Source organism: Tympanuchus pallidicinctus, unplaced genomic scaffold (genome assembly GCF_026119805.1).
Source record: "Tympanuchus pallidicinctus isolate F22 unplaced genomic scaffold, pur_lepc_1.0 scaffold8, whole genome shotgun sequence".
Taxonomy (NCBI): Eukaryota; Metazoa; Chordata; class Aves; order Galliformes; family Phasianidae; genus Tympanuchus; species Tympanuchus pallidicinctus.
The window spans coordinates 50940495-51184988 of record NW_026294802.1 but is presented as its reverse complement, the minus strand read 5'-3'; the positions used below and the strand labels follow the sequence as shown (position 1 = coordinate 51184988).

At 46.1% G+C, this 244494-nt stretch overlaps 15 protein-coding genes and 1 long non-coding RNA gene across 37 annotated transcripts; 7 read left to right on the top strand and 9 right to left on the bottom strand.

The window, feature by feature from the left end:
- The first annotated feature begins 1529 nt into the window (after positions 1-1529).
- SH3GLB2 (SH3 domain containing GRB2 like, endophilin B2) lies at positions 1530-26874 on the top strand. Of its 5 annotated transcripts, XM_052668892.1 has the most exons (12): positions 1531-1850; positions 10179-10320; positions 10669-10797; positions 11962-12095; positions 12576-12668; positions 16328-16390; positions 20666-20689; positions 22934-23023; positions 23500-23600; positions 24054-24068; positions 24534-24798; positions 25438-26874. In XM_052668892.1, exons 1-12 carry the CDS (start codon positions 1788-1790, stop codon positions 25543-25545), a joined length of 1227 nt encoding a protein of 408 aa, XP_052524852.1. In that variant the 5' UTR covers positions 1531-1787; the 3' UTR covers positions 25546-26874. The 5 variants fall into 5 exon arrangements, with proteins under 5 accessions (XP_052524854.1, XP_052524852.1, XP_052524855.1 ...); XM_052668894.1 differs by lacking the exon at positions 16328-16390 and having other exon boundaries at positions 1530-1850; XM_052668893.1 differs by lacking the exon at positions 24054-24068 and having other exon boundaries at positions 1533-1850.
- Positions 26875-28630: 1756 nt separating this feature from the next.
- On the bottom strand, positions 28631-54900 carry NUP188 (nucleoporin 188). 4 transcript variants are annotated; one of them, XM_052668880.1, is made up of 45 exons: positions 54820-54900; positions 53168-53222; positions 52517-52590; positions 51845-51929; positions 51155-51235; positions 50649-50693; positions 50060-50152; positions 49800-49919; positions 49175-49386; positions 48306-48420; positions 47603-47803; positions 46784-46873; positions 46182-46247; positions 45532-45651; positions 45257-45383; positions 44990-45145; positions 44570-44696; positions 44010-44097; positions 43846-43922; positions 43570-43684; positions 43130-43250; positions 42837-42903; positions 42275-42403; positions 41220-41353; positions 40789-40895; positions 40375-40581; positions 39585-39754; positions 39171-39240; positions 38475-38542; positions 37651-37846; positions 37089-37166; positions 36662-36747; positions 36100-36245; positions 35268-35354; positions 34802-34983; positions 34262-34462; positions 33496-33588; positions 33136-33294; positions 32232-32369; positions 31970-32044; positions 31101-31310; positions 30301-30432; positions 30113-30183; positions 29670-29799; positions 28631-29481 (listed from the first exon to the last, which is right to left on the bottom strand). In XM_052668880.1, exons 1-45 carry the CDS (start codon positions 54843-54845, stop codon positions 29311-29313), a joined length of 5301 nt encoding a protein of 1766 aa, XP_052524840.1. In that variant the 5' UTR covers positions 54846-54900; the 3' UTR covers positions 28631-29310. The 4 variants fall into 4 exon arrangements, with proteins under 4 accessions (XP_052524840.1, XP_052524841.1, XP_052524842.1 ...); XM_052668881.1 differs by lacking the exon at positions 54820-54900 and adding an exon at positions 54527-54600; XM_052668882.1 differs by lacking the exon at positions 54820-54900 and adding an exon at positions 53850-54423.
- Positions 54901-54906: 6 nt separating this feature from the next.
- On the top strand, positions 54907-57634 carry DOLK (dolichol kinase). The gene is made up of 2 exons (XM_052668887.1): positions 54907-54995; positions 55801-57634. The coding sequence occupies exon 2, from the start codon at positions 55906-55908 to the stop codon at positions 57475-57477; it is 1572 nt and encodes a 523-aa protein (XP_052524847.1). The 5' UTR covers positions 54907-54995; positions 55801-55905; the 3' UTR covers positions 57478-57634.
- A 1691-nt stretch (positions 57635-59325) lies between these two features.
- PHYHD1 (phytanoyl-CoA dioxygenase domain containing 1) lies at positions 59326-65587 on the bottom strand. Its single transcript, XM_052668900.1, has 11 exons — positions 65474-65587; positions 64564-64722; positions 64185-64260; positions 64030-64077; positions 62655-62710; positions 62414-62476; positions 62313-62334; positions 61857-61985; positions 60666-60782; positions 60422-60548; positions 59326-59999 (listed from the first exon to the last, which is right to left on the bottom strand). Exons 1-11 carry the CDS (start codon positions 65504-65506, stop codon positions 59954-59956), a joined length of 876 nt encoding a protein of 291 aa, XP_052524860.1. The 5' UTR covers positions 65507-65587; the 3' UTR covers positions 59326-59953.
- Positions 65588-68742: 3155 nt separating this feature from the next.
- Positions 68743-89754, bottom strand: LRRC8A (leucine rich repeat containing 8 VRAC subunit A). Of its 3 annotated transcripts, XM_052668424.1 has the most exons (5): positions 89636-89754; positions 88112-88237; positions 80011-80153; positions 77639-79805; positions 68743-74815 (listed from the first exon to the last, which is right to left on the bottom strand). In XM_052668424.1, the coding sequence occupies exons 4-5, from the start codon at positions 79793-79795 to the stop codon at positions 74540-74542; spliced, it is 2433 nt and encodes an 810-aa protein (XP_052524384.1). In that variant the 5' UTR covers positions 79796-79805; positions 80011-80153; positions 88112-88237; positions 89636-89754; the 3' UTR covers positions 68743-74539. The 3 variants fall into 3 exon arrangements, with proteins under 3 accessions (XP_052524384.1, XP_052524382.1, XP_052524383.1); XM_052668422.1 differs by lacking the exon at positions 80011-80153 and having other exon boundaries at positions 89636-89753; XM_052668423.1 differs by lacking the exons at positions 80011-80153; positions 89636-89754 and adding an exon at positions 89543-89621.
- Positions 89755-91507: 1753 nt separating this feature from the next.
- KYAT1 (kynurenine aminotransferase 1) lies at positions 91508-100761 on the top strand. Of its 3 annotated transcripts, XM_052669588.1 has the most exons (14): positions 91508-91638; positions 93187-93301; positions 95201-95259; positions 95756-95906; positions 96528-96677; positions 97005-97091; positions 97206-97334; positions 97518-97638; positions 98302-98378; positions 98592-98681; positions 98763-98949; positions 99134-99210; positions 99557-99643; positions 99827-100761. In XM_052669588.1, exons 2-14 carry the CDS (start codon positions 93218-93220, stop codon positions 99893-99895), a joined length of 1368 nt encoding a protein of 455 aa, XP_052525548.1. In that variant the 5' UTR covers positions 91508-91638; positions 93187-93217; the 3' UTR covers positions 99896-100761. The 3 variants fall into 3 exon arrangements, with proteins under 3 accessions (XP_052525548.1, XP_052525550.1, XP_052525549.1); XM_052669590.1 differs by lacking the exon at positions 93187-93301 and having other exon boundaries at positions 91514-91638; XM_052669589.1 differs by lacking the exons at positions 91508-91638; positions 93187-93301 and adding an exon at positions 93957-94433.
- Positions 99743-102887, bottom strand: LOC128074077 (uncharacterized). The gene is made up of 3 exons (XR_008202976.1): positions 102782-102887; positions 101646-102017; positions 99743-100660 (listed from the first exon to the last, which is right to left on the bottom strand). It is a non-coding gene; the product is annotated as an uncharacterized LOC128074077 (long non-coding RNA).
- On the top strand, positions 101013-105491 carry SPOUT1 (SPOUT domain containing methyltransferase 1). Its single transcript, XM_052669593.1, has 12 exons — positions 101013-101105; positions 101181-101223; positions 101354-101479; positions 101569-101728; positions 102299-102388; positions 102558-102607; positions 102843-102973; positions 103392-103464; positions 103820-103918; positions 104540-104642; positions 104809-104956; positions 105131-105491. The coding sequence occupies exons 1-12, from the start codon at positions 101064-101066 to the stop codon at positions 105221-105223; spliced, it is 1158 nt and encodes a 385-aa protein (XP_052525553.1). The 5' UTR covers positions 101013-101063; the 3' UTR covers positions 105224-105491.
- Positions 105492-105773: 282 nt separating this feature from the next.
- ENDOG (endonuclease G) lies at positions 105774-108093 on the bottom strand. Its single transcript, XM_052669594.1, has 3 exons — positions 107476-108093; positions 107170-107279; positions 105774-106466 (listed from the first exon to the last, which is right to left on the bottom strand). The coding sequence occupies exons 1-3, from the start codon at positions 108076-108078 to the stop codon at positions 106181-106183; spliced, it is 999 nt and encodes a 332-aa protein (XP_052525554.1). The 5' UTR covers positions 108079-108093; the 3' UTR covers positions 105774-106180.
- Positions 108094-108136: 43 nt separating this feature from the next.
- Positions 108137-119036, bottom strand: TBC1D13 (TBC1 domain family member 13). 2 transcript variants are annotated; one of them, XR_008202975.1, is made up of 13 exons: positions 118931-119036; positions 118758-118831; positions 118569-118609; positions 118172-118233; positions 117827-117926; positions 116483-116565; positions 116169-116328; positions 115367-115574; positions 114480-114643; positions 112990-113150; positions 112702-112759; positions 111580-111700; positions 108137-111472 (listed from the first exon to the last, which is right to left on the bottom strand). XR_008202975.1 is itself a non-coding variant. In XM_052669591.1 (12 exons), the coding sequence occupies exons 1-12, from the start codon at positions 118951-118953 to the stop codon at positions 111635-111637; spliced, it is 1200 nt and encodes a 399-aa protein (XP_052525551.1). In that variant the 5' UTR covers positions 118954-119036; the 3' UTR covers positions 108137-111634. The 2 variants fall into 2 exon arrangements, 1 of the variants encoding a protein (XP_052525551.1); XM_052669591.1 differs by having other exon boundaries at positions 108137-111700.
- A 100-nt stretch (positions 119037-119136) lies between these two features.
- On the top strand, positions 119137-139483 carry ZER1 (zyg-11 related cell cycle regulator). Its single transcript, XM_052669585.1, has 16 exons — positions 119137-119436; positions 123484-123746; positions 124585-124735; positions 125027-125463; positions 127055-127231; positions 128352-128466; positions 128920-129066; positions 129335-129508; positions 130177-130392; positions 131053-131094; positions 131428-131547; positions 131964-132079; positions 132436-132624; positions 133605-133702; positions 134070-134172; positions 135200-139483. The coding sequence occupies exons 2-16, from the start codon at positions 123589-123591 to the stop codon at positions 135255-135257; spliced, it is 2301 nt and encodes a 766-aa protein (XP_052525545.1). The 5' UTR covers positions 119137-119436; positions 123484-123588; the 3' UTR covers positions 135258-139483.
- Positions 139484-141891: 2408 nt separating this feature from the next.
- ZDHHC12 (zinc finger DHHC-type palmitoyltransferase 12) lies at positions 141892-147131 on the top strand. 2 transcript variants are annotated; one of them, XM_052669586.1, is made up of 5 exons: positions 141892-142034; positions 142274-142410; positions 143240-143326; positions 144533-144699; positions 145306-147131. In XM_052669586.1, exons 1-5 carry the CDS (start codon positions 141950-141952, stop codon positions 145613-145615), a joined length of 786 nt encoding a protein of 261 aa, XP_052525546.1. In that variant the 5' UTR covers positions 141892-141949; the 3' UTR covers positions 145616-147131. The 2 variants fall into 2 exon arrangements, with proteins under 2 accessions (XP_052525546.1, XP_052525547.1); XM_052669587.1 differs by lacking the exon at positions 143240-143326.
- Positions 147132-148038: 907 nt separating this feature from the next.
- PKN3 (protein kinase N3) lies at positions 148039-165241 on the bottom strand. Of its 4 annotated transcripts, none has more exons than XM_052669580.1 (22): positions 164971-165241; positions 161439-161721; positions 160778-160941; positions 160009-160138; positions 159764-159915; positions 159198-159393; positions 158598-158789; positions 158262-158371; positions 157645-157788; positions 156626-156701; positions 155479-155665; positions 154759-154870; positions 153925-154001; positions 152890-152956; positions 152225-152316; positions 151691-151867; positions 151539-151601; positions 151147-151223; positions 150473-150615; positions 150114-150221; positions 149525-149605; positions 148039-148928 (listed from the first exon to the last, which is right to left on the bottom strand). In XM_052669580.1, exons 1-22 carry the CDS (start codon positions 164989-164991, stop codon positions 148716-148718), a joined length of 2865 nt encoding a protein of 954 aa, XP_052525540.1. In that variant the 5' UTR covers positions 164992-165241; the 3' UTR covers positions 148039-148715. The 4 variants fall into 4 exon arrangements, with proteins under 4 accessions (XP_052525540.1, XP_052525541.1, XP_052525544.1 ...); XM_052669581.1 differs by having other exon boundaries at positions 161439-161703; XM_052669584.1 differs by having other exon boundaries at positions 161439-161716; positions 164971-165026.
- Positions 165242-167117: 1876 nt separating this feature from the next.
- SET (SET nuclear proto-oncogene) lies at positions 167118-176566 on the bottom strand. The gene is made up of 8 exons (XM_052668673.1): positions 176239-176566; positions 174902-174959; positions 173804-173946; positions 173232-173335; positions 172946-173059; positions 171740-171910; positions 171500-171646; positions 167118-170563 (listed from the first exon to the last, which is right to left on the bottom strand). The coding sequence occupies exons 1-8, from the start codon at positions 176309-176311 to the stop codon at positions 170540-170542; spliced, it is 834 nt and encodes a 277-aa protein (XP_052524633.1). The 5' UTR covers positions 176312-176566; the 3' UTR covers positions 167118-170539.
- A 14147-nt stretch (positions 176567-190713) lies between these two features.
- Positions 190714-198059, top strand: DYNC2I2 (dynein 2 intermediate chain 2). Its single transcript, XM_052667444.1, is given in 11 exon segments — positions 190714-190739; positions 190741-190817; positions 190820-190920; positions 191401-191649; positions 192417-192526; positions 194194-194351; positions 194597-194706; positions 195416-195583; positions 195986-196218; positions 196976-197133; positions 197666-198059. Coding segments are annotated over 11 exon segments (1629 nt in total). The 3' UTR covers positions 197905-198059.
- Positions 198043-244256, bottom strand: SPTAN1 (spectrin alpha, non-erythrocytic 1). Of its 6 annotated transcripts, XM_052667438.1 has the most exons (58): positions 242631-242728; positions 241559-241609; positions 236180-236419; positions 235495-235620; positions 233836-233976; positions 232595-232741; positions 232042-232175; positions 231193-231337; positions 230940-231094; positions 229557-229692; positions 228936-229037; positions 228573-228710; positions 228015-228125; positions 227530-227607; positions 227210-227365; positions 226673-226877; positions 226370-226551; positions 225688-225931; positions 225249-225371; positions 224565-224782; positions 223768-223860; positions 223235-223369; positions 222632-222780; positions 221305-221364; positions 219595-219793; positions 218578-218682; positions 218024-218047; positions 217655-217690; positions 216581-216628; positions 215875-215966; positions 215362-215506; positions 215062-215243; positions 214788-214887; positions 214456-214653; positions 214191-214337; positions 213600-213703; positions 213302-213464; positions 210978-211109; positions 210486-210623; positions 210149-210253; positions 209373-209581; positions 208478-208598; positions 208200-208321; positions 207579-207711; positions 207353-207451; positions 206900-207059; positions 206590-206666; positions 206218-206427; positions 205663-205959; positions 205087-205199; positions 204272-204289; positions 202330-202392; positions 201124-201178; positions 200640-200836; positions 200229-200282; positions 199605-199751; positions 199138-199285; positions 198043-198363 (listed from the first exon to the last, which is right to left on the bottom strand). In XM_052667438.1, exons 2-58 carry the CDS (start codon positions 241589-241591, stop codon positions 198238-198240), a joined length of 7518 nt encoding a protein of 2505 aa, XP_052523398.1. In that variant the 5' UTR covers positions 241592-241609; positions 242631-242728; the 3' UTR covers positions 198043-198237. The 6 variants fall into 6 exon arrangements, with proteins under 6 accessions (XP_052523398.1, XP_052523399.1, XP_052523401.1 ...); XM_052667439.1 differs by lacking the exons at positions 241559-241609; positions 242631-242728 and adding an exon at positions 244130-244256; XM_052667441.1 differs by lacking the exon at positions 202330-202392 and having other exon boundaries at positions 242631-242727.
- Positions 244257-244494: the final 238 nt, after the last annotated feature.

The following is a 244494-nucleotide window of genomic DNA, read 5'->3' as shown; positions in this document are numbered from 1 at the left end:
CATGATTATTCCAAATAACCACATATGCACCTTAATCAGCAAAACTCTGCTAGCCCTTGATTCTGTCACTGTAAAGAGCTACTTAGCAAAGGCTTATTTCACAATTGGCAATTTCTCCCAGGAGGTTTCAAAGCAACCTGAGTTTAGTAGAGCTTTCCTGGCTGTGCTGGAAGCCAGGAAGCAGGGCTCTGCTTCACGTCAAGGACAGAGGTACAAAAAAAAAAAAAAGATGCACTGAAACCAGAGAAGTATCTTTTAACCACCACAAAGTTATAAACGCTTTAGTCCTGCTCTCCCAGCCAGGCCAGCCTTCACAGCACTGCACTTGGAAACACTGCCCTTACCCGTGTGCAGCCACGCTCCTGCCACGCGGCACTCTGGTGCCTTTTCAGGTGCCTTCCCACACCGACAAGTGAAACCCATCCCATGTTTTAAAGCCACGTGATAACCCTGCATCTACCTGACCACATCGCACTGCAACCTTGCACCTCGCAGCCTCCAGGGCTGGCACAGCCCCTAAAGGAGTCACATTTGGCAACAGTCTCAAGGGACCAGAGTACCAGGAGCTTGCAGAACAAGGTTAAATGTAACATTTTGGCTAGAGCAGAACAAAGACGAGCAAAGTGCAAAGAATCCGGGGGACACTGTTCAGCCTGCAGGTTACTACACCTGACTGGCAGTGGGGACACAGCACAAAGCCAAGGAAAACCTTGCCTGTCCTTGTCCTTCAAGGCAAAGCAATGCTGGCCCTACCAGAACACATTTACACCTCGAGCACTGCCCTGCTCCCCTGGGCATCTCAGGATGCTCCCTACGGGATGCCCCACTGCAGTAAACTGGAGCCCCGCAAACAGAGCTCCCTGGGCTGTTTGCATCCTTCGACCAATCTCCATAACCCCGCACAAACGTACCCCCGAGCACCCCTGTGCCCCTTGCACCCCTCTGGGCGCTCAGGGACCTGGCATCCCTGGGGCACCACTCGGGCCCACTGCCCCCATGGGCCCTCCTGCAGCTCAGGGACCCCTGAGCCGCCCGCACCCCGGGCATCCCTACGTTCCCTGCACCCAGCGCATCCCCCCCACCTCTAGGACCGCTTCTACTCGGTGAGGTTCCCGTCTCCGACCCCCACGACGCAGCGGTGCGGCCCACCCAGCTGCCGCAGATGTGCACTGCCGACACCACTCACCGCGACCCGCGGGCGCCCGTCCCCGCTCGCCGCCTTGTTCCCCCCGCCGCGCGCCATGGCCGCGGAAGGGCAGCGTCTCCTTCCCCCGCGCCGCAGCCTACCCTGAACGAGGCTTGAAGCCCCGCCCCTCCGCACTCCTACCCAATCAAAGTGGCGATCGTCCCTGCGGCGAACCAATCGGGGCGCTCCCCGCAGGCCCGGCTGCAGGATGCGGCGCCGAGTGCGGTTGAGCGGTGAGAGAAGAGGGCGGCGGGCGGTGCCAGCACCCATTGGGCGCCGGCTGACAGCTCCCACCGCGGCCACCGCCCCTCTTAAAGGGGCCGCGCCTCCCCGAGACACTCCCGCCTCTCGAGCCGCAGCCCGTTTCCCCTGGCCCGGCTGAGAGCCCGCGGTGTAACGCTACTCTCCGGCGCTGCCCGCTGGATACCACGCTGCCCGCATGGCTGTTTCTGAGCCGCGGGGCCCCACCTGGGAGACAAAGCCCTTTTAAGAGGCCGCGGCGCCGCTCGGGGAAAGCATCGATCGGTGCTATAAAGGTCCGAGCGGCGGGTGCGGTGACAGCGGGGGCGCGGCGGAGGTGGCTGCGGCAGCGCTGATCGCCATGGATTTCAACGTGAAGAAGCTGGCGTCGGATGCGGGCGTCTTCTTCTCCCGCGCCATGCAGGTTGGGGGGGGGTAGGGCTGGAGAGTCGCCACGGCAACGGGGCACACTGGGGGGAGTGGGGAGCCCTGGGGGTGGGGGAGTCCTCGGGCCCGGAGGGGAAGCACCGCAGGGTGCCCCAGCCCTGGGCTGCTCCCCCCGCTGGCCTGCAGCCGTCTTCCCCGTTCCTCCGTTCCGCCTCAGGGCACGGAGCATCCCGCACTGTACAGCCCAGGATCTGCACAGGGAGCCTTTCTAAAACACAAGTTACAGGCTTAGGGCAGTTTTGTTGCTCTGTTTTAGTTTTTTTCCAGCTTTTTTGAAGGTAGAAAAGGGATTTGGGGCTGGTATTGAGTCTTGCATAGCTATATCTGCAGTGAGCAGTGCTGGGTGACGTGCAGCAGGAGCAGAGCTGAACCCTGCTGCTGCTGTGTTCCTGGGCTGGGTGGGGAGGCCAGGCAGTGCTCCATAAAGGGGCAATAGCAGCAGGGATGCTTCTGGCTGCTGCAGGGTCTGAGGCAGGGAAAAGGGGTGAATGCTGGTTGCACTGTGGTTGCTATCCTTAAGCTATTTTTACATCTTGTAGATAGCTGTTAACTGCACCTAGGCAGGTGAGCTGGCCTGCTGGGGGTCTGTGCCTTTCTGTCAGGCAGGTGGGTGGAAGTGGCATTTTATGGTTGGCAATTCAGTCATCCAGGAGGTCAGGTTGCAGAAGCTGCCAGGACCCGACAAAACACAGAGCTGTCAGAGATGGGAAGGGGCTGCTGAGACCGAGCAGGCAATGTCTCTCTGGTCTAAAGTGGCATCAAACCATTGGTATCAGGAGCCTGCCCGGGAGGCAGTGATGTCCCAAAACCACAGACTGAAGAAACTTGGCTACCTGTGAGGAATAAAGTGTGCAGCAGGTGCTGAGAGGTGGCTGCTGAGCCTTCCTGCTCCTCAGGTGTAACTGGGAAACTGTCCCTGGGCAGGCAAGAGAGGAGAGGGGCAAATCAGAGCTGGTTGGCATCCTGCCTGAGAGCTGAACTCCTGCTGGTGATTTTGGGACTGGGCTTCTTGTTCTACCCATGCTGTGGGGGTTGACAAACAAACAGAGCAGCGCTGTCTCGTTCCAAATGGCCTGTGCAGTGGAATAATCCTGGCTCTTTTAGAAACTGGTCTCCTGTAAACAGATACCATCTCCTGTAATCTTGCCAATGAGTCATATGTTATGAAGAAATAAATATTAACTACAGGTGCAAAATAAGGAGCAGATGGAAGGTTTAAAGATGCTGTTCTCATGCAAATGGCCTTGGTAGCAGAAGAAAGGAAGAAATACTGTAAAGAAATCGCATGTTTGGAAGATGTATTCTAAGTCTCTGATAAGTGGTTTTTCAGCTTCAAGGCGTAGGAAGGAGACAGGCACAGGAGCAGTGTCTGCACACCATTCTAGAGCAAGGAGGCGTTTATAAGTAGTGGCTTCTGCTTGCTACACCTACTCCGCATCATCTTGCATATGAATATTAATGTGAGTAGTTACAGTAGTAATTACTTGAAACAAAATGGTCACTGTTACTTGTAGGCAGGATGCATGTGTTTGTGCAAGACAAGGAGGCTGGAAGGAATGGCCTCACTGAGATGGAGAACCACTTTCTGAAAAGTGATCGCTGGGGTAAGCAGGCCCATCTGGGCTGTCCCCAAAGAGTCCTCATCCAGCATGGGTGAGCACTGCTCTGCCACTACCAAGAGCCAGAAATAGCAGGTACGGTCTGCAGTTGGCGGTGAAGATTGGGTTTGTAGCAGCCACTTCAGCACAGAAGATCTTTCCCCATGAATAAGACCTGGCTGAATAAGCTCAGTTTTCTCTAGCTCTGGGGATGCTTTCTTCAGCTCCAGGCGTTTAACAAAATGCTGCTTTACTGGAACTGCAGCAACTGGGAGATAAATGGACTGGCCATTATGTGCTGTGCCACTCAGACAGCATTAGCAATTGCTGTCTGGCTGAGGTGTCTGGCCAGTGCATGACAGTTTACCTTGTATGGAAAAAAAGGGCTGTAGCACTGCTGGGCCTTCTGAAGTGAGGGGGGAAAAGGAGCCAGAAGGTGGCCAGGAAACCAGCTCTGGAGTGATTTCCAGAGGCTTAGTCCAGCTACAGTCCCAGTTTTGAAACCTGCCAGATAAAACCTGAGGTAGGTGCTGGCTAAAGGGCAGGAGGGATTTTTGGCCTAGGCTTAACCTGGGTCGTGACAAAAGACCTCAGCAAACCACTGCCACCATTACATGGCTTTTCTTACCTCAGGCACCACGTGGCCAGTCTCCAACCTGAGGAGAATCAGGGCACCTTGCTGGACTGCCCTCCCCTGGAGCAGGGGACACAACAGGGGATCCAACAGGAGCAGGGCAGACACAGCTGTGGGGAAGGAGCTGTGCAGGGTTTCTCCATAGCTGTGTATGCAGTAACTATCTTAACAGGCTGTGTAATCCCCCACAAGGCAGTGTCCTGCAGGCTTTATGGCATCTCTTATGCTCTCAGAAAATGCATCACAAAAGCAGAGCAGTTACAAGCTAAACTCTAGGAAAAGGGTAGTTGTAAGCTCTGATGCCATGAGAGTGGGAAATAAACTCGTAGGCTTGTACAACTGCGTGGATTAAAGCTTTTCTAGGATTCAGAATCCCAGATGAGGATTTGCTATACTGACACTTGTTTCACCAGCTGCCGCTATCTAGTTAGCATCCTCCAAGGGATGCAGTTACATCCCTAACAGCTCTGGCACCTGCACACAGGCTTCACACATTCTTACCTTCACTGAAGAAGAATAAAACTTTTTTTTTTTGTCACCTGCATCTTCCAGTTATCAGTAAATGGGCTTGATCCCAAACCTCCTCAGAGAACGTTATGGTGGCAGTTCTGGCCTCCCTGTAGGAGTTAGCATCAATTCTTCTGAAGGTGACACATTGGATGTCTCTGCTCTAGACAGGCTGCAAGCCAGATTTTCTGAGGGATGTCTGGAAATAATTGTAGGTGTCTGTCTTCTATCAGTTCTGATGGAAAGTCAGTGGGTGCTGACTGAAGTTACCACTAGCAGCTATATCTTGACTTGCTCCATCTTAAGGCTCCTGGAGAAAGATGGACTCTTCCACCTCCCTGAACTCTGGTGATAAAGTAGACTTTTCCCCTCTGCTTTCTGACCTTAATGGCGATAACACCTTGGCTACTGGACACCTTAAAAATCAAGAGTACAGAAGGTGACTTCAGGAGAGGATTGTGAAGGCAAGAGGCACAAGACAGCATGTTTCCATTAGAAACATGTCCATTAATACTCAAGGGAAGGATTGCATCCTTTCCTCACTGTTTTGCTCCTAAGTTAACAAAGCTGTCCTGTTAATGGCTTCCTTCTGTCCTCTAGCACAATTTTACTTGGCCCATAGCCTAGCTTTTCTGACTCCCAGTGACCAAACACTCCCAAGCAACTGAGATCCAGATAACTTTTAGGTGCTGATTAAGTGGCAAAAGTTTCTTTCCTAATGCAGCCCTATGGGAGGTCTTCTTGTGGCAGAATCAGTTCAGCTATCTCTGATCACCAGAAGTGCAAATATTAATATACCCTGGGCATGAAAAAACATGTTAAGATGCTTCAGAAAATCCAATGGCCCAAATGCACTGGCAGGTGCAGCAGACAGTTCCTGATTTCAGACTCCTGGCTCTGGTTCGATCCTTATGACCTAAGGTGGAATACAATCACCCTATAATGATGCCTCATAAATAATGTTCAGCTGAAAAAGCTGTGACCCTGCAAGTGGGATAATGGCCTGAATTCTGCCACCAGCTGCCCTGCAAGGGGGCTGCAGCCACCCTGACAGCTGCCAGCATACCAGCCTGGGCCTGCTGAAGGAGAAATTGCACAAGCCTGGAAGACAGCAGTCAGTCAGGCTGCACTGTGTAGAACAGATGTGGCAGCAGTGGGGTTTATTCCCTTTGCCTTTAAGGAGAGAAAGGTGCTAATGCTTTCAGCAAAGAAAACAATGTATGTGCTATTTTAAAGCCTAACCTTGGTGGCCATAAGTAGGTAGGCTGCAGGCACAGCTGTAGTGCAGAGGGACACATCCAGCTCAGCTCTGCTTGCTCACTCTCCTGAATTCCCAGCAGTGTCTTTAACTGCTCTCACAGGGAAAGAGCAGTTTTCCCCAAGCTGTGAATGTAGCTGCCTTAACTGTAGTCCAGCTCAGCTATGCTGTCTGTGATCTTTGCCTGTTGCCCAAGTTGCTCTCCTGATCTGCCAGCTTGTGTGTCCACCTGGTCTCGAATAATGCAGCTAGCATTCCTGCTGGCCAGCCATGCCTCCCAGAGGAAACCCAACCTTTGGCTGAATTATTGATGCCCTGGAATGCAGCATGACTCTCTTCTTCCTGGAGAGTGAGAATGGCACTCAGCAAAAGGCTGCCCTGCATTATTAATCACTTCATCAGCTTCCCTGCACAAAAACAGAACTGGTGCTCAACTGGGTCAGCTGCAGGACTGTTTCTTTTACAGCAAAACCAGGAAGTCTCACAGCACCATTACCTGATCCCAGGACGAGGATCCTGGAGCTGGTTCAGGGCAGGGCTGTTTCTCCAGCCACCAGGTTCTAGAAAACAAGTGGGAATAGTTCTCTTTCAGCAGGACTGAGGAGTTTATGGTTCTTTGCAGGCACTGCAATTGCACAGGCTTTGCACCAAGCCTTAGGGCAACTTTAGTACGTCCAAATAAGGTTCCCATTTGTACCAGTCTGATGTATTTGGAGCTGGAAAAAAAACAACTGTGCTTCTGGTACAGGAGCAGAAAGATCCGAAATATTTTCAGTCTGCCTTTTCACAGTTAAGGGTTGTGACTGTATGGTGAGCCTGTCTGTTCCCCTGCATCTCAAAGCCTCACAGTGGAGTCTTATATCTGTCCAGTGGGAAGGAAAAACACAATCAAATTTTTGTAAGTGTTATAGAAACAAATTCCTAGCAACAAAAATCCTTTGTGTGGAGGAGTTTTGCTTGGATCACTTGAGCAACCAGATTTCACAAACTGCTGTTTTTCTACCCTGCTTTTCCCTGGCAACACTGACTTAGGCAGCCAGGTAAGGGCATCAGCAGCTGAGACCTGTTGCCACCTGAAAGCTTAGATCTCCACTTGCACCAGACATGAGAGAACCAGCTCATAGGATAAGGCAGTGTAATTTACCTCTAATCTCCTTTGCTGGCTGTTGCTTTCATGTGATCTTGCTGCAAGCTGCTGCTGAAAGAGGTGGTCCTGCTCTCCCCTTCACCCAGTAATGCTGTGAGTTCTCAGCTCCACCTGAAAAGTCCTATTAGAGAAGAAGTGAGCTGAATCAACAACTTTCTACGCAGTTCCAGGGTGGTCAGACTGTGCAGGTGAAGAGACAGAAGTGTGCTGTGGGGGAGGAAAGAGGCACCTGCAGCAATCCACAGCAAGGTGGGCCCAATGCCCTGAGGCTCTGCCCAAGTTTGAACCTTGCAGCATGGCCAACTTGGAGGTAGGGCTGAGGGAGGCACTAAGGGAATTAGGTTGGAAGTGGAGTAACAGCCTCACTGTGTGTGAGCTGCAGCATCCCGTGCTCTTGCACCCACTTCATAACATTCATGCCCTGTTTTTCGAGCCTGAAACAAAGCCTGAATAAGAAATTTTCTGGCCTGACCCTTTGGAGCTGCAGGGTGTGACTCAGATTCCTGCCCATCCTCCCCTTCTGGCATGGCCTAGGCTTGCAGTGACCGTGATGTGTCCTCAACCCTTGTGCAAGACAAAGAGCTATAGTGTTTAATGTGAGATAAGAACAGAATGACTATGAATCCTGGCTGCTCTCTGACCAAATGCTCCATAGTGATCCATACTTCCAGAGCACAAGGAGAAAGGGTAGGCTGCAGAAAACAGTGAAGTACAGTGATGCTTGGAGCTGCTGCTTGTGACTATAGCAAAGCTCTCCAGGGCTGAACTGATTCAAGGTCCTGGCTATAGCACCGTGGAGGGCTTCACAGAATCACAGAATTGTAGGGGTTGGAAGGGACCTCCAGAGATCATCGAGTCCAACCCCCCTGCCAAAGCAGGTTCCCTACACCAGGTCGCACAGGTAGGCATCCATCACAGCTTCACAGTGATCTGACTCTGCAGCAGTGCTGTAAGAAGCAGGCTGAAATCAGCTGATGAGGAATCAGGGCTGGGCTGACAGCTCCAGGGCAGATGCTGGTGCAGGATGTGTTTGAACTGCAGGAAGAAGAAGAGCTGGGCTTGAAAGAGATGAGTTCTCAAAAAGCTGTCTGGGAAAGGGGGGCAAGGGAGACTGTTATGCTTGCATCAGAGAGACTTGGCTTGTTTAAGAAAGCTCTTAAACAGATGACTCCAGTATTGGTGCCAAATACCTGGGTAGTCCCAGTTTGCTGCATGGCAGTGACTCAGCCCTGCCTGGCAGAGTCTGAAAACAGCCCTGAGCTTCCAACAGTGACAGAGGAAAAGCTTCAGCTGCTCACACACGTCTGATAGCCTTGTGTGTCCCCCAGAGACAATCATAGAAATTGAACACAAAGCAATACAAACACCCTCTCACCTTGGATCAGCTTTTAGCCATGTCCAGCAGCAGCCACAGGGCTGTGGCAAGAATGAGCTGAAAATAAACACTGATAACCAGAGGCTGCTGGTGCTGAGAAGGAGACCAATGAAGCAATGCCTGGTCATGCCTGGGTGAGACTCCTCTATCCTCACCAGGCTGCAGGAGGGAATGGAGCCATCCTTGCAGTTCAGCATCCTTCACCACAGACATGTGACAAAAGTTTCCTGGCTCTAGCTTGAATCTTACCCAAACAGGTCACTGTGCAAACATGCCTGCAGGACTTGCCTATCTTGGACATCTAGCAATATTTGCACATGGCTGCTTTCAGGGCTCCTAAGTGCTTGTTTGCTTGCCTCACAAGCTGGCCCTTGGCTTGCTCTTTCTGACCTTGTTCCCAACATTGTCCTGGATATGCATGCATGGAGCTGTTGGGCAGCTCCAATGCTGTGGGAGCAGAGCTTGCCACAAAGTCTTTCAGAAGACCAAAACCCCATGAAGTGAGCTTGTTAGCCATCTAGAACTGAGCTGTGAGGTGTGGAAAGAAAGTGCAAGTGGCAATTAGACAGGACTTGTGTTTCACCTGAGAGTTTTGGCCAGGCTTTAATCCCTCGGCACCTGACTGTGCCAGCTGTTGTGCAGTACGACATCCTGATAACTGAGCAGTGGCACCAGGAGCCAACAACAAGGGCTAAAAGGACGAGTGCAGCCTCAACAGGGTCCCAAGTAGCACGAGAGTCTGTTAGTGTGATCTAGCAAGATGCTGGTTCCATCAAGAGCAGGAAATTATGCTTTAAAATGAGAAACTGGACAGCTTCACTGGGACAAATGAAGTATGGGATTGGGAAGAGAGGGAATAGGCTCTTCTCTCAGAAGTCTCCCAAGGAAGCAACAGGGGGTGCCCAGGCCATCTGACACTGCACTTCCAGAGTGACAAATCTTCTGTCAGGTGCCACTGCCCACTATGAAAACACAGAGCACTGCACAGCCTGCTTTTCCCTGCTGCTAGTTTTATACCTACGGGAACGGGGAAGGGAGTGACAGTCTCTTGCCAGTAGGAATCTGAGTGCTGAGAGAAGTTGGACGCCATTATTTTTCTTAATGCCCTGCGTCAGAACCCACCCAGCCACCACATATCCTAGAGGAAGCATCAAACTATCACTTGCTGGAAGCATTTCTATCTAAATCCTGAGTTTAAGGCTCCCTAAGCTCCACAGGGTCAGTCAACAGCTCACGCCAGCAAGGCAGGAGGCGAGCTGGGAGGTGAACTCAGTCTGATGGCTGAGTGGGCAGGCACGAGCCCTGCAGTGAAGCAGGCATGGTGCATGTGCTTGTCCAACAAGACAGGAATAGAGCCTGGCTTGTGAGATGGTAGCAGCATTTCTGATCCCATCGGGTCTGCAGAACTTAGGACTGCTTAGGAGGAGGTAAAGGGAAACAACACTTGGCCTCATCTGGGGGCTGTATGTTGCTCTCCAGCACGAAGTACTGCAAGCCATGTGCCTGTTTAAATAGATTTCTCACAAGTAGAATATTATGTACCAGACTATTTTCCTCTATAAAAGTTACTTATTCTTACACTGCTCAAACACGGGCTCTATTTTTAACTCAATGTTTGTTCTACTCTTGGGTAAAAAAAATTGCTCTCTTCCCCTGAAAGATGCCTGATAACAAAGAATGGTGCTTTGAAGGCTTTGCAGCCCTTGGTGGCTCTTAACAGCTCTGTAGCATATCATAATTTTGCTTTAGTAAAAGTGACCTTCTAATGACTACCTCTTTCCTGCAGTTTACAGAGGAAAAGTTGGGCCAGGCTGAGAAGACTGAATTAGATGCCCACTTTGAAAACCTCCTGGCCAGGGCAGACTCAACTAAGAACTGGACAGAGAAGATCTTACGCCAGACTGAAGTTCTGCTGCAGCCAAACCCTAGTAAGTCCAACTTTTAATCCTTGAAGGACAGCCATCACTTACACCTCAATATTAGGACATGCCCTCTGGCAGAAAGCCCTGTTCCAATGGGTTGTTGGAGCTACAAGTGTGTCTTTGTGGAACCTGTCCTTCATTCTCTGTGTAATAGAAGGTGGCTGGCTGCTGCCCTGCTCAGTCTGGCAGTGCTCCTGAGGACTGGGAGGTGGCTGGAAGGGTGGGAACACTTCTCCCAGAGCTGGTGTTTGCTGTTCAGTGCACGATTGAGGACTGTGGGGGTTGGCCACCATGAATGATGGTTCCAGGGGTCTCTCCATCTTCCATCCTGTAACCACTGGTGACTCATTTCAGGTGCCAGAGTAGAAGAATTCCTCTATGAGAAACTTGACCGGAAGGTTCCTTCCCGGGTCACCAATGGGGAGCTGCTGGCACAGTACATGACAGAGGCAGCTAATGACTTTGGGCCAGGGACACCTTATGGTAAGTCAGCCTGCCTAAGCCCTGTAAATCCATCACTTCCTTAAAGGTGGTCTTAACCAGAACTGCTGTTCTGGTTAAGACTTCCACAGCATGCCTCTTGAAGCAGGGTGGCCTGCTCCACCCGTGGCATCCTGCCTATTGATTTATCAGTACTACTGCAAGAGGAGAGTCTGCTCTACTGTGGCAGCAAACAGCCCACCAGGAAGAGAAAAGCAATCCTACTCTGCAGCAAAACATCCTCTGTTGATGGGTAAAGAGGACGGGGTTCTCCCTATCTCTTCTACAGTCCTCAAGCCTGACAGAGCTAGAAAGGAAACAAAGACATACTGATCCATGGTAGCCAGTGGAACTAGTTGCAGGAGACAGAAGCTGTTTGATGCTGTTTCCATGACTTTCTAAATTAACCTGAGCAAGGAGTTGCACTGAAATGGCCTTAGCTTTCTCTATTTTTCCTTTGAGTGTGTCCCATGAGGGAGGGTGTGAATAAAATCTTTCTCCAGCAAGAGAACTGGACAACATATTTGGGAAGGTCAGTGTTTGGCTACAAGCCTTAACAAGCCCCTTACTGATCATACAGCTTATCTTTCTGTTCCTAAATCACAACGGTTCCCCCCCTCTAGGGCTTCTTCAAGCAGCAGACCTGCACAGAAGCACAGCCTTAACTTCCAGCTGTCCTTGCTTTCTGCTATGAGCTTTGTTATGGCTCTCCAAATCAATAATTATTCAATAGCAAACCCTATTACAGGCAGAACAGCTGTAACTGCATCTATAGCCAGCACTGCCTCAACTGGATCCTAATCAACTCATTTTTTCTGCTCTGGTGCTTTTAGTTTGCTGCTCTGTTCCTGTGCTTCTGTTTATAAGGCAAAGATTATACTGTCCAATCAGGTGTAGCAGAAAAAGAACATGAAGGGAATAAGTGCCTCAGCAGATAGATGAGATCAAAGCTGCATTTGGGAGTGGCTGAGGGGGGGGTCAGAAGTTAAAGGCAGACTGAAGTTAAGACTAAAGCTGGTGTGGTATGGGCATGGTCACCTTATCCAGGCACGGTACACTGACCCTTGTGTTCCCCAGCACTGGAGCCTGGTCACAGTGGGTGAGCTGGCTCAGGCCAATGCACTGTTAATTGGTTTCTCCTGGAATTGAAGGCTCCCATTGTTGCAGGGAAGACCTTGATAAAAGTTGGAGAGACTCAAAGGCGCTTAGGTGCAGCAGAACGGGACTTCATCCACTCCGCCTCCATCAACTTCCTGACACCACTGCGCAACTTCCTGGAAGGGGACTGGCGAACCATATCTGTAAGTGTGGGAGCAGGGAAGGGGGAGCTCATCACCTTACCAGAGACAAGGAGGGCAGGGGAAGGGGGATGTAGTGCTGGAAAAATGCATTCTCCTTCCCTATGAGAAAGGAAGACCTCACATCTCTCTCCTTGGAGAACACAAGGAAGGAGGAATGCCCATCCTGGTTCTCTTTAGGGCTCCCATTGCCACAAGGAAGGATTGCTATTTGATCTGCATGAGGGAGGTGAGTCCTTTCTTGACCCCTGCAGCTTAGTGGGTACCACAAGCCCACAGGCTCCCCTCTCTCCAGAAAGTTAGCCTAACAGTATCCCTAACAGCAGGCACAAAACTCTTGCTATTAAGAGCATAGCAACTGCTTGTTTCTCAGAGGCACTTTCTGCTAAGAAAATAGGCTTGATTACCAAATGATACATTGGTCCTTTCCCTTCCCAGCAACTCCTAATCACCCTCTCTTATCCCCTTTTCTGTCTCTTCCAGAAAGAGCGAAGGATCCTGCAGAACCGCCGCCTGGATCTGGATGCCTGCAAAGCAAGGTTGAAGAAAGCCAAAGCCGCAGAAGCAAAAGCAGCGGTAACTTTTTTCCCTCATTCCCCCTGTCCTTCTGGTCACAAGGTTTGACCCACATGAGCAGTTTTTTGGACAGAAGTCAGGCCGCCCTACTATGCCCTGGCTCTGGCAGGCATAGGTGGGAGCATTTCTCATCTGGCATGGAAGGGAACTGTGAGCAGGCACAACGCGTCTGTTCCTCAGATACCCTTCCATGGGAAAGGTATTGGAAGAAATAGTTCTGAGCTGCCAGAGGTTGGAAACTCACACTTAAGCCATGTTGCTGTCTTCTGACTGACAATGGTTCCTGGCAGTTTGGGTTTTAGCTGGGTGATTTGTGTTAGTAACTAAAAGGCCATATCTTCTGAGGACTTGCTAAATCTCCCTGGGGACCTGAAAGCAAGCAAAGAGAGAGCTGAGCTGGAAGGTGTACAAGAGGAAAGCTTGCTGGGGCTCTGCAGGAATACCAGGATTTCAGACTAGTTATGATTTGGCCAATTTGCTCTTTCCCAGGCAGAAGTGTTGAGGCAGCCTGTAAGGGGCAGCCAGGGTCAGACTGGCTAACAAGAAGCCCTTACTTCAGCCTCTCTATTCTCATTGTTCATGGTGCTGTCTGGTTACAGGCTGGTATTCCCCTCTGGCTTTGGAGAATTCATGGCTGGTAAACATGAAGCTCCCAGGACAGTGCAGAAGGGAACTGCTAAGCCAGTGTTCCACAGACCTGAAAAATGAAGATGTGGAATAAGGACTGCAAAGGTCTCTGAGGCTGAGACCTGTCAGCTCAGGGCTGTTCTCTGGGCAGAGACCAGGTAGCAGGAGGCAGAGAGAATGCAGCTGGACATAGATGAGTTCCCTGAAGGACCCTGTTGAGGCAAATTGCCATCTTGTACTGCTCTGACTGTTGATGTGAGGACTTGCAAGTGGGAGCAGTGACTGCTGCATTATCTTGGGCTTAAGTCAGAACAGGAATTTAGAGAGCTCGTATGCTTCCTCCCTTTCTACTCTCTTCCTCTTTACCTTGCTTCCAACATGAAGTGATCCCAAGGCCTCTCAGCTGTAGAAGGACCCTTGGGTGGAGATTTCCTGTAGCTAGAGAAGAGAAACCTGGTCTCCCCCTGGAACTGCAGTGCTGATGCTCTCCAGAGAGGATGCAGAGCTACTCTAAGGCTCTCCAAGCTGTGCTTGAATAGCTCTGCTTCTTTGAAACAGATCGCAGAAGAGCACAACAGAAGAGAGACCTCAGCTGCTGTTGTGGGCACCCAGCTCTGACCCAGCTTAGCTTGAGGGGGAAGTCCCTGGCCTCAGTCCTCAAGGCCCCTTACTGCCTACCAGGGGACAAGGCACAAGTGAAGGCAAGGAAGGGTGAACTGCTGCCTCAGCATCAGGCAGGTTAACTCATGATTAGAGCAGTGCTCCCTGGAATCCTGTGCCATACCTCTCCATCCAAGCTGGCCTTAAGCACCACACCTTCCCCAGCTCACCTCTCTCTTGCTGCTGTTCTCCTTTGTAGTGCAAAACTTGTGTTCCCACAGCTTCTGTCTTGTGACTGACCTCCAAGTATGCTGCTGCCCAGACCCTTAAGCTGCTGTATGGGTGTCTGGGCTTGTGCATTTCCCTCAGACTTTGTGCCTTGTCCTTCCTGTTGATGCTGTTTTGTTTACTAACCTTTTTGTTTTGTTTCTTTGTAATTTGCTCAGTGTGAGGGAGATGTGAGTATTGACTGTGCTAACAGTGCTGTGATTTTTCTTTAATACCTCTCATTGTCTCTTTCCCATTTTCAATGAAAATTCATAACTCCTTTGTCCCATCACTAGTGGCCCTGGAGCATGTACTGGTCAGGGCTGCGGCTGCCAGGGAGAGCTGCCCAAAAAGATGGGAGCATTTGTCAGCTGCCTGTAGCTCCTTTAGAGCAGGCATTCAGAACACTGCTTGCAAGCAGTGCATGAAGGAGGCAGGGTCTCACCAGGATGCACTCAGGCTCCTCTGGCTCCAGGCAGGAGGAGGTCATCTGGGTGGTGAGTCCCTCTCCTGGAAGGGAGGCAGTCCAGAGACAATGACAGGCAAGTTGATCTGGTTGTGGTGCTGGCCTTCAGGCTCCAGGGCTCTGCCCATTTTCTCTACTGTAAGAGGGGAGAGGGGAGGGAGGTGTTTCTTTTCACCACTGCTTGCAAATACAACTTGCCCATGCACAGGAGTGCAAGAGGAGCTTGCCTCCTTCATCCCATGTGCTGTGACTAGTTTTGGGATTCAGTGGAGAAACAGGAAAAGGGAGGAGAGATTTCTCAACTTGCTTTTGATTTTAAGACAAAAACAAAACAAACAAACAAAAAGTTGTTCCTGGAGAACGTCTCCTCTCACCACAGAGAGGAGTCAGGTTTAGTTACAATGCTAGCCTCAGATTTCACTGGTGCATTTTTCCTCCTTATCCTTAAAATAGGAATCACTCCTCCTGATTGCTTCCTCCTGCCATCCCCAAAACTCCTTGATGGTTGAAAAATCTCTTCTTGCTGGGACTGCCTGAATGCTCTTCCATACACCAGTCACTCATCCCAGCTGCTCTGGGCTGCTGCAGCTCCCAGCTAATCGGGTCAGTCGGTATAAGTAGATCTGGGTGAGCCGCAAAGAGATTAACCTGGGAGAGGAAATGTGGGGCCTGAGAGGCTTAGAAGCAGGGTTACAGCTGACATGTGTGCCCACCTTGCTCTCCAACCCATGACACAGGAAGAGCTGACAGGGCTGGGCTTTATCCATCGCTGTGATGGCCCCAAGGTAGGCTAGCAGGTTGGCTCACCTCTGGGTGACATTACAGCCACAGGCCATTCTAGGAAGAGGCCTAATCTTTTCTTAACTGAAAAGATGGTTGCGCCATGATGGCTAATGAGCCCTCACTATGCGTGAAGATGGACTGGATCCCCTGCATTCCCATCAAGGAAAGCCTCTGAAGTGCTAAGTCTTCGTGTGCCAGGGTAGGGGCTTGGCTGTTGAAAAGGTGACCTGGAGAATTTCTGACTTCTAGGCTGAAGACTTACATGCTGCCTTTGGTGGTAGCAAAACCATCTTGTTTGGTCATGCCATGCACCTCATAGAAAATAGACCTGAGCCTGTTAGGTGGAAACATGCTGAGAGGCTTGGTGAAAGTAAGAACAAGTAGATGTCTCTCCTTAAAAGGCACTATGGAAAGTATGCTGTGATGTTAGTAATCGTGTCCTCTCCAAGGACAAGGCCCTCATATTTCTAGGACTATAGATGGGAAGCAAGGGAAAAGAAGGTTGTGTCAACCGGACTGAGCCAACATAAGATGAGCAACGTCATGCCTGTAAGGCAGTGGGAATCACATTCAGGATTGTGCTGTCTCATCTGCACTCCAACTGGCTGCTATATGAGCTAACAGCCCTAAGTCCAGCGAGTTTATAAGAGCAGAAATAACTGCTGTTCAGGTACCAGATGTGACTGCATGAGCCTGCCCTCTTCCTCTTGCACAAACCCAACTTCCTCCTGGGGACAATTTCCAAGCATCACAGCCCATACTGTGGGGAGAATTCCCTCCTGCAATCCTGGGAATTTGAACTAAGCTCCCAGCACAGAGGGGAAACAACAGCAGCCCCTTATTCTAACTGCTGCCCAGCTGACTCCTGTCAACTCTTCTACATGACTTGTACATGAAACTCTATTCCCCCTATTAGGCTGTGCCTGACTTTCAGGAGACTAGACCTCGTAATTACGTTCTCTCCGCCAGCGCATCAGCGGTAAGATTGCTTCCTCATAGATGTTGCCCCCCCAACCTCTTCCTGCCCCTCTCTCCACCTGACTAAATCTCAGACCTGGTGCTCTGCTGTTTTCAACATTTTAATGTGACATGGGATGCCTGGAGTTCCTCTGACTCAATTGTAAGGATGCAGATCACCCTTCTGGGAACGCGTTATCACAATCTGACACTTTTGCTGCTTGGTTTGCTTTCTGGTTTCTCTCCCTGTTTCCACATTTGCAATGGGAATCTTCTGACAGTGTTTTTATTGTTAGTAGAGCAACTGAAAGGAAAAAATCCCTCAAACGTTAGCCTTTCTGGATGGTCCCAACCTTATAAAGACAACATTGCATGATTGATAGCTGACCAGTCATTTTAGTGCTTGGAGGCTTTCTGGCCAGTCAAGAAAAGCAAAGGTGAAAGAGTCTGCCACCCATGGTGCCAGTAACCTAGAAGGCTGACAGTACAGGCTTGTCTATTCTGCAAATACAGGTCAATTCTTTTTACCTTCAACTTATTACCTACCCTACTGGTATCTGCTGTTGGTGGCTATTAAGCAGGCACATGCCGGGTGGATTTATAGCCTGTTGCATCTCCACTGTACTGCACTGAGTGGTCGTGGTCAAGCAATTGACTTTCTGTGCTGTGTTTATGGCTCCCCATTGCACAATGTTATGTTTCTCGTTAAAATGTTGAAAACTGATCATCTTGCTTCCTAAGTAGCATTCAGAACAACACTGATGCCTGTTAATAGAATAACCTGGGACCGAAAGGGCCGGGGAGGATGATCTACAAAAATGCAGTAGGCCCAGCCTACTTGCAAACCAAAGCCCTCATGGTAGCAAGCCTGATTTGGTTAATGGGGAACCCATCCCATTTGGAGAAACAGGTATGTCTGGACTGATAGCATCAGTGTTAGTTCCTAGGGGGATGTCCTGACCTTCTTGGAGAGTGATGCTGGGATCAGAAATAGCTTTGCACAAAACTGGAACATTATTTCAGCAGGCTGGGTGATGAGACTTCCTGGGAAGAAGCTGATACTGGTGATGTTGCAGCAATTATTCAGTTTCCATCTCTCCTACCATGCAGCTAGCATCAGCCTGTGGCTTCTCTGCTGGAAAGGTCTGTTTGAGGACAGTGCAGATACTGCAGTAATGGACTAAAACTGAACTCTAGGAGAATCAGAAGAGAAACTGGGCTTTCCTTGCCTCTGAATAGCTCTGACTAGATCAGCATATCCTGACCATCCCTTGAAGCTTTCTAAAGCAGACCTGAAGAAAAGCATTTGCAAAACATGCATTAGCATCTTGCAGAGTGCCCAGATGTCCAGTCAGATGTGTCTAGTCATCACCTAACTGCAAGCTGATCTGCTTGCTATACTGCAAAGCTGCTACAGGTTAAGATGCCAAGTAAGGTAACAACAGGGGAAATGAATTTGGGTTTTTGCTAACCTGTGGGCGTCCACCCTGTCACATCTCTGCCCAGGTCAATGATCCCTGTTCAGAGCTCTGCTAAGGAAGCTCTGACAGCAGAAATAGCAAGGGGCAGTTAGCTCAGAGCAGGGCTCTAGCTCACACTTGCTGTAGATAAGCAGTTGGCACTGACTTTGATCATGTTTGATGGTTGCACAAGTGGAAAATACCCCAGCCTAGCCAACAGTGGTCCTTGTGGCTTCCAAAATACCTCTTTCAGAGTTTGCAACTGGTGGCTGAGTGCCATCTTGCATCCAGCCTGCACAAGCAGGGTGACTTTAAACAGCAGTTGGAATCCCTAACCAGTAAAACACAGACTAAGCCTCGACTGCTCCCCAGCTCAGCGCAGGCAGGACTGCTCTGCAGCACACACTCTAATCCCAGCATTCATTCCAAGGAGTCAGACATTGCAGTGGTGTAGGAGCATTTCATACTGTTGCTTGCTTTTTCCCAGGCCAAAGTCCTTTGTACCACCTCTCTGTCAGTACACACATGTTGTAGAGCAGTCGTTGCTGTTAACCTTACTTTTAACCTGTTGTCTTCTGGAGGGAGGGATTGCTTATGCCCAGGTAACAATTTCAGTTTCCAGGTGAGTAAACAGGTCAGCTCTTCCCAGGTCCAGATGACCTCAGCAGGGGCAGCTGAACTCTAATTTGGATTCTGAACTCACATTGTTGCTGGGGAGAGGTTGATAACCTGGTGCTTGTATTTTTCCCTTCTACAACAGGAGGGCTTAGCTGGAAATATATACAGCTGGATACAAGTCCCTTATCTCAGCCCAGTTTTATTTAAGTTGGAAGCCGAGGAGCAATTTCTCCTCTCTCCCACACTGACCTTTTGTTTGTGTTTAAGAAGGAATCTCCCTTTCCCTCAGACCCTGCCACTTGCCATGCTGTGTATTCCTAGGAACGATTCCAAGAAAAACATATTGAGTACCCTAAGAGGGTTCCTCTGGCTTGAGCTGGGGTGGGGAAAGACAGGCACAGATCGTGGCCATCTCTTCTACCCTCTGAGCAGTCTGAAATGCATGATGTATGGTAGATCTGGGCAGAGCCAGGCTGCCCCAAAGCACCTTCAGAGCTGGAGAGCGTGCCAGCAAGCCTGACAAAAAAGAAGTGAAACTGGCTGAAAGTTCAGTGAGTATTACAAGGATCAACTAGGCCTGAAATGTTTTTAGCACTGCCCATGCTACCTAAATTGAAAGACCTGTGACCAAAAGCTTCCCCTGCAGCCCTCCAGTAAGTCTTGTTCTGGAGGCCTCATGCCAGAGCAGCACTTCAGGCCAGAACCTGCTTTTCAGCTGCCTGCAAAGACATTCCCTCCATCACTCTTCCAGAGCAGGAGCTCTTAGACCAAGGAAGGGCAGAGGCTCATGTCCCTGTGCCTGGCTGGAACAACCCAGGGCCTCATCTGAGTCAGAGTGTGACTCAGAGTAACAAAACATGCATCTGAAGGACAGAGAAAGCACCTGGCCCCACTGCACTGAGTGCTGCACCACGGACAGCCTGCAGTCAGAGGACTGGCCATGATAACTGCCCAAACAAAGAAGAGATGCCAACCAGGCTACTCACCACAAAACAGAAGCAGAACCACAGATCAGCCAGCAGAAACCAAAACAGGATCAACAGCTTCCTACTCCAGCCATCCCCCCACAGTGGCAGCACTGGTGTTCCTCACTTTGCTGGTGGTGTTGTTTGTGCACCTGGGCTGCTACAGCCCACCTGGGGGCAGTTCTTGGTAAACAAACTGCAACAAAGCTCAGCTGGGAGATCCTGGACCTAAACAGAGGGGGTTCTCCTCACACCCCAGCATCCCACCTGTGCTCAAGCAGTGCTGTGCTGAACTTACCTGGTCTGCAAAGGCAGCAGGTGAGGACATCTCCCTCCGCCCATGGATGGGGATGTTGTTGGTAGGCTGGCGTGCTTCCAGGGAGCCTTAATGGCATCCCTTCATGTTGCCAGAGCTCAGGAGCAGTTGTCTGCTGAGGAAAGGCCAGGCCAAGGACTCCTGGGAAAGATCAATGTGTTTTTCTACCTCATTTCTCCCTTGCCCATCGCTATGCATGACTTTTGTCAATTGTTTCTTGTCCCGGAGCCAGATCCCAGCAAGCAGCTGTCAGTGTTGTGCTGCCCCAAATGTGCCTTTGTGGGAGACACTGAAAGGAGATGGGAGACTTCTGAGGGAGTCTGTCTGAGGAGATGCCTGCTCTCACTTACAGGGCTGGAGGGAAACACCCAAGCAGGAGAGTGAGAAAGAATAGCTTGATGTTTTGCCTGGCTTGAAGGCAGCATCCAGCCGTTGCTCCCGTCTTCCTGTAGCTGAACATGACCCCTGGTAGCTGCAGGCTGCCTGTTCTGAACCCGTTAAGCTGAGCTCTCTAGACCGGTGGTTGAGGATTGCTGGCCTCTGGCTTGAGCTCAAAGAATCCCCAGGCCCTATTTGTGGGCTCAAGCAGCTCACCAGCCTTACAGCACTCCTAAAAGAAGGGCTGTCCTTCAACACCGTGTTCTGGTTCTCCCGGAGCTCGTTAAATGCAGTTATCTCAAAAACGCTGGCAGGGAACAAAGCTGGAGTGCTGGCTGTGGTGGCACAGACTTGCTCTCCCATTGTGAAACCGAGCTCAGGAACGCAGGAGTGAGGGGAAGGGGCACGAGCCTGGCAGCTGCTGCTGGGTGAAGGGCTGGCTTGTCCCTGGAGCTGGCCTGCTGCGTCCACGGAGCGTCCCTCCCGTTGGTGTTAATGCTGAGTGCCTCTCGACGTCTCCAACACTGATCTCCTTTCCTGTTGCTCTGTGGTCCCCACAGCTTTGGAGCGACGAGGTGGAAAAAGTAAGTACCCAGCTGAAATGGTGCTCAAACCTTTTCGGGCGCGCTGGCGGCGTTCAGTGCGGGTGCTGCAGGTTTCTCCCCACTCGTGTGCATACGGGAAAATCAGCGCCAGAGCTGCCAGCCCCGATGCTGCGCTGCTCAGTGCAGTTCTGACAGCAGCTTACGAGGAAGCTGCCCCCGAGCCAGCTGGCTGTGCTTAATGTGAAGGACTTCCCAGGCAAACCTGGTCTGCTTGTGATTACGAGCAGCTGGGAGAGCCCTGCACGGGTGTCACAGGAGCGGAGCTGATGTGCTGTGATGGTTCAGCTCTGCTCCTGTGGGAAGGGCCCTGCCTGCCCCCATTCTGCACGTGCCTTTTGTGGGGCAGCCAGTAGTCCTTTGCCTGCTTGTTCTGGGGAGCGAGCAGGAGCTCTGAGCAGAGCTCAGGAGGACAGAAGGGTTTCCTTGTGAGCAACCCCTGCTGATGGAAGGAGCGGCTCTGTGAGGAGGGCAGGGTGGGAGGATTGGAGCCTGTCATGGAGTTCAGTCTGGTGAGCTGCACTTCCCCTGCTGAGGGGATCCGTGGGGCCAAGTCCCAGATCTTGTTTATGTTTTTGGGTTTGTAACTCATCTATGAAGATGGATGGGCTGCTGGTGGACTGAAGACCTGGGTGAACTGTGGGTGGAGCTCCAGCATGGCATGGGGCTTCGGAGGCACCTTCCCATTGCCTTTCACGTGTCAGATACCCCCAGTCAGAAGGTAGCCCGAACTGCAAGGGGAGTAGAATGGCACATTCCTGCATGCTGTGCATGATAGCATCCCATTGCTGCCTTACTTTAAATGCACTATGAGAGCAGACCAGCTGTTTTTACTTTAAATTCTTCTTCCGTCCCTCAAACAAATGAGCTGACTGCATTTGGTTGCAGGCATGCAGGGCTCTGGTCCTGTAGTCCTGGTTGGATGGACTGAAGTGTTGCTGTTGTTGGTCACAGGTTTCAGATAGCTCTACCACTACTGAAGTCTCTGCTCAGCAAACTGAAGCAAAAATCTTGGTGCTTAATAAGGCTTTGTACTGAGATTTTCCTAGTACAGCCTCCTCTTCTCCTTTAAATAATCCCTTTTATACAGAGGATGCAAGAAAATAGATCATTTGTAGCTTAAAATAGGCAAATCTGATTAAAAGACAGTCAAAGCATTTATTCCTTCCAGCCTATTCATACAGCAGTACAACCAGCACATCCTCTTGGTGCTAAGGAACGACGGGTGGAGGACAAATGAGCCTGACTGTCATCCCGTGACCTGTGGTGCTGGGGGGGAAGAGCAGGCAGCAGAGCCTCAGACAGCTCTGCCACTTCTGGAGCTCTTCTCATGCAAGAAATCATCTGGGTGTTCTGGTAGCACAGAGTTACCATAATAGAAATAAACTGTTTGCTGCTGGGGGAAGAGAGACTCTTTATTAAGCAGTGAGTCTCAGGTGTCAGTTTGTCTTTGAATTCCCAATTTCTACTGCATAGCTGCCTTCTGATAACCGTGATTGAATTCCTCCTGCTCAAAATAAGTAACCAGCCTTAAAGGAGAGCCTGTGGTAGCAGCTGGATTGTCATCTCAGTTGCAGTTATTAATAATAATTAATATAAATGCTTCTTGGCCTCAGCCTTTGTTCTATGGTGATAAAAAGTACACTGGCAAAAGCGGCACTGCTGGAGAGACTTGAGGCATAGGAGAGGGTGTCAGCAGAGCTCCACAACTGCACTTTGGAGCAGACTTAAGGCATGCTGACACCAGGAACTGTCCTGTTTCCAGTGACACTTTGCTCGAGGCAGATGCTGATGTGCAATGCTGGCTGTGTGGTTCTTGGAGCACTACAACAGGCAGTAGAAGGATGGGTGTAGCACAGGATTGGCTTTCCATCTATCTCAGGATTAACAAAACCTCTCCAACCTCGTGTTCTAATTTAGGAGCATCCTGGCTTGATGTATCAGTTTTGAGCTGTCATGCCCTGAGCTGCAGTGATTCAGTGTATGACTGAGCAGGAATCAAGTTGAAATACAGCCAGAGACCGCTGGGATTCCAACCCAGGGTGTCCTGTGCCTGCCATTCAGTGTCACAGGTGCACATGGATCCTACCGAGCCATCACTGCACTCATCTCAGTGCCAAAAGGGGAGGAGGGGTTTGAGGAGGAGGTGGGTATTGGCTTCCCCTGGAAAAAGCAGAACAGGGGCCCTTGCCTTTGCTGTGTTGAACACCCCATCCTGTTTTGCAGGCAGAGCACGAGCTGCGGCTCACGCAGACCGAATTTGATCGACAGGCAGAGGTGACACGTCTGCTGCTGGAGGGGATCAGCAGCACACATGTGAGTCTTCCTAGGAAGCTGGGGTGGGATCTGAGAGGCTCTTGGCTCCTTCTTAGAAAGCTGCTAAGGGGACCATGAGCCCTTCATCAGGAGCAGACATAGAAGAGCTCATAGATGTAGATGCTACAGCAACCTCCTCCAAAGGCTTGGAGTGCTCACACTAAAATCATAATGAAGCACGCACAGGCAGTGCCACGGGGATACCCAGCCCTCAGGGTGCTTCTGAGGCACAAATGCCTTGTTCTTCTCTTGTGCACTACCCACGTGCACACTGCTGGAGTGCCAGGAACAGCCTCCTCTCTCCTATCACCATTGGCCTCCTGCAGCTTTCCCAACTTGACAGTAAAAATATTCAAGTCAACCATGTAACTCCTGTAACTGCTGCCCTACACACATCTGCTGCCCTTAGGGTTAGCTGGTAGCTGCAGGAAGTGTCCTGGCACCAAACTGAGCCTGGCTTCTGGTCCTCCATACAGGTGAATCATCTTCGCTGTCTCCATGAGTTTGTGGAGTCTCAGACCAACTACTATGCTCAGTGTTATCAGTACATGCTGGACCTGCAGAAGCAGCTGGGCAGGTGAGACAAGAAACGACTTTTGCTTCCCTAAGGGTTACTCCCTCATCTGGTCGTCTCCAGCTCAGGCCTCCCTCTTTGACAGAAGCTTACAAACCCCCTCCAAGCTCTGACAGAGCTTCTGAGCTTACAGAGTGGTGATGAATGCTAACGCACCCGGAGCAGGCTTTACCATTAGATTCATCTGAGATTTATACATTCATCTCAAACCACGATGGCCAAGAGTCTGAATGTTCTTCTAAACTAGTTAAAAGACACAGGAGACAAATTCCCGTTGCCACGCAACAAGCCTGAGCGTGCTCAGCTGCAGCAGGAACCATTTCCACGCTGCTGTCAGCACGTCCCCATGCTGCTGGCAGGGCTCTTCTGTCTGTTACCGTTACGCTGGCGGTCTGACCCAGGAGGGACCTGTCTGATCACTCACTATTCCTGTTTCATTCTTTTCCATGCTTGCAGCTCCAAAGGAGAAATGTAAGTAAAATGTTACACAGGACCGGTTCTAAGAGCTCTGCTCTGCACCTCAGCCAAACCATGGAGTCTTTGCAGGCTCACTGCCAAGGCCAGCAAGGGCCAGATCTGCACTCCCTCAGTGCAGAAGGGGAAAATCTACAGATAAACAAGACCTGGGTTCATTGCCATCTGTGTAAAGAGCCCCCAAAGCCTCCAGTTGCAATATCTCTAGTGCTACACTCATACTCAGCAAGTTTGCTGACAGTCCTTTAGCAGGGCACTGGAAGTAAGCGGACTTTTCCTTGTTACATAGCCTCAGCATCTGAACAGAGTGCCCTTCCCTACTTTAAGGGCACCATAGGTACGTTCCAGCTGTTGTGGAACTGTGCAGCATCACCTCTGCACTGAGGCTACTGAAGGGAAGGCCTGTTTCTTGGTTCCTCCCACTAGAGCCTCACCCAGCTCTGCTCTTCTCTCCTGTGTAAGATTTTCAGGCACGTTTGTAGGGAATGCAGAATCCACATCTCCACCCCCAGCTGCTGCCTCTCCTCCAGCTGTCGCTGCCGCCACTCTCCCCGCTGTGCCTACTATTCCAGTGGTCCCCACGATTGTTGGGGTGCCCAATACTGTGGCAGAGAGTGTCCTGAACCCAAATGAAGTCAAGCCTCCTGCCAGCGGGACGCGGAAGGCCAGGGTCCTGTATGACTACGAAGCAGCTGACAGCACCGAGCTGGCACTTCTTGCAGATGAGGTGAGGACCTTCCCTTCGCACTGAACGTTCTCATTGCCTACCGTTCTGTTACATGCTCTGCAAGGTCTTGGTTTTTCCTGCCCCTAAACCCTCTCTGTATGGAAGTACTAATAGAATCTTTTCCTTGACATCCACTGAATTGCAGTGAGTTTGCACTCATGGCCATGCTTGCACCAGATAGGCCTTTTTCTTCCTACTGGAATATCCTGTTGTACCCAGCTAACAAAACACCCTTTACAGTGTTCACTCAAATTCTCAAACCCAGCTAGCTTTTGAGAGCAGTGGGACAAGCTGCTGGCTGGAGGCCTGGTCTAATCAAGCTGAGAACAAAGGAAATTCAGCAAGCTGCAAACTGTTTTGGTGACTTTTGTCTTCGGAAAGGATGACATGGCACTATCAAGACATCCAGGAGGCAAAAATGCCTTTTCATTCTCCAAATTGACTTAATGTAGCAGGGATTTCAGGGGGCAGTACATCTTCTGTTAAAGCTGCCAATAGTTCCAGGAAGCCTCCAGGGGAAAAAAGCGCAGATGCCTACTGAGTGAACTTCAGGAATTAACTTGCTGTTCTTGAAGTACACATCTGACTGAACTTTTGGCTCTGCAGCAGGTCCTGTCTAATGCTGTCTTCTCTCCACAGATGATCACTGTGTACAGCCTGCCAGGCATGGATCCAGACTGGCTCATAGGGGAAAGAGGGAACCAGAAAGGGAAAGTTCCTGTCACTTACTTGGAACTGTTAAGTTAAACGTCCCTCAGGAAGAAGAATGTACAAACAGAATGCACCCCTCATCTCCTGGCACTTCTAACATGGATTTCTTCATCAGAGATCATTGCTCTCTTCAGGGCTGGCACTCCATTGCTAATATGGGAATTGTGGGGAAGAAGTGGTAAAACTGTTACAGAAGGGTTGTGGGAAAGGGCCAGTGGCACCTGAGAATTCATAAATACCAGTGCAGCCTGCTTTGAGGTTAGTCTTGATGGTGCAAGATTCCCTGATTACTTTTTCTACTCTGCCCCAGTCCTGTTTATCACCGTGGCTTCCCCAGGGCCAGCACTCTGTGTCCCTCAGCTGCTGCTCACGGAGTTTAAGTTACGCTTCCCTTGTGTTTGGTGTCAGCTAGCGCCTGTCTGCCCCTCCTCTCCTCTGTTCTTCAGCAGTAGAAAAGCCTGAGTCAAATCACTGAGCATTCCAGTGGGAAAATGTCCCACACAAACCCCCTCATATAAGCTAGCTCTCAAGGAAGCTACATTTAAGAATTAAGAGCCAGTTAAACCCAACAGGGAGAGCAGTAACACAAGGCTTTCTAAGAGCTGTGCTTACTCCATTGGTGCCTGATGGCTTCCATTTGTACTGTCTTCTGAAGCTGGAATGAAATGTCTTCGAAGACCAACCTAGTGACATAGGGCCTGTATGGCAGAAATCAAACCTCAGTGCAAGGGACCACGCATCTTGCTTGCATTTCCTCTGAAAAACTACTTGGACTGCAAAGAGTTTACAAGCCTTCTTACAAGCTTTGCTCCCTGTGTTAGTTGTCCTGGCTTTTCTTTCAGCGTCTGTTCCAGGCATGTTTGAGCCTGACTTTACTTTCACCCTTGACGGTGATGGTAACCAACACCTTCCCTCCCATCTGAGCAGTGAGCAGACTTGGTGCATCTCAGCACAGTAAGCAGCAGTCCCACTCGCTGTTACCTCCAAAGAGCCATTCCTGGCTGCACGCACATCCAGCAGCTCAGGCTGCCCTGGTGCATGTGCTGGGTTAGCTCAAAGGGAGTGCTAAGGTGTGTATGCATTTTAATCCTATAATGCTCTTTTTAGCTAGAGCTCAACTGAAGGACTGCTGTTGCTGTGTAACTAGTTTTCCACTTAAGCTGGATTGAAGAGCAGTTCACCTGCACCAGGCTTTCTGTTCACTGCCTTCCCCCCGGTATGTCAGAACTAACTTTGCTTGTTTATTATCTTTTGCACTTTCCCCGATGGCATTGTGACCACTCTAATGTAACAGGGCACTGAGCACCTGTGTATGTAGGGCTCATGGTTTTCAGCACTTATTTGCCAATAAATGAACTGCCTGACCTCCTGCCTCAGTGTTGCTGTGTGCTCAGGGCTGCTCAGTGTAACTGCAGCTTGTAGAGAGGGATGCAGGTCAGGCAGGAGCTGTGCCACCCTGGTCTTGGAAGCTGAGGGTGAGAGCAAAACAAAGCTCCAAATCCTCACCGAAACTCTCAGTGTCCTTAAGGTTGTGAATGTCTTTCAGTTCCTTTCCAGATGTCTCCTTGGGCTACAGATTCATGAATTCTGAGAAACAGCTCCTCCTTCACCTACAGCAAAACTAGGGCAGCAGAATGACTTTAGCTGCTGAGAAACTGGGAATGTTATTCAACATCTAACAACCCTTTCTGTTGTTATGGAAACTACCTCTGCTGCTAATCTAAAACCTTAAAGCCTCATCCCTAGCCCCCAGCTTGGAAAGGAGGGATAGAAGGAACTCCTGGGAGAAGCCGTTACAATGCTCTGTAATGTAGCAGTAACTCTGTTTTTCTACAGTAACCAACACACTGTTTTAGTTTTACAATTGCAGTGATACAGCTGCACTGTAGATACCTATTCCCAAGTTACAACCCTGTTATTCCTCCCTGTGGTGTATTACAGAAAGAACAGCAGCAACACCTAACGATGCAGAAAACACACCTCAGAACAGGCAGAAGGAAGCCTACCTAGCACCAGCACTCCTTTCCTTTGTCATTAGGAAAGGCACAGGGAAAGTCTGGTGCTGTTTTGGGTTTGGAACTAACAGGCTGTCTGCACAATGACTGCACTCCTGTCTGCTTATTTGCAAATGTTATGGCGAACCACCCATAACTCCTACAGGAGATTGCTGCCCCCTGACCCACAGGGCTCCTCTCCAGCTTAATAGAGCTCCAAGCCTCTCCCTGTGGCTGAGAGGCAGGTAAAGGCCAATTCAGAGATGCAGTGCTTCTGTCTAAAGGAACAAAATAAAATACAACCAATTGCACCTGCCACTGTTTGCAGCGTGGCACCAGGGACTTCTGCCTGGCTCCCTCAGTTCTCACTCCAGTGAGTGTCAGGAAGCGCCTCTCCTTCCACGTGGAGACCTGACTCCAGCCAGCTCCAAGCAAAACTACAGCAAACGTGTGCTAGAATATCACCACCCCTCCAGTTTACCAGGAAGATAACCCTTAAAGCAACACCATCCAATACCATCACTGGTCTCTCTTAAAAACATAAAAATTAAAAAGGTTCTGACTGGTAAAGCAAGCAAGGATTTCTTTAGGACAGAGCCTTAGGTGGGTGGTTCACAACTACATTTCCATTTGATTTCCTGCCCTTAAGGAAGTCTGAATTTCAGGGATTATTTTATGAAATAAGCACTCACCTTCTCTTCCTGTCTCTGTCACACGTTGAACCTCGGAACCTGAAAGAGTTTGTTGATCAGCTTGAGAGAGACAACAGTGTGACAGAACGACACTGCAACCAACTCCAAGTCCCAGCTGGAACTCCTGCTCCAGCAGCAGTGTGGATCTGTGCACAGAGCAACCTGGCAGAAGAATCATTCTTAAAGAGTTTGGCGTAGCAATGCTTGTTTAAAACCAAGAAGCTCCCCAGTGTGCCAGTAAGAGAAACAGGAGGTGTGGGGAAGCCAAAGGAATCAACCTTTGATGTAATCCCTTCCAATGGTACCTGCACTGTCACTCGCAAGCCACAACTCACCTTGCTGTTAGAATTACAGAAGCAAAGTACTTCAACTGACACAGAACTACACAGAAGATGCGGAGCCTGGTGCTGCAGGATACAAAACCACAAACCCAGCTGCTGTCTATAAAGGTTTTAATATCAGTATAAATAGGCCACAGTTACAAAAAAATTGCAAGACTAGAGCAATGGAATTTTGACTTAAAAACCTTGAGTGAGGCCTTGCTCTTCAGAAACACGCAGCACACAGACTGGAGGGTGGAGGGGAGGCGTGAGCACACATACACCATCTTGCCTTGAACCACTCAGTACAAAAATAGTAGAAAGATGGTCTCTGAATTGCTGGCTGATCCCTAGGTTGTGCCTTAACTGGACTCTGACTGGGAGGGAGGGGCAGACCGCACCTTGTGTCAATAGCAGAGTTAATGCCCAGGGGAGAGCCTGTCCTCTCACTCCATCAGCCAGAGCTTCCCCAGCTGAGGTACAAGCTATAAAAATAAAGGTTTTGACTGTTCAGCACTTTGTACCTGGCCAGGATGCTCTAGCAGATGGAGCAGGCAGGCTGTGCACTGGTCAATCTGAGGAGCCCCTCGCAGCTCTCCTTACATTCACTGCTCTGCAGGAGTTCAACAGGATCGTGTTGCTGATGTTACAGCTTGGTATCCAACGCTGCCCAGACCAGGCCTCCCTCCCTGCCCCAGTCCTTGTTACAAACTCTGCCAAGGGTGATGCTTTCTGTGGTGGATATGAATCGTTCTGGTGCAAGTCCTGGAAAGGGAGGCTGTGGCAGAACAGCATCTATCTCTGCACATGCCGGACGAAGGCCTGCACGAGCTGAAACAAAGGCTCCTGGCCCTCAGGCCCCAGCTTGGAGGCAGACTTTCCCTGGGGAGAGGGAAGAACCCCACTGGCAGGTGAGGAGGGAGCACCACGGCGGAAATAACGAGACAAGCTGGAAAGCAGTGTACTCTGAAATCAGAAGATGTCATGTGTTAGTTTCTTCCACGCACATATCCCTCTCCCTCCCAAAATGAGGTACAGATACCCAGGGCCCCCTAATGCAGGGGAATGAATGGGCTGTACCAGGCAGACGTAGGACCTTTTCCCATAAAACACACTTCAGTGAACAGTGAGAAAGAATGGTACAAGCTGCTTACCAGCTCAGAGCTCAGCTCCTGTTTCATCCGCTGCTTATCGCGGGGATGCACAGCTGGGTCTCTCAAGTACCGAACAGCCTGGGAGATGAGCAGGTAGAAACAGTTTTCCATTGTAAACATGAGCAGAGACCTGTGCAAAGAAAGGAGACAAATACCCCAGGTTTCAGATCACAAAGCCTGGGAAAAACTTCACCTAGAGTACATAGGAGGGACAACTGCTGCTGCTCAGACTGGGCTCAGGCAGTGACAACAAAAGCGAAGGTCTACAGAGCAGAAATCCCCACTTGCCCTGCAGTGGGGAGCTTCTAACAGGCAGCTGAACTCCTATCACTCAGAATGAGAAGTTCTGAAGCTACCCTAATGCTTACAAATCCCAGTTATGACCTGAGGAGCACTGGGTTCTGCCCCTTGTCCACAACTAAATAAAAAACCTAGAAACTTACTTAAGGGTTTTGGTTCCCTCCTGCATATTCAGCCCTGCAGGCTGAGGAAAAGGTTCCTTCTTCTTATCCAACTGAAAAAAAGACAGCTATTAGACACAGCACATACAGAAGCTACTTCTCAAAATATTAATTAAGTTCTCTGAGATGACTGCAAGAGCTGTGCTTTCCCAAACACAGACGGCTCGTACCTCTCCTAGCATGTTGAGGGCCACATTGACTGTGGCAAGGAGGGTCCCAAAGGAAGGGGCGACATCCGAATCAAAGGCTGGTGTGGTGAAACTCAAGACAAAGAGCACGTTGTACTCAGCAAGGTCCAGTGACTGTGGAGAAAAGGAAGGAGGACTGTGTGACCCCTGAGGACATGAGTATGCTGCTGTCACAGTAGCAGGAATATCGAGTCCCTGTAGCATGCTTTTTGTATGGAGAACCCAAAGCCCTGAGGTCACTTCCTCAATCTGTTACACAGCTGGAACAGCAAAGAGCACCGCACAGCTCTGCACACAGAGGCTGCACTCTGTTCACAGGAGGGAGCAGAGCCTTACAACTCTCAGGCTGTGAAGCTGAGCAGCAAGCTCAAACAATGACTGCTTCCAGACCATTTAACTGCGGGCAGCTACAGGAAGTAACTATCCAAAAGAAAGCAGCAGGACATTGCCAGAGTCAAGGATTAAACCCTACTTGGCTTAACTTGGAGACCAGGCTACCAGGTCACAGCTATGGGAGAACAAGAGTATCTCTTCTGAGGACACAAACCTAGCTGGCTCTGCTGCATGTACAGCGCTGTGCAATCAACCACAGCTCAGCCAAGCCTTCTTCTCAGATCAGTGCCTGAGAACTGAAGGGAATTCCTGCTCTGTGCAGCAGAACAGCAGACAGATGTACAGCAGGGTCACTGTCACAAGCAGGATGGGCTGTGCTTCTCTTCACAAACCCAGAATGTCACTTGAGATGATGGAAACCTCCCTGTTCAGGGAGAAACATCTCTTACCTGATCGAGGAGTATCTGGCAGACATCGGGGGTGAAGTGGCGCAGAGCAGCAAGAGATTTGCTGAGGATTTTCAAGAGGCTGTACTGCACCATTAGCAGTGCCTTCTGCTCTGCTGCCTCTGACTCAGGGCTGGGGTGTTTGGAAGAGGTTTGGGGATTACGCTGCACTCGTGGAGTCACACTTGATGGAAGGGAGTCACCATTTTTCGTCTGCAGAGAAAAGTGTCTTAGATACATTCATGACAGTTTTGCATTAAGGATGATGCTTTCAAGGAAAACTGCTACAAGCAAAAAGGAGGAAAATAAGGCACACAAACTCTGTCACCTACTAGAAGCGTGAGAACTCACACAGTGCACAGCAGAAGAGGCTCTGCATTCTAGGAAAGCAGCTGCAAAGGCTACTTGGATTTCACATTCCAGAAAATCAACACAGCAAGCCTCAGCCATGCTGAAACAGCACATCAGTAGCAATGCATTATCTCTACCTCATGTTCAACAAAGGATTCTCCAAGAACAAGAGCTGTATCTCTTAAACAAATTAAACCAGATTAAGGACATCAGGTCAGTAGTGTCTTAATGGCCCTAGAGAGCACTACAGCAACGTAGCTTCCTTGCTGCTCTGTAGGCAGCTCTAGAATGATAATGGCACCACTGAGCACAGGCTGCTGTTTCTCAAAGCCTGACCTTCCACAGTCTCGACATCTATCTGAAGACATTTTTGGTGTGGAAAGGTGCAAATCCTAGCTATTGATGATTGCTGGTAATCACCACTGGGAACAGAGCCTGGATACTGAATAACATTTGCCTTTCAGCATGAAGCATGAGCACACAAAGCTCCCCACCTTCCGCCTTTGGGTCCCCATCCTCACCTGCAGGTAGTGCTGGAGCATTTTGCGGCTGTGCAGCAGGGAGGTGCAGGCCTGACACAGGTAACACAGATTCACCTGAAATAAAGAAGGTGAGGGAGAAATCTCTTCAAAGATTAAAGCCCATCCAGGCAGAAAGCGTGACGTAAAGGAAAGAGCATAAAGAGCAGTAATAAAAATAAATGTACTGCCACTTTCTCTTACCACATCCAATTTCTTGCATTCCAACACAAGGTGTTATCTACAGCAGTATCCCAACTCCTACCTGCATGTCCCTCATAAGCTGTGGCAGGTGGAAATGCCATTCCTTTGTGAAATTTGACAGCTGGAGAATGAAGCCAACAGTGTGATCAGCCTCCTCCAGACAAGCCAAGCTCTGTACTGTCCGTACTGCATTCAGGCACTGGAAAGCAGAGAGAAGTAAATCAGGACATCAAGAGCTACAGCACAAAGTCCGCTCTTCCCTAGAAGAAAAAAAGCAGAGATCTGCCCTTATGGGCAAACAAGGCATTCATTGGAAGCAGTTGCACAGCACACAGGGCAGAGACTCAGAGCACTTCATATTCTTAGAGGTGAATGCATTTCATAAGCTGTGCTGCTGTATGAGGAGGCAGCTACTTGTCTAAGGAGCTTCTGAACAGCACCCATGTACAAACTGTGTACAAACAGAACTCTTCAGCATTGACATAAACTGCCCAACGAAGCTATTTCAGTATTGTAGGACCTGAAAGCTTGCCAGCCTGAAATGTGACCCCGGCCACAGCATTTTCATTGCTAGAGCAAGGCAGAGCTGAAGTCATCTCTAAGAACAGCTCTTAGGCTCTTCTTTTCAAAGCAGATAATCACCAAGAAAGATCCCACCAAACCCTTGATTCTGCTCCTGTGCTGAATAAGTGCATTACACACCTGCAGCAATGCTACAACCTCAAGGGTGAACGGGACAAAAGATGGTGACTGCCCAGCTCCAACAACCATCCTAACAACCACCCCTGCCTGACTTCATGGCTCGCAGGCATTCTGCCCTCCCCCGCTTTTGAACTGTTTCTACTTTAGACCTTTCTGGGACAGCAGCTGTGTCTTTTCAATACTTCTACAATTAGCGACGCATTTCCACTGCTGCTGCAACACAGAAGCCAAGTAAACCATCGCAGAGGAGCTGTGTGACACACCTGAAGAATCCTCTCTTGATGGACACCAACAAAGTCCAGTGCTTCTGTCAGAAAGTTGTATCGCAGTGTCTTGAGGAGACGCTCCATCAGCGACATGGAGAGGCGATAGACGCCAGGCCAGGAGGGAGCATCCTGAGACTTCCGAGACGAAGCCGAGGTCTGCAGATACAAAAACGACTTCTTCACACCACTGCCCAGCACGCCACACACCACAAACCCTTCACATCGTTTTCAAACCTCTAGGTCCTACAGGAGATTGCTGCCCCCCGACCCAAAGGGCTCCTGTCCAGCCACAGCCCGCAAGGCAGGGCACAGCAAGCTCTCCTGGCACACAGCCACCCAAAAGGAAGCAGCACCCACCTGAATGGCTCCATTAGTGCTGAGCTGGTACACGCTCAGGAGGGGCAGGCAGACACTCTGTGTGACACCAGCCCCAGCCACTGCTGCTGCTCCCTGCAAGGCACAGAATAAACTACCATTAAAATCTGCACGGTTCTCCCCGGTCTAAGACTGAAGAGGCTCCTTCTGCATTACCTATTTCTGTCCCTTGCATTGCCACAACCCTTTTAGAGAACCTTTGTCACACATTCTTCTGTACTGCTAAAAAATTAGCAACAAGAAAAGCAACACCGTTCTTGCAATAAAATCCAGCCTGCACAGCTGTACTGTGAATTCCATTTCCATGTCACCTGGTTTGGTAAATACCTAACCTTTGAGAAGAGCTGGCTTTGGAATGGCCTTCATTGCACTTAAAGCCCTACACTAAGCTGAATTTGTAACAGATAAGCAACGCTTTACTACAAGTAATGGGAAACCAGTTCCAACACTTAATGCTGTTTTAAATAGGCTGGATAATCTGCATTGTAGATGAATACATTCAGTGAAAGTGCCTGTTCTAAATTACAGGCCTGCTCTGGCTGCCTCAGATCCTCCATCTGAGACATCCCATTAAAAAGAAGCAGCAGGCAAAACAGGGAGGCGTAAAGGCAGGCCCTACTGCTTGCCAGCTTCTAACAACCCATTCATCTACAGATCACTGTGCACTGCATCACAGACACAGCAATGAGATACACAGAGCCTGTTAAACATGTATGCTTATATGCTTTCTTTTCTCTGCATCTCTCACCTGTTGTGTCCTTGCTAAGGTCAGCAGCAGATGTAATGAGGCCTCTGTGAAGTGAAGGTTTTGTTTAACTCTCAGGCTGATCTCCAAAGCAGTAAAGATGGTAGGAAGCACAGGGACTTTCCTAGTGATCTGCAGCCAGTAGTCTCCATCATCATCAACTTCACAGAGCTCTTTTGCGAGATGCAGACCCAAAACACAAACCTGGAAGGGAGAACAGGGTAAACACCTGACATGTACACCAAGAAAGAAGTCTTGAGAGCACTTTATGAGATGGTATGATGCTCAGCCATTCTCAGAATCATATATTAAGGTGGCTGCTGTCCCTTACATCACATTCTATGCACTTCCTGGCTCTCACATAAATTGTGACAAGGTTTCTTAGGACAGATCTGAAAGAGAGGCACAACAGCCAACTTCCCAGGCTGACATACACCAAAATACCATGGAACAAGTCCCATGTGAGAACTGCCAAAGCTTCCTTTGGAGGCAGCAGGCAGCAAAGGGGGTCCCCAACATACACTGATCTTTTTGGCCCTTTACCCCATCTCGCTGGTCCTTGTGTTTAACTCGGGAGGCATCATCTGTTTCCATGCTGTCCTTGTCATCTGTGGCATCCCCCAAGGTCAGGCTGTGTCGAGTCTGATCAAAGAGTGCAATGACCTCATCCTGGAGTGTTTCACACACACTCAGCACCAGCTGGGAGTACTGAGGGATCTCATTCACTGCAACACACATGGAACAGATAACAGTTAGCACACCAACCCTGTACTCAGGTCTAACTGGTAATATCACTCAGATACATCCCTTGGAGTTAATGTTACTGTTTTTATTGCAGAACCCAAAAGATAGAATGTGAGGAATTGCAACAAAGTTAGATGAATAAGGCTAGAAGGATGTAATAAGTTGTAAGATCATCATCTGAATCACACTAAACATAATTTTCCCAAGAAGTCATTATCAGCTGATTACATTCCAAAGCAGAAAGCAAGCACTGCTAAGGACTGACCATTCTGTAGCTGCTCCCAACAGCACTGCCCACCCATTTCTCCAGATTGCTGGCACCAGTCCATGGATGCAGTCTGCTGTCCATGAGCTGCATAAACACCACACTCTCATGAAAACCATCACAACAATTTGCACCACCTTTTACTGCCACGACTGCAAATTCAACTTCATCACCAAATGCAAATAGTAAAAAATAGCAACAACTCTCCACTTGCTTTATTTCCTGAATGACACAGGCCTGCAGGGCCAGACAGTGGAACAGGGACTGCACTCGGATCAGGTAAACTGAGACACTCCTCAACTCCACAGTGCTTTATATCTCAGTTGCACAGCACAGAGAAATACTGCCCAGATTCCATTGTATGCAGTGCTACTACAGTGTAAGCAGTCCTGCAAAGGACTGAAGTAACAAAGTAAGTGCTGGGTTTTTTGTCTTGTTTAACAAAACACACCATCCGTGGTTTCTGTCACTTGTTATGTCACAACTTAAGGTATCTTGGTGACACAGTACTGGGGTCCCTCCCACAACCACTGAGCTGTCTTCAAAAACACTCAAACTCTACTTCCATTTCCATCAAACTGATCAAACACAGGGGTTCTTGCTGAGAAAAGACAAGGCAGGGAAGACATGCACACTGTGAATGATATGCCTGAGATGAACAATACACCTCAGCTCTCCTAAAGCTAGTAAAAACAAGTTTAAAAACTGGAGATGTCCCAGAAGCTAGCAATTATATTCTACATCTTGCACTACAGCTAACATCACAAGCATTTTTATGGTAGCTTTAATGGTGCATTCACTGCTCTTGATGTCTGTACATACAGAACCTCACCTTTCATCTCTTTCATCTGCAGCACAGCGATAAGAGCTGAGAACACTTTGGCTTTGGTTTTCTCCATCATCTGCTGGTCAGCCTGTAGAACTCCCTCCAGAATCTGCGTCAAGGAGTTTATGATTTTATCCACAGAACCCAACTCGCTGACAACAAAAAGGAAGAGCTCTTCAGATTAGACAAGATCCCTCAGTAATATACTGGCTCGACTGAGCTGTGTGCATCATTGCTTTAGGTTCTTCCAAAGAAATTTGGACAAGTCACTACCTCAGCCTCTCTAAAGACACACACAGCACAGCACAAATGCACAGCTTGCTATCACAAAAGCTTTTTTTTCCATACACTTTTCAGCAGAAAGCAGGAAGTCAAACCATGTACTGCTATAAGATCTTCCAGCAACAAACTGCAGATATTTGCCATCTCAAAAGAAAATTTCATGATAAGGCATCAGATTCCTCCCCAAATCATTAAGGGAAAATCACCAGAGCAAAACACTCAAACATACTCTCTTAAGTCCTTATATTTAACAGCGATCAGTAAATATCCATTGCACAATACCTACCTCTTCCACTTCTTCAGCAGGATGAGAAGCAGAGTACACAGCATAGAGCCCAGCTGCAGGCAAGATACCGACGTGGGAACTAGAAGCTGAGAAGAAACAGCACAAGAGTTACAGGTGTAACAGTCAGTGCACTGGTGCAATGCAAGAAATGCTCAGCCCAAGCACCAACACCAAATGGTTCTGCAGCAGCTGGCAGCAATAGGGGAACCAGAGCCCTCTGCAGGCTCACCCAGTTATATCAAGAATGACACACATTACACACAGATGTGTAAGAAGCTCAAGAGAAGGACTTTGATTCAGAACAATTTCATGGGATCTAAAAGAAAAAAGAAAACCTACGATGGCAAGCAGCTGCAGAAATGGAGCTCCTTACAGCACACGAGATGAGCCACTGGAAATTCAAGAACTCAGAGGAACTTGCACTTACCAGAGCCTTGGTCCCATTTAGAACATCCAGAAACAATTGCTGATGAACTGCAGGATCAGTGAGATGCATTATATCAGCCTAAGAGCCACAGAAGCAAAGCTCAATCAAACACAACTAAATATACACTGTTTTTCCACTTTAACATGGCCCTGCTGTTCTGTTACTTGAAGAATTCACCCAATTTTGTATCTGCTAAATAATGCAATTCTGCAGATAAGCATAAGAGCAGCTAAAGAAGTTGGCAATGGCTGATTTCCCTGCAGGGCCATTCACTTCACTAAGCAAAATCTCTTCAGGACTACAGAATTACTTTGAATTGCTATAAAAACTGTATTCCACCCCCCCACGCTCGGACAGACAAAGCATTAACTACCCTAAGCCTACACCACGCTTGTGCCAACCTGTGTTCTGACTGCATATATATAGTAACTGGAAGGAAATAAACAAGGGATTCTCACTGTGATGAAGCTAATCCCTGAGAAGTTGGCACTGCGTGATTCCAAGTGTTAACATCAGATTATCACGAGAGATAAGAGAAAAAACCCACCAGGGTGGCTCTTACATGGCTAGTGGATATAATCAGCAGCATCCTCCAGGCCGAGATGAGCATCTGATATTCTGTCATGGAGGCACAGCTACTGCCCTCTGTCTCTGCCACATAACAGGCCAATGATTTCACATATTCTGACCAATAAGCAAAGCGCTTTTTGGTGGAGAAATTCTTCAGCGTGTCTTTCAGGGACTGATCCAGGGAGCCCCTGACCAAATAAGGAGGAGAAGATATCTTCATTTATGCTTTGGTCAGAGAATACACTCCTTCTGAGACTCAGGTAGGAAAGCCAAGGGCACGGCTTGCAAAGTGAAGGGTATTCCACAGATTAGACCTGTGCAGGGAATCCCACTTTTTGCATCACATTTTAAGAGAAAAGATGATCCCTGAAGAAAATCTACAACTTGTTTTGCTCTTTTTGATGGAGATTTCAGTTATTCCTTACTATCCATTGTATTAAAGGGCAGTTATGCTCAAAAACTCAAGTGTGAGGAAATGATTAAAATGTTATTCAGCAATCATTATGCACTTTGCTTATTTCACAATTAAATGAAATTAAACATGGAATATTCTGATTGCAGGATACAAGGAAATACCAGCATTCCCACCTACAGAATCAGATCACAAGCACACAATTGAATTTCCTGCAGTAAGATCACAATCTACGTCAATCAATTGCATAAAGTGAGCTTGCAAAGACTGCATGTCTCTGCTCCCAACATGTTTTCACAGGATTACATGTATTTATTTCCTGAAAGCCTGTGTGGTCTATTAGAACTAACACACAAAGTTCAGACTTCAGTAGAGGGATGAAGGAGAGACTGCCAAACACTCACTTGACAACATAGTAGATCTCCAAGCAGATGATTTTCATGATTAAGGCACAGGTATCCAAGACACTGAGCTACAAAGACAAGATGAAAACAAAATCTGAGCACCTTGCTTTGCAGAGCGAGTGGAACTCTAATTTAACCTCACCCACCCGCTCACAGTGACTGATAACCTGGTTTGGCAGACTTGTTTCTCCCATGATAGCATAGTTATGTCATTTGACAAAGGACTGGTGGTGACACAGAAGGAATACTGGATTCGAAGTGGCAGACAAACAGAGAGGGCACAGGACTTTCATAACAAAGGGCAAAACACCCACAGAAAGGAAGAAAGCAAAAAACCTCACTGGTTCCTCCAAACTAGGCAGCCCAAGCTGTGCCTAAAAATGAGGAGTCAGACAGCATACACAGGACAGGTGCACCACATACAGCACATCTTCCAGAGAATGGAAGCACAGATGTCAGATAACATCTATTTTGATTTCACATGTGAAAAAGAGCAGAGAATTTCTGAAGGCAGTCCACTGCTGTATAGCCACTCTCTGCAAAGAGCACAAGTAGGTGCCTCAGCTCCTGCCTCTGTTGAAACCAGTCAGTCATACTGCTTTTTAGAAAGCCAAAAGCACAAACAGCAGCCACACACACTTACAAACATATCTGACAAGTACAAAGCTGCCTCCGTCCTGCCTTGATGTAACTCACCTCTGATGTCTCTGAAGGTGGAGGAAGAGTCCCAAACAGTGGATTAGTCAAGTTTTCCCAAAACTTTGGCCTAGAAGATGGATACAGAAGTAGTATCAGTTACCTCCCTCATGCCTGGCAGCATTTTGTCCATTCCAAATTCCACAGAAAGTATTCTTTGGCAAATACATGATTATACAGCCTTGCACAAAAGAAAGTAAACAGCATATATTTGCTTCTGAACATGCACACATTGGCTTTTCAAACTCTTTCCCAAGAGACAGTACAGATCAAGTTCAAAACATGCACACTACACAGCCCTTACTACGATGCACAAAATCTAGGATAAAATTGTCCCTCAACACTCCAATGAACCAAAGAAAAGGCATTATGGGATACAGAGAGCAGAACAGACCGCAGGAGAACAACACTCACTTTGTCCTCAGAACCAGCATGGCGCTGTCTCGGCGGTCCTGCCACAAGGCGTGCAGGAAGGCGATGGCAGCACGGTGCAGGAGGGGAGGACACCAGTACCTCTCCTGCTGTTTGGAGTCTATCAGCTCTAACACCACTTGGAGGCAACTCCACTCCCCCAGACTGAACTCCTAAACCAAAAGGAAATGAGAGGTTATGCCCCCACCATCCCACTACAGACGTGTATTGCAGCAGAACGCCTTCAATGCCTCTCGAACAGAGCAGTAAATCTTGAGAACCTGATGCAGATACGTGCTGTGTAAGTAACTATAAGGAATGTGTAACACAAGAGGGGAAAAGAGTTTTAGAGGTATAATAAAAAGTGAGCTAAGCTAAGACTTCGTAAGACCAAACGCCTTCAAAAAGGTCCAACTCATGAAGACCTCCAACTGCAAAGCAGCAGTGAGCAGGTGTTGAGAAGAACTGATATTAACTGTTATGCAGTGCATTCCCACTGAACGGCCACTGTTTGAGTCAGGAGAGTAAGGTCACAAGGATCTTTGCTTTCATTGCTCTGACTCAGTAAAGACGTCCTTATGAAAACTGAGGACAGCTGTAAGAAAAACAAAAAGCTGAGAGCACAGCACAAGCATTCACTGCATTCAATGCAAACGTGTTCTGCATTCACCTTTCCATCAGGCACCCAGAGTTGCACATAAAACCTAACAGACTCTAGAGATGTGTGCCATAAGACAGAGGGATGTTATGATAAACCAGTGGTGAATCGCCAGGCAAATGTCAGCCATCCTACCTTTGAGCCATCACTGCCATCCTTCACTTCCAAGTTGAGGAAGAGCTCGATGAGCCCAGGCTGCGTCTCCACTGCCACTGTGAGGAATTCCAGTATCATGACCTTGATCCGCATGTCCTCAATCCTGCTCTGCAGGCGGGTGAGGAAGGCGTCACGGATGGCAGCAGCATCACTACCAAGGCAGGCATAAACAGACATGGGAGCAACCTGCAAAAGGAAGGAAACATCAGAAGCCACGACAGCCAAATTCTACAGAACATTTCTTCTCCCAGCTTTCAGTCCACACTGCCTTTGGCCGACTTGCATTAATCTCCCTGATACAAACAAGTCTGAAGAAACCATTTTGAAAGAATTTCAGCTGTGGAATCAGGCACAAAAGGAAGAAGCAAAGCTCTTGTGTGAGCCTCCTCCTACCGTAGCCAGTCGCTTGAGCAGCTGGATGGCCAGGCGTGGCAGTGCAGGGTCGTGCTTGTGGTAGATGTATTTGGCCAAGACAGCAATAAGATTGTTTCCATGAGCACCTGAAGGGAACACAATCAAAATCAAAGACAATAGCAGCTATTTCACAAATAATGCCTTCCAGAGCAGAAGGTGAGAATCAGGTAAGTCTTCCAAAAAAAATGAAGCATGAGGGGATCTTGAATATCACCTAGTTCCAACCCCTCTGCCACAAACAGGGTTACCACCTGCTAGAGTGCCTTACAGGAGGGAGAATGAGCTTTCTCCTATCACTGCAAAGCACATTTTGGACATTTCAATAATTGACATACTGTCTGTAACAAGACACACACTAAGTAATAAAAGAACCACAGCTTCCCAGGCTGTCCCTGTGGAGGAATACATACCATGCTGAGTAAGTGCCTGTTCCAGTGGAGATACCACACTAGAGGGGGGTTTCAATCGTATGACATTATTGGTGACTGAGAATGCCAGCTTCACAGTTTGTATCAGCAGCTGGCCTTGGCTTTGTGATTCATCACTGTATTTCAAAAAAGAAAGCAAAGTAAGTAACTGTGTTGACAACTGACATTCAGTATCTGCACGACATTCAAAGATGAAATTCTGCACTCCGGCACTCAGAGGTTATAACACATTTTCCCTCTGACTGTCACATCACCACCCAGCAGCTGCTGAAACACAAACCCCCACACAGCCACAAAATATATTGTCTACTCAGCCCTGAATTCTCAGCATCAAACAAGAAAGGAAAACAGTTTGACAGCCTATTGTCACTTATCTCCCCCTCTTTAGGAGAAAGATGTTAAATGCATTAAGACTGAGGGAGAAACATTTGCAAGAGGCAATCTTAAAGAAATTATAAAGGCACCCATGATAGGTGACAAGACTCTAAATCCAGTACTTTCCCAAGGCTTTCCTTATGAGATAAACAGTATGGAGAGACATGAAAGTCAAAAAGGATTTTCACATAGGTATTGCTTTCTCCACAACAAGCCTGGATTCCCTTCCAGATGTTCTCAAAGAAAGGAATGGCAGACCTTCTCAAAAACAACCTCCTGACAAGTTTGGCTGGCTATGTGTCAAGGAAGATTCTAACTTTGGCTTATAATCCACTTGCTTCTAGTTCACTCTATTCAGTCTTAGAAATTAAATTCAAGTGAATACATTATTTTAAAAAAGTAACTGCTAACAAACTTAAAGTAATGGAGCAGCCACCAAGACATCACACGTCATTAACACTAAGCAAAGTAGAAAACTAAAGAATAGCATGGAGAGTGTACAGCAAAAATTACATATGGATCTGTAACAAAGAAGGCTTGTTCCTCTAGAATTTACAAGGCAGGCTGCCACAGATCCCCAAATAAGTGCAATTATGTCAAAGCTACATTTCAAGTATTACCACTGTTTTTCTCCTCACGCCACTGAGATGAAGCAGACTCACCTACTAGACTGGGAGGCCATGACCATGTCAATAGTGTCCACACCAATCCCCATGATGTTAATGACAGCTTGCCCTGCTTCAGTGTTGGCCAGACTGAAGATGCACAAGGACTGAAGGCTGGGGACATTGCTGTGGGACAGAAACACCACATTCAGAACACCACCATTAAGATCTCTCCCAGTACTTCCCCCCACCACTTACTAAACAACCACAATAACATTTGCATTTCTATATGTCCAGTAGCCCCCACTTCACTCTATCTTCTACTTCCTTCAGAGTGGATATATCAAACAGGAAAGCAGGTGGCAGTCTGCCCCATGGAACACATACACTGTTTTCCCCTTCTTCAGATGTTCTAAAAACCAACATGCTTTGCTTTGTCTCTAATCTTTCTCTACCCTTCCTATTCACTGTAATGCAGAAAAGCACTGAAACCAGCACTATGTAAGCAAGCCAGTAAAATCCAGGTAACTTTCATTCAAAAACTGAAACAAAAAGACAGCAACAGAGTCCTGCTACACTGTCAACCAGCCTATCCCAGACCCGACATCACCCATCTCACCTGCTGCGAGGATCCATTTCAGGGCATAAATTCAGTATTGCATGAATCAATTGTAGGATGAGGCATCCTGAAACACAGACAAAATGGACTGCTCAGTTTTCAGGAAGATGTGTTACCTAGTCCCTAATATTTTCAACCAAATCTCAGCATCTAGCAATTTTAGTGGATGCACAAAGCAAATCCTAAATGTCTGCCAGAAAAGATCTGATTAAAAAAATGGGGAAAATGTATGCATCCCCCCAAGACAGGTGATCCTTTTCAGTCTCACCTGTCTACCCTCTTGATGTCCTTACCAATTTTCTCTCTCACTCCATGAGAGTTGTAACGCCATTTGTGGTAATTTGGTAACATCTCCTTCAGGACAAACACAATGCAGGGCACAAGCCCTTGGCTCTGGGTGCTACCAAGCTGTCCCTAGAAGAAACAGAAATGTTATTTTTCCCCTTCTGGTTTAAAGGGGATTCATTCTTTCATAGGAAGATCAGCCACGTGTCTTTAAACGTGAGAAAACCACTGGCACAGATTTACAAACAATTTCTCTTGTAGCTCAGATCAGAGCAGTCTTTTTGAAAGAACCAGAGAAAGCACAAAACAGCAGCACATAAGGAGTGCCAACCAATGACTGATTACCCAGACACACTGCACAGAGGATGTCAGGCACTGCTGTATTTCACTTTCTCACTGTATCACTCTACAGCCAACTTCACATAATGGCCACTCCAGAAGCACTCACCCGGACCAGAGTTGTGATGAGGTTCAGGAAGGAGATGGTAACGCTGTACTCGCCTTGAGGCTGCTCTATGCTCATCAGCAGGTTTCCATAGCCCCCAGCATTCATTCCGTCTGCACTGTGAAACAAACAAGGGGATTCACTGCACAAATAGCACAACTTCGACATGAGTGAGAAATGCCAGATGCACAGATTGCATAAAGCTTAGATTTCAAACAGGCAGAAACATCTTATGACAAATTGTGAACAATTCAGGCAGGAAATAAAAACAACCAATACCTAATCATGCGATTCATACTGGACACTGGATTGGCAACGAATGGTAAGAAGCCTGTATGGTGAAGGTCAGTCCAAACCTGCACGAGAACAAGCAGAGGTATTATCTCCCACTCACATATGTGTATTACTAGTTCTCAAACTTAGAAAACCAAGAAGGTCCTCACCTTGGCTGGCATCCGTGCAGCCAGTACTGTCAAACAATTGACACAAGAAGCAATAACATCCATAGGGGGAGAGATTACAGTTGTCAGCCTGGGAAAGAAAAATACACATAGAATGCACTGCCATCTGTGATCTGGTCTATATGCTGTTGTTTTGATCCAAAGCATCAAACCCACGCTCCAGCACAGACACCAGAGTCTGCACTGTCAGTCTAGCTTTGCCAACTCTTCCTCTCCCTTGAATCAGATCAATTTACTGCACGAGGCAAGGCTCATCAGACAACAGGCTGTCACAGTGAACAGTGATTATCCATCAGATGACTGGAGGGAGAGTTAATATGTGCAACAACATCCAAGAGAGAAGTGAAGGAGTCATGGTTCTGCTGCATCAAAGCATTCTGTAGCCAGAACAGTCCTTACTGAACGTCAGCCTTGGGGAGTTCAACCACTGAGATGCACTTCTTTCAAATCTTTTGGTAAATGGGTAAGCGACCCTCTTTGAGCTCATTACATCTTGTCAGGTATCCCTGCTGTTAGTGACTCCATGCAGGTCAACGACTCACCTCTGCAGCAGCATGTAGATTCGTGACGTGATTGGCAGAAGGCAATCTGCTATGGATACATCAGTGCTGATGACTTTGTGAACCAGATCAATGATTGGCTTGACCCTCTGGCAATGCTGAATCACATCTAGGTAGAGAAAACTAACATTAGAATGCAAAAATCACACATCAGCAGCTTAAAACAATGCACGTTCATCTTCCAGAATATCCCAAGGCTCATTTCATTGTATGCTCCCAACCTATTGCAGTGAATTACCATAACTGACAAAACCAACAACAATAACAAAAACAAATGGGTTTTTGGGTAAGAATTCCAAGCTCTTTCAGAAGTACTGAGAGCTGCTCAATCCTACCATTAACTTAAAGTTGATAACAACAATCAATTACTTTATTCTGTCTTATACTCCCTGCCTCTCTCACCTGCTGTGGATACAACATGGAGCAGCATTTCAATCTCACAGGTAAACAGTGTCCAGCTGCTGTAGGAATACTCCCATCGTACTAAATAAGCTCGATCATCCAGCATCACTTGGCCCACCGTTCCCTGAGGTATCCGCAAATTTGTCTGACCTAGTCCTAAAGAGTGAAGAAGTAAATCCATCAATCTCCCCACAGGTTAGAAGCCAGGTGAAGAATTAAATTCCACAAAGCACTTGAATAAGAAAAGATGAAATGCAGTTTCCTTACCCAGAGGATAGAGGAGCTTTGGAGCCTGCCTTCGCCACAAGGTGCCATCTTCATGAGAGATCACATCAGGAGGTTTATGCTTGTAGAGTTCTATGTAGAAAGACATTTTATCCAGGAAACTGTACACCTGCAAGAAAGAGAGCTTAATAAACACAGCCAAAGTGACAGATCCTCTTAAAAATTAATCAACCATGTCATTACCGTGCATTACCACAGAGCATGCCACCCCTATCTTGAAATAAACAATCTCCCAAACACCAAGAGAGATCTTGTACCTTTTTTGCAGTAGATTTCTCTGACACAAGAGCCTGGAGCAGCTGAAGGAGAGGAGTAAGAAGGTGGGGGAACATCCCACATACACTGTCCAGGATAATACCCAGACCTGCAGTTGGTTCCTGGTGATGGAAACAGAACAAATGCCTTACTGCTAAAAAGAAATGCTAAAATAGCCTCAGTACAGCAAAGGATGTAGCTCCTTTTCAAGTCATACATTGGAGACATTAATCATGCACAGAAGTATCACTCCAGTCCTTGCACAGACTAAAGCATGAGGCAGTGTGCAAGTATAAGGCAGGAAGTAAGACTGCTGCATTACACATCATTCTAATTCTGTAACAACAAAAAAATAAGCATGATGCCTTTATGAGCAGTTAGTTCAGTCCTTGCAATCCCAGCCCTGTTTGAAACTATCACCTATATTAAAACTTGTTCCAGTATCCTTCAAGAGTAAAGCCAAGGATGGACCTAAAAGGCAGGAAAGGGCAAACATAAATATAAGGTAGATAGAAATGAACACTGGCTCCTCAGGGCCTCCTAGCAACTAGCTAACTAAACATGATCAGCCTGTTCCTTTCCTAAAAGGGAATCCTTGTATCAGGTTTTGGTTATAGCCAAGGTAGGTCAAAGAAATTGCCAGCACACTCACTGTCTTCCAGAAGAGCTGAGGAATGCTGGAAGCTGACAGAACTTCACATGCTGTATCTATTATATCCTTCAGAGGACATGAGGAAAAACAAAATAAAACGTTACTTTACTCAGAGAGTTCTCACCAGAACCAAATTTTGGCACGTTCCTAAAATTTAAGTTTCCATGCTTACCAGTTAAGATGGAACTACTCTTTCTAGACAAAAGAGAAGGAAACACCCCCCCCAAAGCCAATCTAAGGCCATGCTTCTTATCAAGGAATGGCCTGGCCAGGACAAACACATCCAGTACATTTACAAAGGACTGTATGATATCCCATCAAACTTAAAAACTGAAAATGTACTACTTCCATTGCTTTGGAAATAAACATTGACAAATAGTTTCAAATCCATAGGACTTCAAGTTCAAGACACTCTGCATTGCACTGTTATTCAGCCAGTCTGCAGAGGTGCTTACTAAATGTGCATAGTGTAAACCACACTTTTAAATCTATCTAAAACACAGATTTTGCTGTTTCAAATGCAAGATCACAACTTAACAGAAGTAATTAGTATCAGTTATGACAGGTTATTTCAAATTAGCTAACAGATGGTGGATGCTTACTTGCTGATTGCCCAATGTGTGCAATTCCAGCGATGTCAGGACAAAGGAAAGAAGCTCATAAATGCACATACAAGCTGTGCTGAATGTACACTGCAAAAAAAGAATACATAAGGGCATTACAAGAGAGATTATGAGCTATAGAACATAGTGCAACAGCACACAGTCTCCTTTACAAACTGCACACCTCTGAGTACTGCCTCTGCCACATATCCTTGCTACAGTACAACATGCAGTTGTCAGTTAAAGCACACACAACATGAAAGGTTCCACTGAAGTGAGAAACCACTCACTACTACTACTACTATCATGAGAAATGCCTTCAAAACATCAAAAAAGAACCATTCAGTGTTCAGAGAAATCAGATTCCTCATCAGTTTCTGCCCAGCAATGTGATTGCTCTCACACACTGCACTGCTTAACGAAACCTTATCTGGAGAACAGTGCAGAATTAACTCAGCTAGCAGTCAGATCTACAACAGCAAGTATACCCATGGAGGCAAATCAACAAATGTGATTAGATGCAATCTGTTCTGATCAAATGAGGTACAACACTCCTACTCACAGAAGGTTTTTTGTTTGTTTTTGTTCAGTTATGGTTTTTTTCATTCTTTAGGCATAAAAATCTGTTTAGCACCAGTTTGATTTCTGCTTCTCACTGAAAGAATGTGAGATGATAAAACATGCTTTATTACATGCTATGGTTCAAATCAGCCTTAGCTTGCAATCACTTTGATTCAAAGTCATCCACTTCCCACACATCTTTACACCATCAGTAGTTAAAAGCCTTCAAGAGCTTACATATGATACTAAGAAACTCACATTCTTGCCTCCACTGCTAAGTGATTTCAGAAGCTTTGTCAGGTACTGGAACACGTTGAGCTGGATAGCAGTGCTGCCCATTCTCCTGATAACACTGGCTGACTCCTCAGGGTTGATGGTGTGACGGAGCAGAGCCCAAGCCAAAAGCACCGGAGCGTGATGTGGGACATCCCCTAAGTGCAGCAGCTGATTGTCCATCTCCTGCACAGAGACAAGAGCAACACAACTGAGATCCCACAGAAGCAGAGAATACTCAGTAAGCATACTGCTGATGGCACCTTTCTGCTAGCACTCATTGTTCTACTGCAGTTACTTCAAACATCCAATGGATCAAACCGTGCATTTGCAGTCCTGCTCTGGTTCTGTGCATCTTTTACTGACTTTGTGTTCTTCTAACCTCAGAAGATCTCTGTCCTAAAAGCCCTGACACTGAATGAAATGGAACATTTTTAAAGCTCACACTGCCTCTTTGCACACACCTTTCTTTAAAGAAAAGCCCAAGATAATCCAGCAAATAAGTGAGTGAAGAATTAATTTCCTTCTTATCTGTCCCATCACGTACCGTGGATGCTAGCTCTTATATTTCATTAGCAAACACAAGTCAGAACCTTTTATACATAATCTTTTAGCAGCACTGCTTGGACAATCAGAGGAAGTTTTACACTGTCAGGCTGAATGTGGGGTTACCCTGCCTGCACTTTACCTGGTGGATATGTGCATTATTGGCTAACTTGTGCTCCTCTGTCCTACCATCCAAAGCTCGTTCATGGAGGGTGTCGATTTCCATGCCTTCCACCACAATAAGAGCACTAAGGTAGCTGCAAGCAGGAAAGAGGAAAAACAAAATCAAGTAGGTGAGACACTTTATTTCAGAATTCAGTTGGTTTCTAATTTAAAAAGAATGATAAACAAAGAGAACAAGATTCGGTTTGCATTGGTTCAGCTGCTCTTTGAAGAAATACAAAATCATGTAAATCAGCAGCAGGCAATCCAAATTTTGTCTTGAAATGCTAAGCACAGAATGGATTAAAATCTTCAAAACTATCACTGAACAAACAAACAAAAGTCACTGAAATCTGAAGATAGCTTTTCTACCTTTTTAACTCTATGCCACCCACCAAGACTCTCAGTCCTTCAGGATGCTAAGCTATGTCCCACACAGCAAAACAAAGACATTGTGGCCACTTGTGTAAGCAGACCCACAGCCTGTACTGAGGCCATTCAGTTCACAGCACAGAGCTGTGAAGATGCAGTTTCACTTTACAACTAGACCATCTAAGAATAAATGGCACTGTGTCTTCATTGCTATTCTTCCTACAGAGTTAAAGCTGGCATCTGGATGCCCCACTGCTTGGCAATCACATCTTCATTTTGCCACAAATGTCCAGAGCAATCAGAGAAGACTTTCTGCCTTCATCACAATTAGTTCAGCTTGATTTTCAGAGAGGTGATTTTAAAGTGGTGATTTTAGGAGAGAAAAGAAAGAAAAATAAGCACTTTTTTTCTTTTTTTTTTAACTGAGAAAAACAACTGCGCTGTTCTGTACTCACTTGACAAATACACGTTACTTACCCAATATGATCCACCAGGTGATCCATGCTCTCGTCTATCAAATGCCTGTTGGTTTGTCTAGTGCCAAATCCCTGCTCCTTGAACAACTTTGCAAATACCAGAAGGTCATCAGGTACCATTTCAAAGTAGGCATGGTAGAGGAAGATGACTTCCAGGAGCATGGACTGCTCACGGAGGCATTGCACAAACCAACGGGAAACCTGACGTTCTGTCTGCACAAGGAGAAGACCCACCATCATGCATCAGAGCTCAGAGATCAGACAAAGCAATCAGAAACCAAGAGGGGGCTGAGCTATTTCAAAGTCTGCATGAATAACATGAAAAGCCACTCAAGTACAGTACTGACACAGAGAGACTATGAAGAGCCACACGAATTGACCTGTTGGCTGAGTGTTATCAACAGACTCCTTACAAGGAAGAATGTGTTTCAAACAGCTTGCTTTGGTTCTGAGCAAAAGCGGGCTCTACTGAAAACAATGGTTAGGTTTCTTGGACTAAGAGAGCCATCATTTTAGGCTACATGTCTGCATACAGACATTTCAACACACTGTTCGTAAAGAAAGACTTTCTAAGTTAGATGGATACACTTGGTAAGTTTTATAGAAGAGCACAGACAAAAAAATACCATGAGATTTCCATGTGTTTCCCAGGTGGGAGCTTCTGCTTTGTACAGTTCTTCAAACTGCTTACGGTAATTAGGAACAAGCTCCTTTTCCAACTTCTCAACACACTGGAAGTACTGCGCCTTCAACAAGCAAAGAAATACATAAATGAACTCCCACATGCATTCTTGTGAGGTTTTTGCAACCACAAGTGGACAATTCATACACAACTTACATATTTAGCTTATTTCAATGATATCCAGGAAAAGGTTCCTGTACTCACTGCATAAGGGTGTCTCTCATCCTGAAAATAAGTGAGCAGATGGAGGACACAGCGCAGAATGCAGATCCTCTCTTCGTAGTAATAGTCAGCAAGCTGTGAACACATAACATTACCAGCATCACTTGGGTGCTGTGTTCAAGTCCCATTCACTTTCCTCTTCCAATGCCTACAGCACCAGAATATACAGTGCTCAAACACTACTATGGATGGAATTTCAGCTTAGCAGTTTTAAGTTATCTAAAAAATTATTTAAAAAACCACTAAAATTTAATTAATCTAACAGAATTCAGTAAAACGTGTTGCTGGGACATGTTTATAATTATGCTATTCAATAAAACTTGGAAAAGAAAGGCAAAAATGAGATGCAGTCTTCCATTCTTAATCTTTAGCAATCTCTGCCAGGCGTGATGATCAACGTCCGTTTCACAGCTGTCCCTTCAGACAGAAACATAAACACACAGGCTTCAGAAAATGTGGAAGCTGAACTCCCTGACATTAATCCTAGAATCTCCACCATCCAAGGCTTTGTGAATACAAAATGTTAGTTCCCAGATCTTTTCACTAGAAAATATAAATGGAAATGACTAACCTTCAACATCAGAGCCTGACTCTGCCTTTCATCCTGAAGAACTGCCTGTAAGCAAAACATAACACAATAAATACCTACTGCAGAATCACCTACCCACAAATATCATCAAAAACAAACAACCCACAACTGAAAGAAATGAGAAATTTTTTCTTTCCATTTCTTTTGAAAAGACAGTTTCCAAAACTACAAAACACTTATTTGTAAATGTTTGCTCTTCATCTCCACCCACTCTCATTCACACATCTGTAGGTTTCCTGTATGCCTGAGACACAGATGAGCCAAATCCTTTCAGACAGATTCAAGCAGGAAGAGGACCAGAAAGTTAGACCTGAATTTCTGCTGTCACGTTTTTATACAGTGGTACTTGGCCACTGCAGGTTTAGTGAATGCAAACTACAGTCTTTTCCAATTCAGAATGTGGGGTTGCATATGATCATGTTCATCAACAGATTACTGGTATTGTGGACAGATGTACAGTAAGCAGGAAATAAATGGGAGCTAAGGACCTTCAGGGAGTCCCTTGTTCCTCTGTAATCCTCCTGAAGATAACACTGCAACAACTGCACGCTCTGCTCTTCATCCAGACCCTGAAGAAACAAAGAGAGATGCTCTGAAACAAACAAAAGTGAACTGAATTCATTGAAGATAAATATTCTCTCCAAATATTTCAGGTAGATTTTCTTTTCAGAATAAACAATAATAGAAAATTCTTGCTTTTCAGGATGATGCTTGTTTCAGTCAGCACTTCCATTGAAAGCAAAATACACAAGCTTTGGTGTAACTCAGGTGCAGGCAGTTAAAACCTCAGCAAAGGAGCAGCACAGTCACTTAAAGGTACTGCCACAGGTCACCTAACTCTCACTCCCACAAGGGAATCACAAGGAACATAACCTTGCAGGTAAACAGCATTTGGGGCAGATACTTTAAGGGTCATTAGTTTTTAGCTGAGCAGTTTCAGAAGTCTTGATAGAGCCCCAAATTGAGGATTGCTTCCAAAAAAATGGAGGGGATGAAAACCAGGAAAAACAAACCACCTCATGCAGTCACTAATAACTGCAGGGAATTCTGATGTAGGGCCTCTATGGGTGTTTGTAACCTCCTTTAGATTACTTTGAACTGAAAGAAACTTAACTTTGCCTCTCCTCAACACCAAGAAAAAGGATAAAAAAAATAATCAGAAAAGCACCTTCACTCACCAAAAACTTGCTGACCCTCAGACCCAACTCTTTTAGTAGAGCAGCTACATCTTTGTCAGCTTTTACCTTCTCTGCTGAAGTTGTACTAAAGAAAAAAAAACAGTCATTAAAAATGCAGCAACTCCAAGGAATGAACTCAAGAGGCTTAATTTCCAAGTTCTCAATTTTATCAGTTCAAGCTCAACGCTTGTTTGCTCTCAGTGGCCTTTCAATATGTCACACAGCAACAACCAGCAGTTTTGTTACCAGATAATACTCAATGTTGTTCACTACTTTATTAGCATAATAAATACAAGCTACATTCATTCCATCCTTTCCAGTGAAGGAATCCAGTTATCTCTGACATGACCAAGTGCCAAGAGGAGCCACTTCATTGCAGAGTGCAAACCTGCATTTGGGCACCACAGCAGAGCAGAGGTAAAGAAGGGTTAAGAGCTTTCAATGCTGGTAATGACAGCAGAAGCTACTGTTCTTTCTTTCTGGCTTGTATTTTATGCCCTAGAAAGCAGTCTGGATTAAGCACCGCCCATTGGTGCTCCTTTCCAAAAATCTCAAGTCATGCAAGAGAATAAAGATCTATTTTTAGCAAATCAGAAATATTCAACATGCTCCTCTACTTACTGCTAGATTCCATTGCAGAGGTTAATTTCTATTATCAGACAATTACTGTACCTTGGAGGTTTGTAGTACGAAAGCCCTTCTAACAATCTCTGCCAGTGCTTGTTCAGTTCTGATGCAATCTGTGCCTAAAAAGCGAACCAAGTATTACTGAACAAATTCCTCAACATCTCCAGTCCAGTAGCAGATTTGTTTAAGTGAAGCAAAGAAATTCCACCATCACAGAGATTGGAACAACGAGGCAAACAACAGCATTACGATTCAGACTGATCCAAGGTGAGTATTGTATGAGAAAGCCTGCTGCCTTGCCTAGTATTAGGAAAGGAGAGGAATGAGTGCTGGTCTGGGTTCTGATACGTTTGCATTTCCATCCTCTGGGCACACTCCTGGATGCAGGGGCTCCATCCCAGAAAATCCCAGAAGCAGGCTGCACCACTCACATACACCCTGTATCAGTCAGTCTAGCAAGCAGCACTCCTGACAGGAGCTACCTTTTCATATACTCTCTTCCAGGCAGAAGCTTATGAAGCAACTATAAGCAAAGAATGGAAGAACAAACAAGTAGTGGAGAAAGAGCAACAAAAATCACACCAGGGAAAAGGAAAATGCAACAAAACTAGTATTCAAACAGATGTACAAAGGATGTATTTGGCCACGGAGTCCATTAAGTGAGAGGGAAATGGGCTCATCAAGATATAGACTTACTGGTTCTCTTAATGCTGATCTGCCCAGGAGAATTGTCCACAATTCTCTGCTGCTCCTGTAAACAAAGAGAAAATGTGGAGACTGTTTAAATAACAAACACCATTTCAGGCTTCTATTTAGTGCGCACCATTTCAAACTTGCAATTATTATTTTAGAGCAGATCATATTGCAACATAAAGAAAAATAATTTAAAGGAGCAGAGGGGTATTTTATTGGGTTTCACATGATGCTGCCCTCCAAACAAATTCCTTTTTAACAGTTTCTACCTTCACTGAAAGAGGAATACAAAACCATGTGAAGAGAAGAACAACTTTCTTCAACAAAGGGGAAATTCCACTAGCATCAGCTATTCAGAACATGCACCTGAGCTGCTTGTTTCCTCCTGCTTCCTGGGAAGCTTGTAGGAAAGCCAACCTGTGCTGGAAAGTGTTACAGACCAACACTTCACCCTGGCAAACGCACTTACAAAGATGAGCCTCCCTACAACAGCTCTGCAGAAGCACATGTGCCAAAAACAGCAAAGCTCAGCAAACTTTAAAACCAATGATTTGTCAGCAACATAACACAGATCAGGAGTGAAAATGTCACAACTCCTCATGCAAAGTTTAAAAAATAACAACCCATAACGCAATAACTTTAGACTGGCATCATCAAAATAAGCCACTAAAGAAGCAGGAGTCACCTGTAACACCCGACACGTGGTGCCATCCAAGTGGCTTATGGAAGCTGCTATTTCCAATACATCTATCAACCAGTTTCTACCTTCAAACTCCTCAGCAGGAGCAGCTCGCTGCGTGGGAGCCGCACAGCCCTGCTGACTGTGCAGGTGGAGCCTCTGCAGCCCAACGGGTGCTGAAACGACACCGAATTTTACCAGGAAAAGAACGGCTTTGCAGTGCAAGAGCCAACCTCGCACTTCGTTCCACCCTAACCTCTTTAATTAGACTGCGGGAGAGCAATGGAAGGCAAGCTCCCTCGGCCCGGCCGTAGGGCACAGAGCTGCTCTCGGCCCCGCTGGAGTTGTGAGCTTTGCTTTAATACAATTTAGACACCCAGGGCCAAACGGAATCTGAAAGCGACAGAATAAACGACCAAAAGGGAACGAAAACAGCGATCTGAAGGAGCTCGTCCCAAGAAAGGGCTTCCTTCCTGCAGCTCTCACGCGGCTGCCGGTTCCCTTCGGTCTGCGAAGGGCTCTCCGAGGAACGAGGCCGAGACGCCGCACTTCCACAGGGATCGCCGCCGCCCTGCGGGCACGGAAAGCCCGGGGCGCGGCTGGAGCCCGCCGAGCGCAGCTCCGCCCGCCGAGGCGGCCGACAAGGGGATTTCCTCGGCAAACCGCGCGTTCTCCCTACGAACCGAGGCGCCCGGCAGACCGGCGGCATCCCGCAGGAGTCGCACGGAGCGCCTCAAGGCCCCGCAGCCGAAGGACGGGGCGGGGCGGGGCCGGGCCGAGGGGCGGGGTCAGAGCGGCGCGGGCCCCGCGGCCGTTAACTCTCCCCTGTCCGCCCCCCCCTCCTCCCCAGCTCCTCCTCTCCGCCGCTCTCCTTCTCTCCCTCCCCCCGCGGCGGGACTGCGCGCACAACGAGGGATGGCGCCCCCCGCTCCCACTCTCCGTTCCCGCCGCAGCAACCGCCGCCGCGTCCCCGCACCTCGCGCACAGCCCGCCCGCCGCCATCTTCGCTGCCCCTCTCACGTGACCCGCGAAGCCGAGCGCGGCGCCCCGCCGGCGTCACGTGGTGCGGCCGCTCCGCCTCCGCTCCCTCCCCTCCCCGTTTCGCTGGGTCATGTGACGGGCGGCAGCGCCAAGATGGCGGCGTCCTGCCAGGTAGGTGAGCGCCGCGGGGAGCGGGCGGCAACGGGAAGGCCGCGGCCCGTTGGAGAGCCTTGGGCAGCGCCTCCTGTCACGGCTTAGCGGGGCCTGGGGGACTGCGGAGGGCGACGAGGAAGGTTCCCAGCCCAGAGCAGCCGGGCCCTTGCCGCCCTGTCCAAAGCCCCATCCAGCCCGGCTCTGAACGCTGCCAGGTTGGGGCATCCACAGCTCCCAGGGCCTCGCCGCCCTCATTATTAACGGTTTCTTCGAAATCTGCCGTGCTTTAGTTTAAAGCCATTAGCCGATTGCCCAGCAGCACACTGCGCTGAGGAGCCTTTCCCCTCTGTCCTGCCCCTTTGGCACCAGCAGGGTTATCTGGCAGGGACCAGAAAGTAATGCAGAAGTGAAATACCTTGTGTTGCAAATCTGAACGTCAGCAGATTTTGAAAGCTGGAACAGAAGATCTGCATCACAGGTGGTGAAATTGCTCCATGTCCTGTAGCCCAGCTGGCAGCTTGCTGCAGTGAAGCCATCTGGGAATAGTTGTGGCTTGTTTGCTTCATATTTCAAGTTGAAGATGAAATTTAAAGTATTTCTGTTGCAATATCTGAATACCCACATACTGAGCAGTTGGCTTCTGCCAGCTCAGCTTGGATTCTCAAGTGAGGATAACGGTTTTGGCTGATCCCTTCTTATCTCTGATTAATAGCTGGCATATAACATCAGTCTAATTTGAGCTTACAAACAAAACAGCTGCAAGCAAGCTTCAGTTTTTCTGGTTTTCCAATAGTTGCTTTCATCGTTTGTTTGTTTTCAATAGGAATCACAGTAGTGTGAAAGAGAATTCCTTCTAGTGGACAACTACTGAGAAGATCAGGACCCATAACAAAGATCTTGAAAGCCAAAGCCGCGTTGGACCGGAACCATGTTAAACAAACCAGTGCTGGTGGAATCCCTGATCGTCTTCAGCATCGTTCTGTGCGTGCATGCAGTGGTGTGGGACCGCTACTCCTGGTGTGCTGTAGCTCTTGCCATCCAGGCTTTCTATGTCCAGTTCAAATGGGACCGCCTGCTGCAGCAGGGGGGGGCTGTGTTCCAGTTCCGCAGCACAGCAAACAGTGGGCTCCTGCCTGCCAGCATGGTCATCCCCTTGCTGGGAATAGCAATGAAGGAGAGGTGCAAGGCTGCTGGTATCGTGTACTTTGAACGCTTTGGCATAGTTGTAGCTTCCACTGGCATGTTGGTTGCTCTGTTTTTGTCTGTGATTGCCGTTGGCATCACAAAACCTGTGCCCACCAACACTTGCATACTCACTGGTGTTGCTGGCAGTATAATTATCTATACCATGAAGCACTCTTTGACTGTTTCAGAAGTGATAGAGGTCCTAGAAGTGCTGCTAATTTTTGTCTACCTCAGTATGATCTTGCTCTACCTGCTGCCTCGATGTTTTACTCCTGGAGAAGCATTGCTAGTTCTCGGAGGTATAAGTTTTGTTCTCAATCAGCTCATTAAACGCTCACTGAATGTAATCGAGGGCAGAGGTGAACCCATAGACTTCTTCCTTCTGGTGGCAGTTATTGGAGTTATTATTCTTGGGCTTTTTTTCACTGTTCTCTTCATTTTCATGGATTCGGGTACGTGGATCTCCTCCATGTTTTTCCACATGATGACAGCAGTGCTAGGCTTAGGGGTCATCATGCCTTGGCTTTATCGACTGATCCGGAGGAACCCTTTGTTTTGGCTGCTCCAGTTTTTGTTTCAGACACAGACGAGGGTTTACCTGCTCATATATTGGACTTTTTTGGCTGCTTCAGCGTGTGGCATAGTTTTCTACCAGAATGCCAAGAGATCGTCTGAATCTAAAAAACACCAGGCCTCAACCATAACCAGGAAGTATTTCCATTTCATTGTTGTAGCAACTTACGTTCCTGGACTAATTTATGACCGCCAGCTTCTCTATGTTGCTGCAGTCCTGTGTCTGGCAGTGTTCATATTCTTAGAGTACATTCGGTACTTCAGGATCAAACCGCTTGGTCAGACTCTTCGCTATTTGCTGTCTCTCTTCTTGGATGAAAGAGACAGTGGGCCTCTAATCTTGACTCACATTTACCTTCTTCTTGGCATGTCCCTCCCAGTGTGGTTGTTCCCCAGATCTTGTGCCCCTAAAGGTGCCTTGTCTGGGGCAGGAGCACTGGTGCCCTATGCTGGGGTGCTTGCGGTAGGGGTAGGAGACACCATGGCTTCTGTTTTTGGCAGTACCATGGGGGAAATCAAATGGCCGGGCACAAAGAAGACCTTTGAAGGGACAATGACAGCAGTTTTCGCTCAGATCATTGCTGTGGCTCTTATTCTGATCTTTGACAGCAGCGTGAACCTGAACTCCAGCTATGCCTGGATTCTGGTGTCTGTGAGCTTAGTTTCTCTTTTGGAAGCTTACACGACCCAAATTGATAATTTGTTGTTACCTCTCTACCTCCAGATCATGTTTATGGTTTAAAAGCACTTCCAAGAACAGAGGTTTCTCCACTTCTAGAGAAAAGCAGCAACTGAATATATGCACATCAATCACAGATGAAAGATGATCCAAACAGTGTTTTTCTTTTGTTAAAAACAAAGGAAAAAAAATTATTTAAAATAAAAGTTTTGTTTCTGTCTTTTTTTCCTGTAGTTTTTAAAACAGCACAAGTTGATTTTTGTCATATAAAAAAAAAAAAAAAAAAAAATCACAGGGGAGAATCTATTAAGGCCTTCTGCATTGATAGTTCCTTATTGCCAAGTGCTGTGCTTTCTCTGCCTCTTCCATTTCCCCAAGAACTGCCTGAGCTGAAGCTTTGCTTTCCAGGATCCTGGTTTGAAGGATGCAGTTACGTTCTGACAATATGTTCCCCACAAAAAGGCACCACAGTACACTTTGGGAATGGTGTAGTGCTGCCCCAGACACCTTACACAATTCTCCCCTACGGTCCTGACTGCTTATTAGGAGCACAGGTGGAGCAGAAGTGATGCTGTGTGCCAACAGATCAGCCCCAGGAACGAGTCAGGACCCGCAGGGAGGTGGCATTGCCCAACATCCCCCACCTGGGCCCAGCTCCACACCTGAGCCTGCCTTTCCCAACGTGCCAAAGTTGTTCAGGGTTTGTTTTGGTTAATAATGCAATAAGGGACAGATGCCGTTTGCAAAAAAACAATTCAGACTAGGCTGCATTTCCTTCACACTGAACTGAAAAACCTGCAAATTCAGTCCAGCTTCTTGCTTCTGTTCATCCACATGAATTAGATATTTTGCAAGTTGCAGATAATGGTGCATATAAGCAGAGGTCAGACAATCATTGCTCGGCAGCAGGCACTGTTCTAAGAGATTAATAATGGAAAGATACAGAAGAAGTTCCACTATGACCCACAGCCTTCACCTCCAAAGCTGCAAAACAGCACAAAACTACAAGAAGTCACTTCCCCTTCCATCCCCAGTTGCAACTGTGAAACAAACCATAGGAAAAGCACAGGGAGAGATCCCAGGAACACCACAGCAGGAACTGAACTCCAGGCTGCTGCTATTGCCGTTCGCCAGCCTCATTCCCACTGTGGCGGCCTGAGCTCTGCGCCGTATTGAACATATTCTGCATTGCTAGGCAATGCCCAAAGGGATAAAAATTCTTCTTACCATTAATTTAATTCTACTATTTCACAAATCAGATGATCAAACCAACACTAGAGATGGGTAATATATTTCTGAGAGGGATGAATCACTAAGAATTGGAGCCTTGTTTCCCTAACTTATTGTTAAGTTCATTCTGGTTTTGTCTCATTTTAACTAGATAAAACTTAGTGCCCATTTAATCAAGAATTCAAAAAGTAAATTTAAGTAAGTGTGGAATATTACATAGGAGCTGGAGTGCCTCACTCCATCCTGACTTATGCTCCCAAATTGGCTGGATTGAGCTGGGTATGTTACTCAGCCACAGCTCTGCTACAAACACAACTCCATGACTGCTTGAAAGTGATTACATCACACCCACGACAGCATTTCATTCCTACAGTCTCTCCCACTTCTTTGTCCCCATCTATGACCTTCTGAGTACATTGGGAGAGATACCATCTATTGCAACTCCTTCAGAAATGCTACCTGCGTCCTGTTCAGCTTAGCACCCAGGCATGAGCTTGCCCCTGAGGCAACTGAAGTTACTTAATGTTCCTAAGGTTTCGCTGTGGTTTGGTTTTGTTGGGGTTTGGGCAGTCATGGTGGTGCACGCACCTCAATCAGATCATCACAGAGCTGAGCTGCAGCCCCACGTTTTGGGAGGAGATCACACTGTGACACCCTCAAAAAAAAGGGGTGAGATTAAAATGAAGATTCATGATTTTTTATTGATGCATCACGAGGGGTTTTGTTGTTGTTTTCATGTTTTCAACATCTTTAAGAACGTCGATATTTTTAATCAAGCCTAGAGATTCAAACATTCAGCTGCAATTTGCAAGAAAAACCCAGAAGAGCAATTAATTAAAGAAGTAGACTCCCTGATTCATTTTGCCCACAGTAGCATTGTCTTTATTACTATTCAAAGAATAGGACAGAGACCCAAGGCTGCCGCCGTCACACAACACATTCACCTGCACTGCCAATGAACAGAGCCAAGCACTAAATGAGCTCTCGACTTAAAATACTACAGCTCTACAACAAGAAACACTTCTCAACCATTGCCATGGGCAAGGTGGAACACTCCTTAATGGCCTGTTCTGGAGACAGAAGAGATTTCCTCACCAAAAGGACTGGGCTACTATCCTCAGAGCAGGGCTCATCCTGCAGCAGATGCTTCTACTGAAGGCAGGCAGATTCAGCTGCATGAAGGGAGCTTGCTCACAGTGGATAATTATATCTTGAGCATTGATCTAGTGAACTGCACTTAAAGAGAACACAGACAAGCAATCATGGGAACATCAACCAGCCAGTTGACTCCAGAAGCCAATTGTGAATGTCAAGTGTAGAGCGGTGGAAAAGGCAGTTCAGGAGTTGGCTGGAGCCTAGGTGGTAAGGAAGAGCAAAAAACAAAACTGCAGTGACTACTCCACTTCTGGCCATTAAATCAGCAATCAATACTGCTGCACCCAAAGGGAGTTTCAAACAACAGCAAGATCTGATACAGTGAGAAGTCAGCATTTTAGAACCCCTCAGTCTGAACACCAGTTACACCTGTAGTCATCAGTTCTGTCTTTCAGGCACTTCGCTGTTTTATTTTAAATTTAGTAGAAATCCTGAAAGAAATCCCTAAGGCACGTGGTTGCATATTTTGGAAAGTAGAAGCACAGCAAAGATTGCCAAGCATAGAATTTTTCCCTTCCTCCAATATGCTTATTGAACATGACTGTAAGAAGTCTGCAAATACACCAGGGTACAACTTAAAAGCTTTCATGAAACATTTGTCTAAGAATCACAGCAACCCTACCAGTTCTCCTTGCTCCAGTTGGTGCCTTTGGCCTCCATCACATGGAAGGTGTACACGTGGCGAGAGAACCCCGAGCTGTTCATTTCACTCTTATGGACGACTTCTCCATGGATGACTATGAGCCCACCTGTTTGGAAGAAACACCCAGACTGCTTTTTTTCCCAGTCGTGAGTGCTAAATTTGACATAAGGAAAGTACAGCTGTTGAAATGCAATTGTGTTTCCCTTCTCTGAGGTGCTTCTACCTTTGCTTATGGGCACAGGTACGAACTTGCTGTCATCGTAGGCCGGCTCTGACCCTACAAATTCCACACACGTCGAGGCACCTTGGGCTGCACGCACCATCCTGCGGGTGATCCCACCTGCACGTCCACAGATAAGCAAACATCCATACAAATGAAAATGCCAGCTCTGTTTTGGGCAAGCCCAGAAACACTCTGTGGCTCCTTTTGGCACTTAAAGGAACAACGCTGTAATGTATTTGATTCTTTCCTTGGTGATTCAGGGATCTTTCAGCATGCAAAGATTTGGGATTTTCCAGCTGTAGCAGAAAGTGAGAACCAGCTGTGTTCTGCTTCCCCTCCTGGCTCTGTGCATCTCAACGCAGCCTGGTAGGAACACGATGCTCAAACACTTATGCAAAACCCAAAACCAAACTGTCATCCATGTCTTCTTCCTGACAGCATAATCTGCTGTCAGAGCACAACCTACTCCAAAGTGTATGAGGGCTGAGTGATTTAAAACATCAAGAGAGCTGTAATTACCGAGTAAATGCTTAGGTGAGCAGCATTGGAAGTCAAATAGTATGTCCTAGAGGAAGAGAAAGGCAGGAGACTGCAGAAATGATGCTGTGGTGGTTGGGGTGAAAGAGGAAGTTAGAATATTGTCAAGAGTTAAGAGGTCATGGGCATAGGGGGAAAAGAGCATCCTTGTGAATGGGATGCAGCTTGGAAAAGAAGCAGTTTTGCAAGCAGGCAAAAAAAAAGAGCAATGGTTTGTTAGTGCATTCTCACTCCAGAGGGCAGAAGGAGAATTACAGTTTGCAGGCCAGGTGATGATGAACCTTTTCAAAGCTGCAGTCAGAAGTACAGAAGGAACACCGACAGGTGGCAATGACACGTATCACCACAAGAAGAAAGAAGTCAGTAGTTCCAGACCTTCATTGCATTAAGAACCTGAATCTCAGAGCCTGGCAAAGAAGAGCCTGTGTTGCAGGGTGATGTTCTGAAATAGCACAAAAGACGCAGGGTGACTGCAATGGGCCTCACCCTCACAGGTTCTGGAGTAAATACAGCACCAGGAGGGCTGCCTCTTCACCCTATAACCCTGGTTTCAATTTAAAACTAAGCACTGTCAGCCACGTACAGTAAAAAAAAAAGAAAAGAAAAGAAAATATTGCTATATTAAGCTCTGCTGGAGGACTGGGCACAACTTACTGGTGTGGGAGCCAGGAATGAACCACAAGCAGCCATTCTCCTGGGTGGCATCCTCCAGTGCAATCCAGAAGCCCAGGACCTTTCCCAGGGGCTCCGTGTGCAGGAACGTGGCATCCTGGTGTGGTGTCACTGTGATGAAAAGCAGCAGGGTCAGAATCTCAGTGTGCCTGGGGCCAGCACTGTGTGGTGGGGGCATACATGGTGCTCCTCAGCCTGCCCTGACCACCCATCGTGCCATGGAATCGCTTGAGGTAGCAGGGACAACTAAAGGCCATCTCCCTGCAGCCCACAGGGACGCACACAGCAACATCAGCACTCACAGCCCCATCCAGCTGTGATCTCAGGCATCTGCAGGGATGGGGCACCACCACCTCTCTGGGCAGCCTGTGCCAGCTTTACCTGCTCACAATCCTGAAGGACTACCTGTGCTGTAATACAGAGACACACGAAGCTCACCTTCCCCACCGATGCCAGGTTGCTGCAAGGAGAAGGGAGACACGTGAGGAGGAGTCACACTGGCTTCACTGCTGCCATGGCAGGGAGGCCCGCAGCCATACCTTGAAGATGTACATGCTCTGCACAACCACTGGTCTCTCAAGGCCTAGTTTTCTCCCCAGTTCCTGGAAAGAAACTTCCCAAAATTTACATTTGCTGCTTCCTGCACACAACAAAGCACTATTTTCTATTGGTATTCTGACCTTTTACGTTCAAAAACTTTGTACTTAGGAGTCCAGAATACTCAAGTTGACCATCCCATCATTTGGTTTTCTGTCAGACAGCTCTATCAGCTCAGCTTACCTGCACCTTAGAGGAGTGAGTGATCTGCTTGAAGACAGGATCATGAGCGTGCAAGGCTAAGGGGAAAGACAAGGCTCAGGGTGAAGGTTTCAGTAACAGAAGGGAGCCCAGAGGCTGGCAGCAATGAGGTGCAAAGAGCACAGCCAAGCAGCCACGAACTTCCACAGCCCACCCCCAGGAGCAGATCATCAGCATCACTCCATTCCTGGAGGTGTTCCAGAACCGTGGAGATGTGGCACTACAAGACGTGGCCAGTGGGGATGGTGGGTGGATTGGGCTTGGGAATCTGAGTGGGCTTTTCCAACCTTAATGTCTGCCCGAGGTGACACAGCCCTTCTGAGTTAATACAGTCCTCTTTAGAAGACTAAAGAGTGAAAAAAGTGAGTGTTGTGATGAAGGATATTACACAGAATACACGGAAATGCAAAGCAAAAAGAGATGCAGCTCCCCCTCTTGCTGATCAGGCCCAGCAAGGGCTGCCACTGAACAAGGGATGAGGAGAGACCCCATTAAAAAGACTCATTATGGAGAATCAATCAGAGGGAAGGTGCTGAGGCAGCAGGGGACAGAATTGTTTTCACTTCCCAGAGGAAAAGTCAATGTAACAGAGCCCAGCAGAGGCTGCTCTGCACAGGGGTGCTGAGAGAGCTCCGTACTGCATTTCCAAGCTCAGTGACGTTCAATCTGAACAAAGTTCAGGGGAATGAGCTGAATCCTGCTCTCATTTTCCACGTATTGTTTGAAGACAAAAGAGATTCAAACCCAAGTGGGGGGCTGGGAGAGAGGTAATAGGGCACAAACTGAAAGCAGAAGGAGATAAGAAAAGATGCTGCAGTGAGAAAGGAAGAAAACAGCTTAACTGTGCAGAGAGCAGGAGACAGTCTGAGCCATGTGCAGTGGGAGCAGTTCAGTGGGAGGTTGCTCAAGCAATCTCTGACCCCAAGAGGTCTGAGGGCTGAAGTCCAAACCTTTGCACACCAGTAACTCAGTGCTAGGTGCAACCAAAGAGCCTCCTGGAAGCGTTCTTTGGGTTTTGTTTTGAAAGGTTTATAGCTGAGAACTTTGGCAGCAGAGAGTGAGGAGCTGCACAGAGACATCTGCAGAGGCAGTGATGGAACGACGAGGAAAAAAGTGAACTGATGAGCTGAAATTGAGATTAATTTAATACGGGAGAGGTTGCAAAGGAAGGAGTTGCATGAGGTTTGCAGTGTTTGGGGCACAGTGAGAAACAGAACAGGGACAAAGCCACTTCTGCTCTCAGAAAGGTTTAGATTTAGGAGACTAAAGAGGGTGGGTCTGAAAAAATCCCAGTGCCTAAGAACTGCCTCCCTTTTGCCCATCCTTCTCAAAAAACAAAAAGATCAATTGAACGTACCATGGCCAATCTTACTGACAGATTTCTCCTTTGCAATTAGGAAGTTGCCTACAAGACAAAATCAGATTTTAACATGTTTAGCAAAGCAGGGATGGTTGCAGAGCTGGAACCTGGCCCTGCCTCCTCACGTTCCCTTGACTGGGTTTGGGGCTCACCTCTCTCATCCAGAACACCTTTCTCAAAGAAGAACCTGACCTTGTCTCCACTGGTGAGGAAATAATCCGAGCTGCCCTGTCAGAGAGAAGAGCCCAGTAAAGACAGCATCATCATGAACACACAGCCAAACCTTCAATCACAGATAACACTCACCTGCATCTTTTTCCCACCAAGCAGCAGCAGAAACAAAGTACAGTTAACAGAAATCATTCCTACAAATACTGAATGCATTCTTTCAACATTAAACCTCTTGGCACTCCCTAGGACTCCAGCCTGGCACACACGGACTACCAACAAACACCAGCAGAAAGCTGGGAAGCCAATGCCTTCCCCCTTCTGTCCCAGGGCAGCATGGGACCAGCCCTGCCCTGCAGGTACCTGTGCCTGGAGCTGCTCCTCTTCCTTGGTGGAGAACTCAGTCCGGCAGTGTGGTGGCACCTCCATCCCATCTAGGATCCTCTGGATGCTGCTCCTCATGCTGTCACACTCCTCCAGGCTGAAGAAGTGCTCCAGGACGAGGAATCCATCCTCATGGAACTGAAAGGGGGACACAGGGTGGCTGCCCTCCTCCTGGGCTATTTCTGATATGTTTCTCTTTCGTCCACAAATGACAAAACTGAAGTGTTGTTCTTTTATTTTTAAAGTTCAAGAGGGGCATTACCAAGAAAGATCAGTCCTTAAACAGGCTCAGATCCCATAGAATTAAGGGGAATACATTTCACCTCCCCACCCAGAAACCAGAGTAGATAGTATTGCTGAGTCTTCATGGTTTAAGGATATCTTAGCTACATGAGCAACAACACCTAAATTACATATACTGCTAAAGCAAACAGAGCACTCATTTCCAGATTCCAAATAAGGAGGAGATGCCTTTACAAGCTAGAAGGAGAAAAAGTGATTTTCTCTAAGGGAAAAATCCCTGGGTGGCTCTCACGGTTGACTACACAATCCTCTATGAAATGAGGCGAACTCTGCTGGCACTGCTTCCCTATATAGAACACCACGGGGATTATCCTCAGGGACAGATCTCAGCCTCGCAGTGACAGCTGAGCAGGAATCAGAAGGACACCGAAGAATTCTCAGAGGAGCTCTGCAGGGCATACGGCCCTCCGCAAGTTTGCACCCACAGCGGGTTTCCAAGGCTCAGAACGAACAGCAATGCACGGAGCTGAGCAGAATACAAAGTGTGTGCAAAGCAGATCTCTGCCAGACCTGAGCACTGGTTCAGCACGGAGCGCCCGTGCCTTGCAAATGGTGCAGGTATGTTCCCTGCCTGCTGCTCCCTTACCTTCTGCATCTGCTGTTGGGTGACAGACGCCATCGCAGTCCCACCAGCCTGGCTGTGCACTGCTGTGCCACCTCGGCCCGTGACCCTTGGGCAGCATGTGACAAATGCAAGCACAGAGCCAGCACAGCCACCTCCTGCTCTGACCTCTCCGTGGCTGCTGGCTCCCAGTGCTCAGTGATGGAGCTCTGCTCCAGCTCTCGGTGCTGCTGTACAGAAGCGTTTGTTCTTTGTGATCACAATTTGCTGCTTAGCCCCAGGGAGAAATGGCTAGTTTAATAACCCAGATCAAAAACTGGTAAACGCGGTTGTAAATTAAAGAAGTAGAATAAGATTCAGGTAGGATGAAAAGATCAAGGGCCACCGAACAGAGAAACAAATGCAGAAGCAGTCAACTCAAACTCCTGCAGAGTTCCCTTTGCTCAGCCAGCAGACCCTGCCCTGCCAGCAAGGAGCCCAACCACCAGGAGGTGACAAACATGAGATCAAGGGGTGCTAAAGCTGAAGGGCTTCCACCAGCAATTCAGCCATATTCAGAGTCACAGGCTGGTCTCATTCACAGCTGCTGCTGGGAAGGAGGTTGTTTCCAAACACACTTGGCTAGCAACTGAAAATCCATCTGAAGCAGGTGGTGTTCAGGAAAAAGATACCTTATTCTGTAAGGGAAACCCATTCAAATCAACCCCCCACCCCCCTTCTTTGTGTTTTATTTTTAATGAAAAGAGAATTCAGGATTTTCACTAGAGAGCATCTCATTTTGAGCACAGAATCATAGAATCTCCCAGGTAGAAAAGACCTCTCAAATCCCCAACCCCAACCCACCCCCTCCCCCATGCCCACTGACATCCCTCAGTGCCACATCTCCAAAGCTCTGGAGCACCCCCAGGGATGGTGACCCCACCATTCCCCAGGCAGTTGTGCCAGTGCAGCACAACTCCTTCCAAGAAGGAATGTTCTAACACCCACCTTGAACCTCCTCGGCACAACATGAGGCCATCACCTCTCGTCCTGTCGCTGCTACATGGGAGCAGGTATCTATCCATCTATATCACTAAAAAGAAAACCATCAGATAGTTCTTCCCTCTTGTTTAAGGAGCTTCTCCAGATGACGAAGCTGAGCTGTTCTGAAGAATGCTGTGTAATCAGTAGGAAAATGAAACAAAGACAAGGTAACACAGCCAGCCTACTGCAGCTGCTGTCTGTAAGGCCATGTCCCTTACTCAGGGGGAGCCCTGCTTGGGTAGCAGCAATCCAGACAAACACTGTTTGCACGCATTCCCATACCCTTCCCCTGTGTTACTGAGGTCATTCATACCATCACTTCTCATTTCCAGTAATCTTCTTCCAAGCAATTTAGCATGCCATCTTCTCCACTCCCCATCTTACACACATGTGCTGACTCCAGAAGCCACTTGAGTTCACACGCACGACAGCAAACCACAGCTTCCCTGTTTATGGATTGCATTGTAAAAAAGCACTCCCAACAGCAAAGCAGGGCATGGGGAGTGCCAGCAGGCAGTCACACAAACAAGGGCACAACCACAGTGGCTACAGGAGCAGTTTGGCCTCAGGAGCCCCCCAGCCCTTCCCCCTTCCAGACACACTCCTATTTTGAGGCTTAGAGAGACATTTCCAGAAAGAGGAAAACCAAACCACCACCCCCACATAACGCCCCCAAAGAAGCGAACAAAGGACATAAATATCTTCTCTTCCCATAAGTTTAAACAAGGAAGTAGTGAGGGCTCAGACAAAACTGGGAAATTAGCCCTTTTCCCTTCTTCTTTCCCCCCCCCCCCCCCTCCTTTCCAAGAGCTCTTGTGCAGACTGTTCACACTTTCTCCTGCTCTGGAGGAAAACTGTGCTTGCGGCCAACCCCAGCACCATGGTACAGACTCACGGTACAGCACTGGAACACCGTGAGCCCTGCAGCAGACAAAGCCCCAGTGTTCCAACTGCCTTGCTGAGCAGCAGACCTACCCACGCTTCCTCTGCAGTGAGGCTCCCATTGATGCTGATCAGAGCTCCTGATTCCCCATAGCCAGCTCCAGCATCTCAGCATGCTCACCAGGAACAAGGAGCGCATGTTTAAACTGTGTTAAACTGTCCATTAGTATCTACTTAAAAAAGCACCAATACTCAAATATTTTTCCTATGTTGACAGTCCTTCTGAAGTTACCAAAAGCCTCAGAAACAGAAGAGTTCCCTACTGAGAGCACTCTCACTGTTATCCACAGTCTGACACAACAGTTACTTTCTCTGTGAGTTTTCTACCTACTGGTTTTTGGTGTGGTCAGGCTAGAGAACTGTATGCAACAAATCTAAATCATAGCTCCAGTAACACTGGGTCTTCACTCTATGCCTTAGTGAGCTACACAGAAAAATTAGAATTATCTGGATTGTGTTTTTCCCAGCAAAAACATCAGTTCTTCACCCCAAGCTCCTTTCCATCCCCATACTCCCGTTCCCTAGGAATTCAACAAGCACCACCAGTTCTCTGATGGCTCCTTTCATTCTTCCCTTTTGCTCAGTGACTTGGGGTGCTGGTGACCCCTTGCCAGAAGGAAGCCCCAGTCCAAGAGAGCCTTAGATGACAGGAAGCGTTTTGTCCTCTCCTTTCTTAGCTCAGCCCTTCCAAGCATTCCATTAAAAACTCAATGCCAATAAACTGTGGCACAGAGCAGCGCCTTCCACCACCCCGGCTCTGTGTCACTGAAGTAGGTATAACGTCACTGTGGTCAAACAGCCTCAGAGGAAGCAAGGGAAGGCAGGACACAAGGGAAATACCTTTCTCTATAACAAATGAGTTGCACAGAAACTCAAACCATCTTTGAAAGTTACAGGCTGCTACCAGCAGCTGGCTGAAGGCACCATTCCTATGGCAACAGGCAGCGTTCTCCACTGCCTTCAGTTCCCATCCTTCTCCTAGGGAAAGAGAGAGCAAGATGCACGCTGAAAAGCCAGCGGAGTTTCTACAAGCAGACAATCAATGCTCCAACAGCCTGTATTGGCAGTGTAAATTGTTTCAACCATTTGTTAAAGCAATAGTAAAGTGTAAGGCAGTCCAGGCCTCAGCAGAATCTCTGTACATCTACTTTGTTTTATTCATAAAGAAATGCCATAACCCACACGGGCTGAAGCGATGAGTAAAGCAGCAATCCCACACAACAGCAGCAATCATTAACATCTGTCTTCCGAGAAGTGAGGCGGCCAGGGGCGAAGCGCCTTCACACACAGCCAAATTAAAGAAAGCAGACATAAAAGGAAAACGCAAATTAAAAAGTTAAACTTTTATTCTGTTAAAGTGTCCAGTCTTACACATCTCTCAAGAGCAAACAATAGCAGCCTTCGGTGCTTACGGCGGAGGTGCTGCTGATCAGCTGCCCGAGCAACCCTGCATACAGAGCGAATGTCAGCAATGTTACACCAAGCACAGGTCCTGCATGCCAAACCACAACCCTGCGAGCGCATCTACAGAGCGGCAGGGAGCCACGTCCAAGCTGTGAGTAGTGCCTTACTTAAATGGATGCATCTGGCAGCTGTAGATGACTCAGACCCATTAGCCCCCTTCTCATTAAGTTCAGCCTGGAAAAATTCTCCCTATTGTCCAATGAACTTCCTTTAAAGGAGAGATAGGAAAGAATGGAAGGGTATTTCCAGACATTCCAAATTAAGCCTTTGTGTGAATGCACGCAGAGTTCACCTTAGTTTTTGGGGTCCAACAGTTCAAGCGCAGTTACTTTTGAAAAGGGATTTCAGATGAGATTTCTGGAGGATTTCACACTATCACCACCATTTTAACATTCATCCAACACTGCAGCTGGAGGGATGGAAAGGATTCAAATCTAACAGTACTCTTGTCCAGCTCTGCTTCGAGCACTGTTACAATGCAGATAGGACAGGAAAACATTTTGGCACATTTTTATTAAGACTACAGAATCCACTGTGTGGCCAAACAGCAGTAAAAAAATAAACCATTTTTAAAATGCATTAAAAGGAAACAAATCCAAACAAAATCTAAATGATAGTTTTCCCATTTAGCATTCACACAGCCTTATTGAGGGCAGCATTTCAGAGCAGATGATGCTACCACTTATGATACAACCTTGGTCTTGAGTGAGAAAAGTCACATCAACATCTAAGAAATCTCTCCGTGCTCTCCACAAACAAAAAGAGAAGAACCAGAGGGAACAGCTGGCTTCAGGCAAAGATAACACTGCACGTGCACTAAAAGGAACGATGCCTCAGTGGAGAGTTCACCTTAATGTGCCTCTAGAGAAGGCACAGCTATCAAGGAAGAAACAATTCCTCCCCTGAAGGACTGAAAATAAATCAAGAAATCAAATCATGAAAGTCCCTTTCTAAAATGGAAAAAGGTAAGGAAGGGAAATGATGTCACAACTGTTAAATGGCATCCTGGGGTGCGTTAAAAAGAGCATGGCCAGCGGGGCAAGGAAGGTGATCCTCCCCCTCTGCTCTGCCCTAGTGAGGCCTCACCTGGAGCACTGGATCCAGTTCTGGCCTCCCTGGTACAAAAAAGACAGGGATCTCCTGGAAAGACTCCAGCAGAGGCCACAAAGATGATAGAGAGCCTGGAGCACCTCTCAAGTGAAAGGCTGAGTGAGCTGGGCCTGTTCAGCCTTGAGAAAAGACAACTCAGAGGGGATCTGATCAACATCTACATCTATCCAAGGTGTGGGGGCAAAGGGACAAGGACAGACCCTTCCCAGCTGTGTGTGGTGACAGGACAAGGGGAAACAGCCACAAACTGAAGCATGGGAAGTTCCACACAAACATGTGCAAGAACTCCTTCACAGTGAGGGTAACAGAGCACTGGACAGGCTGCCCAGGGAGACTGTGGAGTCTCCTTCGCTGGGGACATTCAAGCAAAGGCACCTGAATGCCTGCCTGTGCAACCTGGTCCTGGGAGCCTGCTCTGCAAGGGGGTGGATTGGTTGACCTCTAGAGGTCCCTTCCAGCCCCTACAGTTCCATGATTCTGTGAAATCAATAACAGGTTTTACGTATCATCTCCTGCAAAGGATGTGTCATTGTTCTGAAATTCCTAGAATCGCGTTGGAAAAAGAAGAGGGCTTCGGTGTGGTTCAGCAACAGAAAGCCACTTCATGCTATTTGTGGTAACGACACCAAGCATCTGCTTTAATTAAAGTGAAATTAGCAAAGTGGAGTGTAGAAATGGTAATAAGAGAAATAAAAAATGAGGTAGGACATTCAAGAAGTGACAATTAATACCGAAGAACAGCACATCACGACAGATACCTGTAACAGCTTGCATTGGGCTTACGTTTCACCATTCAGACTGATGGAGTGACTTAATTCCCACTGCTGAGTTAACTAGGGACCAAAACAAGGTCAGAAAACAACTCCAAAGAACAACTTCATCTAACATTCCAGTGCATAGTTTCAGAGATACAGCAAATTTTAACACATTTAATAGGTTTGGTACCACCCACCTTACAGGTGGTTCAAATAATCCATTGTAACTTACTACTTTTTGGGGCAGTTGGGAGTGAAAGGTAGAATTCTGTTTACTAACCTCCAGTCCTAGCATGGGGTGAGCATGCTCAAGATCAACAGGGGGTCCAAGAACTCATTCAGCTCAGCAGTGCTATTAAGAAAACTGTTTTAATTCAAGTTGTTTTGTGATTTAGCAGCTAATAAATCTGTTTTGCTACCAACTAGAGTGCTTTGAAAAGACAGGTCAGGACAAGAAGACACTGACCTGTTGATTGTCTGCATAAGGTGAGCTTTTCTTCCTGAACGTGCAGATTTATGTCAGAAAAAGCAAAGCTTCAGTTTGACAGAGATTGAAAAAAAAAATTATGATATACACTGACTGAACACTTGCAAATGAGGAAGGATTGTTGATGTACCCATCCCTCAGACTGAGCAATCCAGGCAGGTATGGGAAGTTGAGTGAATCACCCTGCTGTGGGGTGAGCTTTACAGGAAGTCCGAGCTGTAAATGTGTTCAGGACCTCACGTTTTAGACCCTATCATTTAAGTTTTAAAGCTTCCTCCATTTCATCACATGAAACTGATACTATGAAATCACTATCTCTTCCATGGAAGACCAAGAAGTACATGTCAGCAGCAGGTAAATATTGCTGTCTTCCAGAATGGCAATATATTTTTGTGCCACCTGCGTTTCTGGTACAAGAAGCTATCAAACTACTTAGCTTTCTGAGTGACAGCTTTGAGATACCTCAAGCTCTAACAGTCAAGACTGAAAAACTGAGCTTTGAATATTGAAAAAGGAGCAAAAAAGCTAGTGTTTCCATGCATGATCAATACTGGCCTGTCTTAAAATTGCTTTGTAGACCTCAGGCATAGGGCAGTTTCTACTCAGCAAGCAGCAGAAGTATAGCTGTCATTTGATAAGAAGTTAGAGGCTCACTTCTAGCACAATAGCCTATTGTCCACTTCTCCTATGGATTCGGCACTGAGATACATAGCAGAGCTCAGGAGATGTGCAAGCTTCTAGAAGCACTGCAGCATAAAAGCAGGAGCTGCTTATAGAAACTTTTGGCCTAGCTGCACAAAGCTTAGTTGTATAAGTGACATCATACCTCGAATCAAGAGTTAAAGCATTCATCTGCAGTGACCTAGACACACAGGAGAAAACTGTTCCTGTAAGCTAGGTTAAAATCCTACGAGGTACATTGCCCTTCAGCCCTGTCTAACCTAAAACACATTGTAAACAGATTACCCAGTGGCCTTGAATACAACACAGACTTCAAGTCTCTCAATTCAATTGCCATTACTCTCCAGCAATCTTTTGGCACAGAGTAAGGAAGAAAACGAGGCTTCCTTTGCCATCCAAACAGCCCCTACAGCCACCATGAGAAAGTGCCTGGAAAACAGTACTGCTGTAGCTGAGCCTAAAGCCATTCCTGTCTTACTCAAGCAGCAGTAAGTCTACCTTACAATTCCTGTCCCACCAATTCAAAATGCTTGTGTGCATGAATCCAATCCAAAATGCATCAGCACCAACACTCCTGAGCACTAGTGCTTGCTCTGATGCAGTGCATTTTGGATTAATGTTTCCCATCAATTTGGCAGTGGCTCCAACTCTAACATAATTTGAACACTAACTCTGTTAGAAACAGTGCCTTGCCTTCCAGATAAAGAAAATTATATTATTCCTCTGGACTGTTTAAAGCTTAACAGTGAACTAAGGGAGGCAGAATTTACATCTTCCTTAAAAGCAGTTTTATAAACAGATTTCCTAGATTTTAATACAGCTTTATTTAAGCATCTGAACATCAACAAATCCAGAGCCCAGGTAACATTGTTCATGGTTTCAGCATGTTTAGTGTGTATATTTCATATCTTACATCTCATGAGAAAAGCCATAGCGCCCTATTGCACCAACATCCAAGGGATCATCAGGGTTTGCTAAGCCAGCACTCTCACTGGCAGTTTGTCAGGAACTGCTTCAGAGATGGCTGCAGCTTCCTCCCTTTGTGCACACAGGAAGCCTCCAAACATTTCATGCCTGTTTGCAGCACTCCACCTTGGAGACAAACCTGTTGGCTCGATGCGGAGCATTACAGGACCTGCAGCCTGTGAGCCTCCTGTTCCTTCTGATGGAAAATGGCAGATTTTGGGTGTATTGGAGACACACCTTCACCACTCCACCTCGAGACATGAGTAGCAGCAGCTATCACAGGTTATCTACCCCGTGCAGGGTTTTGTCAAGCAATACCAAACAGGTCAGACTTGTTTCAATAAAGATTGCTCTGTTCAAGGGATCAGTCCTCAGAGGATTCTCATACTGCTCCTTAACAACAGGGGAATGAAACAGGGAAGAATAGGACAGGTTACTTTTCCAGCACCAAGTTCAATCAGCGTCAGCCTCTTAAGAGGTTAACAGGAACTGACAGCTGCTGAAGGGTGAAAGATAACAAGAAAACAATTAAGCTGGTCTATAGATTTTGTTCCTAAAAAAAATTGGCAACAAATCTAACAGCTTTATGGGCAGGGGCAGAGGAAAACTGAGTTATTCCTCTTCACTATAAACACTGCCAACCCCAGGGGACACCTTGACACACTGGTTTTACATCTGCATTTGTTACGTGACAGAGCATCGGGAACTTAAAAGCAGCTTGAAAACTTTAAAAGCCAAGATCATGAAGCAACTCAGTGCTTCTGGGAGAACAGATGAGGCAGACCAACTGCTTTTAATCCAGATCTTTTGTATTATCCAGATCATTTGTATTCTAGCCATTTCAGAACAGGCTAAAGGCCTGGAATTATTTTGGTTAGAGCCTCCAATGCATCAGTTGGAGAAGAGGATGCTATGTGATTAACTCATTAGCACAAGTGACTTGAAACTGCTAAAAAGTGCAATCTCTAATGCACAGATGGAGTTCTGGAGGGAGAACTCCTTCCCCAGGGTAAGAAGACAGGGTGTTAAACACAAGGGAAAGAAGACAATTTGTAACAAAAAGCACATTCCTGCATCCAAATTGATGTCTGAGATAAATTTACCCCCCAAAATCCCAATGCCAGCATCTAGGTAGAATAATCAACTCTCTCCCATCCCTAGCACTCTGTGGGGCCTCACTTACTGAATTGCTGATTTGGAGGGGAATAGTACCAGGTGTCACAGACAAGGAGGTACAGGAAGTTTCCTAGACTCTTGATCATTGCTTGCAGGACACTCATTCCCTGACACTAGAATCCCCATTTGAAGCGAGGCAGCAATCCCCACGTTTCCTTTTCTCCTCCATCCAAAGGAGGTCATCTCTTTTCCAGCACCACCCACTTCACTCCACTTCCTGTCCAAAACAGCAGCAACATCTCTTACTCCCACTGGCCCTTGCTCAGGAGCCATCTAACCTGTCTTGATCCTCATCCTGATCCCAAGCTTTCCACAATCCTGCACCCGAGGCAAGAAGTAGCCTCAGAGTCGTCACTGTTCAGGGACTCCTTGGCTAGTTCGATAGTGATTGGAGAAGAGGAAGGGGAGGACCTGGGAGAAAGGGGACTGGAATGGCCTTGTGTTTCCTTCTTGTTGGTCAGTGGTTCCTCCCCGCCTTTCGGGGGCTCAGGCTTGCTCTTTGTCTGCCCTCCACAGCCGCTCTTTGACTTCCAAGGGCAGCGTGTTGAACAAGTCCTCCTCCACCACAAGCCCGCTGCGTTTCAGCAGAGGACACTCTCCCAGCTCCACTGGCAGGCACTCCAAGCGGTTCCCTCGCAGCTCTATCTGCGACAGGTTTGTCAGCTCTCCAACACGGGATGGGAGTGACTGCAGCACATTGTTTCCCAGGTTCAAGGTTCTCAGCTTCCTGCACTGGAACAGCTCTGGCGGGAGAGTCTCAATCTGAAGAAAAAAAAAATCAATTACAGATGAAGTCACCTCATAGCACACCCACTCATAAGACAATAACAAGGTCACACATCTCACTGTCCTTCCTTAAGTGAGCTCCTGCTCCTGCAGTAAGGACTCGCATAGCATGAAGCCTCCCAGACAGATCTGCCATTGGCCATTCTTCCCCAGCTCCTCTCAGAGCACCACCGTGCCAGCAGATGTCAACTACTTGGCGCCTCTCAGCTTTGAGAACTTACTGTATCAACCTTTTTAAATCTTGTTCTTCACATCTCACAGGAAAGCTAAAAGCCTTCTTGTATACTTTCATTATGTACAAGATATGGTAGATTTCTATGTATTCTATTACCTGGAGCAGACACTACATGAGTACAACTGTCAGGCACTGAGAATTGAGAGCACTCCATCATTTCTGTCGGGTTTGGTATTGTTGCAGGGACTTTGATAGGCTTCAAATTACAAAGTTGGTTTGAGGTTTTTTTGGACAGTACAACAAAAAATGAAGTCACCACCTGTTAGCTTTCCCACCACTGCCTACAAGTCACTAATTTAACAAGTCTAATTGCTATTACTCCAGTACTCCTTCCAGTGAATTTCTAAGAAAACAATACAGGTAAGGTTTAATGAGCACTAGGCCGGGAATTAAGTGCAGCAATTCAATATTCTCCACTAAATTCAAAGCCTCATCACAAAGATTACTGTATGTTGCCTTTATACACAATCATGTCTCTTTTTTAACCTTGAATTATGCATGACACTGCTAAATTGAACAGTAATCAATTCTGAATGAAGTCAAGTCCAACCAAAAGCAGGGACAAGACCAATTAAAAACAGCCAAATTCAGCCACTGCTGTTGGTGCTGTCAAGCGTTACGCGAACAGCAACATGCAGTCGAATGATCACAGAAAGGGTGAGGCTGGAAGGGACCACTTGGGATCATACAGACCAAACACCCTGCTCACAGACTTCTGAAAATAAAACTTATTTAAGGGACAAGTATTGGTTTAGGAAGGAAGCAATGTGCTACACGCTATGGCCTGCTTCCCAAAACGGTACACTGGTACCAGCCAACTCCAGCAGCTCCTATTTGCTAAGACTGCTGAGCTAAGAGAGGACATTTGAGGTAACTCCTGGCCTTGGGAAATGCCTGCCTACCAGCCCTTGTGTTCCTTGCTGCCACTGTTTCCTGCATAACCAGGCTCAGAGCCCCAGGGTGACAGTGCTTTGCCCAGGCACCTGCAGGGGAATAAGCAGCTTTGCTGTTTCACTGGGTTCACATCACTTTCTGCTTCCAAACCCAGTGGAACAGAGGATGCTCCACAGCTTTCCTGTTGCATCAGTACTTTCACACAGTACAACAGGTTGTGTCACACAGTGCTGCAGAGAACAGAGCTGTCTCTAACTCCTCTTCCTCCAAGACAGGCTCCATCCCAGGACTACAGAGGATACACCACAGATCAACTCTCAGGAAGTTGTAGCAGCAAGGTTCCCTGAAGACAAATGGCACAGAATTACCTGGACACAAGCAGTTAAAACTTTCTTCATTCTGCTTGAACACCAACCTCAGAAAACAGCCCTCTCAGTCACATTCATCCTGAGAAAATATTCTGGCTTTCAATCTGGTATGAAATGTGTGCATACCATGAAGTTCTAAGCTTAAGCCACCCATACAGAAGGATGCACACACCCAGAAGCCACCGATCAGATCTGTCTGTGCTTCACAGATTCTGGTAGAGCCTTCTGCAACTTCAGCAAAGAGAGCGAATGAAAGCCTCAGCAAGTCCTTCAGCTCAGCACAGCCTGTGTGATCACAGGTTGATCTTTGACACCTGGTAAATGAGGCTTCCTTCCTATGCATTTGTAATCCCAAGAAGAGTAACAAACACATAGGAAAACCCATGGGACAGTTTGTTTCAAGCAATTAAGCCACTTCTGACCCAAGGGTAACCAGGTAACAAAGCAGCATAGCACACTTGGTCATCTTCCTTGTGACCTGCCTTGCACTTAAGCCAAGTCTAAGTCTTAACTGTCCAAGTCCACCTGGGATTGTACAAGAAAACCCACAGCCATTGCACTGAGGCATAGAAAGGTGCCACACTTCCTTCCCTCTAAGTCAAGTCTGATGGCCAATTGACAAACCTGGTTTAACCCGTTCTTTCCAGAGAAAGCACACTATAGAAGACAGTTTTACTTCCTCTAACATAACCTTTGTGGAGCAAGACAATACATTTTAAATGTGACAGATTAAGAATCATGTTTCTTAAGTCTGTAACATAGAGCTTCTCACACAAAATGTATGTTACAAGACCGAACCACAGAGCATTCCCCAGAAATAAATAGTACTGCATGAAAACTGTGAGCTGCACACATGCACATGCTAGATGGCTGCTGTCACTGTGTATGTACTCAGCTGAAGTACAATGAATAGTACTACATTAAGAGTACTTTCTTAGGTCTCCATTTTAAGACCAAAGCTGGTGTCAATCTAAGCAAAACAAGCTGCCAGCTGCAGAGAAACAAGCGTCAGGCAGGCTTTAGGAAACAGTCTGTAACTGCTACTTAAAAGCAATTTCCCTGAAAGAAAAGGGATGCTACAAAACAAAACAGTTCTTTCCTTCAAGAGAAGGAAAGAACTTCCTCTGGAGTTATCTGCCTTAGATAAAGCCCTCAGAAAAAAACTAAAGCTTCAGAATTTAAATAGAACAGCAGTGCCAGGAATATTTCACACACCACTGTAACACATTTAATCCCACAGATAACAGACGCACCAGAATTACCTGTGCTCACAGAGGAACACTCCGGCTCCTGCTCACTTACCCTGTTGGCTGTCACAGCTAGGTTCTGCAGGTTTTGAAGAAGTCCTACGTCTGGTGGTATGGAAGTCAAGTTGTTGTGGCTGAGATCCAAATACCGAAGTTTTCTGCAATAGAAGAGCTGGGTAGGAATCTTTTCTATCTTGTTACGATTCAGGTAAAGGCGCTCTAAATTGGTGAGGTTGCCTATTTGCATGGGGATGTAGGCAATGTGGTTGTACCACAATTTAAGGCAAGTGAGACGATGTAAGTGCTGGAAGCTGATGATTTCCTCAATGGTCTTGAGGTTATTGTCCTTCAGGTCTATCTCTTGCAGATTGTGGAGGCTAAAGATGGAGTGAGGAATGCGCTCCAAGTCGCAACGGATCAGCTCCAGCTCTGTCAGGTTGACCATTTTCTTAAGGCTGTTGAGAACAATGAGCTTGGTGCCCTCGTTGTTAATGGAAAGCTTCTGAAGATGCACACCAACATCTGTCACCACCTGCGGCAGCTTGGTGAGGTTACTCTTCAACCTCAACACCTTTAGCCTCTTCAGCTCCCTCAATCCATCTATTACAATGTACCGGTTGTTTTCAGCACTCAGATTCCCTGTCAGATGAAGCTCTTCTAGTGTCTTCAGGCTATAAATCCAAAGAGGGATCTCCTTGATGTCTGTGAACTTGATGTGGAGAGATTTCAAATTCTCCCTCAAGAAGGCCAGGGCTGGAGCCTCAATTTTGGCAGCGGTGTGGTAAAGCCATAGTTCCTTAAGGCTGGTGAGCTGAGCAATGCTTGGGGGAATGGTGACATCAGGGATAAGCTCCAGCTTCAAGACCTCCAGCTCTATGAGGTCAAAGACCGTGTCAGGAATGCCACTCAACATGAACAGATGCAGTTCCAACTTATCCTGAGAGTTCTTTGTGATCCTCTGCCGCAGCTTCTCCAAAGTCCACTCATTGTTGAGGTTCAGCTGCCGCAGCTTGTTCTCACTCACCTCCGACAGAAAGACAGCAAAGCGCTTGGAATACAGGGGGTCATACTGATCAATCAAATGGAGCATAAAAGCAAAGTCATTTTTCACATCAGGAATGTCACTGTAACTGCTTTCCTCACGGATAGACTCAAAGGAGTACTTCTTGAGCGATCGCCTCAGCATCCACCAGAGCGTGTACATGCAGATCAAGCCATAGACTACCACCAAGCTGATGTAGAAAGATGCCAAGATTTTGAAGAGAGTGGCCAAAGGATGAGCACAGCGATACATCCTGTAGCCAGTCAAGCTCTCAATGTCCACCTTACAGTCAACATCAAATGTTATGTTGTTGACATAATAAACAGTATAGCAGATGATAAGAATGAACTTGATTACTTTGATGATGGTCTGCCTCATGTAGAGGCGATACACTATATCTCCCTCTTCCACATGCGTACGGAACTTCTTCACTTTTTCAAAGAGTGCTTTGGCCTGTTCACCTTCCTTCTTGTCCAAGACACCTGTCTCAGATCGGTCCACGATTCCTTGTTCAATTCGAGACTTTGTTCTCTGCAGCATGGGAACAGTGGCTTCCACATCCTCACTGACCGTGGAGGATTTCTTGTCCATGGAGCCATTCATTTTCCCAAATGCTGGCTTGGTATCGCTCTCTTCCACCACTGTCTCAGATAATGCCCTTGTTGTCCATGGAGAGTCAAAACACTTAAGCAAAATAGACACAAAATGCTCCAGCTTGGAGCTGGTCCTTGGAAATTTGAACCAGAAGTTGCTACAAGCCAGGAAGATAAGAGTATGTAGCAGCACCAGATAAGGAAAATACTTGGCAAACCAGTGAAGGCGGTTCTCATAACACACCGCATCCACATAGTTATACTGGTGCCGGTCCAAATCATATTGGATCCCTGTGGGCCCTGTATCAGCAGAGGGAACAAGACTAGAGTTATAGTAAATACGCTCTGGGGTTACAGCTGTCCAACCTCTGACAGTGTCATTGCAAGAGTCTTTGGTAATCCATTTACAGGGCAAACAAATCATTTTGTCCTGGGTGACCTGAAGAGTCCCTCCAAACACTGCAATCATCAGCATCACTATGGAAATGTAGTCCGTGAATACGTCCCACCATGGCTTCAGGATGCGGTATGCTGGCTGAGTGTCAGCAAAGTATCGCAATTCAGTGACTGGAATCATGATTCACCACCTGAAAGGAAAACAGAAGCAAGCATTACTAAAACTCTTTTGTTCTGCTCTTCTAGAGGGTATCGGGAAACTCACATTTTAAGTGCTGGCAAAACAAGACTGAATTAAGCCCTAGTTTCAAGTTACTTGGATACAAACAAGTGAGACTACCTGAGCGAGGCACCTGGTTACAGCTGAGGCTGTAAAGCTATTGTGGTGGTGCTCACCCTCACAGGCGAGTCGCTGGAAGGCATCAGAACTGGTGCTTGTCATTAGCAGTCTGCAGGTGAAAAATTCACACTGAAAGAAGGCTTCCAGGACCAACTTTAACTCCTATGACAGATGAGTAATGGGAAGCTTTCAGCTTTACCTGGGGATATCATTTCAGGGACAAAGGAATTTGACAGCATTATTAGAGAAAATCCACACACAGTTATCATGTGTTTGTTACTCTGAGCTAAGAAATAACTCTACATCTCTGTGTCTCTCCAACTGCAGAGGCAAGGAAGAGGATTTAAGAGCATTAGTTATATTTCTTAGAACCACTACATTGACGCAACCCATATCTGATTAAGAAAACTGGAAAAGAACAAAAAGTTGTTTGATATCATCCCTTTTCCTTCCACAGGAAGAAGTTCTGGCTCTCCACCTCAGCATCAACTTCCCAAAGAAACAGTACTTGCCAACAGTGCTGTACAACAGCTCCCTTCTGAAATCCTGTAACAGCTGCTCTTTGTTTTCTTCACTTCAGAAGTATAGGAAAGGGGAAGCATACTTAATATAAAAATTCACTTCCCTGACCAGCCACTCCCACTTAGAGTTCATCTCAGCTGGGATTTAAGAGTCACAAAGGAAATGAAAAGGTTCTGGGAAGGGAGACCTCATGGCAGAACTTGTTCTGTCCTTCAGAGTTCCAGAAGGAAAAAGCCATAGAAAACCCATAAGCCTGACAGATCCATACAAACTCACAAAGCATTCCCTGTATCCGACAGGTGACACAAGTGAAGTGCATGAAGTCATTATAACTTGTTCTAATGACACTGAAAAAGCAGTAATATCACACCATACTTGCTAGCAGTGTTCAGGCACCAGACAAGCACAAGTCTTTGTCGTTTTGAGACTCTCATCAACTCAACTGTAACAGAAGAAGAACAAAAGCTCAATCCTGTCTCCACAGCCCATAAGGCAGCATCCATACAGGCAGTCCTGACAAGCCCCGGGGGCTGCAGGCTTGATAGCAGCTTTTTATACACCACTGGCTGAAGCCAAGCAGAGTGACCACACCATCTGCTTTTGTAGAATATGAGTTTGTATTTAAAATTAACTTCCAGCCCAGAACTGCAAAGGAAGCCCCTCCTAACATGAACTCAAGAAGCACCACATTCCCTAGAGACTCTAAATTGAGAACACTATTCCCTGGTTTGTCGCTTACAACAATAAATGGTAAAATGCCAGCTTTGACTTACAGCTATTTGGGAAGGCTGCTAGAGGTAGGCTGAAAGATGACAGCTATTCCTAAAGTAGCATTTGCCTTCTGCCCAACCAAGTTCAGTTACTGAAGAGTGTGAGAGCCAGGGCAGGATAGCTGACATGCCATAGCAGGAGGAAAAACAAAGACACGCACCCTCCCCAGCACGCTCTGCATCCCTTCCACTGTAATCAGAGGGAAGTCCTGCACTTCTCCAGTCCAAGCAAGAGAAAGCCCACAAAGCTTTGTAAAAGGAGAACACCAAGAGTTACTGCAGCCATCTGCTGGAACAGTTAACTATGTCATGGCTCAGCTTCTCAAATTCATCGATGCTTACAGGAAAGCACAGCTTCTGCTCTACCAGACTAACAGCTCAGGACCCCTCTGAGAGCAGCACACCACCCTAAGGGTCCACAGAGGTCCAGTGGCAGCCTCCCAACCCATGCACACTCTCCTAAAACTCCTGCCAAGTGTGATGTACAGCTTCTGTTGTTACTCCTTCCAAACTACATCTAAGAGGCAACAAGCACTACTGTACCCCTCACTGCTCTCCTATAGTGCTATGTAGGATCCTGATTCCTCTTTTCCTTCAGGAGCATGCAGTGAGAACTCCGGTGCTGTTCATCAAGGAACTGCTCCCTACTTAAATGCTTTCCTACCCCTCTCATCTTACGCTGAGGGAAACAGACACTCATCTCCTTTCTTTCTCTTGTCTAGATACCACTTGTCCCCAGAGATCCTTTCTTCTTCCCTCCAGTGCTTCTTCACTCCAGGCAGGGAAGCTTTTGCAGGAATTGGGTCCTTCATAGCTGCCCACAGAAAGGTTATGAAATAGACATGAACTTCTCAGGAAGCAGAGTCTCGTGGTTAAGGCATTTTCCAGACTTGAGCCGAGTCTAAGAAATACCTCATTGCTTTTTTGCAACAAACGAACCCTGTGTTTACTTTGATTTGTATCTCAAGATAGCTAGGAAGGAAAGCAAAAAAAATTAGGGCAACAGGCTCCCTAATTCTATTTACGGGCCACATGGGATAGGAAATCTGCCTTTACATTGTGCAGTTACAAGACAGCTAACAAATGATCTGTTTGAACGTCCCACGATAGCCTATTACAGCTCCGTACCAGCATTTAAACCCTGGCATGGTGGAGCAGGAAATCCCCTGCCCTCCAGTAACAATGATAGGGTCACTGCGTGAAGAAAAGGACATTCTCACAAGTTCCCACTCCTCCTGGCAGCTGTGGAAGCCCTGTTCAAGTCCCAGATGAGAAGCAGTAAAACAAGGGGTCATTTTACAGAAGCTGTAGCCCCCCAGGTCTTATCTAATCTTATTTGCAGCATCTGTGGTAAAAAAGGAAAACTGACCACCAAAAAACTTGGGAAACCAAGGGGAAAAGCTACCACTCTCCTCAACCAGATTTCCCATGTGTGCAATCCATTCCAGTTCCTGAAAGACTCAATGACTGTTCTGCAGCAAAACAAGCGTCATTATTTTATAGACCCCATTTCATAATCATTTGAAAACGCCATTCCGGTTGCAACACTCCCTTCTGGATTCAGGCAGGCAGTTTTGCTGCTGGGGTTGATGACAGCAGACGAACCTCAAGAAGTCAGGTTCTCAGGGCTTATCTCTGCTACCGATGCTGCCCCGCACGATAGGATTCTTCCTGTAGGAACCAGGGGTCCGACCACTGTACAGAAACCAAGTGGGCACCTGGAAGCCACACTCTCCCCCCAAGTACAAAGGCAGCAGAACAGAGATATTTAGGAGGAAGACATTGTTCTGGCACTGCAGTAGAGCAGGTTTGGGGAAGAAAAGTCTCAGCTCCTTCAGATACACGTCAAGTTGCACATCTTTCCAGGTGGGGCTCAGAAACTGGCAATTTCCTCACAGTTAACTCCACCAAATGGGAGACACTGATACTGAGATTTTGAAAGAGTGCTTCATTCAAGTTTAAAGGTTGAATTAAATCTGTATGAGCCAACAGGTGGGAATATCATAGTTCAAGCCCCATCCACTTATCAGAAGCATAAGGAAGTTTTCCAAAGGTATAATTAATTAGGCAAGCTCTGGGAATTGCACACAAAAGAAATCTTACAAGTGTGTATCTGCCTCAAAGGTGTTTCAGCTTTCACATCCCATGCCAATTTACCATGTAACTGATCAGTCTCCTACTTCTTACTTTAACAGTGCCATTACATTTGAGGGTTTCAGTTGCACCGAAGCAGCACTGTGCTGCAATTCACATCCAGTGTAGAACAAGCAGAGTAGTTGGAGCCTGTACAGGTAAAGACCCATGTGATGAAGTCTCACTGCCATACAGCAAGACCATAATATATCTATCAATTCAGCCCACAAATACAATCCTAAAATCTCTGCAATATCCACATTTAGGTACTGCACATCCCTTCAGTGCCTGCAGATTTACCCAGACCCATGCTGGCATGCAACTACAGACTCTGCTAATCAGGCAACCTCAGGAAGGAAGGCAGAGCCCAATTAGTACAAACAAGTCAGGCCATGGTGGCCATCCTGCATCACCTGCCGAGCACCTTCCTACCATGTGCAGTATGAATATTAAGTTTTATTAGGCACACCTGGAAGAAAAAATAACTTAGAAAAACAGGGACACCCTGAGCACAACACATCTAAATAATAAAATCATTCAGAAACAAGAATAAACTTATCCAGCTAACAAAAACCTTGTACTGTAGCATGTACCATAACCAATAAAGACCAGAGTCGAGAGCATGAATCCTTTTCGCAAGACGTAAGACTCCTGTGGTATTTAAGATCAAGGAATGAATAGAGCAACTGCAAGAACACAGACATCCTCTGATTTGAAGAATTTCCCTATTAAAACCAACAATAATCTAAACATGCAAAGACAGAATTATTGCTGACAGATGCTTGGCTGAGCTGTGCTTGAAATTCCTGCCTGTACCTGCTGACCAGCATACCCAGCTAGAGACAAAGTGAACAGAAACATCATTGTTTAGTTTCACTGGCTGGTATGTCATCAGCTTGACTCATCCATCTGCTGAATACTTTATCCATCCTACTCTTCCCTTTCTTCCTTCTGTTGACCATTCTGTTGCAAACAGAGCTACTGGCAGAACAGGACTACATGCAAGATCTCATGACATGTCCAAGAATTTCCTCAGTTTCTATCACTTCCAGGACCTCTTCTTGAAAGCAGAGAAATCCTCACCTTTAGTGGGATGCAGCACCTAAGGGAGGCAATCACATAATACAAATTTAAATAGCTAGACAAGGATTTATTGTATGTTGGACACTTGCAAACCTCTAGTTTGTGTCACACATTCTTAAATCTCAGTGGCTTTTAAGATTGTAGATTGCAAAGCAGCAGTCAAGCACTGTTGAGAGTTTCTTACCTCTCAGAAACCCAGAGAACAAGGGAGGTGTCTGTGTGCTGACAACATCAGAGGTAGACAAGGGAAAAGAAAAACGACTCAGTGCTCTTAAGACTACAGCCCTGATTTTGACGAGCTGCAACATGTTACCATAAGCTTTCAAAACAGCAGTGCCTCTCTCCCCAGCATGCTGCCACCTGAAACACTAGAGAGGGGCAGAACACAGAGCTCTTTGTTCAAACACCAGGAAATGTAAAGAGCTTTGCAAGTCACAAGTGGGAATGTAATTTGTGTTCCCTCCCCCTTGTTTATTAGGCTCAGAATTGAAAGCAAAAGGAGGAGGTTAAAACAGAGCTGCTTTCAGTCACTCCTCGGAAAACCTTCCAAGCAGGGACAGCCACATGATCAACTGGAAAAGCCCAAGATGTCAGACAGAATAAGACTCAGTGATTTTGTTCCTCGCTGTTTGTAGAAGTAAACAGCAAGGAAACCAGGTGCCAGAGTCCCAAACAACAACCAGTCATCTTTACATCTGGGTCTGTCTGCAAGACGCTTTCTGAGACAGAGAAGCAAACACAAAGTTTAAAGGACTGCACGTTACTCAGACTGGCAGATGGAAGAGTGCAACAGTGGCAGCCAGCACTTACACTCTTCACCTGTCCCACAGCCAACAAACCAAACACAGAGTAAATTACCTTGGTTTTCATATAACCACCAGCTGTGTGCAACATTCAGCCCCACCCAAGCCACAAGATACAGGAGGATGAAGCAAATTAACTGTACTGAAGCTCATGAAAAAACTCACCTACACTGCAGACAGAACTTTTACCATCTTTACTGCTACCTTTTAATTGACTCTTCCAATCAAATGCAAGACTGACATTCTTAGCAAAGTGCAAAGCTCCTGTTTACTATCACACCAGCAAGCCTGTCCTAACAAGCACAGGGCAGAACATCTGCACAATCAGAGCAATCTACACTGGAGTCCTGGTTGGCCTGCCCATTTTCTGCAGGGTTTTACCCCAGCTGCACAGAAGTTATCAGCATCAGTGATGCTTGGATCAGGGAGCAGGTCAGTGAGAGATTGCTACGGAAACTCAAATGCTATCAGGTGACTTGCCACAGTGATGCAAACCAGAGAAAAAGTCTGTGTCAGCTTATAAATTATGAATGTGTGTGGTCACAGGTTTGCTATCCAAAATTAATTTCCTTTGCCATAGAAAAGATGCTTCAAGGACAAGGCATTGGAGCTTGTCTTTGAAAAGTATGATGGCTTTATTCCAATGGGACACTACAAAACACTTGCAAGTGGTTGAGTCGTTATTAACTACTTAAGATTAAGACAGACAACAAGAGTGTTAACTTGGAACAAGCAGAACAGCTTCAAGCACTCCCTCAGCTGCAGAAGTCTATTCAGCATTTAATTCCAGCATTGGAAAGTGATACAAAAAGGGGTAAACAATTGTCTTCAATTAAGACTGAAATGGTGGGCAGAGCAGAGCTTTGACATTTCTAACAAGAGATTGAGAAATCACAACACTAAACTCAAAGCCAAGACTTTTAAGCAAGGATCATCACAATTTATTGTTAACAAACTGACAACATCTACAAATTTATTAGCTTGAAAACAGCTGTGGCAACACCCAGAGAGATGAACCAAAGATGAAAGAGGATTTCAACAAGAGCAGAGTAAGACTTCAGCCATCAGCACAATAATATTTTGCCTCAGTCTGACAAAAGAGAAACAAGCATATATCCACCTGCTTATTCCTGACCCTGCAACCTTGTCTTCTGCACCATGAGCTTCAAAACAGTGACTGTGACTTTCATCTCAGGACATTTTCTGATTGTATTCACTGATTGATAAGAGAGAGGCAATAAAGCCACAGCTCTAAAGGCGAATCTGTTAACTAGTCCAGTGCACAAACTTGGCACAGAGGAGCTTTATACTGCCTGGTAATTTTACAGCAAACATTAACAAAACCTGGTATAGGAGGTAAAAGCACTATTATTCCAGCAGGGTGCTTCTGACTGAACAGCTTTTAGAGTCAAATGCAGTTCAACAGCAGCAGGAAGGCCATATATAATCCAGATATATATATATCAACTGTGTGCCATTTGCAGTAAAAAATGCATGCAAAACAACTTAGAGAAAAAGCTGCCTGGAAGCATTCAAGATATTCTCCTCAAACAAGAGACTGTTAAATGCCAGTTCAGCAATAGCACACATCCTAAACCGAGGCTATTTTTGAAAACACTTACTTGGAAAAACATGCAGGAAGGAGGCTTGCTACACTGCAACAAAGTAAGTTTGTATTTAATCTTTACCAAAACAGTGGCAAGACATCCCAGCATGAAGAAGCCCCACATAAAGCATGTAGAAACCCTCCCCTTCTGCACTCCCCCACCACTCACACAACTTCACTGTGCTTTCCTAGACACCAGCAAGGCTCAATTTAACTTCAGTGACTTTCACTTCCCTTTTAAATACTCAACTGAACAAAATCCTCCTTCAGAACATGGAAGAATTCACGAAGGCCTGTAGTTAGGATTGTATACAGCAACACAATAACTTACATTTGAATTCCATGACTTTTTAAAATGAAGTCAGATCACCCTAAGCCAGGAACTGCCTTTCTGAACATCTGCAGCATTTATGAGAATGCAGTAACTCAAAGCATTTGGGAAGTCATCACTGAAAGGCTTCAGGCACTCCACATTTTAAACATGGAAGCATTAGATTTTAACACATGGCTTCTGGAGTTATCTTAAGGAGTTATTTATGCACATCCCCTTTGACCTACATAAATAAAGTTACGGTTTCCAAGTACCGTGCACAATCAGCACAACAAAGCAAATCCTTGAACTGTCAGAACACAAACCTGCACTTCCCCACTGCTCACAATTTGACCCATCTGGGCTGCATCTCATCCTGCAGATAAGCAGGGCACTCTGCACTTCCTTTCATCACTATTCTAGCAGAGACCCAAAGAGACAAAGTTTCCAACTGCCAATCCTCACTGTTGCCTAAGTGCCACCCACAAGGGCAGCAAGTCAGTGCTCTCCTTAGTTAACCACAGAAAAAAAAATGTTCATGAGATGTTTACATAGCAATACAAACATCACCCTGCTGGAAACTGAAGAATATTGACCAAAATAAACAAAGAGCATACAGCCTTAAAGTACTTTTTTAATGAAAGTAGTCAGGGTCTATATGGCCAGGAGTTAGATGCAGGGGTAAACGCAACAGTTCAGTTTTACATCAGACGACAAATTGTTACTTCACTCTTTTTTCCCTCCACCTTAAAGCTTAGGGCTCACAGCTGTAAATAAGCACATCACCACTCTCCCTGATCCACCACCTTTCCTCCTTGCTCTTTCACCAAACATCACTGCCTCGCATTTTGCAACTATTTTTAAGCAGTGTTCTTGTGATTTCATTTGTGTCTTTAGCACACCACTCCCACCCTGGCCTGCAGCCCTTACCCTGCAGTTGGGTTCTGCTATCTGCACTTCAGTTCTCTGTGCTGGAAGTGGATGATGTTCCTGCGTGCTGGATCCTGAGCAGGTGCTGAAGCGTTGCATTCCCCACACGCCATGGGAACAGCTTCCCTGAAATCAAGCAGAGATTATCAGCAGAGAGAACGAAGATCACAGAGGAACCACGTTATGTAAAAGTTTGGGAAAGGATGTCGGAGATTTCTAAGGAACAAACTAGATGGTCATTGGGAACTAAGAAGAGACGCTGATAGCCAGAAAGATGTTAGAAGCTCTAAGTAAATTTTCAAAGAAGAAGCAAATCTCCAACATTTGTTCCAGAAGCTATCACAAAGCAGGTGTTGCAAACCCATTTAAAGGAGACTCTGAGTTTCTCTATTGCAACCAAACTAATAAAGACAGATTAACCTCCTGGTGGAAAGATCTAAAATGCATCAGGACTCTGAAAACACACATCCCTCATCATTTTACACTCAAGCAAATATCCCCACTCTTCACAACACATCTACCAACATGAATCTTTCTAAAGCAGTGGCAATTTAGCACCATCAACAAGCACTACAACAGCCTTTTATCCTTGCTTCCTGCACATCAGCACAGGGAAGCAGACAAGGGAGCAAGCCCTGGCTCTGAGGGATCCCTCAAGCCTCAAAGTCAGGGGGGACTGCAGAACTTCAGAAAGCATTTTGTCAACAAGAAGCACGGGGAAAAAAGCACTGGAAAAGGAAGAGACATCACTAGAACAAAACGTATTGGTTAAGATGTTCAACCCAAGAGCACGTTGGGATCAGCCAACGCCAGCATCAGGGTTGGCAGACTCAGAAGCAACCTGCTCACAACCAAAGCCTTTCCACTCGAGCCGTGCCAAACTGCTGCAAAAGAACAAGCTAAAGTAGAGGACTCGCTGACCTTCTCCCCCACCCTGCCCTTCTCTCGGGGCTCAGCACCGCCCCAAACCACGGCACGACACACCCGCACACTGACTGCGCATCGCCCCTATCTGCCCACCACCAACCTGCCGCACCCCAAGCTTTGGGGAAAAAACAGACATCGAGACAGAACGAGACGGAAAGAAAGTTAATTCAGGAAACCTGCCGGCTTTAAGCTGCCCTCAGGAACAAGCACAGATCGCACCTCCTCGCCAAGGGGCTGCCGGCAGCGCAGGGGCGGCCCGGCCGCGCCCCACACAGCCAGGGCCGCCTCCCTCGGCAGCGCAGTGACGGCGGGCACACGAAGGAAACGAATTACTGCTCGGTCAGTCAGCGAGTCCTCCCCGCCCGCCCGTCAGGGCTGCAGCCCCTCAGAACCCCTTCCCGCCCGCTGCCCTCTCACAGGGGCGGCCCCACCCGGGAGTCCTCCGCTCTGAGAGCAGCGCGGCGGGAGGCAGACAGGCCGCAGCCCATCCCCGCCCGCACCCACCTGTCCGCACCGACCCTCTTCAGCCCCCACCCTCCCTCGCGCCGGCTCGGGCTCCTTTTGTCCGCACCGAGGCGGCCCCACCCCGGAACTGACCTCACCCGCCCGGCATAGGCGGCCACCAGGGGAGCGCCCGCCGCCGCCTCTAGCGAGGAGCGAAAAAGGGCGCCGCCATCTTGGAGGCGGGCACAAGGGGGAAGGGCGTGCCGCCATCTTTACGTAGGGCGAGGCCGCGCAGAGTGGGGCAGAATTTATGTGTCCGGATATACCGACGAGAGAGAGGGGGAGGGAGGGAAAGTGAAGGTGCGGACGCCATCTTGGTGTAGGGCAGAGCGCAAAATGGTGAAGTCTTAAAGGGGCAGCCACCCAGAGCTGAGAGGCTGGGCTGGGGGGAGTAGGAGGACAGTGCCCTCGCCTGCTGTGGCAGTACGATGGGTTCCAGAATTCCTTTTTTTCCCTAAATAAAGAGATTTACCTTTTCATTAAGGTGTTGTTGTTTTTTATTTTGTTTGTTTTTTGTGGATATGAGTGGTATCAGTATCAAAGCTATTTAGCAGTAAGAGAACAAATACAATTTAAATACCATAATTTACCACTTTTCCTTTTAGAACCAACTTATGCAAAGTAAAATGTGCTGAAAACCCAATTCTTGATCTCTAACTACTGTCCACCAAATGAAGACCACTAAAAACTTGGCATTTCTTTCCTCACCGCAGGAAGAGTGACACAGTGAGGATTTATCCAGGAGCAGTTCTGTGGGACCTGAGAAAAACAGGGCAATCCTCCTGTGGTTATTTTCATTCAGCTGACTCATTTGTCCAGCACTGTTCTTTTAAAAATTCATAAAGGATGCTTCAAAGGCATTCATTATAATGTCATTAGTGCACAAGAAGCAGCACGGGGCACTTAAGTGCAGCCAATTTGGACTGGTGGAAACCAGTGGCTGCTGCTACGGTAAAATAAGCACAACTGTGGCTTTCTAGGAACGTGATGGGTCTCAGCCCCACAGCAGTGGGATTTCTCCTGCCAGTGTTGGAGATGCTCACAAGCTCAGGGCAACAGTGGGGTTTTGGCAAACATGACATTAAGTGGGTGCATTAAGTGCACTTAAATTAACACTTGCTTTCTGTGGTGCTTTAACCAGACATTAAAGTGGAGTTACACATTACTGTTGAGCCAACATAAAGGCTAAATCCTGTCAGAGAAGGTGGAAGCTCACACTCCCTCCTGTGGCCCTGGTGCTATCCCAGGGCCCAGCCAGCCCACCAATCTGACAGAGATGAGCCTGCTTTCTGTCAGCAGGGCTTTCTGCTGGTATGGCCCTTCTCCAGGGTCTATCCTGGGGTCCAACAAGTACAGACGATCTCAGCAGGAGGGATGGAGCCCCCAACTGCCTCAGGATGTGCTGTGTAAATCCTTGTGGCAGCAAATACAAGCTGACCTGCCACTTGTTTGTTTCAGTGTTTGGAAGTTTAGCAAACAGAGTTTGTATCTGCCTGCACAGAAATTCCCACCCTCTTAGTCACAGTGGGCCCAGCAGCAGAGTGTCGGGTCAGGAACCAGGACCTCTGCACAGCAAACGTCAGTGCTTCCTTCCCCATGCCTCACTTTTTCCTACTGTGAGAGGGAGACAGTAATCACTTGGAAGAGTGACACGACCTGACTCATCAGTGCACGCAAAGCTCGGTCGCAAAAGGGAAAGGGAAGCCGAGAGAGGATGATTTGCTCCTTACACCTCACTTGAGCAATGGCCACCTCTCACAGAATTGATAGAGAATGGAGCTCTTGTATCCCTGCTGACGCCTCATCCGAGGCTGGGGTCTGTCTCAGAGACCACACACAGCCACACACAGCTGCAGGGCCTAGCTTTAGCCTGGGTGATAATCCTTTGATGAACCCCAGACCTCCTTTACCCTGCACAGTCCCCCCATTGGCGCATCGCAGCCCAACTGCTGCCCGCAGCCTCGCAGACTCCTCCCAGGAAGTCCCAGCAGCAGATGAAGCATTTCAGGTCCACGGAGAAGCCGGCATGCATGCAAGTTCAGCCCGGGCACCGGGGCCGGACTTCTGCAGTGTAATGCAGCGTGGCCCAGCTTGACGTAAGTCGGTTTTGCCCCCTCTACTGCCCCTGCTGAGGGGCCAATGCATGTGCCCTTTCTGGCCGCTGCTTCTGCATCCGCCCAGCGCTCCCATTGTGCCCCGTGCCGTGGTGGCTGCTGGGCTCCTGTGCCCCCAGAGCCCTCCAGGTGCAGCCTGGCAGTATCTGGGCAGCACTGGGGTGGAGGAGACCGCAGGAGAGACGGGTCCTTGCGGTGACCTTTTAGCTGTGCCCCGTCCTGCTTGGCTGGCTCTTTGCAGGGAGCACAGCTACAGCACCGCCTGAAAACCCAACGAGGAGAGAGGATCCCTGAGCTTTCCCCAGGCTTTTTGGCTCTCCAGTGACTGACCCCACTTTCAAAACAGTGCTCAGGGCTGGGGAGGGGAAGCAGAGTCCCTTTCCCCAACCCCAGAGCTTCCAGTGCTGCTTCCAGCTCCTTGCAAGAGCCTCGAGCACAGCACCCAGGCACGCTCTGCAGGTCGGTGCAACCCAGTAAAGCCCTTTTTAATGCCTCCATTTTGTCAACTGCAGGATTAGTTCTTTTCACACTGCCTGTCCCAGCTCCTGTCCTCTGCACAGGAACAAGGCAGGTATTGCACAGCCCCAACAATGCGCTATACCCCTTGTTTTCCCTAAGTCATGCTCCCAGCTGGGCAAAGAGGTGTTAAACTGGCTGGCAGCTGCTTTGTATTTGTGTTAAAAGTAACATACGATGCAGAGTGGTCTCACATCCTGCACGATGGGCAGTGCATCCAGCAGTTCCTTATCTGCAGGCTGGCCAGCTTCAAATCTGGTGGTTTTTTTATTATTATTATTATTATTATTATTATTATTTTGTAGCAGGATAAATTAACCTGTAGCTGGTGAAAATAAAAATGCATGCATCCTCCAGACTCACCCCTTTTATCTAAAGCATCTAACAAGGAGGTGTTATTTTAGCTTTAATACCATGTGCTTCAGCAATGCTGAGGGGGCTTGAAGTGAAGGAATGGTCTGTTTTAAGCACAGAAATTAGTTTGAGAAATTAACTAAAGAAAACCTAGACACCCAAATCCATAAGCATATCTAAGGCCCTTGTTTCCCTTGAAAGCCCCAATGGGCAGAGTGTCTGAGCAGCATGGCCAAGCCACAGCCCCAGCAAGGAAGGTAAAGGTGCTAGGGGAGGAAGGCAGAGGCTGGTGGCAGCAGGGATCAAAGCAAGCAGATGGGAATGTAGTGTTGGAAACCCTGTTCCTGGGGGATGCCTTCTTGCTGGTGTCTATACCCCAGTGCAGAGGAGAGCATGAAAACGGGGGAGAGGAGCAGAAGCTGTGCTTTTTCTTGTGACCCTGCCCTCTGTGTTGCAGGCACAAAGGGCAGTCTCAGCCCTAACTGACATTGCAGTGACAACACACACAGCCTCTGGGCTGCATTTACTACCTGGAGTGCAAAAACTCAGCCTTGGGTCTGGATTTGCGCTGTGTCCCCAGGTACACAGAGCCTTTGCTTTGTGCCTGCAGTCAGGGAGTGATTTTCTCATCCCTTTGCTTTGTGTTTGGGGCCAATGCAGGTCTGTGCTGTGAGACTGCAGGAGCTGTGGCATGCTCAGGAGAGCAGGACCGTTTCTGCGTCACTTCTTACTGGAGAGGAACTGCAGCGCTGGATATAGCTCGTACTGCAGCCAGGTACTGAATGCCCAGCATGGCTGCTTCTGGCCTGCAGCCCAGTCCTCGGCTCAGGCTGCATCTTGTGGAGCCAGGGAATAAGCCATGGCAGTGGCAGTAGATAGCATGTCAGGAGAAGTCACACTGCTGTGATCTCCTCTGTAGACAGTTATTTGCAAGTAGCGTGTTTGCAGGGAACGCCTCACAAGCATGAGAATACACTTTATAAGGAAGAAAGCTCATTGTTTGTGGGATTGCCTCACCTGAAGGCATTTTCTACTTAAAGCCTCTTGGGTTGCAGAATATTTTGGAAATGAAATATCAGCATCCTCCTGGAGAAAGAAACTTGCAGAGCAAGAGAACAACATGAAGTGGGGAGACAGTGTTAGAGGGCAGAGCATGGCTTCAGCTGCTCATTCTGCAAATCACTGTCCTGCCTAGCTGCTGGACAAATTGCAACTGGAGGATCACTGTCAGTTTGAGGAGCAGAACAGGCTGAGATGGATGTGAGGGCTGCATGGCTCTGAGCCTGTGTTGCTCTCCAGCACAATGGGCAGCCATGCAGGGCAGCATCACGCAGGCTGGGGATGGGACAAGGAGGCATCAAGGGAAGAAACTTTGCCATTTCCATTTCTGAAAGGGTGTGAGCCTTTCCTCCAACTGGCAATTTCTAGACTTGTAGCACCTTATTCCTGCTGACCCCATCACTCTTGCCAGTGTCTGACCTGTGGCCAGCAGCAGCCCCACCATAAAAAATACAGCACTGGAGCTGTTAATTTTTAACCCTCAACTATCTTTTACTTTCCAAGCCACAAATACTCTTACTCCCACCAAAAACAGCTGAGGCACAGGTCTTGCTGGCTGCAATGCTCATAAGCTTGTGTAGCAAAGAAAGAGAATAGGGGAGAGGCATGGGGCTCCCCTATACCCAAAGAGGCCCGATTCCTGATCGCCCTTGGCTGGCCCACGGGGGAGCACAGAGTCCACTCACTGCCCTCTGAAACACAGAGCTCCTTGCATTAATTTGCCCAAATCCCCAACGAAGGCTGGGTTATGTAACGAATCCTCAAGGATTGTAAAGTCCTCAAAGAAACGTTCTTGGGGCACTTCTCAAAGGCTGGGGCAACTTTGCAGGAAGGGCAGCAGCAAGCAGGTAAGTGAGGAGTTACTGCAGGGGAGATCCTATATCCCCCCATCATCCTGACAGATCCTCTTCCTGCACATCCTAGCTCCACATCTCACATCTTGGCTGTTCTCATGTGCCTTCCTTGTCTGTGTTTAAATGCATTTTACTTGCTGTGGTAAAGATAATTTTCTTGGCTCAATGCTTTGCAGATGCACTGCTCATGTCCCCATGCTGGCTTTTCTTGGTGCATTAAGCATAATTTGTCTCCAGTTTCCAGTCCCCTCCCTGTCTGGTTGCCTTTTCTCCTGTGCTGCTGAGTTATTAAATTCTGCCTCTGCTGCTTTTCATCATCCTTGTGATAAATCCCCCATCAAGGACAGCAGACTTCTCCTGCCATGCTTATCCAGCTGGAAAGAGGCTTTTGCTCTGCACGCTTTCCCCTTCTAGCCCCATAGCCATGAGGCACATGGATATTAGACACCAAAAGGCCTGAGGGCCTGGCAAAGAGATTCTTATGATGGGGGAAAACAGACACTATTCAAAGCAAAACTCTGAGGTTCAGGGTTATTGGCCTGGCTGTTAGACCCTGGCTGAGCTCATTTGACTCCATGCTTTATTCCAGCTGGAAACAAGGTATAAAACATCGCTAGTACCCCAGTGAGGGTACCTGCTGGGTGAGCAGAGATGGGAGGGCACAAATACGAAGGCAACCCTTCCAGGAGGGCACATCCCTTTCTCTCGTGGCCCCACTGCCACTGGTGAAAGCTCCAAGCTCTCCTTCTCACTCTTTGCAGGCAAAAATGTCAAGGCCAGTGCAAGCCCGGAGGCTGGAGGGAGTAGATAAGAATATCTGGTGAGTTAAGCTTCTACTGGGCAGTTCCTGCTTTACCCTGGTGGTCCTTGTGGCTTTAGGCAGCCTAATGTAATGGGCTTTGCTCAAAGCTGTGCTGCACCCAGCTTCAAGCTACAAAGCACTGATGAGATGCCGTGTGTGAGGTGGGCACTGAGGCCAGCCAGCCTTACCTTTGCAGACCTTTCATGATGCCTGAACGCAAATTTTTGCAGCTTGAATACCTCTGGTCTGTTCAGAATTGGTGTTGTCTCCTTCAAAAAGATTAAAACCATTCCCAGTGAGATAGTACCTGGCTCTGCTATAATTAATAGAGGTCTGAAATGCCCTGTGCTTGGGGCAGCAGTGAGGATGGGCCAGAAAACAGCCTTGCCATGGAGGCACCCACCTCGCTTCCTGCCAGTGAGATGCCAACAAGCAGAGCCAGTGCCACCAAGCTGCCCCAGGCTGCCCAGACCCTCTGTAAATGCTTACTGTTCTCTTCCTCCCATCTCTCTAGGGTGGAATTTGTAAAACTGGCCACCACCTACTCCACGGTGAACCTGGGCCAGGGCTTCCCTGACTTCCCCCCACCAGAGTTTTTGAAGGAGGCATTCAGCAGAGCCGTCAGCGGGGAGAAGCACATGCTGCACCAGTACACCCGTGCCTTCGTGCGTGGACAGCCTCCAGCTCGGCGGTACCGCGAGCCCTGCCCATCAGATGGGCCATGGGCAACACGTATCTTGGCTGGGCATGTGGGCTGGGTACCCCCAGCTGCTGTGATGGGCAGGTGGAAGTGACCCAGATCTGCATTAACAAACATCCCCTTCTTGTAATACCTTCCAGCTTTGCCTCTGTCTTCTTTCCAGAATCCTGCTTTGCCATTGCAGAGGTCAGGGTGGTAGTTACTAGTTTCTGAAATGCTCCTCTGACAGTGCTGGCTGGGCAAGGAGAAGCTGCTCTTATTTAAGCAGGATTTCTGTCACCTGCAATTGGCAGAGCTGGCAATAGCTGGGGTACCTTGCAAGGGAAAAAGGAGAGAATTGTTTCAGGAAGGAAACATGTCCCCGCTCTGCTTCAGGGACACATTGGCTGATGTGGAGGACCGGGAGACACAGGGTTTATTGCTAAATTGCCTCCCATGGCACAAAGCACCTGAGTATGTGAGGTGCAACCATCGTGGTAATGGAACCAAACCCAGGGCACTTGAGTACCCAGCCCCATCAGAGGGCTCATTCCTCTTTCAGAAGGCTTCTACCAGTCACTTCCCACCTGTTCCTCTCACCCCACAGGGCCATCCACCACTGGTGAAAATCCTAGCCCAGCTTTTTGGGAAGCTGCTTGGTCGAGACCTGGATCCTATGACCAATGTGATGGTGACTGTGGGGGCATACCAGGCCCTTTTCTGCTGCTTCCAGGCTTTCATTGATGAAGGCGATGAGGTAACCCCGGGAACTGGGCTTGTCATATGAGCAGCCTTTCCCTGGGAGAACTCTTTCTAGATCTGCTGGCAGCTGCAGCCTGTTTTTTTTAGCCCATTTGCAGAGCCAGAAAGGCTTTATCCGCACTTCTCTATCTGAGCTTCTAAAGGGAAAATCGCAGCAGGGCACAGACTCATTTCTGTGTAAGGCAAAACAATTCTTTTGTCCCAAGTGATGTTCTTCCCAATTCACTGCCCATTGGTAATGCATGTTCTCCATATTGCAATAATTGAGGGATTAAGATCTGAGCAGGGCCAGGAGGGTGCTGACATTCCCCATCTCTTCCAGGTGATAATCATTGAGCCCTTTTTTGACTGCTATGAGCCAATGGTGAAAATGGCTGGTGGGACACCTGTGTACATCTCGCTGAGACCGGTGAGTGGGTCAGAGCAGTGCCACTGAGGAGGGAATAGGAGCTGTATCATGGTGAGCAGTGAGTGGAGAGCAGAAGCAGCAAAGCAAGCTGAGATTCTCCTCTATTCTCTCTAGAAAGCTCCAAAAGAAGGAAAATTGATGTCAAGTGCAGATTGGCAGCTGGATCCGGCAGAACTGGCTTCTAAATTCAGTGAGCAGACAAAAGCCATCGTCCTGAACTCACCCAACAACCCACTGGGCAAGGTAATGCCTCTGGCTTATGGGGACAGCCCTGAGAGAGCACTGGGCTGCTCCAGCTCAGCCAGTCCTGTCTGAGGTGCAGCAGCAACTCCACCTTCCTGATACACAAGGAAGAGGGTTCTGTTGCCTACTGTGTGCTCAGAGCTGCTCGTGCTGCATCTCAGCTCCGCTCCCTGCCTGCTGCAGGTGTTCAGCCGAGGGGAGCTGGAGCTCATTGCAGACCTGTGTGTGAAGCATGACGTCCTTTGCATCAGCGATGAAGTGTACGAGTGGCTGGTGTACGACGGGAAGGAGCACATCCGCATCGGTATGGAGAACAGCGGGGCTGATCCTGGGCTTCTCCTGTGGGTACAACATCTTTGGGCAGCTCCATCCAGGAAAGGAACTGGGAATATAACTGGGGCCCCTGGCAATTGTAAAGGCTGCTTGCATGTACAGCTCTAGCAGGCCCACCTCCCATTAGAGCTGTACTTCAATTTCAGCCACCACACCAAGGATTTGTTATGGAGCCTTGACTTCTAGAACCACTGAGTTGTGGCTTCACAACATGAGATCTGGAGAAAAGAGCCTTTTGGCTTCCGTGAAACTGAATTTTATCCTCTGCAGTGTAAAGCCACAGTTTTCTGGGTGCCTCTAGTTTCGGGACATCCATTTCAGCATGATTTCAGAGGTCTCTTCTTTCTGTCTCTGTAACATGCAATTACCCTGTTGCAAGGAAGTAATATTGGCACCTCTGGGAACCCTCGGGACTGGTATATGGGAATAAAACCAGTTGATAATGTAGACATGCTGTTGAGAAATCTGCCTGGCTGCTTAGGGTGTGCCTTGGTGCCCACCCAGGGGAAAGATGCCATCATGGTCCAAAGAGACCATCTTGGTTCTGGTGGGTAAAGAGCTTCCACCATGTCACTAGCATAGCTCAGACATCAGCATGGCAGAGCCATCAGCATTTCTCTTGCTTTATTGCCAGCCAGTTTGCCAGGGATGTGGGACCGCACAGTGATCATTGGGAGTGCTGGAAAAACCTTCAGTGTCACTGGCTGGAAGGTAAGTTCCCCATGCAACACCTCATTGCCTCCCCATCCCTGTCCCTTTGCTCTAGATCACACTGGGCACAGCACTGAGGACAATTGCACACTTAACTTTGAGCCTCAGTTCCTCAAAATACCAATACTTTACAACAGCCCTGTCTGGAAAGTGTTACCAAAGCTTGAGGAGGCACCTAATCTTACCACCTTCCTCCTCCTCTCCCGGCCATAGGTGGGTTGGACTGTGGGATCCAACCGGCTGCTGCAGCACCTGCGTACCGTGCACCAGAACTCAGTGTACCACTGTGCTACAGCTGCACAGGTAAGGCAGCTCCTTGCAGCCAGCCCCACAGCCCCCGAACCAGCCGTGGCCATCTTCCCACTGCTTCCTCTCCCTTCACAGGATGCTGTTGCCCAAGGTTTCCAGAGGGAGCTTGAACACTATGGGAAACCAGACAGCTACTTTGTCCAACTGCCCAGGGAACTGCAGCAAAAGAGAGACCAGCTGGTCCAGAGCTTGGCTGCGGTGGGGATGAAACCCATCATCCCTGAGGGCACCTACTTCTTGGTGGCAGATATCTCCGAGTTCAGTGAGTTCTGGTGTTGCTTGGGGAGGGCAGAGCAAGGGCTCAGCTCAGCCTGGTACCACTACTAGGGACAGGAACCTGCACAAACACCATCCAAAGAGGGAAGGGACCACACATTCGAGCTCCCAGAGGCTGTGGGTTTGGGGTGGGGCACCCAGCCACAGCCTCTGTGCTGCTCCTCCTACAGAATCCGAAGTCCCTGATGTCCCCAGCTCTGATGAGCCCTACGACTCCAGATTTGCAAAGTGGATGATCAAGAACAAGGTAAATTTGTCTGCTCCTTTTTCACTGTGGTGACTGGGGGTGGGTTTGTGCCCTCACAAGGAGCCTGGAGCAGCAGCAATAGCATCAGTAGGCAATGTCCTCATCCAGGCTTGGTTTTAGGGTCACGGCCATGGTGCCTGGCAGGGCTGGGGCTCTCCCATCCCATGTGTGTGTCCTGCAGCCCAAGGGCTGGGGGACATTTGGGGTCTGTCAGGTTTCAACTTTGTCAGCCTGAGCAGAGCACCAAGGGCATCTATGAGCCTGTCTATGAGACTCGTGAACAACAGATCACAGCTTTGCCCCCTGCCCATGGCAGTTACATAACTCTACATCTTCCCCTCCCCAGGGACTGGCGGCCATCCCACTCTCGGCGTTCTACTGTGAGGCCCACAAGGACAACTACAACAGTTTCATCCGGTTCTGCTTCGCCAAGGTGAGACACATGGCCAAGGGCATCACAGCTGGGCATGGCCAGCCCACACCCCTCAGGTTTGGCTGTGCTTGCATTACATGAAACACAGGACAAGAACTGTTTGGGTTTTTTTGTACAAACAACAAATGTAGTGAGGGGAGACCTGGCTGGAGCCCACAAACTGAACCCCTGGTGTTTATTTAGGAGGATGCCACACTGAAGGCAGCAGATGACATACTGCAAAAATGGAAACTGGAGAAAACTGCTCCCTGAAGACACTGCAGAGGGAACCAGGCTCTCCATGGCTGCACTTCTTCCTCTTCCTTTACTTGGCTACAAACTTTGCTACATCCTGATTTTTGTGCTTTCAACCTCATTTTCTGTCAGACAAGTGGCTATGAGGCCTGCCAGGCCCAGGTCTGGGGGACACAGCTTTCACTGTGAAACAATTGCAAGCAGTGAGCCTCCATATGCACTGCCGCCATTTGGCATTTTTCCTTCACGCTTAAAGACTTTGCTCATCAGTTCTGAGATGTGTTCAACAAAACACAAGAGTAAGGATGGCTCCTGGTATCTTCTCCACCACCAAATTCTGAAAAAGCATTTCAGGACCTACCTGCAGGGCTACGCTGGGTGCACTGCAGGGCAGCATCCCCAGCAGCACTCACTTTCTTCAGGAGACTGTGTGGGGTCACTGCTCCCTCAGCAAGCTGATTCACACAGTCCTGAAAGCTGTAAACCCAGAGAGCTGATGTTTCCAAAAATTAGCAATATTCCCTTCGACTTTGGGAAGGTGAACATAGGTTCAGCAACTGTCTGCCCTCAGGAAATAGTTCTTTAAATGGAGCTTTGCTACAGCCAGCCTTGCCTGTGCACCCACACATTGCACCTACTCGATGCCTGGCAGCATCCCCTGGGCTGCAAAGCAGAACTGCAGCCTCTTGATGGGTGTATGCAGCAGGGAAGGAGAGCCGGGGCTGGTGGGACAACGGGAGCAGCATTGCAGCAGGTGGTTCTTGCATCATTCTTCATTTCAAGCTGGATAAAAGCATAGGTTGTGATCAAAAATTGCACTGGAGTCATGTGCAACATGAGATAAATATTTGTGACTGTTAAATTATTGAAGTTGAATTAATTGACGAGTAAATGTGTCTGTAATTATGGGGCTGATCTGCACCACGTCCCACAGCAGCAGCGCTGCAGGGCTTCAGCGTTGGGATGCAGCTCAGCAGCGCCCCACAGTCACCCAACCTGCAGCGCAACGCAGCGCACCCTACTTAACTCGCCAGGCCGCGCGGAGGACTTAACACTGCCAAGGCGCAGTCCTCTGTCCAGCCATTGGTTCACGTGACACCGGCTCCAGCCTATCTTAGGCGGGAATCGGCGCCCGCGGACCAATCACAGCCATGGAGGGGCGTGGCCAAGGAACGCGTGGGAGAAGATGGCGGACGGCGGCGCGGCGAAGCGGCCCAAAGGCGTGCAGGTGGGGCGGGGGGCGGTTGCTATGGTTACGGCTCCCCGAAGGGGAACGCGGGGGTAACGGCCGCTGTGCCCGCAGGTTGAGGACAGGAAGGTGAACTGGCGGCGCTGGAAGCAGGAGAGTAAGGCCGAGGGCCCCTCGCGGTCGAGGAGGGGAGCGGAGCTATGGGGGGACTCGGCGGGGTCCGGTGCTGCCTGCCCTGAGCGCTCCCGGCCCGGCCGTTAAGCGGAGGGGCTTCGTGTCCGTGCCAGGGAAAGCAGAGAAGAAGAAATGGAAGGAGCTGAACCTGCTGAAGAAGCTGGAAAAGCAGCGGGTGCGGGAGGTGGCAGAGAAACAGGCGAAGGAGGAACAGCAGCAGCAACAGCAGGAGGACAAAGGTGCAGCCGCTGGGCTGGCTGAGGTGGAAACGGTCCGTGGGTGCCGCGCACAGCCGGTGTGAACCCTGCTGACCGCCCTCTGCCCCCAGGGCGGCACTACACGCTGAGCGTGGCCCTGCCGGGCTCCATCCTGAACAACGCGCAGTCGCTGGAGCTGCGGACGTACCTGGCCGGGCAGATCGCTCGAGCATGTGCCATCTTCTGCGTGGATGAGATCGTGGTGTTCGACGAGCATGGAGAAGATGCCAAGTAAGGATGAGCTGTTTTGGTCTGCAGGAAGCGTCTCGTCTGTGTCCCTTCAGTCTTTTTTTTAGCTGAGATCGGGAAAGAAATGTCTGTACCCCAAGCAAGTGCTCCTGACACCAGGATCACAGGGGATCACAGGGCCGTCTCGGCAAAGATGGTCATTTACCTGTGCTGGAAGCTGGGATGCAGGGATGATGGAGATGCTTTAAAGGACTGGCACCTGTTCCTTCAGCTTCTCATCTGAACCTGTGCCTGTGTTCACTGGAAAGCACTGCAATGCTGTAGAATCCAACTGCCAGGTTGTATTAAAAAAACAAACAAAACAGATACATAAAGGTTAAAAACGACAACAACAAAAAACCCAAATAAGATCTTTGACTTGGAGAGTTCCAGATAGAACTTGTTAATATCTCTACTTCTGGAGCAGCCCTTTTCTAAGGTGGCCCATTTAGTTCTGTAGAGGGTAAGGGAGCTGCTATTCTTACATTAAGAGAAGGGCTTAGTCTTCTGGAGACCTGACCCTTTGGGGCTGTGCAGTCTTGTACTGAGGTCAGACTATTCTCTCTCTTTCAGGAGCGTGGAAGGGGAATTTGAAGGAATTGGGAAGAGAGGCAAGGCTTGTGTGCAGCTGGCTCGGATCCTGCAGTACTTGGAGTGCCCTCAGTAAGTCCACTGTGGTCAGATCTAATTGCTTCAAGGGTGGTTCAGTTTAACTGAAAGAACAGGAGGGACTTAGGGGAGCTAGGCATGGTTTTCTCTGTTCTTGATTCCTTTGGAATTAGTACAAAGCTAGGACTGACAATTTTTATATTTGAACCTTCTCTAATAACAGGTACTTGAGGAAATCATTTTTTCCAAAACATGGGGATCTGCAATTTGCAGGTAATGATTGAATTCTCTCTGTCTCAATCTGTTGATTCCCCCTCCGTGAGCTCTGGCTCCCATTTAGCATGGAATGCACAGAACTTAAAGTCTTTTCCCCACCATATAGCACAAGTGAGATGCTGTGCTCCATTGGAGAAGAGAGGGAGGAGGTAGCAGAGCAGCTGTACTTACATTTATGTTCCCATAGTCCATCTTCTGTCCTTAGTTGTTGCTTTCCTGTGTGCTGTTCCAGGGCTCCTCAACCCACTGGACAGCCCTCACCACATGCGGGTGGATGAGGATTCAGAGTACCGAGAAGGTGTGGTGTTGGACCGGCCATGTAAGCCAGGCAGAGGCTCTTTTGTCAACTGTGGGATGAAGAAGGTATGGCAGTGTGCAACCTGCAGATCCCAAAACAGCTTACCCTGGCACTCTGACATGTTTGAAACAGGCGCAGTGGGTTACAAGTATTGCTGGATTTTTGAGCATCCTGCTTCATAGCAGGCTGGGATGGATTTAATGCTGTTGCTGTCTTGTTCATGGCTGTTACGGGTTGTTCATGGCTTCCCAAGTTCTGGCAGGTCCATTCCAGCATGTTACTGCTTTGTGCTGGGTTTGAACCTCTGAGCAGCAAAATAAGTCTCAGGCTGATGACCCAACCGCTGTGAACTCGCTCAGCACAGACCCTGATTGCAGAGCTCCTCATTCCAGCTCTAGGCCAGAACAGTCCCCACCCTTTCTCCTCCCAACCTTCCTCAGTACCTCCAGGCTGCACTAACACTGCTGGTGTCTGTCTCTGCAGGAGGTACAGATTGACAAACAGCTGAAGCCTGGTCTGCGCGTCACCGTGCGCCTGCAGGAACCTCAGAATCCAGGTGATTACTGCTCCATTAGCATCTGTGAATTCGACTCCTGTTGCAGTTGGTCCTTCTGTGTAACAGCCTTCAGATCATTAATGTTTGAGGATACTCCACTGTGTTCTTTTTACTACATGTACAATTTAGTAACACCCTCCCCCTAGGTCCTATTTTATTGGGAAGAAATGTCAGCTCTTTGATCAACAATAAGTAGTCCAAGCGTGCTCACTTTCCAGAAGGCACCAAAAGAGTGGCTCTTGGCTGTGCAACAGAACGGTGCCTTAACACAGGAGAAACCTCAGGATGTGGCTGGTGAAATCCAGCTCTTATCAGGTGATTATTGGGGCTGTTCACCTCTTTGCTTCCCTTTCAGAAACTAAAGTACGGAAGGGCACTGTGGTGTCCTCACAGCACCCTCGCACGGTGTCTGGTTTGTACTGGGGTTACAGCGTCCGCCTTGCCTCCTGCCTCAGTAAGTGCCCAGAGGGTTTCTTTGCTTTTTACTCTGCAGAAGGATCTTAATCCCACCTGGGCTTCCACACCAATCTCAGCCCTACTGGGTACACTTCTGCTGCTTAAAATTCTTGTTCTGTCTCATGTAGCTCAAATCTGAGGGCTAAAATTACAAGCGTGAGTTTCCCCATTCATCCTCCAGTACTCTGCCCTCTACCTCCACATTACCACAGCTCTAAACATCCGCGTTGTGGCAACGCAGACAAGAGCTGGTTACCTCCATCTCCATTTCTGTGCTACCTCCCACTTGTCCACATCAACGCCGACAGTGACATCAGAGCTCAAGAGCCCCGCAAAATCCATTTCCACTGTCTTCTGATAGAAGGAAAATCATAAGCCATTCATCAAGGAATGGCTCTTGGTACCTGCTGAGCTTTGAGGTGCTGCAGTTGAGTGCCAGGAGATTCCTGCAGCAAGGGAATTAAGCAGGGAAAGGGCTTGTTCTTTAGAAGGTGCACAGTGGCACTGGAAAGCAATCATTTCTGCTGCTACCACTCACCTGTGAAGTGTCTGAGCTGCTCAGAAGGCAGCATGGGTGAGAGCACCACTATGATAACCACATTTTGTGTGTGTTTGCCAGGTGCTGTCTTTTCAGAATGCCCATTCAAGGAAGGCTACGATCTCTCTATTGGGACCTCAGAGCGGGGTAACTCTGTGGACCAGGTCACCCTCCCCTCCTTTAGGTCTGTATCCAAGTGAAAAAGAAGTGTTTATGCAAAGCCAATTCTTAATCTGCTTTAAGGTTCAAGGCACACAAGATGCTCCCCTATGTAAATCTTGAAACATCTGCACTGGCGTGAGGGTAAGAGCCATTCTCCCCTCTCACTCTGTCCCTATGCTCTCCCATAGGCACATTCTTGTCGTATTTGGAGGTCTTCAGGGCTTGGAAGCTGGGGTCGATGCAGACCCAAACCTGGAGGTCACTGACCCGAGCGTCTTGTTTGACTTCTACCTGAACACCTGTCCCAGCCAAGGCAGCCGAACCATCCGAACAGAGGTAAGGCAGGGGGCTGATGGCACTGGAGGTGAGCACAGAACATTTCTGTCCCTGGAAGGGACACACATCCAACCACAATGTTGTTCCCCACAGCAGTGCCTCAGCCAAGAGCCATTGGCTTGCCCAGCACGCAATTGAGGGCGGCAGTTCTGACTGCTCTTTGGTCTGTTCCAGGAAGCATTGCTGATCTCTCTGTCGGCACTGAGACCTCACATTGATGAGGCTGTGAAGACTCCCATTGACAGCTCAGAAAAAGAAAACCACTGACCCTGTCCTCCACTTCGGACTGCCTCTGGGCAGTAGCCTGTTGCTATTCAAACACAGAGAATCACTCCAGGAACCCAGCAGGGCCAGCCTTTGGGAAGCTGAAGATACAAAGTAAGTAAAGCCAGCACCGCTGCTCAACCAAGTCTCCAGCATCTCTGGACCATTCTGCTGCAACATCCAGCCAAAAGCTGGTCAGCAAACTGACTGTCAGCAATTCAGATGTCTTGGGTAGAGAATAAAACAGTACCAAACCTCCACTTCCTCGAAAGTCCACGTGTGAGCGTTTTGTGTTGAAGGTGAGCAGTCAGCATCCAGGTAGCTTGCATTCTGAGTGCCCCTGCAGCATTGTGGCCCTCAAGGTTCAAAAGTAGTAATTTAATCCTTGTGTCAAGCGCGTGTTCCTGTCACACAGTCTTACTCCAGCTCCCCCTCAACTCGAAGGCTTCATCCTTCCCAAGGGCAGGAAGGGCTGGAGCTGCTGCCTTTATCTCAGCAGGAAGGGGAAGGACGTTCAGACTTTGGTAAGAGCAGATAAGAAAACGATCAATCCTTTGTGTTTTCAAAGCTTTACTGCTAAAACCATTTTGTGAAAATTATAAGCAGAAATGCAAGAACCTTTCTTTCCTCTCACTGCACCTGTGTTGCTCCAATCTCCCCTCTAAGTACAAAAATTAACGTCCCTTTGTGTCATAATGAGCCACACACAAAGGGATCAATTACAGTAACACCCACAGTACTGCAGCCTAGGGGCAAAGTGCAGAGCACAAGGACCTGACAAGAACTCTGAAGCCTTCCGTACAGCCTGTCCTTGGGACACGCTTCACTGTGTGTTTCACCGTTACATGAAACTGGGGAAGGGGTTGAGAGAAACACTGCTCTCTTATTTGTCACACTTGAAAATGCACAGGGAAATATTCTGTGGACTGCCACTGCTACCTGGATTTGGTTGGTCAGAGTTCAACGCTTGTTTCCAGCTGTGATGGCTTTCAAATTGCTTGTTCTCTTCAAGATGTTTGGGACAAAGAGGAGCCCCGAAGCTCGCTCAATGCTCTCAATGGGAACCAGGAACCGTTCAAGTGGGATTTTCTCATCCACAGGGCTGTTGGGCATCACATAGGAGCGCAATTCAATTTCTCCACTCTCCTTTTCCAGGATGAGCACCTTGAAGAAATGGGTGGGGACGGCCACGTGGTTCTTCCCAATCACCTGGTACTTGACATACATCTTCCCATCAGCCTCCATCCTGCACCAAGAGCAACGTCCAACGTTACCTCCTACACTGGTGCCACCTTCCACCCCCCCTCAGCTCGTCCCCTCCATCCCTGTGCAAGCCCCCACCACAGAGTGACACAGAGCAGCCCTACTTCTGTAGGGCAGATGTAACAAATACTGCTGTAGCTGAGGCTGAGGGATATGGGGAAGGTGAGCTTACGTGGGGTCTACTCCTCCCAGACCCCTTCCTCACCATCTCTCTTACATTAAGAGGTAAGAAAAGGCTGTTCAGAGAACTCAGCTTGTCAAACTGCTCTTCACGCTCCTACATAAATATCACTGCAGATAACATCATGCTCTAAGTGGACAAACAGTCCATGAAATGAAATCTAGGAGTTCTATTCCGCAGGGAGGAGGTGTGCAGTTTAATCTGTTAATTTAATACTCTACTAATCCAATACTGCTCATGACTAAAAAGTGCAAACCAAAGTGACTGGGTTAGTTTGCATCTCAGGAAACCCATCCTTGGCACTCCCCAAATAATTGACTGAATAAGAAACATAGAAAATAATCCCAATGCTAAGAAAACACCCTTCTGCAGAAACCCTGCAGGCTGCTGGTCCCACCTGGGGGTCTCACCAGGTCCCACCTGGGGTCTGGGTTGCTGGAAGGTTGTTTTACCTTCCCAGCACAACACATCCTCACTGCGGTCCCACCTGGCTCCTCATGTTTACCTGGGCAGGTAAAGAGGTCCCGTGCAGACGTAGACGTTCTTGTTGTTCCTTGCCAAGCTTCTGCTATATTTCTCAAGGTTATTCCAGGCGTTTTGGTTTAAGTGAGGCACCTAAAAACACGAAGACAGCGAAGTCAGTCACCACAGCACTTCCTTATTGCTCAGAGTTCCCATTCCAACACATCTGTAACATTCCCGGAGCGCTCAGGGCGCTGTGAGCAGAGCTCACCCCCACTCTGACACACGTAGGCACAGAACCCATAAGTGCCACACAAGCGTTGTGAGCAATGCGTGCTGCAGAGCACACCTGGGGAGCCACGTTGCTGAGGTAGAAGGTGTCCCGCATGGCCTTCTGGCTCCACTTGTGGTTGGCGGCAGCAGCCAGGTGGCCGCGGTCAAAGCCGCTGCCTCTGTAGTCGGCGTTGGTGGCTCGGTGATATTCGTGCACCGAATCGTCCTCCTGGAAGTCGCAGGCGGTGCGGTCAGAGCTTCCGCTCAGCGTCTCCCGGTTGAGCTGCTCAACGACCCAGAGCGCGCTGCGGCTCCGCGGGTCGTAGCACAGCACGTAGGACTCGCGGCTCCGCAGCTGCGCCAACCCGGGCAGGCCGTACTTGGTCAGCTCGGTGCGCGCCGGCTCTGTGGGGACCGGAGGTCCTGCCGCCGCCGCCACCACCGGCACCACGGGCAGGCGGCCCAGCAGCCCCTCCGCCACCTCCGTGCCCCCAGCACCGCGCTGCCAGCGGGCGGTCAGAGCTGCGCCCAGCCCTGCGCCCAGAGCCAGGGAGGCCCCGGGCAGCAGCCAGCGGCCCAGCAGCATGGCTCTGAGCACAGCCTGGAGCACAGCGAGCCCCGGGCACCGAGCGCACGGCCGCTTCCTGCTGCACAGCTGCTCTCTTCCGGCACAGAGCATCGCCCCTTAAAGGGCTCCACGCACCGCCGTGCCTACAGAAGCAGAGCCCGAAGCAGTGTGCAAAGAAACCATTTTATTTGGACAACTCGAGAACAGCATTAAATGAGAGACGCGGAGGGTCTCGTAAGGGGTTCAACAGGATAAAGTACAAAAGGAAAGAGCAGAAGTTAACGTGACTGCTGCAGCCACGGGGCGATGGAGCCGGCCCAGCTCGGCCCCGAACGCGCCGCAGTGACAGCCCTGTGCCCTGCCCTGCCCGAGGAAGGCCGAGCTTCAACCCGAGCACGGCCGGGCACTGCGGGATGCCTGCATGCAGCTGCCTGCTGCGCTGTAGGGAGCGTTATAAAAATAGTGTTTAAAAAGAAGCATAAAAGTAGTTTTAGAGTGATGAAGTGTTCTTTCTTGACCCCGTTCTGGTAATTCTTTCCAGCCAAGGTAAAAACAAAAGCAAAAATAAAGTGTTATACTGATGTACCGCTGAGTGTGCTCCTCACCTTCTGGAAAAGGGAGAACACACCAAGCGGTGCAATGCAATCACTGACACTCATGGGGGAAAACACCCTCTGCTTTCCCATAGAATCCACAAACCAACTTCTGGCCTTCATCCCACTCGCTGCCAAAGGGTGAGCAACTCTGTTGGGTTACAGAACTCAGAATCAGCGCTCTGTCTGACCATCATCACGGACTCCATCTCCTTTCCCTTCTACCTTCTCACAAAAGCCAAACTTCCAGATGTCCAGGCTACAGTAAGGGGAAGACAGCAACCCACAGCAAATCAGAGTTGGAAATGTCTGCAGGGTGAAGAAGAAGGAGCTGCTTGGCCACATTAGCAAGGAATGACCACAAGCCAATTAATGCTTTCTGAGCTCAAAAAAAGAAAAGTAAAATCATTGTCACCAACAGCTTTTGAGGAATGAAGACATAGAAACTAACAACAAGATTTAAAAGCTGGTGACAGGACTTTTTCTCCCCTCCAGAAAATCTGTCTTTGCTCTTAAAGAAGCGAATAAATTTCAGAAGAACAAACATCATTGCAAAGTAGAGCATCTCCTTCAAAGCCCTTTGCTGCATCGAAGTTGTTATAAGTTCTCCCCAGAGAACTCCAATTAACCGGTTGAGCAGCTACAGGCCTACCTGGATAAAGCTGCAGAATGTATCCCACAAAACCCTTCCAGCAGCCAAAGCTCTCACCCCACTGCAAAATCTTTTCAAAAGTGCTCCCCATCACCATCCCTAAAGAGAACAACACAATATAAGCCCTGTGACACATCGAAAGGAGGAGGCAGCTGTTGCTGCAGAAGCATCCATCCATGTGCTGGGGTCCTTCTGCAGGGCCAAGCACAGGGCTTGCACAGAACCCTGAAAACAAAACTGTTTTGATCCCCGTTCACCCACTGCCTTCTCAGGTCATTACAAGGAGGATTGTGGTTGTTCCCCCACTGATGCCCACCTAGTAGAGAGAAAACACAAAGGAAGCATTTCTACAGGGGGACAGCATGAGGAGACTGTGCATGGAACTATGAGAGCTACAGCGTTACTTTGGGAGAAAAAGTGTTTCGGAGGAAATAACCCCTGCTAAGGGTCAGACCCCCTGGTTCCACATGTGTGGTCTGACAAATAGCCTCCAGTGCAAGGCACCCAACAGCCAGAACTGCTCAGTGACAGAACATCCACACAGTGGCTAGAGCAGGCAGCATGCTCCATCACACAGCTGTCCTCGTCCATCCCTTTCATTTTTCTTGGAGGAAAACTCTACCCTATAGGGATTGCAGCAGAGGGAGATGCTGTTAGCCACAGGAACTAATTAGACGTTTCAAGCTTTCAGTTGTTCATGTTCCATCACTGCAGTGACACTGGCTGCACCAGCATCACTCCAGCACCTTCCATAGAGGCAGACTTTGCTTGGGATTGCTAACAGGAGGAGAGGAACGTGCACCAACCCATCCTCCTCTCCAGCCTTATAAAGTGACAGCGGCCTGCAAAGAGGCAGCCTTCCCTGAAGGAAGTAACACAGGTAGAACAGCTGAAGGCTGACAACACAACACCCTCTCCTTAGGGACACTGAGGCCATCAGCAGCTTAAGCAGATGACTGACCTTTAACAAATCAATACCCATAAATACTGAAAACTGCAGTGCTGAACAGCTACACAGAGATGAGCCAGCACAGCACAGAAGGATAAAGCATTGTGGATTAGTGTTCACTCAAGAGCTTCTGCACAACCCGAGCACCTGGGTGCTGGCAGTTTCTCTCTTCGAGGCTTATGGTTTCTGATCAGCTTGACACTACTGCAGGTTAACAGTTCTTCCCACAGTCTGTCTTGCTCAGTGCCCACCTGAGCCTGTAGCACTGTACTGAAATGCAGCGGTTTCCCCCTCAGGAGGGACAAGTGTCCAACTCACAACTGTTATCCAGTAGCACTGGTGCACAGAAACATGGATTACCCCCAGGAGTCAGCTAATGACTGAAATGCTTGTATGCCCACTGGATTACACAATAAAAGGACTTTTTCTTGTAGGTCACACCCGTAATGTGTCTGTTCCTGGCAAGAAGAGCTATTAGACAATATCAAGGTTACCGTGACCAGAGCTTATGCAGGGTAATATCCTATGCAAGCCACTGAGGCAGGAAACCCCAGCGCTATGCCCGTGTAAGTCCTTAAGTAGAGCTGTCTTCATGCAACTAGATGCTCATTTCTTGTGTTTCAGAATCCTGATTGCAGCTAGATATGCTCCAGTTCGAGCCACGAAAGCAGCCTGAGGTCCCAGCCTCCCTGCAGCAACGAATTCCTACTCTAAGGCTTAGTGTAATAAGGCTTCAAACTACACTTCACTCACAGATGAAAACCACCACAGTCTTCTTTCGAGGAGACCTGTATGGTAAGGCGACGCAGGCAGTTTCAGTGCACAAAGCTGCCAGCTGTTATCATGTCTTCCCATCATGGTTCTCAAGGTCTTTGTCATAGAAGGGGTCCAAACTGCTGGATGTCAGACGACACGCACCAGAAGCTGACACAACCTTCTTTTTTTGCACACCTCAGGGACAGCTAAGTGCAGATAAGAGGGAGAAGAATCCAGAAGCTACTTGAATGGCAGAACGTGTGACTTCCTTGGGATACATTCTGTTCACAGGAGAAAGTTCCTTCTATACTCACCCACCAAAATCTACCAGATCCACACTGTCCCTTCCCCATCAGAAGTAACTCCACGTGAGCTACTTTCATGATGCAGAAGGAATCCATCCCTTGAGGGATATGCAGATAGATGGTTTCTTTCTCCACGTAAAGTCATTAAAAAAAGATACAAAGAACTGCTTTTGGCAGCACAGAGGCATTTGAGAGTTGAAAAATCTGGAGTGCAGGGCCCAAGCAGATAGGGAAGTAATCAGTTCTTGACCTAATAAATAGAGGAGAAGGAAGTCTTCAAGGCGGCCAGTAGCCCAAATGCAAAACCTGAAGTCCTGCAGAGATCCCTAGGAGTTTTAATGCGCTGCACAGGCCCACCTCCTAAGATCCTCTGCCTTACAGTTTCTCCAACACCTTTAGTCAGCCTCATGGACTATTTGGAATCCTGAAGTTCCTTGGCCTTCTTCAAAATCAGGTGGACATCAGATATAGGATAATCCTACAGTAAAGAAAGGAAGTGTAAGTGCCAACTTAGCATTTGACATCGCTCCACCTAAACAGGGCAAACCTTGACAACAGCATTGTTAGCATTAGAACACCGTTAAGTTCAGTTACTCCCTTAACAGCTTCCTGTTCTGTAACTGATCAAGCCCCAGCGCCCTTCAAGAAGTTTCTATTCACTTATCCTCCAATGGTAGCAGGCCAGCTGACTGCACAAGATCTTCATGCCAGAGGGCCTTATCAAAGCCAGCACCCCATACAGTCCGAAGCAGGAACTGGCAGAGTCAGAGATATCCTGCTGTTCAGTGCAGTGTTTCCAACCTTGGGCTCCCACAATTCTCAGAGCTAAACAAAAGCCTCTGCCCAACAAATTTAACACTGCGTGTTTCAAAGCTTTGATGGAAAATGCTTTTTTTGTTGTTGTTGTTGTTTTTTTCCAAACCAAGGAACGTTATAAGCCAGTAGTTTAGAACAATGTCTCTGTAAGCCTGGAAGGGTGCATGAGCAAAAGGCTGTGTGTCAATGGTAGTGCTGGGCTCCAGACAGCAGCACTGTGCCCTGCCAGCAGAAGACTGCAGAAGGAACACTGCTGAGCCCCTTGCTATTGAAGTACCTGGAAAGGGGAGGAAGGAGAAGAAACCCTACAGTGCTAGGAAGATGGAACAGAGAGCATGCAGTCACATTGTGCATGTGAAAATGAAAGCCCAGTTAATGGCACAGGGAGCAGAGACACCACCACCAAGGAAGTTAAAGCAGCCGTTCATCTCAAGTGAGCTCAGTTTCCCTGCAGTGGTGGGGATCACAGCATGCAAAGGTTTATACTCCCAGTAATGAGCATGCTGCATGACCAACATTAAGATTTTCTGATGGCACACAGCCATCAGAAACCTGGTACCTCACCTCAGCAAGACATGCCCATACCGCAGTCCCCTCTCACAGTACAGTACAATCTCAAGATTCTTTACACTGCAACCCATGCCTGCAATATTTAATCCTTACCTGTAGCAGCCTCATGTTGAGAGTGAAGTCTCCTTCCAGCAGCTGATCCCGGATTAGTCTGAAAGATGGCAATTGCTCCAGTTACTTTTGACTCTTTACAGAGGAACTTCAAAAAATGGACTACGACGTGCCTTACAGAGACTTCTGAGAACACTTCCATTACCACTGTGACAAATGACTGTGACCTATTCATCAGATGCAATAACACACACCCACAGAAGGTTCCTAGACCTATGGATCTCATTAAAGGAGGGAAGAAAAGAGCACAGTGGCCACTGCCATACTTACGTCAACATGGCACAACACACGAGGAGCAGAAAATCGAAGCGCTTATCGTCAGCAAAGAGGGAGTCCCAGATACGGATGACATCTGGCAGCAGGAACTCTTGGGACAAGAGCAGCGTCAGCCAGCGAAAGGCAAAGAACTGGGGTTTGATGTTCTGCTCTTGCTGTCAGACATGCACCAGACAAAAAATGAATACCCACATAAGAGATGCAGCCCTCGATTCCCTCCCCATTTCCACCCTGAAACAGCTCTATGCTGCCAAGCTATGCTGGAACATCAGCAAATCCACCTCCTCCTACAAGAGCTTTCACATTTTTGTGATTGAGGAAGATCTTCAAATCAACCACGTTCCACGTCTACAAAGGCAGAAAACACTCCTCTAAGACAGGAGTAAAGGAAGCTTTTCTTCCTAAAGGCACTGTGTGTTATTTCAGTTAAACTTGCAGAGTAATTTTAACTTCCCATCTGAACACCACTTTATCTGCAAAGCCACAGCCCTCCCCCTCCAGCAAAGGCGCTGTTTTTTCAGGATTTCCTCTCCTTTCCAGAATTTATCAAAGCTTTACCGTTCACAGAAAGAAACAAAAGATGGGGCAGAGTTCACACTGACGGTCAGTAAGACACTGCAAGCACTGTACCTTTCTTTTTCTCTTTTTTTTTAAACTATCAAATCCAAGAGACTGAAACTTTAAGCATGGTCAAAAAAAGCTCAGGATCCTGATGACATTCCTGAAGATTGGTTGCTGCATGGCCAAGGCCATTTCCTGCCAGCCAAACAGTAAGTCATTTATTTTCTCCCCCCTTAAATCAGCCTTCAGCCAACGCTGTGGGTTGTGTCACTGTGCTGACAGATCACCTTTTGGATTACTGAACATATTTCGCCTTTTCTAAATGCAAAACATCTCCAAACAATCTGGTGAAGGCTGCAGTAACAAGGACAGCTTCCCCTTCCAGATTCACCCTGGACTTCCACATCAAACAGACTACAAGACCTACAGGGGTTTGCTGCCTGATATTCTACAAAATCCACAGCAATCCACAGCACCCTGAGATCCCCAATGGAAGGAAAATGATAGAATTACGTGAGCAGGATTTTGCAGCTTTTCTGCTTGCTTCTGCAGGGAGATTTGTTGATGTTTTTGATGACAAATTCAAAGGAACTTTACAGCAAAGCTTGTGTTTCCATCTCCAGCTTGAATCCAGGTGACCAGGGCTGGTGGCCAAGTCACAGCTGGCAGCCTCACAACAGCTACAGTTTGCACTCACACAGGGGAGGAAAGCTTTGCTGCATCAGCTCACTTCAGCCTTACTCCAAGGAGAGCTTGTTCCAGCTTACAGATAAGACAGCCCCTATGTCCTGCTGCTAAAGGCCTTCCCACAGCTCCTCAACCTCTCTATTCAAGTCCAGGAACAGCTGAACAAAGTTGGCTGACATTTGAATGCTCCCTCCCCCACATTCCAACCACACTAAGAGGAACACCCAGCTCCTCACCAGCTTCAAATACAGCTCCACATCCTTTTCCTTCAGGGTGGAATAGACCTTCTCCATTTTGTAGGTTATACCACACTGAGAATCATCCAAACTCTTAATGAAGTTGTCCCGAATTTCAGCCATTAGGTTGGTAAAGCAGAAAAACGTGTCAGCTTCAGCGTGTTCTGGGGAATTAAAGGAGGAAGTGAATGGAAGCACAGAGAAAGCATTGCTGTCAGAGGCACAAAGCTGCTCTGGGCTGATAACCTCATTGCTGTAGTGCATCTCACAAGACTTTGGCTGTGTACAGAGCAGCTGCAGTGCAGGCCCTGTGTGCACACTGAGGTCGTTGTGACACTTTGTGACAGTTATCTGCGGCCCAGAAGATCACCCAGTCTTGCTGCCATGAGCACGCAGCCCCAAAACTTTGAAGTGGGAGCAATGCAGAACTCCCCCCAGTCCATTCTTCTTCTTGCCCCACCCCTTCAGTTGTCCTTGTTAATCAAAAACAAAACACACACACAAAATAGAAACAAACAAAGCAACAGAGCAAAGAAAATAACCCCACTGTAACCCACACAGACGTATTTTTAGCACCAGAAGCAATAAAGGACTTGTATGAGGATATCAGGTTTCAATCAGGAAGAGAACTTCGATTCATACAAAACAAAAATCCCCCAAATCTCCACTTCTGATGCCCTCAGCACTCACAGCCCGTTCAGTCTCTGTCAGTCTACTGTGCTCCCAGAAATGCACAACCCTTTTTGCATTTGTTGGCTTTGGGGGTTTGTTTGTTTATTTCCTGATCAGTCAAAACTGAATTGCTTAGAGTCTCCATCCTGAAACACTGCTTCACACAGAGCATGCAGCACAACAGCCCCTATCCAGCATCCGAAAGAGCCTCTCACCTTTCCACTCGCTGTTAGGGTCTGTAGCAAAGGTGTAGTAAAGGGGCCCCACTATTTCATTCATCCCCTGAACGTAGGCTATCCCGGGGTTCAGCTTGGCATAGATGAAAAGGATTCGCTCCACCACTTCCCAGTGAGCTTCGCAGCCATTGGGCAGAACTTCGTATTCACCCAGAGAGTTAGGAGACGATTTAAGAGGGGAGCTCACCTGAAGAGCAAGGCAAGACTAGAGCTGATGAACAAAGCAGTCTGTGCTGCAACAGACAGTTCCCCTGAACCACTGCATCACCTGATCCCAGGCAGTAAGGAAACACAGCAGGGCCACTTCTTTGTAATGCAGGAAAAGGGGACAGACTGCAGCCAGCCACCTTCCCCAGCACCCAGTGCACAGCACTTATCATCTAACACCCAAAGAGGCAAAAGACATCACACGTTTCAGCTCTTCCCCAGCTCCTTTCCCAATTACAGTTTGAGGAGACCCAGCTCTGGAAGACTCTATCAATTCAGCTTCAGTAAATTAACCCTTCAGTGCTTTGTTCCCATGAAGGAAGGGACATCTCAGGCATAGCACATCTTCCTGGAACTCAGGAGAAAATAACCCTTACCATTAAACATACCTATGACTCCTGCCAACTTTTAAGCATGCCAGCTGGTTCTCTAAAGCTGTCTAGACACCAAATACACAGTATCTGCTTCTGCATTCACATAATTCCACCACACAAACACAAAAAGCCCGAGAACCACCAGCAGCCCCATCAGGGACCGTGCCATGCCCCAGGGGCAGCCCACACCCAGACCTCACATTTGTAACCCCGCTGCGGTTCCGTGCCACCGTCTGTGACTTCAGTGTGGTTTGCTCCACCCGCTTACGCAGCGTCTCAAATTCATTTTGGGGGTCCAGGATTAAAAGGCAGGGGTAGTCAGTTGGGCGCTGGAAAAATGCCATGTCAGGGTACAGCCTCCTAGGGTGGATGCAGGAGGAAATCAAGCATAAGAAGGAAGTAGGTGCCCAGTGCTAAACAGAAAGCTCAGTTGAATATTAAACTCGATTTTCAAAGTACAAAGTATTAGCAAAGCACTCAGGCTCACAAACCTGAGTCACTACACCATACACACCTGACGTCTTTGTCTATCTGGAGGAGCACCTCGTTATCCTTGAAGTAAGTATTCCACCGGCTGTCTGGGTTTGGATTGAGGGGCTGGAGAAATAAACAAGACAAAACCAAGCATCCTTCACGTGCACCAAAGCCCCCAGTAAATGCACACTGATGAACCATTCCTGCTGTCAGCCAAGCACAGGGCCCAATCCTTCTGGCACTGTGCTTAGTGCTGTTTCTTCAGACAGCACACAGTGTAGGAAGCAGATCAGAACTTGCAAAATAAGTGACTGTGTAGATTCACTGAAGTTAGAAACCAACATTTCCAATCCCTTTTCATATCCTTCTTCAAGACTTAGTTCCCAAATCAAGCATCCTGTCCTAAGGATGCTCTATTGCAGTTCCCACCTGTACAAAGGTGGTCTTTGCACCCAGCCCAAGAGTTAAGGCAACACATGAGTACCGTGGGATATCTCAGCTCTGAGAAGGCTGATTAAGCACATCCAGCACGCCCAGCAAAAAGGAAATGCATTATTAATGCCAACAACCTGTCCCCTATCTGACCAGTTTTCCATTATGACAAAGTTGGCTCCCCCTCTCCCACAGGCGCTTTCTTTTCTCCAGATCAAGATCTGCACAAGTTAATAATCATCTGACAGGAGAAAACACCATAAAAGGAACATTCCAAGAGATCCAAAGCTCACTGTAAGCTGCCAACGCACACAATGTTACAGACATTATAGTTTTACAGCCCTGGTGGATCACAGCAGCACAAATGACCACACACCAGCAGAACATCAATGTTCAGGACAAGCCCTGGAAGCAGCTGTAGCATTTACAGTCCTTATCTTCAGTTATATCATCCCCTGCCTTGACATAAACTTCGCAGTATTTTCAGAGCAGAAAGCAATGCAAATAAACAGTCAATAAATAATAATTAAAGAAGTCATTCATCAACAAACTGAAGATAAATCAACCTTCTGCTGCGGTCCAGCTGCACCCTCCTGCCTTTCAGAGCACCCTGTTCCCAGCCCACCCACAGATACAACATCCCTAAAGAGCGTCTCCTTGCTGAAGGGACCTCTCGCAACCCTCTGCTCTTCCCCAGCAGACCCACAGGCTGCACAGCCCCAAAGCAGGAGGGAAGACACACATGCAGCTGCACACAGCTCCATCCCCAGCTACCATTGTTTTGCCAGTAACTCAGCAGCTAAAGGTGGCTCAGACACATGCACAAGGCTGGCACCCAGGAACTGCCCCCCCTGCCAGCACAGGGCCAAGAGCAGCACAGGAATGCAGGCTACAGAACCACGGTTCAGAGCTACAGGGAATGTCCTGCAAAGCAAAGGTTAGCAGCACTTACATGATCCTCTAAGGTCACATCTTCCCTTGAGACACCGAGGTTGGCTTTGGCGATCCCAGGCTGAATAATCATTTCTTTTAGGAACTGGGAATACAGCTCCCTTAAGGAGGGAAACGAAACAGATAACATCAATGTAAGCGCTCGGCCTGAACTCACACAGACACCCCTGCACTGCTCCACTCAGCCTACATCTCATTTTCTATTATGTTGAGTTCAAATCCACAGACCCCAAGAACAGCACACGAGAGCAATTCCTTTTGCAGAGGTACTTAATTATTGAAGTCACCGCTCCCTTCCTCCACAGAATCCCATTAGAACGAAAAGAGCAAGCAGAGCCGTCCTCACCTCTGCTTCTTCAGCAAAGAGCTCCATAGGGCCCTCTCTAAGGGGAGATAGTTCAGCAGGATCTGCGCAGGACACAAACACACGTTAGGATCTGAGGAGCGCGGTGCCAACCTGCGGGCCGAGCCGAGCCGAGCCAACGCGGGGCAGCGGCGCTCCGCACATCGCTCAGCGCTTTGCCGGCCGGGCACATCGCAGCGCCCGGAGCCCAACGCAGCGCCGAGCCGGCGCACACACGGCTACCTCCGGGCAGCCCGGCAGCGACGAACTGCACGAACTGACGCGGATTCGGAGCGGCTGCCAAGTTCTGCACCTTCGTTTTGTTGTTTTTGTTTTTTTTTTTTACCCATTATGCGCCCCAAAGCACCGCCGGAGCGGCAGCACGCAGCGCCAGACGCACCTTCCAGCAGAGGCAGCGCAGCCCTCCGTCGAACGGGATTCCTGCGGGACAGCAGAGACGCGGCCGTCATTGCCGGTACGGCTCAGCCCCGGCGGGGCCGCCGCGCCGAAGTTCGGGGATCGGAGCGGGAGGGGCGGCCGCGGTCACAAGGAGCGCCGCGCCGTGCCGGACCCCCCCCGTCCCACTCACCACTGAAGCAGAGATCGCGAAGCTTGCCCAGAGCCACCGTGGGTTCGCCGAGCACCTCTTGGAAATCCGCGATCCTGCGGGGAAGCGGCGGCCGTTAGCGAGCAGGAGAACAGGCGGGCAGCGCTCCGCTCTGCTCCCGCTCCGCACCCACCTGGCCACGGCCCCGCACCCACCTGCTCCGGTGCAGCCGCGACATGGCTGCCCGACCCCGCGCGCCGCGCAACCGCTCCGGCTGGAAACGCCGCGCCCGCTGGGGGTGCGAAGCCCCGCCCCCCTGCCCATCGCCCCGCCCACCGCCGCAGGCTCCGCCCACTTTGCATCTCCCGGGGCGGTGTGAGGCGGTGCCGACGTCACGGGGTGCGGGCAGAGCACGGCGTCGTCGCACCTCGTGGCGTGCCGGTGCCCGGCCCGCAGAGAGGAGCGCGGCCCGGAGCCGCCTCCGCTCCCGGAGCTCCCCGGTGTCGCGGGGCGGTCGGAGCGTTCCGGCCCGGTCGGTGTTTCCTAGGGGGAACACGGCGGGTATCCGGTGCGGCGGCCCCGGCTGGCGGAAGTGACGGAGGGGTTTGTTGACAGCGGAGGCCGAAGCGGGGGGAGCGGGGCCCGAGGAGGACGCGGAGCCGGGGAGAGCCCGGGACCACCGCCGGCCCCATCCGCCGCGCTGGGCGGGGCCTGGGCCCAGGTGAGTGCCGCCGGTCCGCTCCCTCGGCCGGGCTCCGGGCGGCTGGGGGCGGTGCCGCCCCTCCGAGGAACCGCCGCTGCCGGCCCGAGCCCCGGCGGGACCACGGGGACGGTGCGGTGACCTCTGGGCGCCCCGGGAGCGGTCGGGCCCCGCGGGGCTGCGCTCGGGACTGCGGCCGGCCGGGGGCCGTGGGGCCGCGCACCTCCTCTGTGGCCCCGGGGGATCGAACGTGGACGGGGAACGTTCGCTCGGCTGCTGCGAACAGCTCCGCTCCGTGTTCGGTTTCCGTGCCGGAAGGCAGCGGTGACATTTCTTGCACCCGTGGCGATTCCCGCACCGGTTGCGATGAGCCATTAATGAACCGAAGCGCGGCGGATCGCGGCGTGAGAGGCCAGCTGAGTGACAGTGCGGTTTTCCATCAGGACGTGACCCGTACCACATTCTGCGTTTGCGTTAAATTGGTTCTTTTAAAGCCATTCCTTGCGGTCGGGTCACATCCACACGCGTCGTTTGTCCTCTCCTTGGACCAATCGCTGGTGCTGGAAGCTTTGCCAATCGCGTTTGTGGCAACATGAGCGTTGTGCCTCTGGCACGAAGCCACAGTGAGTCAGGCTTGGAGAGAGACCGAGAGAGAAGATGGTCTGAAGTTCAAGGTAGAGATTGGCACGGGCAGCCCCAGAGCAGCGCCAACCCTCGTGTGCCAGCGCTGCCAGAAATGCCCTAACGCTACAAACGTAGCCTGCAAAGAAGCAGCAGTTGCCAAAGAAGTTGCCTGGATCTGCGAGGCTGCTGATGGGGGAGTGAAGCTGCGTGTCTCAGCGCTGCAGTTTCCTTTGGGTGCTGGGAGGGTGCTGTTACTCCACAGAAGGCTGCAGGAGGGTACATGGGGTTTTGTATGCCTGCTTCGAGGTGCTCCGTTCCTCTGTGTGCTAAAATGAAAGCAAAACCACACAGAAAAATGAACTGGAAAGAAGATGCAGCTGCATTTCTAACTTTTTGATTCCTGCACTTGAACTTCTTTCGCATCTTTTACTTGGCCATTCAGAAACACGTGCAGTAGGTAGCGTATTGCCCGTCACTGGGAGGCATGGTGACAGGCTGCAGGGCAAGCAGCTTGCTGATGTACTGCCTGCAGAAAGCTGCCCGAGGATAGTGATTAGGCAAATGCTAATGATTTGTCAGCATCTCTATCTTGTTTATTTTTATCAACAAAGCACACTGAGCTTATAGCTAAGGATGATATTGATCAGTGCAGCTGTTGACTTCATTACTTCCCTGCCCACATCGTGTCTCGAGGCTGGTTAGAAGAGGCAGGGAGCAACCTGTACAAAAGGACCATGGTCACAGCTGCAGCTTGGGTGCTTCTCAGATGTGCACAATAAATCACGAGGATGAATGTTTTTCTCTGTGGACTACGTTCCGATGTCGGATTTTGTTGGTAGAGTGCTGGGAGCTCAGAATTTGAAGTGTAGCTGATTTCTCCAGGGCTGGGATCAACATCGTGCTGCTTGCAAGGGAGGGTTGTTAGAGCAGCAGGATGCCAATCCTTGCCCTCTCTAAGCTGCTTGGACAAATCCCAAGCACTGGTCCTGTCAGCAGCACGTAATAATAAATTGTTACTGAGAATTTAGAATTTGGTTTAGTTCTCTGTCCAGAAGCAGTAAAAAGTGGTAGAAGGCTGGCTCCAGTCCTGCTGTCTGATGGCTTGGGTGGACTGGTAGGGATAGCAGAACGTGTTTCCCTCCTGGCTCAGATCTTCCTGTTGATCTGGCCTTTCTGGAAAGATTCTCTCAAGGAAGCTTCAGGCAAAATACGTTCTGGAGGTGAAGCAGTTGCATCTCTGAAGCAGACGCCATGCAGAGTGCAGGAGCTTCCTCCCACATGCATCCTCTTAGGCAGGATCTCACTGCTAGCAAGGCAGTGCTCTGCTCTCAGTTGCCCATTTATTCCTTGGATTTCTCTCCTGCCAAATAGAGGAGGGAGCTGTTGATTATGGATTTCTTTCTCTTTTAGAACAAAGCTTACACATTTTCATTATTTGTACCATGCACATCTCAAAAGTCTCCACATTACCACAGCACCCGTAAGAAGTCGTAGTAGTGTTGTTAGATCAAGGCTCAGCAATGCAGGGAGGTTACCTTTTAGACTTTTTGGGGTCAGCACATTAAGTACATTTTTGTGATTGCTGAGTTTTTTATTCATTTTCTCCTCTGCTGTTGCTTGGAGACCTTTTCCTTCTTGAGCCAAAACCAGAGGACCTGCCTGAGATCACACTGAAAAGGCTGTGAAAGTTCTAGGTCAGAACACAGCAGGTCAGGAATTAGGGATTTAAACATGATTCTTACAGTAATTTACAGGTACAGTTCCCAAAAGTGTTATGGGAAGGAGAAATCACTGATCCAAGTGAAACCAGGTTCTGTCCTGGGTTTGTCCACTTACACTGGAGCAAGATTTGGCCCAGGGAGACACGGGCTGGGGTTGGTGTCCCCCAGGAATGATGCAGCATTGCAGTTCCTACTGCTACGCAAGAAGTAGCTCTGCTCATCCCATTTGCTTCTTGAGAGGCTCCTTTCTGTCTCGGGTTTATTCCTTGGTCGAGTCTTTGTCCCTGGCACTAAAGCATGCTCTTAAATAAAGAATTAATGAGACACGAAAGGAAGAAAAGAGCTTCGATTTGCAACTCGTGCAGCATAAGGAGGCACCAGAAGGCTGGGAGCACGGGCTGCCAGGCAGGCTCAGTCACAACTGTGTCCTGTTTCCCACAGAGACCATGTGGTGCTGCATCTGAAAGGTTACCTCATCCTCAGCTTTGGCTGATCCTTCATCCTGGTGGCACAACCCGGCGGCTGAACAGAACATCTGGAAGGGGAGGGAGGGTGGCTGAGTCACCAGGGGTGCCCTTGGGGTTAGTGCTTGAGGCAAGGAAACTGAGTTAAATGCTGAGAGTGCAGGAAAGAAAGGAGAGCATCTCTGGCTTTCTAAAGACAAATACCTTGATCTTTGTAGATGCAGACAGACATTTTGCAATAGTTTCCCCAGCTATGCTGCACAGGAGAATAACCGACTCCATAGCACCGATGTCCTCAGTACAGCAGGAACTTACCTATTGAAAAGACACAGATTTCACCTCACAAATAAACATTTCAATGCAATTTGTGTGTGCTCGTGGAAATGCATTGAAGGGTTCACATTAAGGTTGCTTCTAATATGATTTGGCCCTGTAAAAGTGAAGCGGTCTTCAGTCATTGCTCCTAAACACCCTCAGTGCACTCAGCTAGTTCTGCTTCGGCGCCAGTGAGCAAGCCTGAAAGCCAGAGCTATGAGATTTTTGAAATAAGGAAACAGACAGGACTAGCTTCCCCTATCTGCCTCACTATCCTCCTTTGTTCGGTAGTAAAAACCAAGGAGGGCAGAAGCCCCTTGCTTTTTTCCATGTTGATCACTCATACTTTTTATGACAGAATTTGGAATGTTTTAGTGAGTTCCAGCTGCCTGCACAGTGTCCAGCATCCCCTCTGGTTTCTGATCCACTTCATGGTCTAGTTCAAACACTTGCATGGAGCTTCTGGCTTGGAGCTGCAAAGAAACATCCAGCTTGAACATTAAGCTTCACTTGAAATGGCAGCAAACAATTACAGACACAAGGTTTGGGGTCACCAGATCCCACTGGGGCTATGCAAAAGGATCTTCCCAGCTGTACCTTCTCTGGTGGTTTGTTCAACCCACTCTGAAGGAAACCAAGCAATGTGGTTTCCACCACTTCCCCTTCAGAAGCCCTTTGTCAGCCAGATAACTTCTGCACTGAGGAAACATGTTAGGAAATGAGGCTATACAGCAAGAAAATGTTTCACATTAACTCATTCCCCCAGTGTCCCCTGAGGGAATTTAGTGCACAGCCCCAGAGGGACCAAACCACTGCAGGTTCTTCAGAGGTCAGCATTGGCAGGCTGTAACTGGAACTATTGGCATCCTGCTGGTACAATAGCTATGCAGCATGCTTTCCAGCGTGCCTTTCTTAACGAATCCTTTTTTCTCCTCCACTTACAGCTGCCCTGATGTCCCTGTAAATTCATCCTGGAATTTCATTTGAGGAAAGGATCTTCTGAATCAAAAGCTTCCTTCTGTTTTCCCCTCCCCACTGCTTCCCTGAAGATGGCATCCGACAGCCCGGAGTCACTCATGACCTTGTGCACAGATTTCTGCCTTCGCAACTTGGAGGGGACTCTGTGCTACTTACTGGACAATGAAACTCTCCGGCTCCATCCTGACATCTTCTTGCCAAGCGAGATCTGTGACAAACTCGTCAACGAGTACGTCTGGGCCTGTGGAGGAGCTCCTCTGGTTTGGATGGGAGCTGGGAGCTTGGGAAGGGGGAATCATAGTTTTCTAAAAAAAAGTGGTGGAAAGGATACAAGGAAAAAAATGGGAGGAATTCATAGGCCTGGTTTGGGTTTTTTTTGTTGTTTTGTTTTGTTTTTTTTCTGATGAGCCTCATATTGGAAATAAGGATTTGCATGAACTCCAGAAGGAATTGTCCCCTGGGAGTTATTGTATCCCGGCAGTCACCATTTCCATATATGTAAACCCTGAGTGAAATGAACAGTCCCTGCTTCTTCCAAGAACATCAGTAAGCAATAAAGGAGCCTCCCTATTTCCCATCACTGAATCATTACAACTCTCTCTCAAACCAGAAAAATAAGAGTACAAAGAGCTAACAGATGTCGCATTTTAAGGCTGCTGCTCCCATAGCTTCACAAGGCAACCTGTTTCCAGGGCTTTATCATTTGGCTATTAGTTTCCCTTGGCTGAACCCTTGCTTACGATGTCTGGCAGAAAACTGACCAAGCTAATTTTTTGAAAATGAAAAATCAAGTTAATAGCTTTAAACAGCATGGAAAAAAAAAATTCTAGAGTCTGTGCTTGGCAGAATCCAGTTTACTCAGAAATACATGACCTTGCACAAATCATTGCCTTAGATTTTCCTAAGGACTGTTAGTTTTGTGGAGGAAGAGCTAATAGCCCAGCCTCCAGGAGGAAGTCTGTGCTCATGCACTCGGTAACATCTTGTCAGAGCCAGGAAAGGTGCCAGGGCTGTAACTGAGCCTTTGTCTTCTGTTGTGCTGTGCTAACACCATTGCCTCAATACAGGTATGTGGAATTGGTGAAGACAGACAGCATCTTTGAACCCCATGAAAGCTTCTTCACCCTCTTCTCAGATCCACGGAGCACCAGGCTAGCTCGGATCCACTTGCGGGAGCAGATCGTGCAGGACCAGGATCTGGAGGCCATCAGGAAGCAGGTGGCATTGCAGTGACTGCCTCCAGCTGCCATTTCACATGGCTGCACTGTTGCGTGGGGACCAGCTAGAATCCCAGAAATCCAGACATTCCTGAGATTCCACACAGGTTTCTCTGGGAGAAACTCAGCATCTCCTTCCTCAGCTCCTAAAGGTGCTGTAGGGAATGGGGTGGGGATACTGGTCAAGTTTGGTGGTACAGGTTCTCAAGCTGTCCCTGAGAGGTGTTGTAGGGAGCAGGGTGGGCATTCCGCCTTTGAAATTCTTGTAACTGTTCCATTTCCCATCTTCCAGGATCTTGTTGAGCTCTACCTGACTAACTGCGAGAAGCTGACGGCCAAGAGTCTGCAAACTTTGGTGAGCTTCAGCCACACGCTTATCTCCCTTAGCCTCTTTGGATGCTGCAATATCTTCTATGAGGAAGAGAACCCCGGAGGCTGTGAAGACGACTGCTTGGTGAACCCCACTCGCCAGGTTTTGGTCAAGGACTTCACTTTTGAAGGCTTTAGCCGCTTGCGCTTCCTGAATCTGGGCCGCTTGATTGAAGGGGTCAACGTAGAGACATTGCTTCGGCCTTTGACCTCCCTTGCTGCTCTTGACCTCTCTGGGATCCAGCTGAATGATGTGGGATTTCTGACACAGTGGAAGGACAGTCTGGTTTCCTTAGTGCTTTACAACATGGACCTTTCAGAGGAGCACATCCAAGTGATTGCACAGCTTCACAAGCTCAGGTCAGCAGATCTCTTCTTCCTTATTTGTCTTTTTCCCACTGATAGGAACCATGCAGGTCTGTTAGAATGGGATATGTGCCTTTTCATGGACAGCCATCCATCCACTGCTGGCTTCAGCTTATCAACATTCCTATGAACAGGCTCATTCACCAACTCACTGCACGTCTGACATGGTTAAAGCCAGACTGGGTTTTGTTTGCAAAAATAGTAAATACAGAATCACAGAATCACCCGGGTTGGAAGGGACCTCAAGGATCATGTAGTTCCAACCCCTCTGCCTAGCAGGGCCACCAAACGTACACATTCAGATCAGGTTGCCCAGGACCCCGTCCAACCTGGCCTTGAACACGTCCAAAGACGGGGCATCCACAACCTCCCTGGGCAGCCCGTTCCAGGGCCTAACTACTCTCCTTGTAAAGAAAATACACACACAAAGAAAGAGCTTCCCTTCTCCCCTTCCCCCCCAAACAAACAAAAAAACCCAGCAGAACTCCCAAGAGATGGCAAAAAAAATGGCTGTAGATGTACACAGGTACTAGGATAGTGGTAATCATACTGAAATTTGGTCCTTCAAAACAATTGTTAAACAGGAACACCCAGACTTTGCTCTGAGGTAGAACCACAACAAACTCTCAGCTCAGAGCCATCTGCTCATTGCACGCTGTGTAAGTGCGCTGCTTGTGGATGGTGCAATCAAGGAACAAAACAGTGCAAAGAAATAGCTGGCAGCACTGACAGCAAAATGGCTTCCTGACACAGAATTGAGACAGTCGTTGTATCAGAAAAAGGATCCAGAACTTTCTCACCCAAAAAGAAAGGGGTACCACGTTAATGTACGACTCTGGAGTCTCAGCCAACCTTCTGGGTAACACTGACTAAATCCAAGTGACTTTAACTGCTGGTGAGCTGCAGTGAAACTTGGTCTATAATATGTAGAAGATACTTTTGTACGTATGATGTTGGTTTGTGTCTTAGGCAGTTTAGTTTCTCCCGAAGGATCTTTTCTTGGCAGACAAGCAGGCCCTGTCCTGTAAGGGACATTTGCACATTATAGCCAATGAGATTGTCCCACAACTTCCTCAGCTGCAGGGGTTTCCCAGAGCTTAAGCATTTAAATATCTGAAGGTAAATGAAATAATTAAGAGAATAATAGCCTGGGGTGGAAAAAAAAAAAAAAAGAGATCGGGAATGCAGACAAAAACTTGTGTCAGTTAATTTGTGGGATGAAGCAACAGATATTTCTGGGAATGCAAAGATCCTCTAGTGCATCTCAGTCACCAGGCAGAAATGCTCAGGTGGGCGCTTTGGTGGAGCTTGGGAAAGGCAGTTCCTGAGCCTAGAGCAATTTCCTTTGTGATGGCATAGCCAAATGACTCGTTGTGCTCCATTTTAAGTAGACCTCCACTAGATATGTGTGCTTTTGGTAGACACAAGGCCAGATCCTGCTGCCTGATCCTACAGAACCACATTCCTGTATCTTAGGAAGGACATAACAGTCACCACCACAGTCTGCTTGTCATTTTCCCCTGGCACAGCCACAGAAACCCCGCTGATGCTTTCCAGGCTCTGAGCTGCTCTCTGTCATTTGCAGACACTTGGATATCTCTCGAGACCATCTGTCCAGTTACTATAAATTCAAGCTGACCCGTCGGGTTCTAAACCTGTTTGTGGAAAACTTGGTAAACCTGACCTCGCTCGATATCTCAGGGCACACTATGCTGGAGAACTGCACTATCCCAAACATGGAAGAGAAGATGGGCCAGACAAGGTAAGGAAACAGCAATTACTGAGGTCTGCTTGGATTAGCTAGATGGGTCAGAGATGAATTACAGACTGTTCCCACTTTTGGGCTTCCAAATTCTGTGGGCCTAATTGATAGTAAAAAGCAAGATACAACTGTTGCTGGTTCTTGATGCTGAAGTCTAGAGTGGGAATCAGCTGTGATTTTTGTAAGTGACACAGGTAAGGACACGTTAGTACTAACAAAGATTTGTTCTGCCTAGCTTACATACATCTCTACATTCCACATAGATTCTTCCAGAGGTCTCTTGCAGTGGTTTATATATCCAGAGCCCTTTACACATTTCCTACATAAAACATATAAAATACTGACTGAAATTAGGCCCTTCTGAGACAGGAGGTTTTATACACTCAGTCAAGACATCAGTGTTCATAGGATGACTGAGTGCTTTAGAAACTTAAAATCTAAAGGCAGATTTTCAGATCTGACCTGAATGCTGCACAGACCAACTTTTGAAAATCTTGGTGCACCTCAGCAGGACAGACCTAGAGGAGTGGCTTTCCAGGTCAGCCAAGAACTCTGCCCTCCTGTTCCCTAAGCACTTACTGGACAAAAGCAAACAAATGAGACAGTACTGTCTTCTTCACAAAGTTGGTTTTATATATATATATATACATGCACACACCAAGAGCATATATATATTATATATAGGCTCTTGGTCAATAAGGGACATGGCAGCAATAAAAGAAGTGTTCTTGCATGATCACAGAAGCAGACTAGCATGTTTATCAGATGATACACCATCAAGTTTGCAAATAGTTTAGACCAGTGAAATCCACGTTCCTAAGAAAGTCTTTGCCCTAGCTTGTTATATTTCCAGGACAAATTCTGTCCAGGAAAGCTGCATTCTGACATAAATTCTTACTGCTGTTTTAGTTCCTCAGTGTGTTTAGCCTTTTGCTCAGGTTCACCTGGGACTCATCATGCCTGTTTAGGTTTAGGAGAAGCTGGTTGGTGCACAACTGAAATACAGATATTATCACTCTAGTTACAGAGCAGTACAGACAAAGTGAGCAGAGAACAAGCAGCTGTCTCTGTGGCCTGGAGAAGCAGGGTACCAACATGACTCACCTCTTTCTTTCCTCAGCATTGAGCCAGCAAAGAGCAGCATTGCTCCCTTCCGGGGTTTGAAACGACCACTCCAATTCCTGGGCCTTTTTGAAACATCTCTCTGCCGCCTGACGCATATTCCAGCCTATAAGGTAACGAGGGTGTCAGAATATTGGTAGTAGGTACTTGGTAGAAGTTCAGAGATCTGCCTGCTAATAGAGAGAGTTCTTAGGGTTTTGTGTGTGACAATTTAGCTCTCACCTTTCAGTAGCTACTTGATAATGCAGGAGAGCGGTCAGAAGGCAAAACCCACACCCCACACAGCTCTTACAAGTGCTAAAGAAACCAAAACAACAACAGAAAACACCAAACACCTCTTAGAGAAGGGCCTGAAGAAATCATCCTGACTGAAGGACCAGGGTGTCTGTGACTACCAGAGATAGAATTTTGTGTCCTTCTGGGCTGAGAAGTGACTCACCTTCTTTGTTCCCATCATGGGCCAAGTCCTACAACAGGACAGAGGACACTTGTACCCTCTGACCTTTCAGACCTACCAGTTTGCTTTCTTCATTCTTTCTTCCCTGTCTCTTGTTCCTCCTTGCCAGGTGAGTGGAGACAAGAATGAAGAGCAAGTTCTGAACGCTATCGAGGCTTACACTGAACACCGGCCAGAAATCACTTCTCGTGCCATCAACCTCCTTTTTGACATCGCCCGTATCGAGCGTTGCAGCCAGCTGCTGCGAGCTCTCCAGGTAAGCATCACGTGAGCATTTAACTCACACTTACAAGGGAAATTTCACAGTCCCAGCCTTTTCTTCACCCTGAGATGCCACATAATTCTGGAGAAAGTTCCAGTAGAATGGCAGAACTAAGTGCCTTCACCTCATGAGCATCTTCCTGCAACACCTGAGCTGTGCATTCCTTGTAGCCTTGTAGCCTTTGCCACACACAGCCATAACTGTCACTCCAAGACTCCACAGCAAGTCAGTGGCACTGAAACTTCACGTTCTTTCCTTGCAGCTGGTGATCACAGCCCTCAAGTGCCACAAGGATGACAAAAACATCCAGGTGACAGGCAGTGCTGCACTGTTTTACCTGACCAACTCCGAGTACCGCATGGAGCAGAGCATAAAGCTGCGACGCCAGGTCATCCAGGTGGTGCTGAATGGCATGGAGTCCTACCAGGAAGTCACAGTAAGAGCTGCCCAGCTTGCTTTGGCTCCCATAGTTCTCCTTCCCCGTATTACATCTTTAGCTTGGTGTTAGGATTTGCATTTTCTAAGCCTCCAATACATGAGCTGAGGCAGGCATCAGAGAACCTATTGCCCAGATCTGCTTTTTGTCTTCACTCAGGTGTTAGGGATTACACACAAGGTGCTCCTTATCCATGTGATGTTCTCCAGAACCGGGAGAAGTAAGTGATAATAGCTAGGCACCTTTTTAGCTGATGTTAGTGGTCAAAAAATGTACAATCCACAGCATAGATGTCCAGCACAGACTATGAGTTGAAAATGGTTGAGGGTGTTGGGTTCTTTAGTCAACAGAAAGAAACAGTATGCCAATGCACTCTCATCAGAAGTGCTGACGCTGGGCTACAGCAAGTGACTTCTGAATGGAAAGCTTATAGACAGTGAAGAACTGGCTTAGAAAGTGACACGTACTGGGTGATTGGGTGGCCACTTGAGACCAGAGTGACAGTGAGGAAGAAGTACCTACTGAGAGCTTAGCTAAAGCAGAGTTCTAGGGAGGAGAGTAGCAAACTGTAGCGCTATGATTTCAGTACCAAGCAACAAGGGAACATGAGGTGGTTAGGTCATGTTTTCATAGCCACCTGGTGCAGCATTTGCTTCCTTATGACCCAGGTACAGCGGAACTGCTGCCTCACACTGTGCAACTTCAGCATTCCTGAGGAGCTGGAGTTCCAGTACCGCCGAGTAAATGAGCTGCTGCTGAACATCCTCAACCAGAGCCGGCAGGATGAGTCTATCCAGCGCATTGCCGTGCACCTCTGTAATGCTCTGGTCTGCCAGGTGGACAACGATCATAAAGAAGCTGTGGGCAAGATGGGTTTTGTCATGGTTGGTATGGTCCCAAGGTGTCTTCTTATCCTTAACCCAAGCTACCACCATTTCCTTGCAGCCATGCACCAAATGCATCCAGGCAGTGAACCAAGTTTACTGTATCATAGAAGGGAGCATCTGTCCCAGCAAGGCTAACCTATCCTGAACCCTGCCCTTCCATGTGGCATCTTTTACTGGCTTGCAAACACTAGAAGTCATGGTCTCAGAGACAGGCTGTCCATGAAAGCAGTGTGACCTGACACGTTCCATCTTCATTACACCATACAATTTCCAGAACTGGTAAAACCTTTTGACTATTTCCTTCTGCACCTCCCTGAGTTTGCATCAGATTTCCAACTTACATCAGTGCATATCTCACCCCTTGAAAAGAACTGCAGAGGCCGCTGCTTTGTTGCAGTTACACCACATTCCAAACTTTGACTGCAAACCCAGCAGTTCAGGGAGCGTGACTTAGTTTAGCTCTGCAAATACTTGCAACACGGAACATAACCTAGTGCCACTGGTTTAGAGAAAGGTGTACTAGTTAGATACTCTGCAAAAGGTCACAATTGCACACACTTACAGTTTGCTGTAGCCAGCTCTGCAGCAGCTGAACCTGTTGGTTTTAGCTCTGTGATTCTTGAACTGTTCTCACTGTTCCCCTTCCTCTGCCCACAGACAATGCTAAAATTGATTCAGAAGAAGCTGGCTGATAAAACGGTGAGTGTTACCCACTAAAATGTATAAATAATATTTTCTTTACTCTGACTTGGGCACGGAGATGGTCTGGAGTGCCAGCCCAGCCTCTCTACCTAACATGGGAAATCCCAGCTGGCACTGCAGAATTTTCTGTCATAGTGGTGAGGGCTGAAGGGACAAACATAGCAGGGAGACAAAAATAGTTAAAAACAAAAACCCACTTGCAAACAAGTTGAAAGCAAATAACAAGATTTTCTTACCTCTGAAGTTATCTGGGGTGATGTCAGAGATGAAGCAAGTATTTGGTTTGCACCAGGCTCTTACATTAGCAAAGCTGTTTCTTCATCCTTGCAGTGTGATCAGGTGATGGAGTTCTCATGGAGTGCTCTCTGGAACATTACTGATGAGACTCCTGACAACTGCGAGATGTTCCTCAACTACAGTGGTATGAAACTGTTCTTGGAGTGCTTGAAAGTAAGTATGGCTGGTTTCCTCTAGATGAATGCTGACATTAGCAGCAGAGATGAAAATAGCTAAGCTAACTCATAAGCAATACTTCCTATATTGCGTAAATGGAAGAAAGTTGCATATTTCATTCTTTCTGTGATCCAACCAGAAGAACAGAGAAACTTAAACTCAGCACATCTTCCTTTTTCCTGTCTTATACACACTCCTCCTTAAGCAGGGCAGCAGTGAATGATAGGCCCTAGCCTGTGATGTTCTCATATCACACGTCTCTTGAATGCTAGATACCATTGGAAATCTGCTAAAAAAACACTGATAGCTACCCAAAAATCCTCATCCTTTCTAGATGTGCTTTCTGCATAGTTTCTCATTCCTGTTGTCACCATATCTCTGCTACTGTATAATCCTGTCTCTTGCTTTCTTAGGAGTTCCCAGAGAAACAGGAGCTGCACCGCAATATGTTGGGCCTCCTGGGCAATGTGGCTGAGGTCAGGGAACTCCGTCCACAGCTCATGACCTCCCAATTCATCAGTGTGTTCAGGTGAGTGCCTAGCTCACAAACAGCTGGGCTGGGGCAGGAGGAGCGCTCCGGAGCTCTGCTCCCACATCACCTGGAGACTTTTCAGCTTTTGATGCATCAGATTGGGTTTTTGGTCATTCAAAAAAAAGCTAAAAGGAAATAATAAGATACCTGAGTGAATGCGTTGGATTGTAAGGGTTTGGTTGTGATGTTAATGTTGCTGGAAAGCTGCATCTCTGAAGGGCACAACTCCTGTTTCAGGCTGGAGATATTTTCTCAATAATCATCTCTGATGTAGATAAAAGATGTGATTGTTTTGGGAAGATGCTGAATAAGGTTATTCTGGCACCTCTAAATGATTTCTTCTCCCTCGGCAGCAATCTGCTAGAGAGCAAAGCAGATGGGATTGAGGTATCCTATAATGCCTGTGGGGTGCTCTCCCATATCATGTTTGATGGTCCGGAGGCTTGGGGTATTTGTGAGCCCCACCGAGAGGAAGTTGTAAAGAGGATGTGGGCAGCCATCCAGAGCTGGGATATCAACTCCAGAAGAAATATCAATTACAGGTGAGAAACAGAGGAGTTTGTCCCATTTACTCAGAGCCAGGATTGTCACAGAAAGCAAACACCAACAGATGAAAGGAAAGAGATACAGCCAAGCATGGAGGCTCTGCTTAGAATGGAGGAGAAATCCTTAGGAATGTATTCTTCAGTGAGAGTTTCACATCTTCCTTTGAGTCAGGGTTACATCATGTACACATGTTACACAGGCTGCTAAAATTCGATACCTTGCCTGGCAATTCTTATGGGAGGAGCATGGGAACACAGCAGAATTTATCCTGCATGTTTCTGGTGGAATTGTGTAGTTCAGGAAACCCATGATCTGACTGTCTGGTGAGACTGACTAAATGATGTTCTCTGAGACTTCCATCCTTTGCACCTCTTCAGTACTGCTTAATAAGTCACACGTGTTGCTGTGCTTTCACTCTCCTTTGGAGAATATCTAGACAGAGTGTCCAGAAATCTCTTAATGGGTTAAAGCAGCTGGTGGCATCCTCCAAAGCTTTTCCTCTATAAGGGTATCAGGTATTCTGTTTTCCCATAGTGCTTGGCAGGGATCCCAAACAAATAGCATTCCAGTGCTTTTGCTACAGTATGCACATGTTATCGTCATAAGAAACAGAGCAGCTGTTGCATGTGAGCAGCTGGCATTGGATGGGTATAATTTTGCTTTGGACCTTCTACAGAGCTGTCAGTGGTGCTGTTTCAGCTGTCATAAGAAAATGACTGACAGAGAATAGAAATCAGCTGACTTCTTTGCAGTTATTTATTTGGGCAGCATGTTTATGCTGAAGTGGTAGGGCCTGTAAGCCTGCCAGTATTGCCATGGGACACAGACTTGGTCTTTGATGCCAGAATCTTTAGCATGCTAAAGGATTTACTGCTACGGTGTCTATGAACACAGAGTACGTATTGCTTTGAGTGACAAAGGTGCTGAAAGAAGCAGTTCTTGGATTTTTAACAACTTCTACAATATTTCTGTGCAGGTCATTTGAACCAATCCTTCGACTTCTTCCACAAGGGATCTCTCCTGTCAGCCAGCACTGGGCTACCTGGGCACTCTATAACTTGGTCTCTGTCTACCGTAAGTTTTAAAATCACATCCATTGCACTGCACAAGTTCACACAGTGGATCTAAGCTTCTTAGCAGAAAAACTGAGCCCAGTTTAGCTATGTAGTTAGCAAGAGCCTTATCTGAATAATTTAGTAATGTCCAGGCAGCATAGCCAAGCAATAAACAACACGTCATGTATAGGAAATTTCTTCAATGTTTAGATCCCTCTGGCCATGCTCTTCTCAGTCATTTTGTACCTTAATTTTACAGTCAACCCTTAACAGGTTGGCTCCATAAAAAATTAAAGTTCTGTTACTTCTCCAACCTTCCCCTCCTGCCACTCTTTATACTGCTTTTGGAAAGGTTCACAAGAACTTGTCTTATTCTTTCCTTGCAGCTGACAAGTACTGCCCACTGCTGATCAAAGAAGGTGGGATTCCCCTTCTGAAGGACATGATTAAAATGGCCTCAGCACGGCAAGAGACCAAGGAAATGGCCTGGTAGGAAACTAATGCACTGTCATCAAACATTCAGTTTAACTTCAGTTTAGTTTCCTGTTCCCCTACATCAAGGAAAGCTACCAAAGAAAAGCTTGTGCTCTTTATGAGAGGTGAAATAAACACAAGCAAAGAGCAGGAAAAGGAAGATAGAAACAGAAGATTAGAGGTGTTTATACATTTGCAATAAGCACTGGTAATCTGTGTTTATGGATACCAGGCAAATAGGTTCTCAAAGTGGCAAGAAAGCTGCTTATTGCATCTCTTAACTTGATCGTCCCCAGTCATCACTATACTTCATACTTGAGGTGTGAACTCTGTCCAGAATATCAGTCTGTCAATGATGGAGCTGACTGCAGAGTTTAAATCAAAGGATTTTCAAAATATGGAGAGAGCCCATCACTTTTGTGAGCCTTCCCAGCTTACTGTGTGACCTCCCTTTGGAGTCATTCTTTCAGTTTTAAGACAGCTGTAGTTTCTAGTCACTGACAAACTGAGATCTGTAACTTCATATCTGCAGGATGAATATTAAAGAGAAATGTAGATCAGCTGGGAATGTGTACCTTGTGGGTAGCAGGTACCCACAGCTGAAGGGCTGCTCAATGCTGGAGGTGGTACAAGCCTGCAGAAGACTGTCACAGGTTATGGAGATCACATATGGTGATGCAATAGTCCAAGAAAAATAAATGGAAAGAATAGAAAAAGCAGGGACAGGTAACAGTAGAGTGCATGGAAACCATCTGTATGTATGTGTTTTCTGATACAATTCAAAGTTATCTGATGATTGAGGCGTGGGGGTCGTGAATGAATGATCTGGAGGTATACTAATATGACTTGAAATTCCAAGAGGATGAAATTCCAAGCTCTTAAGCTGCTTGTGTGGAGTATAGTGGTTTTTATATCAATGTTGGTTGATGTATATCAGAAGAGTCTGACTGCTACCAACAGCAGTCCTTGTGTTACTGTCCCACAGCCATAACACGACAAGCATTAAACTAAACCTTCTTCCCTTGTCCTGTTTTATCCCTAGGAAAGTTATAGAGCACTGCAGTAACTTTAAGGAGGAGAACATGGACACTTCCAGATAGAGGCAATCATCTAATGCCTCTTGCCAGCACTGTATCCAGCTTCTCTCTAATTCACTGTACATAGTGAGGACTCTTTCTGACCAACTCGCCTGTTGGAAGGAAACTTTATGTGTGTGTGTGAGACCCTCAGTAGATGAAGGTGAACAGGGGAGGGAGGGAGGGACTTTTTGCACAACAAAACGCTTTCCTTAAATTAGTGGACTTTTTCGTTATGAAGTTTCAGATTGAAGTTCTGTGTGTATGATTTCTGTATAAAAAGAAAACAAAAAAAGACAATTACATTATGTATCTTTTAACCTTTTTTTTTTTTTTTAGACCATACAGAGAGCCCCAAATGATCACGAGCTTGAAAACCCAGTTGTGTGATCACTAGTGTGACATTTTCCTTCCCACTTTTTAGAAAATTCCCTTTTGCTGTATTGCATGAGGTCCTGCAATGCAAGAACACCAGTCCTGAATCAGCACTGGCCACTCAGTGGGTTTACAGGCAGAAGTGAGTTAGTTATTTGCTCTGAAGGTTGGGGGACACATTACCAAGAAGTCAGAGCAAAAGAACTGAACTTTTTGGTAATGTTTTTAAGTAGAGGAAACGGGGAAAAGTTATCTTTTAAGTCAATTCATTCTCTTAAGGGTTTTTTATGGTAGACTCCTATTAATGGAAGCACTGCTAAATATATGTGGTTCATTTGGAAGTAAGAGGTTCCTGTTAATGTCAGGAATTCTGTTTTGTCCCCTTTGGCAGTTCTGTAGGATCTGCCAGCCCACCTAGACTCATGTGGTCAGGGATGACCAGTAAAACCAGTTACACATCCTTGGCAATGCAGAGCTTTTCCCTCTAAGGGAGCCTGTGCATAAAGGAACAAGGTTTGTTCACAAAGGGCTATACATCTTCATACCAGTTTTTTCAACACCTTTTTAGTTTTGTTCTGCTTCATGGAGAAGGGCTACAGATGCCAGAAAATGGCATAATAACCCCTACCAGGCCATGGGCCACGTGTGCAAGTCCCAGTAAATGACTGAAGCTGTTCTATCCTTCTTCAGCCTGCACTCAGTAGTAAAGTAACCTCACTGCAGCACAGATGCTGTCATTTGAGGTGCTAACATCTCCTTTAAGGCTGAGGAGTCTCTAGGAACCCTTTGGAATACCATCTCCTAAAACAGCACCTCTTGTTCCATCCCAACATCTTCCCCCTCTTCTGGCACTACTCTTATCCTACTGCTAGCACTACCCAGTGCAGTCCCACTCCCATCAGCAGATTCACTCCAATTTATATGGGTTAGGGGAGAGGAGAGTCCCCACTAAGCTGGTCGCAGAATCAGAGAATGGCCAAGGTTGGAAAGGACCTCAAGGATCATGAATCTCCAACCCCCTGGTCTTCACCTGTAAAACCCCAGGCCTACAGAGTCTTAAAAAGGGCCAAAGGCTGCTTCACAGCCAGGCACTCAGCATCACGTTGTGCAGTTCATGCTCAGAGCCCCGCTTGCCACAGTGTTTTCATAATTCACAGCTCTTCCCTTAAAAGTGGTTTTGAAAAGATTTTACATCTGCAGTGAGAGGAAACCGTGGCCATGTGTGTTAGGACACGTCAGGCCTCTGGGACAGCACAGTAACCATTGCTGCTCTCTTCCCTCATTTACATTGCTTGCTGCTATGACTGAGGTTCTTCTGATGCTCAGAGTTAATGCTGTCATTACTGAGCATTACATTATGGACAGATCCTAGGGACACAAACTGACACTTTAAATGACAGAACACAGCTGCCCTGGAGGGGTTTACTTTTTTCTGCCAACACGGTGTTACCCAATGTCTTTTCTTCTCTCTTTTTAACCATGTCATGTTTTGATATTGTGAGATCTGTACTTTTTCTTTAAGTATTTTTCAAACTATATATATATTTTTGTGTCACTTTTGAATTGTTTTCATACAGTTTGAAAAACTTGACAAATTACACTTTTTTGTGGTTGTTTGATTGAAATGTATTTTTCTCTCTTTTATTCCTAAGAATTTCTGTCCCTGCAAGCTTTGAGACAGAGATGTTTGTTTCATGGCCTTTTCTGTGTAATGCTTGCTAATCATTCTCCTAGATGCAAAACTAAGAGCACTGCATATAGTGCTGACCAGCCTCCACGCATTGCAGGAGCCAGGCTTTGCTCACATTATTCTCTATGCAGTGCTATCCTTCTGAAGTTGTCTCATGTGACGGTGCCAACCCACTAGATTTTCTTCCTTTCTGATGTCCACGCAGTGAAAACTTCCACCACTAAAATCTTGAATCAAGTGACAAGAAAACTCTAATGATTCTGACAGTGTTGGCAAGGTGGGATTGGAGGAGATGGGGAAACATGGTGGATACACTGTCAGAAACCTGTATCCTCAGAACGCAGCTGCCCTGCAGGAGAGGCAGCTGGAGCACATCTCAGCCTTGCACTTTAATCAGGCTTTACTCTGAGATTTTGACAAAACTGCTTCTAGGTTAATGAACAAATGGTGGCTTGGTTCCATCAGCCTGAAGGACCCCAAAAGTTCAAAGCAGTCCCTCTGTAAGTTGAGCTGTTACTGAAGTCACGCCTGCTGCAGCTGCACTGTGGTATCACAAACTAACAAACCTTTGTTTCAAAGCAAAGACAACTTCTCACTGCTCACGTATCCTCGTGTACCTGAGTCCGAACCAGAAAAAGATTTCTGATTCCCAGGAATGTGGAGATTAATGGAGTCAGGCCAGCCTGCCAGAAAGGTTTAGCTCTGTGAATCTGCCATTTAACCATAGGGGGTGGGGGAAACTATCTCTGGTCTATCACATAAAATTACATAGAAGAGCTAGCTACATAGAATCATAGAATCCTCAGAGTTGGAAGGGGCCTTTAAAGGCCATCTAGCCCGACTCCCCTGCAATGCACACTGCAGCTGGATCTGATCAGGTTGCCCAGGGCTTGATCCAGCCTCACGTGGAAAGTCTCCAGAGATGGAGCATCAACCACAACACAACACTAGGTAACCTGTTCCAGTGCCTCGCCACCCTCACTGTAGAAGACTTTTTTCCTTATATCCAACCTAAACCTACCCTCCCTGAGCATGAAATGGCCAGTTTAGAAAAGAACTGTCCCATGTCAAACCCCATACTGCAGAGGAAGGAGGCTTCAGTTTCACACTCAAGATTATAGAAACCAATCCCATCTAAAAAACTATAACAGGGTTTCCAAATGTAAGGTGAAAATACAGCTGGAAAGAAGCTCACAGTCTGATCAAGTATGGCAGAGGGACTCCTTTTGCTTTGCAGTTGTTGTCTCATTCACACTCTCACTCATGTTTTTAGGTTCACATTTCCCTTAATACTCAAAAGCTGGGCAGGCAGAACATGAACCAACTCAGCAATTCTCTGCAGAGACTGTTCCAACAAAGGAACCCTCTACCTCCAGTGCAAGTAGTTTCCTTTCTGGCTGGAAAATGCCTCATGGCTCAGTGACCCAATGATGCAGCAGTCCTCGGGTGTCAGGTGTCTGCCATTTTCCCTGGAATAGACATGACAACAAGTTGGTGGGCAGCTTTCCACAGGTGCTTCCATTTGACAAGATCCGTGGGAGGAACTGCTTATACAGATTGGCATCTGTGTGCATGATGCTTAACGTGTAGCAGCACCAGACTTTCCCACTGAGACCATGCTGAGAAAGTTTAGCACTCATACTTGTGGCAATTATTAACAATGCAAATAATTAATCTGGCCCTTCTGCATCATAGCTGTTCTCGCCCTGCACCTCTCTGCTAGCTCAGATATTATCTGTTCAGCACTGAATCCTACCCAGCCTCCTGTTTGAGTTGCTTTGGTCTCTGCAAAAGATGAGGGGAAGAAAAGCCTTAGAGCTGTGAGCTTATTCTATTCATCACTTGAAGAAGATGATGAATTTTCGGGGCAGCAGAGGAAGGGCACTGCATTCAGGCACTACTCCACAAGAAAAGATTTCTTGAGGCTGTTTAGGAAGAAGACTGCCACAGATGGGGTGCAGGGGGTGGCATGCACTGGAAAAAAAGACAATAAAAATTAGGGGAAACAGCTGATCTCCACAACAACCATCTGTACAAAGCAAAGAGGGTAACGGTTGTCAGGGATGGATGAAAAGATGGTACTTAAGAACAGGAATTAGGGAGATTTCCTGCTTCACTGAAACATTTCTGCTCTAACAGACTATTTTGGCTTCAGATAATTGTCACTGATTCTTTCTGTAATTCCTTTTTGTCTTAAAAAACAAACAAACAAAGTTTTTTAGCTAACCAAATAGCTATTCCCACATTCTGCATACAGAAAATAATCTCAGTGATAATGAGCAAGCTTCTGCTTTTACTCCGTCCCTTGACCTGCCTGTGTTGAGAGGCCTGGTTCAAACGTTTGTTCATGGTGAAACCAAGCCCCCAAAAATCATGCACAATTGTTCCTTCCTTACAATTCTGAACGAATTAACTTTCCTGTTGTATCCATTGGGATACTCTCTGTGTATTAAACCTAGTGCTTAACAATGTCTTTTTCCTTTGGTCTATGAGTGTGAATTACACAGGTACATTATTGGTCCATTTGCTGTCATATATTTCATTAAAAACTAAAGGAACTGCCATGTGTTGATTGTGCAGTTCAGTGGCTTTTGCTTTCATCACTTTGAGGGATACAATACTGTTTGTCAATAGAAAAGAGGTATGGAGAAAGAGAGTGTTGTTATGAAATAATGTCAGAGGGGAAAAAAAAGAAGTCAGAGCAATATTTGATTGTACAGATTGCCTCTGAACTCTGTAACGGATCTGTGGCTATAGCATTCTGCAGCCTTAGCACCGCGAGTGGGCAGAAGCTGAATACTTCAAGAAAGACTCTTTTTAGTTTAAAACAGTCAGCCTGCTTTAAGGCCAGCAAGACTTCCTTCTTAAGACGCTGATCTCACAAGAGTTCAACTCCCAGTGAATCCAGCGGTCACTGTAAAACCTCTGACGGGTCAGACTGTCAGTGGCTGAAGCAAGAGAAGGAGTTATGTGAAATGGAACTACAGACAGGGAGCTGAAAAGGTACCACACTGCAGAGAACAGAGATGCCTTATGCTTCCAGCAGCACGACACTGCTTGCTGGAATGCCATAAGGATGGAGATCCTCTGCCCAGAAACCTGCTCGTGGAGGGTTTCTAACCAAGCCTGACATCAACCAGACAGCCCTTTGGGTTGGAAACCTTGGGGCAGAGATAAGCTCTCATTCAAGACAGGTTTCAAAGCTATGAAGAACAAAAAAAGCATAACATGCACCAAATTATTCTAACCACAAGAGGAGAAAGAATACATCCCTTAGGACAGATTATTCTGGAATATCAGAATGTTTTTGCTTTGAAGTGAGTAACGCTGTTACTACTCAAATTGCTCTCATTAAGCTTTAAAGTTCACACTGCTCCACAAAGAAAGGAAAAACACTTCCCACCTTTTTTTTCCTGGTTGCAGACAGAGGCTGATGTTACTGTTCTCAGCTCCCCACTGTTCTGAAAGGTTTTCTTTGAATAGAGAGATTTTCAGGATATTTAAAGCATGCAGACAGTAGCAAGGCCACCTCCAAACTGTTTTGACAAGTGCTGATCTCATCTAGGAGGTTTCTGAACTACCTAGAATAATTAAAAAGAAACAATCAAGAAAAAAAAAAAAGATTTGAATGACCATTATAAAGGCAAATTCAGGCCATTCTCACAGAACCATACCTATGGAAGATACCTCTAAGACCATCTTGTCCAACCATCAACCCATCACCACCCTAGCTGGTGAACCATGTTCCTATGTTTATTAACATTGCAATGCAGCTGTCTTAAATAAGTAATTTGTGTCACCTGTGCAACCAGGTGCTTCCCTGGAAGCAGCAAGTGGCCTCTGACATTTAAAACAGACAGAAATAATCAAAGTTAAGGGTCAAACAGCACCAAGGAGTGAGCTGCTTTCCAGGGGCAGGAGGATACAATTGCAAAGAATGAGATTCCTCTTTAGAGTGTACTGGGAAGGTAACAAAAGCAGCAGATAAAGAACAACAAAAAACATTTCAGATTTTCTGCAGGCTTTTGGTGAGCTCCGTCCCCTCAGAACAGACGCAGAGGGCGCATCTAAACAAGCTGAGGACCGCAGAGACCAAAGCATCGAACGCAGGGTGCAATTTGGGGCTGCAGATGGCTGCGCTCGGATGAGGACTGTTCTGTATTTCCTTCCAGAGCTGCCAGGAGAGCCCAGGACCTCAGACACAAATGTCTGCACTTCAGATGTGTGAGCTGAGATCGGTTCCCTGCCAGCCCCTACCAAAGCTCTGCCGTGCTAAAAGAGCTCTGCTAATCGAGCTCTGCTAATCGAGCTGCCTGCCTGCGTTCTGCTATACACGTTTCTGATAAAATAAATCTGCCAGACCAGAGCAGCGTCTCACACAGAGCCCTCCAACGCACACCTGGACGGGCCCCAAGCACCGCCGTGTACGTTTAGCAGCCAGTCCTCGGCTCTAACAACCCCGTTTCACCGCAGGGCCGCAGTACCCGGGGAAACAGGGCCGAGGGCCCCGCGTAGGGCAGCATGGCGCGAAGGGGTACGGGCTGCGCCTGAGGGCTAAGGGAGGAACGGGGAGGGCAGCGCTGAGGGGAGGGCCGAGGCGGGCCGGCCGCACCCCGCCTTGCAGCGCTACTCCTTCCGGGCCTGCGGCGCCATGGGAGCCGGCGGGCTGTGGGTGAGGACCGCCCACACCGCCCTCAGCGGGGTCTTAACGCTGGGGCTCTTCCTGCACCGCACAGGTGAGGCGGAGCCGTCGCAGCGCGCGGCCGGGAATGGAGGGAGGGGGGTCGCGGGGTCGGCGGTGCTGCATCACGGCCTGCCCGGCCCCGGGGCTGCGGGGTGGCACCGGGGGGTCGGGCGGCTTTGGGGGCTCGGAAGGCGTTGCGCGGCGGGAGGAGGGATGCGCTCGTGGAGTGAGAAAAGCCCCGAGAGCCGTGCTAGGAACCGCCGCATTCTCTTGTATGGGATTGTCTTTCAGATCTGCAGAAGGAAGCGGAGCGAGGAGCCGTGCTGCAGCCCGCGCTCTTCGTAGCGCTGCTCGGGTGCTCCGTCCTGCTGTACTTCAGGGTGTCCCTCATGGACCCGGGCTTCGTCAGGGCTGACGAGGAAGCAGAGGTACATCGCTGTGTGAATGGAAGATGCGCTGGGGCTGCGCGGTCCGTGGGCTTTTTGCTACGTAACAACTTGGAATGGTTTCTCTTGCGCTTGGCACAAGGAAAACGTGTGCAGCCCGTTGGGTGATGAGGGCTGCGAGGCTTTGGCTCGTGTTCTGTGACAGGAGGGGTTTGCAGCCTCTACGTGCTTCTGTTACCCCACGTCTCCCTTAGCCAGTCGTCCTGTGCTGTCCTCTTTTCTCAGAGGCAGCTTCGCCCTATGGAATGTTTACATCTCGTATTTTATGCGAGTCGCTGCTCACTGGTGTGAGTATGGAGAACCTGGACTCTGCTTTGTTCACTGCTTTGCTGGTTGCATGGGACAAAAGATCACACAAGGCATGGCCAGTTTTAATCTTCCGCTGTTAGCGTTGACCTTGGCTGTGTTATGAGCAAACAGCGCTCTTTATACTGAAAAGACCCCACGATTGTGTTTGGAAGTGAAGTCTAACCTTGTTTATGTCCTGAACTGTACTTGGGATCTCTGTGGTGTCTTGTCCACGATTATTTCCATCTCTCTACAAACATTCTTTTGATGGTTACAGTAGCCTTTGTCTCTGCACGTACCCTAAGTATCTGCAGTGGAATTTCATGCCACAGTATTTGTGTAGCAGCTTCTGTACTTTGCTGGGAATTATTTTAACTTTCCTAATGACAGAGATGACCAGCACTACGTAACTGTCAAATAAAAGGATCCAGATAGCTCAGTCTTGCCAAGCAGGCTGATAGCTGCCATTCTTCAGACAGCAGCACGTAATACATCTTTCATCGCTCCATTTATTTATTTATAGGCAGACAAAAATGAAGAGCAATGCGTGGTGATACCCCAGGTCTCAAGCAATGTTAAGATGCGGCGTTGCGGCTACTGCATGGTGAAGGTAGGCAGCAATAGTGTGCTAATAGAGAATGCTCAGCCCTTGCTGCTTTGGTTTGGAGTGGTTTGGAGGCATGGCAGAGCTGACCGATGAATTCTGGCGCAGGGTCATCCTGCTGCTGAAAAACCCACTGAGGAAGCAAATACAGCTTGCTAACAGACCTCAGGTGCATCCTCAATGGAAGAGTGATCCTACTGGACTGTGTAGCTACAGGTGTAATGATAAACAGTGGCATGGCTGCTAATTTTCCAACATTGAAACAAGTCCCTGCTGAGTCATACCAACATGGATCTTCTTTTGATGTATTCCACCATGGGAAAACTTTGTTCAACATTCTTACTGCCACATTGACCAGACCTCACAGCATTGCCAGAAAGGTTATTTTGAAAGTACCTTGATAGGAAATCAGGAAGTCCGTTAGGTATGACCTGCAGAACTGCTGGGAGCTGTAAGCTTGTTTAGGGATCTAAAAGCAAAAAACATTAGAGTGAATTGTAAAAGATTGCATGAAGGAAAAATTGGAGCAATTAAATTAGCTCTTGAAACAGTTTGCCTGAAGCCTAGAAATGCCTGTTGGTACAGATCCTTATCAGTGTAATAAAATCCAGCATTATCCCAGCTCCCGTAAATTCCTGAAGAATATCTAGCAAGAGAAATCAGCTTATTGCAGGAGGATATTGTAGCAAAACACATACACATTTCAAGGAGCAAATCCTAGGAAGCACAATCATGCTACTTTCCTCAGCTGTATATTGCATCCTATCTGTTCTTGGTGCTTGAGCTGTGCAAGTCTCTTATATTTCCACAGAACAGGAGAATCGGTCCCTCTGCAATCCCCTGAAGACATCTCACCCCTGCACACTTCCTTCAGCAGCAGAGGTCCTAGTTCTTCCCTTCAACACATTGCTCCCTCTTTCCTGAACAGACTGATTTACTTAATATCCCTCCTTTGCACGCTCAACTTCCTATACAGAGGTAGATAACAAAAAACATAGATAGTGTGGAAGAGTCATTTAGTTTGGATCTCACTCGCTGGGATCTGTGCTAAGGGAATCTCAGTCCCCTTCATTTGTCTCAGCCGTGCTGATGTTGTTCTGTTATCTCAGCATGGAGTGCTTTTGGGAAGTGGATGTTTTTGCATAATGCTTTTACCAAGCAGAAAGTTGAACAAGACTGGGTTATTGTTACTGTTTTGTTTTTGCTTTGCAGCAACCAATGCGAGCCAAGCACTGCCAGCTGTGCCAGCACTGCGTTCGGCGCTATGACCATCACTGCCCCTGGATTGAGAATTGTGTGGGAGAGAAGAATCACCCCCTCTTCATAGTCTACCTTAGTGTACAGCTTGTAGTTCTGCTGTGGGGAGGACACGTTGCTTGGTAAGGCCTGGAAGGCAGCACTTTGACCACTGAACCTAGGAGTCTTGGTGCTGCTGGAGATCCCCCTTAAGGGGCTTGTGCAGAACGTAGCACTGACTGGATCGGCTTCATGTCTTCACCCTGATTTGCATCCTGAAGATCAGCCTTTCTGAGCCTTCTGGTCTGCTGAGGAACAACACAGCTGATCAGTAGCTGAGCAGGATCTAACATTTTAGGTTTCGCTGCTCATCTTTGTTTAGAGGTTAAACGAATAGAATTAACAGAAGTAGAGGAGCAGCTAATTTTGCTTCAGTTATTGTAATACAGTATTCATGAGATTTTTGGGAACTCCATCTGAGTTTCAGCCATGGAGCTGTACAGGAGAGGAGTCAGCTGAAGATGACTGCATCCTTTCAGCTGTCAGGTGAACCCAGTGTCTTTTAAAGTTCTTAGAACCTAAGGCACTGCTGTTGCAATTTGTCAAGAACTTACTTACAATGTATAAAATTACCTGCAGTACATGATGATCAGAATCTCACTCACCAGTTATGAGTCAAACTAAATGTGCCACTTGGTTTATATAACTAGTTCTCCATGTTTAACCTTGACTTTATTTCTCTTTAAAAGGTCAGGCCTTTACTTTAAACAGTCCTGGGAGTGGCTGCGGCACAACATATTCCTCCTCCTGTCCTTCCTCCTGATAGTCATATTCACCATTGTTGTCTTGCTGCTGCTGATTTCACACCTCTACCTGATCTCATGCAACACCACCACCTGGGAGTTCATGTCGTACCACCGCATCTCCTACCTGCGGCACTCTGAGCTGCAGAATCCCTTTGACCAAGGAGTAATCCGCAATCTCTGGAGGTTCTTCTGTTCGTGCCATCTCACTGCATGGGAGAAAATCTATTTTCACAGGAGCAATGAACCTGTCTAGTCACAGTGGTAGCTAATGAGTAAAATGCCAAAAGACAGCTGCAGGTTGTTGGATAAAGCTTTGCATACCTTGCTTAGAACTTTAATACATTGTGGACTATGCAAAATGTTCCGCAACCTGTCCATCCATAAAAGCAAATCATCTTCCAAGAAGGATAATCAGGGCTATAGGTATGAATAACACTGTTAAAGGGGAGACACTGTTTCTGAGGGCGTCAGAAGTTCTGATGTCTTGACCAAGGAGAGGTATCTCTTTAAATCCCCTTCCTTGTGTTAACCTGCATCCACACCTGAAGAGATGCAAGAACTGCATAAACAGCCTTGTCAACTTCTGCTCCCCCAAGTTTCCTCTCCATTTGCTGCTAAGGAACAGCAGCTGTTACCAACAAACCAGGCAGAATCAATGCAATCCCTGTGGCCTTTCTTCAGCATAGCTCTTACTGTGAAAACCACAGTGCCTTTTGTCAGTAATGTTGGATACATAAGAGAAATATTTGAATAAATATTTGTGCAGTCAAAAGCAAATTTCATTTTGACTGCATGCCTCAACTGCACGCTTGGAGGTTTCATAGCATTAATGTCCATGAAAGACAGCTGTAAGGCACCAAATTCAGCCAAGATCATTAAGCCTGTACCTTATGATGCCCTCATCAGCATCCTAACAGGTTTTTTTTTTATCCTTTAAGTTGATGGAGGTCAAAAATTCATAGGATATTTTGAATGAACTCTGCAAAGAATAATGTCAGCCACTTTGGACAGAAGAGCAATGCTTGTCTATAGAGTTACTTCTGCAGATAACCTCATGCCCTTTGCCTTTACTGTATCTAGTGGGGAAAGAGCCAGTAACAGAGGTGAGCACTTCTTGCCTACCTCAAATAACACTAGTGGTAATGCTGCCACCTCAGCATGTCAGTATAATTTTAATGAAATAATACAAAGTAGCACTGCAATGGAATCTTGCAAAGGAAAGGTTCTAGGTCCTATTTGTTTCCGATAGCATTCCAGGATGGGAGCAGCTTTACTTGTTTTTCATTGTAATAGAAGGTCATAGTTCAAGTTTCTGTAAGGGACTGGAAGTTAGGATCAACAATTTAAAGTAGAAAAACCTGTGGTGTGAATTTTAGTGCTGACCTTTTTCTACTTTAAAAACAAAAAAAGCAAACCACATCCAACAACTTAGTTATTGTGCCTTAATTGCTTTGATTCAGAAATTAACAGCAGCTCAGGAATACATCAGGCAAGCTGGCATAATGCACTCAGGGCTCATGAGCACTCAGGAAAGAACAGTATAGAGTCATAGAGTCACTAATACAACGTGATGGTCCAAAAGCAGACTGAAAATGCAGACTTCTTTTTAACCAAACCCAGAGTCTGTAACCTGCATCCAGAGCAGTGTGTTCAGAGAGGGTCATAAAGTTCAAGGCACAGCGTTGTGCTCTTTGGTAGTTCTCCTGTATGTGCACTGGAATGGTAGTTCATGGTACTTTTACTATAAAAGTATTAAACAATTACTTACACCTTGTTTGTTTGTTTTTGCCTCTCTTTCTGAAACTCAACTTCTAGGTTTCACCTGAACTAACAGCCCACTGGGCTTAACATTCTGAAGAAGTCCTCACCTGGAAAAAAGGGAAAATCACAAAACAACTGCAAGGCCATAAGCAAGCCAACCATTACATTCAACTGGTAGAGGAAGATGTGTATCCTCCTTTAATTGTGCAGAGCAGAAGGTTGAAAGTGTGTTTATATGCTGGAAGTTTCAGCAGCAGTTATACTTGGCTCTGAAAATAGGAAAACAAGGCTCAGTGAATTACGTGTTTTGCACAAACATATGCTCTTACTAAAGCTCTTAAATGTCTCTGAATTCTGAAGCACTTAACCCAGGCAACTCACAAGCTGCTTCTTATCTCCAAAAATAGCACAATTGTGTTAGTTCAACTTCTGTCTTCCTCTGCTGAAGAAAACTGACAGAATAAGAGCTTTGTGTCCCTATTTGTCTTAAGTGGAATGCTTCATTTCTATACATGCTTTCCTTTTTTAGCCAGCAAGCTAACATTATGAATTAAAGAAAAGAAAATGAATCTAACCAAGTTTAATTACAAAGTATGTTGCTAGGCAAATTAGATCAGCTTAAACATCCTGATTTTCCAGCACTAACACTGTCAATATTTAACTATTCCAAAAAAGATACAGGATATACACATTGATGAACTACTGCAGAGACACAACTTGACTGCAATCATTTGGATGTGGCAGCTGAGCTTACCATGCAATACGTACACAGACAACTTGGGATGGAAGGAAGGAAGAAAAATACTACCATGACATTTACAGAGAAAAATAAAATCCTGTCTATTGAGTTCAGTATGGGTAGCAGTGATCTGAAACATTCACCTAACACCAAGGAGATGAAAAGCTGAGACTTCATTATAAGGAATAGTATCTTTATTTAAAAAAAAAAAAAGAAAAGAAAAGAAAGCATGTGCAAAATGGTGGCTTCTTTATGTTATTAAAATCCATATCTATGATTTCACATCCTGAAAGAAGCATAAAGAGTTTTGTTTTGTTTTTACTTAAGATACATCACTGGGATAATTACCAAACTCAAACATCATTACCTCAGTTGTGTTAAAATCCATTCCTTCTCTGCCATACACATGAGTGGCAACAGGAATAAAATCATTACAAAGGAGCACTGCATATCTCTTCTAGAAAACAGGAGAGAAGTGCCCATTCTCCCTGCTATTATGTAACCCAAAAGAGCTTCATTCCTTTGGCTTTTTCTAAGAGCAACCTGGGAGGCAGAGAGGACACATTAAATCATTAAATTAAGTTCAGATTAAATTCCAAATCACTATATATACATATTCAGTGGCAGCAGAAGACACATCCAGTCAAAAGTGAACTTCTCAAAGGTAACTCACACCCAGTACTCCTCCAGCAAGCGAGGCTGAAAAAAGCACAGCAGAGTAACAGCTTGCAGAGCACTTCACCACTACCCCTTCTGTGAAGTTTGTTGACTTTGCCATTGCCCATGCCAAGTCCTCTCTACGCCCTCTCAAGATGGTAACAATTTATTTGTTCATGCTTCTTAAGCACAGGAATCAAGCATACAAAAGGTGTTTGGAGACAAAGTCAAAGTCCTTGAAGACAGCCTGCTCCTTACGGGTTAGGAGAGCAACCTCCTCTGGAGGAGTCAGAATTGGCTTCTGTAATGTAAACTCTTCATCAAAGTTGCTAATGTCTGTTGGATCTTTTAGGGTGGGCACAAAAGGGGGCTTCAGAGTCCTGGCATACAAAGCATCCCAATCCATTTCCTGTAAGAGAAGGAAGTGAACAGGCCAGGCTGACATTATTTATGAAACGTGAAGTTAAAATGAAGGGAAAAAACATGGCAAAGCAAACAATATGGTTGGTGCAGGGCAGGTAGTACAGAGATTCAACAGGAGGAATGCTAACACCTTTGCCCAGAGCAAACATATGCCACTGACCAAATGTGTCTTTAACCCCAACTTCTCTTAGGATTCTTGTATATTCTGCAAATGTAGGGGCCACCAACTAGACTGGATGGCAATATCTGTCATCACTAGACCACATCTTTGTCTGCTGCAGTTTGATTTATAACAGTATTTGGTGATAGCTTAAAAGAAATGTATATTCATACATAGAAGCAGCACAATCTGGAATAACAAGCTGGTCCTGGAAGCTTACAGAGCCCAGAAAACACACTTAGGGGTACCATTGCCAACATGAATTGAAACACTAATGCCTGAATAGGGCAAGGAGATGCAACAGAAGCTGCCACTAAGATCTCACTGATAAATAATGGAAATTTGCCTCCGTACCAGCAGAAAGCAAACCACTCTCATCTCAAATACAAGCACTAAGGAGGAGGAATAAAGTGAATTCCTACCTTAAAAAAGGGCTGGATTTTAATCTCTTCTGCATCTTTTTCCCCTGCTCCCAGTCTACGCTCTGGACACTTTCGAAGAAGCTGCAGGAAAGATCAGTTCAGAATTAAATAACTGGAACAAAGATGGACAAAACAAACATTCCGAAGATTAAAAGCTGAAAGAGATGAACCAGCTCCTCCGTATTTTCTCATTCACTTTCTCTGCAGCAAAGTCAAACTGCTAGTAATAGCTCAGACATAGCTCCTTGTGAACAACTTGTCAGTGACATGCGCAGTACAAACCGGGTGTAGAATCTCATCTTAGCTGTGCACCTGTAACTACCAGCTTACATTCAAAAAATCAAATCAAGCCACTTTCAGCGAATGACTCAAACGCTTCTGTCTTTGAATCTACACTTCACTATTTCAGAGTTTGCAGCAACAGACCTCAGTGAGAAGCTGCCTTATTTGTTCTCAAGCTGAAGAACAGCATTTATGTAAAGAGAAGGAAAAGTATACATAAATTTTAAGTGTTTCTTTAATCCCTGTAATTTTACTTATGGTAAAATACAAATTCCTCAGGCACCCAGAGACCCCTCAAACCCATTACCTTACGGATTATAGAAAGTGCCTCTGATGAAAGGAATCGTGGATACTGGACTTCATCATTTACAATGCTATCAAAGACTTCTTCCTCATCATCTCCAGGAAATGGTGACTGCAATTGTGACAGTTTTTAATTTAACATACATGGCATCCATTCCTTGCTAATATACAGGAACGAGAATAGCGAGGAGTTGCAGAGATCAATTATTCTTTGGCAAGCACAGAAAAATTATCTAAATACCACAGTATTATTAATAACTAATAAATAGTTGGCTACTTTCATCAAAATTTTATCTCAGGTGATCAGATACTGCTCTGCCCAACACTGCGTGATGAGATTCTCTAAGAGATACGCGGTCTTACCTCACCAACAAGCATCTCATAAATGAGCACACCCAGTCCCCACCAGTCCACTGCCCGAGTGTATGAGATGTCTGTGAGGACTTCTGGAGCCAGAAATTCAGGAGTACCACAGAAGGTGTTTGTGCGGTCTCCAAAACCTATTCCTGCAGGACAAGAACACCCTTGTCAGATCCAGCACATGCTTCTAAATAGATCTCATGCAGTCTCATCTTTTGAAAGCAATAGATTTCCTCTTGATGATTTGCTGTTGTTAACCATGCAAGGGCTCTCATCAGTGCTTGCAAATACTAATGAGAATGTATGATACCTGAGATCCCCAACAACTCTGAATAGCAATTCAGACAATGCTTAAATAAGCAACTCAATCAAGAAAACCTGCAGATTCCATTGTTCATTTACTTAAGTACATATCCTGTAGCATCCTATATCCTTGCTTCTTTCAGCAGAGAAGGACACTCTAAACTGCTTCACAAGACACCTGAAGAGCAAAGGGCACTCTTTCCAAGTTCATCATGGGCAGACAGGTAACATTTGTTTATTTTTAAGTGGAGATGAATACATGTTTATTTTAAGTGGAGATGAAGTTACATACAGCCACCTGGCACTCACATTTGTGAACACCTTACCAAAGCCCAGACCCTAAACTTTGTTCTGATGCTTAAATATTGACTCACCTTCCTTACACAGTCCAAAATCTGCAATCTTCACAAATCCTTCAGCATCTAAAAGCAGATTATCCAATTTCAGGTCCCTGTAAGCAAAGAAGGGGGTGAAGAAAATGGTGGATGAAATCTGAGGACTGCCATCCAACAGACTCTTTTGCATGAGGCAGAAACCAGATGTTCATAAAAAGAGTAAGTATCTACAACTACTCTACGTTCAGTTCATACCACATATTATTTGGAAGATTCCCCTCAACTTACTGATGCTTTCCTCTTAATGAAAGCCTCACAAAGCAGCTTAGAGATGGGAAAAATAAAGACAAAGACTACAGAGATGTAGCTACAGGAAAAAATAAACTTTCAAGTTGCTAAACTGTCTTATATTTGATTTTTCACTGCATTACCTATAAACAATTTTCTTCTCATGCAGAAATTGGAGTCCCAAGACTACGCAGGCTGTGTAAAACCTAGCAAAGAGGAACAGTTATCAGGAAAAATATATGAGAACCAAGTTAAACACTTATAATGCCTGGAAACCAGGCTAATTGTAACTCACTGTGCTGTATGCTCTGCAAAAACATCTTCGTGTATGCGCATCATAAGATCACCTCCTGGAGTGTATTCCATCACAAAACAAGCATGATGAGGTGTTTGGAAACATGCAAACATGTTCACAAGGAATGGATGATCAGAAGAATTGACCACCTCAAATATTCGCTTCTCACAGTTCAAGCTGCCAGGATTCAAAGAATTAAAATGTCAGTGTTAAAATTTGGCAGAAAAACCTGTTTCAAGAAAGACAGAATGAAGATGAAAATCTTTACCTCTTATGATATGGAAATAAAAAGCGTGGTTATTACAATATTTGTCTTATATGCTTCCAAGCCTTGAATTTTAGATTGCTCTTCAGGTGTGTATGATTGCACCAGAAGCTAGAAAGTAGAGCTGTTGTAAGTTCCTTTATTTCTGATTTTAGATACCCCAGCCTTAAGGTCATCCAAAACATTAATAGAACTAAGACTAGTATACGTCATACCTACAGATTACAGATGTGATAATGTATCATTGGCAATTGTACCATAAAGCTCACCTATCAATTTCATCTCTCCTAATGATATCTTTTTTCTTCAAGGCTTTGATAGCATACAGCTTCCCAGTTGCTTTGTATTGGGCCAACAGTACCTGAAAGACAACAAAAATGCTGTACTCCAAACAAATTGTCATTTCTTTGTCGGATTACTTTGACTCCCACTGACAGAACCTATTTCCATCCACTTCAAACAGCCATTCTTAAAACAGGCTCAAGCGGTTCCAAAAATGGAGCTCTTTTTCCCTACTCCTGGAGCTGCTGCAGTCCAGAAAGACATCACTGTGAGTTATGGTCTTTTCAGAAACAGCAGGATTGCAGCTGGTCCTGTGTTTTAAAAGCACCTCAATACTCTTACAGCAAGGACCTGCACACACTTTGTGGGAATCACACTATTCCACCAATGATCACAGTGATAATGGAAAGAGTGGTAACACTGTGCTCCATTAGATAGTTTGGCACTCCCTGGAGGGTTTCCTCCATGTTTTGAAGCCACAAATCTTCAGGACTTTTGGCTGTTATCAAGGGTACCAGCTGTTTGTGGTTTTGCTTTGTACATCTGCAGTGCAACAAATCTCTGCAACATTTCTATTCAGACTCTGAGGCAGAGGCCCACCTTCACAACAGCAGCCCTACAGCCCTTCATAAAGAAAGCACTTCTACACTACCTTCCCAAAATGGCCACGTCCCAGCATGGCGATGCAGTGAAAATCCTCAAGATGAACAGCCCCTTTCCTGAAGACAAACAAACAAGATTTGCTGAGACAATAAACAAAAGATGCAGAAACAGAATGCAAATGAGTGTGCATTTGTGTTAGAGGAAGAAGCTCAGTACAGCAAAAGGCAAGGTGAACACCTGCCACCTCGGCTGAAATCCTGAGAAGTTAGGCCACTGAAGGGTACTTCTCATAACAAGATGAGTTCTCCCACATCCCCCATCCTTGGGAGAGTAAAATTCAGATTTGCCAACACTCCTTTCAGCAGGCTCATCAGTGACTGTGACAACCAGCCATGAACATGTGTGTCAAGTGCCAGGAGGACAAGGGAATAAGAAGAGAAGTTCTCAAACAGGAATTGGAAATGAAACAAAGGGAGACAACAGACATAAGATGTTGCTAGGGAAATAAAAAAAGAGATTCTATAGAACATTACATCAGCTACAAGGTGTTACCAAGGAAACTCAGACCACAGAATTGCTTGGAAATAATTTAAAAAACAAAACACCCACCCTCAAAAGCTTTACACCAGGATCACCTTTAAAAGGTAGCAGATGCTCTATACTCTTCCTGAGAGGGAAATGAAGGAAACGAGAGTTTCCAGAGAGTTCAGAAACGAGTGTTTCTGAAATACATTTCTAACAATTCTACTTTGGTGTGTCTAAATGCACTATACTGTAAAATTTTAACACAAGGAAGCACTGGAAGACAGTTAAGTGACTTTTGTTCCTACTAACATCGGTTATTACGCTGTAAAGTCTATTAATAGGCCAAGTAATGGGATTTAATGAGCAAGCATGGGCTAGCAGACGCATGGAGAAGTTCAGAGCAGACTTTTCATGGTATTGCCCACAAACAGCACTGAGAATCTGCTGCTGAGAAACCAAAGCATATCTTCAGTAGAATTTTTGTACTCTATGCTCAGAAATTTCAGCCCAGTGCTTCTTTAATCTGTGACCCAAGACATCTCATGCTGCCCACTGTTACCTTGGAGATGCCTGGATTGCAAATTCTGTTAAAGCAGAGCTGCAAGTCTTCTCTTCTACATGCAGCCTCTTCAGACACTAGGAACAGAGAGAAAGTTGCAGAATGTAATTCTCTGGAATCACCAAATCAGGTGTAGACACCCTGATCCAAATTTCCTCTGGTGTAACAATACGACATGACAAGTATTTGAAGTTGGTCATCGCTTCTGCTTGGAGGAAAGCAGCATCAACAACCAAGGTTGTCTGTGGTTACACAAAACTGCTATCATGTATGCTTTAAAAAGCCTAGGAAAAAATATTTTCTTTATAGAAAAAAAAAAAAGACATTTCAAGTGTCTAAAAGAACCACAGTGATTAGAGAATGCAGACTCCTCTATTTTCAAAGCCAAAGAAGAAATGGATTAGACATGGTTGAACACAAGTCGTTACGCATTATATCACTCAGAGCAATTTTCCTGTTCCTGTTTCTCAGTAAATGAGAGCTTTTCCCTCTTTTTGCCCAATTTCTTTAACATTTTCATCTGGTCCTAAAAGCCTGTTGAACCCTATTTTTCATTCATAGGTATCTATTGGGTACTTCTGCCCTGAATTGCCAGTGCGGACCTAGCTTCATTTTCAAGAAAAGCAGTATGTAACTAAAGAAGAGCTGCAAGACTTTCGTGAAGACTCCATGCCAGAATAACTTACTGGGCTCTGAAACCTTGGAGACCAATCAGCTCAGCTGATGAGGAGGCAACTGTCAAAAGTACAGGTAATTTCTCCAGTAATAAATTAGAACTGGGCCTTGAAAGAATATGAACCAACAAATAAAAGTCTCCCTATTGGCACAGATTACCGGAGAATCTGCAGGAGATGGTGTTGGTTCTTTGGACTTGGCCATCAGAAAGAGACGTGGAGGCTTGGGTGGTGCTTCATCATCATATGTAAGTTTTGCCACAGGAAAGTCACTGAGTTTGTAAGAAAAAAAAAAGAAGAGATTGCCTTAGAACAGGGCATTATATGGAAACACAAATATATAACCTTTAACATGTAAGCAAAGTGTATATCAGGCCAATTCAGTGGACAAGAGGACGATTTGATTCACACCACAAGTGTGTGAAACATCAACAAGAAATATGCTCTTCTACATAAAGGAAAACTATCTATTAAGTTGTTGATGATTAGACTCATGTTACTTGTGAAAATCTGCTTTCTTGTTTTCTGCATCATAGTGCTTAGTTATGGCCACTTCTATACCCACAGTTCTCACTGCAGAGGAAAACAAAGTTGCTGAAATTCCCCCTGCTCTGGAGCGCGCTGCTTATTGGGACGGTGATTTTGGAAATTGGTTCAGCTGCCAATAATAAATCAGAAGGAACCACAGAGCGCTGAGCAGCCCACCAAGCCCACTTCATTTCAGGCAGCATCAGCTTTTCTTAAAATCCTGAATTAAGTTCTACAGATACAACTTTCATATTCATATATTTTTTCACCTCAGTAAGGTGCAATAAAATTTTAAGGTGTATTCTATGCGCATTCCAGACTGTCATACAGCAATACTCAGAACATGACTTACCTACTCAGCTTGGTTATTGAGTTAACATGATTCTGCAGAGGAACTGGAGAGAAATCTGCATTCATGGAATCATGAAGTGGGGGACTCAGAGTGCTAATGGAACTACATGGAGGGAGGAAGCTCATCATCAGGCGACCCCAAGCAGCAACACTGATGTTCATTTGAGGAGCTCGGAGAAATTCTTTCCCTGAAGGTATCATGGTTAAAACATTGCTGAGATTACAATGTACAGATTGCAGTCTGATGAACTGTTAGATTACCATTATCACCCCAACACCCGTGGGCTTACCAAGAAAATGGAAATGCACTCTGCAGAGAATGAACTTTCTTTTAGGGAATGAAGCCTAATCATGATGATGAAATAGATCCATATAACATCATAACAACCCTCAAACAGAAGCTTCATAAAATATATTTTTTTTATTATTTTATTTTAAGCCAAGTTTTCTTCTATTTGTACACTGTATTTTAATCACTCAGCCTGTTAACAGAAAGCTTCTGAAAATATCTCAGAAACAGTATAAAGCTTTTGGGACCCTTTTATTATTTTTACCACCTCCATAAATATAAAATCAAGTTTATCCCCACTGCCAAGAATCCTCTGTATGTAAAATCTTACCTTACTCAGCTTCATGGAAAAAAAAAAAAGTTGCAGACTAAAAAGAAAGTATGTGAGTTACTCCAGTCCCTAGTCTGACATGCCAGTTCCAAAGCCTTGACAATCAGTAGCCTGTTCATGTTACAGTCTTCTACGATTTAGATCTTTCCAGGAAGTTTTCCAATACCTGTCCTTTTCTCAGTAACAACATTGCTGGGCAAATTAATACAGCTCAAGTGCTAGATCTTGCTAGGAAGTCTGTTAAATAGTAGTAATTGTATCTTCCTAACACTGGTAACTGTGAATAGAAACAGTGCAAAAATATCACATCATACACTATGCTGCAACCAGACAGCTTGAGTTTTTTTGTGACTGAAATTATTGCATAATAATGAAATCCACCTACTCACACACAGTAATTAGCAAGCATTTTAACGTGTCTCACAAAGTTAATGAGGTAGGAGCACATGGCAGATTACTTGTGCAAACTCCTGCCCTCCCCCACACACCCCAGATAATCGGTTCCCTTTCAGTTCTAGAGGAGCTCACCTTTCTGTTTGGGGAAAATACGTTTCTGTCGCTGCAGCTTTGGCTTCCTCTCAATGACAGGATTACAGAACATCACCTGTCAGAGAGGCAAAGGGGATTTTTCAAAACAGTGCATTTACACTGTGAATGCAAACTTGCACACACGCTCTCTCATCAAATTCTCCATTCATATATATTTTGGTAAGCTAGGAATCACTCCCACAGATTCCAGATCATGTTATTCTAGCTTCACTGTCTAAACATCTGTTATTTCAACTGTGGTTGGAATTTTCTGTGTCTTGGAATGAAGAAAACCCAAAAAATTGAGACCAATTCATATCCTAAATAAAATTAATCTAACTCAAAACTATACATTAAAAGCTGCTTTATAATTTGGCCATTTGTCAGGTGAGAAAAAAAAAAAGCAGCAACCCATGGCACAAAAATTATATTAAAAAAAAAAAAAAAGTCAGCCACTAAACACAAAGGACAGGAGGTAAATTTTGGTCCATAAGGTCAAGATCCTGCTTGTGGAAAGTTAAGCATGGAATCTTTCATCACAACACAAACAAAAAAGCACTGTAGCACGTAAAGGATTATCTGGATGATCTCTTCACGGATAGCATTTAACTTTTATTACTAACTTCAGAAAGATGGTAAAATAAGTATACCCAGAGGGAATATTGAACTCTGATTCTATAGCCTGTGTAATTCAAACCTGACCATTAAGCCCTACGTCTAACTAAAGTGTCACCAATGACTCATAATGAAAGCAAATACAAAAACAATGGTTTTCACAGTGCACACACGTAAGCCCAGAGGAGTAGCTGAAGTGTCACTTCAGGGTATGCCTTATAATATCATGTTGCTCCTTATTCGTATGTGTGATATTGATGGAGAAGTATTTCAGGTGTCACTCTACCCTTCTAGATTATTACTCCTTCTGTTCCTTGTATACTGGGTTGAACAGCTGCTCTCAGGACAGGCACCCTGAACTGACAGATTTCTCTGAAAAAGAAACAAAAAGTTGACATTTCTACCTCTGCGAAAAGCATTCCTTGGGGCTCAAGCAAGAGGCACATCCCATGGCGTTCATTATCAAGGAAATCATCCAAACGCAAGAACTTCACTGCACACAGTTCTCTCCAGTCTCTCCAGTAAATTGAAATTTCGAGTTCACGAGACTAGAGGGAAGGGGAGATGGGTGGTGGAGACAAAACAGCAGAAGAGTTACGTGCTGCCCCACGGTCCGGATGAGCCACACACATGCTGCTGTTAAATTTGGTTAACTAGACAGTGTGCATAAGAAACTTGTTCATCCTTCTGCTCCCCCTCTGCCTCAGAGATTTTCAGATCTTCCCAGCTACAAAACCTTTTGGAGATAGCTGCTTTTGCTCCACATTTCAGGAATCTTTCTTAGAGTCAATTTGCTACTAAGATAAAATAAAACTGCTTAGATACAGAACAAAGGACAACAGATGTTGCTCAGGCTGAATTTCTGCCAGAGATGCACTGCCTTAAGGGGAAGACTAAGATAACTGGTACATAAAAGGACATGGAGACAGTGCCAATCAAATGGAATTGCAACTAAACAAGCAAATTGAGTAAGGTGAAATGGAAAAACAAACACAACTCAGGAAAACTTAAGCCATCTTACCCTATCTAGCTCAATGACAAAGCTCTGGTCCCATGCCTGGTTGTTTACTGGCCCCCAGTTTGTTTGGCCTACAACTTTATTGTCCACTTTGAGCACAGCAAGGACTTCACCTGGACAAAGGAGAAAATGTGGATTACAGTCTTTTACACTGCTATAGAACTAAAGATAAATCTCTCATGCTGAAGGTGACTATCCCAACCAAATATAATTTCCTGGAGATAGCCTGGACGATTAGATATAGTTTTGCAGCCTTGTACTAGGATAATGCAGTACTCAGAAGAGAAGCCCCTTGCCCCCAAGTGCCACTCACATCCCAGCAAGGAGCCTCATACTCACTACACAGCTCTTCGTTTCGCAGGTACTTTCCTGCAACACCACGACCATGGATACCCAGGCCAACTCTTGTTAGGGAAAAGGACTTCAAGTCGCCCGGGCTGCCGCAGATGGGAGAAGAACCAGCCATCCTGGAACGGCCAGGAACATTTTCCAGTAAATCCTGACATCCCATCAGTCTCACTTCCAACGTTCCTGAGGAATTTTAGGAGAGTAAAGAATGTTATTCCATAAAAGACAACAGTGATTCCAGTTAATCTATCCTCATACGGATCCAAGAATTTCTCAGATTCATTATTCTTTGGCTCATATAGCTTAAATCTACCACAGGTTAGAATAACATAGCATAGAACAGTCCAGTTGGAAGCAACACACAGAGATTAACAAGTCCAAATTCCTATTTAACAGAGGAAATATATTTAATACATTAATCAACTACTAACTCATATGATCAGAAAGCTTTTAGTAGCATAGGAGAAATAAGTCTCATTCACAGAAGATCAAACGTCCACATAACAAGAGGCATTACAACTATTAGAAGAAATGCAACTCATTTTTAATTTCATCTTCTCCACAACAAGATGCCACGCAGGATTTACGTACCTGTAAGGGCTGTAGGTTTGATGACTGAAGTGGGATGGATAATGCCATGCTGAGCTCCCAGGGAAGAGGTATTCACTAATTCCTGCTTGATGAGTGCTCGTTTTGGGTGATCTGGAGAAAGCCCACTAAGCTGACGTTCCAAGGACAAGCGCAGCAGGTCAATCTTCTGAGAGGACTCTTGCAAACGACCCTGAGCCTAGCAATATGAAGTAGAACAGAAAGCAGGCAGAAGTTTTCAAAGGAACAGCTCCAGTCCAGGTACTGTTCCTTTATGAACAGCTAGAGTTGGTCTCAAAAAATGCGCTGATAACATCTTAAAAACAAAGAACTTGAGGGAATATTTTCCAACAGATCCTGACTGCCCCATCGGTGTCTAAGTAGTTTCTAAGTAGTTTCACCAAAGCAAGGAATTTTATCCCTGGAAGAGAAAGTGATCCCAAACAGTCTGTTCTCACAGTCAGGAATTTGCCAAATTCACAACTTATGGTTAGTTCTGCTCATTCAGGCTAAATCACTGGTGTTGAGGCATGAAACTGCTCTTTAAGAAGACCTGAATAAGTGCTTACCTCGGCCAAAAATTTGCGATCTTGTACCCGACTCCCTCCCAGGATCTTCAGCACATTTTTTGCCCCCTCAGCTACAGCAGCTTCAATGCGCAGACGATGCCTCAGCTCCTCAATGCGCAGCTCCGCAGCATTGATGGTGGCTCCCAGCCTCACTGGGTATTTGGGAGATAAAATACAGTGAGGCTCAAAATAGACTATTCTGGATCTTAAGGCTTTGGCCACATCTTCTACTTAACACACTCTACCTGCTGGATCCACCGTATCTTCCATCCCTCCTGCTGACTGAGACACCTTCACGATGTGCATGCGGATAATTTCAATCTTTGTCTTACTATCCTGAAGCATCTGCTTAGCAGTAGCCAGCAGCTTCCGCTCCTGACAAACAGAAACCATGTGAAGAGGAAGGACCACGATCATTAAAACTAGATTATGGCGATGTGTTCAGCTAAGGAGTGAGATGCTACCTGCAATAAGGATCATACAAACGACTCCGAAATAGCATACTTAAACATCTATGTAAAAGAGACATTGCTGAGGATCAAGGACTTTGAGATCATTATCTCAGTTTTTAGAGAGAAAGGACAGGCCAAGGAGTCTTTGATGGACTCAAACTGGATCACCACATGATTCATGAAAGGCACAGGCAACCATACCATGGGCCAAAGTGGACTAAAAATGCCCTTCCAGATAAGCCTTGCCCTAACCTCCAGTAATTATAATTAGCTTAAGCTCTTGACAAATGATATATGTGCCATCCAATTCCTTTTCAATTCCTGCAATCTATGTGTTGGACTTGCTGTAACACTTTCATATGACTGGTTGTCCCATGCAGTACCATAACCTGCTGTCACTATGCTGAGCACCAAAACGCAGAGCTAGGATTCAGTCAAGCACACTTCACAGATTAATTTCTTTCACACACCAACTACCAGAGAGAGTTTGTACATGGATTTAATACAGATATATTTAATTCCAGGAACCGATATTCCCAAACTGTTGTTTATTCCTGCTTACCTTGGATGTTGCACTTGAATACATCTGGATCATATTCTCAGCTCCTTGCTTGACTTTCATTTCAACATGCAGCTGCTTTTTCAGAGCTTCAACCTTCCTTGCCATGGGATCTGGGTTTCTTTCCCAGAGGCAAGGGTCAGGAGATAAAGATCCGTCTGTACAAACTATGTCATAAACACAATTAATTGTCTTTTCTTGAGTTCTTTCACTGCATGGTTCTAAATGATTCCACACAAGAAGGTTAAGTTACAAAATAACACATAAGGAGGTCTCTATTCTCTACAAAACCGACTGCAAAATATTGTTTCAAATGAAGCTTAAGTTTCTAAGTATTTCTTTTTATCAGTGAACTACTCTTACCAATCACTCTTGCAATTTTATACTCATTCACATCCCATAAGGTACTTAAACGTTCATCTGCCTAGAAACTCCATTCAGATCCCTCCAATTTCACCTACAGCCTGTTCCTAAATACTGTTCATGCCCACCATTCTTCCCTCTACACTAATCTCTCATGTTGCCTGACTCCTTTCACCTCAATTGCCTCCATTCCCAACCTTTTACCGCACAGATTATTTCATCAGCTGAATACCAACAGGCAAAATCCCCCCTAGCATTGGAGCACCACGAGATTTTCCCTCAGCCGTGACCCATGGCATACCTGTCTTATTGTCCTCCTTGTCAGTTATTACAATCCTCGCATTCAGCTCCTGAAGTTCCCAATGAAGTTGCTCTAGTTTGCGGTTGGAGGATTTCAGCACGTGCTCTATATGAGCAAGATTTTTTCTGTCTGTTGTTGCTTTACGCAGGTTTTCTGCTCCCTCTTTAATTTTCAGTTCTTTCTGTATAGCACGACGAAGCAGTTCCTTCTCACCCTCCAGTTTTTGCTGGAAGCTTGGATCCATTAAGTTCACACCATTGCCCAGCTGCAAGAGACAGCTGCCCTGCAATCAAGCAGCATTGGGCAAGAGGATTTCAATGAAATGACACAGTTTAACCTCCTTTTTGAGGATGAAACAACACCCTTACAAGATTCCACTCTTTCGTTTCATTTAGAAAATGGTTCACACAAACTGAAGCTCATCTTTTCATGAAGTTTTCAAGACTTAGATTCAAATTCCAGAGAACAAAATGCAATTTTGATCATCCTGTGCTGTAATTCGGCTTTAAATCATAGTAGAAGCAAACCTCCATCTTACTTTTCTTTTTGGTTATTTAATGGCTACATAAATCTTTGTTCCTACAGTATCAAAGCTTAACCAATATTTGCCCTTGTCCTGATCATGTTTTACTGGTACCATACAGTAAATACAGATTATGTGTCCAAAGACACACAACTAACAGTTAGAGGCGTTACAGAATGTCACAACCGTGCATCAACTCAAAGCTGTTGCCCATTTCCCACATGAAGAAGATAAACATAACCCCTACAGCAGTTGCTTACAAATGAGCAAGCAAACAATAAGCTTAACTTCCAGCTGTGTCTGAAAAGGGAAGCAGCCTGCTGTCTCAACCTGTGGTTTACAGGCAGCAAGGCCACTTAACGCGCTGCATTTCGCAGCCACCACATTTGCTCTGGGCTTTGTTTTGCACTGTTTTCAACACACCTTGTTCTGCTGAGATACGCCTCAGCAGCAGCTCTGGACAGAGGTGTTCTGAATACAAACTCTGAACCTTTGAACCTGCACAGTATAGGCAGAAGCACCTAAAGTATATCTCACTCACCAAACAAGCACTGAATTTAAACAGCAGCTTTTAAAACTTCATCCAGAAGGATGCTACCTAACACCTGGAGAAACAGATGAAAACAAGAGGCTGTGCTTCTCTCTTCTACACAAGAAGTGGCTTTATGGCATTAAGAGAATTTAATATCTTAACGTAGCATGGTCACATTCCCCACTTAAATGCAAAAGAAATGGTTGCACAGCCAAACTCCCCTCCACCAACCAACTGGGTACCACACAACCACACCAAAGACAGAACTCAGGAATCCTGACTTGTTTTCATATTCTTTAATTGGTTGACCACATTCCCAACAATAAACCACACTGGTTTTGCATTACTCACATACACTGCTGCACTTTAAGTGTGCTGTGCACCCAAAGCCCATGCCACTCACAGAGAAACAAATAATTATTCAATCATAGTCTTTGTATATTTTGTTACACATCTCAAAGACCCAAACCAACATCCTCGACCAGTTCGCAATACAATTTCAGCCCAACAGCAAAATAATGAAAGAACCAAAAGGAAAAACAAATCTATTTTAAATTTGGCCTAAAACCAAGTTGGGTCTGCAAGGGATACACTATAGCCATAATAGGAATTGTTCTAATTGGTAGCAAAACAAAAAGGTTCAGATTAACATCCTGAGTCCAGGAAGTTCTCGCCCTGTTAGTAAAGCCAGGAACTAAGCCAGAGCTTTGAAAAACTTCCAGGGTTTTGCGAGGAAGAACTTGAATCATGGAGTTCCTGAGTCACGGGCTCAGGCTCTACCAGCTCGAAGTTGGAAAATCAAAAAGCTCTTTATCCAGTTTGTAAAAAGCGACTAAAATTAATCTGCTGGTTACGTCTCAAAAAAAAAAAAAAAAAAAAAAAAAAATCAGAAAAAGCAGGCAGATTTATTTTCCATCCAAACTGTGCAAATGGAGGTAAGCAATCCATCCTTTCCATCTGCACTGAGCAACAGAATGAGTGGATGAGTGGCTGATGCAAGATTTGTTCTGACAAAGGGTACCGAGTCCAGAAACCTGGATAGGGGCTCAGAGAACAGGTACAGTCCAGGCAGTAGTCAGGTCAGTTTCCCTTCAAGTCACTCTGCCAGAAGCTGGACGGAATGCACCACACTCATTTTCTAAACACAATTAGAATGTAAGCATGGCTTTACTGGGTCCTACTACCCTTCTATAGAGCAAGGATGCCTTACCGTAGATACAGCTTGCTCCAGGAACATAGAACATTCTATTCTGAGAAGGATAAGAAAGCTGCCTCTGCATTTGTGTTGATGCATTTTGCATTCTGACTGAGGAATGTCGGTGGGGTGTCGGGATGCCGCCACAGCCCACGTGCAGCTGTTCCTGGCTTCCCAGAGGTCAGCCTTCAGCTGAGCTCAGCCCTTCAGCACAATCCAGGCGTACAACCACAGCTTGCACAGAAATACCCCCAGCTAGCTTAAATTAGCTCACTTTTGGTACCTTCGCCTGCTACAGCTCACCCAGGACTTCAGCTGCACTCAGGTTGTGCTGAAGCATCCAGACTGCTTCCTCACCAGCAAAGATTTCAGCAGAGCCCAAGTTGCTCTTAGCCCTCTGGATTGCAGCTCTTGGGCCACTACCCAGCCTGGCCATCAGCTCCAGCTGCACAAAGCCCAGCACAGAGCCGTCCTTCAGAGCCACACCGCCAACTGAGACCGATCTGCAGTTTGATGTAAGGAGGTGGAGGTGATGAGAGCATCCCCGCTGCAGACACACGTGTTCACCGCAGCAGTTTAAATCCCTTCTTTCACAGCAACTTCGTGCTGAGGCCCGCGTCAGGCAGACCACGTTAACCACATTTGCTCTTTGCAAGAAAAGGACACAGCTCGGTTTGGAAAAAAAAAAAAAAAAACAAACCGATTGCAGTCCTGCCTGGAGCTGGTCCTCTTTCCAAAACTGAACGATGAGATTTTTGGCAAGCGGAGATCCCGTGTGGCTGCAGGACGGGGCACACCCGCAGCAATGGCACCGAGAGCTCTTTGTGCCGTCTCTCCATCACCGCTTGTCCAGATTCGGCTCGAAACGCCTCAAGGAGGAGTTCGTACCCCTGTGCCGGGGAGCTTACCCCAAAAACGGTGTTTTTCCCAGCGGGGAGCCTCGCACACCCTCCCACTCCGAGGAGGACCCCGCTTTCTTCCGCAGCACAGACCCCGACTCCCCGAGGAGCGCCGGGCGCTGCGGGCTGCCTGCCTGCCTGCCTGCCTGCCTGCCTGCCTGCCTTCTCCCTCCCCCGCCTCTCACAGCGCCCGGGGCGCGGTCCCTGGGAGAGAGCCGCGATCCTCTCTGCCCACCGCCCCCTCCCGTGGGTTTCCGGCGGAGCACGGAGCCGAGTTTTCCAGGCGAGAGGATGGGGAAACCCCCCGAGAGCCCCCAGGACGGGGCCGAGGGACGCCTCGATGCCCCTCGCCTCAGTTTCGCCTCGCCCTTCGCGCCGCTCACCTGCGGGCTCCCCGCCGCCATCGCTCGGTGCTGCGCCGCCAACGACCGGCACTTTTTCAAACTTCAGCCTTCCCGGGAAGCGGCGCGGCCCCGCCAGCGCCCTCTCGCGGGGTCCGGGTCTGGGAAGTCCCGGCGGGCGGCTCTCGAGAAGCGGGGTTCCTCCTCCCGCCCCGCGCGACGGCCGGCAGGGAACTCAACCCTCCGCCCCCGCCCTGGGGGAACGGCCGGGATGGCGGCGGGAAAGAGAGGCGCGGCGCTCGGACGCTGAGGAGACCGAGGTACCTCCCGCCTCCATAGGCATCGGCAGCGGGGTTTTGTGGCAAAGTGACGTTACGGTGACGCCGTGACAGATCTTAGCTCCGGCCGTGCTCGGTTCGTGACATCTCCGGGCTGAAGCCGGGCGCTGTCGGTTGTGCTGGTTTTGCCAGCTGTCTGTAGTTTGCACACAAGGCAATGCGCGGCTCTGCTCCAGGGTCGGTGCTGCCCTGAAAAGGAGACGACGCCCATCTGACCGTGACCAACTAATCCTCCGTAGAGATGCCCCTCTCGGAGCAGGATCGAGACAACGCTGCTTCAGCTGAATATTTGGGACAAAAGTAACCCGAACCCATTGGCAGCTTTGCTACAAAATTCCAAGCGCTGCCTCAGCGCCATGCAGAGCTGAAGTGCGGTGTATCGCATCCACCGAGACGCACCATCACTGCCTTCGGGTGGCACAAACCTCCCCTCAGATCCTGCCTCAGCAGCACTGTGTTATTTTTGCATTAATATGCTTTTTCAGCCCTGGAGTCATCCAGAGTTGATAGTATTCCCACGTACGTGCTTAGAAACAGGCTAATAAAGAGAATGTTTTGCTTTTATTTAATTAGAGCCGTTTTTCTAACATAAGCCCGTTGTAAATAGTCTACAAGTGAATAATTAGCGTAAGGAAACCACCAGAAAATGTAGAATTTAAATCTAGCTTAATCAAGTTGAATTAATGAAGCTTTAGACTTCTATAAAACCTTTGAACATGCTCCTGTTGTTAATAAAGTGAGTACATTAGATTAATATAAACCCTTCTGGAACCTGCTGCTATTTGTAACGTGGGCCAGGCTCTGTTTAGTGTTTAAGGAATGATTTTAATTAGACTCTTCATTCTGTGGAAGTACTAGGAAGGGAAAAGATGATTTTAGTTGGCTTTGGAGTTTCACAGGAGCAGAGGACAAACCTGCCCCATGTGTGGGGATTCAAGTTTAGCTCAGTGAGGTGCAGAGGTCAGTCTGCCCATTGCTGTGGTGGGGGCTTCCTCATTCTTTTTGGCCCTCCACCTTCCCCGTGAGGCTGGGGATCAGTGTGTGGAGCCCGGAGAGCTGTAAGAGTTGGCTGAACGAGTCCTACAGCCAGGAGCGATGGGGCTGGCGGTAGCCAACCCTCACAGCACATGTGTGCCCAAAGGCCAAGAGGGTCTGGCTGTGCTGGCAGCCCTCTGCCTCCCCCCCACTCAGAGATAGCCCTGCCCTCAAGGCTATCCCTTCTGCTATCCCTTCAGCTATCCCTTCTGTTCACCTCTCTGTCCCCTGGAAAATGTCACTGCTGAAAGCACAAAGTGCCCATCCAGCCCTTCCAATGTCCTGCTGGGAGGAGGCATTGAGTGGGCACCGGCCTGCCACCAGCACAGGGGCACAGAACAGCCTCCTACAGCTGCCAGTGATGCTCCCAGGCTCAACCACAGAGCAGTCCTGCTGGCCAGCAGCACATGGGGAGCAGCGGCAGCACACAGAGGTGCTGCTCCAGCCCTCGGGCACTGCAGAAATCCTCTGAGTAGCAGCAAGGTCATTGCTGCACAAAGCGATGCTACTTTGCAGGCACTGGGTTTTAGGTCTTACAGGACTCCCTCCACTATAGAGCACGTTCACTCAGAGATGTGGGATCAAGAGAAAAGCCTTAGGAAACTCCATTTTAATCTGGGAAAAGGAGTGCAAGAGATTAAGCAAAGATCTGCTCCCCTGCAGAAGCAAGCTTCGTGTTCCAGTGTCACTTGTGACCTCAGCTTTGCCATACTAGGCACCTGCAGTCCATAAAGAAGAGCAAAAAACCTCCACCCAACAACGCAGTTTGGGACTAATAGCTGATTGTTTTGAAAAAGACTCTTAGAAATGGTAACATCAAGTTACAGTTAAAGGTACTTTAATTCCTTCCAATAGAAGGATAGCTTGAAGGTACATCAGAAGTGATTTCAGGTTTTCTGTTTGGGAGAGAAAAAAAAAAAAAAGAAAAAGAAAAAAAGACATGGCTTCAAAATTCAGGAACAGTATCAGATAAACAAAGTGCTACCATTATGCACCTTTTGAAGTGGTACAAAGAGAAGCTTACAGATTCAAACAAATGGCATGAATGACTGAGAAATCGATTCAGATAATGCTTGTTTACAGGGACAAAACCTGTATTGACAACTGAATAAGCATACATGTTAAAAAACCTATTTACACACACGGATGTATTTGCTTTCTTTTGGCACTAGAAATTACAGACAAAGGATTCAATTTTATAGCAATTAAATTTCAAACTTAAAATAACCTTCAAGTCGTTTAAGTCATTTAAGTACAGTAACTTTAAATTGTCACCAATTCCATATTTTAACCCTGGAAATTCAAGCCATAAAGCCTAAATTCAGCTTCCATCTGTGACAAGTTTCACTCAGTAGGATCAACTGCATGTGAGGAGCTTAAGCAGCATTGGAGAGTTAACAAGAGATAGAGATAGATGTTTAATAGAAATTAATCTCCCATTCTTATCCAAGGTGGACATTACCTCTAAATGCCTTTTTGAATGCAAACACAGATTAAGTCAAGTAAAAATGGGCACCCAATACTTATATTCAGTCAAATTACACATTGCGTGAACAGCCAGAGCGCATGATGCCCACCTCCAATATTTCCTCACTGTTGGTGCTGAGAAATGTGTTAATTCCTATTCATTTCTATTGGTAGAAAAACTATTTAAGATTACATTTAAATATGTTTTTTAGCACATTAGTTTACTCGTTAGCTGTTGCCAGTAGTAAACCTTCTGTTTCACAGGAAATTCAGTATCATCAGTACAGCAGCAAGAATGTTTTGTTATCCTGTAAAATCCACACCATCCCTGTGTAAATGGACAAGGAAGCCTCCAACGAAGCATTTCAATATCCGTGCTTTCCATTTCCTGCTCATGGCATTTTGACTTTACAGAACCCGAAGCTTTGATTACTTTCAAAACAGTTTTTATAGGTTTTCTGATCATAACAGACATATTAGCAACAATGGCACAGGTTGGGATTTTTTTTTTCCCCACAAAGCATTAAGACTAGCTGGATTATTATCCATAAAGACCTACAATCGATTAGGATTACATAAAAATTAACATTTGTGAGGCATCAGGGCAAGTAACAATAGCACATCAACCTGCTACCACAACAGGTAGTGGACTTCTACCTTATAGCAGAAAAAGGAAGCAAACAAAGAAGTTATAGGCTTCTTAACTTTCATTTGTTCTCTCTCTAGATGGCAAAAAAACCAAAACCAAAAACACAACAAAAAAATTACAGTTAATATTTTCATTCGCTTTGCAAGCAGAAAGTCCTGAGCAGAAGCTCTAGTTGAGATGGAATAAAGTAAATGGCCTTATTTCACACTGATTGCACGCAGATGGATGTTGTACCATCTCAGGTAACCAGGCTGAATCCGAGATGGATCCAATGCTTACACAACACTCTCCCCTTTCCTATGTTATTTGGGCATGTCTCAAGTAGAGATTAATCTTGCTCTGCTACGTGTATTCTTAAGCATTAAAAAAGAAAAAAAAAAAAAAAAGCAGAATTTGATTACAGCAAATTCTGTGAGGAAAAGGAATCGGAGAATAAGAGCAAGTCTTCCCAGAAGACAGTCTTCTCTACACATCCAAAGAGAACTAGCTGTTTGAATTTGAGATTAGCTAATACAATCTTTTAAATATTTCAAAAGCACAGCATGTTAAAACAACTTTCATTACACTTGGTGAAATACCAACAATCTCTATGTGAAATCATTACAAGCTATTCAAACAGTCTCTTAACGCGGGGGGAGGAAAAAAGAAGTCTATCTAAAGCATATTTACACACTGCTACCAAGGAGAGAAAGCAGTAAGTGGCAGCTTCTTTATACAAAAGCTTCCAAGAATCTTGCTAATTGAAATAACCCAAAAAGTTTGCTTGCACTGAATATTTATTTTCACCTGAACAGAATTCTAGAACCACAGATAGTCTTACTAGAGCCCATGCCATCTTTTTATTCGGAGTTTGCATGATCTTCTCACGCAAACTGATTTCCTTGAGGTACAGTACTCCAAATTGGTACTAAAACAGCTGAGACAAGTGGCTTTTCTTTTTGCAGAACTTGAATAAAAGCTTTATCTTCATACCAGGCATATGCACTACAGCCTCGTCTCACGACTGTCACATCATTCAAGAAGTGGAGCACACAGCAGTACCTCCAGACGAAGCACTTCCCAAGTACTGCCATAATGGAACCTAAATGAACCGATTACCAGTCCACAGAACCACAAGGTTGCATTGCACTACATAAATACTGACCAAACGCCCCCAAAAATGCCAAGAAGCTATGTGCAAATCCAAAACAGAATATTACAACTGTTTCTTTCAGTGAAGACCAACCAGTCCCTTTGTGTACACATTTAGTTTTATTGTAACAAAGCAACTTGTACACTTTAACGTTTAAAACTGAGCATCTTTCTTTCCTTTCCAGTGAAACAAAAAAAAAAAAAAAAAAAAAAAAGAATTTAAAAATAAACAAGAACAAAATTACAATAGAGAATGTCAATTCCAAATAAGATCCTACAGGTTCTGCTGATTCTCCATCAAGTGGCAGGGCTCAAAGTCATCATTAGGAGAAGATTTTATTTTAAAAGTGTCATCTTAAACTGCAAGGATGTTTGTTAAACATCACAATTAAACATGCCAAAGGAGAAGAAGCCATGTTGTCAAAATGCCCACTTACCCCACCCACACATCTGAAACCCACCCCAGGCTGACCTTCTATAACCCCATTTTTTTTTTTTTTAGCTTTTTCTTTTTTTTTTAAACAAGAGAAAGTAGACAGATACATGTTGGTAAATGCTAACTGTCCATATTCACATAGAGACACAGTGTAATCTCTGAGCCCAATATACAGAGAAAGAAGGAAAAAAGCTAGATTCTATGCACTACTACACAGGGGCCTAGCACTCTTCAGCTTCCAGCAGAGTGAAGGGAGCAGAAGGTTTTCTTTTTTCCCACAGAATATGGTGTGTTGATTCCATAAACAGTTTTTGTTTTGAGACAGAAAGGGATAAAAATGAACTTGAAACAGAAACCGGTAGATTCTTTTCCACTGCCTTCTGCTCAAGGTATTTTCCCCAAATTAAATTGTGAACCATGGTGTAGAGGAGAGAAAAAGAGACCTCAAGAGAACAAGGAGACTGAGCACAAGAAAAAAAAGACAGCAACTTGCTCCCAGGGACTGGAGAAAAATTAAAAAGGTAAAAAGGGAATTTGGAATCCATCAGTGTTCAATTAGTCATCTTCTCCTTCATCCTCCTGTTGAAAGATAAACAACAATTAAAAGTCTAATCACTAAACGCCAGATAGCACGAACTTTCAAATGCAGTAACTAGAATGTTTTGCTACCCTAGAGACTACAGTCCTACAGTATTACTCATAGCACTGTGTGATCATCTGTCCTTCTTCACTAATAGTGACACTTATCATGAGTTATGCAGCACAAAGAAGCCAGTCAGTACTGTACGTCCCATTGAAAAAACAGTTCTGAAAGAGTTACCGTGACTTAGAATCACTAACATTCATCATTTAGAAAGTGAATTCATTCTTTTTCTTTTGTGTTTCCCTTTCAAATCAGAAGAGCAAATTTCTTCAACTTTCAGAGGCTGGTATTCTAATTACAGCCCATTACTCAGCACACAGCGCCTGGTACCACACACAGCAGTCCTCCTGCCTCAGTAACCAGAAATAAATGCTCAGTTTCAACTTCCCGAAGCCCTGAGTGCTGTCTCCAGAGCCCCACTCGATACTAAGCAAAACTTAATTCCTGAACTCAGCAAAGAGTCTTAGCTGGAATGCCAATAAGCCAAAATGAACCAACAGGCAGGAGAATCACAGAACTGGATGCATCAACAAAAGCTACTGACAAGTAAAGTTTTGCTATAATGCTCGCTAATTAATGACTTTATTAAGCTAGAGCAGATACTAATATCCTAATTCACCTGGAGCACTTTCCTTGCAGGTTCACTCAAACGAGGTTATTTGCACACTCAGATACAAATGTACTTACCACTACACTGAAATACTGTAAGTTAAAGCAGTAATAGTTCTGCTTCTCTCCTTCTAAAACTTTGACAATGACTGCACAGAAAACCACCTTTACACCAATGGCTCAATATTCTCACAAAGTCCCTCCATTAAACTGGTTTGATTCCCACAGATCAGAGAGGGAACAGGTAAAGGTTGAGCGCTCACCTCTCCTTCCTCTCCCTCATCATCATCTTCATCTTCTTCTCCCTCATCTTCATCTCCTTCTTCGTCAATATCCTCCAACCCTTCTTCCTCTTCATCATCATCATCGTCTTCCTCTCCCTCCCCTTCTTCATCATCCATATCAGGAACCTTAAAGAACATACAATAACTACAATGATCAAATTCACTTTTACCTGCGCAGCGCTTCTGCAGGTACGGCTAACAGCACGGCGCTCCTCTTACCAAGTAGTACTGTAATGGATTTGGCCAGATGTCATCCTTGATGACCTCTCCTAGCTCGTCAGCACCTGCATCAGAGTGGTCAGTGAACCAGGTAAAGAAACTTTCTGGCTCTTCATGCTGCCTCTTCCTACTGGCTTTGTTCTGTGTCTGGCTTGAACGTTTTGTCAGATCCTGAAAACAAAATTAAGAAGTTCTCTAAATACATTTTTACACTTTTTTGTGTGTGTTCCCCTCCCACCCCTCGCCCTCCCCCCAAAAAAAGTAAAACACAAGCACCATTTAGAAACACACTTGTCTAAACAACCAAAACATGACTTTTATTCCATCTTTCTGGGAAAAGTCATAAAATAAATGTTTGGAATCTTAAGGATTCATAGCAAAAGGTACCACTCAGCAGTAAGCCTACTTCTTTTAATGACTTCCACTGACACACTGTGGATACACAAGAACTTGCACTTCCTTTATGCCTCCCTGTCACGGAAGTAAACAAGTGTTTACTGAAATGCCAAACTTAAAATAGCTTAATACAGCTCTAGAGCTGCTGCGACTGTAGCTCAATGCTACATTTACCACATAAATCCACAGTTTAAAAATGGTCAGTCTCCACACTTCTAAGGTCTAGCCTTTAACTTAATAGTGAGATTTAAGCCTGCCAGGTGTTCTTATCTTAGCATGCTCTGCTTTGAAGTCTTCAGAACATTCTCTGTGGTAAGCAAATAACCACGCGCACAGCGCTACAACGTACGGCCACAAGAACACATCCACCACATCAGCCCAGAACTTTCCCAAGTTTGAGAAGAACACAACCATCCTGTATTTAACCCATTCTGTCTTGGGTTACAAGGTAACTCAAAACTTCCAATGTCTGTTTTCTTAACAGAATCATAACATTTATAAGCTTATACTATTTAAATGAACGATACTAAAATTCACATCGATTTTGTGGTATATTTTAAAGACCAGCTACTTCAAACTAGAACTGTGATTTCTGCACAGTAGCTAAGTTGAGCTGTTGTACAGAATTGAGAATAAATTATGTATCTCCATGTAAGTGTTGCAAAACATGAACTACACGTACAGAAAAGAGGGAAAGGGGTGGAAAGGGGAAGAGACAGCTGCAACTATGAAAAAAAGAAAGGAACACAAATGAAAATGATGGTATCACATACAGCAGCAACTGCCTCTCCCAGATACACAGAGACACACCTTTCCAGATTTCCATTTGATCTCAGTTGATTTTGAAGATGGGTCTCCGCTTTCATTCAGGTGAAACTCTTTGGAGAGAACTTTATTTTCAAAGTATGGATTCTCATCAAAATACTGCAAAGTTGAAAGCAAAAAGTTAGAACTCACAGAAAGTAATTGTATACGTGCCAACTCAAATCTGGTACTAAATAGACAACTGGAAAGACTAAGTTACAAACTACAAGCCCATACACAACTGCACTCAAAAAAGCAAAGTCACAAGTGAAGGAATATTCAAAGTACTTACAAAATCTATTCTGTAACCTGATTTGATGTCTTCAAATTCTGTCACCTCAACTCTGGTCAAATAATGCAGTGCCTCTTCGTCTTCTTCTCCCAGCAGTGCAGATACTGAAGAAGAATTAGGAATTCCAAGTTAACAAAGCTGTTAAACTTATGTCATGGACAAGAAATACAGGAGATTTCCACTGCATATGATCTGAAAAGCAACACATTTGAGCCAACTTCTTGTGGCCCATTTTTTTTAAGACAGAAGCCAGAAAACCGAGTACTAGCAGCTGTATTTTCTTTCAAGGGGCTGATCATTTGTGGAAAGTGTGAAACTTGTCATTTAAAATACAGGAAGAAAATTGCCATGGAATCCTAGTGATCAAGATGTTCCTTTGGTCAGCAAATACAAGAGCCAAAAAGCTTATAAAATGTACCCTGTGACAAAAGGAAGTGTTTGCACACGAAGCAGGCTTCTGTGTAAGTGTATGCCTAGTAATATTCCTAGAAAACACTCAGAACAGCAAGAGCCTCACATTATAAGCAAGGAAGCATTGAATGTACGGAAGCAGAGGGCTATTAGCAATATACCTTGCGGGTGGTTGACAAATGTTGTTACCCAGAAATTTGGGATTTTGGCGATCAATTCTGACCTCTTCTGGAAGAATGGTTGGCGGAGTTTGTTGTATTTCTGTTCTACTTTCAAAATTTCCTCACTGGCTTGTTCATTCAGTCTGTAATAGAAAGAGCCATGCTAACCTCACGAGAGAAAACTGTACCATCAGTAGTTAGCTGCAAACTGAATGGATTTAATTATAATAGTCAGGAGCTCAAACATAAAACAGAGGCTCAAAGCCGTAACCACTGGCAAGAGACACCCTACCAGAAGCAAATACACACATCTTAATGAAGCACTCTATGTTATGCTTTGCAGCATTACCTGAGGGGTAGACCCTTATTGATGCAATGCAAAGTAGTATTCGACACCTTACACATTTTGTTTGCAAGACACCTGTTGATGTGCAGTGTGTAACACTATTACCCACCCTGTATAATTTTGGGGCAGGTAAGCATGACTACAGCAAAGCAACTTTGTACCCCACATCCATAAAGCCTTAAGACAGAACACTTAAATGGCCTTCTAAAAGACAGAGCCTTGAAACCACAACTTGAGCCTCACTTCTCACCTGCATGCATAGCAGGGTAATGTGCATGCAGATGAGACCCAAATACAGACAGAGCACGCACTATCTGGGGAAATTAAATTGTCAGTGAACTTTTCTACCTGTTACTCTACAAAAACACACATGTATAATAAAAATATTTCCAATAAAGCTGTCTTTTCAACTTCTCTGCTCAAAAGCATGAGAATACTTTCGCAAAACAGCACACGCGTCAGCATGGAAAATCAGTAAGTAATAAAGCTCTTAACTATCACAGTGAATTTAAAAATACAAACTCAAGTTCTGTATTATCAGTTTAAAAACTGTTAACCAAGAAATGGAGGCACTTATGCAAAATTTTGGTCACACACAAATAATTCTTAAAGCTGGTCAGGTCAGAACACAACACATCCCGTGGGGGAAGCTGGAGGGCCTGACAACCACTGCCAAGCACATCATGGACGTTTTTATTTTTGGAAATCTCTTACTTTCCGCTAAAGAAGAACGAAAGCTTTGTAATGTTTACCTGTCTATTTCATTCTGTACTTCATCAATGTGTTCAATTGCTTCCTGTTGCTCTTTTTCTGAAAAATAAATGAAAATGCATCAAAATCCCTCAATTCTTGAACCTGAGAAATCACTTGACATTTTCTCCTAAGACCTGTCCCAGCGACCTACTGCAAAAATACAGGCGTTTCTATTTAGTGCCTTCAGCACTACCAGCCCTTCAAGTTTCACCTACTTTATGGCGAAGTGTGGCTGAAGTGCTGAAAAGTTCACAGAAATGGGACTGCTTACAAGTTTACGTCCAAAAATCACAGCTACAGTTCCTCTAGGTGGTTTTACAAATCAATGTGGGCAGTAAGCAAATCGGGAGAGATAACTAACAATTTCACTACGCAGTTACAAGCCTAAGACCAACAGATTTCAAAGAACACGCGTTAAGCGATTCGGAAAAGACAGGAACATCAATGGGAACAGCCCAACCAAGAACGCGCTGCCTTCTAAAAACCAAAAAGCACGCGGGATGGGTCAGTTACAAGGACAGAACTCCGAGGTCACGCTTCGTCGGATATTTCCTATCGCTACGTTCCCTCGGACGCGTCCGGCAAAGCTCTCGATTAAAGGCCGCCCGTTCGCCCATCGCGCCCGGGGATGAATGAGCGGCAGCGGGAAGGGGCCGGCGCGGCGCGATCAGCGCTCCCCGCACGGCTCAGCTCTCCCCGAAAGGGCCCGGTCGCGCCGCGGGGAGCACGTGTGCGACCGCAGCGTGCGGCGGGCAAGGAGGAAGGAGAGCTGCGCCCTTCCTCCGGCGGCGGCAAACGGGAGGAAACCCGCGGCACGGCGGCGACCTTTCGAAAGCGCGGAGCGGCCGCGATCGCACGTGGGGAGGCGCGGGCGGTTCGCTCGGTCGGGCACCGCGTGGCCCCGCGGCGGCGGCGGCGCTCCATCCCCGCGCGGCGGAGCGGCACCACGCGGCGGAGCGGCGCCGAGAGCGAGAGGCGGCCAAGCATCATGGCGGCGGAGCACAATGAGGCTCCGCGGATGCCGCTCCGGGAGGGGGGGCGGGGGGGCAGAGCGGCAGAGCGGGGGGGGTCCCGCCGCTCCGCCGAGGCCGCAGCGCCCCCCGCCCGGCCCCGCCCGCGCCCGTGGGGAAGAAGGCCGGGCCGGGAGCGGAGACAAAAGGGCGCTAACATGGCCTCCTCCCGCCGCCGCCGGGGCCTGCACATCCGCCCGGCCGGCCCCGCGCTCTTCCCGCCTCCGGCCCGGCCGCGGCCCGTGCGCTCGGGGAAAATGGCGGTCGGCGCGGCGCGGCGCGAGCCGGACGCCGCCATTCCCTTCCCGCCTCCGGCGCGGCCTCACCTGAGGTCTCGTCGGCCCCATCGTGGTTGGAGTTGAGCTCCTTCTTACTGACTTTGGCCGCCGGCGCCGACATGGTGGCGGTGCGGAGCGCGCAGGGAGGGAGGGGGCTGTAGCGGGGCTGAGGGAGGGGGGGCCGCGCGCAGACTCCTCCTGCTGCCGCTGTGCTGCCGCCGCCGCCGCCGCTCTGCCGCCCTCCGCCGCCTCCTCCGCCCGGACTTGGGGCTCCCGGATCACAGGGGGCGGCAGCGGCGCTCGCACTGCCTCGCGCTCCCCTCAGCCAGAATCGCCGCCGCCGCCTCCTCCTCCGCCTCCTCCTGCTGCTGCTGCTGGCGAGGGGCGGGCGGCGCAGAGCGCATGCGCAGCAACCCCCCCCCTCCGGGGCACGGGGGGGACGTAGGCCGCGACGCGCAGGCGCACCGAGCCCCCCTCCCGGGCGCTGGGCGGCGGGCGCCGAAGGGCGCAGGCGCGCGCCGCTCCGCTCCTCTGGAGAGGACGAGCGCGCCGCCGCGCGCAAGCGCTGAGACCGCCTCCCGCCGCGGGCGGCACGCGCGCAGCCGCAGAGAGGCTCCTCCCGCGCCCCGCCCCCGCCGACCACTCCATGCTGGGCGCCCATTGGCCGCGCCGATCGCTCTGGTGAGGCGGGGCTCGGCGCGGAGACACAGAGGACGGCGCGAGAGGCGGGAGAAGAGAAGGAGGGAGGCAGGGAGGCGGAGGTGGGGGGAGAGAAGGGCGGCGGCGCGCGCAGGTGTTCGTGTGAGGAGCGGCCGGGGGCGATATGCGCGTGCGTGCGCGCCGCCGTTGCCGTCACCCAGTGCACGTGGCCGCGCACCTTCAGCGTGAGCGCCGAGCTCGAAGCGCGCTCGTCTCCTCACCGCCTCCCCCGCCCTGTGCCGAGGGGCCGTCTGTAGAGGAGCGATCCTGGCGTCACGAGGGGCTGGCAGAGGTCCCGCGGGGGAAGTTTGTCTGTGTGAGGGTTTGGGATCGATGATCCTAACACGCAGCCGCCCCGAGCGGCTTCACTGCCTGAGATGGCCCTGCCGGCACCGGCATCTCCGGTGCTGCCTGGCCGATGGGGCCCTCGGACGTGGCTGCTGCCTCCGCATTGCTGCCTCCGCATTGCTGCCTCCAGCTGGAATATGACTCAGACCAGTTCAGACGTTACGTTCCGAGGGCGCAGAGGCCCTGTCAGTCACATCAGCCCACTCCGTTAGAGTGGAAGCACAGCCCTAGAAGGTCACTGAGCCCCGGCGCCTGCCAGCACACCTGCCACTGCAACCAGGACAAGCAGCCTTTAAATAACCCTTTTTGTCCCTTTCCACCTGTTGTGGAAGAGCTCAGTGCAGCCTCCAAGCTAAGTGAGCCCTGTTTTGCTCTTAAAGTAACAGCTGAGCCACTCTTTTCTACCAAAAATGCAGCATATCGCTCACAAATGAATATTATAATGCAGATCAAGCTAAGAAACAGACACAGCTTTGATGAAGTAGAAACTTGCCCTTTGTGGTTTGCTTTCCAGTCACACAACATTCTCACATTCTCCCCTTCCCTTCCCTTTCCCACCTCCTCAAGTTGCCCTTCCAATGTACTTAGCCAGCAAGGCCTGGATCAGCTCCTGCCTCCTCAGAGGCCCCACAATAATACCCCATTTCCCATTCACACCTGTGGCTTCCAAATCCCAAGGTTTTTTCCCTTTGTGTTCCTTGCTGTCACTTCCTGCCGGCTATGTCTGCACCCGCGGCCACCCACAACTGCTGTGGCACAGCCACAGATTGCACTGTGCTTCCCCATGCAAACGTGAGAGGAGCTGCCACCTGTGCTAGAAGCAGTAATGAAGCATCACAACTTAATAATGCAGGATGATCAACCTCTCCCCTAGAGGGAGGTCTCAAGGCCTTTCTGATGCCCAACACAGCAACAAAGTTTCTCTCGCGCTCTGTCTGCATTTCCCAAGATTGATTAATATGGATGTTTTCATATCCAGACAAGGTAAGGTAAGCTCAAGTGCGCAGCACGATTTTCTTTCTTCTGTTTTCTTTTAATCTCTTCACTATGCAACTGTGTATGTTTGCTTATTTCCCTTTTAATGCTTCTAATATGCTATTCTGTTCTATAGATCGGCCTTTTAAGGTACACAATTTGAAAATGTAGGCTGTATAATTGAAAGTCAGTTCTGTGATGATCAAAGGAGCATATGCTTACTCCCTACTACTTCTGCACATAAAGCAGTATGTGCTCCTGAAGTGTGATTTGTCTGTTCCACTTTTGTACCCTTTCACCCAAACTGGCCAGTTGCTTTTAGTCTTGTCTGCCTTTCAAAGGAAAACCTCACTTTCAGTTCAGCTGCAGTCTGACTTTTGGGTATAATTCATAAAAGGTCTCCCAACAACAGGTGCTTACATACTTCTGGGGCTTGGCTCAAACAGTTTGACAGCAACTCACAGAATGATGCCTTCTTTGTCCTCCCTATTGCTTTATAGAGACGTAATGAAATAAAACGAAGCCAGAGTTAGTGTAGTTGTTAAGAAGGAAGGATGAGAGCAGAGCACCTAGTGGCTGTTGCTGCTGAATTGATTCACTGTTTGTTCTTGCTGCACTGTCAACATATATGCCCAGGAGCAACATGACTCAAGTATTTGTGAAAAAGCAAGCAGTGCAATTCTCAACTCGTCTGAAACTTTCCTCTTTGTAGGGATCCTAAAGCCCATGTAGTTTCATGAAAAAGGAAGAAAAATGGCATCTAGGTGATATAAAGCCTTGTTACATGAGTTATCTGCTGTTACACAAGGTTTTCCAGAAATTACATGTGATGCTCAGACATAAGACTGTGCTTAATATTCATGATAACACTAAAAACAAACATCCCGTTTAGAAAAACTTGTTCTTGTAATTGATAAATATTCAGTCGCTTTCCTTCACCGCTGCTGATGTTTTTCATTGTCCATAATTAACACCTAAGGCAGTTTCAGTCCTTTAATGACTGTTGATTATAAAATGTACAGTTACAATCCTGTGAAATAGATATGTTAATGCATTTGCAGAATATGGTGTCCTCCTCCTCTCCTCTTATATATATATATATAATCTTCTCTATATAATATATATATGTAACATCAAATATAATTGACAAGTAGCACTTTGTCCTGAATGACACCGTCCAATATGCTGCCTCTATCTCAAGTAGCTTCTTTCCATTGGTGTTACAGTTTGTATTCCTGCTCTTCTCTGAACTTCAAGTTGTATGGTTGTAGTTGCAAAACTGGACTGTCTGTGGTATCTTTCCAGCTGAGTGCACGAGCGTTGTCAAGTAAAGGAGTTAGATCTTCACAGCCTTCAGGGTGGCAGTGACTCTCAGATAAGTGAAGAAAACTCGTGTTCGTTTTCCTCTGTGTATTTGTGAATGTCTGGGGGGTGTTGGCAGCACCTGATAATGATTAGTGGCCTTATAGTTTACATAGAGTGTAGTGGTAGTTGCTCGTTGTTCTCGAGAATGGAATAAACAGAACCTATTCATAAAGAGTCTTGTCTTTGATGCAGAAGTTCAGATCTCCCAATATGTCTTTCTTTAGATAGATATAGAATCATAGAATTGCTTGGGTTGGAAAAGACCTTAAAGGCCATCGACTCCAACCACAACCTAACCATACTGCCCTAACTCTAACAACCCTCCTCTAAATCATGTCCCTGAGCACCACATCCAGATGGTTTTTAAACACATCCAGGGATGGTGACTCAACCACCTCCCTGGGGAGCCCATTCCAGTGCTTAACAACTCTTTCTGTAGAGTTTTTCCTGATACCCAACCTAAACTTACCCTGGCACAACTTGAAGCTGTTTCCCCTCATCCTGTCACCTGCCATCAGTGAGAAGAGATTACTACATCTAATATTACTGCATTACTACAAGACAGAGACATAATTGGTAATCATGCCTAGTTTTTGTAACGTCAGCTGCACCTATTAAACACGGACCCTTGATTTGGCAAGTGAAACCAGAAAATGTGCTAAATCCTCACAAATACAATGTAATGATGTGTGAAAAAATGAAGAATAAATTTCCCACTAAGTATTCCTGCTATACAGAATGGGCATACATAAAATCATGCAAGTCACTGTGATTAATAGCAACTTAACATTTTTATAGCCCTTCATCCAGAAGAATCTCACAGAAATTACTGTATGGAAATAGAAAACAAGGATCGTTTTACCACAGCTGAAATACAACCAAAAGGTTTTACAGCTGTACATCTGTGCCGGGAGCCTGCTCTGCCACAGAAACCTTGCAGGCTCACGATCTGTATCTGGAACAAAGACCCGCCTAGCAGTGCAACACAACATTTTTTTTAGAGCATATGAATGCTTCTGAATGACCGAGTACAGCGGTGAGTTGAAGGCTGAACAACACTTGAGGCGCACAGAAGCTCGTGCTTGATAGTAAAGTCTGACTGACGTATCAGTGCTTACTCCAAGCAGCAGCAGAGGCACACCGGCTGCTTTGCTGCGTGTAATCAGTTTGACAGCCCCCAGGAATTGCTGAGTCTCCATGACCCTGGAAAGACAGTTTGGCACATACATTAAACAGTCAAATACCTCCCCTCCAACTGTTTATTCATCTCCACAAGTCACAGACCTTCCCAGCCTGCGCTCACATTAGCACTGAGTGGTTAGATAACGATGGAAGAATCTTCCACGTGTCCTCACAGTTGTTGCAGTCAGAACCCTCAGATGAAAATATTGCTGGATTAAATACTGCCTTTGAAGCAGAATGGTGCTTCAGTAGCACAGACAACACAGTGAGTAATGTTGTATAATTGAATAAATCCAATGATTCTGTTGGGAGGTTTTTTTTCCCTTAATTTTTGGCCATGTTCCCATTAGATGTAGTTACTAAACTTGATTTTTGTTCTTTCTCATGCCAACATTTTTAACTTACCAGAGTGCTCATCTGTAATCTAGGAAGAGCTGGATGGTCATTAACACTTTTTCCTATTCCCAGATACTAGAGACAAAAAGGCAGAAAAAAAAAAAAAATATATATATATATATATATATATAGTAAAAATAAAATAAAAATTCACAGTCAGTGAAACCTAAGACACTTCTGAACATGAGGTGTGGGCTCTTCAGAACTATGAGAGCTTATGAATGTTTTGTTTCTTTCTTTCACATAAGGTAAAGAGTTGTAAGTAGTGCAGGGAGCTGAAATGATCTGTTCCTTCCAGTCTATAAGGGAAAAATGCTTATTGGAAGATTCTCTTGAAGTTACATTTGGAATTGTGGAATTAAGAGTCCCTGTCCAAAGAGCCATTTGAATGATGGAGTTTCCTGCCCTTCTTGACGTTCATTTAGATTTTTGACTCCATGTCTGTGATTCTAACTGTACCAACGGACCCACACATAGATGGGGCTGATCTTAATCTAGCGCTACTGAACTGCGGTTTGTAAGAGCAACAAAATATTTACATATCTACCTGTCCAGATGTGCTACTGCCACTTCCAGATGTGGATATCCATCTCCTCCAGCCTGAGGAGTTCACAGCTCAAGATGGGATCTGGAATGTACAAAAGTCTTGTACAAAAACATGTATTGGCAAATGCCAGAGTGGTTCTTCACTACCTGCAATGCCCGCAGGGTACAGATTTCCCCCATTCATTCACACCTGCAGATCTTCAAGCCTTTTCCTAGAATTAGTGCCAATCCATTCAGTGCTGAGGCTGTGGGAGCCCTCAGCCACGCTCATGATGGCTAGAATGCTTTCACAGAAAATGTCTGAAAGACTTTGTATTTATTTGAAATAACCTGATCATTAATTAATACCTGTTGTGGATGCTTTGGTGTTTGTGCTTGAGGCTCTTTTACTACATATGCTCTTGTGTAATAAAAGCTGTGAACAGAAGTTGTTGGACAAACCGACCACTCACAGAAGGCATTCCTAGGTAGAATGATCAGTCACTGACAGGGACACTGTCAGACTGAAATGCTGCAATTAATACTGGGCATTACTCTGAAATAGCTGTGCCAGCTCTGTTTTAGTGTAGAAGGCCCCGAAATAATAAACAGGGGAAGCAGTGTTTGCCTTTGCTTTCTGCTCCATCCAGGGAAAGACTGATTCCCTTGTAGCTGGGGCAGAAGATCCAGTACTGGATAGAGTCCTTCTAAGTAGACACAGCAGGTCTGGATCAAAAGTACTCAAATCATAGAATGGCGTGGGTTGGAAGGGAACCTCAAAGATCGTCTGGTTCCAACCTCCTGCTGTGGGCAGGGTTGCCAACCACTAAACTTGTATGAAAGCTGAATCAAAGGTTTAGGATATCTAAGTAGGGATTGCAGCAATGTTGAGGAATCATAAAACTATTTTGTTCTTCTGAAGGTTTTCCTTCAGAGAGCTTCAAATAATCATCTCTCACTTTTCCACTCGTGGGGAAGTTGAGAAGCACACGCCTTTTCCACAAACAGAATCCATAAACATTTGTTTTCCAGTACTTTATGGCCAATTCTCAAAACTCGTATTTATCACCTCCTTCTTCCTATGCAGAGAAAATTCTTGCTGAATCCCAAACCAAGTTGAATTGCTTCAAGATTTGGCCCCTCAGGAAGAGCCATAAAGACCACAGCTTTACACACTGTATTCCACCCATTGTCTTGCTACCCTGGAGAGCTGTGATTGTGAGAACCATGAAGGGCTTCCCCTGGTACAGAGAGCGCTATCGATACTTGAACTCCCAGGGGAAGTAACCCCTGTTCCTACCCAGGAAATATCAGATTAAAACAAATACACAGAATATCACTCAGTGAAGAGTGAGTGCGTTATTTACAATCCTTCCGTCTCAAGTTGGCGTCATTCAGACATTCGCAGCACGTCTTGAGCTTTCTGTAGGAGTGCAGTGACAGAGGAGGTGAAACAAAAAGGAGGAAGATGCGTGGAGATGTCATACACAGTTTGTGCTATAACAATACAGCGTACACATTATTCTTGTCATCTGAGAATGTCAAAACTCATAAAAGAATCTAGCTAAATATAAAACCTCTGTGAGAAAAGTAATTCTTGTATTGATTAACTAAATGCCGGTTATTCAGTTATCCCTCATTAGAGCCAGGGACAGAATGTAGGAATAGAGCTAGGCTTCAGCTTCAGCGACATAAAATGCTGCTCAAGTTGCCAACAATGAAGATCTGCAAGTGGAATTTGGTTAATTGTGTCAGTCTGTAGGAACGCTTACGATTGGTATTACAATGGCTCCGAGAGTCCTGAAAGTTCTGTGACTGCCATCCCTTTGTGCAAGGTGCTGTCAGAGCCCCAAGCAAAGAGGTGCCTCTGGCTTGGAAGGATCTGAAATCTTTGAGGATGTTATTTTACTCATTTTTCTGCTACAATGTCCTGCTTATGGATTCCCCCCCCCCCCCCAACATTCCTCCTCTCTTCCCCATCGTGCTGGCCTTGGATTGTGCCAGTGCTGGTTTTTGTGCAGCCTCGTGTTAAACTGAATCGGGAACCTGATTTCAATTAAAAAATAGTCCTCAGAAAAACATTTATTTTTAACTCAGAGCAATACATATTCTGATCTGTTCCCTGCTGCAGATGCACAAGGAATGCCACAAGAGACAAGGTCGCATAACGGCAGGAATGAATGGGGAAAGGGTGAGGAACAGGTTGCATCGATCTCACTGACTTAGAAGATGCGTTTGTCAAAGCGTGCCCTTAGCACGGCAAGGCTGCGATTCAGCTGGTGTGAAAAACCACACTGTTGTTAGTTTTGTTTAAATTAACGCAAGCAAGTGGGCTATCGATGTAGAAAATAAGAGAACTTCAGGTAAAAGCTTTCAGAGTAGAATTTGACATCATTGCCAAAAAGTCATCCTTTCCCTTTCGGATTCAAAAATAACAACTCTTGAAAACACACAAAGCAAATAACCTTTAAACTCCGTGTTTGCTTTTGCAGTGGCACGACTGGAAAATAATTTCATCTGCCTTTACAAAGAAAGCTGAGGAGGGTGTAAAACAAAGTCGAGACCATTTCCCTCCCGCCACAGCCGTACGTCTATTATCTGACTCACCACTTCTGGGATTCCTTCTGGCAGTGCTGGTTTTATTGCAATGAAAACTCAAGCGTGTGAAAAATATTCCCTATTTTCTGAAGACTGTTCTATTCTCTGTTCACTGTTTCGTTCAGGTCAGTATCCCTTCCTTTAAAGGTTTGGAACTAAAGATTCAGAAAGTGCTGTTCTTAAGCCTTGTGAGAAGGACCGGCACAGTGGAAAGGAAGGGGGAAGGGAGAAATGAAAGGGGAGGAGAGTCCATATCTGAAGAGAGACTCCAGACTAGAGAAATTTTACTGACATCCATTCAGTATCCAGCAGGGTCTCCTTCAAGGGCTATTACTGAGATCCAAAGACTCTTGCAATTCACAGAGGCATTTACATGCAACATTGCCCTCTGGGAGCTAAGGTATAACTGTACTCCTGGATAATAATAACAAAGAATACTACCAGATTCCCATTGAAATGTCAACCAGGCACTACTGTTCTAGAGAGCAACAAAGAGATGCTAGTATAATTAATTATGAAGCCTCAGTACCCTCATTAACACTTCTTTAGTGCCCAGATCTTTGAAAATCAGCTGTATAAAGTGACTGTCAGAGTTAATTCCTTATAAATTGCCTCCTGTCAGTGCAGCAAGTTCTCTCAGGCCGTGGTGATGCTGAGAAATCTCTTGTGTGGGATTCTTTTTTTTTTCTTTTTTTTTTTAGTTCTGATGCTGTCGTATTGGTTATTAAAAGTATAATATATGAAGGTTGAATGAGCAGGAGTTTGTCAGGATAGGATAGAGCAAAATCAAAAAGCTCTTAGGTAACCCAGCTTCCATAGATCTGTAACATAAATAGGAAAAGTTTGAATTGCTTAAATGGGAAACTAAGGACAAAAGAAAAACAGGAACGGAAGGTGTGACATTTGGCACTCAGACGTTTCCAGACCTTTTTCAATGTGAGGATGGCAGCCAGTTTATAGCCTTCTCTCCTCCTACTGCCTTTATGACAGCATTTCAGCTCCAGGCCTCATTCCGATGCATCCTCCCTCCCCACCACTCCTGCTTACAAATATATATTTCAATAGGCTTAGGCTGCACAGAGTTCCAAACCCAGCATGTAATGCGTACAATTGTTTTCACGCTTTTCCACAAAGAGCCACATTCATGCCTTTTGGGGCTCTGCTTTGTCATGCTCTTGCTCTTTTTCTTCTTTAAGTTAGACCAGGACCAGAACCCTACATGAACGCTAACAAAAAGGCTAAAAAACCATCTGTGTTTGCGTGGGGATGGACGTTACATCCCTGCTCCATTCAGTCTCCTAAAGGAAATAAAGAAGCGACCTTTTAGAGAAGATAAGAAAGCTGGTCATTAGAGATCCCTTTGCATTTTTTTGAGCAGTAGAAACACTGAATGGTGACCTAGCAAGTTGGACACAACAGCCTGCTCCCTCTTCTGTGTACTTCTGTACTTCTGAGGAGATTTTCTGAGTGCAGAATTGCATGGAGCTGTGTTTGTACAATGTGCTCTGGGACCCCTTGGGCTCCTTGCTATGTGTGGGATAACAGGCTCATCGTAATGGGATATTCTTAATCACCAGTTCAGAATTGGCTGCAGCACCAGCTGTGAGATGATTTTGCTGTTCCAGCTAAACTGACAATATGCAAACTCTTTAAATGGAGGTAAAGTTTATGTTAACAACATGGGACTGTCCTTTCTGCTCTATTTGCTGGCATTGTTAGGAAAACAGTTTTATTCTGCACTCTTAGATCACAGATTGCCATCTCAGTAAAGCTGTGATATATTGGTCACTCACTGTTTACATAAATCAGATTTAATAAACGAAAGTACGAGGGGTGCTCCAAAAGTAATGCCTCCTATTTTATGGTGTTGGCCCACAATGTCAGAGGCAGATGCTGGTGGTGTGGCAGTAGAGGCTGAACCTTTTTGCCAATAACCCACTCCATTTTGTGGCCCTGTGACAGATGGCATTAGAGTGGCAGTCTGACAGAACAGTGTCTGACATGGAGGTGTGTTTGGAGTACAGGTATAGAACTGAATTCCTCCGTGCAGAAAAAATGGCACCCACTGACATTCCTCAATGCTTGGTGAATGCTGATAGAGAACAACTCAGAGTCATTGAGGGGTGGTTGGTGGGGTGATACATCTCAGCAGTGGCAACACTGACACTGAGGGACCTCTGCTGATGCACTGTGTATGAGCTTGGCATGCAGGCTCTTGCTCATCACTGGCAAAAATGCACAGCTAATGGTGCTTTGTAGCTGAGAATTTGCTTTATCAACTCGTGTTACTGTACTCTTTGTATCTGTTGTAGTTTCCATGAAGGCATAATATAATAATATATTATGTATAAAATAAATATAATAAATAATAATAATAATATATGTATGTATAATATATGTATAAAATAATAATAATAATAATAATAAGTATAAAATAAATAATAATATAAATAGGAGGCATTACTTTCAGAGCAACCTATGCTTGAAATTAAATATCTGGCTTTCTGAAGTGCATTCAAGAACTATCACACAAGTTGTGCTCGCTTTACACAAACATAAATTTGATAGAACTTAGTAGGATGTAACTACCTACTTCAGAACAGCTTATCTGCAAGGGACAGCCAGCCCTCCGACAAATAATACCTACCTGCAGTGCTTTTCAAGATGTTCAGGTGCTTTATATAATACCAATTCAAATCTGAACAGCTGCTTCAAATACTGCAAACATAGTACGAGTTGATAAATTGATACACAGAGCAGATAAATAATAGTTAGTCACACATGATGATACGGAATTAATTCAACGGATCTCAGTGTTTTCTTCCATCCTGTCAGCGCTGCAATGGGTCAGCTACCTTTTAAGGGAGGGATGCCAGATTGTACGTGTATTTCTGAGATTAGATGGTGGGCATGCTGATATAAGCTCAGCAGGAATGAGGGGATGCTGTGTCTAAAAGGAGAGAGCTGCTGCCAATCACACTGCTGACAGTATCTTGCCTGTGTCCAAAGCAGAAGCTCCCAGCTGCCACTGTGCTCGGAGCACCACGACAGCCAGAAATTTGGATCCCGAGCCTTTCATGGACGCCTTTCGATATGCCATGGCTCCTGGCCCTGTGCCAGCTCTTCTTTGCCTTTCAGAATCTGCCTGCATGGAGTCTTCACACTCCTGTGATGGCAGCTTGCTGCCACCTGCAACAAAGCACGCTTTCCCTATGCTCCTTCCCATTTGTGTCATGTTGGACTGAAGTCTCTTATTATCGATGTGGCAATAGCTATGGGATATGCAATACCTGTACTGTGAAAGAAATGCTACCTATAGTAAGGTTTAAAAGGGACCCCTCCCCCCATTCTAATTCTACAGACCCTAGCAGATCTATGACTAATGGAGACGGATTATTTTTATATCATATAATGCATGTATGTGCACCAGAACTTCAGAAATGAGACAACATATTTTCTGCCAACATTTCAAGTATGATTTTCAAAGCAAACGGGATCCCATTTGCAGAGGGAATTTGGGCAGAGGGAGGGGGAAAAACGAGGTCGGAAGTTGGAGAAAGATGTATAAGCTCTATATGAATGAACCCAAAGAAGCAATGGCTGGAAGACTCACACAGCCTGAGGTTGTTGGAATCCACACAAGGACGTTAAGCTGCTGAACATCTGAATGCAGCACAGCTGTGGTCACCTCACCTTCCATCAGGTTTAGTGAATGTCTGAACACCTTTTTTTTTTATAAATTCACAGATTTCTAACAAAAAAGAAATAAGATTTGTACGTAAGTAATGCATCCGCAAAGATTCTATCAGATACATTTGAAATAGCACTCCAGGGGCTTGGGTCCTGTTTTTCCTTCTGCCATACATGGTGTAACTTACAACACTTACACTTCAAATGCCCACTGTTTAAAAAAAAAAAAAAAAAAACAACAAAAAACACACACACAAAAACCCCCCCCAAAACCCAGCTCTGATAGTTCACTACCTCAAGGGTAAAAGAAGATGTTTGTGATGTTTTTGGAGTACAAGATGAGGTGTATCACTGGTAACACTGCAGATAAACAGATTTCAGCCAGATCATTATGTACTGGTCTTGCATTTGAACTCCACGATCACCATCTACAGAAGCACAGTAGGATGCAATTGTTGAAAACTACGGAGTGTGGTGCACCAAGCTACTGGTGAACCTGAAAGAGTGTCTTTTCAAATAATGCTACAGACGTCAGGGCATTCCAGTCATTTCCCTTTTGGGTCATACCCGCCTATTTGTCTTCTTGCCTTCACGTTTGCATGGTCCTGACTATTTTTCTCCAGTGATATCCCCATTTAATGCAAACCTTGGGGCCTCACTGACACCCTCCACATCGTAGAGCAAACAACCTCACTCTAATGCAAATGACCTCAAGGCCCAGGTCTGAAACAACCGTATTGAAGTAACTGATCAAGCACTGTCTGTACCTGGATGCCAAGCAAGAAATACCAGCATAAATTCTGTTTAACATCTATGCATTCAGAGGCAATATAGGCAAGTACCCAGATTTCTGCCAAACCAAACTTGGATGCTATGCAATCCAGTAGTGAACAATTACGGGAACAGAATTAGGGCTTAATGGTTATATTGCCTGGGGAGACAACCGCTCTATGGAGTGGTATGTTTCTTTGGTATGAGCCTTTGCTATTACTTAAGTTTTGTTCTTTGGATTATTTTTTAATACATGACAATGCATGAGGACTTATGTCCTCTGTACAGAACCCATCCAGCAGCAATAGGCAACGTTTTTCTCCTATTTTAAGCTTCTTGCTGCCAGTCTAAGCCCCAAAAGATCCTTCTCATGGCACTCTCTTCTTGTTTGAGCTACGTGTGTTTTCTTCGTCCTCACTTGCATCTGTTTGGGTGGGGTGGAGGGAATGGGGAAAAGGTAAAAGGGGAAGGCTCAACCGTCTCTCTATTTCGGGTCGTCTGCTGTTTCCGCTATCTGGAGCCTCAACAGAGCTCAATTGTTTCATTTATTGCATGCAGAGGGCGGCTGCTGCACCCACTAGTGGGTGAATTTGTACTGAGATGTGGCAGAAAATGTTTGGTTCGCACAAAGTTATAGAAATTATACAACAAACTATGCATGCTTTTTTTTTTTCTTTGTCCCTTTTCTTTGTCCCCGCCAGCATTTCTTCACAGTTTTCACTTCGGCCTTGTCTTATTCCACTTTTCTGATGCTGATTTGCCTCATTACCCAAAAGTGACAACTCACTGATACTAGATCTCATGCAACACAAAGCAGAGAAAGCACAGATCAGCGCCGTGTTAGTTCCAGCCACTTTAGAGAGCTTTCGTAGCCCGGGGCAGGTAGGAACCCTCCCCCGACATCCGTGCTTTCACCCTATTTCCAGCGCTGTGAGACCACATCAGAACACCTACATGTCTGACACGGCCAGGCCAGAAGGAAAAGCAAGATAAGGTTCACTGAAATACCGTTCCACATTACAGCTCCGGCAAATCAGACACTGCAATAAAGAAGAGTCAAACCACACTGCGTTTAGCAGAGTCATCTTCCGGAGCTGTTTGCTTACATCTCGTCTTCAAAGCAGCGCAGATGCGCAGCTGTTGTGGAAGAACGGGTACTGACATTGCAGTCACTTTAGTGACAGCATGCCGATGTATTTTTGGTGTTCCTCGTATTCTCATTTCACAAACAAACAAACAAACAACCACAAAAAGCCACCACAGCAGCAAAACCCCACCAACTTTTCTCCTCACATTCGCTGTGTCAGGGTTCGAAGTCACAGACCGTGCTTCACCCCTTCATCAGGACACAGCCGTACGTAAGCTCACGGCTGCAACAGTTGGTCTCCCACCACAGACCGCAGCTCATCACAGCAACCAGAGCGTTTGGCGGGGACTGAAGGCGATCTCCTTATGGACGACAAGCCTTTATCTTAAGCCCTCACAACTCCTCACAGGAGGCTCGCGGTGCTGCCTGTCCCGCAGCAGCAGCCGGCACAGCGCACAGCCCTGCTGCCCGCAACGGGAAAAGGTTAACGACGTAAACTGAGCACTGTCTGCACAGCGTAGTTGAATATTTATTTCATCAGATAAGGAACGAATTTCTCGCCGCCGCATCTCCACACGGAACAAAGCGCTGCTCCGGCGGCACGCAGCCGCTTCCCGCTCCGCTCCCGCGCGGCCCAGCTCCCTTAGCGACGGCGCTCCGCCCACCGCCATCTTAACTCCGGGCGCCCCCGCCCACCCTGCACTCTGCCCCCGACGGCGCGGAGGGGCCCAGCGCGAGCGCGGCAACGGCAGAAGGAGAAACCCTCGCTGCAAACGCTACGCCGGCCCGGCCCGGCTCCGCCGCGCCAGCTGCCCGCCCGTAGAACGCGGCCGAAGCGCCGGCCCCCGCCCCGCTCCACCCACGGCCCCTCCGCGCCCTTCCTCAACATGGCGGCCGCGCGAGTCAGTTACCATACGTCGTGACGTCATCGCGCGGCGCATCTCCGTCTCCATGGCAACTGGCGGGCGCGGAGCGGCTGCTCCGGTGGCCGGGATCCCCCCGCCGGCTTCGCCGCCATGTTCGCGGACGAGACGTCGCCCGGCGCCGCGGTACGATCGCTGTGGAGGAGCGCCCGGAACACGCGCTGCGAGGCGGTGAGAGATGGAGGCGGCTCCGGCCACGCTCCGTGCTTTTATACGCCGGGGGGGGGGGGTGGCCGGGGCGGCCTGGCGCAGTGCTGGCGGTGGCGGCGGCTCCTTCCGCCCCGCACTGAGGGACGGCAGTTGTGAGGCCGTCCTGCAAAGGGGCCGGGCCGTGCGCGGAACGCTGCGCTGCACGGCTCAATGCCTGGCGCTGCACAGCTCAATGCACTGCACGGCTCAGTGCACGGCTCAGTGCACAGCACTGCATAGCTCAGTGCCTGGCACTGCACAGCTTAATGCACTGCACTGCACAGCTTAATGCACTGCACTGCACAGCTCAATGTACTGCAGTGCCCAGCACTGCGCAGCTCAGTGCCTGGCCTGCCTGGTGCTCTGCCTTTATTGCGTGCCCACGGGGTGCTGGATCAGAGGGAAGGCTCCGCGTGTCACTCCGGGTCTGTTCGGCTCACAGAGTTTGTCTTCTTTTACCAGAAAAGCTGCCAGACTGGGGAAGTTGCAACGGCAGAGGTTGCAGTGCAGTCGCGGAGCAGCAGAGATGCCGCTGTGCAGACGGATCAGAGCGCAGTCCCAGACGTGCAGCAAGGAGCCTGTGTGGATGACAGCGGTGTGCTGGCATTCCTCCGGAGGGTGGAGGAGGTCGTTATCAAAGAGCTGAACAGGAACGTGACAAGTCGTGCCTTCGATGGCTTTGACGTGAACTGGACGGATCAGAACAGAACAGTAAGCTGGCAGTGCTCAGATCCTTGTCGTTACCTGGGACAGCTGCTCATGGTGGCTGTGACTCCTTACTTCTGTTCCTTACTGCCGTGACTAACCTTGCTGGATTCTAATCATTAGAAATTAGCAGGGTTTGGTGGATTTCTTGCAGCTCTGCCCTCTGCCTGTGCCCTGCTCCTGCCTGCTAAAACAGTTCTTCCCGCTGGTGGCTGTGTTGCAGCAGCTTCATGAGAAGGAAGCTGCCAGCAGTGCTGCCATGTCCTCAGCATCCAGGAGCCCCTTCAGAGCATGCCAGGATGGCAGCCCAGGAACGGCTGAAGTCAGCGATTTGGCAGCTCTTCTAATTTAGGTTATATTTGTTCAGTGTATGGTGTTGGAGAGTGGGAGCAGGCTGTATCTTGTCAGTACACGTTGGTGCCCTCATTTGCAAACCGTTTCTTGTGAAGCTCAGTGGGTGCTGGGATGGTGCTGGAGGGCTGTGATAAACCCAGCAGTGCATCCCCTGCAGCTCATCATGCAGCCCCTGAGCTGTGCAGTCTGAGGGAGGTCATTATGAAGAGGCAGTTGGTTTGGTAGGATCACACCATTTTTAAATTTTATTTATTTTATTCCAGTAGGAATTCACCTTCTTTTTTCACATATGCCTATAAGGTACATTGACAGAGGGGAAGCCTGCAGTGAGGCCATGTGATTGCACCAGGCCATGCACAGATCTCAGGTCTTCGTGTTCAGAAATGATCGCTTCAATGCTTGAATTTAATCTCTCCCAGGTGTTGTGTTTGCATACACTGTCATACCCAGAGGCTCAGGATCAACACCTGCAGGTTACTGGTGTCTCATGGAATGCAACAGGATCTGTTGTAGCATGCTCATATGGCCGGTGAGTACCCACATGGCTTTGGGAGCACACCTGATGTTCAGGTGACATTTTGGGCTGACTTCAGTTTTACATACATTCACTTTCTCTGTAGTAACAAACTATACAGAAATGAACCTTAGTTCTGTTCCAAAAAAAAAAAAAAAAAAAGCCACATTCAAAGAAAACAAAACTCAGGGCAGACTCCAATTATGGCTTCTATGTTTTCTACTTTTTTTCCTTATAAAGTGGCTAGACGTAGTCTTACAGAACCACTTCCAGATAGATTCTGCTTGAAAAAGCAATGCAAAGAGCAGGCACACTTGCAGGTGTATGTGGGTGAGGCTTCAAAGCACAGGCTTTGTTCATTGCAGATCGTGTCATTTTGAGGAGGTCTCTTTCCACCCTGGATGAACCTGGCACCCCTTCTCGCCTGGTGCCATGGATAACAAACATTGAAGAATCTCTGAAATGAGAGTGGGACAGTTCATCTAATCCAATGAACATCTGTAACAGCGTCTCCTTTCTCTGCCTTTATGTTGCCTTTACTCAGTTTTCTTTCTGTTATGGTTTCCTTGGATTAAAAGCCCTAGCAAAAAGTGCATCCGGCAGTAAACGTACAGGGAGAAGTAAAACCGGGCCAACCTGTACATCGCTTTTCCCTTCTGCTCTCCCAGTTCACAGCTATTTTCAGATTAGAATGTGGTTTCTACATCTGTTGTTACCTTCAGTAAATTCCCTTCTGTGAACTTATGCAGTCTGTTTTAAACTTTTAGCCTCTACCCCCTCCTTTAATAAGGAGTTTCGCAGCTCAGCTACGCACGCTATGAAAATGTCCTTTTGTTTGCTCAGTATCTCTTTTAATAATTAAGAACATCAGGGAAAGGCAGAAGTCAGGCTCAAACAATTGCTTCCTGTCCTGGCCCCTCTCTGTTCTGCCCTCAGCCATCTCTTGTAGTGAGGTTGGGCAGTGTGGTGCTGAGGATGGAAAATACAGAGGTACTGTGAGAAGGGCCTCTATCAGCACTTCCCATCATTACCCTCGTGTGTCTGAACAGCCCCTCACATATCACCCCAAAGTACCTTCCTTGTAGAAGCCTTTACCTTCAGAATATGTGCTGTGCCAGCTGGTTGCTGGGGGTAAGCATGCAGGTGTTTTGGTCTGTGCTGTGGGCGGGTGGCAGCAGTCAGCGTTTTGGGGGTGTTCTTCTCCTGCCTACAGAGGTTACAGTGTGGTAGGCACGCAGTGATAGAGTCAGAAGGAGGTAACAAAGAAAGCAGAGGGACAGCTGTCTTTTCTCAGACCCTGGTTCTTCAGGTCCTTGTTTGAGGAAACCTACCTTGCAGATCTGCCTGTTTGCAAATCAGCAGCACTTTGGTCTGCTGGGTTCATAGGAACTTTCTACAGGTGCTCTTTTGACGTTCCCAGCATCTGGATGGTTAATAGACCTGGAAAAGGAATGGTGTATGAGATTTCCTGGCAGGCACTTTGTTCAGTTGCTGCACTGAAACATTCTGTGTATGTACCAACATGCAGAGAAGTTCTGCCACTTCACAATCCCTTGATCTCATTTTTCCTTCTGGCTACAAAGCAGCACACATATAAATGATGACTGGGACGTACCAGAGCTCTGCATGAGCTGGGATTGTTGTGCATCAGGCACAGTATGGTGTAGCTTTCTCTTTGTTAGGTTGAATGATGGCAACTGGAGCACAGAGAAATCCTATGTCTGTACCTGGAATCTGGATAGAAGAAGATTGGATCCACAACGTCCCGACCTTGTGGTGGATGCTCCCAGTTCTGTCATGTGCTTGGCTTTCCATCCCTCCCAGCCTTCACTGATAGCTGGTAGGTCAGATCTTATTTGAAATCTACCCTTTGTTCTTTAGCTTGGATCATTTTTCTCTCACCTCAGCCTGAGATTTCTTCCAAAAGTAATGGTATTGCAGCTCCACAACTGAAGGAACTAACGCTCACCAAGACTGAGTGCATTGTTGATTCTGAACTAGAAATTGATGCTTACATTTTTCAGTGCCCATTGCACTGTTCACTGTGTGCACCTGAAAGTGCCATTGTCACCTGTTCCCCTGCAGCTGGTCTGTTCAGTGGGGAAGCGGTGGTATGGGACACCAGCAAACCAGAAGACCCCTTGATGTGGCGGACAGGGATGACAGATGACACTCACACCGATCCAGTCTATCAGGTGAGAGCTTTCACAGTAAGCACAGCTGGGGGAGAAGAGAGTTCTTAGTGCTGGATTTCATCCCTTCAATTTTATCTCGTTAGCACTTCACCTGAAGCTCTCAGGCAAACTGCTGTATTTCAGCTGTTGTGCTCTCCTTTCATTTACCATTTTCCCCAGAACTAATACAGAACTGCCATGTGCTGAGCTGGATGCTTTCCCTGTACAATAACTTCTTGTTCAGGATGAATGAGCAGGGCTGTTCCTGTGCTGCAAGGGTTTACTGATGCAGATTAGGCCAACAATTAAGTAGTAAAGTATCACTGATGCTTAGATGGAAGCTTAAAGTTTAAAGTTTAAAGCTTAAAGAAGGGGCACAATCTCTCAGTGCCCTTTGGCTTCCTCGTGGGTGTTTTTTTTTTTGTTCCTCTGAGGCACTGTGACTTTGGGCAGTCTGTGTATTTTCTCATCTGAAAGTTAGGAAAATGCTTTCATTTACAGCATAGTGGAAATGCTACAAATACCAGAGCTCAAAAACAACAGCAGGCAAAACCTGGAAACCAGAATTCAGCCCTGAACACCAAAAGCTCGTTTCTCTCCTAGCACAACGTGTCTGTGTGCCTGCTGCTCATCTGGTCTGGCAGGATAACGGCCTGCAGGCTCTGAGCATGTGGCAGCAGTGCTGACAGCCCCCTCACCCGGAGCTCGGCTCCTTTCTCCTTTGCAACAGGTTCACTGGCTGCCCGATGCCAAGCATGGAAACCACGTGGAGCTGCTGAGCGCATCGACGGATGGTAAGATCCTGGTGTGGAAGGGGGAGCGAGACGGGCGGCTGGCCGTGGCTGAAGGGTTTGCCCTGGTGGCTCAGCAGATCCCTCGCAGCGCTCAGCTGAAGAAGGTGAGTTCATGAGTTTGTGTGACAGCTGTGCTCTGGCTCTGGAAACCGGGCAGCAGGCCAAGCCTGGCACAGGAGAAGCACCAGGAAAAGCTCCTTTTTGAACATCAAGAGTAACCCCTGATCCCAGCTCCCTCCCATAGTGAAAGTCAATCCATTCACAGCTGGCAGCAGCTGAGGTTTTGCCATGGTCTAAAGTTGCTGGGACCAAGAAGAGAACTTGCTTACAGCACTAGTAATTCACACTGTAGGTGGATGCTGCAGGGGTTGAAGAGCATCATGGCTGGTACAGGCTGTGTGGAGAACAACAACTCTGGTCTGTGACGAGCTGGCTGGCGCTGCTCTGACTGCATACCCACAGCAGAAGCCCCCACTGCTTACATCACGTGTTTGTTTTTCTCCCAGCTCGTGTGGGGAGAGGCGGCTGTAGGTGTGACATCGCTCTCTTTTTCACACTTCGATCCCCACGTGTTCATTGTTGGTGTGGAAGGTGGCTTCTCACTCAAGTGCTCCACTGCAGCAGACACCCCAGCTCCCCGCCGGACAGGAGGTTCTGTTCCCCTCAGAGCACCAGCTGAGCTCGCCTTCTCCCCGCACAGCGGGCCGGTGTACTCCGTCAGCTGCTCCCCCTTCCACAGGCAAGAGCTGCACACAGACACCAGTGCTGCATACTGGTCACAAGTTGTTACTTAGTTCTGAGTGTACATTTTTCAGACAATACTGGGGTTTTGTGCACGTACAAGTTCCAAACAAGTCTCACCTAGCACTGGAAATCTAGCTAACTACTGAAGGACAACCACTGCCCATGGGCTGTGGTGAAGCTGCTCACTCAGATACGCTGCGTGTGGTCAGAACACCAGTAAAACAAAATAGCATTTACACCCAGCCCGTGTAGAACGTTAGCACCTTCCTTAGGACAGCCTAGAATACTGAAGAGTAATTGGAAGTCGAAGGGAGACAGCTGAAAATGCAGTTATTTACTGAATTAATGCTGCCCATCATGTCTCACTAGCAGCTGCCTGAATTCCACCCCCTGCCCATGGGAGAGGCCCAGCACCATGAAACATGCTGACTGCCCGGGTTTGCATTTACTTTGTGTGAGACAAACTGCTAACAATGCCTGTCTCCAGATCAGCGGTTCTCAGGCATCTCCGGCCTACAACCCATCATACTCAGTGGGCAGCGTGAGCCCTCATTAAACTTAATTGAGAGCACTGACAAAGCTGTGTCTCTGCAGACTGCATCCCAGAGCACAGCTTAGAAATTGCTGCTTTAGGAAATAAGACACTGTCAGAACAGGAGCAGCGTGCAGGATTGCGCTCCTTGAGGGAGTTTTGTTCTGTATCTTTAGCACTGAAGCCCAAAATATTGTTTCTTGCAACCCCCTCTACCCAGGAATCTCTTTCTGAGCTGTGGGACTGATGGACAAGTTCACCTGAGCTCCATGTTGCAGACACAACCCCTCATTTCTCTTCAGTTATCTACAAAATACCTCTTCTGTGTTCGCTGGTCTCCCATCCGACCTCTGGTCTTTGCAGTGGCTTCTGGGGAAGGCAAGTAACTGGAGCTGCCTCTTCTCAGGCTGAAAATTAAATTTGGTGCTGGCTATTAATTAATACCAGTCAGTTCTGATCGCTGTATCCCACAAGCAGAGAGCAATAACCATTGGTTGAGCAGAGCAATTAGTACAACAGTCATTTTGAACTCAAGATAATATCAGTAGCAGTTATTTCCAATCCTACCTTTAAAGCTGTGGCTCCAGCAGTTCACAGGGGTACAACACAGCAGTTACTGAGGCTAAACTTACCTCCAGCTTCCTTGCCTGTGACATTTACTTCTAGAGCTAAGAGCAAGCAACAACTTAGAACATTTCCCAGATACATTTAGTGAAGGGAATGGAGATTGCCCAGAATCCTGCGAGTTGCCTTCAGGTGACAGCAGAATAAATGTAGGCTGTCTTACAGTGGTGTCACCTGTCACAGTCTAGACCCCCTCTGAAAAAAGAGCACCTGTGAAGCGCCAGACTGAGTGGGTAACATTCTGCATGTAAGGTCTGTTCCTGTAAGCTGTGTTTCTGTTTTATAGGAGATGTGCACCTGTTTGACTTTGAGAAGAGCTCCCAGAAGCCTGCTGTTTCCATAAAGCAGGCTGTGGATGAATGCCCCGTGTACTGTTTAGAATTTAACGCCAAGCAAACTCAGCTCCTGGCAGCAGGGGATGCTGCTGGAACAGTCAAAGTCTGGCAGCTGAGTTCTGACTTCACCGAGCAGCGGCCCAGGGAAATGAATCACCTGGAGCAGCTGGCAAGTGAGCTCACAGACTGAGACAGCAGCACAGCAGCCGTGGGGAGCTGCTCACTGCTCTGACTCTGGGCAAAGCTGCCCGTTCAGCCCACAGCTGTGACTACAGCTGGACTTTCATCCATGTGACACAGCTGCATTTAACCATTAAACACGAGATGATGTGGTTCGACCAGTAACTTTTATTGAAGCACACTGCAGTATGTTTGTCTTCCCTAAGAGTTTTAAGCTAAGCAGTTTAAGGTTACATCATAAAGTAACATTGATTACTGTAGAGCACAAAGAGAGACACATGCAGAGCTTATAGTCAGCAAACGTGAGCATGTTCTTTGCATCTTTTGGTACTAGTGTTTTGTATCAATTCACAAAGAGTGAACGTGTAAACTCTATGTAGTCATAGGCAGAAGGAAGTTCTCTGCCCTTGCCATCCATGTAGGGCTTCATGTGAGAAATGCAGTAGTCGGCTTGTTCCCGGGTCAGGTTCTGAAAGATAAAGACAGCAAAGGTGGAGACGGGCGCTGTGGGGCTGCAGGTGGGCACTGAGCACAGCACCACTGAGCACAGCACCACTGAGCACAGCACCACTGAGCACAGCACCACTGAGCACAGCACCACTGAGCACAGCACTGCCCTCCCCAGGGGCACAGCTGGGAGCAGAAGCACCAGAACTGCGCCTGGTGTGGGTGGAAAGGAGCTGTTTGCACTTTGGTTCAAGGGTGGGAGGTCTGACCTGCAGCTTCCCATCACAGAGAAGACAGAACAGGTAACAAATATGAGGAAGAAGAGCAGCCTCTGTTTTTCTGCCAACTGATTCAGACAGGAAAAACTTGCTCTCTCTTGGCAGGGCAGTGGGAGGGAGGTCGTGTTCTCGGTATTTAAGCACAGACTCAAGTTTCTCTTTCAAATCACTGCTTGGAGAAACACCTCCCTCCACTCTCCCAAATGATTATAGGAAAGCATGAGTTTCTGAGGAGAGAGACAGTGAATGCAGCCCTTCCTGGGCCTTGGAGCAGCTCTTGCTTTACTCGAGTAAATCCTTTGGCAGTTAAGTTAATCCTCCGCTTTAGGGCCAGAAAGCAGATGGGCAGAGCTGTAACTACGATTTCTTTATTTGCTGCAGGGGTTACCTCTGCAGCTTCAGAACTGGCTTAACTACAGCAACGTGAACTTCCAAGTCATTAGTGCTGTTTATGTTAACAGCCTATGAACAAAACACCTCCCTCTGTTCCTTTCTAGAGGGCCACAAACGGCACTGACCTGGTAGAGCTCCTCCTTGGTCACGTAAGGCTTCCCCTCCGAGCTGAGGGCACGGAAAGCACTCTCAATCTCCTCGCTGGATTTCACGTTCTCCGTTTCCCTGCTGATCATGAAGGCCATGTACTCCTGCAGTGAGACGTGGCCGTCCCTGCCAATGAAACAGGCAGCATGTGAGCACTGCTGTCCCTTCGTACCACGGTGCGCTTCCTCCTGAGAGAAGGGCTCTGACTGCTCTGGGAGCAGTGAAAACCTCAGCGCAGGAGGCCGCACCAACACCAGGCCACTGTCCACGTGGAGTGTCTTCTTAACAGATGTCATTCTTGCCTTTGTGAGAATATTTTTCACATGAATTACTGTGAAAACAGGAAAGCAAAGCTCTCGGCCTCTAAGAGGCTTTCCAGCTAACCCCCAGAAAGGTACTGATAAAATACTTGGCTACAGAAAAGCAGAAGGTCTGATGCACGTACCTGTTGGGATCAACAGTGTCAAGAATAGACTCAAATTCAGGGTCAGGCTCTCCTTCCTCAACCATGGGCAGGTCGTAGCCAAGGGAGCGCAAGCAAGACTTAAACTCCTGGTGATTAAGACGTCCAGATTTGTCCTTGTCAAAGTGCCTAAAACCACAAAACCAAAACCCACATTACTAAGCGTTAAGATGCTGAGTATCTCATTCAAATTTACACAGTGGGCTGAAAATGAGCACCTTACAGCCAGTCCACCGTTCTGCAGAAGCGAGCTTGAATTAACGGGCATTTCCTACATAACAGTGTAAACAAATTCTTCACTTTGCTTAAAAAAAAACACCAAAGAAGGGCTGTATTCCCAGCTGGAACTCACTCTTGGTTCTACACAAGTGTGCCCACAAGTGAGCATGCCCACGAAAAGCTCTCATGGCTGCGGTGCACCCAGCCAGCAGTGGGTGTGCCTGGAGGCTCTGCCATCTGGCAGAGATCAGAGCAGCTCAGCACAAAACTGGGCAGACAATAAAGGAGCTACAAACAGAACAGCCAGAGAATCCTGTGAACAGGAGCCATCCACGTGCCAGAAATATCTCCCAAGTATTCCACTGGCATTCTTTCCCTGCAACTCACTTGAACATCATGCTGAACTCCTTCAGGGCCTCCTCTGTGACTCCAGTTGTGTTTCTGAAAGAGAAGCAGCAAAATTACTGAACAGTTCCTGAACTGCAGAACTCCGATGGAGTCCATCTGCCCCAAACCAGCAGCCTGCACCAGCTGAGGACAAGTGAGCAGACAATACATCACATCATCACAGCTCAAAGGAATAAATCAGCTCCTCCAAGACATCACTGCTAATGGCCAACAGGAACTATTCCAAACCATGCTAACTGCATCCTTCTGAAAGGAGCTGAGAAACGCTGGAGGTTAAGGAGCTCTACGCTGCAGAACGCAGGAGAGACTCATCAGCACTGCCTGCACAAGGTTTGCTTTCAGACAGACAGCAGTGTGTTACTGTTCACCTCCCCCCAGGCCAGGCAGTACCGAGCTTGAATCTGCTGCTCCAGGTTGTGCTGCATTCTCATTCCCAGCTGGTCAAGCTGGTCCCACTGCTGCGCCAGCCCCACGGTGCTGTGCTCTGTGTATTTGTTGTCCAAGATAAGTGCCTCTTCCATGGCTGCTCCGAGGTCCTCAATCTTCTTCAGCTGGCTCCTCATAGCCCGGATCTCCTGGTGTTTGCGCTGGTAGGATGAGAGAGGAGGAGAAAATCAAGGAGTTAAAAAACCAGAACAACAACAACCAGCCTTAAAACGAACATTCATTTAGGAAGAAAAAGGAAAACTGCATTGGGGTATTGTTTAATGCCCTGGGATATAAGCAGACATCAGATAAAGGTTTCTTCAGTATTCAAAACATACAAAAATCAATTAAGATTTTACCATATAATTGCATGCACTTTCATTCCCACCCCACGTTTCTGAGTTACCACTTGGGGAAGGTGCTTTACAGACAGGTGAGCATTGCTTACTTTGGTAGCTTCCAGCTGGGATTCCAGTGTTCCCGACTCCTCCACCATACAGGACCTAGGTACAGAATTACAGTGAGACACAGCACTTCTCCCATAAAAAATGGCAGGTGGGGCTTGAAATTAACAGTCCTTCCTTACAAAGACTTACAGCAGTATTGTTCTGCAAATATTTCAATGCTGGGTTTGTGTTTCATTTATTCTGACTCACTATTTCAGGCAGACACATCACATCTCGTTTAATTCTCATTTCTTTATACGGTTAATTTCTAGCCCCATTTGAAAGGCAGCACGATCAGCAGTCACACTTCATGCCAAATCCACAGCACCCGCTTTGCTGGGCCTCATGAAATTAGAAACTTGGTGCAGTCCCACCCCGCTCCGCCGTGCCCAGCACACACACACACCAACCACGAGGGATTCACTGAGATGGGCTGCATTGGAGCTCTATAGAGGTGTGTTATTGGGGATCAAACAGGGAGAAGAGACCTCTTGAGAACTGCTGGTTTGGTTGGAAAGCACAGCACAATCACTGCAGAAAAACCCTGGAGCTCCCCTATGTAGGCTGATGGAGAGGTGCCTTCCTGCCCCATCCCTCCCAGCACCCGCAGGAACTGAGGCAGCGCTGCTCCATTCGGTGCCTGTTCCATGCAGCCCCACCCTCACACACCAGGATCCCCACTGCAGGGATGTCTCCAGCATCACTTTGTAGGGACAGCTAAGGAACGCCTCTGGTTGCTGCCCTCCTCCCCCCCAGGATCCTAAGCAGCCCTCAAGCTGCAGCACTCAGGGACCTCCATCCTCCCACTGACGGTGGGAGCTCATGCTGACAGAGCTGTGTGTGGACAGCCCACCTGGGTGTGCCATGCTTCTGACTGGTTCTGAGGGGCCTGGCAGTAACTGCAGCTTCTCTAAAGTCTACCCTACATGCTTTTGAGGAGGGGACTGCAAGTGCTGGATTGCTCTGTAGCCACGGAAACACCCTGAACATGTGGGTGTTTCCCACCAGCAGGGTTAAAGCCAGACTCAGTGCACATCCAGAGCCCTGAGCAGGAAGCTGGGAGCCAACCACGGGAGGGACGCCCTGCAGGGAACACACCTCCAAGCATCTCTAAGCTGTGACAGTTAGTTGGAAGGAAAGCGAGCCTTGGAATTAAAGAGTGCATTTGAAAACCAAAGTGAGGTAAGAAAATAAAGAGGAAAAAAAACCTTCCAGATAGATCATCCCCAACTTCATACTGATAGACACGAATGACACGACGATAGGCTATGCTAATCGAAGAAAAGAAACCAGGTAAATTCCAAAAAAGAAGAAGAAAGAACAGTGGACAGAACACTGCACCCAAACACGGCCACTGCAGCATCACCACCCTGCAGCAAACAGAAGCCATTACTTATGAAATAAACAAATCCAGAAGCTGGTCGCACACACAGGAAACTAACTGGTTATTTTTGTGTAAATCACACAAAAAGGAGAAACGCTAGGATAAAGAAATGCATTTTGCAGTTAAGCTCATCTACAGGTTCTACAAAGGCGTTCGTTCCACGCTCTGCTGGGCTTCCCTCTCCCACGCAGCACCACGTGCACACAGCCACCACCACACCAACTGCTGCCTGCAGGACCTCTCTGCTGCCCTGCAACCTCTCTGGAGCTCTGCTTTCCCTCTTGCCAAGGCAGGCCAGGCACAGCCGAGGGCTCTCTGAGCTCAGCCTGTGTTTGTAAGCCATTCACACAGAATTAAGGACCGACTCTGCCTTGTGTATCAGAAGCCTTCTGGTAATTTGTTCAACAAAAGCTCTTGGCATGGTGATCTCCAGCCCTGGCCCAGTGGCTTTGAGTAAATGGCCCCTTTCTGTCAGCTCATTCTTGGATACAAGAACTCATCTACTACACCAATTTACAAAGGAGCAGAGAATTCAGTTTCCGTTCCAGGAAAATCTGCTCGGTCCCATTAAACTGTTCAGCAAAAATGGGGCAAACTATTTTTTCTCTGGCAGGATCAGCAGAACAAGACACTGTAGTCATTACAGAGCACATAAGCAGCAGTTATCTGCGAAGAATTCCACCCTTTTATTATGAAAAGCCATTTATCTTTGGAAGAAAGGCCCCTGCCTCCTCTCCAGCCCTTTGCACAGGGCCGACAGCCTCTGCGCCAGGCCCATGCAGTGTTTGTTAACATTTTACACTATGTCTTGTTACAGAGCTTCTATTGTGTTGCAGTTTTTTTAATACTGAAGAAATGTAAATGGGCAGACACACTCTGGGAGGTTTTGGCAGTCTGAAGACACTTGAAGATTGTATTGTTTCCTTGCCACTTCCTGACAAATCACCAACCAGCATCTTCATTGGGGGATGCAGGACAGGAGCTCAGACTGCAGGCATCCGGCTGCCAGCCAATCTGGGTGGGTCTCTGTGTCCCTGCTGAAGGTTTTCTTTTCTGCTATCACGACTAAAATCTCGGCAGGGTAAGCACCTCTTCCACAGTACGGCCAACCACAGAGCAAGCAGCTCACATTTGTGTGTTATGAAGTCTTAAAGACACGTAATTTCAGCAAAGCCTCTTTGCAGGAACACGTCTTCCTCCTCCCAGAACAAAGCAGTCCACACTGTGGGGCTTTAGTCATTCAGAGAACAGTTACAGCAGAAAATCCATTCTGCTAAACAGATCTCTGACTATCGGAAAACTGCTTTAAAAGCCACGTGAAGATGATCATTCTGTATTCTCCCACATCTCAGAGTGAGAGCCCTTCCTTGTGTGAGCACTCAGACAAAGGAAGAACAATCTGATGCAGGACCTGACCTAGCAGCTGGCAGCCCAGCTAACGGCAGGGGGGGCCTGATGGTCCTCATGGTTTCCTCCAACCTGAGCTGTTCTATGATTCTGTGAACAGGAGTTTGCACTTCCACGGGATGCCAGTGGCTTCCCACTCATAGCTTCCTCTGCTTTTGATTAGGAAATAGTTATGGTTTTTACTGGTTTATTTGTAATCCACTCCAAACTCTTGTTTCCTGTGCACCTCAGCTAATTGCTCTTTTCAAATAAAAGGGGTTTTGGTGTGGCTTTCACAAGCAACACAGTGACAGAAGAAATCACACAGACAGAGCAGAACACATCACCATATTTTGAAAGATATAAAATTCAATACTAACCCATCTAGCAGGTAAGTCCTGTGGAATGTGAAGATCCAAACATCAGGCAGCAGGACAGAGACAAGACAGTAAGAGAGGGACAGATTTGGGTGGGAAGTAAACATCAAAAAGTTAAATCATTTAAATTTCAGTATTTCATGAAGACACATACAGAACTATTTGTAAACACACAGAGACAGAGAATCACAGGATTAAATGAAAACAGAACTCACCACACAGAACTGGCTAACAGCTCTGTCCCCTGTTTTCTAGAAACATGCTCTTCAGTTCTCTGCAGTTCTCAACCCTGAGATTTTTTATTTCTACAACATATGTTTAATATCTGCTCTCTCTCCCCCAGCATGGATATAATCAGACAGCACTCCAGAGAAGTGCTTGCCTTCAGGTTCTTTTCACAATTTCTTTCCCTGTTGAAGTCCTAGTGAGATTCCTAATGTACCAGTGAACAAAGAGGCATTAACAGAAATGCCAGGAGCACTTCCTGCAGGCTGCTCCAGCTGTCTGCTCCCCACCCCTTTCAGCTGTCCTGCAGGCTAGTTCAGGAATAACTGGAGGACAGTCAAGTCCTGGATACCTGGTATCACTACAGAAACATGAATTCAGAAGCAGGATCACTGCTATAACCTGGGGTTTAGAGCTTTCTCTTCCCGTGGCTAATGGGGCTTCCCTCAAATCCCAGCTGTAGGAAATGAACAAATTCTCAGTAGCTGCTTTTCAGGACACATTTACCACTTAGATGGACTAAGCAGACGTAAGATAGATACAATTAGCTGCACAATTCTCTAAGAGTTGCTCCTGGAAAGAGCAAACTATACCTTGTCTCCTGAATCCACTGGTGGAAGGCATTAGCGTGCTGAGCAAACTCCTGGCGCAGCTTGTCATTTTCTTCCTGCCTTCGCTGCTCCTTCTGCAGCTCCAATTCACGCTCCTGAGGAACAAACACACACAGTTTCAAGCAGGGAAATAGGTGGATGGCTTTACCTTATAACAGCATAACCAGCAGTGCATTCGAGCACAAATCCAGAAGGCTGAGGACTCAAAAAGCGTCCTCCATAACTAACCGAGGCAAAGACCGCAGTGCAGAACATTCCAACCAAATCCTTGAGAATTAGAACTGATGCAACCATTACTTGACTGTAATGTGAATGTGCCTGAATGTGAAACTTCCTCTACAGTCAGGATTGGGGAACAAGTGCTTTGTCTCCGGAGAGCGAAACATCACTGAAAATCTGAACAACAGCACAAGCTAACGGATGCTTTTCTTTGCTCCCCAAATTTGAGAGATTTCCACTTCTAGTACTGTGACAAACTTTTGTATTGATTATCTGGCAGACAAATTCCAAGGAAGACTCGCAAGGTGACAGGCTATGAGGAGCAGCTCTCCGACTTGCCTTGATAATTTTCTGCAGATTCCTCCAAGTTTCTTCAAGAGCCTCCATAGTAAACCAAGTGTACGGGTTGGAGGCTACACGGAAGCTCTTGATCTGGCGGTCCAGCTCTGCCAGCTGGTTGAAGTCAGCTTGGGCAGAGCTCAGTGACGAACGGAACGCATCGTGGGCTTCTCGCAGTGCTTTGATTTCTTCCAGAGAATTGCAGCGCACAGGATCCGTCAGGTCCTCTTCAGCATTCTCAAACCAACTGTTGAAGGCAGAGGCTTTCTTGGCGAAGGTCAGGAAGAGATCCTCAACCTTGAAAAGAGAAAAGAAACTGGTTGTTCAGTTCTGTAATGCAAGTATTATGTACGAGATTACCTAAAGTTAACAAGCTCAAGTAACAGTTTGCCTTTATTACTCATTCCTTGCAAGTATATAAAAAACTTTGAAGTCCTCTGGATCTCCATAATCATTAGCTGCAAATAAGAACGCTGCCTAAGTGCTGAGTCTTGTGCTGCTTTTCCTCCAAAAAGAACAATCAGATTTTTGTAGCCCCGAGGTTTGGTGACTCACCTTTCTGAAGTGCTCCTGAGCCTCCAAGAGTTTCTTTTTCCTGGCTGCAGAATTAGCAAGCAGCTGATTCCAGCGTTTCATCAAGGAAGCGTGCCGAGCCTCAATGGCCTTTGATTGGATATGTTTGGCTGCCAGTAGCTGGTCTTTCAGAGCAGTGATGTTTGCAATTCCCTCCTGCTGGAAAGCCTGAAGTCCAGCATCAAAAGTTTCCTGAAGCATTAAAAAAAGAAATATTTCACATAGAAATATATGCAAGGTTATATAAGAATTGTTAAATAAAAATAGAATATGTGAATACCAAAATCTGGTATTACAGAAGCGTTGACCTGTTTCCTTGATCACTTTCAGATGGAAGGCAGCATCAGCACTAACCTGTTTGGTGAGCAGCGTTTGCACAGAGGAGAGGTCACGGCCATAGTCATCTGTCTTCAGACTGTTTTCCTTCTCACCTGGAAAACGAAGCACATTCAGTAAAGATGAAAACACCTCTGTCTCAAATTCTCCCTCAGTTCCAAATTCTGGTCTAACAACGATCTCACAAGCATCTATCAGGTACAATACTGCTCATTCCTTCGGGTTTATGTTCTGCTTACTCTAACAAAGTACGAAGTTACACACTAAGAAATGGAGGTGCACATCAGTTTCTTTGTGATAGCACACTGTGCTCCAACACAGACCATACCTATCCATGACTCCACCACGTCTGCTTTCCAGTTGAACTGGAGGAAGGCAGAATTCTCATCCAATTTGGCTTTCCTCTGAGCTGCAGCTTTCTCCAGATCTGACACCTTGCCCTTCAGGCCCTTCATCTTAGCAGTTATGTTCTCCACATGGTGATTGTTCTATGTATCAGGAAAAAAACAACAGCAACCCTTAAGGTCTTCCAAGGCATCCAGCAAGTGGGTGACAGAGCAAAGATTTTAGCCAAAAGACTTGGTTCTTAATGTACAACATGAACATGAAACAGCTCTGAAATTGGTTAACACCAATAGCTTGGTCAGCTGCAAAAAAACTGAATAGAACTCTTTTCAAAGAGATGACAAATCAGTCCAAACCAGACAAATAAGTCTGCTTTGACATGAAGATGTCTTGGGCAGCTTTTGAAAGCTTTGTTTTTTTACCAGCTTCTGCTCACCTTTTTAATGAGATCCTCTCCATTAGCACAAACATCATTCACTCTGTCTTTGTGGACAGTAAAGTCAGTCTCAAACGCTTCATGCTTTTTCAGCAAGCCCTGAAAATACAAAAATAAATCAAAAAACTTCCATATTTGAAAACAAACAGTTACAGCAAAGGTTCACAATGTTCTCATCAGTGATGATGCAATGAAATCACCCAAGAGCCAACAACCTCTTTCATACCTGGATAGCAGCAAGTGTGTCTCCATAATCCTCACTGGCTACCAATGTCATTTTCTCGTTGATCCATGCTTCCTCTTCCTCTACATTTGCTACAAACTGCTGGTACTCCAGGGACTCCTCCAGACGCTGCCCCCTGCATGGGTAAAGAAAGGTAAAATTAGCTGCAGTGTTACTCTACAGCTTTTAGATATCAGATGGAAACAAATACACAAGCAGCTGAAAACCTAAGAATGTGCAGAGATTGAAAGCCAACACACCTCACTCTCACTTCTTTCTTCTAGGCCTCAAAACCTGCAGCTACTGAAGGACTGAAAGGACTCTCTCCCAACAGCTTCCATTCAGAAAAACATCCTGCTAGGGGACTTAGCTCAATTTCAAGTCTCTGGTTTTCAGCTGGTGCAAGAAAAGACTGCAGCACAACTTGAAGAAACAAAAAATCCTACCTGTCACGTTGCTGTTGAGAACTATTATCACTAAAACTCTTCCCAGTAGTTTCATAGAACCTATTACATGATACTACTGACTATCCAACCATATCTAAAAACCTGAAATTCAGTACATCTGGTCCTTACAAGCCCATGTAAGTGCTTTATTTAAATTGTGTCACAACGTCTCACACACCGAGCAGCTGCCAGCTGTTTTAGCTCTTTCCAATGGTCCACAAACTGAGCCAGTCTCTGCTGTATCTCCTCCTTCCCAATCGTGTTATCATCTGAAAGCTTCTTGCCAGTGTCTAGAACACCCTGCAAAGCAGAGAAACAGATAATTAATAAAGTATCTTTCCTTAGGCACTCTATCTGCATGCTTACAAACTAATTACTTGCTTTCATATTTGCTGCAAAGAATGACAAAGAATGGCATTCTTTATAAAGCAATCTGTCAAGGAGAGAGGTGCTCACCTGGATAGCAGGTTCATGGGCAGCTAATTCTGCTTCCAAGCGCTTATGTTTCTTCCTGAGGTTCTGCACTCCAGTCAGGTCCCTGCCGTAGTCCTCTGAGCTCACCAACAGTTTCTTCTCTCTAAAATCACGAGAGAAGAAATAGAAAGTTTGAGAACTACTTGCATAGATCAAATCTCACAAAAGAAAAGAAAAAAAATCACTGCAAATAAGGAAATGCTCTTCACAACACAAGTCTTAGTGCAGTGCATGAGGTATCAACAAACAGCAGCTGGCTCCTGACACACAAAAGGAAAATGAGTAGGGAGAAGAAAGGAAAGGCAGAGGGTCTATCATTTCTCTACGAAGGAGATCTTATCTGCACTGCTTTCTAAGATAGCTGCATTTCAAGAAGTTTACCTGCTGATGTTCAATTGCTATTTTTAATTTTCCACAAGCAAGACAACAGAATTAGTCTAATGATTTCTATGAAGTTCACTTCCTTCAGGGAACTAACACCTGCAGAAAGGGCATTAAGTTCATTACTACAACTGGCTAGACCAACAACAGAAGAATTACTTCAGACTGAAAAATAAGGTCTGAGTTTCTTCTGCAAGCTTTCCCAAAGAAGATTAGTCAAATTGCAGCTATCTGGTTCAAGGCTAATAGAATGCTTCTTCTTCCAGCATAGACTTTTCCCTCTTGCAGTCAGACCACAGAGCACTGCAGATAAGAAGCCACACCCAAACTGGAGCAGAAGTCATTTTTAACACAGTTTTCCTTGACTGGAAGGCAAAGGTGACTCCTTGCAGAGACACGTTGTGTTATGGAACCATACTACAGACTGAACACTGCTGGCAAGCTGACAGTAAGCACGTGCTCTGATGGCAGAGCCTCTAACTTTCAGAACACGCACTTGATCCAGGACTCCTCATCATCCATGTCACGGAAGAACTGATGCAGGCGGTGGGACTCGTTCAGCTTGGCGCGGCGGGCGGCTGCCATGCTCTTGATCCTCTGGAAGCGCCCGTTTATGGTTTCACGTTTGTCCTTTACTTGGGAGGTATCGAAAGCACTGCTGGTCATCAAACTGTCAGCCTGGCTGTTCAGGTCCTTCAGCCGATCCTGGAAACGTGGAGAAAAGAGGCGTGTGTAAGATTGTCTCGTCATGATTTCTGTACTGACATAAACATAGAAATCTAACTACTGTGCAGGGCCACACGTGAAGAAAACACGTTTGAGTGTATGACTGCAGCAGTACCTGCAGAGTTTGCCAATTACTGTGATTTTAATCTGGGGAAGAGGAGGCTGAGGGGAGACCATGTTCTCTTCAAACACCTGAAAGGTGACTGCAGCGAGAGCAGGGTTGGTCTCTCCTCGCTGGTGGCAGGACGAGGGGAAATGGCCTTAAATTACACCAGGGTAAGTTTAGGTTGGATATCAGGAAAAACTTCTCTACAGAAAGGGTTGTTAAGCACTGCAATGGGCTCCCTATGAAGTGGTTGAGTCACCATCCCTGGATGTGTTTAAAAACCATCTGGATGTGGTGCTCAGGGACACGATTTAGCAGAGGGTAGTTGGAGTTAGGGTAACATGGTTAGTTTGAGGTTGATGATCTTTAAGGTCTTTTCCAACATGAGCAGTTCTATGATTCTATGATTTATATTCCAAAACTAAAAGAGAAAGCAATACTTCATGAGCAGATATATCAGCTTCCAGTAATTGGTGCTTCTTCAGAAGGTTGTTAACTGATGCCAAGTCCTTCCCATAGTCTTCAGATGCCAACAAAGCTTCCACCTAGGGGTGGGGAAGGAAAAAGGGAATAAAGAATAAACCATGTCGTATTTTCACAGAACTCTTGAAATTATACTGCCTTTAAAATTATACAAATTACTTCCTTAACTTTCTGCAGAGAGGATAAACCTCTGTCTCATCACCTGTTTAATTTCGTAGAGATTCAAGGCAATCACGCTCCTTCTCACTTTGTTTACAAATAATGTACAATACATTCACCATTTCAATAAGTTACCTCTGAAAGCCAGAAATCAAAGTCCTTGATGCCAGTATTGAAATTCTGCTGTTTATTAGCTTCCTTCAGTTTCTGGCTCTTCTCTGCTGACTTCTGAACAAGGAACTGCCATTGGTCAGCCAGGGCAGCCAGCCGTGCCTGTTGTAAAATGGAGAGGACAAATGCTACAAATGAAAAATGCAAGTTTTGATAAATGCAGCAGCTGAATAAGGCACGAGTTTGGCTGCCGATTCCACGCATAACTACACAGTAACTACTGAATGCTGCCTAGCTAGAATTCAGTTCAACATTCACATCCTTGTTACAGGATCCGAAAAGTTCTCTCTCTCAAAGGTGAAGTAAAATGACTGTTCCTATTTCCACTGCATTGTTGAAATAGAAACATTTCCATAAAACAAGATTTGATTGCAATGCTTGTTTTTCTCACCCAGTTACCCAAACACTTCAAAGCTGAATGTAAGCAGACATTCTAAGTGGATTTGTTGTGCTTACCTTCACAGCATCCTCACTGCCAGCACACGCTCCTCTTTCAATCAGGGAGTTCCCCATATCAATGACTCCACGAATCCGATCTGCGTTGGCATGGAGCTCAGCTTCAAAGGCTTGGTGCTTCTGGTGCTTGCTCTGCATGTGAGAAAAAGCACAACTGTCAGAAACTGGACAAAGGGCTCCTGCATTGTTCTCATGGGCCGAGAGGAGAGCATGGCTGTTGTCTACAGTCTGACCTAAAGAAGTTCTCCCTCAGTAAGAATCCTCTTATCAATCTGGGTAAGCATCAAGCTTTGACATAGCAAAACTTCCAGTGAGCTGATGTAGGTAACTCAGGCAATGTCCTCTGCATTTGACAGCTGCCAGTAACGTTCCTTGCACTAACCCTCACTGTTCCTGGGTGAAGCTTTCTCCAGTACAGCGCCATCATCTCCAAAAAGCAGCAATTATACAAACTCTAAGCATAAACATAAAAATAGACAATCCTTTCTACTCCTACAGAAATTTGCAAAGCTACTATTTCTATTCCTAACCTACAGACAGCTAACAGAAACCACTGCTGCCATCTGACTTATGCATTCTGACATCGTTCAGTCATACATGATCACACTATACATTAAAATCCAGGATTAACAACCAAAAACTCTTATGAATCTAACTAGAAAGTATTGATTTTAAAAGGTTTTTCTGAGTTGAGAGCACCATGAGAACAACAGGAGCCTCGAAGTGGGAGGAAATACACAGATGTCTCCCATGTATACATGATAGATCCACCCACCAGAAAGAGAAGAATAGCACAAAAATGACACAACAGAATTTAAGAGTATTAACGGGAAATGCTAGTAGCATTGGACATGGGTATGCAATGCCCTGAGAGAATGGAATGAAAGGAAATGTTAGCCTAGAAGTAGAAGATGAAAAAAACTACAGCGTTGGCATGAGAGATTCTGCATGAACTGCTTTATTTTGGAAGCTGACAGTCCTGACTGCTGAGATCATAGGAATATATCCTTCAAAGCAACATTTACCAACAAGTAAAACTCAATTTAAGAGCTGCCAATTGCACACCTTCATATAATTACCATGACAACAGATCCAAGATGAGCATTTGCTTTAATGAATTTTTTTTTTCAAATAAGGAAAAGGATCCCTAATGTACCACAGCCTAAAGAAACATTTATTCTCTCCTTCTTTAGTCCAGTTCCTCCCCTCTCTTTGTTGTCTTCCCCTTTTGTATAACCCCATAGCTTTCCATGTGGTACACATCTTTTTCCAGAGAGTTACTTCTATATTATTCTCCTTCTCTTGCAGCTACTGCCACAAGAGCTAAGCACTTCAGGTCTACCAGTTTCATTAAATCCTCCATCTTCAACATTTGATGTTGAAAAACTAAGGTAACAGAGCTGATGTTTTGTATCACAAGTTATGTCATCACCACTGCAGATGCAGAAAGGATGACAGGGCTAGCAGGCAGACTTCTGAAAAAGGAGCCTAGCTACCCACTTCTCCAGGAGCAAACTCCTACTGAGAAAGAAACAAACAAAAATCCCCACCCAACACCCTGCATCCCTTATGCATCACAAATGAAACAGATCATGCAGAACACCTGCAAAACAAATACAGAAATAAATGATGCTGTATATGGATTAACAGAAAAGCCACATCCATAACATGAAGACCGACAGCTGCACCTGAATGAAGGTCAATAACTAAGAGAAAACAAAGAGACTGCATGAACTGATGGATGGAGCAACAAACTGCAACCAGACCTTGTGCTCACATGTAAGCTGTACAAAGAAAAATTCACATACCAGGGCTAGTCCAAACTACTTACCAGCAGTTTGGAAAGCTATAAAACAGATTGAGAGAAGAAGTAGTTCAGTGCACTCATACTACTTCATAACCAGCATTTCAACATAGGAGGTAACTGCAATTAGTCCTTAACACTGAAGAACGAATAAGACTTTATATTTCAGAATGTAAGGTGGAGATAAGACCCAAGAACTTAGTTTCATTATTCTGTTAGGAGAAAAACAGAATAGCTACTCAGCTATTCACCTTCAGGAAGCCTGCTGCTGAAGATATCTTATTCTTATATACATATCTTATTCATTACATACATCAATAATTACTAAGAGACTTCCACATTAAGCCTCTCTTTATGCATAACGAAATTTCCATTTTCTCTTTGTTAAAGGAAGATCCAACACGGTGCATGATTCTCTCTCACTGAACAGGAATTCCTCTGAACACATTCTTTCAAAACGGAGCGCTCTTTGTGAACCTAAATACCTCCTTATGATTCCTAAGCTGAGAATCATATTCACCTGGATGTTTGTGGGATCCTTATATGACTCATCACTTGCAGTTTGAAGCTTTTCACTGATCCAAGCTTCTATTTCATCAACATCACGACTGAACTGTTGGAGGGTCTGAGATTCTCCCAGCTTAGATCTCTTCTCAATCATCTGAGCTTTCAGACGACGCCACCTGTATGCAATTAAATATAGCACAGAATGAAAAAACAGGGCTGCACAAAGCATTGCATTGAACAGCTTAACAGTGATGCCAAATGGCACTCAGTCACAGCTGCATCCCATCTAACAAGGCAACCTATGTACCAACCTGTCCAGAACCTCATTGCGCCTGTTAGCAATGACTCCTTTTGCATAATGATCAGCAGCGATCAGTTGGTCAGCAAAAGACTGCAAGACAGCAATTTTCTCTTCCTGTTCAAAAGAGAAGCCATCAGTTAGGAGAACTGCTGTACTTCAAACAACATCAAGTGTTGAGCAGGGTCTGGAATGGAGTTTTTTTCCCATTAAGGATGACTATCTTCTACAGGACTGGAAAGATCAACTTCACAAGAGCTTCCACCTGCAGCATTTAGGAAAAGAGCATCTTCCTGACTTTTAGCAGTATGTAAAGGTCAGCAGTTTTCTTCTCAAGAAACTGACAATACACCTTCCTCTATTGTAATAAGTAAGTAAATTTCAAGTCAATAAGAGATATATGCAAACTTTTGCCACTCTTCTTGCAACTTATTTGTAGACAGTGAAATACACCTGTGCCTGCATAAGGCACTGCTAAACTGCAGCTGCAGATGCCAAATAGCTTTAGAATGAAGCTTGACAAGCCACATGTGGTAGTAATTCATTTTGTTAACAAACCACATCAGAAAAGATATTCTCTCTTCAATTCAGCTACGCCCCTCACCTGGACATTGATTGCCTTATCGAAATCTTCGTGTTTCTTGATGAGTGCCTCCACGCTGTCTAACGAGTCTCCTTTATCTTCTGTATTTAGGAATGCCTCTCGGGCAGCCATCCAGTTTTCAGCTTGTTCACAATCCCGATGAAACAGCTGGGGAGGAAAAACTCCAAAGCATGAGACAGACAGACCATGAACATCACTCATCATTGTGAATGAATACATATTTAAAGAAGGAATGATCTTTCCTTTTAAAAATGCAGCAGGGTACCTGTAGTTCTAAGCACTGGTCTAGCATCATTCTGCGCTGGACCCAGGCCTTCTCCAGGTCTGTCCGTTCTTGATCTAGAATATCCAGTTTCTCCTTAATCTCTGGGCTGGCATAGTGTCCACGAGCCAGAAGCTGCTGCCCAAACTGTTCAAATGCCTGAAAAGTGCCAGCCCGTGCATCTATTTCAGTGCGGTGCTCCTGCAAGGTACAGAGATTTGTTATTAAATAAAGGACAGAGCAGCAACTGATTAATTTTTGGAACTGTAAGTGAAAAGTGTCAGAAAAACAAACATCTATTGATCTTTGATACTCACTTATTATCTTTCACATACCTGATGCCTTTCCAACAGAGCTTCAGCTCCAGTCACATCTTTTGCAAGTTCATCTGAGGAGACCAGACCCCGGATTCCGTTGATCCAAGACATAAGGTCTCTGTGAGCACAGATTAATATAAAAATAATTCCCTTCCTCCAGTAAAATAAGCCAGAATAGGAAAAACAGTCCTTTTTCAACCCTTCCCATGAAATACTCCTCCGAAACCCTGAGTTAGAAGTACTCTTCCAGTAATAAAGCAGACAAAATGGGGAGGGGAGCGATGGACTCTACCTGAAATCACTGAGGAAACGCTGCAGGTCATGAGAATCTCCAAGCTTCTCTTTGCGCTGGTCAGCACGTTTTCCCAGACTACTCCAAGCTTGGTTCAACTCAGTACATTTTTCTTGAAGGTCTTCAGCTGACTCTGGATGTGACTGGATCAGACGCTGGGCAGTTTCACCAAGAGAATTCACCTAGAATAAAAAAAAAGGAAAATAAACATAAAGAACACAAAAATAATCCTTTCCATAGTGCAATAACCTCCGCTAGATAAAAGGAAAGCTTCCACTTTTCTCACCCTCTCATCCTCACCTTGTCTCCAAGAGCTGCCAAGTCTCTCTCAAAGCCTTCATGCTTGCGCTGCAGAGCCTGCACACTGGCCAAGTCATGTCCATAGTTGTCAGTATTTAATGCTTGATTCTTCTCTTCTATCCACTCTTTTGTTTCATCAGCATCTCTGATTTGAGTGGAGGAAAAAAAGAGAATTAAAATGGAGGCCGTGCTAGGATCTCTGTTACCCACCACACCTTCTCTTTTTTAGAGATGCTCACGTAGTTGAAGCTGCAAGACCGAAGTGAACTCTGGCAAAATAGGACAGCAGTTCACATCTCCCAAACCCTCAGCAGTTCCATGTTCCATATTAAAAAGCTTTTCTTTTTCTAGGCAGTATATTTAAAAAAAAAACAACTCGTTTTGCAGGTAGCCCAACTTCCACTGAACAAATTGAGGGCTGAAATATGACTTGTTAGGTCCTGCTTTCTTTTAGAACTCTTATAAATAAAGTATTTTACTGCAATAAGGTCAGATATGATATAAACATCCCACCTGTGGAACCTCTGGACTTCATGAGCACTGCCCAACAGCTGGCTTCGCTCCTCTGCCAACTGCTGCAGAGATCTCCAGCGTTCATTCAGTTCCTGGAATAACAACAAAAAATAAAACCCCATACTGATACAGCAAACCAGTTCTATAGCAATTCTGCATTAAGAAACTCTTGTATGGCACTGAAGCTTTAAGACAAACAGAAGAACTTACTCTCCAGCAAGTTTTGTTCACCATGCTTATCAACCTCTCTCTTATTCTGCTGACATCTGTGAACATGCCAACCACACCTTCTCCATGTCCATACCCCAACAGGTAATTTTTCACAATTCTATTGAGAAAACTGACAGTAGTGCTGGAAGGTACTGATAACAGCTACACCTGCATTATTCAGAGAATGCAAGCAATTTTTGCCAAGTAGTCCATTTCAAATGAGAAGTTGAGACTGGACTTTCACTGAAAATGAAGGTTACTGTTTCTTCTTAATTCCAGAGGGAGTACAAATTCAATTAGTCTAGTTCAGAAGAATAATTTTAAGGGCTTCTCCTGACATGGAAGAACTTGAGAAGGAAATGCTATATGTTAAATAGTTTTCTCGATAAGTTTATTCAAAATGGCTTAGAAAACATAACGACAGACAAAGACTGTGGAAAGGAAGGTGAAACAGTTTCCAGCTTTTACGTAAGGGCAGGAAAAGCTGTATTGTTACCTTGATTGAGTTAAACGTTGCCACTGTGTGTACCATCATACGTGCAGACTGTGTGAAAGGCAGAAATAAAAAAGTTGCATTAAAGTTGACTTCAATCAGAGCCAAAGTTAAACTGAAAGAAAATTCTTTATTAAAAAAAAAAAATTAAAAAATCCATCAATTGGCCAAAGTCAAAACCACAGACTTTGTAAAATACAGCTTTATGAAATACATGTAGGGCACAGAAGACAACAATTATCTGTACAGTTTCACTTCTGATTGAATCAGCAATTAATTCAAACACTTCTAGAATACAGGATGACAATCAAAACTGGTGAAAGCTGATCAGAAAAATTATCACCAACTCCTTACAACACACAATCTCCTTTTATGATAAAAATAATGTTGGATAATGGTAAAAATATTCAGAATATTTTGATGCATCAGTAAACAGTGACAAAGATACTGCATACAGACAACGTATTCCTTGCTGAAGGAACCTTGGCATTACTGCCTTTGACTTTCAAGAATACAAACATTTCCTTCCCCTTGATGTTCTGCAATAAATAAACGTAATGCTAAGTGAATGGGGAGGATTTTACATCACTGGTCCTGGTAATACCTAAAAACAGTGGCATAACAACTATGATTTGCTTTGATAGAATTCAAAACAAAAGGGAGTTCCCCTGCACAGGTCAAAATCAGACTGCCAGCAAATTCTCCATTGGGAATCCACTAAATGGAGAATTTTCACTTTGGCAATGAAGAGCAGTGCAGGACGACAACTTATCTGTACTGACAGAGAACTGGCATGTAAGTCTATGATGGCACATTCCTGCTTAATGCTCTGTGAGTTTTTGTAACACGCCTGCTGAAGTAAACAAGCAAAGTGAAGTGAAATTCATTAACCCTAAGTCAATACCAACTCAAAACACTGATTGAGAGTAAGACACCTCTAAAGTCATTCTCTCAAATCTTAAAGAAAGAAAAATAAAAAGGGGAGAGCTTATGAGAAGGTGTACAGTCTACTAAAAAAGCAAAAAACCCAAGAATGTGTGCTGTAGTTTTTGTTTTATCCCGGATTCAGCAACTTACCTTCCAAGGAGAGGCTGTCTTAGAATCAGTTTCATCCTGTTTAAAAATGTGAAGAAACAGCTTTAAATACAAAGCAAAATCTGAAACTACCAGAAAATGTTTAGAAATTGAGACATCTCTGTGTTCCATCCTTAACAGCATAAATCAATTTTTACAAATATGTATTTTTGTCATTTTGGGTTATCCTGCTCAGCACTGATTGGTGATGTGGAGTTCAATAGCCAGACAATGAACAGATCTAAGGTGAGATAATCTTTCTACACCCACTCAAAATCACAAATGAGTTCCTTCATGCAAATAGATTGCAATCACAGCAGAACTTCTACATTCCAAACTGTCAAAAATTGCCACATGGAAATTAACACTTACTCTGGGCATCATTCCATAGACTTCCTGCAAAGGAAAGAAAAACAAAGTCTTGTCACTTCCTACCAAACAAATTGATATTTTCTTACAGAAAGAAAAATTCCACTGTTTTTCAGAAATGGAAGACAGAAGACATGCTTTGAGGCAGCTTCTTCTATTAGTTCCCAGCATGTCACAAAGCCAACAGTGCTCTCACAACCTGCATGTGCAATAGGAATGGGAGTTTGGCACTTATGTGAAGAAGCAAAGCTGATTCATGGAATCTCCCTGACGTTTAGCATTACCTTAAAGAAAATTCCAGTCATATTAAAAAGGAAAAAAAAAAGAAAAAGAAAAGAAGCTCTAGATGGTGCAACTTGCACTATTTCAAAAGAAACAGTTCAAAGGTTACCGTTGTGATGGCCATACTGCAGAAGAAGCAGTGTATGTCTCTAATCAGACAATAAACAGTAACAGCCACAATGTTACAATGAAACACCAAGCAGGATAGACTAAAGAAAGGAAGGAAATATTTTACTTCTCAAGAGTATCAGACTAAGTCAGAAAAACAAGCAGACCTGGTGCTCCACTGCTTGCACTTCCTCAGCCATCAACCCTTCAGACTCCAGGTCGTTTGCAACCTTGTTTATATCCTTCAGTCGTGACTCGTTAGCTTTTAAATCCTGCAGAGAACAGTTACATTCACACATTAGCATTCACATTGGCCAAACACGTGGATCAACTTGGAACACCAGGGGTGCTGAGAAGCAGTTTGATAACAGCAGGAATTCAGCACATTCAACCTTTCCAGTTATCAGTGAATGAAGAATGTGCTGAGGAACCCCAGCTATCAGTGCCAAGTATCAGCGTGTTAGAGAAACACACTGTCAGAGCTTTCCATACACAATCTGCAATGGAATACATGTTTGAACTGTCAGGTACACAGCATTACCAACAGGAGATCAAAAGTTGTCCATACTGCTGTAGCACCTAAAAAGCCAGTTTTAAGAAGTACTTTTACTAAAACGCTGTCAGCCAAACAGACCGACAGAGACCTTTCCATCAGTCAGAAAGGGAACCCAGTTAAAAAACCAACAAAAGTAAACGGAGGAGAACTTGCATTTAAATGTTATTAGATGGCACATTTTAGTTTCAACCATTAGCTTTAAACAAACAAAAACAAACAAACAAACAAACAAACAAACAAACAAACAGACACCACCACAAATCCGATAACTGCTGTCATCTTCACACCTACACTACTAGGCTGGCTCAGGTTGTGTAAGCCAACTTGCAAGCTGTAAGGGTGATAAACACACAGAGCTATCAGGTCACCAGCTTTTCCACTGCTGGAGTCAAGCACTGCTGCATTGAAGTATGCAGTGTCTTACCAAAGTGCACGGAACAAACGTGTGTGAAAAGTAATTCCTTCACCTCAAGCAAAGAAATACTAACAAGTGTTGCAAACACAAAGGGGAAAAAAATAAAATCAACTGAAGGTTATGTGTTGCACAAAATGGAACTCTTACAGAACTTGGTTGGTGCTTTTCTGCTATGCTCAGATATGAAGAATTAGCACACAGATTACAACATACCTTCTGAAAATCATCAAATTTCTTCTGTAGCACCTCCACCTGCTCCAAATCAGCACCCACTTCCTCATTAGTGAGTGCAGCTTCCTTCTCATTGATCCACTGTTGAAGCTCATTAGCCTCCCGGAACAGCATAAACTTTTTGCAGCTTTTCTCTAGCATGCCTTTACGTTTTTCTCCCAGCTCAAGAAGGGAATGATACCTGGAACAAGCAGAAAAGGCAGGCAGGAGCAGTCAGATTGCATTGAGTAGAGTCACAGCCATTAAACAAATTCACGTAGCACCAAAGATGCTGGAAGTGCCTGCAATCTACACGCTGCTACTCTACAGAATGACTCAGTAGTTCAGGATCAGGTAAATGCAAACTGTGCACATCTTTCCTTTATATGGGTAAGCACACTAAAATGAGGCCTCCCACATTTAATGCTTCAATGGGCAAAGGCAAATCCAAACCACAGCTCATGGCTACAGCAGCACTACAGTGCAGGAATGACTGCACAGGATACACAAAGAAAAGAGCTAACTTTGTGAGAAATATTTTCCTAGAGTTTCCATGAAGTCTGCCATCAGATTAAACCCGTTAACCTGACAGCTACTGGACACAAAATGTCTTACCTAGCTATGGTTCAGTGCAAAACCTGCTGTGTGGTTAAAAGAGATGTTTTTCTCTGATAACACAATTATATTCAACTAGAAAACACATTAAACTTGTTTTACATGTGCTGCTTGTATATATCTGTGGAATTACCAATGGTATCAGTGAAATTATTTCTCATTTACCTTAGAGGTTTTACTCCACATTCATTCTGAAGTGCTTAAATTGGCTTGAACAAGCAACTGAATCATGAAAGGCCAACATGAAAATACAGCAGCATCATTGTATTTAAGAGCACAAAACCTGATGTTTCCTGTTTGATTCCTGACAAAATGCCAATTTTCAAAGATCCTGTGCTCAGAAAAACCTCTAACAGTGAGAGATGAACAAGGCTGCTCCCAGAAAGCCTTGACATCCTGGGCTGCAATGCCTGTACATCCAACTGATAAGCAGCAATAAGTCTCTCCAGTAGCTGAAACTTTGCAGTTTCCCATCTACCCTGAATTCACCACTGGATTTTAGGAACCAAGAACCTTTTGTAGTAAATGGCAGCATCCTAGTCTGACTTGCATGAGCTACTGCATGCAGGAAAACACTTTTCTAAAGCCTGACTCAACTGCGGATGTTTGCTTCAGCACAGTTTTAGGTACTGAGTACTTGCAAAGCTCATAAGAGGACCTGGGGCAAGATTCTATCAGAAGCAGACTTTTATGTGATGTTATATATATATAAAACGGATACACCAAGCATATTTATTTATATAAACAAGTAATTCTATCTGCACCTCAGAAAATGCAACACATGGTTTTTAAAGAAAACAGTCTAGATATCACTGGACCCTCACTTGGCAAATAAAATCAGTGTAATGGAAAATGACCCCATCACCAATCTAGCAGTGACGTGACCAACAGGACAAGCAGCTGGCAGGAGGGCTGGCTGCACACAACACACAAAACACACAGCTCGACACACTCATCTGAACTAAAAAAACACACGTTGCAGAAATTGCTTCCTTTGTGTCTCTTTGGAGCAGCTTTCCCAAAGAAAGAAAGAAACAAAGGGAATGAACAGTGACAGTATGGAGACAGCATGGTTTAGAAAGGGCTGATCCTACTCACAGTTCTTCGACCTGTTTCATACGCAGAGATACACTGCCGACTTCCTTAGTTATGAGAGTCCTGCACAGACAGAGGGAGCACAGCAAATGCATGCAAAAAATTAGTTAGATTAACCAAAATAATGAAAGCAGCAGCTCCATCCATGGGTCGTCTGTGGTAGGAGATGGTTAAAAGTTCACATTTAAATGGAGGAATTTAGATGTCATTAAGAAGCAAACAAAGCAAATCAGACCAGAGTGAAATTCATGGGAGGGAACCTCAGCAGTACAGTTGAACTCTCTCTATAAGGTCTCCTCATTTCCTGATCATTGTGCCATTTGATTTAAAACCAAAGGGTGGCCCCCACTCCTTTGCTTTCAAATAAGACACCTCTAACAGTTCTTAAAAGTTGCAGGCAAACCCACAGAATAGTTACACATTATTAAAATCCTGAGCCATCCTTTGGTACAATTGCTACAAATTGGTACAAATTACCTTATTAGCTTGATTTACTTTAAGTCCTAAAACTAAAACTATTATTGAAAGATATTGTAATAACTAGTGTGACTCAAAACAACTGAGTAGAAAGACATTCTCATGTAGAGTAACTATGCAAACAGATGGGAGTGTGCACTGAACTGTCAGCTCTGGCTTCCAAGTGGCTCGATAAGAAGAGCTGGTAGCTCACAGCTATCACTGACAGCCCTTGCTTGAACTAATCTATAACTACCATTTGCCTCAGGAGGTCGTTACCAAGCAGTTGGGCAGTTTTCTGCATTGGCAAAGGCACGTGTGTTCCTCTTTAATAAAAGAGAAAGAAGGTAGGTTTTAACCCATGTGGTGGCACTGCGTTTCAGGAAAAAACAATCCAACAAAACCAACAAGCTGGTGCTAAGAGAGCTGCAGCTCTTAAGGAGACATCTCCAGAGGCAGCCCTATAGGGAGGGTACTGTACTTTTGCAGCCAAATTTAAGAAAGCTTTTCAAAACAGATCACACATTAAGAAGTGACAGCTACAAATGCAAGAGCTGCTTAGGACAGATATAACTCACAAACAAGTTTAAGTAGTTAGATACAACAACAAAAGGGACACGTATAATACTCAGGTCAGACAGTAAGTTGAGCTCAAGTGTCATGAATTTTACAGTCAAAAAAATGGAAAAAGCAACAGGAATATCTGGAATAAGAATGATTCAGTATGGTGCTCCCAGTAAAGGAGCCCCTCTGTTTTGCTCCAATTAATTATTCCCTAGCTGAAGTGGCATCCACCTAAACTTATGGCACATGTGAGGCGAAGGCCGACCCAGCCAACACTGGGTGGTGTCATATCTCATTAGTCAGATCTTACTGGTTGTCAATTTGCTCCTGTCGCAATGCTATGCTGCCTTGCTCTTCCAGAAGATTCTCTCGGGATGCAGACTGGGCAGGATCTAGTTTTTTCACATAGGCAGCTGGTACAAAGCCCTGACGATCATTAACTTCAACCTTCCACCAGTCCTGTGATGAGAAAATAAAAGCAACCACTGTGAGGCAAACACAAAGCGTTAAGTATGCTGCGCACCTGAATGGTGGCAAAGTTAGAGGTTTCTATTGCTACAAGAAAACAAGAGTTTGTCTTTTTCATGGAGGTCATTTCAAACTGTCTCTTGTAGAAAGCCAAGTTTTTCTTTTACTTCTCTCCTTGTGTTTGGTCAGAAATTCTTCAAATGAAAGGAAATAAGCTTTCCTGCAGACACACACCCTATGGCATACGGGGTTTATGACTTAGAAAAAGCTGGCAGCCAGAAGGGAGTCATAAGAGTGACATGAAGTATGCTAAAGTGCTAAATGGGAACACAGACTGAATGTGCAAATGCTTTAACTTCTTTGACTGAACAAAAAGAAAAAAAAAACAAAACACACAAAACCAAGGAAGCCAAGCAGCTCAGCAACCTGGCAGGCAACAGCATACCTTGTTGGTGCTGTTGAGCAGGGTGAGAATATCTCCTTTTTTCATAGTCACCTCCCGAGGACTCTTCTCTTGGTAATCATAGAGTGCCAGCACAAGCTCCTTTCCAGTTTCATCATCAGTGGGAGCAACTTGTTGCTAACAGGGAAGGTAACAGAAGAAAAATGAGTAAAGATACAGAAACTTTTGCACGGTTGTTACAACCAAAGTAGTGATCCTAAAAAATACTTCAGCCTTAAAGTACTGCAAATGCTCTGAAGTGATTCCTGTTGAAATAAATCCATCTGCAGCACAGATGGACTTATTTTAGACACTCTCTGCGCTCAAACATTGGAAACATTGCTCTGTTTTCTTTCAATGTAACATAGCAGTTTGTTACAATTATAAAAAGAGATAACTAATCTTTATTATTTTTTTTATTAGAAAATTAGGCACAGTCTGCAGTAAGTTCTCAAAAGCAACTGCTGCTATGAAGCTCGGTCTTTAACTTCTGCTGACCCAAGAATTTCAGCAACATGATTAGCATCCTTCCTTACCCTGCAGGACTGGGCCTGTTCCCTTAATGCCTGGATGCTACTGCCGTAAGCAGAAAGATCAGACATCAAAGCTTCGTGCTTCTTCAGGAGAGCCTGAAATCAAATGATAAAAATAACATGTTCACCAAGCCATTTTGACAAATGCTGTTTAGCTTAAAATATATTCTTGGGCTCCATATACAGGGAATGTGGGTTCTTCAGAGCTGCCAGACCTCCAACCCTCATGAGAATAGCTACATCTATTTATTCACAGGCCTGATAGCTGTCTAAATGCTTCTAATCCTTTTGCTCCACCTTATATCAGAAGCATTCTTTTCTTCTTACCAGGAAGGAGTACCAAGTATTACTCCAGAAACAGAGGTAAGTTTGAAAGAATAGGTTTAAACTGCAGTTAATTTCAATGAAACATCAGTCAGCAGTGTCTGGCCACAGAAATACACTTGTATAGCAATTTCTGCATAAAAAAATACTTCAGAACTGATGAAGTACTCGAAGCTAAACTCATACTGAAATACAACACTGCAGCTGGCAAGAGTTTACTGATATTTGCCTCAGTATACCATACAAATTCTCTATATTATAGTGAATACATTGAACAGCAAAATGACACACACAGTAATAGCTAACATACAGGAAAAACAGCCATTGTACTTCAATTCTGAGTCAAAACTGAGCTTGGTACAAAAACCTTCCACTCTTTTTTATGAGAATCCTAAAAGTAGCAAAGCTCCTCATTTTCTCTGCTACTGAATGAAGCCCTCACTCTGTTTATGCAAAAGTAATCTGGTGTCAAATACCTCAGCAGAGTCTTCATCCTTTCCATAGTCTGTGCTGCCTACAATGGGCTCCTTTTCCCTCATCCATGATTCTGCCTCGTTAGCATCAGCAAAATACTGCTGAGCTTGCAGAGAATCCTCTAAGTCCTGTCGCCGCTGAGATGCCTTGGCTTTCAGAGAGTCCCATTTTTGGTTTAGTTCATTCAATTTGATCTTCACATCTTCAGCAGCAAAATGTCCTACAAAGCAAAAAGAGGAGACTGAAGGACTTAGAGACATAAGTAACAGAGACTAAAAGGTCACTTGTACTTCTTGGGGAAAAAAAAAAAAAAAAAAAATCACAAAAATTAGACCTGTTTAGCCCTACATGGCCTATTTTGTCTGCAATACGGCAATCATAATTCAGTTTGTCCTTTTAGTTCAGAGATTGTACCTGTGAATGAAACTGCTCCAGGAATATTTGAATACATACATCTGCCAAGATCAAGTGAAGATCTGTGAAAATGGTGACAGGTTCCCATCAAGGAATCTATTTTTATTTCCAAGAGAAAGAATGACTAGAAGCTCATCCTGCTTGCAGGTACCTGGCTAGTTCTCAGATAAATCAGTCAGTAATCTTTAATGGTACAGAGCTAGAGAACAAAGTCCTGCACAAAGACTTTTGGATTTCTGAAAGACAGAAAATTAAGGAATATTGAGACATACCCTCTTCCACCATCGCATTTCCTTTCTGTGTGACTGCTTTAATGCGAGGTTCATGGCCTGCAATTTCTGCCTGCAAAGCTTGGTGCTTCTTTAGTAGGTTCTGGACACCAATTAAGTCCTTGCCTGAAAAACAGAAGACAGTTCACTGGTTTATATCTGATGACTCAGAATTAAAAATTTCAAGGAAGCTGCAACAAACAGCAGATAAAATTGCAGAGTAAGAGCCACCACAGAGCACTGCAGAACACTGAGTTACCCAATGAATTAATGTAGAATTAACTGTAGAATATTTAAAGAACCACGGGTAAATACATAAATGCAGGCATTGCTAACTGCAGTAAACATTTCAGAATTTTTAAATATTTTTTTTAATAGAAAGCTCCCTATAAGTCACAGCAATTCTGACACCTAAATCCTGCAGGTATCAGAATGGACCAACCTCGGTTTGTTGAGGCTGCAATAGGTTCCTTTTCCCTAATCCAGGTCTCTTCATCCTCGATGTCACGGAAAAGCTGCTGCAGGCGAAGAGAATCTGCCAGTTTCTGCTTACGAGCTACCATAGGATCCTTCAGAGCTTCGTAACGAGCTACTAAAGCCTCTTGTTTCTTCTTGATATTGTCAGCATCAAAGTGCCCAGCATCTTGGAACTGGCGTGCCTGGATGGTGATGCCATCTATCCGATCCTAAAATTCATTTAGTAATAGTCACAACCTTTACAAGTTTTCAGGCTTTCTGCTTGATGCAGTGAACGTTTGAAGAGTATTTTCAAGCTTTAGCAAGTACATTACATTGTGGTAGAGGAAACTCAGCTGCACACTGCCAGTGCAGCAATAACTGTTGATAAAAATTCTATCCCAGATTACATTGAGCAGAAGATGTAAATTGTATTTAATCTGTAAATTCATACAGACAAAAGAGTTTTGCAATTTCGTTAGCTTTACAGATGTGCCACTCTAAACGAACTGTTTCAGTTCAGATTTTTTTTCTGGTAAACAAGCTGTGAAGCCCAAACAGACAAACATGAAAATACAGACTCTTACTGTCATCTGATGAAGTCTCTGGGGTGATCATTTTCAAGTAAGCACATCTCAAAGGGCAGGAAGAAAAATTATTCCCCTCACCTGATGGGCAGCAACATCTGCCTCTAGCAGGGCATGTTTCTTCTGAAGATTCTGAACACTGGTAAGATCCTTTCCATAATCATCAGAAGCCAGGTGACCTTCTACTTCATACAGCCACAGCTCAATGTCCTCTACGTTGCGATTAAATTGCTGCTGTTGATTGGCTTCACGCAGTTTGATACCTGAGAAAGACAGAGTGACAAGAGGATGATTTAAGTTTTCCACTTCATTTAAACTCACTTCCTTGTCTTTTCCCAGCTAAAGCCTCTAAAAAAGCACTTGATTCTTATAACTAGATCTTACCTTTGAGCTCAGTGGCTTCCAGAAGTTTCTTCCACAAGCTGATGACTTCATTCATGCGAGCTGCCACCTCATCAGATGCATAGTGATTGACATCAATCAACTTCTGGCCAGCTTTCTCCAGTGCATCAATACGACTCTGATTAGCAGAAAGCTCTGCTTCAAAAGCCTGATGCTTCTGAACTTTACCTTGCAAGTTTGATGGATCCTACAGATAAAGAAAGAAAAATAAACTTTCAATCCAGAATTAATATATATAGATCTTGGAAGGCATTTTTAAATTAGACAACACTTACACGCATGCCAACATGTCACGAAAGGAATTGGTGCCACAAATACATCTTTGAAATCAGAATACTTAAGCTATTGATTAGCATGATTACAGCATGATGGAACAGGGAGAAACTGCAGTTCTTCCTGTTGCCATTAATACTGCCTGCTTCAGCAAGGTCTGTCTGATATTGCTTCACATCACTATACTGATTATGTCAAGCTTGGTATTGCCTTAAAAATACTCTGACACTGATCTCTCTTTTTTACCTTGTAAGCCTCATCAGTAGCAGTTTTCATTTTTTCATTAACCCAACTCTTCAGTTCATCAGAGTCTCTGAAAAACTGCTGGAGATGGAAAGAATCTGCCAGGTGAGCACGGCGGTACATGGCGCGTTCATGGAGAGCATTTCGGCGGCTCAGGAGCTGAAGAAAAGAAAAGATTAAGTCAAGATTTTTTAAGTTCTTCAGCTTATAAGAAAGTCGACTGTATGCAATGAAAGCTCCAGTGATTTATCCCATATTGTAGTCATACTATTTAAAATAATAAAGCAGAAAACCTGCAAACTAAATCTGTGTTAAATACTTACAGCATCTCTGCGCGTAGCAACATCATCCATGGCATAATGGTTATTCTGAATCAGTTTAGTAGCAAACTCATCCAATGCCTGAAAGTGAAAAGATTTTCCATTTATTTTGTGTAATAAAAACTGTTTGTGTAAATCTACACAGCAAGTTAATTCTCACAAGCTCATCAAAAACAAGCAGTCATTAAGATAGCTACTGTTTAAACCCTTTTAGTCTATACCATGCTCTTACATGTGCACAAATGACCATTTATCAAAATCCACCGTCTTCCCCCATGCTGGCCTGCTAAGCAAGGCATTGGGTTTTCCGCTGTCTGAGGCAGCAATCAAGCCCTATCTTAGCTTTTCCACAGATTATTTTCCACAGTGACTCATTTAGCAGAGCAAACCACATTCTTCTCTGTCAGTCCCCACCAATGTTGCCTCTCCAATCAACAACTTCATTCATTTCTCACTTCTTTAGTGATGACCCAATATAAATGTCTTACTGTGATTTTCTCCTCTTGAGCACTTAGGGATTTCTCAAAATCTTCATGCTTCTTTAGAAGAGCCTCCACGCTATCCAGAGAATCACCAAGGTCTTCATTCAGCAGAAAAGCCTAAAGCAAGGCAATAAACATCAGTGGATTTTTTATTTGTGTCTTCAGCTTCTCTAAAAGTCAACCTAAGCACACTCAGTGATGTTTCCTACATAGGATTGGAAAGGAAGGATGATAATACTGAGAAGGTGTTCCCTATTCACCTTTTGCAGCCAAAGACTCCAAATAATTACTTTTAGCTTCTTCTTCAAACAGTATTTCACAAGAGTTAAACAAACATAAAAGCAACACGAGGCCAACTTGCCCCAACTCATAGTTCAAGCATTAGAAAGAAACAGTCATTGTAGCACCTTGGGCAGCCACGTAACAAACTGCACAGCACCTTACCCCTAGTGCATGTCCAGTGGTAGGTAGAGTCACTGCCACTAGTCATTAACAATGGTTTATGCCTACAGAAGATTGGCATTAATGACATTCAAACTGGAGAGTTCAAATGCATGCACTCACTTCTTGTTTGCTCATCCAGTTGTCAACTTGTTCAGTATCTCTGTAGAAAAGCTGCAGATCCATGCACTGTTCATACTGCTGCCTGCGAAGCTCCCATAGTTCTAGCAAGGCAGATCTTTCATCTGAGAGGACAGTCAGCTAAGGGATTGGGAAAAGGAAACACTGCATTTAACAGACTGGTTCATTTACTTCTCAATGTAAAATCAGGATGGAAGTCTGAACAGAAATTGTCAGTCTTAAAAGCTCTCTAACCCATTTAAACGATACTTTGCAGCTTAAAATCTTAAGAACTTCTAAATTAAGGGACACAAAAGGAAAAAAACATAATTCTTGTAGGAGTTGCTCTCAAGTTGCCCAACTTACCTTTTCTTTAACTTCATCAGAAGCATAGTGCCCAGCTGCAAGCAAAGCCTGCCCGGACTCATCAGCAGATTTGAAGCTATCCTCGTGAGCATCAATTTCTCCCTGTGAAATGGAAGTGAAAAAGTTATTTCCCACAATATAGCCTACAACAGAGTGTCAAAATACTGCTATTGAAATAAGAGATGTAACAGCCTGGAGAGTTCAAAGTTTATCATTGAGGCATTTAGATACATCATGCCAAACAAGAAAACTAGATTCAAATGCATCACCTTATACTGCAAACGAGGAAAGTATAAATTCATATGTTAAACAGAAACTAAGGGTTGGTGTTTCAAGCTGCATTATTAGGTAGAGCAATTCCTCATGATAGAGAATTAAAACAGTTGTTATCCAACTGATTGCTATCAGGTCTAAATACTTTTGATAAAATATTATCATAAGTACTTTTAAATAGTTATCAGTGTATCTACCTGCAATCAAGATCCTCAAATAAGGACAGTGAACCGTGCTGTACAATGCAAGGATGCCAGTGGCACGACATTGGCAGCCCTGACTCAGAGACTGTGTCAGACACAATTCAGTCTTAGAGAGCTGCTGACTGGACTTGGCTAGCCATTATACCTTATGTTCCTGGTGTCTGTCTAGAAGGGCTTCTGCTCCAGCCACATCATTGGCAAGCTCATCAGCATTTATCAGAGCCTTCATCTCAGTTACCCAGCTGGTGAGATCCCGGAAATCTGCAAGAAAGCGCTGCAACCTTATGAAAACAAGAGAGAAAACGTTTGGGAATCATTTGCTCGCATATTTTCTCAATCCTTAAACCAAAGGTAAAGGTTACAAACATGAAAGCAGTTCCTTGGATGAAAACAAGACAATACAATACCAAAATGCAATTAGAATATTAAATAATTTAAGTTTTCTAATATTAAATAATTAAGAGACATTTAAAATTAGAAAAACACTAAGTTTAAGAAGCAGAAACCTTTTACTGCTTCTCCAACATATGTATTTCATACAATTTATAGATAGTAAAAGGAATATTCTTAGCTACAAGTCTATACGTTGAAGACAACAGAAACCAAAAGACAGTTCTCAAAGCATTTCAAGACAGCCCAGGGCAATGCTTCTGTCACAGCCACACCAGTGTGTGTGGGGGGAAGAGCTGACAGAAATTTTCAACTGCACATGCCTCAGCCTTAGAACAAATAAATTCTCAGATGACTTTCAGCACGTTCTTACAGTTATTGCCTTTGGCACATGTTTAACAATTATCAGGAAAAAAAATCAGTTTCAGTTTCCCTTTTAAACTGAAGAGAATATGCCAGTAAAGGCAAAGTAAGAATAATTACTTGGTGCGAGATTTATGGTGGTGAAGACATACACAATGTGAGGGAATGAACAGCAGAAACACAATACCAGAAAAGACAAACTAACCACCACGTTAGGCTAAGTTTCTTATCAGCACAGCTTCTTAATAGTGATCTAATAGTTTAGTTTTCATAGAGAACCACGCAGGTACAGAAACAAGTATGGATGAAAACAAACCCCACAGCAAGAAGGCAACTGTCACAGATGAGAGTAATATTTCTTTTACTCTGGGACAGTGCACCCAACAATACACCATACTTTAACTCTTAACAAAATCACAAAGACTCCACAGTGAACAGGTTTATAATAAGCATATTAAAAACAACAGAACACAGTCAGATAGCATTTTTGAATGCAGACATCAATAAAAAGTGAACTTGTTCTAAAAATTCAAGGTGTCTTCACAACTGTTGTGTATTCAGAGAATGACCAAGAACTTTAAAGTATTTATATAAGTAGGTCTTTTTACAAGAAGCTGATGTAAAGTGTCATCTGGTGACTAAGACTGCTACTGAAAACACCAGCATCATCCCAAACTTTTGGGAACAGCCTCCCTTTCTTCTATTTCACAGTCTTATATCGAATTTGAATATGGAAGAAAGGAAAAAATCCATTCTAGCAATTCAATTCTCCTACCTGTAGGAGTCATTAAGGCGAGCATGCCTCTCTGCTGCCAGAGTTCGGATCTGCTCCCAGTTGGCAATCAGTTCCTCACGTTTCACTTGAATTTGAGAAGCATTTATTGGGTGAGACTGCTGCAAGCGGTCAGCTTCTGCACAAAGGGCCTTAACCTAAACCCAGACAGTCACAAACACTGAATAAGCTCCTAGCCTTTTAAAAACAGGTTACCTAGTTTAAGTAGTAGGTAAAATGCATCTCATACAAGTACCTTATCCTCCAAAGCTGCAAGATCTCTTTCCAGGCCTTCATGCTTACGCAGTAAAGCCTGCACGCTGGCCAAGTCTCTGCCGAAGTCATCTGAGGCCATCAGCTGCCCTTTCTCCTTAATCCAGCTGATAGTTTCATCCACATCCCTTCAAAACAAAGCACAAATTGAAAGTAGTAAATCTTTTAATGAAAGGGGAACAAAGCAGGATGTTTTCACTTATTACAGACATACCTGCATTGTAAACTCTTATACAAACACTGCAGCTGATGATAATAATAAACTAACAAGCCAAAGGCACCTGAAAAGATGTGTATACGTTTTTTTAATCCCCAAAAGCATTCGACTGCGCTGGCAAGCCATTCTTCAGATGGTGTCACCAAATGGAAACTACCAGTCACTTTTCTACCCTCGACCCCTCTCCAACTTTATTATAAAAACCTCAAAATAACAAGCAGCAGATAAGATAGAAAGACACTGCTCAAAGACACCCACCCAACCCCCTTCCTGCCCTGAACAACTGGACTGACATCTAGCCAGCAACAACAACAAAGAAAAACAACCTCTTTAAAGGCTCACGTAGGATTGAACAGGGCAAAGCTCTCAGAGTAAAGACTGGGAGAACTGCCAAGCAAAAGAATGAACAGAACTTCCAGGTGTTGAAACTTAGAACAGAATGACTGTTTTCAGAATCCCCTCTGAGCAAGTTCCTCAGTCACAAGGAAGAGCAAAACAAAACCAGATGGTAGCCCTTCTCACAATACCGTGCGTAGCTGAAAGGATCATCAGACATCTACATAGAGATCTGACATCACTTCAGCAGATCCAGCCAGGATCCAACCAGGATCATACCTGTTGAAGCGCTGAACTTCAGCTGCCCCAAAGAGTTTTCCTTGCCTCTGTTGGGCAAGCCCCTTAAGACGCTGCCAGCTTGCATTCACTTCATCCTGTTTGGACTTTATGAGTTCCTCTTCGGGGTGCTGTTCCTAGTAAGCAAAGGGAAAAAAAAGCCATTTTCTATTGATGTTCTATTCTATCAATTGAAAAACCACTGTGTTCCAAGAAATCAATTTATAGTCACTGTACTTTCCAAATGATCTCTCGGTTCAGCAGTTTTCCTGAAGTGTCACTGTGTAAAAACTGAATACTCATGCAGCAGTCTCTCTATGAACTATTTAGTCAACAGGAAGAGGCCAGTAAACAATATGTTACATTCTAGAACACAACACATCCTGCCCTGTCTCCAGCCATGCAAATAGCCAGGAATCTAAACACATGTGCAGTAAACCATACAAATCTCCTACCAAACTGCAGGGATGGGGAAAGGGTAGGGAGCACTGCAGACAAAATGTTGCTGTTATATCACACCAGCCAGGAGAGATATTCAACATACATGAATGTTTACCTGGATAAGTTTGCCAGCGAACTGGTTCACTTCATTCACTCTTTCCTCATGAGCTGCCAGATCTGTTTGGAATTCTTCAAATTTCTTCTGCAAAACCTCAACATGCTCTAAGTCCTGTCCAAGCTCTTCTGAGGTCACTATTGCTTCCTAGCACAAAAAAAAAAAAAAAAGTATATTTCAATATAACCTAGGAGAAATCACTACCAAAAACCAGGAAGCAAACTGGACTAATCAGGTTTTAAACTACAAACTTTCTTACTTCAAAACATGAACCTCTCCCACCCAACACCTCTCCATCATTACAAAAAGCATCCTAGGTCCCTATGAGGATTGTTTTTTCATCTTTGTTTTTGTTCAATTTTCAAGTCATTAAATCAATTCCCTTATCTTAGGCTCACTGTTCTGTGTGTGATGACCAATGCTGCAGCCATCTAAAATACTGAAACAAAATATGCTTGGAAAAAACGTGTTTTTGTAACAAGAAAATAATTGGCCATGCAGGGTCTGAAACTTATGTTTTTCAGTTACTTATGCATTTTGCTGTAGTCTTCTGATACAAGACCTATTTCTGAGAAGTGCGCTGCCATGTTCTGTAACAGTTATGCAGGGTTTAGAGTTTGAACCCGCAGTGACACAAAACCAAGAGCTATCATTATGAAAACCCAGATGATCATTTTGTGGCTTTCCTTCAGATTGTGGTTTGTGGTCTCTTTCCTCAGAGTTCAGAGAATTCAAAGCCAACAGTTCTCTTGCAACAAGTGTCCTTACAGCGTGCACCTGAAGATACTGCAATCTTAAGTACTTATGTACTTAATTCTGTACACACAGCTTGCTGGTTAGGCTGGCCACTTTCCCTAACAAACCACTTTGAACATTTATAACAAAAATTTGCTTTTATGTAGTAGATTTCCCCTACAAGAAATCTGAATTTGATTTCTATGAAAAATACGAAGTTCTTCCTAGAGTGAAGCCCAGGGTTGATTACATCTAGCCATGCTCTCCAACACGCAGGCTTCCCCTTACTCTAGTTCCCATTTTTTGTGGCTGCAAAAGGAAGAAGAGTGGTTGCATACCTACTGCTTATACAACACCAATGACCTAAATAAAATGTACCAGTAAAATGAAACACCTTTAGAAGTTCTCTTGGGCTACCTGGACTCCAGCTACTATACAAAGATGGACATTTCCACACAGATAAATCCAATTTCCCAAGAACACAGTGAACACAGGTAATAATGTACCTTGTCATTGATCCAGTCCATGACATCTTCACACTCCCGTAAAAACTGCACCAGCTTCTGTGCTTGCAGCAGCTTCACTCCCTTCTCTCTCATTTTTTCCAGCAGTAACTCCCATAGTCGGTGCAGCTCCTGCAGACGAGTCTGGAACAACAGGATGCTGATATTAAAATCCCATATCAGACAAGAACAAATGTGTTCCCTTCCTGCCCTTAGGATGAGGCTTTTTCCAATGTCTCATGCTCCTAAATCTTACTAGACAGAGAGTGAAAGGACCTCATGAAATCTTCACCTCCACTAATTAATTTAAGTGATATAAAATGACAATATAAAATTAGAAATTACTTAACTGAATATTTAAACTCATAAATTATTGAAACCATCATACAGTTATATTCATAGAAGTGAAGTAAGCATTTTGAGACATAATTGGATCTAAATTCTACAGCACTGTGAAGTCAGACCCAAAAACTCCAGCAAAGCACTGATGTTCCAATCTTTTAAAATTAAGTCAACTCCCAAGATGCAAACCTTGTTCTCATTTTGGAATACATTTTTATTTGAGACCACACGCTTTGTTTCAAGTCAAATTTGTGCCACTTCACAGTATTTTCACTGTTTGTCCTAGCAGCACTCAGTTAATATATGTAGCCAACACTGTTAAGTATTACAATACTTAAATGCCAGGAGCAGTTACTAGCTTTAATGTTGAGCCTCTGTGGCTGCATTCTGCCTTTCAAGACATTTGGGAGCTACTGTAAATTTTATAGACAATTAGAAGAAAAACCACACTCCCACACAGGCACACAACTTGCAAAACAGGAAAGTATCTGCTCCACCCATCACCTATAAGGCTTTGCTCATCTAGATGTGAAACTTGAAAGTCACGCTAGAGAAGCTTTTGAACACCCAGCATGGGTGGATACTTATTTAATCCTTTCAGAAAATTCACTCAGGTAGGTTTCAAGGGAAGAGAAAGCTCACACTACTCAATTTTCTACTGTTGCCCCAAAAGATAATGCAAACTGTCAAGCAAGGAAGACAGAAGACATGGCAAAAAGAAGTTGCACTGCACAGCCAGGAGTTTCACCTACTCGTATGTGGGACCCAACTTGGGTGGCTGTTACTATGGGGCGCTGTGCAGTCCTGTACGGCGTGAAAGACTGAACCATTAGAAAACAAGTTGTCACTCCAAGCACAACACAAGTGAGAATTCACACTGAGCAGCACAGCTAAGAAACATCATTATTTAAGGTCACTCAATTAGCAAGTTATAATGTTCTACTTAAGCAAACAAATGCAGTGGTTAATATCCCTAACATCTGGTCTTGTGAATTCGGCTGCTTCTTGATGCTGAGCCTTTTTGGGAAGAATCATAAGCATCATTCATCATTTGCCTTGTGACTTTCAACACATATTGGAACTACTGGAGATTTTCCAGGCTAAGTTCCTGAACTCTGTGGGTAGAAAGTTCACTTATGAAGCAGATCTATGAGCTTGGTGCTTAAAGTCTGTAAACGTTCCATACAGGAATTCTCTTGTGATTTCATTCAGAGTATTTGTAGAATTTTAAAATGTGCTCTGGAACACAGAGTTATGCATGTAACCTACTAAAACTGTTCTAGAAAAAATCTGTAAGAAGAAAAAAGTTTTCAAACTCACTCTTATGGTTTCAGATGCAAAATGGCCTTCATTGATCATCTGATTTCCAGTCTCATCCAGCTTAACGATAGCCCCTGAATTGGCCTGCACCTCAGCTTCAAAGGCCTGGTGCTTCTGCAGCTTCCCCTGCAAGCAAAACATCAAAGAACGTAGCTGAGATTTGGTGCACGGCTCTCCTCTACAAATCCCTGCATCAGGATTTTTCACTTATTTTTTGCTATTTTGCACTGAAAGCAAACAATACAATAGCACAGTTGAAGTCACAGTTGTACCATGCTTTGTGAGTAGATACAGCAGTTTAGGTATGTCACTGCTGTGTTTGCTCTCACACATCTGAGAGTTCTAACATCTGAAAATCCATCTCCCACACAAGTTTGCTTTCTTCAGCTATCTTTTATAGTGTTTATTTTCTCAGCTGATTCTAGGATTAACCCAAGCTGGTTTTACTGCACACTGCACTAAGTTTTTCTGTACTGATTTAGTATATAATCTGCTATCAGAAATATTCCAATCGTGTCAGCAAAGACCCATCGCTCTTGGAGAGCACTTTGCAAGGCTGCGTGTATTTGCATCCACCTTTTGTTCACCACTCTCACGCTACACTTATGCATTTGTTCCTACTCCAACTGACGTGGTACATCCTAATATTAACAGTACAATCCCACAGGATAGCAGTGGGACTTGCCTGTAAATTGCTTGGGTCTTTGTAATTTTCATCAGATGCTATCTGGAGTTTCTCTTGGATCCATTTTTCGAGCTCATCTGCATCGCGCTGGAAGAACTGGAAGCGATAGGAATCTTCGAGCTTTTGGCGCCTCAGAGAAGACAGTTCCTTGAACCGGTGGTAACGGTCCAAAACCTGCTGGCGCCGTTCTTGGATATCTTCTGCTGTTTCCAACACTTTTACCCCACTTGGATCCATTTTCTGAAAGCCAAAAACCACTCAGTTAACGTTTTGTTTGTATTATAAAACAAAGGTATGGAGAGATCCGTGAAAGAAGAACCTGGTTTTTGTTTGCTGGTCATTGATGTGTATTTCTTTCTTTTAAACTCAAACATGGTTTACTTACAGTAAATGTATGTAGGTATGTACACATAATGTAAATAAATAGGAACGTGTAGCAGGATATCATGGAAAAAGAGCATTTACAACAGCATTAAACACCTACTTGTCTTGGAAAGCTATGGCTACCACTGCCTGCCCAGCAGTACGAAGGCCATGCCACCCACATCCACCATGCAAGCATGAAATACAGATTGTAAAAGGGTGCTTCAGAAACATGTTTGTGTGCACTTATGCATATATGTGTGCATACACACATGTATCCATATGTAGATACATAAACATCAGATTTTCCTGGACAACATGAAACCTTAGTTAAAATACTGAGTACATATCTGAGTACGTAGCTTCAGTAATGATATTTAATTCTGTTCCTTAAAGAACAGCTAACGAGCCCACATAAGTACATCCATATGCATACAGACACACACATACATGGACTGTACATGCAAACATTGATACACACACGTGTGTGTGACAGCCACTCTGCTCTCTCAGACAGTCAAGCAGCCATAAACCCACCCTGCCAACCCCACACACATCTGCAAAAGCCAACCCAGAGGCTCAGGCTCCGTTCCACAGATCTGATGTCACAAACAGAGAAGGAATTCAAGGAATATTTTGTATAACCAACTCTCTCTCTTCAGCTGGAGATCCTTACAGATCATTTCATCTGCTGAAAGCTGTTATTGTTACTGCAGACCCCAAAAAATCCTGATCATTGTTTTATCTAATTTCGATCAACATTGGGATCACTTTTACTTTTCACTTCCTAAACTTTCAGAAAGCACCTGGATTTTCAGTAAGGAACCTGTGCATTACAACAGAAGTGTGACACAGATTAAGAAGTACCATCACTGTCAAAAAGTCTGGGTACTTACGTGCTCTTTTGACAACTTGCTATGCATATCAAGAAGTTGTTGCAACAAATAACCAGTGCTTGAGCAATTATGCAATTAATGTCTGGATGTACAGGTACTTATGTGTACAGCTTGGTCAATGCTTTTATTATAAATACATGTAAGCATTGTAAACTAAACGTACCTCCCCTCAATCCTACAAAATAAAAAGTGGAAGAGAAAGTGTAAAGCTGCATGGAAAGACACAGGCAATCTCTGAAATACGTTGTTAAATACAAAATAAAGTTACTTAGGCACCAGCTAGCTGCATGCTTTAACTAGATGCATATCTTGCATAATGACATGAAAAACTGGCCAGGTTGGAACACTATCTGCATGGCTGTTTGCTGTGTGGTTTCCAAGCACTCGCAGTGGGGCCCTGTGACAGAAAGGACGAGGTGGGCAGAGCCCCCTGCCCTGCACTGCTGCGTCACAGCAGCTGTTGTTACCTGGCCAACTCTGAGCTCAGCTGCACTGCAGTGGTTCAAGGAAGGAAGGAAGGAAAGCTCAGCTCCGCTCTCTCTTCCAGGCCTGGCTGTTCTGCTGCCAAGAGGGTTGTGGAACAAAGGGGCTGTGTGGGCCGAATGGCAGGAACGAAGCGCAGGGAGACCAAAAGCTCCACTGGATTGGTGTATTTGAGCTTTAAAAGATCAAACCCCAAATATAGCTGGAGGCCAGCTACGGGGCATCTCCTGCAGAGGACAGCTGTGTGAAGGGCTGCTTCAGACTGTCTGTCAACTCCAGGGAGCAAGCCAGAAAAATCACAGGAAGTTTTTAGCAATGATTTCCTTCCCCGTGCTGCTACATTGCGTAGTAACTCCAACAACTCTTTCTTTTTTCTACTTTTTTCCTTTTTTTAAGCTGAATTCTGCTCAGCAATGACAAAGGGGCAGTCAGCCTAACCCTAATGGACTGCTCCTTGCTCTGGATTCGAGCATCACCAGGAAAAACAAAAAGGAATCTTCATTATGTTTCAGAACACCACGCAGTCACCAGATCAACTGTCAGCTTACATATCAGTATGAGAAGTACCTCCGCAGTGCCACTGATCTCAAATTACTTTAAATCATTATTTTATTAAATAATTATTAAAATATTAAATTGACGAAGTTAGTTAGATCGCTAAATTATTCTCCATTTAAATAAATGAAGCCCCCCTGTGATTTAGGCCAGTCGCTGGTTTGCCTCTCAGCACACCAGCTATGCAATCTGGCTCCTCTTTTTGCTGGAATCCATCAAAAGAAAGGCTCCCTTTATAACACAGCAAGTCGAGCCAGTCCATTGTAAAAGAAGTGCTTTGCTCTAGCAATAATAGACTGTTCTTTCCTGCAGCAGATAGCTGACGTCAGCAAGGCGAGATGGTGCCAGAATGCGATCAGCAGTCGCTGGGGAACTCTGTGCTCTGAAGTCATGGATGCTGCAGAACAGCACCTCAGTGCCAAGGGACTCTGCGAGGTGCTTCCAAGGCTTTTTGGTTCAGTGCACCATCTGCATTTCAGCCCAGAGAAGGCTCCAAGGAGACCTTACAGTGCCTAACAGGAGCCTGCAGGGAACATGGGGGGGGGGAGGGAGGGGGGTGTAGCGACAGGACAAGCAGCAATGACTTTTAACTACATAAGGGTAGGGTTAGATGTTTGGAAGAAATTGTTCACTCTGAGGGCAGTGAGACCCTGGCGCTGCAGCCCAGAGGTGTGGGTACCCTGGAGCTGCCCAAGGCCATGGATGGGGCAGTGGGGGGCCGCGCCCACAGCAGGAGCTGGAACCAGACAATCCTGAAGGTTTTTCCAACCCAAACTATGCTGGGGTTTTACGGAGGCTCCACCTCCCCCTCCAGCACACCTCCGCACGCCCAGCAGCAGATGGGCTGAAGGGAAGCTCTGTGAGAAGCACAGCTCATCCCACAGTGACCTGACACCCCCCCCCTCCCCCCCAGCCCCCTGGGGGACAAGCAGCCCCACCCTGCACTGCCTGCACAGGCTGATAAGCTGGCATGGGGCCGGGCTGCAGGAGGCCGTGCTGGGGGTGCAGTGTGCTCCTCATGCTGCATGGCTCTGAATCTGCTCCTCCAAGAGTATCTGCTGTTCTCAATTTGTCCTGTGAGACTGCACTTGGAAAGTCACTAATTGGCTGATGGCTAGCTAAAGGGCAACCAAAAATGCTCCGTCACGTCGCACTGCTGCAGTGGTGTTCAAAAATAATAATAATAATAATAAAAAAAGCACAAGCAGGTTTAAGACCAGAAAAACAACCACACAAGAAAAAACATCTGAAGTTACTGCTCTCCTCCTTCAGGCCAAAATAGCCAGCCTGCCCCGTTATGCACACTGGGTGCTGACACACCAACGGGACACACAGCCACAGACAGCTATGGCTGCTGCAGCGCACAGTGACGATGTCAGCAATAGTGCTGTGGTGTGGGAGGCAGCGAGGTGGGCTCAGTGGGAACGACAGTGATGCTGGCTGGGCAGGCACGGCAGAGGTCAGCGTTTTCCTGACCTAAATGTGGGCTCAGGGATTTAAAAACTCCAGTGCAAACTACACTGAGTGCTGCACAGTAGATTTTGGCAGCTTTGTCCAAACGATTACACAGAGCTGAAAGAAGTAAACCACTCTACCTGAAAAGCAATCAGACATCACTATATAAAGATCACTATCTTGAGATGCAGTAAAATAATGACTGCTGTCACAAGCCCTGATGTGCTGCACGCCCTCAGCACCGGTGACCCCAGCAGCAGCACCACACAGTTCTGTGCTCAGTGTCACACTCAGGCAACGTGGCCCTGAGCCATGGGGACATCATCACTGCTTCCCATGGGATCCCATCACCCATGGCTTTCTCAAAGCAAAGCAACCACCCTGGCTGCTGCTGCCAGGGGAATGATGCAGTGTGCGTGCCTCAGAAGTAACCAAGAGTATCCATCATACACACCATGCTGCAGATTTTAAATGCTAACAAGGGATAATTAAAGCACAGTCATTTAGCTTGCTATTAATTTAAATCTAGAAAATAAAGAAGTGCCAAGGGAAGAAAACAGCAGAACCCTGCGTCCCAGTGCTCCTGGTTACCATCACGGGTCAGCCAAGGACCACAGAGTCAAGACACAGTGAGGGAGGTGCTGCAGCACAAAAGCCCAATATGCTGGAGCTGCAGTGTGGTGCTGTAGGATCACACAGACCAAATGCAGCACAAGTAACATCCTAACATGCCCCCAGAGTTAAGTTGGCATTGCAGGGACACAAAAAAAGGTCTCTCTTGTGCTTGAACTAAAGCAGGCTGCAAACGCACCGATGTGGGCTGATGAGGGCTTGTGCACAGCCATCCATGTTTCAAAACCTGTATGGCAATTAAACACCTGTTCATTTTCAGGCATGTTAACATTTTCATTCCGCAGCTAAACTGGTGAAGCTGCATAACAGGGTCTGAGTTTGGTGCCTTGATGCATAACTGGGTCGCTCTGCTTTTGGTGTCAGCGCAGCCCTGCTCCAACACAGCACCTCGACCGCACTGCAGAACCGCAGGGCTACAGGTAATGGGATGTTACATAACTCACCCAGCATGTTCCATTCCTGTCGTCTTTTCATTATAATGCTAATTCCAGCACAGACATTCACCTGACTCATTTCCAAATAGAACCTGGCTGCTGTGTCACCCAGAAGTTTGGCCCCTGTTTGTTTTGCCATCTCCAAACTGAAAATGGCACAGACGAACAGCGAGAGCACAGTGCGTGGGTTATGAACCAAAGCTGACTTCAAATGTATGACGTGCTATGATGTAAATCTTACCATCACTGACTTTTAGATAGCTAAAAAGACATTGCACAAGAATTCTCTAAAACAAGAAGCTCTTAGGAAATTAATCCACACCAACAGCTGATTATACTGAACTCTAAAGTGTTCACACACCATGCATCGCAGAAATTGGGAAACTCAAAGTATTAGGGGAAAGCCAGACCAGAATGAACAGTGAAGTATATAATATAGCAAATAAAGCATTTGCTATGTCATACAAGCTCTCAAATCAGTGGGATTTTGTTACAAATAGGTCACTGCAATAAAGGCAGGCAAGTATGGCGACAGCACCACATGCATTACGTAGCAATACCTGGACTTTGACTTTACGAAACGATGACAACATGATGGAAGAATGCAGAGTCTAAAAGGGAGGGGGAGATCGAGATAACATTCAGCTCACTACGAGTGCAAGGACATGGCTTCGTTCTCTTGTTTCTTTTTCTAACACACAAACTCCATCACAGCACACATCCCACGCTGCCCCTTTGGTTCTTTGCCACACACAGCACTTCGGTGTTATCGTTCCACAAATGACTGCAGGCAACAGAATCCCCCATGCAAGCACGTTACGAACACCAGCAGGAAGAGTTAATGTGGTCAGTGCTAACCTTCCCAGTTAACTGAAACAAACCAAGCCCTACCATAATCTGAAGGTCAAAACAGACACTAAAGGAAGTTATCTGGACTTGGCAAATGAAGCTTCTCGCGACACAGTAATCAAATGGGGTGGCTTAATTTCAGAGCACAAATGCAACGAGGAGGTTTCAAATATCTCCAAAGAAGTTTACTTCCAATTGCTATAGTTAAAAAATCCAAAAGAACAGTTGCAGCAAGAGATATTTTTTGAGATGGCTCATTATATAGCTGTTAAGTAGATCTAATCCAATAAATTTCCAGCTGAAAGCTGTCCTGCTGCCCCTGGCTCTACATTTTCCCCATGAGTACACTGCAGTTCCTGAAGCAGCTCACGGACAAGCACAGTTTGCTGTCTTTGTGCTTGCTGAAGCCACTGCATATCTCCCGTGGCATCTGCATAGCTGACCACGGATCGGTTGCAGCAGGGAAGGCAGGGTGCCACCCGTTTGATCAGCAATATCACTGGGCTATGCTTGGCAATCCCCACCAACAGCATCTGCAGTCTGCTCCACCCCATTTTTCTGCTGCCTACACTCCAGGGACAAATGGAAAAAACAGACTCCCACACTACATTAACATGCAGTAGAGAACAGGGAGGAATTCGTATCACTTCTTCCAACACAAGGAGAGCGATCCGTTTCCCCCAGAAAGCAATGTATTTATGAAGAACACAACCGTGTGCCATAAATACACGATGTGGGTAAAAACAAGGCAACAGTGACACTGAGCTATTTGCATGAAGTTACCGGGATGAGCTATATGTGTAATGGTTGAGAAACAGGGATTTCACACCGTGGTACCACAGTGTTGTAGGAGATGCAAGGCTCCTCCTGCCTTCCTCCTCCTGTGCAGGAGAAAAACACGCAAAGAGGGCTTAAAAAAGACAGCTTTCACCTTCTGATATTCTTGTCACTATTATTACTTTAATTAAAAATATTACAGATACATTTGTCCAAGTTCATCCGCCATGGACATCAAGAAAGCATCACTCCTAGATCTGATTTTAAAAATTCTATTTCAACCCAGTGCATTCAGATGTAGTTTCTCCTCCTCCCAGCAGTGACAGAAATAAAGGCCTCGATGCAAACAAGGTAACCTGCTCGCTTGGTGCCAGCAATTCCACTGCTGCACTCACGGACCCCGCACGCAATGCAGCAGAGTGCGCCCTATTTCCAACCTCTTGTTCATTATTTATAACTTGTTTGGCACAAACAACCACAAACCATTGTTAGGTGTGTTTAAAGGCAAGAAAAAGAGTCGTATGTGGCAATTTAATCATTGCTTTGGAAAAAAATAAAAAATGGAGCCTGTGAGCAAGGCCATTCAGAGAACACAGCCTTTGGAATCTTCTGGCAGTTCACTCCTAACACAATGCCAGAAGAAAACAGATATTTTTTTTCTTTTCCAGAAACATACAGAAGCATTTCAGGCAGGTTTTTTTTTGTTTTGTTTTGTTTTTTGTTTTTTGTTTTTTTCCCCTTCTCTGATGTGCTCATTTGCCATCTCCAGACAACTGCTGCTCAGAACACACGTACCCAATGCAATGGCAGGGCAGACACACTGCTGTCCGTCCATCCATCCATCCATCCATCCATCCATCCATCCATCCATCCATCCATCCATCCATCCATCCATCCACCCCCACACCCAGCAGGGAGCTGCCCTGGAACGCACAGTGCTACCCTCAGCTTTTCGTGTACAGCCCTCATCTACCGAACCTCTAACCATAGAAAGGCTGGAACTCGCTCTTCCCTAATAGAGGAGAAAAAAAAAAAAAAAGAAAAAAAAAGCTAATTTTCTATATTTTTTTTTTTTTCCCTTTTTTAACACAAAGACGCATCTGAGGGCTACCAGGGGACGAACGCGGCCCTGCGATGATGGAAGCCGCAATTCCCGCACATTGCTGACGGCCCCGCGCTCCCCTCAGCCGCTGACCTTGGCGGGCGCTGCGGAAGCCATTGCTGCTCGCGGGGCCGCCTGTCACCGCCGCCCGTCCCCTCCCCTCCCCGGGGCGCTGAATGGAATTCCTGCCGCCGGCCGCTCCCTGCCCGCCCGCCCTTTATGCTTTATGCCCCCCTCCCCCCTCCGGACACGGCAAGCGCTGAGAGCCCCTCAGGGACGGCGCTCTGAGGCCTCCCCCGCGGCTGTGGAGAGCGTACACCTGTCCCCGCAGCGGCGGAGCGGGCTCCGCGCGCCCGGAATGGGGCGGAGGATGAAGCCCGCCCGCCTCAGCCCGCCGCCTCACCGGCTGTGCGCGCAGTCCGCCGGCTCCGCGCCCGCCGCCCCTCCGCTACGGACACGGTGCGCCGCCGGCGCTGCCTTTTATACAGCGGCAGGCGATGACGTCAGCGCCGCAGAACGGGCTCCCGACTGGCGGAAAGTGCCGAAGGGGTTCGGAAAAAACCGGCGGGGGAAGGGAGGGCCCCACCCATCCGAGCGCAGCAGAGCAGAGAGAGGGCGCATGCGGAGAGAGCCGAAGCGTTCCGGAAAGTGCCGAGTGGGTCCGGAAAGAGCCGAGGGGCGTGGCGGGATGCCTGAGAGAAAGGGCGGGTCGAGGGCGGGAGGCGGTGGTTCGCTCTCTGGCTCTTCTGTGAGCATTAAAATAACATT

What these genes read in the sequence shown, in the direction of transcription:
- DOLK (XM_052668887.1), top strand. Translation starts at nt 55,906, where the DNA reads ATGTTAAACAAACCAGTGCTGGTGGAATCCCTGATCGTCTTCAGCATC.
- ENDOG (XM_052669594.1), bottom strand. Translation starts at nt 108,078, where the DNA reads ATGCTCTGTGCCGGAAGAGAGCAGCTGTGCAGCAGGAAGCGGCCGTGC. An exon ending in TCAGCAACGTGGCTCCCCAG is followed by an intron (nt 107,280 to 107,475) that starts GTGTGCTCTGCA and finishes TCGTGTTTTTAG; the next exon opens with GTGCCTCACTTAAACCAAAA. An exon ending in GGACCTCTTTACCTGCCCAG is followed by an intron (nt 106,467 to 107,169) that starts GTAAACATGAGG and finishes CTCTTGGTGCAG; the next exon opens with GATGGAGGCTGATGGGAAGA.
- TBC1D13 (XM_052669591.1), bottom strand. Translation starts at nt 118,953, where the DNA reads ATGTCGCGGCTGCACCGGAGCAG. An exon ending in CCCTAACAGCGAGTGGAAAG is followed by an intron (nt 114,644 to 115,366) that starts GTGAGAGGCTCT and finishes TTAATTCCCCAG; the next exon opens with AACACGCTGAAGCTGACACG. An exon ending in TCAACATGAGGCTGCTACAG is followed by an intron (nt 111,701 to 112,701) that starts GTAAGGATTAAA and finishes TCTTTACTGTAG; the next exon opens with GATTATCCTATATCTGATGT.
- PKN3 (XM_052669580.1), bottom strand. Translation starts at nt 164,991, where the DNA reads ATGGCGGCGGGGAGCCCGCAG. An exon ending in CAAGGAGGACAATAAGACAG is followed by an intron (nt 160,942 to 161,438) that starts GTATGCCATGGG and finishes TTTATGACATAG; the next exon opens with TTTGTACAGACGGATCTTTA. An exon ending in GAGAAGAAAATTGTTTATAG is followed by an intron (nt 151,224 to 151,538) that starts GTAATGCAGTGA and finishes CTTTGCTTACAG; the next exon opens with GGACCTGAAATTGGATAATC.
- SPTAN1 (XM_052667438.1), bottom strand. Translation starts at nt 241,591, where the DNA reads ATGTTGTCATCGTTTCGTAAAGTCAAAGTCCAG. An exon ending in AGGATCCCACAAACATCCAG is followed by an intron (nt 211,110 to 213,301) that starts GTGAATATGATT and finishes TCTCACATGCAG; the next exon opens with AGCAAGCACCAGAAGCACCA. An exon ending in CTGATATATCTGCTCATGAA is followed by an intron (nt 209,582 to 210,148) that starts GTATTGCTTTCT and finishes CCACGTTTCCAG; the next exon opens with GATCGGCTGAAGGACCTGAA.
- SET (XM_052668673.1), bottom strand. Translation starts at nt 176,311, where the DNA reads ATGTCGGCGCCGGCGGCCAAAGTCAGTAAGAAGGAGCTCAACTCCAAC. An exon ending in CAGGTTACAGAATAGATTTT is followed by an intron (nt 173,060 to 173,231) that starts GTAAGTACTTTG and finishes TCAACTTTGCAG; the next exon opens with TATTTTGATGAGAATCCATA. An exon ending in ATCCATTACAGTACTACTTG is followed by an intron (nt 171,647 to 171,739) that starts GTAAGAGGAGCG and finishes ATGTTCTTTAAG; the next exon opens with GTTCCTGATATGGATGATGA.
- ZDHHC12 (XM_052669586.1), top strand. Translation starts at nt 141,950, where the DNA reads ATGGGAGCCGGCGGGCTGTGGGTGAGGACCGCCCACACCGCCCTCAGC. An exon ending in GCTCTTCCTGCACCGCACAG is followed by an intron (nt 142,035 to 142,273) that starts GTGAGGCGGAGC and finishes ATTGTCTTTCAG; the next exon opens with ATCTGCAGAAGGAAGCGGAG. An exon ending in GCGGCTACTGCATGGTGAAG is followed by an intron (nt 143,327 to 144,532) that starts GTAGGCAGCAAT and finishes TTTGCTTTGCAG; the next exon opens with CAACCAATGCGAGCCAAGCA.
- KYAT1 (XM_052669588.1), top strand. Translation starts at nt 93,218, where the DNA reads ATGCTCAGGAGAGCAGGACCGTTTCTGCGTCACTTCTTACTGGAGAGG. An exon ending in TGTACATCTCGCTGAGACCG is followed by an intron (nt 97,092 to 97,205) that starts GTGAGTGGGTCA and finishes TATTCTCTCTAG; the next exon opens with AAAGCTCCAAAAGAAGGAAA. An exon ending in AGTGGATGATCAAGAACAAG is followed by an intron (nt 99,211 to 99,556) that starts GTAAATTTGTCT and finishes TCCCCTCCCCAG; the next exon opens with GGACTGGCGGCCATCCCACT.
- ZER1 (XM_052669585.1), top strand. Translation starts at nt 123,589, where the DNA reads ATGGCATCCGACAGCCCGGAGTCACTCATGACCTTGTGCACAGATTTC. An exon ending in AGAAGAAATATCAATTACAG is followed by an intron (nt 132,625 to 133,604) that starts GTGAGAAACAGA and finishes ATTTCTGTGCAG; the next exon opens with GTCATTTGAACCAATCCTTC. An exon ending in GAGACCAAGGAAATGGCCTG is followed by an intron (nt 134,173 to 135,199) that starts GTAGGAAACTAA and finishes TTTTATCCCTAG; the next exon opens with GAAAGTTATAGAGCACTGCA.
- PHYHD1 (XM_052668900.1), bottom strand. Translation starts at nt 65,506, where the DNA reads ATGGCGTCTGTCACCCAACAGCAGATGCAGAAG. An exon ending in CATTCCTGGCTCCCACACCA is followed by an intron (nt 60,783 to 61,856) that starts GTAAGTTGTGCC and finishes GTGGACGTGCAG; the next exon opens with GTGGGATCACCCGCAGGATG. An exon ending in AACTGGAGCAAGGAGAACTG is followed by an intron (nt 60,000 to 60,421) that starts GTAGGGTTGCTG and finishes CTTACCACCTAG; the next exon opens with GCTCCAGCCAACTCCTGAAC.
- NUP188 (XM_052668880.1), bottom strand. Translation starts at nt 54,845, where the DNA reads ATGGCGGCGGGCGGGCTGTGCGCGAG. An exon ending in GAAATGGATCCTCGCAGCAG is followed by an intron (nt 42,404 to 42,836) that starts GTGAGATGGGTG and finishes TCTGTCCCACAG; the next exon opens with CAATGTCCCCAGCCTTCAGT. An exon ending in GCAGATGAAAGAGATGAAAG is followed by an intron (nt 35,355 to 36,099) that starts GTGAGGTTCTGT and finishes GTGTTTATGCAG; the next exon opens with CTCATGGACAGCAGACTGCA.
- SPOUT1 (XM_052669593.1), top strand. Translation starts at nt 101,064, where the DNA reads ATGGCGGACGGCGGCGCGGCGAAGCGGCCCAAAGGCGTGCAG. An exon ending in GAGCATGGAGAAGATGCCAA is followed by an intron (nt 101,729 to 102,298) that starts GTAAGGATGAGC and finishes TCTCTCTTTCAG; the next exon opens with GAGCGTGGAAGGGGAATTTG. An exon ending in CCGCCTTGCCTCCTGCCTCA is followed by an intron (nt 103,919 to 104,539) that starts GTAAGTGCCCAG and finishes TGTGTTTGCCAG; the next exon opens with GTGCTGTCTTTTCAGAATGC.
- SH3GLB2 (XM_052668892.1), top strand. Translation starts at nt 1,788, where the DNA reads ATGGATTTCAACGTGAAGAAGCTGGCGTCGGATGCGGGCGTCTTCTTC. An exon ending in TCTGCTGCAGCCAAACCCTA is followed by an intron (nt 10,321 to 10,668) that starts GTAAGTCCAACT and finishes GACTCATTTCAG; the next exon opens with GTGCCAGAGTAGAAGAATTC. An exon ending in TGGGCCAGGGACACCTTATG is followed by an intron (nt 10,798 to 11,961) that starts GTAAGTCAGCCT and finishes CCATTGTTGCAG; the next exon opens with GGAAGACCTTGATAAAAGTT.
- LRRC8A (XM_052668424.1), bottom strand. Translation starts at nt 79,795, where the DNA reads ATGATTCCAGTCACTGAATTGCGATACTTTGCTGACACTCAGCCAGCA. An exon ending in TAGCTGTGACAGCCAACAGG is followed by an intron (nt 74,816 to 77,638) that starts GTAAGTGAGCAG and finishes TTTTTTCTTCAG; the next exon opens with ATTGAGACTCTCCCGCCAGA.